The sequence below is a fragment of the Vanessa cardui genome, chromosome 26, assembly GCF_905220365.1.
Source record: "Vanessa cardui chromosome 26, ilVanCard2.1, whole genome shotgun sequence".
In the NCBI taxonomy this organism is placed as follows: Eukaryota; Metazoa; Arthropoda; class Insecta; order Lepidoptera; family Nymphalidae; genus Vanessa; species Vanessa cardui.
The window spans coordinates 6,306,961-6,595,318 of record NC_061148.1 but is presented as its reverse complement, the minus strand read 5'-3'; the positions used below and the strand labels follow the sequence as shown (position 1 = coordinate 6,595,318).

Here is a 288,358-nt window from a genome sequence, read left to right as displayed (position 1 = left end):
GTTTATTTGACTAACAATAAATAAGCGTAATACTTCCATATAAAAGAATTTGAGTTTTAATAGTAGGATGTCTACAGGCTGTTATTTAATTAAAGAACTCAAAAATTTAACCAGACCGCAACAGCTATATTTATTTGACGTTTGATGGTGGTGGATAAACAAAACAAAATCATACCGCTGATTAAATATAATTCCATTTGGTAAACCAATAGTATATTATCCGTGTTACAGCAATATTTCGTGACACTGTTGTTAGGTAAAATTAAATAATAATTCATATCTAATTGCATTTGTGGCCACTCTCACCTAAACATAACTCAATGTAATAGCCTCGCGAGATGACAAATATTGGACCCAATGTTTGATTAATCGTTTGCAGTGTGAGCAGCACTTATGGGTTTTAGTAGCGCTATTAATATTACTTGATACTTAGATAATAACAGTTAGGCTTAATCGTTGCTACGCGATGTTAGGCGTCGAAGGAGGATATCGTGTGATACATTGTGTCAGATGAAAGTTTGACACATATATTGGTCAACTTTCAATTTATATATAATCGTATACATTAATAGTCCGTAATCACCGATCAGCACTCGGGCTATTAAGTATTAAAAGATATTCGCTTTTAAAACTATTTACCAACACATAGATTTACTTGAATTTAGAATTAATGATGTTTGCAATTCAAGTAGTACTTATATTACAGAATTAGTAATAAATTATTGGTTTAGTGTTTTAACTTCCAGGCCGTACCGAGATTGAAATGCAACTGCCGTCAAAAGGGGGTAAGTTTTAATAAAAATGAGAGAGCAAATCTAGAGATGATGATTATGTGTTGATATCACAAGGATATACCAGATCCAATTAAACTTATATAGACTATAGCCCAAAAGGTCAAGAATGATCTTGTGACTTTTTACGTCTTCAGACGGTCTGTAAATCATAGCGCTATTGACGCATTATATTTATATATCTAGCTATCTAAGTTGCGGCAACCCCCATTCCATTCAACTCCCTCTAAGGGTAAAAGGGCTGTGAAATAAATAAAAATTAAAAAAAAGAAAAACCGACTTCAAACAAAACACTATTTTAAAACAAATAAAAATGCACTAAAAAATAATAAAAATAATTGCATATTTAACAAATTTTTAGAGTCCTCCTAGGTAAAATGAAATGAAAAATATTAGTCTATATATTAAATATTAGTTATAGTTATTGTTATATTTGGAGCCGGTGTCATCCAAGAAAACCCTAAAGTATATCTATCAAAAACAATACTAGAATATTTTGAGAAATATGTTTTACTTTTGAAACAAAAAAAAAATTATCAAAATCGGTCAACTCAGTGAAAAGTTATGAGGTAACAAACATAAAAAAAAAATTGCCTCTTCCTTTTTGAAGTCAGTTGAAAAGTAGCTTATGTCCAACGATTTAAGTATGAAAAACAGACAGCATTATTTGCGCATTCATAAAATCAATATAAATATACTACAAATATAGTAAAAGTAAATAAAATAAGCCAATCCTTATTTGAATCCGAAAGGCCTTTACCAATTAGTGTGCCATACAGACTGTTAATTCTCATTTGAAAACTTTTTCAATACAAATCAATTCACGAACATTTGATCCAATGCTTGATCAATTGTTGGCTGTAATGAGCCTAGCTTGTTCGTTTAATAAATATAAGATTACAAATTAATTATTCCTCTTTTAATGTATTCATTAAACTGACATGTTATATTACTATAATATATATTAAACTAGTAGCCGCCCGTGGCTTCACTTGTGTTCCAGTCATCGGTCATTTGGTATTCGTAATAAAGATTGCGTAATGATAGTTTACAGACTGATTGACAAAGGAAAATAAATCAACTGAAGAAAATAAATATATTTGTTTAATATTGAAGCATATAAATGGGTTTTTACATTTATTATTTCACTAAAGTATAAGAAAAATATATCGAGCAAATAAATGTGTATATAAAAGAAATAAAACAAAATGTATTCAGATCATCCTGATAATTGATCTTCCTTTGGTCTATTAATCATTTTTAAAAAAATGTTATCAATTATTATTATTTTTTTATATACGAAAAACGAATTTGAATTATATCAGGTAATTTTATAATACTAAATCATTTAATAATAATAATAGCATAATATTTTAAATTTCGAATATCGAGTTTTGTTGTTCTCGTCAACTGTCATGTACAGATATCAAACTTGATTTGAAATCCTGAATGTTGTTTTGTTAGATAATGTTTTAATTACGCTTGTTGACCTACTGACTTTGTTTGACCTTGGGTCTACATCCCAGGATATAAATTAATTTTATTTATTTTAAAAAGTCTTAAGTAACAGTCTGGAACTCGTAATTGTATACAATGAAGTACATTGAAAAGTACGTAAAACCTTTTTGCGTCTGAACTCTTTCCAGTAACGGATTTGGTGCCATTGTATTATGACAGTAAGGGGATAAGAAAGTTCTATGTTTGAGCACATAATTGTGCACAGATTAGCTGCCTTGAACGATTGACAGTATCATTTATGTGATGAGCAAAAAGTCTATAGACTTTTTTTTAAGAATTTATAAATATTTGAATTTATTAATAAGTTGAAAACATGTGCTAAATTTTATTATAGTATACTTTTCACAAAGAAGGTTGTAAGTTATTAAACTTTGCGGAGTCGGAAACTAGGGGTCATGAGTTAGCGTTACCTTTTTTTGGGTACATCACCAAAACGCATTTATTATTATTATGATCATTCGCATGCCCGTTGAAGTTTATCTGAATGTTTCCATATCTCTTACAGGGAATATCTCACAAGGAACCTTTTCTTTTAGTTCTTTTGAAATATTTGGGTCTTTGTCAGTTTTTCTTTTGTTTCAGACTTTTGTCTGATGAGGTTATATGAAGCAAATAAGGTTTGAAAAAGCATTAAAATGAAACAAAACAATATCTCTAGTTAGTGAGTTAGTTTTTTAAATGAGGAATTCTCGTAAGGACTTGACCTTACGTGAATTCCTCATTTAAAAAATACTTTATTTTCCGATCCGTGCAACAACAATAACCTGTAAATTTCCCACTGCTGGGCTAAGGCCTCTTCCTTTTGAGGAGAAGGTTTGGAACATATTTCACCACTCTGTTCCAATGAGGGTTGTTGGAATACACATGTGGCAGAATTTCTATGAAATTTGACAGATTCAGGTTTTCTCACGATGTTTTCCTTCATCTAAATCAGGCACATGCATATTTAATGGTGCTTCAACCTGCAAACAACAACAACAACAGCCTGTAAATTCCAACTGCTGGGCTAAAGGCCTCCTCTCCCTTTGAGGAGAAGGTTTGGAACATATTCCACCACGCTGTTCCAATGCGGGTTGGTGGAATACACATGTGGCAGAATTTCTATGAAATTTGTCCCATGCAGGTTTCCTCACGATGTTTTCCATCTCAACTCTGACCGAACCGAAATAACGATGAAATATGGAGATATTAATTTGGAAAAACATTTAATTCGTCAAAAAAAATGTCTCCGATCAAGAACTGAGATTGTGACTTAAACGTCCATTTGTTACATTTCTTTTTGGTTCTTGCTTATCGATGCGATTGTACGTAACAAATTGATAACAGATTGATTTCTTACTCGAATACAAATTCGGGTAGGTTAAACCCTGGATTTTTTTTAAGGAATAGGTTTGTGGACGAGAATATTGGCCACCTGATGGTAAGTGGTCACCATCACTCATAGACAATGACGCTGTAAGAAATATTAACTATTCCTTACATCGTCTATGCGCCACTAACCTTGGGAACTAAGATGCTATGTCCCTTATGATACTGTCACTGTGACACTGTGTTGTAGTTACACTGGCTCACTCACCCTTCAAACCGGAACACAACAATACTGCGTAGTGTTGTTTAGCGGTAGAATATCTGATGAGTGGGTGGCACCTACACAGACGCGTAGACGACACTTATACGAGTTGATCAAGTGTTAAAGTTTAATTGTACATTTTTTTATTGACTATCACACAATAGCACACCTAAATACACACGTATAGATGTACACACACACACGTGCTCAGATAAAATTGTTATTATAATACATTCTTTTTTTTGTTTAATATAATAAGAAACAATTGTCTACGGAAAATCTGGGAAGGAACTGACTTCCAAAACACAGTGAAACAGTGAAAAGTAAACTAGTTAGTTCTTGTAAACAAAATTTATGTGTATAATAATTAAAACAGCAACAGTAACAGCCTGTAAATTGCCCATTGCTGGGCTAAAGTATTCTATCCCAATAAGGAGAGGGTTTGGAACATATTCCACTACGCAGTTGAATAGGTGTACATTCCACCATTTGATGAAATTAGACACATGCAGATTTGCTCGCGACGTTTTCCTTCACTGCCGAGCACGAGATGAATTATAAACACAAATTAAGCACATATACATACATATATAGTGGTGCTTGCCTGGGTTTGAACCCTCAATCATCGGTTAAGATGCACACGTTCTAACCACAGGGCCATCTCAGCTCATAATTAAAAACATGATATATAACTTAATGTTGATTATAATAGCCGATCTTGGACAAACCACCAACAAATTTTAATAATAATTTGTAGTCCGATTTTGCACCAAGTACCAACTATTCCGCGAAACTACGCGAGGCTTGCTCAAAGCCTTAGCTTTTTCTAAGTATTTACGTGAATTAACCATTTAAAAAATACTTTATTTTCCGAACCGAGCAACAAAAATAGCCTGTAAATTTGCCACTGCTGGGCTAAGGCCACTCCCCTTTGAGGAGAAGGCTTTGTGAAAGCCTGCTAGGTAGGGATCTTGGTATTGATAAGAAGAAATACTTAGAATTGTCAGTGTATTTCAACGTACAAAAGACTCAACATCTTAGCTGATAAACCTTAGTGAATATTTCTAAAAACAACAATGTATATAGCGCATTCTGGTGGTTCATATACCCCTATTATATTTAAAAAAAGTAAGTTTATTACTTTGGAATATTATAAATAAATAAATAAATATTCGACAACATCACACACATTATTCTGACTTCCAGGACTAATATGATTGTATTATTTAAATGTTGAAAAAGAGTAACTACTGAGTCTCTTGCCGGTTCTTCTCGGTAGAATCTACTTTCCGAACCAGTGGTAGCTTCACTTAATTGTTAAATGATAATTCAAAAGTGCTTGTAAAAGCCCACTTGAATAAAGTTTATTTTGATTTTGATCCCAATGTAAGTAGCTAAAGCACTTGAGTTATGGAAATCAGAAAGGTAAGGTCGCTACCACAAATACCAAGACGTAAGACAACTTGGACCGGGAATCGAACCCGGGCATAGTGACGGGAGTGGCGTACCCATGAAAACCGGTGTACATACTACTCATCCACGGAGGTCGTCAAAGTTAGGAATTTTGGAAGATGGAAGTGTGTATGTATGTATACTTATTTTCTTTAGTGTGCAATACTACGGTCATCAAGTAAACGACAAAAGTTCGTGTTTGAATCGCATTTTTTATATTTATTTTTGGAAATGAAAAGTTTTGTGGTCTCTTAAGCTCAATTTTGCTAAAGTGGAACTAATTTCTCACATCAAGGGGTAATATAATAGAGTGCAGATTATCTAATAACCAGAGAACTCAGGTTCCTGAGGAATTACCCAAGGGATATCCAATTGGACACCGCTTTTTAAACATACATAGGTATATATTTATAATATTCTTCTGAGGTATATGAGTATTTTATCTGTCCGATTAATCTATTCTCGAATTTTTTAATGTTTAAGATGTTATTCCAAGCTCTTGATATATTTTTCAATGCAAGGAGTTTGATTATGAATTAACCTCCTTGTTCACAGTCTGTCAAAATCAAAGTCTGTGGTAAATAAAATGTTGCCAGGCTACATAGGTTCGTATATCAATCTAACCCAATTAATGTCGTTGGTGATAGTTATTCGTACGAAACTCGAGCTGTGAAATCGGATAAATCGTCTAAATCCGTCACAATCCCGAATATTTGGCGTTGAAACAATCATTGTACTGTTCCCTTAACATTTTACTGCCTATTCAAGTTTTATTATTTACTAAATATATAGGAAATATGTAGAAAAGTAAATAAAATACTTTATCTGAGAATCATTATCATCATCATTACATAGTATAAAACAAAGTCGCTTACCGCTGTCCCTAGGTATGCTTCGAGATTTAAAAATACGCAACGGATTTTTAATGCGTTTTTTTTTTAAATATATATAATGATTCACAGTGGCGGCTTATGGCGTGGTCGGTGTGGGCCACCGGCCACGGCCTCGCGGTGCATAGGGCCTCCCGAAAATAAATTTGAAATAGTATGGCACATCCAAAAAATTACATTTAGATCAAAGTAATGCATGTGACGTGAAGGAAAGGCCTTGCAGAAATGTATCTTACCCACATGAAGTTTAGATCTTGCGCCATCACTGATGATTCAAGAGGAATATTTATATGTATAATACATGTGCAATATAGTAGAGAGTAACTGAGAAACTTTGAATTTTTTAAAATATTCTGCACTATACTTAGTATCAGCATTGCAACCGGTTTTGAACCCACAGATTTCGTTTAACATGCGCGTGTCACCTCTATACCTTGGTTAGTCTGTACTAACCATAAAATAAATCCGAATACAAAAGGCATATATGACTAAAATATTAATAAAATTTCTAACATTTCATCGACGCGAATGTATTGAGCCATTATTAGCAAGGAAAATACAGACAATTTATACAATTATTACATGTTTTATCGATAGTAGTATAATCATATATTAAAACATACTTATATTTCTTTATGAAAAGAGGTACGATGGTTCAGTGGTTGTAAAACGGGCATATTAACCAAGAATTCTAGTTTCAAATCCAGGGTAAACACCATTGAATTCATATGCTTGTGTTGTAACTCATCATACTCCCTGCACGCAACGGATGAGAATCTGCCACGTGTTGGGTGTTTGTAAGTTTGAACGCCTTTACGCAACAGTGGGAAGTTAACAGACTGTTATTATTACTTTATAAATGAGCAAACGACCAAGTTGGAACTTATTCAAACTAACAAACCCAGCAAGAAACGGAATAAAGTTTAAAACGTAACAATGTAAAAATAAGCCGCAAGCACGTAGCGTTCTACAAATATCCTGATTATAATTTATACGGTGACACAGGTTTCGTGGCGCTCGGAACTTCACTCGAATAAAGGATATTTTTTAACATTTCAACGAAAACAATATTTTGTTTTCACTGGACAAAAAATAAGAATAAATTTATTCTTGAACAAATTTCAAATGTAGAGTCAGAGTAAGAAAACCTTCGTCAGTTTTCAAATTCGTTCCTTTATCTAGTCTAGTCTGAAACTTTTAATACCTTTTGAATGTAAACAACAAATCATTGCGACTAAGAATGACGATATATCTCAGTCGATAAAGCAGATAATCAACCTACTTTTTTTACTCATTATATGTACGATCTATAAGCTTAAAACCCAAGAAGATAAGTTTATTTATCCACTTTATATCTAACTCAACACACCGATGATCAAAATATGTTTTAGAATGTTCCCAATTCTTATTTACGATTATATAATTTAGTTCCAATTATTGTTATATTGGTTAAGATGATTAGAGTCAAGATGGCCCAGTGGTTAGAACACGTGCATCATAACCGATGATTGCGGGTTCAAACCCAGGCAAGCACCGCTGTTTCATGTGCTTAATTTATCTTTATAATTCATCTTGTGCTCAGCGGTGAAGGAAAACATCGTGAGGAAACCTGCATGTGACAAATTTCATAGAAATTCTGCCACATGTGTATTCCACCAACCCGCAATGGAACAGCCTGGTGGAATATGTTCCAAACCTTCTCCTCAAAGGGAGAGGAGGCCTTTAGCCCAGCAGTGGGAATTTACAGGCTGTTGTTGTTGTTGTTATTGTTATATTTGTAGTCACATAACATCATCAGCCTGTTTTTGTCCACAGCTGGACATAGACCTCTCCAAGTGCACGCCACTGTTGACTTTCTCCGGCTACTCGCATCCAGCTCCTGCCGCTTTGCGTATAATGTCACACCACCGTGCCTGAGGACGTATAGGACGTGTAGGCACTACGTTTACCGAGACGCGGTCTCCACTCTAGAACACGTTTTCCCCAACGGTTGTCAGTACTAATCCGGTGGGCTATGTCGATGAATTTGGTTCTTTGACGGATCACCTCATTTTTGATCTCCCTCAGAGTATCGCCGAGCATAGCCCTTTCCATAGCACGCTGAGCGACTTTAAATTTGTAGTCGGTGTCAGCCAAGAAAACACAATATCTAACAAAAAAACAATACGAGAATACTTTAAGAAATATTTTAAAATTATTTTATAAGAAAAAAATTATATGTCAACCAAGGTAGACTAATCTGCTAATCTTCTCAAAAGGAGATAAGTCCTTATAACAGTGGATTATTTACAAACTGTTACTTTACAGTAATTATACAAAATCCCAATTCGAGTAAGGGTCTTCTAGCGAGCCATATATGTGCCGTTGAGTTAGTTGGGTTTTCTTTTACTGTCGTAGCTTTCGAACATGTGTTACAGGTTCCCTTGACCCGATACATTTGGTTTTCCAATATCTCGCTTCGATAAATCGCAAGACGCACTCAACTAGCATCTGTTCCTGCTAGAAACAAATGAAAACATTTAGATTTGTATACATAAGGAGAAATAAATTCTACACTAGAATCACAGTTCTAAAATGTAACATCATATTGAATAATAAATGTTCCTTACGACAATATGTAAGTAGAGATCTTGTACGGGCTCACTCGTAAGTTATAGAAATAATTAAAAGTAAAAATATTTTTAAAAAGAAGGTTTTATTTAAATGCGCTATAAAGAAAAATTTTACACTAAATTTTTTAGTATTAAATTATAACGTCAATCCACATTTGTGACAATTTATACGCCAATTTAGTCGCCCGCGTCTTCGCTCGCATTTTAGGATGTTGGTCATGTGTTAAGCAAAAAGGTAGCTTATGTTCTTTCTTGGAGTTAAAGTTCGCTTAAAACCAAATTTCATCAAATTCGGTTCAGCGGTTTAGACTTGAAAGAGCGACAGAGTTACTTTCACTTTAATAATATTTATATAGTTAATATAGAAAAAAACTTGACGCGAGGTGTAAGTACTCGTATTATTTACATAGAAAATGTTAATAGATAAAATTATTGACATCTAATGTATCAGTCAATCTATGTATGTCTATAGGACTAGATAGGAGTGCATTGAGATGAAATAATTAGTCCGCCATCTTGGGCACACCGCCATGTTGGATTTAGAATGACGTCATACAGTTGTCAACCATTGTCATTCAAACTGAACGTGTAAACAAGATTAAAGATATGTGCTTCTAAATTAAGTTGCTAGATCTTAACCTACTTACGTGGCAAGTTAAACAAAAGCTTGCGATATAACATCGATCACACGTAACCAATCGTAATAAATTCCATTTTTAAATTAATATAAAATTAATTACTTTTTTTATTTTAATTTAAAAGAAGTCTAAACCCGTGAGAACTCTTTGATTTTAAATTCTAAGCGATTCAAGTTCTTGAACGCTTACTAATTGCGTCACGGAACCAATATCGTTCCCTACTTTAGTTTAAAATGGTTCAGTTAACTAAGCTTTTATTTTAATTTAGTTTAATTGGATAGTTCTCATGTCGATATTACACATTGAAAATGTAATCACAAAATTAATTATGTAAAACGCTGCAGTATGGCTTCGAGTACTACTAATTCAGCCATCTATTCGATGCCATACATAAAAATCATCATTATCCATTACATGGTATAAAACAAAGTCACCGCTGTCTGTCCCTATGTCTGCTTAGATCTTTAAAATTACGCAACGGATTTTGATGCGGTATTTTTTATTAGATATAAAGATTCAAATTGAAGGTATACGCACCATATATATAGTATAACACTGATTGTTTAAGAAGTTTTAAAGTGATGACTTAAATTTTTTTTGCGATTAATTTAACTTTTAATTAACTTTTAATTAAAAAAAAATCAACTTTTAATTAAAAGTGATTAGACATTGCATACACATAAGACATGCAACGCATTCAATTTATGAGATTTTTAACAAAATACAAACATCAGTTATGTTTATAGTTCATCTCGTGTTCAGCGGTGAAGGAAAACATCGTGAAAAAACCTGCATGTATCTAATTACATCGAAATTCTGCCACATGTGTATTCCAAAAACTCGCATTGGAACAGCGTGGTGGAATATGTTCCAAACCTTCTCCTCAAAGGGAGAGGAGGCCTTAGCCCAGGAGTGGGAAGTTTACAGGCTGTTGATGTAATGTACTCGTATGTGAATGTAATCAAATACACTCAGTATAATACCAGTAGTTGTTTTAACAATTTACTTTCGATTAAAGATTTAATACGTTGTTAAAAAGTAACTTAAAATCAAATCGTATTGAAACAAAGTTCAAATAGGTACAATTCATTTACTAAGAGACAGCTAGGTGCTGGTGCATCGTGTTTCACAACAAAACAAACAATATAATTAATCGACGTATTGTTTTAAAAGTGTACAAAGTTGATTAAGCAATACTACGGCAGCACAAAGCGTTTGGCGTCGCGCCAAGCATTGCGCGGGCTATAGTGTGTGGGTTTACCAAGCGTTTGGATCTTGGGGTATTTTCCCGATTAATAAAGTTACTTTTGTGAAGGGGAAGCTCATTTAGCCACGTTTGGCACTTTTTTAAGGGAAAGAGGATCATGACTGGCGCATGCGCATGCGGTAAGACGCTTTTTGAATGGATTATATCTCGAATCAACGGTATGCTTAATAGCAGTTTATATTCAGCTATATATCTGACATATCGTTCATTAGTGCTATATATGTATATGTATCTTGTGTTTTTGTTTGATTATTATTTGAAAATTATTTTAATACTAAGATTCTAAGATTTCATGTCTATAACTGACATTTTTTTTTAATTATCAATTGTCTATAAAAATGTATTTTAAGTAAACAGTGGATTTTGGATGAATGAAAGGTAATACTTATTCGAACGCGACAGTTCAATTTAATTTAGATTTATAATGGTCCAATTTGGGCGGATGCTGTCTGTTAGAGATGAATTTATTTCCGAAGTAACTTGCCCTGAATATTTTTTAAATATTACTTTTGCTGAATAAGTCTGTTGAATAACTAGAAAGGATATTGAAAAAAGTCCTTAAAATTTAAATTGTTGAGGGAGGTTTTTTAATTTTTTTATTTCTATTAATTTTTTCATGGTATAAAAAAATGTTGCTAGATTAACATATTCATAATAAAATAAGAAAAAAATTATCGACTACTGAGAAGTATCAAATGAATTATACAAAAATTAAAAAAAAAACAGAAATTTTTGGTTTTAAATAAAATCTTAATCAATATTTTCTTCCCAAGAATTAAAAATATAACAAGGTTATAAATAAAGCCTACGCTTAAACGTACAGTCGGTGTAAAAAAAAATTCGTCACCTTAAGATCTATTTCAGTATGCTCAGTATGAGCGATAATCTGCTTTACCGATCGAGAATGACATATTGCGTCGCAATGATTTGATGTTTAGATTCATAAGGTGCTAAGAGTTTAAGACTTGATAAAGGAATTAATTTGAAAACTGACGAAGGTTTTCTAACTCCGAGTGTACAAACTCTAACAGCTTTTTTTGAATAAAGAATATTCGCCTGCTTACCGGTTTCGTCCCGATATTTGTCTGATAATGGTGTACCTACTGTCATTTGTGGCTCGTATAATGAAAGTACGGTGTAGGGAGCGATTACAACTTGAGGTGTGACAAGTTTCGTGCATTTGCATTACAGATGACATTGCGGAAACGAATTGGGATGCTGCATTTTTTTATTACCTGCCAGGAGTCCATTGGGAACCATATTAGATTTGTTTTCATTGCACATAGAGCTTAAAATATTTCGTATTATGATAGCTTAGTTTATAAAATTTGTGTATTAGTAAATTATAATTTCGTTGGTTCTGCATCTAATATAAGAAGATTTCCTCACGATCTTTTCATTGATGGCAGAGTACGTTATAAATAAATACAAAACACGTCCATAAAAATTCAGAGCTGCTTGCCTGCATTTGAATTCGTCATCATCATCGGTATAATACGTATTGTTTTGTTTTTTAATTTTTTTGCTGTTGATTTTAATGTGGGTATAAATATTGTGATTTTTTTTAGTAATGTGTTTTCCTTCACCGCCGGGCACGACATGAATTATAATCACAAATTAAGCACATGAAAATTCAGTGGTGCTTGCCTCTCTTTATTAACGCGTACAAACTACTGAGTCATCTCGGCTTTTACAAACAACAAAGCGTACATACATACAAAAGTAATCGATAAATAATTACATACATACTTTAATTTATTATTGGTGGTAGGTCTGGGTAGGTACCACCCACTCATCAGTTATTCTACCGCCAAACAACAGTACTCAGTATTGTTGTATTCCGGTTTGAAGGGTGAGTGAGCCAATGTAACTACAGGCACAAGTGACATAGAATCTTAGTTCTCAAGGTTAGTGGCAAGTTGACGATATAAGGAATAGTTAATATTTCTTACAGCGTCATTGTCTATGGGTGATGGTGACCACTTACCATCGGGTGGCCCATATGCTCGGCCGCAAAGCTAGACCATAAAAAAGTTTCATTAGCAATAACACGGATTATTTTATAGAAAGAACTTATTGTACCACAGGTCGAAAACGTCGGAAACGCAAAAATGATTCAATTATGAAGGAAATTGTTATAAGGAAACCTTCCACGGAATAAATAGTAACTTGACTAACCAATTACTCAGAGTCAGGTCCAGTTAATTTGGTATAATGGTCAATCCATGTAAGTGTCAGGTAATTGTAATTAGGTGTTCTCGTTATCTGAAATTGGTCTCAGATGTAATGTACATACGTCATGACAGCAACGGCATTCAACACTTATGACGTCATGAGACGAGATGACCCAGTGGTTAGAACGCGTGCATCTTAAACGATAAATATTCTTGTGCTTAATTTGTGATTATAATTCAAGTCGTTCCCGGCGGTAAAGGAAAACATCGTGAGGAAACCTGCATGTGTCTAATTTCATAGAAATTCTGCCACATGTGTATAACCACTACGCTATTCCAATATTAACCGCATTGGAATAGCGTGGTGGAATATTTTACAAACCTCAAGGGGAGAGGAGGCCTCAACTCAACAGTGGAAAAATTACGGGCTGTTGTTGTTGTTGTTGTAAACCAAATGACTCTCTTACTCTGCGCTTTACCTCTTTATATGTACTTGGCACATATTCTGTATTCGTTGCATATGTTGTATATATTTTTCCATTTTGCGTTGCGCCCTATCACCAAAGCATTTTTGGAGTGGCACTTATGACATTTTACGACTACCACGATCAAAATTTGTCATTTTGATTGATCACAATTTTGTAAACGGTTATCATTATTTACTAGCTATCCGCCCCGGCTTCGCACGGGTGCAATACTAATTCTAAATATTCTACAGAATATGTTTATATACAACGTCCACAACTTTTTTTTCATAAGACAATACCTTACCAGTGGTATCTTCGAATACATTCATTTAAATTACATGCTGTAAACAGCCTTATCTGTCTTTATTAAATGTACAGTATATTTAAGGTACTTATTGGATAAGGATTAATATTGTATTGCTTACAATCGCTTCGGAAATAAGCCATTATTTTTCGTAAAAAGTCACGCATAAAAATGGTTATTGTGGGTGATCTCTAAGACATATACAATTAAGGTCGTTTTGTAGACCTTTTAAGGTACAATTCTATAATCCTTTATCTTTGATACAATACTACGTATAATACTATTATATTGATGTATCTTGTAGGGTTCAAAAATGTGTTTATTTACATTAGAAGCATTTACATTTATCAGTGTTACTCTACTACTACTCTACTTTCTCCATAAGTTACCCAATAACTGCATCCAAATCTGTTACGTAGTATTAAATATCTAATCATATATTGGGATAGACAGACATCAAGACGCGACTTTGTTTTATACTATGTAGTGATTTAAGCACCGCATGAAATTTCGGTTCTGCGTATATATCGACTGATGGAAATTGCCTTCATGCTTTAATTCCGCCTATTGTTCCGGCCACTAATTAATATTACATATTTGAACTAGAGTGTTCTATCTTAATAGTACTGGTTAAAAGCTACATACATATACATACATACATGGCATACTGGTTATAATTGTTAACAAAATATTAAGTATTCACCCCTTTTTTATTTTCTTGAAAAAGGCATTACTCATTTCCTGAAGATAAAAGTGGGGGGTATGAGAGAGGTTAATCGATGATTGCAGGTTTCATGCCCAGGCAAGCAAAGCCGATTCATGTGCTTAATTTGTCTTTATAATTCATCTCATGCTTAGCAATGAAGGAAAACATCGTGAGAATACCTGCATGTGACAAATTTCATAAAAATTCTGCCACATGTGTATTCCACCAACCCGCATTGGTGGAATATGTTCCAAACCTTCTCCTCAAAGGGAGAGGAGGCCTTTAGCCCAGCAGTGGGAATTTACAAGCTATTGTTGTTGTTGTTGTTGTTGTTGTGTATGGGACTCGTTAGTACTTGGACACCGAGTGCGTCCTTAGTGGGTAAACCCACTAAAATAACAATGGTACCCTCTCCGTCTCTTCGGCGGGCGCCTGACGGTCCTCCAACACATAGGGGGATTTCTGGGGAGGGTATTCAAACCCATGGGCAAGTACTCCTGAATTTTCATGTACTTGGATTTTATAAATCATCTTGGTCTCAGCGGTGAAGGAATTCCAATTAATCGCGTGTATAGATCATAGTATCGTATATGCAAATCTGAATACAATAAACAAACACATCGAGTAATTTACCACTTAGGTACCTAACTTAACCAGCAACAAAAAAGCACCAATGTCTATGGTCGGACCACTTACCATGAGATGACCTATTACATGAACAAGATGATAAAATTATGGAATAATATAGAATATATTTTATTTAAATCAGAATCATAAATGGAAATAAATATGTGCAGATCAAATTCACGAAACCACGAATAAAGTTAAATCACGAATGCGCGATCGGCAAAAATGCTAGCAAAATATTCGCGTTCAAATAAAATCAAATCGGAATATGATTATTCATTTCTAAATAATAACAGTTGAAATTTAATATTAAATAACTGTGAAATGAACCGCTAAACGTAAAGTTATATCGAGGTTATATTAATTCAAGTATAATTGTTTAAATTGGTGACGTAAGCAAATAAATTAAACTACATTGTAATTAATAATAATTACATATAGTGCTAATATAATATTAAAATAAAATATTAAACATACATTTTTTTTCATACTCTAGTGTAATATTATGTGTATGTGATTAATATAACCTACCAGCAGACTTAATTCCTACAATTAATCGCTTAGTACCACTTATTAAACACTTGACACAAGTACACTATGGAGGCTATCAAAGATTCACTTGCATCGATGACAGAGATGTTTAACACTAAGATGACAGCGTTTCAAAATGATCTGCAAAAAACATCCACTCCATTGACAACTGCTTCTCTGGCTGCGGACTTTAATGTATTCCAAAGTTTTATACTCTCTGCTTTGACCACCTTACAAAGGCAGGTTGAGTATCTCGGTAAGGAAATAGAGCGCCAGGAGATGAGGAGAAGGCGTAAGATGCTTCTTTTCCATGGGGTTCCTGAAGTGAAGTCTGAAGACTTGAAGCGCGAATTACTAGTCTGGTTGCTGAGCATTTGGTCTTAACTAACTTTGCCAGCTCAAGTATCACAACATCGTATCGCCTAGGTCGCTCATCTGTTAAGAAGCCCAGACCTATTGTTGTGAAATTCGCGGAACAATCTACACGTAACCAGGTTTGGTATGCCAAAACAAAGCTCAAGGGCTCTGGAATTACTCAATCTGAGTTCTTAACCAAGTCCCGTCACGAGGTTTTCCTTGCGGCCAGACAGCGTTTTGGCATTGGTAAGTGCTGGACCCGGGATGGCTGGATACATATTATTGCATCTGATGAGTCTCAGCATCGTGTGGAGTCTTTGGCGGAACTTGACGCTATTTCTCAACAAACACCGAAATCACCGGCGACAGTAGAAACGAGTAAAAGTCCTGTGGCTAAAATTCCTGTTGCTCGAACGAAAAGGGTAATCAAGAAATAGTTTTCGATGTAAATATACAGGACTAGTTTTCGTAATACCCTTTTTTCAACTATTTTTAGCGTAAAGTACCCTTTTTTTATTTTTTATTATGTATTATCTTTTTTATTATTCACGCAAGTCAAATGTAGATTATGACAACCTGCACTACAATGACAATGACAGTTATGATTTGGATGCAAGTAATTTTGCACACTTCGTAGTAGATATAAAGATAGATAATTATAGAACTTTACTTTTTTACTTTTTTTCTTTTTTTTGTATAACTGTAGAATAATTTTAATTATAGTAATGTTCCATTTATGTCTTGTTAATTTAATATTTTTTTTTTTTACTTTAGTCTTAATTATTGGTTTAAGTGTTTTTAAAAAAAATTTTTTTTTTGTTTTTCCCTTACTGTAAATTGATTCTTCAAGTAGCTGGTGGGCTTATGGATTTAGTATTGTAATTGTATATATATATATCTATATTTATTTTATTTATTAACTTAAATATTTACATATACATAAATTTTAATATATCTGTATACATACATAATTGATAGTATTTTTAATATTATGATTAATGATGACAACGACGACACATTTTTTTCTATGTCTTCTTCTTCCCATGGATTGAATAGTGACGACAGTCTTCTTAGTATTCCTACTTTAAGCGAAACCCTCGATTCTCACTTTTCAGACGTACTGAAAAATTTTAACATCGTACATATTAACGCCCAGAGTATTCCTGCACATTATCCCGACTTAGTATCGTCCTTTGAAAATAAGAACATACATGCAATCTTAGTGTCAGAATCCTGGTTGAAGCCTTGCTTACCTTCTACCTCATACGCCCTTCCAGGTTTTCACCTCGTACGAAACGATCGTATTGGACGCACTGGAGGTGGTGTAGCAATATATCTCCGCTCGCACCTACCATTTAATATTATTGACCAGCCGCAGTGTCAAGCTAATCCCCATGCTGAGCACCTTTTGATAGAAGTAGTTTTCGCTCATACTAAAGTTTTGCTAGGGGTATACTACAATCCTAGTTCATCGATCGAGTATTTCTCTTCTCTCGATGATCTTCTACATAAATACGTACCCCTATATAAGCACGCAATTATTATGGGCGACTTTAACACGTGTTTATTAAGAAATGACGTCCGCTCTACTCGTTTTAGCTCCATGGTTGAAGCATCTAATTTAAATATTCTCCCACTCTCCGCGACTCACTTCTTTCCAAATTGTACTCCTTCCCTTCTAGATATTATTCTTGTTTCTTCTCTTGATTATGTTCAAAAGCATGGTCAATGCACTGCTGCAGCTTTCTCTTATCCTTATCGACCTTATTTTCCTATCTTACAAGATTAAACCTCCTAAAATGAAACCTAAAATTCTTCTGCTACGTAATTTTGCTGGTATGGACTTAGAGCGTCTGAAAGAGGATGCAGCTAAAATTGACTGGCAAGAAGTTTTGCTTGCACCATCTCTTGATGATCGGGTTGCAATTTTCAATTCCTTTTTAAACCAATTGTACGACGTACACGCGCCTATTAGACCAGTCCGAATTAAGCATCTTCCTGCTCCTTGGCTTACAGATGACGTAAAATCCTTGCAAAATAAAAAGAACGCCGCTAAAGCTAAATATAAGTGTAATGCGAGCGACGTAAATCTGGACAAATATAAGAAAGCTAGAAATCACTGCAACAGGATTTGTAGAGACGAACAACGACGCCACATTCATAAATCTATTTTAGAGGAAGATGACTCAAGTAAAGTCTGGAAATTCCTTAAATCACTTAGAGTTGGGAAAGCTAGTCAAGAAAATTACTCTCAATACTGTGACCTCGATCAGCTTAATCAGCATTTCTCATCCTCGGCTGTTATAGATGGAGCCACGAAATTAAGTACAATAAATCAAATTCTTGCTTCATCCACTCCAGATTTCTCTCCTTTTGTTTTTAGTCTAATTACTGAAAGTGATGTTAAGAGAAACATCTTAAGTATCAACTCTAATGCCGTTGGTTCTGACTGCATTAGTCGCAAGATGATCATTCCTATCCTTGACCTTTTGACACCTATAATCACGTCCATTCTTAATCACTCTATAACCACGGGTAAATTTCCCTCTGCATGGAAAGATGCTCAAGTGATTCCTATACCTAAAAAACCCAACCCTTCCTGTGTTACTGATTATCGTCCAATATCTATTCTCCCTTTCCTCTCTAAAGTCCTAGAGCGACTGGTACATCAACAGTTAAGCTTATACCTTTCCGAAAATAATCTTTTAAATCCTTTCCAATCCGGCTTTCGTCATGGTCACAGCACGACTACTGCATTAGTCAAAATTACCGATGACATTCGTTTTGGTATGGATAAGCAGCGGGTGACTGTGTTGACATTGTTGGACTTCAGCAATGCATTTAACAGTGTTGACTATGATATTCTGCTGGCTTTCTTAAGGTCTCTTAACATATCTCCTAAAGTAATTGACTGGTTTCATTGTTACTTGGACGGGCGTCGGCAACGTATACGTGTTAACGATAATTATTCCAACTGGTGTGTACTAAATGCTGGCGTCCCCCAAGGTGGCGTGTTGTCCCCTCTTTTATTTTCAATATTTATTAACTCCATAACTAAACATCTATCTTCTCTCTACCACCTGTATGCTGATGATCTTCAGCTTTACCTAACGTCGCATGTAAATGACTTACCAAACTCAATAAGCATAATCAACAATGACTTAGCACACATTTCCCATTGGAGTAAAACCCATGGTCTAACAGTTAATCCAACTAAGTCGCAGGCCATTATAATTGGTAGTCAAAAGTTATTACCGAAAATTGATTTGACTAATCTACCACCTGTGAAATTTGATGGAGTTCTTATTCCTTTTGAAGACAAGGTCAAAAACTTGGGCATAATCTTTGATAAAATGTTATCATGGATTCCGCAGGTTACCGAAGTGAGCAGAAAGATGTTTTCGGCGATTGGTTCTCTGCGTAGGTTACAAAACTTTTTGCCCATACCTACCAAAATTACGTTAGCACAAACTCTCCTATTACCAATCTTAGATTATGCCGACGTATGTTATCTCGATTTAAACGAGGAGCAACTAAATAAACTTGAGCGCATTCAAAATCTCTGTATTCGGTTCGTATTTGGGCTTCGCAAATATGACCATGTTTCTGAATTCCGCAAAAAGCTCAAGTGGCTTCCAGTCCGCCTTCGCAGGAATACTCGTATTCTATCATTTCTTTACTGTATCCTATTCAATCCAAAAGTTCCTCTTTATTTAAAAGAGAGATTTAAGTTCCTTGGCGCTTCTCATTGTCGCTCTCTGCGCTCCGAGGATAATTTAATTTTGAGTATCCCTTCTCACTCTTCAACTTGTTACTCAAAATCTTTTACAATTAACGCAGCACGCTTATGGAACTCCTTGCCCTTAGCGGTACGTCGAGCTAAATCCCTTGAAATATTTAAACGTCGCATTTTCGAATATTATACTTGAAATCGTATTTTCATCCCTTACCTTTCTCCTCCTCCAATCCTCATTTATTTTAAAATTGTGTGTATGTTTTTCTTACTAGTTATGTGTGTATTTTCTCATTATATATGTATGTATTATTTTTACTACTTTATTATGTTTGTATTATAGTACACCTCCACCCTAAATTTATTTATTTATTATAATGTCCTATGCCAACCGGTTGCCTGGAAGAGATCGCTCTTCTAGCGATAAGGCCGCCGATTGTATACTCTATAACATTGTTTTTTTTTTCTGTTTTAAAATTTTATGTACTTTGCTTGGTGTACAATAAAGTATATTTCATTCATTCATTCATTCATACATTTGCAGGAGGAATATTATATTCGTGTATCATTTTATGCTAATAAAAGGAGCAGCCTATATCTTCTATTAAATCGATGGAGGAATCGTTCTTACACCGGAGGTTCTACCTCCGGTGTAAGAACGATTCCTCCAATATTCCTCCTGCAAATGTATGAATGAATGAATGAATGAAATATACTTTATTGTACACCAAGCAAAGTACATAAAATTTTAAAACAGAAAAAAAAAAACAATGTTATAGAGTATACAATCGGCGGCCTTATCGCTAGAAGAGCGATCTCTTCCAGGCAACCGGTTGGCATAGGACATTATAATAAATAAATAAATTTAGGGTGGAGGTGTACTATAATACAAACATAATAAAGTAGTAAAAATAATACATACATATATAATGAGAAAATACACACATAACTAGTAAGAAAAACATACACACAATTTTAAAATAAATGAGGATTGGAGGAGGAGAAAGGTAAGGGATGAAAATACGATTTCAAGTATAATATTCGAAAATGCGACGTTTAAATATTTCAAGGGATTTAGCTCGACGTACCGCTAAGGGCAAGGAGTTCCATAAGCGTGCTGCGTTAATTGTAAAAGATTTTGAGTAACAAGTTGAAGAGTGAGAAGGGATACTCAAAATTAAATTATCCTCGGAGCGCAGAGAGCGACAATGAGAAGCGCCAAGGAACTTAAATCTCTCTTTTAAATAAAGAGGAACTTTTGGATTGAATAGGATACAGTAAAGAAATGATAGAATACGAGTATTCCTGCGAAGGCGGACTGGAAGCCACTTGAGCTTTTTGCGGAATTCAGAAACATGGTCATATTTGCGAAGCCCAAATACGAACCGAATACAGAGATTTTGAATGCGCTCAAGTTTATTTAGTTGCTCCTCGTTTAAATCGAGATAACATACGTCGGCATAATCTAAGATTGGTAATAGGAGAGTTTGTGCTAACGTAATTTTGGTAGGTATGGGCAAAAAGTTTTGTAACCTACGCAGAGAACCAATCGCCGAAAACAATAAGTAAAAGGGATAACTAGATGTTTTAATTACGCAAAACGTATTACTACTTTTTGCGCGTTCATAACATATCTGTTTACTAAAACATCATTGTTTTGTATACTAATATACGAAAAGTTAAAAAAAATACGAATATATTTGAATTCAATCCACGCGTTGCCAAATCGCAAAAGTTTCAACATCGAACAATATTTTACACGAATTATTTTTTTTTCTATATTTTACGTTTTGACTTTAACATAGTATTTAAATTATCCACAACTTTTTGTAACAAAATATATTTCGTATATTTTTTTAATGACATAGATGTTCGGGTTGATGGGTCATCTTGTGGTACGTGGTACCGCCCATGGAAAATGGCACTGTACCTGTATTAACTATTCAATAAAACTAAAATATACTTAAACTAAAATTTACTTGGTGGTAGGGCTTTGTGCAAGCCCACCTGGGTAGGTATCACCCACTCATCAGACATTCTACCACTAAACAACATTACGCTGTAATTTGTGTTTCGGTTTGTTTGTTGTGTGGGTGAGTAAGCCAGTGTAACTACAGGCATAAGGGACATAGCATCTTAGTTCCCAAGGTTGGTGGCGCATCCAAGGTGGGTGTTTGCGGTATACCGGCCTTACTTCTGAATTTCCATAACACAAGTGCTTTAGCAACTTACATTGGGATCAGAGTAATGTATGTGATGTTGTCTCATAGTTATAAAAAGTGTGCAGTTGTGTGTGTATCTTTCTATTGCCTCACCAACGACCCAAAAAGGGTTCACCTACGATTTTACGTGCATTCCACAGCACGCGTTTAAATACTGAAAAATACTGTCAATTTATAGACGACAAGCTGCTATATTAGTAAGTAATTTGTCGACGGAAGAACCCAATATATTTAAAAAACCTATTTTGAATCGCAGAATTAGGCATCGAGAAACAAAGGATACCAATTTTTAAGCCCTATTATTGTTAGCGAATTGATAGCGTTATGTATTTTTTTTCTATCGTCTGGTCCATTTGACAATCTGCTCTCCTATTTTGAATAAAAAATATATTTTTCAATTTTATAAAATTTGTCACAAACAAAGTTCTTGTTGATTTATTATTCGCTACGGGATATCCCAGTCAGTAAGAGCGTTGGCTCGAAGCCAAGCGTTTCCGGACGGTGTTGTTTTAATCAACTTTTTTGCAGTTCTGAGATAATTTGACACTTGTCCATGCTTGCAAATGCAAAGGTAGAAACGGGAGTTTATCTCGATGGCACAAAGCCGCAAGACCATCTGGTACCACCCACTCATCCGATATTCTACCGCCAAACACCGAACTGTAGTATGGTACTGTATTTAGATATGAAAGATGACTAAGTCAAACAAAAGATAACATTTTAGTTTCCAAGGTTCGGAGCGCATTGGCGATGTAAAAATTGGCCAATGTTTCTTACAGCGCCAATATCTACGGTAGCTTTAGACGATCATATGCTCATTTGCGTGTCCACTTATGTCATAAGAAAATAAAGCACAATGTTCGAAATTTGAATTTGAATTACTATTCCAACTACCATGAAATAAGAAGAGTGGAGGAAACGAATAACATAATCAAGTTACTTCTAGTCAATGAAGAAGTGTCTCAAATAAGCGAAACACTATTTAAATTAGAGCCTCAGATAATACTGTTAAATAAGAGACTAACTGTTGATCCATAAGGCTCATGGCACGTTAAGTATGTCCAGCGAGGCGTGTATGGATTTAATTCTACCATGCGAATCATGTCCATCCTGTTGCGTGGTCCATACCGACTCGAGCTGCATTCTTTAGGAAATTCCCGACCAGTTCAATTATCGATACATTACCGGCAGTAGTTCCCGTGCTTGACGAATTGGTTCTGTTTTAAGCCTAAGTAGATCAAGGTTGTAGGTCCGAAAACGTTACGTTAAATTTAAATGATTCTAGTATGCTTATAGGGTTATTGGTAATTCGACGTATTCCCGTTAGATGATAAGGGTGACTATTTGAAATAATTTTAAACACAAATTATTTCACAAAAATTAACAATTTAAATCACGTTAATTTTCTTCTACTTTTTAAAAACGATTAAAGAATGATTGTTTATAAATGTTATAGCAATAATTATCCGTCCAAATTTTACTTAAATCCACCTGTCAATTAACATAATTCCAAGAAATACGATCATTTCCACTTGAATATTTTCAAACATAACTTTAACGGCTTAAGTATTTACGTAATATTTAGTCCTTTCGCTTGGAGATAATCTTCGTAATATTATATCTTGAGAAAGTAAATTTTAGATAATAAATCTTACAAGCTGATTTAAATTGTAAAATCTTTTAAAATGATTCCATAATTTCTCACTTTAATATTTTAAGAGACTGCAAAATTCAGAGCCGGATTAGCCATATCAGGGCAATGCATCTCTTTACGCGCTTCCCCAGGTGATGGAAAGTGGGGGGGGGGGGTCTGTGGGACTTCCCGGAGCCCTGAACGCCGAGTGCGCCCAAGCACACCGGGTTTACCCACTAAAAAACCAGCGGTACCCTCTCCGTCTTTCGGCGGACGCCACGGAATCGCATACGTAAGCGATTAGCTACCGTGACGGGGGCATGCATCCCTTTGGAAGACACCTAGGGCTCTCTATACCCATTCCGGACCAAAACATATTTGTTTTCTACCATAAAGCTGCTTCCTTCATAATTACGATATATTTTCCTATATATATATTGAACATGTACCATCGTCGTAGTTTCTAGGGCTTTCTAGGGCACTGTCAACAAGTCTATGAAGCAACCAACATACGGATTGGGTGCCGCAGGTTTTATAGTGGAAGTCACATATACGTTCTCATTTAATGTAGGCTCTTAAATATTTTTTTTAGCGAGATGGAAATACAAGGGCGCTAGGTAATGTAATATAATAATCCTCACACTACCTAACGGATAAACCAGCTCTGAAACGTGTCTTTTTTGGGGCTTATTTCTAGAAAGTTCGTTTTTTTTAATCCGCAGTTTGGTTTTGACTTGGAATAAGAGTGCAAAAATATTCATTAGGTACTAGTATATCACATCACCTTATTCAAAAAAATCAAAATCAAAATAAACTTTATTCAAGTAGGCTTTTATAAGCACTCTTGAATCGTCATTTTACAATTAAGTGAAGCTACCACCGGTTCGGAAAGTAGATTATACCGAGAAGAACCGGCAGGAAACTCAGTAGTTTTTCTTTTTTTACATTTAAAAAATACAACGTCATGTTATTTAAATACAATTATTTAAATTAATGCTTGGAAGTCAACAGGTACTCCATGCTTTTTTATCATCTATAAAATCTTGTATCGAATAATATGCTTTTTCTACCAATGTATTTTTTACAAACGATTTGAATTTACTAAACAGCAAAGTTCATGTGGGTAGGTACCACCTACCCATCAGATATTCTACCGCCAACCAACAGTACTCAGTATTGCCAGTGTACAGGCACAAGGGACATAACATCTTAGTTCCCAAGGTTAGTGGTGTATTGTCTATGGGCGTTGGTGACCACTTACAATCCATGCGCTCGTCCGCCAATTCATTGCTTAAAAATGTGGCGCTGTGTTGAGGAAAATATATTGAAAAACTATACTCCTTTAAAAGAACTTAAGTCTTTAATCGTCGGTGCTTAAACGTATAAATAAGATGAAGTATGTACTATAGATACCACTTCATTGCTTTTTCAATTAAATCTAATACTCTACTCTGAAAAAATCTCTTTAAAGAAAAAGCTTGCCTTTATACACAGTTTCCTTTGTACTATTCTGTATACATTTCTTTTATATAGTGTAAATCTATAATAGTGTTAAGTTAATAGTTTTTTTATGAAGTGTGTAATATAATCTACACCACAATTAAGAGTAAAAATTTGTATCTTTGTGTGTGTATGTTTGTCATGAAACATAGTCTATATTTATTGATAGAAAAGATTAGGGAACCTTACAAAAAATTAAGTAACGTAACTCAATATGTAAAAAAGTGCCCTAAAACGTATTTTGTCTCATGCGCTGCGGAAACTATTGATGATAGAACAAAATTATGTTCTACTATATTAAAGAACATGCACAAAATCTTCGGAATCCCAAATGGATGGAGAGGTTATACTTTTATTTGTTTATCTTTGTGCTTTGCCATCGATAAAAATAAAAGTACAAACAACCGATCGTTTGAAATTTTTAATTTAATCTTGTCATAACGTAAATACAACATAATATATAAAACTTACAGACAAAAATGCTAAATAATTGCGTTAAAAATGCTTAATAAGTTACGATTTTATTATATGTATTGAAGCCGCTCTTTGGATCATAACTCGTTTTAAATGTATTTCTTAGACTGAACTTGAAACCGTTAATTTCTTTTTCCATATCCAAATACAAAATAGCTTCCTTTGCTTTTAATTTAGATATATATCTAGCATTACATCACACGATTGCGATGAATGTTATATTCAATTAAATTTTATGTTTCTCAAAGCAAGTAGCGAATGACTTGACACCTCGTCTCACCACACGTGCTAGACTGAAATTCTATTTCTCATCCACTTATTTAATTAAACTGTAAATATATACTTTTAATATAATCTTAAGAGATTGCGCAGCGGTTAAAGGCTTTAGGGAGAAAAGATAAACTTCTGCCCCCGAGGAGAGTTATGCCGAGCGGAGCACAGCACAGGGTGCCGAAGACAACCACTAGTAATACTAATTATGACTGTTTAACGGTAGAATATATGATGAAGGGCTTGCAGAGATTATTTTATTATTGTCCAATATATTACAGTAATTTACACATTTTTTTTTTGCACGTTAAGTACCACGAAGACCTCACGGGTTTATCTGGGCACAGAGAGCGATTTTATTTCTTAAGTTATTTTATGTAAAAAATATTTTTTAAAACGTGATTTAGTTTTCGTGGCACTCATTTACAACTCCTGTAATTCCCTAGACAGTTCATGAATGAACTGAGGACAGGCAATAAGTAGTCATCAGTTCTGTGTCCATACAAATTATAAGTTCCAGGTAACTTATATTTATGCTTAGTATACAGTTGTAGGTATAAAATATATATAATAAAATATATAAATATATAGGAAATAATATAATATATTGCTGTATGGCACTCTGTAAGAGTTGAAATGGCCCCGAGATCGCGTGCATCTTAACCGATGATTTCGGGTTCAAACCCAGGCAAGCACCACTATATATGTGTGCTTAATTTGTGTTTATAATTCATCTCGTATTCGGCGGTGAAGGACAACATCGTGAGGAAACCTGCATGTTTCCAAGGTTAATTTCATCGAAATCTTGCCACATATGCATTCCACTAACCCGCATTGGAACAGCGTGAATATGTTCCTAGCCCACTCCTCAAAGGGAGAGGAGGCCTGAACCCAGCAGTGGGTAATTTACAGGCTGTTACTTTACTTTTTAATTTTATACCACTCTGTGCAGCTGCGTCTATGCAATTATTCCCACCGCTGGGAAAGAACTAACAGAAAAAGAAAACGAATTATTATAATAATAATAATAATAAATATGAGACAACATCACATACATTACTCTGATCCCAATGTAAGTAGCTAAAGCACTTGTGTTATGGAATATCAGAAGTAACGAAGGTACCACAAACACCCAGACCCAAAGCAACATAGAAAACTAATGATAATCTATATCGTCTCGGCCGGGAATCGAACCCGGGACCTCGAAGTGGCGTACCCTTGAAAACCGGTGTACACACCACTCGACCACGGAGGTCGTCAAAATTATGCTTACGAATAACGAAACGAATAACGAAAAAATATTATGCTTACGAATATTGAGCTATTGGCTTGGTCACTTTTTCTTGTACATCTAAATTTACCGTTAATACTTGTAGGTTTTGTAATTGTATGAATATACATATAGAATGACAAGCACAATGAAATATCAATGTTTATAAAAAACTATTTCTTTTTAAATTTCCAACTTTTAATACGACACGATTCTTAGAACTTTGGAAAGAACCAATATCACCAATTACCAAATTCCAGGCTGGTTGTGAAAAATCTAACAAATTACTGGATCTGATCTGGTAATTTGAAACTTCCAAGGTGACAAAAGCAATGAAGCAATTATACTAAGAATAAAAGTAGTACATAAATAAATATAAATACTGGACAACATCACACATTACTCTGATCCCAATGTAAGCAGCTTGTGTTATGGAAAATCAGAAAGTAACGACGTTACCACACACAACCAGACCCGAAACAACATAGAAAACTAATGAACTTTTCCTACATCGACTGGGCCGGTACTTCGGAGTGGTGTACCTATGAAAACCGGTGTACACTCGACTACGGAGGTCCTCAAAATGGTGTGATGATAGCCATTACATAGCCCAATGTTGAGCAAAAAGCCTTGAGCATATTTGGTAGAAATGTTTAACCGAATACTATATGGCATTGTATAATATTATCACATAAATCGAATAGACTACCATTCCATTAATGTGATACAAATCTATTGCCAGTAATATCAATGTTAATTGGCTCATTATAACCGTTAAGCGGCCATGCCAATGATTAATCAAACATTTGACCCAACATTTGTCAAGCGACATTAGAGTTAGTTGTGAATTATGGGCGTAAGTGAGGCCTTGCATAAAGTTTAGTTATGAGATATCTATTGACATTGTGCGGTTAATCACGGATTATCCTTTCGAATTTGATGAATTAGAGGAAATAATATAATATCAACATATAAAATCAACAATATACAAAAAAGCTTTATTAAACTATAGTAGATAGTATTATCGTGTATAAAAATGTACCTTTGTTTAATATTCGTTTATATGTTACATTTGTGTTTTAGTGCAGATGCATCACACAGAATTACTAACCTAACTTTTAAGAGATTAGCATGAATTAACATACATACAGCCTTGCACGTACTATAGCCAATTCCGTTTAAATATAAACGCTTTCACGCTACTAATTGCGGGATTAAACGTAGGTCCAAAATTTTACCCGTTTAGATAGAAACCTTTTGTCACGAATTTACAAATAATTTTGACCGTTATATTTAGATGAACGGTTTTCATAAAACAATAGTTTTAGTCATCGACTTTTTGTTTCCACCAAACTAGTTACTTACCAAATTTAGTCATATTTGGTTTGCTGATTTGGCTGTAATAAAGAAACAGAAAAAGTTAATTACATATTTATTGTATTGGTTAAATGTATCTGACATCATATCAAATCAAATCAAATCAAAGTAAATTTTATTAAAGTAGGCTTTTACAAGCACTTTTTAATCGTCATTTTACAATTAAGTGAAGTAAGTAATTAAGTGAACCGATAATTGCGGGTTGAAACCCAGGGAAGCACAACTGTATTTTCATGTGCTTAATTTGTATTAGTTAAATGCAATTATAAATACGTGTTGACAAGACAAATCATTTTAAATAAACAAACGTAACATGTTTTGGATTTGGTGGTAGATCTACGTAGGGAGAGCTACGATCACCTATTTCAGCATTTTTGATTCTCACTGAAATTAAAAATTCAAACCAAATTTTAGCGAAAAATTTAGACCTACAACTGTATACTAAGCATAAATATAAGTTACCTGGAACTTATAATTTGTATGGAAAAAGAACTGATGACTACTTATTGCCTGTCCTCAGTTCATTCATGAACTATCTAGGGAATTACAGGAGTTGTAAATGAGTGCCACGAAAAAAAATAACGCTTTAAAAAATATTTTTTACATAAAATAACTTAAAAAATAAAATCTCTTTCTGTACCCAGATAAACCCGTGAGGTTTTCATAGTACTTAACGTGCAAAAAAGAAAAGTGTAAAATTACTGTAATATATTGGACAATCGTAAAAAAAAAAAGGAAACCCTTCATCATATATTCTACCATCAAACAGTCATAATTAGTATTACCAGTGGTTGTCTTCGGCACCCTGTGCTGTGCTCCGCTCGGCATAACTCTCCTCGGGGGCAGAAGTTTATCTTTTCTCCCTAAAGCCTTTAACCACTGCGCTATCTCTTAAGATTATTTAAAAGCATATATTTACAGTTTAATTAAATAAGTAGATGAGAAATAGAATTTCAGTCTAGCACGTGTGGTGAGACGAGGTGTTAAGTCATTCGCTACTTGCTTTGAGAAACATAAAGTTTAATTTAATATAACATTCATCGCAATTGTGTGATGTAATGCTAGATATATATCTAAATTAAAACCAAAGAAAGCTATTATGTATCTTGAATATGGAAGAAGAAATCTAAGAAATACATTTGAAACGAGTTATGGTCCAAAGAGCGGCTTCAATACGTATAATAAAATCGTAACTTATTAAGCATTTTTTTTAATGCAATTATTAAGCATTTTTTGTCTGTAAGTTTTTACGGCTCGTAATCGTCTAAACCGATTTCGATACAAGACAAAATACATCATAACTTTTTATTATGACAAGATTAAATTAAAAATTTCAAACGATCGGTTGTTTGTACTTTTATTTTTATCGATGGCAAAGGACTAAGATAAAAAAGCATAATCTGTACATCCATTTGGGATCGCGAAGTTTTTGTAAATCTTCTTTAATATTGTAGACCATAATTTTGTTCTATCATCAATAGTTTCCGCAGCGCATGAGACAGAAGACGTTTTAGGGCACTTTTTTATATATTGAGTTACGTTACTTAATTTTTAGAACGGTTCCCTATTTTTTTCTATCAATAAATATAACCTATGTTACTAAGAGTAAATTTTGCTTTCCAATGGTTAAAGAATTTTTGCAATTGCTTCAAGTTTTTGAGTTCATTAATGACAAACATACACACACATAGATACAAATTTTTACTCTTTATTGTAGTGTAGATTATATTACATACTTCATAAAAAACTATTAACTTAACACTGTTCTAGATTTACACTATATAAAAAAAAATGTATACGGAATATTACAAAGGAAACTGTGGATAAAGGCAAGCTTTTCCTTTTAAGAGATTTTTTCAGAGTAAAGTATTAAATTTAATTGAAAAAGCAATGAAGTGGTATCTATAGTAAATACTTCATCTTATTTATACGTTTAAACACCGACGATTAAAGACTTAAGTTCTTTTAAAGGAGTATAGTTTTTCAATATATTTTCCTCAACACAGCGCCACTTTTTAATACTGTAGGTTAGCGGACAAGCGTATGGATGATAAGTGGTCACCAACGCCCATAGACAATACACCACTAACCTTGGGAACTACGATGCGATGTCCCTTATAGTTACACTGGCTCACTCACCCTTCAAACCGAAACACAACTGACAAACAATACTGAGTACTGTTGTTTGGCGGTACAATATCTGATGGATAGGTGGTACCTACCCAGATGAGCTTGCATAAAGCCTTACCAACAAGTAAAACTGAGATCCACTTACACAGACCACTTATCATCTTGTGAACACTTTGTCCTTTATGGGAAAAAAAATATACCTTGTCGATAACGCAGAGAATCTTACGAACTGTAAGTCCCAATTAATCTTTTTTTTACATGCATTAATAAAAAAATCCTTAACTACATACAAATATGAATCAAATATAGTTACTAGACAAATCTAGACAAAAATGTTGGCAAAAATGCTAGTAGCATTACTCCGTTAATTCGCATCTTCGATTTCTTGGAAAAAAGTAACCCCTATTGAGGCAATAAGGCGAGATGTTATACATTTAATAAAGCTTTTTGCACTCTTATTCAAAGTTAAAACCAAACTGTGGATTACAAAAATCGATAGAACTTTCTAGAAATAAACTCCAAAAAAGACATGTTTTGGAGCTGGTTTAACCGTTAGGTAGTGTAAGGATTATTATATTACATTACCTGGCGCCCTTTTATTTCCATCTCGCTAAAATGTGACTTCCACTGTATAACCTTCGGCACACAATCCGTATGTTGGTTGCAACATGTAAGAAAATGCGACGATCGTACATGTGCGATATATAGGAAAAATATATCGGTATTATGAAGGAAGCAGCTTTATGGTAGAAAACAAATATGTTTTGGTCCGGAATGGGTATAGAGAGCCCTAGGTGTCTTCCAAAGGGATGCATGCCCCCGTCACGGTAGCTAATCGCTTACGTATGCGATTCCGTGGCGTCCGCCGAAAGACGGAGAGGGTACCGCTGGTTTTTTAGTGGGTAAACCCGGTGTGCTTGGGCGCACTCGGCGTCCCGGGCTCCGGGAAGTACACCCCGCCCACTTTCCATCACGTGGGGAAGCGCGTAATGCGTTTTTCCAGCGAGAAAAACGAAAAAAAAGGGATGCATTGCCCTGATATGGCTAATCCAACTCTGAATTTTGCAGTCTCTTAAAATATTAAAGTGAGAAATTATGGAATCATTTTAAAAGATTTTACAATTTAAATCAGCTTGTAAGATTTATTATCTAAAATTTGCTTTCTCAAGATATAATATTACGAAGATTATCTCCAAGCGAAAGGACTAAATATTACGTAAATACTTAAGCCGTTAAAGTTATGTTTGAAAATATTCAAGTGGAAATGATCGTATTTCTTGGAATTGTGTTAATTGACAGGTGGATTTAAGTAAAATTTGGACGGATAATTATTGCTATAACATTTATATACAATCATTCTTTAATCGTTTTTAAAAAGTAGAAGAAAATTAACGTGATTTAAATTGTTAATTTTTGTGAAATAATTTGTGTTTAAAAATATTTTAAATAGTCACCCTTATCATCTACCGGGAATACGTCGAATTACCAATAACCCTATAAGCATATTAGAATCATTTAAATTTAACGTAACGTTTTCGGACATACAACCTTAACCTACTTAGGCTTAAAACAGAACCAATTCGTCAAGCACGGGAACTACTGCCGGTAATGTATCGATAATTGATCTGGTCGGGAATTTCCTAAAGAATGCAGCTCGAGTCGGATTGGACCACGCAACAGGACGGACATTGCTTTCGCATGGTAGAATTAAATCCATACACGCCTCCCTGGACATACTTAACGTGCCATGAGCCTTATGGATCAACAGTTAGTCTCTTATTTAACAGTACTATCTGAGGCTCTAATTTAAATAGTGTTTCGCTTATTTGAGACACTTCTTCATTGTCTAGAAGTAACTTGATTATGTTGATTCGCTTCCTCCACTCTTCCTATTTCATGGTAGTTGGAATAGTAATTCAAATTCAAATTTCGAACAGTATGTTCAAGTTTTATTTTCTTATGACATAAGTGGACAAGCAAATGAGCATATGATCGTCTAAAGTTACCATATATATTGGCGCTATAAGAAATATGGGCCAATTCTTACATCGCCAATGCGCTTCGAACCTTGGAACCAAAAATGTTATCTTTTGTTTGACTTAGTCATCTTTCATATCTAAATACAGTACCATATTACAGTTCGGTGTTTGGCGGTAGAATATCAGATGAGTGGGTGGTACCAGATGGTCTTGCGGCTTTGTGCCATCGAGATAAACTCTCGTTTCTACCTTTGCATTTGCAAGCATGGACAAGTGTCAAATTATCTCAGAACTGCAAAAAAGTTGATTAAAACAACACCGTCCGGAAACGCTTGGCTTCGAGCCAACGCTCTTACTGACTGGGATATCCCGTAGCGAATAATAAATCAACAAGAACTTTGTTTGTGACAAATTTTATAAAATTGAAAAATATATTTTTTATTCAAAATAGGAAAGCAGATTGTCAAATGGACCAGATGATAGAAAAAAATACATAACGCTATCAATTCGCCAACAATAACAGGGCTTAAAAATTGGTATCCTTTGTTTTTCGATGCGTAATTCTGCGATTCAAACTGGGTTTTTTTAAATATATTGGGTTCTTCCGTCGACAAATTACTTACTAATATAGCAGCTTGTCGTCTATGAATTGACAGTATTTTTCAGTATTTGAACGCGTGCTGTGGAATGCACGTAAAATCGTAGGTCCTAAACCGTTTTTGGGTCGTTGGTGAGGCAATAGAAAGATACACACACACAACTGCACACTTTTTATAAATATGAGACAACATCACATACATTACTTTGATCCCAATGTAAGTTGCTAAAGCACTCGTGTTATGGAAAATCAGATGTAACGACGGTATCACAAACACCCAGACCCAAGACAACATAGAAAACTAATGATAATCTACATTGACTCGGCCGAGAATCGAACCCGGGATCTCGGAGTGGCTTAACCATGAAAACTGGTGTACACATCACGCGACCACGGAGGTCGGAGGTCGTCATCATTATGACCAATAAATAAATCAATAAATAGATGGATGCTTCAACCAGATTCATCTATATTTAACGATACGAATACGTAACTACTGATTTTCTTGCCGGTTCTTATCGGTAGAATCTGTATTCCGAACCGATAGTAGCTTCACTTAATATTGTTTGTTAAATGACTATTTTTTTATGGAATAGATTGGCGGACGAGCATATGGGCCACCTGATGGTAAGTGGTCACCAACAACCATGAAAATAACGCTGTAAGAAATATTAACTATTCCTTACATCGTCAATGTGCCACCAACCTTGGGAACTAAGATGTTATGTCCCTTGTGCCTGTAGTTACACTGGCTCACTCACCCTTCAAACCGGAACACAACAATACAACGTAGTGTTGTTTAGCGGTAGAATATCTGATGAATGGGCGGTACCTACCTAGTTGAGAAAGATTACTTGAATAGTATAGTAAGTATATTTATAGTTTTGATTAAATAGTAAATACCATATTTCGTACAGTGCTATTATCTATGGGCGGTAATACAAGGTGACCCATCAACCCGAACGTCTGTGTCATTAAAAAAATATACGAAATATATTTTGTTACAAAAAGTTGTGGAGAATTAAAATACTATGTTAAAGTCGGAACGTAAAATATAGAAAAAAAATAATTCGTATAAAATATTGTTCGATGTTGAAACTTTTGCGATTTGGTAACGCGTGGATTGAATTCAAATATATTCGTATTTTTTTAACTTTTCGTATATTAGTATACAACAATGATGTTTTAGTAAACAGATATGTTATGAACGCGCAAAAAGTGAAGACTAGAAAACGTCCTAATTGGGACGTTTGCCTTTAGTCGTTTTACGTAGTAATACGTTATTATACATCATAATTAAGTAGTAATAAGTTTTGCGTAATTAAAACATCTAGTTATCTCTTTTACTTATTGTTTTTATCAAGCTATCCTTTTTACTGTTAACGATATGTAAAAATAAACTAAAATAAACGGTCCCCGGCGCGGCACACTTTTTTCTGTTGTTTAGTATGGATATAACATATCTGTTTATTAGAATATCATTGGTATACAATAAATTAGAAAGTAGCTATCTGTCTGAATGTTACTCTTTAACAGCCAAATCACTAAACCAAATTTGATGAAATTTTGTTTGAAAAAACGTTAAACTTTAAGGAAGGACATAAGTTTATTCATACATAATATTAATTAACGTATCAAGTGAAACCACGTGCAATAACTAGTATATCATATTACCATCAAATTTAATCTTTATCTATTTAATCAACTAAAGAAATAGCTTTTCGATAAATTAGCAAGATTGAAAATTAAGTCTTTAACAGTAATTTAAAACGGTTTCCATTGATTCAAGGTCATTATCCCATTGATCGTTCTTCAATTTACGAGTACTTTCAAGGACAAAGGAGGCAAAGGAGGCGATATCCGAGGCCCAGCGGTTAGAACGCGAGCATTTTAACCGATGATTGCGGGTTCAAACCGATACAAGCACCTCTGAATACTCATGTGCTTAATATGTATTTATAATTCATCTCCTGCTCGGCGGTGAAGGAAAACATAATGAGAAAACCTGCATGTGTCTAATTTCATCGAAATTCTGCCACATGTGCATTAAACCAACCCGCATTGGAACAGTATGGTGGAATATGTTCCAAATCCTCTCCTCAATGAGTGGCATTTGCCCAGAATTGGGAAATTTACTGGCTGTTACTTAAATCATCTGATCGATTGAAAGTAACGTTAATAAAATTGAAACGTTTGGCCGAGTCTTAGTTAAAGTTCCAATGTTTGTTTTGTTAAAGTTCAAACGGCGTTGAACTTAATAAGCTTGTTACTAAACGGGGAAGAGTAAAACGCCTTAAGACGTAAACAAAATATTTTATTGTAGTGCACGAAAGATTTTTGGTGTTTGTTCTCTTGAGGGTGATTTATGTTAAACTTCTATGAATCTGAGATGGTTCAGTAAACACTTAAGTCTTAGAAGATTGCAATTAAAATCGAATTAATTTCGAATGTAGTTAATTTTCGAATCAACCGACCGTTTATTCAAAAGAATTCGTTTTTTATTTTTTTTTCTTATACAACCTTATTTATATCTAGTACCGCTCTCTAACCGGCCAGTGGCTTTATTCCGCTCTCTAATAATAATAAATCTTTGTTAAATCGCTACAATATAGTAAATTGCAATATATAAATAATAACTAATTCTTCTACATATGTATGGCTAGAGCTCTTCAAATATAACCATTTTATAATATTCTAGGTAACTATTTTATTTTGTTTTTTACAAAAATAAATTACATTTCAAAATTATCAAAGTAAAAGTTCTACTGTTTACAGGTAGTCTCAACGTGCATATTATTGAAAATATAAATAAACATTATTAAAACTAAAATTATATAATAGAAAATAAACATATTACTTAAGAAGACCCAGTGGTTAGAACGCGTGTATCTTAACCGATGATTGCGGGTTCAAACCCAGGCAAGCACCGCTATATATATGTGCTTAATTTGTGTTTATAATTCACCTCGTCCTCGGTGGTGAAGGAAAACATCGTGAGGAAACCTGCATGTGTCTAATTTCATCGAAATTCTGCCACATGTGCATTCCACCAACCCGCATTGGAACAGCGTGGTGGAATATGTTCCAAACCCTCTCCTGAATGGAAGAGGAGGCATTATCTCAGCAGTAGGAAATTTACTTTACTTTACTTTTTGAATCAATCTATCTATTCAAAAACACCGCATCAAAATCCGTTGGATAATTTTAAAGATCAAAGCATACAAATGTGAGACAACGGTGAGCGTCTTTGTAATGATATATTAGTTCTTAGAAAAACTTTATAAAATCGAAGCATGACGAAAGTCTTCTGAAGTGATTGGTAGGTTTCTTGAAGTTGTAGACTCTTTTTAAACATACATTCAACTCGATCCATAGTTCCGTGGAATATAACCGTTAATGTACCGGATTGAATGAAGAAATTAACTTTGATGCAAAGTTTTAACCGAAGTGGTTCACAACTCGGTCGCCTTGTGTTAGAAGTTAAATAAGTTTTAGTTTCTAAATCGACACCATAACAATAATTTCGATTCCAGTTAAAAATTCTGTTAATTTATAACCAGTTCAACTAATAAGTCAATACATAAAACGTATTAAATAATAAGTACGTTTAGAAATATATGCAATTACAACGATTAAACTTTTATATGCTTCATTTGCCAGTTGATCTACTAAGTCAAGAGACGGTACCTAATAGTGGCTTGATTAGGTTTTTTTGTATCAAATAGGTTGGACGAGCATATGGGCCACCTGATGGTAAGTGGTTACCATCACCCTCAGACAATAACACTGTAAGAAATATTAACTATTCCTTACATCGTCAATGCGCAACCTTGGGCACAAGATGCTATGTCCCTTGTGCCTGCAGTTACACTGGCTCACTCACCCTTCAAACCGGAACAAAACAATACTGCGTACTGTTGTTTGGTGGTAGAATATCTGAAGAGTGGGTGGTACCTACCCAGGCGGGCTTGCACAAAGCCCTACCACCAAGACACACCACGAGGTTAGTTTAACTGTTGATTTCGAACTCATTTTTGATTATCTCAACAAACAGTTGAAAAGGTTGGTAAGGTCTCGAGGTCTACTGTAAAGTCCCACTGATTTTCAGACTCGTGAAATCAAAAACTTGAAATTGCACGCGATGTATCTCTTGATCAAGTATAGTTTCCTTTTCTCAAGGGATGGGTTAACCGATTTACTTTCCGTGCCATGGAAGTGTTAATTTCAACTTCCTAACTCAATACTGCACTCTTGACCAATACCCAATAACTTTTATTTGATCACTTCAATTTTGAACAATTCACATTTGATCTAAGTCAATTTAAAGTAACATTTATCAAAAGCCATTATTATTATTAAGAGCCTTAGAATACATTTTTGTTTTTGGTTACGATTTCGAGTACCTATATCGAGTCGAGATGGCCCAGTGGTTAGAACGCGTGCATCTTAACCGACGATTGCGGGTTCAAACCCAAGCAAGCACCGCTGATTCATGTGCTTAATTTGTCTTTATAATTCATCTCGTGCTCAGCGGTGAAGGAAAACATCGTGAGGAAACTTGCATGTGACAAATTTCATAGAAATTGTGCCACATGTGTATTCCACCAACCCGCATTGGAACAGCGTGGTGGAATATGTTCCAAACCTTCTCCTCAAAGGGAGAGGAGGCCTTTAGCCCAGCAGTGGGAATTTACAGGCTCTTGTTGTTGTTGTACCACGACGCTATCGTTCCCATTCGGGTTGGTACACATGTTCCGTATATCCAACCCAAAAGTGTTACATCACGGCCTTACACCCATCTTACCCCCGAAAATATCTATAAACAAATTAAGATGCATTCATTTTGATAAACATATATTCATGACAGTCAAATGGATTTACAAATGGAAAAGTTTAATAAATTAATGACGTATTTACAACGCCATTACGAACTATTAATATTCTATTAATAATCTTGATGTAGATTAAAAATATATCGAAAATTAATAATTTATCACGAACTCCATGATCGAGTAGTGTGTACCGGTTTTCATGGGTACGCCACTTCAAGTTTGATTCCCGGCCGAGTCGATGTAGGAAAAACTTCATTAGTTTTCTATGTCGTCTTGGGTCTGGGTGTTAGAGGTACCGTCGTTACATCTGATTTTCCATAACACAAGTGTTTTAGTTACTTACATTGGCATCAGAGTAATATATAGTGTTGTCCAATATTAATTTGGTAACAGGTGGGTGAAGACAGTTTGTGTGAACAGCGAGCTGATATTATATATATATATATATATGCTGATATCTGTTTAATCTAATTGGTAAATCTACAAAGGATACAAAATAATAATACTTAAATACTCGAAAAATTAATTACCATTTAAAATCCTTGAAGATATGTTTTAGAATCAACAAGATAAGGGATAATGAACGAATAACATATGCTAATCCGAGCTTAGTCGCAGATTTGCAAATAAACTTGGTGCGTTATCCCGCGTGTGTTACGTTTTATTAATTTGTTATTTGAAACGATTATTGTTCCAAATTCAAATTTTCTTTTTTTAAAAACAGGTACAGAACCGAGATGGCTCAGTGGTTAGAACATGTGCATCTTAACCGATGATTGCGGGATCGGCAGCAAGCAGCACTGAATACTCATGTGCTTAAATTGTGATTATAATTCATCTCGTGCTCGGCGGTGAAGGACAACATCGTGAATAAATGCATGTATCTAATTTCATAAAAAAATCTGCCACATGTGTATTCCACCAACCCGAATTAGAACAATGTGGTGGACATGAGGCCTTAACTCAGCAGTGGGAAATTTACAGGCTGTTGTTGTTATTGTATAAATACAGAAAAGCAGACTGACAATAACGCAAGGTACACATTGTAAAATATAGTATGAATATAATATCTTCTATAACACTTTCTCAGTTAATTTTTTTAAACCAATTACTGCCAATTTACACAACCAATAGAAATAGCTCCCTATCGCACCATTCGATGCTATTCGTCGCTATAGATTCTCGCGTCAGTTCAACCAGAAAAAGCAAGTGAATGTAAATCGATGTGTCAAATTGACGAATATATTATCATATGATATCACAAGTTATTACGTTTGTGTAAAGATCATATTCACATAAGAAATAAATATTGATATTTGGGAATGCACTTAATTCGGATGTGATCGGTTTTACGAATTTAGCCGATGCTACATCTAAGTTGTGTCGTACTATACCTATTTACGTATCATAAAGATTATCACCAACATTTTTTTCACGACGCACCAAAAGAATAACTTCAAAAAGTCTTAGACGTTTCGAATAAAAAATATCATTACAATAATTGTTCGAAAGATTCTTCGACGTTTCTTTTCGTGGAACTTTTTCCTCAAATACCTTCTGCATATTTAAAGACGAAGGGAAGCAAGAATGAATTATATAAAGAATTTCAATTAGTCCATAATTGTATCGGAATTAGAGTAATGTTACGGCCTGTAAAAAAATACCACTGGGCTAAAATCTGCTCCCTTCTCCTCCCAAGGAGGAGGCTTGGGACTTATTCTTTTATCCTACACTATTATCGTTTGGTAAAATAACGTGAGTAAAAATTATCACTAGAAACTTTAACCAGACGAAAAATCAGTGGCACATGAGGATTTTAACCCGCCAACTGCCTTGTGGGGGCGTAGTGACCGCCGTATCTGCCTACATAAACTGGGCCCTGGGGCCCCAGCGTAGGTATGCAAAAATTAATAAATACTTCCCATCTTTTTTTATTTCATAAATGACGTAAGTCAAAAAAATGCTATCTTATTTTGGTAATGGTAGATGAATAAATATTTATTTTAAATTCATGCAATTATTTTTTCTTTAGTGAGAATTCTTCCCAAGGCCCCCTAAACATTTTTTAAACGGGGCCCAGACAAGCCACCCTACGATTAGGCTTCCGTGCTATGTTTCAATCGATTCATTCGCCAAGGATAACAAATGAGGTATATTTACTCGAATTCACATATAGTTTAATTGTTCAACACTAACATATCAGCTTATACACATGTATTAAATTATAAACAAACATTACGACGATATTAACGTATATTTAACATGAAACATATGATGGAATAATACGAGTTTGTATAATTTGAGGATTTAATTGTGTGACGTCAGCAAACATATAAACATCAAACGATTATTTCGCATAATATTTGTAAATGAACCTTCCAACAAAGATTTAAATTATTATGATAGAATATAATATCAACCTTCATTTGTGAACTTATCAATTTATCAACCGGTTGGAATGAAGTTTCGTGGAAATATAGATTGATGTGGCTTCATTTCTATGAAATGTTGGTATTTCACGAAAGTAAATTCACATTGATAATATTAGTATTTATAATACATATAATTCTGCAATGTCGGTTAAGTTGGTAGGTTGATTTTATCTCTGAAAATGGACTGCGTCAATGTAACGCTATTCTTAATAATAGACAAAAAATTCTTGATCTTGTGCTTGTGGATTTGCCAGATTGTTCCGTTGGTTGTTCTAATAATACCATCAGTAAAGTCGGCCAACTTCATCCCCCCCTTGAAATAATTATACCAAACGTCAGACTGGACAGAATGTGTGTGAATACATCTCAGAAGCGATTTAATTTTTATAAGGCTGATTATGACTCGATTGAAAACTATTTGAAAGGAATTGACTGGCACCAATTATTGTCTGTTTTTATATGGTTACTCAGGATCAGTGCTGCACTGGTTTTTATCGTACTTGAGCGACCGATCTTTTTATGTTGTTGTAAATGGTTTTTGCTCCTCATCAAATATGATCATCTCAGGTATCTCTCAAGGATCACATATTGGTCCAATTTTATTTAATATTTTTATCAACGACATTGTATTCTGTTTTGAAAACTCCACGCCATACTTATATGCCGATGATTTAAAAATCACTCGAACAATATCTACACCGAATGATGCGATTTTACTTCAGAGTGATTTGAATAACCTTATAAACAGGTGTGAATCTAATGGCATGCAGCTCAATCACGAGAAATGCGTACACATCAAGTTTACTCGTTAGATTAACATCATATCAACACAATATAACTTGCAAGGTACTACACTTAAAGAGGTTGATCTTATAAGAGATTTGGGCATTATATTAGATAAAAAATTGACTTTTACTAATCATTTGGATAATGTAATAAAAAAAACTTTAAAAATGTTGGGATTTATCATGAGACAAGGTCGACATTTTAAAGAAGCTAAAACAAAATTAACGCTTTACAATAGTCTTGTTCGTAGTCACCTGGAGTATTGCAGCGTTGTCTGGAGTCCACATTATGCTGCCCATTACTTAAGACTGGAGCGCGTTCAAAAACGCTTTTTATGGCATTTATCATATTCCTGTAAAATTCATAAAACGATAACCTCATATCAGGATAGATTAAACTATTTTAAAATGATGAGCCTTGACAAAAGAAAAGACTTACTCGATCTTTTGTTCTTATACAAACTATTAAGAAATCATTTGGACTGCCCTAGTTTACTGAGTAAAATAAATTTCAGAGTGCCTAACAGATATCCAAGACACATTATTACTCCTCTTGTTCCTCCACGCACCAGAACAGTTTTCGGCGCCAATTCTAGCCTTCCCCGTTTATGCAAACTCTATAATGGTTTGAGTCATTTAATTGACATTAACTTAAATTCGCCTAATACCTTTCGGAAGTTAATTATAAACAACCTAATCAGCCAATCACAGTGAATTTAGTTGTGTTAACTGAATTATTTTAATTCGTTTAATTTTTCGCAATGTTTTAGTCGGTATTTTAATTATTCTCGTTTTGAATGTTTTTAATTATTTCAATGTCATTTTGTTTTTTCAATTAATTAATCTTATATTATATAACTTTTATCATAACTGTTTTGCATTAGAAACCGCATTATGATTGTTTACATTTTTTAGAATATTTATGAACTTATTTTAATTTTATTTTTAATTAATTTATAATGGAAATTGCTATTCATTACTTTTAGATTTATATTTATCAAACAAAACTTAAAAGAAAGAATTATGTATGCATGCAGTGTTTGCTTTTAACTGATTTTACACAGTTTATGCATGTTTTTTTAATTTTATATGTAACGTTATTTAAATATACATTTGTGTAAAAATCGCTAGCGAACCTATAAATAAATAAATAAATAAAGTTCCCAGCTTATCAGGCTACAAAAATCGCTGTCCTGAATTTAAATCCCGAGTATAATACAAAGTTATGTTTAACTGTCAAAAAGAGCCAAAATTGATATTTAAAGTTATGTAATTTTGTATCATAATCACTACATATTATAAAAGAAAATCACCCGGCCGGCCCATACAGACAGATATGTCTGTATGTTTGCGATAAAATCCAAAACTAACTAATAGACATAAGTAAGGTTAAGGTTAGGTTAGGTTTTAATTAAGGTTGTATAAATAATTGGATATAGAACGACCATTATTAAACATGTCGGAAAAAAGCAACAAAAATATCTAAAAAAATGAAACATCACAAACACAAATATATAAAAACATGAAACTCACATAGTTGCTCTTTTTAAGTCTCACTAACCCTTCAAACTATAGCACTACTACCCCCAAAGTATTTAGCAAAGTATTGTTTGGTGGTAAAATATCTGATGAGTGAATCTCAGCACTAAGTAACTTAACTTTGTCCAAATATATTTTTAAAAGCAATTTGAATCAACGTTTAACAATATCAAATTAAGCTGTAAGTTTATACAATGGATCGAATTAACGAAAATTGTAACAAAAAAATCGACAACAAAATTAATAGTTACTCTTTAAAATTATTTTTCATAAGTATGTTAATTAAATTATATATAATTGTTATCGATATTGATAAGTGCTTTACAAATAATTTTCTGTGAAATTATATATATTTAATATTATAAATGTGAAAGTAACTCTATCTGGCTTTCTGTCTGTCACTCTTTCACGACCAAACCGCTGAACCGAATTTGATGTAATTTAGTATGAAGCAAACTTGAAATCCAAGAAAGGACATAGACTACTTATATTGCCCGACACGTGGCAACCAACACCGTAAAACGCGATTGAAGCCGCGGGCGACTACTAGTGTATCTATAGAATTGAGTACAGCGGACTTTTTTTATGGTATAGGTTGGCGGACGAGCATATGGGCCACCTGATGGTAAGTGGTCACCATCGCCCATAGACGATGACGTAAGAAATATTAACTATTCCTTACATCGTCAATGTGCCACCAACCTTGGGAACTAAGATGTTATGTCCCTTGTGCCTGTAGTTACACTGGCTCAGTCACCCTTCAAACCGGAACACAACAATACTGAGTACTGTTATTTGGCGGTAGAATAACTGATGAGTGGGTGGTACCTACCCAAACGGGCTTTTACAAAGTCCTACTACCAATTAAACTGCTACTGCTAAAAATTACTCTAAACTCGAGAGTCCATTGTGGAATTTTGAGTGCCTTGATGAGCTGACTTTTTACATTCTATCTATTACTCAACACAATTTTTTTGTTTCAATTTAACCTCTACTTTTATATTTATATGCTACTGATTTTTTTCGTTTGTTGGTTGGACTCGGTCTAGTGACTATAAAAGGCAGGTCCTTAAGTCCTGGGTTTTTGAATTTCGAAGTCTTTCGAAGTCAGTCGAAAACTTTTCATCTGCAGCCCTGGACTACAAAAGATGAAATTTGAATGACTGTACACTCGCACTCCTCGGAGCAAGTAAAGCCGATGGTCCTGCTGACTGACCTCTTAGTACATCTCTTCAGAGAAAGGTCGCCATCTTAGGTCACCATCGAAACCAGTCCGAACATCAATATTCTGTTGTAAAAAAGCAAATAAGTAGTTATTATTATTGGAACAGCGTGGTGAAATATTTTCCAAAACTTTCTACTCAAAGGGAAAGGAGAAGGGAAAAGTAGGCCTTAACCCAGCTGTGGGAAATTGACGGGCTGTTGTTGTTTGTTGTTGTTATCCTCACTATTTTCAGATTCTTAATTGTCGTGGACATTTTATTTGCATCAAGTGAGTTCAAAGTAACCGCAAGTGAGATTTCGGGTACTTAATTTGGGTTCGAAATTCATATCGTGTTCGAAGGTGAAGAAAACATTGAGAACGGGTTGAATGAAAATTGAATAATTATGGAGGGAAAGGTTTCATTCAACAGGACTATACATATGCAGGATCCGATTTTTCTTAATGTAATAAATATACCATTGCTTACTATATAGTTGATGGTAGGGCTTTGTGCAAACCCGTCTGAGTAGGTACCACCCACTCATCAGTTATTCTACCAAATAACAGTATTCTGTACAGTGTGTTGTGTTCCGGTTTGAAGGGTAAGTGAGCCAGTGTAACTACAGTCACAAAGGACATAACATCTTAGTTCCCAAGGTTGGTGGCACATTGACGATGTAAGGAATACTTAATATTTTTTATAGTTTCATTGTCTATGGGTGATAGTGACGTCTTACCATCAGGTGGATATGCTCGTCCGCCAACCTATACCATAAAAAAATTAGGCTAATCCAGTGCGGGATGGATACACGTGTAACACGTGTCAATGAAATTGGACACATGCTGATTTTCCGACGACACATGTAAGTAAGATACTATAGATTTGAACTGAATTGAAAATGCTCAGTTCTAGTTATTTACGGGCTCCCATTTTTTATGTGAATCATATATTATGCGCCTTAAGAGAGAGTTAAACTCGTATGTGTAGCGCTATCTTTTTCCGTCATGTTCTTAACTTTTCTATTTGCGCAGCATCTATACATTCCTTATTGATATACATATGTATACTATGATAATAATTATATAATAAAATTCGTTGTCGTTACTATATGACTAACTTTTTTTCAATAAATAAATAATTATATAAAAAGAAGTAAATATTATTACCAAAAATGTCTTCGTTTTGTTGTGGTTAGAACGCGTGCATCTTAACCGATGATTTCGGCTTCAAACCCACGCAAGCACCGCTATATATATGTACGTGCTTTATTTGTGTTTATAATTCATCTCGTGCTCGGCGGTGAAGGAAAACATCGTGAGGAAACCTGCATGTGTCTAATTTCATCGAAATTCTGTCACATGTACATTTCACCAACCCGCATTGCAACAGCGTGCTGGAATATGTTCCTAACCTTCTCCTTAATGGAAGGGGAGGCCTTATCTCAGCAGTGGGAAAATGCACAGCCTATTACTTTACTTTACTTTACTTGTTTATTTATTCCAAAAAGAACAGACGGCAAGTAAAAAAATTAAAAATTCATAAATTCCTCTCTAAGGGAACAATTTTTATAGTTTTTTTTGTAAACCTAATCATTTATTGTCAACTCGAGTTACTATTGTCAAATAAACTGTAAATAAATAAATGAATACACCGTTCGTTCATCGCGAACACACGCGCTACATCGTCCGCGGAAACAGCAATCATTAATATTTCACGATACAATAACTACTAACCTTTATTGCATATTTATAATAAAGCCTATGTTATTCTAAAAAGGTTATTTGACAAAAGAGTTTAACTCATTCATGATTAAATAGGTATTTAATAGTGTCCATCAAAATCGAAATATGCATTCGTTAATACAAATACATATTGTTGTTATATACATGTTGAATATATCTTAGAAGTCAAAAAGTATTAGCTCTATGCCTTTTATCATCTATATAATCTTGTATTGAATAATATGCCTTCTTTCCCAATGTTTTTTTTCCAGATGATTTCAATTTATGAAACGGCAAAGTTAAAAATATCTGCGGGTCTCTTACTTTTATATACGACTAGATCTACAATCTTCCAAACCTCGTTTTACCCCCTTAAAATAATTTCGAAAAAATCGTTCTTGGTGGATGTCTAAACCCTATAAGGAAATCTATCAAATTTCAAGTTTGTAGATGTTATAATTTCTGAAATTTTGAGATTAATTAGTAAGTTCAATTTTATACATTTATTATATTATATATACAAGATAATTACGTATAGTTATATATTCAAACAGTGCCTACTCATCCTCATATTCAATATATATACTTTAATCAAAACGGCTTTTACGAACACTTTTAAATTGATTCGGAATGTGAATTATACCGAGAAGGATCGGCAATAAACTGAAATGTTAATCTTTTTCAATATTTTAAATACATAGTTAATTTTACATTTGATATTAAGTCACACTTTAAACTGACGATATTATGTTAATTCATATGTAACCCACTGGTAAACTTTTGAGATTCATTATTATTAAATTAAATTTAAAGAACGATTTACTTCCAACATTTCTATTATTAGCGCTTTAAAATATAATTTTATGTAAACATTCCTTATTTGTATAAAAAATACAATTACATAAATATAACCCAAGATAGCCGAGATCCAATCCAGATAAGAAATACTGAGAACATTAGCTCAATTTGTGCTAATAATTATTCACGTACTCAGTTCAGAAAATATCATAATATATGTATCAACTATGAGCTGAGATGGCCCAGTGGTTGGAACGCGTGCATCTTAACCGAGTTGCGGGTTCAAACCCAGGCAAGTATCACTATATATAAATGTGCTTAATTTGTCTTTATAATTTATCTCGTGCTCGCCGGTGAAGGAAAACATCGCGAGGAAACCTGCATATGTCTAATTACATCGAAATTCTGCCACATGTGCATTCCACCCATCCGCATTGGAACAGCGTGATGGAATATGTTCCAAAGCCTCTCCTTGATAGAGGAGGAGGCCTAATCTCAGCAGTGGGAAATGTACAGGCTGTTACTTTATTTTAATTTACTTTATATGTATCAACTGGTAAACGCTCCCAAACTTTTTCTAACGCGGCCTTTGCCAAAACAACAGATAGTTAAAAAAAAACAAATAAAAATCGATTACTTAACAAAACATTTCAACAATAAGTTTAATACAAAAATTGTTAAACCTGTAACAGGATTAGGAATACCCGATACAAAAAATAAAACCCGCCTCTCTTTTGTTATTTGAAACAAAAAGAAATAAAACGTTACTGATATGTCAGGGTGTAGATTTATCGTGTAGGAATGAAGCAGGTGCGTTCAAACGAGCTACGAACTGAGGTCCTCGCTTGTAACCATTGAATCGATACAATTGTCAATTCTACTGTTTGTGATCATTCTTGTATTCAATAGCGAGCTGGGATGGCCCAGTGGTTAGAACGCACGCTTGCAACAACTAGTATATCATATTACCATCAAATTTAATCTTTGAAATGAAATGAAATTTATTTGCAAGAATATGGTTATACATAAGAGGGAATACATAAGATTTTACAGTAATTATGTCCTTATCATATTCAACCGATTTGGTATGCAAATATTATACTATATTACACTGAATCATGCATTATTTAATTAATCATCTATTTAATCAATAAAAGAAATAGCTTAACGATAAATTTCCAAGATTGAAAATTAAGTCTTTAATAGTGAATTAATACGGTTTACATTGATTAAAGGTAATTATCCCATTGATCGTTCTTCAACTTACGAGTTTCAAGGACAAAGGTCGAGATGGCCCAGTGGTTAGAACGCGAGCATCTTAACCTATGATTGCAGCAAGCACCACTGAATATTCGTGTGCTTAATTTGTGTTTATAATTAATCTCGTGCTAGGGGATGAAAGAAAACATAATGAGGAAACTAGCGTGTGTCTAATTTCAATGAAATTATGCCACATGTGTATTCCAACAACAGCAGCGTGGTGGAATATTTTCCTCCTCAAAGAAAGAGGAGGGCTTTGCCCAGCAAAGGGAAATTTACAGGCTGATGTTGTTGTTGTTCTTGTATTCAATTATCATTGAGAATGTTTGCAAGTACCTGATATGGACATTTGTTTAATTTTATTGATTCCTTGCCTTGGTCGAACAATTGGACAAATAATAAGTGGTCGTAAATTCTAAAAACATTGGTCATATAAATTGGCCGTTACATCTCCAACGCTCCACCAACCTTTGGATCTAAGATGTTACTTGTATCTAGTTATACTAGGCTTTAAACTGCTTGTTAAACTTTAGTTACATGTATTTAATATGAAAATTTTTAGTCGATGGTTCCAAACATAAATTATAATTAAAAAAACTTAAATATTTTTGTTTTTATACATATATATATATATATATATATATATATATATATATATATATATATATATATATATATATACATATAAAGTAAAAAGCATATTGCACCACGCTGCTCCAATTGTCGTTGTTAGATTCACATGTGGCACAATGTCGTTGAAATTATGCACATGCAGAATTCCTCACGATGCTTTCCTTCACCGCCGAACACGAGATATGATATACACAAATTAAGCATATGGAAACTCAGTGGTAATTACCTGGGCTTGAACCCACAATCATCGCTTATGATTAACGTGTTCTAACCACTAGACCATCTCGGCTTATTTTAATAAATTATTACACTATAACAATATATTACATTAAGAAATCTATTTTCATACACAAACCAATCCACATTAACACCTAATAAGGCTAAAAAAGAATTCGTCTATATTTACAAAAGATAATTATATATCTCTGATAATTAGATCATCGCCTGACATTTTGTTTGTAATTAATAGTAAGTAATAATTAAAGTAGAATTATAATTATTCAGAGGTATGAAGTAAAAAATAACTGCAAATTATGTTTGTGGATAAAATGTAGTATGTCCCAATATACGAGGAGTAATTAGTGTGTATAAATAAAAAAATAACAAAAAGAAAAATCGACTTCAAACAAAACACAATTTTAATACAAATAAACATGCACTAAAAAGTAATAAAAATAATTGCGTATTCAACATATTTTTAGAGTTCTCCTAAGTAAAATGAAATGAAAAATATTAGACTACTTGAAAATCGATTTAAGATTATATAACGTAGTTATAGTTATTGTAATGTTTAAAAAAAATACAGACGAATCGATAACCTCTTTTTGAAGTCGGTTGAAAATAATTGGGCTCTAATGAGTTACCCTCATGGTTTGAACCACGGGTTGAAAGAAATAATTCTCATTGACATCAACTAACGGCTTGGCACTGTTGTGTTTTTGTAGTATGCAGTCAAGTCGTTCTGTAGCTGATATCCTGGATGTTTTGGATTGTCATTCCACTGGAATACAACAGTGTACCTAAACTAACGTCGCTGTCGGGCAGGCTGGTTGGCCAAAACATAAATGGAAATTCTAAGTGTAAATTAAAATTTCACAGACATATTTATTAAGCTACAATGCGAATATTGTGGGAGAGACATTATTTATACATGACTGATTAATAACAAGGCTTTATGATGACGCGAATACTATGTGTAGTGACTAAAGTTGCAAATCCGGGTGTTCGAATCCCAGATCGGGCCGATATAAGTTAAATATTAGATAACAGCTCGAGATCATAAGGTCGTAAGTCCTATGCCTGAACATTTTTCGGTCATTTCAGATATTCCAGCCCATCTGATTATAAGAGTAAGCCATTAGAGTGTACATGTGTTTTTGCCCACATTTGTGTCCTGCGTAGCCACTAGTATATTTAGTCAGTCACCAATCCGTCAGAAGATCACGCTGATCCAGAGGTCACTGACCTTCAACCTTGATAGAGGACGAGTATAATCAGGAGAATATCTGTATCACATTTCGGAGTAATCAATCAACTTACAAATATCAAAGCTTTTATAAAAGCTCCAAAGACATAAATCAATCAATGTTTCATTGCTGAAAGTCACGCAATGAGAAGTATTTTAAACAATGAGCTATCAACTAATAGATCAACTCTAATTAATGAATCATCTATACTAATAACTTTACTTACTTTACTTGGTGGTAGAGCTTTAGGGCCGTCTGGGTAGGTACCACCAATCAGTTATTCGACCGCCAAACAACAGTACTCAGTATTATTGTGTTCCGGTTTGAAGGATATGAGTGAGCCAGTGTAACTACAGGCACAAGGGACATGACATCTTAGTTCCCAAGGTTGGAGGCACGATGTAAGGAATAGTTAATCTTTCTTACAGTACCATTGTCTGCACTGAACACATTGGGATCAAAGTATTGTATGTGATGTTGTCTCAGATTTATTATTTTATTTATTTATTTATGATAGTGACGACTTACTATCAGGTAACCCATATGCTCGACCGCCAATATGTACCATAAAAAAAATGTAGAGCCTACTTTTACTCATACAATTTGAAAAAACGATTTATACAACAACATGCCGCTTAAGGGCATAATCAGTAACGATTTAATCTTACTTTTTTTTAGTAATTTTCGCTGCTACCAAATATTATGTTAAGTCAAAGGATTTCAAAGTTAGTTAAATAAAAAAAGAAAAGCAAATGTTCAAGACTTGGATAGAAAATAAATAAAAACTTTAACAAAAAGAAAAACCGACTTCAAATAAAAAACTATTTCATAACAAATTAATATGCACTAAAAAGTTATAAAAATAATTGCGTATTCAAAATATTTTTGGAGTCCTCCTAAGAAAAATTAAATGAAAAATATTACACTACTTAAAAGTCGATTTACGAATATATAACGTAGTTATAGTTATTGGTATATTTGGAGTCGGTGTCAACCAAGAAATTCCTACAGTATATCTTTCGAAAAACAATGAGAAAGACGAATTGATAACCTCCTTTTTGAAGTCGGTTGACAAATTGGGTTGTACTGTGGATTATGAAGTTACCAATAAAGGAATCTGGATAATCAGGAAGCTGAGTACATAACCTATATATTATTACAACGAAGAGGAACGGAGTTAAGTGGCAAAATATTAGAGAAACAATGTTCGCATACCATTGCATCCGAGCTAGCATATACGTTTTGGTAGCGATCTAGTATTTACTTGGTGGTAGGGCTTTGTGCAAGCCCGTCTGGGTAGGTGCCACCCACTCATCAGTTATTCTACCGCCAAACAACAGTACGCAGTATTGTTGTGTTCCGGTTTGAAGGATGAGTGAGCCAGTGTAACTACAGGCACAAGGGACATAACATCTTAGTTCCCAAGGTTGGTGGCACATTGACGATGTAAGGAATAGTTAATATTTCTTACAGCGTCATTTTCTATGGATGATGGTGTCCACTTACCATCAGGTGGCCCATATGCTCGTCCGCCAACGTATACCATAAAAAAATAAGTAAAAAAAAACACAAGAAGTGGAGTATATGATAATGATGGATGGAGATATTACGAAAAACTACAATTATGATCTTGAATCAGTACGCTTTCATTGGAGATCTTAAATAATCTTTAATATTCAATGGGACATTATTGCGACCCAAGAAACGATGGATGGATTGTGAAGGACGATAAAGTTAAAAAGAATGTTACTTGTGAGATGGCTCCAGACAAGTATGAAAGACAGAAGAGTAGACATTGGAATAAGGGCAGAAGGATGATTCAATGAGACATAATTATTGGAACTTTAGAAGTCAAATTTACTAAGTGGAATAGTATTGTATTATAAAAGTAACTACAAATTATCATTATGGTACATAGTATAAAACGAAGTCGCTTACCCATGTATGTGTACATCTTTAAAATTACGCGGAATTTTATATATTTAACGGATTTTGATGCGACTTTTTTAATAGATAGAGTGATTCGAGAGGTATTTTGTTTACAATACATGGAAAATATATAAAGGAAACACTGATAATTTTAGAAGTACAGATAAAAAATATGAAGTCGTTATTATAACTAAGAATAAAAATTAACTCTCAAAGGTTACATTTATAACTTATTCAAGTTACGTCGCCCAATTTTAAGATAAGGATCTTTTGTGGCTTTGATTGCGTTTTTGAATATAAATATCCATATTTAGATAATGTTATATACATTATCATAATACATACATTAAAGTGTATGAAGTTTACGTTTACAATATATGAATATATAAACGATTCGCACTCAGCGCGAACTGGGTCTGCCATTTGATATGTAAACTTGCACACAAAAAGGCTGTCAATAATGATCCGCCGAGATAGCCCAGTGGTTAGAACGTGCATCTTAACCGATGATTGCAAGTTCAAACCCAGGCAAGCACCACTCTATATCCATGTGCTTAATTTGTGCTTATAATTCATCTCGCGTTCGGCGGTGAAGGAAAACATCTTGAGGCAAATCGCATGTGTCCAATTTCATAGAAATTGTGCCACATATGAACAGCGTGGTGGAATATGTTCCAAAGGGTTCTCCTTAAAGGGAGAGGAAGTCTTAAGCTCAGCAGTGGGAAATTGACAGGCTGTTGTTGTTGTTGTTGTGTCAGTAATGTTAAGCTATAACGGTCTCGTCAGTGGCTGAGTACCCGATGTCCTACAATCAAATGCTTATGCATGTATACACGGTACATATACCAAAATATATATATTTTAATTTTTTGTGTCTGTTTGTTCTGGCTAATCTCTGGAACGACTCCAAATATAACAATAATTATAACTACATGATATAATCGTTAATCGACTTTTAAGTAGTCTAAAATTTTTCATTTCATTTAACTCAGGAAGACTCTAAAAAATATGTTGAATACGCAATTATTTTTATTACTTTTTCGTGCATATTCATTTGTTTTAAAATAGTGTTTTGTTTGAAGTCGGTTTTTCTTTTTGTTAAAATTTTATTTATTTTTTTGATTTTAAGTGAAGCTGATGTTGACTAACTAATTTTTTTTAATATGGATAGATTAAGCGTTCCGTTTATATGAGTTAGAAACTACTTCGAGGACAATTTCAAAGGAAACTTGCGAATAAAGCAAAAATAGACTTTCGAAAATGCGGATTTAATACGTCACGCGGCGTAAACTACAAGGATCCCTCGAAAGAGCTGTAATCGAACTCAGCAAAAAAACTTTGAAAAAGACCAACTATATTTCGTACATCATATGACATCACATCACATACACAAAATTTGATTAAAGATAGTAAGAAATTCTGCCCCATATCGCACCCTAACTGCGAGCCGTATAGGAGTTCCATCACTACATAGTATAAAACAAAGTCGCTTTCTCTGTCCCTATATCTTTAAATCTACGCAACGGATTTTGATGCGGTTTTTTTTAAAAGATAGTGTGATTCAAGGGGAAGGTTTGTGTATATAATACATGAACAATATAGTAAAGAAACACTGATAATTTTAGAAGTTTGCGATGTAATGTCGTATATAAACAAATTATGTAGTATATTTAGTATCAGTATTGCACCCTTGCGAAGCCGGGGTGGGTAGCTAGTTGCTTATAATATTCGACTATGATAATAACATAAACATAACCACATTTCGGAAGGTGACTCAAATATCCAAATAACCTATAAATAAAAGATTCGACCGAGTATCGCTAACGTGCTCCTCAGAATTGTCCCGTTCCCTTCCGTTCCGTTACTTTGTCATGGATCCTGTGCTCAGAACCTTACCAAACTTTCACCAAATTACCCTTGAAGTATATATTTTATAATAAAAAAAGAATTATCAAAATTGGTTAACGTGATTTTCAGTTATTCACCTATTTGTCGCGCATATACATAATGCAAATTTAAGACTTATGTCGTTTTCACATGGATACCATCATCGGAAAAAAAATAAAAAAAATGGGACCCCACGGGAAGCACTACCTTTCCAACAAAAAAAAAATTATCAAAATCGGTCCACCCAGTGAAAAGTTATGAGGTAACAAACATAAAAAAAAAAAAAAAAAAAAAATACAGCCGAATTGATAACCTCCTCCTTTTGGAAGTCGGTTGAAAATAATAATAAAGTGACGTTGTAATATCCAGAAGTAGCCCTCGTGCATTCCAGCAGTGCGCGTTCACGTCGGGTGCCTTTCTCCAACGTTACTATCTATAAAATCTGCAAACTGGAAAATATTTTTTTCGAAACTGAAACGCATTCGAAGTCGCGGGCAGATCTAGTGACAAATAAAAAAAGATTTAAAAATAGAACATCAAAATTCATAATTTACGATCAGTTACAAACATAAAATCCCAATAATTAGTTATTAAGAACTCACTTACGTCATTTGTCAAAATAATAATGCTTATTTTGCTCCTTAATATAGAACCGAAACGTCGTAATCACCTCACCGACTAGAATAATATTTACAATATGTAAACTACGTCACACACAGTCAATACACAATTTACAAGACTGTTATATGACCATTGTTATATGACAAATGGCCTGAGATGGACTGATTAGCTTATATTTAAAAGGACTTAAGTAAACTTTGGTCCGTTTGAATAAGAAACGGATATTGTCGTTTTAGAATACAAACATCAATTGGAATTTATGATTGAAAGATTAAAATCAAAATACTATGAAAAATCTTTACTAATATTTAATAATTTATGTAATTCGAGTTTGTCCCTTTGGAATCGCTAAGAGCAAGTCATATAAACAGTATTCAATTTATATTTTTTTATGGAATAGATTGGCGGACGAGCATATGGGCCACGTGACGGTAAGTGGTCACCATCACCCATAGACAATGACGCTGTAAGAAACATTAACTATTCCTTACATCGTCAATGCGCCACCAACCTTGGCAACTAAGATGCTATGTCCCTTGTGCCTGTAGTTACACTGCCTCACTCACCCTTCAAACCGGAACACAACAATACTGCGTACTGTTGTTTAGCGGTAGAATATCTGATGCCCATCATATATTTATAATTACTTATTCTCATATGTACTAGAAGCCTTTTTTGGCTTCACTTGCGTTTAAGGAGTAGGTTAGGTTAGGTTAGGGGCGGGAAATTTAGCCCAAATTTGTCTTACATAAATTTAAAAAAAAAACTTATAATTATAATTATCTATGTAAATTACGTCCGTAATCCGTATACTTGTCACTACATAGCGAGTTGGAAAAATAATCTAGTAACTGACCGAGGTATCACCTAGTTTATAATCATACTAATAACGGTAAAAAAACCGATGTAATGAGGACGTTAGAACACAAACCATCAATCTTGCAAAAAAAGAAGGGGCGACAAAAATTTACTAGCCTACCAGTCTACTACCGGCAGATTTGTAAATCCGCCACCGCAGAACATATATTTAAAAACAAAAAAAAAAACAATTCAAATTATTAAAAAGTCGCACTTGATTTGGTACATGTTTTCATATGTACCAAATCAAAAAATGGACACAGTTCCACGGACTAAAATTGCGTTTTATAATCCATAAAATGTACCATAATCTTATATATGTTTGTGTTATATACGTATAGGTAGTGTTATGCACTGGCGTATACCCGTCTGTTCACACGTACCAGATATAGATATTTTATCTAATGAAGTGTCATCAAGACCGGTTCAGTCCGAAAACCGTTAGCCCGTTCATTGAGGTGTTTTTAAGTATCGTTACAATATAAAACTAGAATTCTAAGGAACAGAACCATAAACGACGATTCATTAAGAAACAGATAGACTACTCACTCTACGTAGAAAAACTGCGGAACCCAGATTTTTAAAGAAAGAGAGAATTATTATAAGATCGTTAACGAGTTACCTTTAAGAACTAAGATGTTACTTGTGTTGAAACCCAATTAGCGTTCAAACCGGTATTGGTATACTTAGTGTATAATTGTATGTATATTTACTCTGTGGTCTGTGAAACCCGTCTGGGTAGTACGTCAGTTCTCAAAGTTGGTGGAACTTTGACACGATATTGTGCGCAAGCGATCCCGTGAAGCCACCGGAAAGACGGAGTAGGTACCGCTGGTTTTTTAGTGAGTATTCCGGCGCCTTAAGTAATAGAGCCCCACATACCTCTATAGTGGGGGTAAAGCGTCATACATAAATATAAAAAAAAAAACCCACTGAGTTTCTTTCGCCGGTTCTTCTCAGGTCAGGGTATTTTATTTTCCGAACCGGTGGTAGTGTTTCAATTGACCATCAATAAGAAAGTGTAATTCTTCTATATTGAATAAAGTTATTTGAGTTTGAGTTTCAGTTTAATACGTTTTGCTAACGATTTAAAAACATTGGTTATGAAAGAAATTACATAACTAGTTAATGTGGCCCAAGGTTGGTGGCGCATTGGCGATGAAAGGATAATGTATCTAACAGCGCTATTATCTACGGGTGGTTGTGACAACTGTGGTAAGTTGGCCGATATGCTCGTCCGCCAAACAAAAGCATAAAAAATATGGTGTTAATTACTATAGGCATTGGTGATTACTCAAGCGATCTATTGCCCCATACGCCTACCAATACCATAAATATAAATTAAAAAGAACAACTAAGTGGTACTGATCAGCGGTATCTATTTAAATAAATCGTTAAACACACGTGTTCAGATTTTTTAATTGTATTGTTATAACCAGAAATTGTATTTTAATGTCGCCTCAAAAGAAATTCATAAATTTTAAGGTAATAAATTATCGAGATGTCAACGCTGAAACGTGAAGTGTAGCAATTAGAAGTTTTTGATTGCTTAATCATTAATTTTATTGAGGTTAATTGTTGCTATAAAAAATCTTTAGTGGTTCGTTGTTTTTTATTTGCTTTTGCGCTTTTACTGACATTAGCACGTGACAATTCATCAGATATTCTATCGCGAAGCAGTACTTCGCATTGTTTTTGTGGATGAGTAAAAAAGTAAAGAAAAGTAACAGCCTGTAAATTTCCCACTGCTGGGATAAGGCCTCCTCTTCCATTAAGGAAAGGGCTTGGAACATATTCCACCACGCTATTCCAATGCGGGTTGGTGGAATGCACATGTGGCAGAATTTCTATGAAATTAGACAGATGTCGGTTTCCTCACGATGTTTTCCTTCACCGCCGAGCACGAGATGAATTATAAACACAAATTGAGCGCATATATAGTGGTGCTTGCCTGGGTTTGAACCCGCAATCATCGGTTAAGATGCACGCGTTCTAACCAATGGGCCATCTCAGCTCATGTGGATGCCAGTGTAACTATTGACAGAAGCCTTGTGTGCCAATCCTTGGTAATCATCGGCGGGCGGAGCGTATGCGCACACGTCTATGTATGTGTAGGTGAATTATTGTCACGTTGCTCATTCGCAAGTCTGCCTATATATGTATATAAATTTCTGATATCACCATTAAATGTCTGTTCCCGTTGACTTAACTATGCATATAGTAAAAGTACTAATTAAACATGATTCGATCTAAGCATCTATTGTTGGGGGTAAGACCAAGCCTATTTCATATGCCGTCTCGCCAAACAGCGCGACACTCTCTTGTGCCATCATGACATTTCGATACCTCTCTTTACTTTTGTGGCAATTATCCTCCAAGGCCCGACCACACAAAGGACTTGATTTCTTACTTTATATAAAATCATTATAACAAAAAAAATATATGTATTCAATTTTTTTTATTTTAATGCATTTTTTTCTTTTTTTATTCAGTAAATAAGCTTATGCCGATGTTTTATGTCAGCCGAATATGAACTTTTTTAACGTATTTTCTGATAAATTATTCTTATATATATATTGCGTCAAATTATTCTCTCTAACGACGTTTTCGTAGAACTGTCGACAGAGGATCCTTTCGAAGAATTCGGACAATGTATAAAATCTATTTTATTCTTTTGTTAGAGACACGCTTGTTATTTTGTTCTGACTAAAGACGCCATATTTGTTCAGGAACGATACTATCTACATAAGTATGAGACATCTATTTAATCCCTTTTTGGTGGCAAAATTTTCTAGTTTGTTATCTATAGTATTCGACAAAATATTAATATCGAAGCGTATTTTTAAAAATCCTACCTAAAATTATGATTTTCAAAGGCGAGTTTGTTTGTTTGTTATGCTTAACTATTCAACCGAGCATACACAGTATCAGGGTACAGAAAATAAGGTTGAGTACCTAACAGATGCGTTCATCACCCCTGCACGAGGGTAACTTTGAAACATTCTTTTTTTATAATTACACTTTGAAAAACAAAGGAGGGATATCATTTTATAAATGTTTACATGTTATAAGCGTTGGAGAAAAAATCTGGCACATCATATTATGCTAGACTTAAAATCTTGACTATATTCTGTGTCAAAAATTATGTCCTGTGTATGATTAAATATTTATGTGGAGACGTTACAGGATATAAATTTATTTGGCCTTAGATCACCCACTCATCATAAACATACTATTGTTATGTTACGGTTTAAAGGTTGAGCGGGCCAGTGTAACTACAGTTTTACTCGCTGGATTGCTGTAAATAGAATTTAAAGAATTACGTATATATTATCTATTATGTATATTATTATTAAAAAAACAGTCAGTGTGGGCCACGTCTTTCAAAAAGACGACAAGCTTGACGAGAGATCCAAGATCTGCTGATGTTTACTAAAAATATAAAACGCCAAAATGTGTAAAAGTAGAAGGCACGGACAACTGTGGGCTCGTAGATGTAGTAAATTAAATTTTAAAAAAATGCAATTGGTAGTGTATTGACGAAATGAGGTATGTTTATTTTTTAACAGTTTCAATATAAACGGACAATGTCGTTAATCTGGTAAAACATTCAAGAGACAAATAATCACCAATAAAAAAAATGGCATATTAACCTCTTAATCGCAGATTACTTAAAACTTAGGTTATTGATGTTGCGGTACCATCCTTGATATTGAAACATCCGCTGAAAGTCAAACTCTGCAGTCAATAGAAACCGCAGTCAACAATTCCAAAACGTACTAAAGGACATTGTACTTCGAAGAATAAACGTTCGAGATACTAATGAGATACGTGCTAATATTGTAACATTCTCAAGCACACAATATCCACAATAATTAGCAAAGTAAATGTAGACACAGTATTTGTCACTCGTAACATTCATTAAGGTCTGTTGATCCTTATTTATCAACTTTCAACAGATAGACTATAACTTTAAATATCAAAAACAAAATAAATTTTTATCTTGCAAGAGTTAGTTTGCAAAAAATTTTTTTTATAATTAACATCTAAGACCAAACCAAGAAAGATAGTCTTTGTAACCCAATAGCAATCAAAATTTTCTTAACATGTGATTAAAATTACTTTTCTAAGTTAGAAGTATTTGAGAAACTTATTACAAAATCGAACAGCTTTCCCAAGAAGGACGTTTGACTTTTTCAAGATGCACATATGATTTTTGTAAACTTTTATGGTACAGTAAGTATACAAATTTTGTTAAAAATATCCCGGAATCAAGCTCCGAGATTGTAAATAGCCCTAACTGTTCTTTTTTAATGAAAATAATTTATATGTCCACACCATTACCCTGAAGTAATATACTGTGTACAATACTATTAAAATATCCCAAGTATACTAATCGACCAGTATAAATCTATTTAGTAACAAAGGCGAAACCCAGAGTAAAGTAGACGTTAAATTATTGGCGAGCATTAGTATGTGTGAAAGTCGTGTTAACGAGATGTCTTAGTGTGCGTGAGATTAAGAGTAAGGTTAGCAAAAAATACAAATTAAATTAAGTTTATTTGATTTAAACGCCGACAATTAATTCAATGAAGATATCAATAAAGATATTTTGGTCAGTTGTCTTACTATTATAATAGATTAACTTGTATAGCTAAGTTAACCAGACTAGAAAAATGATGGTTTCATTAGAGTTGAAATCTAAAGTTATATCCAAAGAACAATAGTATCTGTTACACTTATATTTACATTGTTAAGGGAAAGTGCTACTTAAAATCATTTTATTAGCGTTCAAAATCAAATTATTTGTTATAAAACAACTTTGTATAAGTGACATTGCTTTGTTTGATCGTCATAATCCGTTTTAGTAAGTAAACTTTAAGAAGTAATCAAGTATCATCAGTAAATACAGTACTAACAATATCTTTATCTTGAATGTCATCAGGTCATTAATGTATATCATAAATAAAAAAGGACCTAAAATTGATCCCTTATAATGTTTCATAAAACATAGTAGTATATTCATATACCTTATAATTTCATATGTTTAATAAATAAAACTGCATATACAGATATAAACACATTTATTTCAATTTATTGAAGGAAATACACTAAACAGAAATATTTAGTGACATTCAATTAATTAAAAACATCAAATTAATTAAACTCGTACAAACAAAATTAATTAGTGTAACTTCGATATTTTAACAGCCTGTATAATATAGTGTAATATACATTATACACTCACGTGTATATTCTACAACATGAAGTAGAATTTTATTAGAAATTTAACTTATTATATATGTGTTATTTTTACATTGATTAAAATGAAAAATGTTTCAATAAAACCTCCTTAATATGTGAAGTACACTTTATGACGTTAGTGCAATGTTAAGTTAGTTTAATATTTAGTAAGTACAATTATTAACTTAAAAGTAATATTTCCAGGAAACACACCTATTTATGTTATTTTTTTCTTCCAACGAAGCTCGTGATTTCATACTATTAAAAATCTAACATCTTAACTAATATGGCAACACATTCTATTTTATTTATCTGTACAATAAATACACGAACTATTTACAATAATTATATATACAGTCATTGACATATACAATTGTTAACAGTAAACATTAAAATTTTATTTATATTTTTTTTCAGTGAAACATACTAAGCGAACGTTTCGATCGTTTAAAATATCAGTCTTAAAAATTTTAGAAAAATTCGAAAACTTTAAAAATTTGAAAATATCATCAAGCAAATTGACAATACGCAATGTTAAAATACGTTAAGGATAAAGAATAATATACAGATTTCGTTTAGATTTTATCTATTGTAACATTTTAATGAAACAACCTCACTTTCGAAATTTAATTTGCACCGTTTTTTTTTTTTCACAATTTGTCTGTCACTCACATTTTTGTTTCTGAATAATCGTCAACGTTATCTCACCTACACTCTTGTCTATGGTCTGTTTGCTGCGTGTTGGTTTCAACAGACTTCGTTGTGGAGTCTTCAGATCGTTGTGGATTACCTGTGATTTTTTTTAAATTATTTACTTTATCAAGACGCACGGTAGCGTTGCAACCAAGTTTAAGTAACAGAACTGGCGAGCAACATCGTGTCTAAAATATATAATATAAAATATTACACGAACGGGATTCAAATCCGATACCAAGAAATCTCATACCCGTTATCTCATTACTAGATCAACAAGACAGTTGCATTAATGAACTACATTAAACTTACCCATAGCTGATCTTTGCAGCAAATTCTTGCTAAAGTAAGCACTGGTACTATCTGTGTTGACTCGCACTGGGGGCGAAGCGCCCCGGTACTCCTGCGTGATTGAACGAGGCTCCGCGTGGTAAGACTCTAATTCAGGCATCTGAGCCAAGTTGAGAGGATTCCTACTTGCCGTACTGTACACAGTGGGCGGATATAGCTCTGGAGGCATACATTGCTCCATTGGTAGCTAAAATCATGACAAAGATACAGAATACATAAAAGTAAGTAAAGTAAATAAAAATATGAATATTATTAATTATTAAAAAGGGGCATTTTAGAGCAAATCATTATTTATGTATAAACTTTAGTAAGCCAATAGTCTGCTACCTTTCTACCAAACAAACGAGGTGGAACTATTTGTCTCTAAACCATGTTATGAATTGATATCCCATATCAGACTAGGCCTCAGCTCGGCAATGGGTTTAACAGACTGTTGCTTTTTTTAAAAGATCCCTAAGAGAACATTGTCTAATACATATACTACCTTAAACGAAAGTAGATTTGATAATAATTAAGGTAATATATATTTTATTATAGATCTTATTAACTCAATCATAAAAATACACAAAGAACTCACCAATCCACTCGTATTTAATGGCAAAGAATTCTTATATTTCAACCAATTCTCGTACACTTTGTCGTAAGGCGCTTGACAGTCATTTGGACCAATATTTGGCATGTGGCTCAAGTTTGGACCTAGACCTAAACTTGATCCAATATTGGGCATGTGTAGGCCATGTTGGTACTGATGAACTCGGAAGTCCAACGGTCGCACTTGCACGTATTGGCTGCAAGGCTCATTGTGTTCACAATGGCGATCGCAATTGGTGCCATATTTGTCTGAATCGGACTTAGATAGGAGAGGTCGTATTGAGCTATAATCGGTAGCGGACGATTTATTCGAGCAATTATCATTTATTTTACCTTCGATTGGTATTATATCTGGATTTTTATCTGTAAATTGTAGGATATTATAGTACAGGCGATATAGTATAAGAGCTTAATAAACATTTTCATTCAGTTGTTTCAGAATCTTGCGTTGACCTCGAGATAACAAAACCTGCTTAGTACGCATTGTCTTAAGAACGATTATTGTATAAAGTATTGCAAAAATCAAATATAAAGAATTTCATCATTTACAACTTATCTCGTAAATTCAAGAGATCTAAGAAACAAAACATCTTTCTAGCATTTGACCTTGAATTAAGTTTGACACAATATTTGATGACATTTTGGGACATTCGTGTCATGTGTTACAATGATTTTCAATACTTAATCAGATTCGTTTTGGCTTTAATAACCTTTTACTTCTATTATAAATTTGATGCATAATCAACAATCTACAGTTTGTAAGGAAAATTTTACATACAACTTACCTAAGCTATCAACGCTTTCACATTCATTCGTACCGGTGAGTGGAGTATTCGATATGTCATCTTGTTTACGTTTCGATTTCTCATTTTTCTCTGTAACATAATTTGAATTTTGATATTTCTAGAAGATATTCCTTATTCGTAGAAGCCTACTAACATTACTTCTATCACTAACACTCTAGAGAAAGAATTATCTTACAGAGATCATATTTTGTCCTATTAAATATCCTCAAGTAACATACACAATAGAATTTAGCTTTACCTTCTTCCTTCTGACAGTATTTCCAGCAAAATATAAACGCTGATATAGTAGTGATCGCAGCAATACCGGCTACAGTACACAGTACTGTTACCAGTATGGTCGTCAGTTCTACCCGGACTGGCACGTTCGCTGCAAATACGAAGAAAAATCATGTAACAAATAATTGCCGATAGTTTTTGACTATTTGGCAAAATATATGAATTTATTAACCCGTCTGCCGCAGTGGGTGTTTCAGCAAGCTAGACGATAGTGTAAAGGGCTCACTGGACCCCTTACTGTTGTAAGCGCGAATTGACATGCCCACAGCACCGGTCAGGCCCCATACCGCAAACTGTGGCTCCTCGCTGCTCATGTTACGGAGTAGCAAACCCGTTGCCATATCAAAGACCTGATTAGGAGTAAAAATTTCAATATTATACGTAATTTTAATACGATATAATATTTTTTTGGTATAACTTGGCACCTACCTGTAATAGAAAGGCCTGTCGCAGTCCACCGTCATGTCCGGGCGCGCAGACTAACGACACAGACTCGTGTGTTACGTTTGTGATTGTACAACTCTTCACTGGAGACGGCTTTTCTGGGACGTTAATGATATCGTCAAAACCAATACCTACCATACTTAAATTTGAAAAATATTAAAACTTACCTGCGGGTAAAATGTTGAATAAGCAGGCAACATCTTGTCGCCCAACCGAGTTGGTCCCAGCACATTGTACCCAGCCGTAATCAGCTGAAGTGTTAACCGTGTACAGGTATCTACCTAAACAACCATTGAAATCAGAACCATTTTTATATTCGGACTGTTTGTTTTTAATTATGATGATATTCAGCTTTAAAGAAAGGTCTTACCAAGATTGTTTTGCGCGTGTACAGCCATCGTATTAAGTTCGAGCTTAGAATGAGCCGTGCTATTGAGCCACCACTGATATGTCATGGCCTCCTGGTAAAAGAAAATACAAAAAGTAATGGCTACACTAATAACTATTGTTTTAAAGGGGATTTGGGGGGATTGTTGTTTGAACGAAAGAGTTAATTTAAAACCTGACAGAGACTTATCTTAACCGATGATTGCGGGTTCAAACCAAGTCAAGCATCACTGAATATTCATGTGCTTAATATGTGTTTATAATTCTTCTCGAGCTCCGCGGTGAAGGAAAACTGTATGTGTCTAATTTCAACGAAATTCTGTCACATGTGAATGTATCAACCCGCATTTGAGCAGCGTGGTGGAATAAACGTCGAACCTTCTATTCAAAGGGAGAGGAGGCCTTAATCCGCAGGAAATTTACAGGCTGTTACTACAACTACTAGAGAATGTTTAGGGTATAGAATCAACCTAATATATCGATGTAAAGTAGATAAGTAATATACGCACAAATTAAAATGACGGCACTTTGTTGTGAAGACAAAGATTCAATATTCGTTTTCATCTAGTCGTATTTCCTTACCTGTGGATTGGCCTCCAAATCACAGTCTATCTCCACGGTCTCCCCGCGAGCCGCACGCAGTGGTATTGGCTGCGTGTTTTTGCATGTTGGGCTGTCTGTTAACAATTATCAACTTACTGAAATTTTTGAGTCTCATACGTTCTTAATAACAATGAGTTAATAAAACTTTTCTCTCGAGGAATTCTTAATCGTAACCCAAATGTCACATGTCATATATCGTATGTCATTTTTTATGCTATCGGTTGGCGGACGAGCATATGTGATCACCACCGCCCATAGATAATGGCGCTGTTAAAAGCATTACCCATTCCTTCCATCGCCAATGCGCCACCAACCTTGTGAACTAATATGTTATGTCCCTTGTGCCTGTAGTTGCACTGGCTCACTCATCCAAACCGGAACACGACAATACTGAGTACTGTTGTTTGGCAGTAGAATATCTGATGAGTGGGTGGTACCACACAGACGGCTTTACACAGAGCCCTACCACCAAGTGTATTTATATTGTCATATTGTCGGAGGTAATCAGATGGTTATAGGTTTCCGTCTTACGAGTAATAGTAGTAGGAAAACAAAGAGTGCATCTTCTTCGTACATAATTGGACACTATAATATAATATTTACTAAAGTCGTTAAAAAGAAAATATGCTGGAAAAATTATCTACTTATACTGGAAATTACACTTAACACACCCAGGTCATATTGACCTAGAAAGCGTGTACGATACACGTGTCATCATTTTATACATCTATATTCGTAGGAAGGTTAACAGACAAATGGCCCAACAAATTACAACATAAACTACAAGGTCGCCCGCGGCTCCGTTCGCATTTCAATTGGTTGTTATGAGTTCGGCAAAAAAGTAGCCTATTTTTCTTGTAGTTCAAGTTTACTTCATACCAAGCTTTCGTTCTACCATAAGAACAACTTCGTCACTAGAAATGGGCCCTTACATTTGACATCCAAAATAAGTGGTTCGCTGGAACCCTCTCCCAGAGCATTGCGAGCGACACAAACATAGGCCCCAGCCGCTCGACGTGAGACATGCTGCAGCACCAGGCTCTGGTTGGCGACTACCACACCAGCACCACCACGAACTGTCGCGCCCTGGTCGGATATTTAATTAATACCAACATTTTAGTAAAGTAACAGTCTGTACATTTCCCACTGTTGAGATAAGGCCTCCTCTTCCCTTAAGGAGAGGGCTTGGAACATATTCCATCACGCCGGTGGCACATGTGGCAGAATTTCATAGACACGTGCAGGTTTCCTCACGATGTTTTCCTTCACCGCCGAGCACGAGATGAATTATAAACACAAATTAAGCACATATATATAGTGGTGCTTGCCTTGGTTTGAACCCGCAATCATCGGTTAAGATGCCCGCGTTCTAACCACTGGGCCATCTCAGCTCACAAAATTTTATTTATTTATTCTTTATTGCGTCCAATCTTAAAACTAAGAAATAACATTTTTGTTACACAAAACTTGCATACAAACAAGATTAAAATTCTTTCTACTCTCCTTCAATGTTGAGAGTAATAAAACTGATACTGAGTTATTAAATATATATTTATACGATATAATTAACTAACATTTAATACCACGTGAGCCAAGATGGTCCAGTGGTTAGAAAGCGTGCATCTTAACCGATGATTACGGGTTCAAATCCAGGCAAGCACCACTTGATTTGTGTTTATAATTCATCTCGTGCTCGGAGGTGAAAGAAAACATCGTGAAGCAACCTGCATGTGTCTAATCTCAATTAAATTCGGGCACATATGTGTTCTATCAATCCGCATTGAAACAGCGTGTTGGAAGAGGCTTAGCCTAGCAAAGGGAAATTTATAGGCTGTTGGTGTAAAAAAATGTAATATCACTTACGTTATGCGTGAAATAGACATGTGTATGCCAAGGGTTTGCGCGCACCATACAGTCTAAGTAAACGTCAGACCCTTCAACCACTTTCGAAGCGTCCAAGTTTGCGCCAAGCTCTAACTTTACCACTGGCAAATCTATAAACAATTAAAGATTAATAGAATTGAAAGTATTTTATTGAAATCAGTATTATAAAATGTTCTAGTTTGGCTTACGTTGTACTTCAAGCTGAAATCCATCTTCTCGTACAGCTCTAGGTAGAGCTGGTTGGGTAGCTCTACAAGAAAGCACCCTACCCGCATCCTCTATACTGGGTAGAAAGCTCAGAGTACTGCTGGTCACGTTACCATCAGGGGAGGTCTTAACAGAAATATTTTGAAAAATGAGACCAAAATTTGATTAAGCATATTTAAAGCAATTTTATTTCATGGTTGTAATAAATTTTGACGTCCTTATATAATGGAGCTAGGACCATAATAAATATAATACACTAATCATGACTATATTTGCAGCAAAATCAAAAGAACTTCCTTTAAAAAAAACTAACCAAAACCATCTAATAATAAATCAACTATGAATATATTACTTAACATAGATGTAGTCACTTGCTGTCGCAAAATTTTGATAACTGTCAAACTTAGGCAATCAAATAATTTGGCAACCTGATACTATTTTAAATACTGTTCCATGGACGTGAAAATTTACAAAACGATCGGCAATTATGGACATACTTACAGTTTCTCTAACAGTGGTGAGTCTGGTGCCACCCTTCCACCAGGATATGGTAGGTGGTGGACGCGCACCCACCGCCTGACAGACCAGCTCTGCCCGCCGTCCAGCTACTAGAGGACGTTTACCACCTAGCAGTCTCACCCATAATGGTCGAACTGAGGACAATGTTATCTCCTTTAAAATTTCCTACTCATATTGTGGCAGTTATGAGACTTCATTTCGCCATATTACTTCTGACATATTTTACTTAATAAATAAAATTTTAACAAAAAGAAAAACCGACTTCAAACATAACACTATTTTAAAACAAATGAATATGCACGAAAAAGTAATAAAATAATTGCGTATTCAACATATTTTTTAGAGTCTTCCTAAGTTAAATGAAATGAAAAATATTAGACTACTTAAAAGTCGATTAACGATTATATCATGTAGTTATAGTTATTGGTATATTTGGAGCCGGTGTCAGCCACGGTGCCCTTGCCCCAACAATCAAAAGAAAGAAGCGATACGAGCCCCTTGATTGATCCAGTATATTATTGTGTAAAAGGTAATTTGTAAAAAACATATTTGTCAAAGTATTCTCGTATTGTTTTTTGATAGATATACTGTAGGGTTTTATTGGCTGACACCGACTCCAAATATAACAATAATTATAACTACATGAAATAATCGTTAATCGACTTTTAAGTAGTCTAATATTGGTTTATTCACCTATTTGTCGCGCATATACATAATGCAAATTTAAGACTTATGTCGTTTTCACATGGACACCATCATCGGAAAAAAAAATAAAAAAAATGGGACCCCAAGGAAGCACTACCTTTCAAACAAAAAAAAATTATCAAAATCGGTCCACCCAGTGAAAAGTTATGAGGTAACAAACATAAAAAAAAAAAAATACAGACGAATTGATAACCTCCTTCTTTTGGAAGTCGGTTGATGATGGACAAAACAAATACTTATAAATGCGTTACGTATAATACGACACAACTTAGATGTAGCATCGGCAAAATTCGTAAAACCGATCACGATCATTGAGTACGCTATCCCAAATTATCAACATTTAATATTCGTGTGAATATGATCTTCACACAAACGTAATAATAACTTGTAATATCATATGACCTAATATATTCGTCAATTTGACACGTCGATTTACATGCCCTTGCTTCCTCGGGTTGAACTCGGGAATCTATAGCGACGAATATTCTCGAATGGCGCGATAGGGAGCTATTTCTGTTGGTCGGCAGTAATCGGTTTTATTTTCATTTCATAGCATTTTTTGATGCTACATCTAATTTGTGTCGTACTATAATTGCATGGAGTCGAGATGGCCCAGTGGTTAGAACGTTTGCATCTTAACCGATGATTGCGGGTTCAAACCCAGGCAAGCACTGCTGATTCATGTGCTTAACTTGTCTTTATAATTCATCTCGTGCTAAGCGGTGAAGGAAAACATCGTAAGCAAACCTGCATGTGACAAATTTCATAGAAATTCTGCCACATATGTATTCCACCAACCCGCATTGGAACAGCGTGGTGGAATATGTTCCAAACACTCTCCTCAAAGGGAGAGGAGACCTTTAGCCCAGCAGTGGGAATTTACCGGCTGTTGTTTTTGTATAATTGCATGGATGATATTAATCATTCATCATTCCGGCCCCGTTTATTAAAATCATATGATGTGGGTATATGTAATAGTTTGCTCGCAGTACCATCATCAAAAAAAGTTAAGATATTATTTAAATTATTTAAAATGAAGTAATAAGTTAATTAGATGCTAGGTTGGTTTGATTTTGATTATTGCGTTTTGATTGTACATAGTGAATCTGTTGACTAAACTTCCAAATATAATAAAATAATTAAGAAAAAAATTCCCACAAAAATTGTTCGAAAAAGTATTTTTTTAATTTAGAACCAGCCTTTCCTATCTTGCACGAATAAAATATTTCCATGCTCCTAACTTCACAGAATACCTTTAAGATGAAATTCCTGAAATCCTTTCTTAAGATGCGTTGTGTTACGGTATGTTGCAAATTTCTACTTTCTAGATTTAGTAGTCTAGTAGTTTCGGCTATGTGCTGAACATTGACGATTTCTTGATCAATCAACCAGGATAAAATAATTTATGTGAGCCGATATGGCCCAGTGGTTAGAAAGCGTGCTTCTTAACCGATGATTGTGGGTTCAAACCCAAGCACCACTGTATTTTCATGTGCTTAAATTGTATTTAAAATTCATTTTGTGCTCAGCGGTGAAGGAAAACATCGTGAGGAAACCTGCATGTGTCCAGTTTCAACGAAATTCTGCCACATGTGTGTGTGGAATATGTTCAAAACCTTCTCCTTTATAGGAGACCTTAGTCCAGTAATGGGAAATGTTCAGTCTGTCACAGTTACTACTTTACTGTAAAATTAATTTGTAAGTAAATATAATTGGTGCTGATTAATCCTATTCAACGCAATTACGCAAATAATGCCTAATCACGTGATTGATCTCGAAACTAACACCGTTAGATCTGATAGTGATGAAAATTATACAATTTCGTCCCATTTTATTACACAAAGCTCGACTTCTTTTGGGTCAAATAAATTAAACCAAACAAATCATAACATAGTATAAAACAAAGTCGCTTACCGCTGTCCCTATGTATGCTTAGATCTTTAAAATTACGCAACAGATTTTGATGATATTTTTTTAATAGATAAAGTGATTCGAGAGGAATGTTTTTCTATATAATGAATGGACAATATAATCTCAAGGAACAATCTGTTGTATATTTAGTATCAGCATTGCAACTGACATTACTATTTGGAACACACTTTTCTGCAATATATGTATCATTCTTTATAATATATTACGGCCCTTGGCTATAGCTACACTGGCTCACTCACATTTTTGAAATTTTTGTTTAGTAGTAGAATATGCAATAGTAAGATGTATCTACCCAGACGGTATCGTAAAAAGACCTACTAAGAAAAGCTTATCTAGGATATAATACTAAACTATACTACTGTATACATATTCCCTATCCTTTTTATATTTTTATTGAAACTCTTGATCTGTCGATCTGTCTGAAGATCTGTCATCCAAATTTCAAAAATTCTAATGATATTGTTTAGGCTAGTAAATTCGTGTATGGCAAAATTTCAATGTTTATGTTATTTGGTGGTAGGGCTTTGTGCTAGCCCGTCTGGGTAGGTACCACCCACTCATCAGTTATTCTTCCGCCAAATGAAATTACTCAGTATTTTGTTCCGGTTTGAAAGGTTAGTGAACCAGTAATTACAGGCACAAGCGACATAACATCTTAGTTCCCAAAGTTGGTGGCACATTGACGATGTAAAGAATAGTTAATATTTCTTACAGCGTCATTGTCTATGGGTGATGGTGACCACTTACCAGCAGTTGGCCCATATGCTCGACCGCCAACTTATACCATAAAAAAAAGTTTAACAGTCTATGCAGGTAAAGAAAAGCAAGAGTTATTATAAGGGCAATTATTTCGTAAACTGTGAGTACCATTTCATTTATTTTAACGAATAAATCGCGGCTAAAATCGAAATTATAAAGCAAATCTTTTGTTCCGAGTCACCCCTCACAATAAACAAAAGAACGACCGGTATAAAACAAAGCAAAACTCACTTTGAATAAACAGTAAGAGCGTAATGTTAGTTGTGATTTCGCCGACATTATATAAAAAATAACATAAAAATATATACAGGATGTATTTTTTAACTGAACATGCATGGCCAATTCGAAAACTATGATAAAAACGGGGACAGGCATTTCTATTTCAATTTTAATAAAAGCTATCATTAGCATTGTTTTGTTTAAAAACCAAACTTCCAAGCCCGGCTACCGAACTCTTTGACTTTGGAAATGAACCTTTAATAACATTGTAATAAGGATCAAGGAAAATGATGAATTTTAACGTAATCTTTGATCCATACATTATGCGAAGTAATGGTCAATTTGATTTCTTCCAACACTTACTAAATTTTCTTCACATCATAACGTTCTAATTTCAAATTTTTATTATCTATTAAAAAAAATAGAGAACAATATATAGTACTACACAAATTAGATGTAGCATCGGAAAATGCAATGAAATGAAAAAAAAACGATTACTGTCGATTTACACAACCAATAGAAATAGCTCCCTATCGCGCCATTCGACAATATTCGTCGCTATAGATTCCCGAGTTCAACCCGAGGAAGCAAGTGCATGAAAATCGGCGTGTCAAATTGACGAATATATTAGTTTATACGATATTACAAGTTATTACGTTTGTGTAAAGATCATATTCACATGAGAAATAAATATTGATAATTTGGGATGGCGTACTCAATTCGGATGTAATCGGTTTTACGAATTTTGCCGATGCTACATCTAAGTTGTGTCGTACTATACTAGTATAATTATGTTGCCGCCGTTATTTTTGAAGTTTACTGATAACATTGATATTCAATAACAGGGTACTTTAACCTTTCTGTTCATTATTGTGAATCACGTGATTTGTAGTAAGGCTTATATCAGCTCTTGTCTGTCTGTCTGTTTGTTCCGGCGAATCTCTAAAACGGCTGGACCGATTTTGACGGGACTTTCACTGGCAGATAACTGATATAATAAGGAGTAACTTCGGCTTCAATAATTTTTTTTTGTTAAATTCCAACGCGTACGATGTCACAACTAGTTACGAAATATAAGTTATTTATAAAATATCCTGATGAAATATGTTAAGCACAAAAAAATATAGCTAACAGACGCGTGCGAAGCGGACGGGTAACCAGTGACTCTGTACAAGCTAAAATTGTATTCTTAACTACGCAAATTAATAATATTATATTATAAGCAACCTTACATACACGTATTTCATGCCATATACTATGAATTACAACGATTTCTTGTTTAACATAATTATTTATAATACAACACATTTAAACTTCCGTTAACAACTTTGCTGATGTTTAGAAGGCTTTTTCAGTGTAAAGAACTTTTATTTTTACAAACTGTAAGGTTGTTATGAGTTAATAAAATAACCCCCATATGCATAATCCAAAAGTGAACCATTTTTGAGTAATCATATGTCATAGTTAAATTTTTGATGTTGCATTTTTGACAAATTTTGAAAAAATCTAAATAACGTGATAACTCAAAAATGGTTCACTTTTGGATCATGCATATGGGGGTTAAAATTATTGCAAACAGTCACCCCTATAACCTCCTAACAGATATACGTTGAATTACCAATAACCCTATATATGTAGATACAAATGTCCACAATGAAAAAAAAAACATAAATTTAAATTTTAAATATAGAACATTTACTAATTTTATTCATATATATTTTGCTTTAAATTCGAATCAATAATTAATTAAAATATTTTATTCGTAACCTCGACCAATGAAATCGCGTTATTCAATGTCAAACTACTTTGTTTCTTCTATCTGTGGTTCGAAAAGCTGACCATAGTTGGTGATATATATATACATATAATAAAATTGGTGTCTGTTTGTATTATTAAAACAACTGGGTTTTTATTGAATGCATTTTATATATACACACGGTGTGTACCAAAATAACATTTATTACAATTTCTGTCTGTTTGTTCCAGCTAATCTCTGGAACGGCTGGACCGATTGATGATATACTAAGGAGTAATTAGGTTATAACAATAACTATTTTGTTAATTTCAAATGCGAACAAAGTCGTAGGCACAGTTTTTTTTTATTTTTTTTTTTTTTTTAGACAACATCACATACATTACTCTGATCCCAATGTAAGTAGCTGAAGCACTTGTGTTATGGAAATCAGAAGTAACGACGGTACCACAAACACCGAGACCCAAGACAACATAGAAAACTAATGGTAATCTACATCGACTCGGCCGGGAATCGAACCCGGGACCTCAGAGTAGTGTGCCCATGAAAACCGGTGTACACACCACTCCACGGAGGTCGTCAAAGTTAGTTTTAAAAATGAAATAAAAACGTATAATTCGTTTGGAAGAGTATTGACATACATAACATATTACGTTTCAATTAAATTAATTCGAACAATTTGAGAAACGAAATCAAATAAAACTGTTTACGAGCACTGGTATGTTGTTTTATAAAATATATTTATTTACGTTTACGATAAACCTTTCGGTTTTTTTTTAATATATAGTGTTTCGAGAGGAGGGTTTTTGTATATACAACGATTATATACATGAACAATATAGTTAACAAACTCTGATGATTTTAGAAGTGTCTAATGTAATGTCGTAAATAAAAAAAATCTGTTGTATATTTAGTATCAAAATTGCACCCATGCGAAACCGGAGCAGATCGCTAGACGATCAACAACAACAACAACAACAACAGCCTGTAAATTCCCACTGCTGGGCTAAAGGCCTCCTCTCCCTTTGAGGAGAAGGTTGGAACTTATTCCACCACGCTGTTCCAATGCGGGTTGGTGGAATACACATGTGGCAGAATTTCTATGAAATTTGTCACATGCAGGTTTCCTCACGATGTTTTCCTTCACCGCTGAGCACGAGATGAATTATAAAGACAAATTAAGCACATGAATCAGCGGTGCATGCCTGGGTTTGAACCCGCAATCATCGGTTAAGATGCACGCGTTCTAACCACTGGGCCATCTCGACTCAAAGACGATCATATAACACGATTAATACCAAAAGGAAACAAATAACAGACAAGCCATTAGTTAAACAAACAAGAATAAAACTAGGGAATTTCATACAAATCATTCTAAGGGTCTGGTTGTATTTCACTCGAAAAATAAGGGGAAAAAGATATTTAGATTTCTGCACACAGCTTTATCAAGCTGTCAATTAAGTTACCGAGATCAGCATCGCGACGATACAAACTTACTGATTGTATCTACCGCTGCGGTATATCTGTCGTTAGTACGGATTTATTAACTTATTCAATTCTGTATAAACCTTTTAAGGTATTTAGGTTCTAAACGTGCTGTGATTGGTTCTTATTAACAACGCACACATACACATACACATGAGCTGAGATGAGATGGTTAGAACGCGTGCATCTTAACCGATGATTGCGGGTTCAAACCCAGGTAAGCTCCACTATATATATGTGCTTAATTTGTGTTTATAATTCATCTCGTGCTCGGTTGTGAAGGAAAAAATCGTAAATAATGTGTCTAATTTCATCGAAATTCTGCCACATGTGCATTCCACCAACCCGCATTGGAACAGCGTGATGGAATATATTCCAAAACCCACTCCTTAATGAAAGCAAGCCTTATCACAGCAGTGGGAAATTTACAGGCTGTGACTTTATTTTACTACTGTACACATACACATTAGATTCACACACGATTAAACAGTATCGATTTTCGTTTAAATAAATAATGTTTTATTCTAATTTCGGCTATAAAGGAGGATATACTGGATGTATTTTATTAAGATACATATTTCATTCGATGATTGCTAATTATATATGTATATACTAGCAACCCGTCCCGGCTTCGCGCAGGTTGATATGATTTCTTTTATAATTTTCCCTTTTATTTATATGATATAGTTAACAAATTGTAGAGCATACTTTTGTTCTATCAATAGTGTAAATAGAGCATGCGACGGAAAACGTTATAGGGCACTTCTTAACACCTTGGGTTACGTTGACAACTGGTAGAGCATACTTTTGTTCTATCAATAGTGTAAGTAGAGCATGTGACGGAAAACGTTACAGGGCACTTCTTAACACCTTGGTTTACGTTGACAAATGGTAGAGCATACTTTTGTTCTATCAATAGTGTAAGTAGAGCATGTGACGGAAAACGTTACAGAGCACTTCTTAACACCTTGGGTTACGTTCATTAAGTTTTAGTAAATATCCGTAATCCCTATATTACTCATGGTGAATGTAGGTTTCCAAGGGTGTAAGAATTTTTGATATCGTCACAGTAGTTTTTGAGTTTATCAATTACACATAAAGATACAAAGTTTGTATGTTTGTATGTTTTGATTCATGAAAACAAGTACGCAACATAAATAGTAATATAGCTTAGTCGCCAATAAGTCTAACCTATGAGACATTTGAAAGCACAGACGTCATACTATGTTATATGTCAGTAAGTTTATTATGTTAGTAATTAAATTAATAAACAAACGTGAAATGAAAGAGTTTTAAGTAATAATAAAAACATAAGTTATTTCAATTAAATAAATCGACTTAAAACTCATTAAGGCCGATATCTAACGATTTATTCGAAGTTACAGCTTCCGCCACGGATATTGACATGATATCTACATTAGAGAGAGACAGACGTTGTTTCTAGATATGTTAGAGCAGGACGGATATTTAAACCGTCGTTCGGAAATTGAAATGTTTTAATGGGATTGAATAAGTGTGTTATTAATTAATAAATAAATGAAATATCTTTATAAGTAAGTAAGAATATTTATATACTATATTCGTGCGCATATTCGTGGACAGGAATATTCGCACCGCGCGAATATTCGTGTCCACGAATTTGCCGTGGCCAGGCGGTCATACAGAATCAATAAGTTATAATAATATAAGTAAAGACTGCACTGAACAACGCTAATACTAAACAAATTTTGTTTTATTCATACTTTAACTACAGAGAGTGAAGTTAAAGTAAATAAGAAACCTCTGTCTGCTTGAGCTGTCTGTACAAGGAATAAATTTAAACAAATCTTAGATTTACATAGTCCACGAGATTTTCTAATATATATATATATATATATTTGAAACTTTAGTCAAGTAGGTTTTTACAAGCACTTTATCGTTATTTTACGATTAAGTGAAGCTACCATCGTTCGGAAAGTAGATTCTACCGAGAAGAACCGGCAAGAAACTAATTAGTTACTCCTTTTCAACATTTAAAAAATACAAAGTCATGTTAGTTAATACAATTATTTAAATTAATATATCCTGCTTAGAAGTCAGCAAGTATTAACTCCACGCTTTTTTATCATTTATAAACATACAACAACAACAAAACAAAGGCCTCCTCTCCCTTTGAGGAGAAGGTTTGGAACATATTCCACCACGCTGTTCCAATGCGGGTTGGTGAAATACACATGTGGTAGAATTTCTATGAAATTTGTCACATGCAGGTTTCCTCGCGATGTTTTTCTTCACCGCTGAGTACGAGATGAATTATAAACAGAAATTAAGCACATTAATCAGCGGTGCTTGCCTGGGTTTGAACCCGCAATCATCGGTTAAGATGCACGCGCCATCTCGACTCTCATTATAATATTAAATATAGATAATCGGTTACGTGTGTTTAAGGGTGTACTCACGGTTCACATCGATGGTCAGGATCTCTGAGAGCGGCGCTATTGAAGGATCTGTCACTGCCTGTTTGAACATTAAATAACAAATATTAATCAAAACAAATCAAATCAAAATAAACTTTATTCAAGAGGGTTTTTACAAGCACTTTTGAATCGTCATTTAACAATTAAGTGAAGCTACCACCGGTTCGGAAAGTAGATTCTACCGAGAAGAACCAGCAAGAAACTCAGTAGTTACTCTTTTTCAACATTTAAAAAATACAAAGTCATGTTAGTTAATACAATTATTTAAATTAATATATCCTACGTGGAAGTAAACGGGTATTAATTCCACGCTTTTTTGTCACCTACAAAATCTTTTATGGAGTAATACGCCTTTTTTACCAATGTATTTTTTATAAACGATTTGAGTTTACGATATTGACACAATATTTTAGATGGCTCAAGGTGTGAGAACGGTACAAGTCCCCAATCAGCATTAGCTATTATGTATCTCATATTATAGGAAACATATTTATTGTTAATATAACGTGTTACCGCCTGGCCACGGGAAATTCGCAGACGCAAATATTCGCGCGGTGCGAATGGCGAAGCGTCTTGCGTGTGAGACAAACGTATAGCAATGTATAGTACGACACAAATTAGATGTAGCATCGAAAAATGCAATGAAATGAAAATAAAACCGATAAAAAATTACTGCCGATTTACACGACCAATAGAAATAGCTTCTTATCGCGTCATTCGCCGCTATTTCTCGATATAGATTGCATGTTAATCGACGTGTCAAATCGGCGAATATATTAAGTCATATGATATTACAAGTTATTACGTTTGTGTAAAGATCATATTCACACGTCACAATCATATTCATATTCAATTGGGATGTGATCGGTTTTACGAATTTTGCCGATGCTACATCTAAGTTGTGTCGTACTATACATGCTTCGCCGTTCGCACCGCGCGAAATTTCGCGTCGGCGAATATCCCGTAGCCAGGCGGTTAGAAATAATTTTATTCGATTGTACGAGTGTATACCAAATTTTGTGACATCGGTTGTGTAACGAATATTCGGATTAAATGTAGTTAACATCCGTTTTCATAATCGCCCTGTCTCTGTTTAACTTAAAATCTTACGATAAGTGAGAAAGAGATAAAACAGATGTTATATCGAAATCGGTTTCATATTCGCTTCATCTCTTTCTCACAGGATTACTGTAAAGTTAAAGAGAGATAGGGCGAATGTTTTATGAGTTTAATGTTATCGTGTTTTGAGGCTTTCGTGCCAAAACGATATTCATAGTTTTTTAGATGCAATGAAAACGGTTACTCGTCATCAAATCGGTGGCATCTGATGTTCTGACGACATCTGATTTTAGATTAGTTTCGATATATCGATACATGCCTACGAGTAGCATGAGCTTTTGATCAGTCATTATATTTTTTATTTAAATCAGTCTACAGTTTTTTTTATTATTAATAAAAACACTCGGCGGTAATGTCTCACTTTAAAATGTTGGTTAGTATGTATATCATCATCTTGTTTTTGTTGGGGATGGAAAACATCGTTCTTATTGTCTTATGTAAATAGACCAGATGGTGTAACGGTCACCAAAGCCCGTAGCTAGCCATTATAAAGAGCTGATGGAATACTAACATTTTCTTAAATAACCAAATTGTCAACGACCTTGGGAACTAAAATATTAAGGTCTTGCCACGCTGACGATGTTACAGGTGTTATAAGAAACACTACTAAATCATTTGCTATCCTTTTCTAATATATGTATACCTGACAAGTGACTTCAGTTCCGTAGTCAGCTCGTTGCAGTGTGAAGGAGACGGTGGCTCGCGCCTCCGAATTGGCGAGCAGTGCGTGAGACTTCCACCAGGAAACCCTTGCTGGTGGACGACCTGTATCCATCAAGATATTATTGTTGCTATATAGCGAACGGATTTCTACACGACTAAGGAAGTTGAGATGGCCCAGTGGTTAGAACGCGTGCATCTTAATCGATGATTGCGGGTTAAAACCCAGGCAAGCACCTCTGAATATTCATGTGCTTAATTTGTGTTTATAATTCATCTCGTGCTCAGCGGTAAAGAAATACACCGTGAGGAAACCTGCATGTGTCTAATTGTGACTTATGGGATTCCACCAAGCCGCATTGGAGCAGCGTAGTGGATTGTGCTTCTAACTTTCTCCTCAAATGGAGAGGAGGTCTTAGGCCAGCAGTGAGAAATTTACAGGCTATACATGTCACATGAGTTTAAAGGCATTTTTTTTAAGCGAGAAGGACTTATCTCGTCAATGAGTTAGGCACAGATTGTTTCTTATCAAAACAATTAAATATATTTGTTTGATTCTTTTTCTATTTTTTGGTTGGTCAGCCAAATGAGCCGCCTAAAGGCGTCATAAATATTAGCACTGTAGCTAATACTAATCATTTCTTACATCACACCAATGCAACACCAACCTTAGAAGCTAAGATCTTAAGGTGGGTTTGCGCAAAGCTTCAAGTAAAAAAGATCAAAATCCACGAAAACAAATATTATGAACGATTAACCTTTTAATTTGTAATTATAATAATGTTTTATTTATAAAAATCGCGATTCTGGAAGTACAAAATCAAATCTGGCCGTCGAACACGTTTGCAAAATGTCAGAAAGTTATAAGCGACATTAAATATTATACAATTTTCGACCCTTTATTGATGTGTTCTCTTAATATTGAAGCTTAAATTCTTTGTACTGTAAAGTCTTTATTACCTATATAGTATATCACAGTCTTTGTCTCTCTTATAAAGGAAAAAGTAAAATGAAGTAATCTACACCAACCAAAATCTGCAATTAGGGTTCCCGTGGTGGAGTAAATTGAAAAAGCAGAGGGGAGTATTTAAAACAATAAACGGAACAGGAAATGAGCCATAAAAGGGGGCTTGAATAGAGTACCTAAACAAAAGTACCGTTGAGTGTCGTCACAACTGACATGGACGCCGTTGGGACTGTATAACGGTGAATAAAAGAAATGCAACTCGTTTATTGACGGGATGAAAAGATTTGGCAGGGTTCCGTAGTTTTATAATAATAATAAACAACTTTATTGCACACAGAAAATTGACAAAATACAAGTAAAAAACCTTAAAATCAAAATCACTACAAAAGTATGCAAAGGGCGGCCTTATCACAAAGTAGTGATCTCTTCCAGGCAACCCCACACTTACAAGAGAAAACATAGTGGGCTGGTGCATTAACAATTTAAAAGAAAATACACATACATACAAAATACGATAGGCAATACAACAGATAGGTGTGAGCATAACAACTGCTAGTAGTGAAAGAGTTAGAGGAGGTTTAATTTATTGACAGGTATTTTTTATTTACCAGATGAAAACTTAACTACGGTCGGGTAACATAAATATGACTACATCCTCCTGCCCTTATCCCAATATTATTTGGGGTCGGCGCAGCATGTCTTCTCCTTCCATACACCTCTGTCAGACGTCATCTCACAAGTATCTTTCTAACCATATCCTCTTTCACACAATTCATCCATCGTTTCCTTGGTCGTCCCGTACCTCTATATTCGTCCACATCCATGCTCAAGGTTCTTTCACAATATGTTCCTCATTCCTCCGCATTACATGCCCATACCATGATAACCACCTTCTACATAACTTCATATGACTTAAAAAACATAAATAATTAAATATATTTAGAAGGCACTTTCTGAACGCAACTATAAACGTCAAACATGGCCGCCCGTTGAAATGTCATGTCACTGAATTTCATGGATTTAATATCGAAATATCTCGATTATACGAATTTTGCAGATATTTGCTGTCGAGCCAAAAAAAAAATTTTTTTTAATCTATAATTGTGGATAGGTTTCGATCGGGTCCATAGACCTGGACGAAATCAGAAATATAATTAAGTCTGAAATTCTTAGAAATAGACAGAAGTTTGGAATATGTGGTAATATTGGGAAAGCACGAAAAGGCTTTGGATTATGAGAGTAAAGGAAAGTCCACTTGTGTTTGTGCACACACATATGCACAATAATATATTAGAACTAAGACCGGTTATAAGGACCTAATCATTAATTAACATGCAATCTATACATAAAATAAAGTTGGAGCGTCTGTTTGCAAAATTAAAATAACCGCAATTTAATTTTAAATTTTAATCCGTCTGTCTGTATGTTTCGCCTAATTTTTTGAACGGCTGCACCGATTTTGACGAGACTTTCACTAGGAGATAGCTGATGTCATAAATAACTTTTTTCAAACGCACGCAAAATCGCGGGTATAGCTAGTTTACCATAAAAATATACCCCTAGGATAACTTTATTAATGGTTTATTATTGTCTCGACGTACACATACATCGATCTTTACGGTAGGAAAGCATCTGGGTAAGTAGGTCATCTATATAGGTCTCACCTAGGCATAAGTTATTTTAGCGTCACAGAATAACAGTTTATTTTACTGTATTCCGATTTCAGACTAGGCAAGGTTAGCAAAGATAAAACTTATGGCATCAAATAAATGTTTTAAGAAATCTACAGGAGTAGTAACTTACAATAGTGAAATAAAACTTTGTAAATTAGAAAGTTTTAAATAAAATAAGTTATCATTTTTTTTATCTGTATAAAATAATACTTAACAACTTGTTAATGATATATAATTATTATATAATTTGGTATAAGGCCCAGCAACGGGAAATTCTCTTCCTTTGAGAGAGAAATGCTGTTAAAATGCGGGTTTGTAGATTCACACTGGTGGCAAACTTTCATTGAAATTAGACATTAATTTTCCTTCAACGCCGAAATGAAGATAAATTATAAACACATTAAGGATATGAAATCTTAGTGGTACTCGCCTGGCAAGCACCACTATATATATGTGCTTAATTTGTGTTTATAATTCATCTCGTGCTCAGCGGTGAAGGAAAACATCGTGAGGAGACCTGCATGTGTCTAATTTCATCGAAATTCTGCCACATGTGCATTCCACCAACCCGCATTGGAACAGCGTGGTGGAATATCCAAACCCTCTCTTTAATGGGAGAGGAGGCCTTAGCTCAGCAGTGGGAATTTTACAGGCTGTTTACTTTACTTCTTTTATTACTTTAGGTTTGAATCCGCAATAATCGGTTGTAATATACGCGTTCTTACCACTATCTCGGCAAAATCTTATATGTAAATCTTTGATTTCTATTATTCCTCACGGGTGACGTAATTTCAATGAATAATTCTAATATTATATAGTAAATTTTAGTTTAAACCGTGTTCGGGATCGTTACAACAGAAGTGGTCGTGAAACAAGAGGGAGCCTCTGACGGGCCTAGACAATGATTCATTCAATTCATATGGGTAATTGTTTTACCTTAACAAGGGTGGGAAATCAGTGAGCATTGTATAGACCCAATTTGAACATGTTCTGAATTGGTTCTTAATTACCACTTTTTTAGGGGCTTCAATTTCGCTACCCAAAATTCTGCGTTTACAAATAACGGTTTCTGAATAACCGATGAAATATTTGGTAACTCGTGATTTTGTCTTATTTTGTCTGACACCGGCTCCAAATATAATAATAACTAACTACGTTATATCATTTCATTTTACTCTGAGGACTCTTAAAAATATGTTGAATAAGAAATTATTTTTATTACTTTTTAGTGCAAATTTATTTGTTTTGAAATAGTGTTTTGATTGAAGTCGGTTTTTCTTTTTGTTAATTTTTTTATTGATTGCACAAGAAATTCTTATTATTATTATTATTTCTAGAGTCAGTCTGATTGTTAAGCGTTTGCATCAATTACTTAACTGATCATTATAAAATGTTTCATACATTAAGACTTAGTAATAGCCCGCAGCACTCTCCCATACGCAAATGAAGCCGCATTTGTAAGTAATGTATTTTATTACTATTTTTGGAATTATATCCTGGAGTTATATTTACTGTCACTGGCTTCAAATAGATCATTATTTTAATAAATCACAAAACTATGCTGTACAATATTTTAGCATCTATGTTGATTTTTTGCGTTTAGATTAAAGCATTTTTTCTGATTAAATATGGTTTTTATTTTGACTCGAAATTGAACTAACAATTAAATCAGCCATTCGAAAAAGGATCGTGAAGTTTGTGTGAATAAAACTACGCTTATTACTTCGTTCAATCATTCATTCATTCGTTACAATTATTTGCTTCTGTACAACACATATATTTGTGTATCCGTAATGTATATTATACTAGTTGTCAACCACGGTTTAGCTCAATATGCTTCATAGCAAATTTCATCACAATCGATTCAGTCGTTTGGTCGTAAAAACGACAGACAGACAGACAGAGATACTTTCACATTTATAACAGTATAGATTAATGATAAAATAATTAATGACGATAGTGTTGTGATTAATGATTGTTTTAACGTTTCTTTATCGATAGATGCAGTTTTATTATACGTGTGTTACATCTCAGTTTATTTATAAGACCACTTAGAGATCAAAGCAAACTCGCCTCCAACAGCGACGCAAGTGAGATTGACTTCAGTGCCCTCGTCGTAGGGACCGAGAACGCCGCCTTTGATCTCGTCACCTTCCTGATCCAGAATCAGCAGTCGCTCAGGTGGAACTGTGAACCAGAAAACAGCTTAAGAAAAAAAATCATACAATTAAAAGTAAATTCTATGGTAATAGGAATACAGTCAAAGTAAGAAAACCTTCTTTAGTTTATAATTCATTCCTTTATCAAGTCTAAAACTGTTAGTACCTTTTGAATCTAAACATCGAATCATTGCGACGCAATATGTCATTCTCGATTGGTAAACCAGATTATCGCTCATACTGAGCACACGAAAATAGATCTTAAGACGAATCTTTTCTTACCTCGACTGTACATTATACCGAAAACATCAAACCACACAAGCTTAAAATTACTAATACACAAAAAGGCATATGATTATTGTTTCTTGTCCAATAACGATAATTATGAGTTACTGATATGACCTTTTGTATTTTTAATACGATTTTCCCAGTTCTAATTCTTCGTATAACTGCTTGGTATAGATCTATAATTAATTATACTATTATAAATCACTTTAGCTGTGTTACGTTTGAAATATAGTGAGCCAGTGTAATAACATACATAAGCAATTAAACATCTTAGATAATGTACGGTGCATTGAACATGCCAAGAGTTATTTATAGTGGCGTATATGACCATATTCCACCAGGTTAATATTGATGTCTGTAAAATAATTATTGTTTTCAAAATTTGGCTACCAATTTCTATATTCAAAATCCAGTTCGACCTGATGCATTATGAGTAGGTTTATTTCCGTCGAAAAAATTCCCAGTAACATTGCGGAGTCTGGAAGTTAGAAGTGTGATCCTTTCCCCCAGAAAACACATTAGACTGTTGGTCCAACGCATTTACAATTCGCCGTCCTATCGGTTATAAGAATAAAGGAATGGCGGGTGCATCTGTGTTGTGCTTTGTATATGCATAGTCAGATCCACCATCACCGAAATCGTTCAGGACATAATGATCATCAACTATATTACGACCTATTCTAGTCAAAGAGAACGCTTTTTAATATTGTTTACTAAAACAACAACTCAACCAATATCCAAAAAAATACCAAAAGATGGCATTTTTGTTGCTTTGCAGCTCCGCTTTAAATTAAGACTATTGATGGTATTGATTGACGTGGATGAATAGGGTTGAGATGGCCCAGTGGTTCGAACGCGTGTATCTTAACCGATGATTACGGGTTCAAACCCAGGCAAGCACCGCTGAATATTCATGTGCTTAATTTGTATTTATAATTCAGCTCGTGCTCGGTGGTGAAGGAGTCGTGAGGAAACCTGCATGTGTCTAATTTCATAAAAATTCTGCCACATGTGTATTCCACCAACCCGCATTGGAATAGCGTAATGGGAGAGGAAGCCTTAGGCCAGCAGTAAGAGCTTACAGGCTCACAGGTTTTTGATGATGTTGTAGATGGATATAGAGGAAGGGGACTAAAGAAACGATGGATGGATAGTATGAAAGATATAACTGGAAAGTACTTGAGAGATGACGTCAAACAAAGAAGTTTGGAAGGTGAAGACATGCTTCGACCCCAAGTAAAATTGGTATAAGGGCAGGAGGATGATAAAAGATGATATTGGTGGATGCTTTCATGTTCTTAATATATATTCGAGTACCTTATGGGCACTTTAAAGATCCAAATGATAATTCAATTTATATTTATTTACAAGAAACTGTATACTTGGAATCAATTAACATCTTTAATTGACTCATTCAAATTCGAATGTCTCTGTTTTGAAACGGAATATACAAATTCATTGAATTAATGCTGATTTGAATGCTTTATACTTCGAATTTGTCAAGGCAATTTAGACTGTAATAACCAAGAAACAGAAATGAATTTTAATTAACAGAAGATATTGTATCGCTAGTATCAGAAAACCATTTATTCCCATGTTATTTGTTCACGTAAAATACTTAACAAATAGTTTGAAATTAATGAATTAAAAAACGTCTCACGCCCTTTGAAACTAAGCGAGAAAAAAACGTACGCCTATGGATACCTATGGACGTAAATTTGTTTGTAAAGGACTAGCCATAATATTTTCCTTTTGGGGCGCTGGGATGGCCCAGTGGTTAGAAAGCGTGCATCTTTATGCATATATATGTGCTTAATTTGTGTTACAATTCATCTCGTGCTCGGCGGTGAAGGAAAACATCGTGAAGAAACCTGCATGTGTCTAATTTCATCGAAAATTTGCCACATGTGCATTCCGCCAACGCGCATTGGAACAGCGTTGTGGAATATGTACAACCCCCTCCTTAATAAAAGAGGAGGCTTTATCCAAGAAGTGGGAAATTTACAGGCTGTTACTTTACTTTACTTTACTACTACTTTTATATAACGATTCGAGGATACAACCTTGGATCGAGGTTGAATGATATTTCACTTTATAGTGCCTTATCTTATCAGTAAAAGATTTGACCAGTGAAAGGTATAAGAGCTCTTCAATTTTGATCGTTGTAAAACCGAAATGTCCATCACACGCCTATATATGAGTATACAGTACTTTATTATATACTATGTACAAAACAGAAACAATGCTTTAATATAAGCAAAATATATGATTTAATTGATGGTCAACCTAGAATCAAATTATGTATACAAAATACAGTTATTATGAATTCAATAGGTCTTGGTGTACCATTAATTTAATATGCAATGATATTAATGACGGTATAGGTCTGTGACGTCACAGATACCTATATACATAGCTGCGGGTGATATCGCTCGTAAATTTGTATATAAATATCATAATATGCCTATCTATAAGTCTATTTATATTAATATTTTCTTACAAGTCTACGATAGACCCGATCGAAACCTATCCACAAATATAGATAGTTAAAAAGTAATGATTTTTTAGTCGACAACAAATATTCGAAAAAGTCGTACAATCGAGATATTTCGATATTAAATTCAATATGACAGTTCAACGGACGGCCATGTTGGAAATTTATGGGTGCGTTCAGAATAAAAACTTCGTTCATGGATAAGGTGAATTCGATGGAAACTGATCCATAATAAATTATACTTTAATTATTATATATTATATCTGGATGTGACGAACTTAAGTGTTAGAACTAGCGCGCACTGGTAACTTTTGTCACGGTGACTGTTTCGTCACTCTTGTCGAGTCCATGAATATGTATGGAGGTGCGCGCACATTACGACGTGACATTTGTGTCTGTATCTGTACATATTGATATATGACAAAAGTTACCAGTGCACGCTAGTTTTTATAGAGAGATCAGTCAAGCAACACTGTCTTCTTTTGAGTGTCAAATCTGTGACGTCATAAAGAGGGAAATCTTTGTTACACAAATTTAAGCAACGTTAATTAGTGATGCCGTCAACAAGGAAGTTACGAAATTAAATTACAAACGAACATTACGCGCTTTTGTTTTCAATAGCTTAGTTTACAATTAATTTTGAGGACCGACTTTTGAATGTTTTTGAACGAAGCGTGTTGGGAACTGCAAAGATTCCTTTGTAGTGCAATCAACTCTTGAATGCTATTTGTATGCTTGGTTGTAGGGCTTTGTGCTAGCCCGTCTGGGTAGGTACCACCCACTCATGAGTTATTCTTCCGTCAAATAACAGTACTCTGTATTGTTGTGTTCCGGTTTGAAGGGTGAGTGAGCCAGTGTTACTACAGGCACAAAGGACATAACATCTTAGTTCCCAAAGTTGGTGGCACATTGATGATGTAAAGAATAGTTAATATTTCTTACAGCGTCATTGTCTATGGGTGATGGTGACCACTTACCATCAGGTGGCCCATATGCTCGTCCGCCAACCTATACCATAAAAAAATCCAAATAATTTGTAACACACTATTATAGTTTGACTAAAATAACTTTAATTATAAACCCTTGGTACCCATATTCTATAAATTTACATAATACTAGCGATAAGACCCAGCACCGCACTGATGCAACATTAATAAGAATATTCAAAAGCACTCAGGAATAATGTAGTTTTATACCAATTAAAAAACAATTGCGATTCAAAGGGGAAATGCTGCTAGCATCCTTGCCACTATTCCACGTGGTCAAGATTTATACAGTAACTATTTTTTTTTATTTTTACACATATTAATGTTATTAATTCTTATGTTAATAAACAAACACATATAATTGGAAATATTGTACCGCAGATAACCTTCTATACTATATTTTATCGCTTTATAATTTAGTATATGTAGATGTATTTACAAAATTTGTTAGATTACAATCTGACGAGACAGATTATAATCTAACCACATATTGTGAACTGTGAAATATGATTGCAATTTAACGTATTATTTTTCGCTATATTAATCTAATCTAACGCATTTTGTAATCTCACGTTGACATATATATAACATTGAATATACTTACTAAGTATAGTTAGATTGAGTCTTGTGTTTTTTGTGGGTGATCTTATAAAGTCCACCCGACACCTGTACTGCCCACTGTCTTCAGCCCTGAAAAAATGGATACATTATTGAATTTGGTCTTCACATTTCGTACCACCATTTAATTTGTAGGGCTTTTAGGTACGACCCACTGAAAATTACAAAAGTGATACCTTAATAAAAAAAAGAAAAATCAAAATAAACTTTATCCAAGTAGGCTTTTACATGCACTTTTGAATCGTCATTTTACAATTAATTGAGCTACCACCGGTTCAGAAATTAGATTCTACCGAGAAGAACCGACAAGAAACTCAGTAGTTACTCTTTTCAATATTTAAAAATTCAAAGTCAAGTTAGTTAAATACAATTATTTAATCGAATATATCCTGCTTAGAAGTCAACAGGTGTTAACTCGTATCTTGTATCGAATAATATAACTTTTTTAGAAATGTATTTTTTACAAACGATTTGATTTTACGAAACCGCAAAGTTAAAAATGTCTGCGGAATTTTATTATAGAAACGAATAAGGTATCCGTCCCAAGGAGGATGTAGTGACTTTCCGGAGTTGGATATATATTACTAGCAAATAAAGACAGCTGATTGGGAATTAAAATATAAATGAATTTCATTAAATACTCATTAAACAATTAATCAAAAGTCGTTTAAAAATCTCGCAATTAAAAAAAACAAACAGCTGTTTATAAACTTATTATTTTACAAAAACAAAAATCACTAGAAATACAAAGCTCATACGTTTTAGGTATCGTATATCGTAACCCACTTCCCACGAATACAACGGTTTTTTGTATGGGGAAGCTTATTTTGTAAGGCCGTATACACATCAACTCTAAATTTAATAAATATTATACATATAATAAAATTGGAAGGTCTGTTTGTAATATTAAAATAGCCCTTTTGTACTCAATGTATATGTATATATACACGGTACATATACCAAAATAACATTTTTTTTGTCGTTCTGTCTGTCTGTTTGTTCCGGCAAATCTCTGGAACGCTGGACCGATTTTGACGGGACTTTTACTGGCAGATAACTGATATAATAGGGAGTAACTGGGGCTACAATAATATTTTTTTTGTTATATTCAAAGGCGTACAAGGTCGCGGGCACAGCTAGTTAATAAATAATTTACAATATTATGGATGAAAGATTCATATTGTTTTTACGTCGTTTTCTGGAATATTCTATGACGTATAATTAGGTTGAAATAAAATTAATATTTAATTCATTCCGTTCGTTCAAACGTTCATTCCTAATTACATGTTTGTAATCTTCAATAAAATTTAATTACAAATTTAGGAATTTCAATCAAACAGTTGAAAACAAATAAAACATTAAACGTTAACGTAAAAATTGTTTGTGTACTAATTAATTTTGTATTTTCAATAATATGTCCATCTCTGTCTAATAGACCGATTTTGATGAAACCTACACTGTTCCCTAATTTAAAGTACCCAACTTAGATTAAAAATTATCTTGTCAATATAACATTTAGTTTTTAAGAAATTCGTGGACAAACATACATACAACCATACACTTACGAAACTAAGCACACGTGCTTGGGAGCTTATATAGATCATTATACACAAATATAATTTAATTCTAACAATGCTACATACATACGATAACAAAAAAATATATATATTTACCTTAGCTTGGTGAGTAATAACACTGCTGGCTCTGTGTTGGTGCGGAATGTGGCTCGCGTGGACAGCGTCGAGGGATCAGACCAGTGTGACGTCACACCCTCCCGCTTATCATAGCTAATAACAAATATTATTAATTATAAGTTGCCTCTGTTTTTAATATTGCGTTAAATTTTGCTCAACTGTGTTCGAAATTCAAATATTGCATAATTATCAATAATTTTAAAAACTTTTTATTATTTCTATTAATTGAAGGCCTGAGTGTACGAAATTCAATATTTTATTTTAGTGCATTATGACGTCAAGATGCTCAAAATAGCCAACTTCACAAAGTACATTTCCATCTCACTTACACATGTGAAATAAAAGCGAAAGAAATATATTCGGTTGATTTAATTGTTCTTAATATTTGAAAGTTGTATTTTATTACAAATTTAAATTGAGAACGTTTAATTTCTAAGTCAGTGTTAAAGAAGATATTATAGGATTTTAAATTAACATGATTATAATTATTATTATAGATATTTAAAACGCGATATTTACCAAATCGACTTCCATTAAATAAAAATAAAAAACATAGTAAATATCCCGTAATAAATAAGTGTAAGAAAAATTACATTAATCATAATAATAATTATTATTTTATCGTAATTAATTATTTGCATGTAATTATAGAATACTTTTGATTACGCTAAAGCTTGTCAATCGCTGTCAAACAAAGATACTGAACGGTTCTCCCTTTACGACTCTCGTGTGTACGAAGGCTAACAATTTAAAGCGCGCTTTGCTTTGAAGCGAGCATCCCGCCTGTCAGTCAGCGTCAGCGGTTAATATCTTAATCGAGCCTTAAAAGGCACCCGTGATCTGAGGATTTGGTACACGGAGAGAAATAGTTTATCTATGAGCTTAAAGCTTGTGTTTGATATGTATAATGTTTGAGAATTGTTTAAGTGAAAATACTTTTATTTTTGTGCAACGTTTGTTTATGTAACGTTTGAATGAAACGATTCTGAGATATTAGATAATATTTATACAACTCATAAGTGCACAATATAGTAATGTAGGTATAATCATTATTTAAATGTCACTGCGTTTAAGCAGACAAACTCTTATATATTACAAATCACAATCAACCACCTGATGGTAAGTGGTCACCACTTACCATTGCGTTAGCAACGTTGGCAACTAAGATGTTGTTTTTGGTGGTTGTAGTTTGGTTGTACTGGTCACCACTCAAACCGTAACCACAAGGCAAGAAATTCAAAGGCCATTTTCGTCTACATCTTGACATTACCCACAAACCTATTTTAAACTACTAGTACAACAAAGAATATATCGACGATAATTACTGCTGGCGATAATAGAAAATCGATGTAATTACGACTCTTTGAATTGGTAGCCATTTATTTCTTAAATCACCAGTGTCTATGGGCAAAGATCACCTATTATCAGAAAACATGATATTAACTTAAAAGACTTAAAATGGAACTTAGAACTAACACAAAAAATATAGGTCTAGGTAGGTGTTTTCGCACATTTTGAAATATATTTTACATCGTCGTCAGCGATGGAACAAAACATCCTGGAAACTTGCATATATCGGAAGGAAATCTGCCACTTGTGGATCACCGAACCCGCATTTGAGAATCATCCTACTGCCCTTATCCCAATTTTGTTTGGGGTCGTTGCATATCTTCTTCCATACTTTTCTGTCTGACGTCATCTCACACAATAATATTTCCAGCCATATCGTCTTTCACACAATCCATCCATCCTTGGGTCCCCTTTCTCTATATCCATCCATGTCCATTCTCAAGACCTTCCTCCAAACATACTCCTAATTCCTACGCATAACATACCCTTTTGCCATTTTCCATACTAAACTATAATAGAACACTATCGCATCTTAATAATAACAATAATACAATATTAATATTAGTTATGCTGCATACTACGGTTGAGGAAATCCCCGGCTGATACAAGCTTTGAACCCAATAAGCAAGTAAATTAACATCTGCTATTAATAATGTTACTCACGTGTATATCGGCGTGTCGTGCCCTTGCTTATACCAGATGACAAGGCCCATGCTGTCGTTGGGGAGGGCGGGTGTGACGTCACAAGGCAGCTCCACCGCGCCGCCCACGCCAGAATGAAAAGACTCTATAGCAGCTGTAACAAAAACATGTGTTTGTAATTCACTCAAATTATAGAATTATAAATTAGTACGATAATATATGTTATGGAATTATAGCGTAAATTTTTCGTCCGAAAATGTCATGGAAAATCGTTTTTAGTGTAATTTATTTCGCTATAGAGTTGCGTCGACGTTATCAAATAAAATAGATGGTCGATTAATACGAAATTATCTAAGGCTAATAAAATTATCGAAAAAACAATTAGACGAATAATAAGGTCATATTTTCGAACGAATTCATTCGCCCAGAAATTAAAACAAAAAGTGAAAAACTATTTGCAAAATTAGTTCAATAACCCGTAAAAAACTTATTGTTCCTTAAGGTAAAGAGAAACTTTCAGTTTTCGAGAAATTCGTGGACAAACATGCAAACATACACTTACGAAATTAAGCAGACGTGTTTTAAGCACACAATTCTTAAAATGGTTACATATATACATGTCGAATTGATAACCTTCTTATTTTAGATGTCGGTTAAAAAGAAACGCACCATTAGTATTGCACCCGGCTTCGCTCGCAATACTGATACTAGGTATATATACAACAGAATTTGTTTATTTACGTCATCACTTTAGAAACTTCTAAAATTATCAGTGTATCTTTACTACAATGTCTATGTATTATATACAAAAAAAATCCTCTAAAATCACTCTATCTATTATAAAAAACCGCATCAAAATCCGTTGCATAATTTTAAAGATCTGAGCATACATAAGGACAGACGGCAGTAAGCGGCTTTGTTTTATACTGTGTGTTGATAGACAAACTCACACAGATATACTAACACAATGCTAAATTCCAACACTAGTTATTTTCAAAGACTTATTACATAGAATCTTTAATTCGACTTTCAAGTAAACAATCGAGCATATAAGACCAAAATATACAGCAATTTGCACTTTCGTTACTAAATTAACACACACATCTTGTTATTTGCCAGAAAAGCTTGGAAATCGTGATTAAACTCCACTCTCTTCTTATAAACCTTGATTAACCTTGTAATTATACTCTCAGTAATAGAAGTTTAAATTTTATGACCCGAGTTGACACGACAAATATTTATGTGTACAATGTAAAGCTTATTAAATAAGTTCTCTTTATGCTATGAAAACTTTGAAAGCTCCGTGCAAGTGTCTGGGTTGGTACAAAACATTAATCATATATTCTAAATGCTAGACATGACTATTTATTTATTTTTTTATGACATAGGTAGCAAACGAGTAGGAGGCTCACCTGATGCAAAGTGATTACCACCGCCCATAGACATTTGCAACACCAGGGGACTTGATGGTGCGTTGCCGGCCTTTAAGAAAAGAGTACGCTTTTCTTGAAGGTTCCCATGTCGTATCGGTTCGGAAAAACCGCCGGCATTTATGTTTATAGATAAGAATTATTAACATGGTGTCCTTAAATACACAATGCTTACGTCTGTCTAATATGAATTGAAACTTGTTGGTCGTCGAATGGTGAATGCGAATTCTGATCCTCTACGCGAAGAACGAACGAACCCTGTCACCAGTGAAAGCAATAACACGAAGTGTTATACTCTTTTAATGAAGTATTTCACAGTACTACTGCAAGATCCAAAGTTTCAATAGAAAAAGAGCCTATAAGTATTTTGGAACAAGCGAATGTTTGGGTCGTTCGCTCGCTTCGGATTTTTCCGGAGTGACCTCGGCTGTTACCATGAGACAGGGACAGCAATGCGTTTCAAGTTAGTGAGCCAGTGTTACTACATACAGTCGGAGTAAGAAAAGGTTCAACACCTTAAGATCTATTTTCGTGTGCTCAGTGTATTAACTATTCCTTACACATCGTGAATGCGCCACCAACTAAGATGCTATGTCCCTTGTGCCTGTAGTTACACTGGCTCACTCACCCTTCAAACCGTAATACAACAATCGTACTTTCTGTTGTATAGCGTTAGGATATCTGATGAGTGGGTGGCAACTATCCAGGCGGACTTGCACAAAGCCCTACCCTACCCTACCAAGTATGGGATAATCTGCTTTACCGATCGAGAATGACATATTGCGTCGCAACGATTCAATGATTAGATTCAAAAGGTACTAAGAGTTTAAGACTTGATAAAGGAATGAATTTGAAAACTGACGAAGGTTTTTTTACTCTGACTGTACATGAGAGAGTAATATCTGTGTTTGATGTCTAATATCCCATTCATTGGCAATGGAAGAAATTGTGTATACTTCTAAAAGCGCAAATGTGACGTGACTTATGTGACTTAAAAAAACATCTCATTTCAGAAGATATATTGCGTTTCTAAAATGTCTTATTACATAATATAATAATACAAGAGGCATCTCTTCGCAGTTTCCGTTCTCGCTTGAAATTTAATTTATCAACGTGACGAACGCTATTTTCGTATTCTTGTAATCTATAAACAGATTCTTTTAAAAAATAAAACAGGTTAGCTATAAATAATGAGACCATATACTCATATATTACAGTATGATATTAAATTTGGTTTAACATTTAATTATTCCATTATAGTAAGAGATAAATAAAGGATTTTTATGAAGTAGGTATAGGTGATTATGAGTTAGGGATTTATAGGTAGGCGGATGAACAAAAGGGCCACCAGATAGTAAGTAATCTGTCTGCTAAAAAGTCTACCCATAGATAATGGCACTAAAAAAATATTATCCATTCCTTATATTGTTTATGGCATCAACCGTGAAAAGTAAGATTTTATATCCATTGTGCTTTTACACTGGCTCACTCACCATTAAAATCAGAACACATCAATACTGAGTATGACTGTTTGGTGGTAGAATATCTGATGAGTGAGTGGTACCCAGACGGGCTTGTCCAATGACCTAACACTCAATATAAACGCAAGAAAACCTTCCGTTCTTGGAAATATATTTTCAATTTATTATATATAGGAAAAGGAAATATTAAAGACGTCCATAGGCGCTTATTATAGCATCGAATAGACCGGAAGTATTGTCCGAGAAAACTTGAAAACTTGTTATAAGTTTCGTTCTCGTATTTCCTGATATATCTTTTTTTAAATAATATTTAGAAAGATAAATATAGAAAAGGCGGTTCAATAAAGCATTAATACCTAGAACGTGATAAAACTCTTTTTGAATAAAACAATTCAAAATCCGGTTCAATCCGGTATAATCCAGTCCAATCAAATGGGGGTCAATAATAAATAATTATTCAATACTTATTCCATTACTTCACACATGTCGAATATGGCGTTATACACGGCTGAAGTTTCCTAAACGACCCCCACTCTATGTCACAAAACATGTGACTTCAAGGGGTAAAAATGTTTTTGTAAATTTTGAAAAACCTAGAATAGTGTAATACTTAACACCATTAAGGGCCCTTAGCCCACACCACGCTATAAAATAAATTCACGAGCTCCAAATTCATTACAACCACTAATAAAGTCTTAAGAATTTGAACAACAGACCCACTCTGTTCTCCGGCAAAAGTTTGCACAACAATTGTAGGTAATTCAAAAGGAGCCGAACCCTCGGAATGACCTCTTACAATAGAAATCCATCTAGAAGCGATTTTTCACGCCTGCGCACAATAGTCCTTCAAAAATCACGCATAAATATTGCGAGGTGTTTTTTATTTTCAAAAGACTTTATGGCCACTCGAGATTTGTGGCCAGAATTATGTTTTAAAACCTTTTCAAACTTCTTGCGGAGCAAAGAGGTTACATATCGGGGTAAGAGAAGTAATTATGTTGTACTTGGTTCGGAGTGAACGTATTTTTTTTTTTCGTCTAGAAATTTACTTGAAAAATATTGTTACGTTTTATTTCTTATTTTGCTGACTTTTTAGAATATAACTCGAGAATGTAACGATCACCTCAAGAGTGTTTCAGTTATACGTTATATGTAACAAATATATGTTCATTGTTAACGAAAATTGTTGAAAAAAAATATAAGATCTCACTGAGATTTTACCACCAGTTCTTATATCGTTTGAGGAGTTTATTGTCGAACCTGTATTAGGTTTTTGACAGTCAATAAATATTTCAGCTCCATCCTCAGAAGAGACTCGAGTATGTACGCAAAGTATATCAATGTGCTAAAGTGTTTTCAAACATATCCTCAGGTACATTACGATACGATTTTGAGATGTGAGTTTACGTGGATTTCGAGGCTAGAAAACTGACATGACATGTAGATCTGTTAACATTCAGCATCCATATCACGTGATACTTCTTAAACTACTATTTAGAATTGGAAAGTGAAAATGTTGTTTACTAAGTAGTGACATTTATGCATACAAAACAATTCGAATACACTAAGTACTGCTAGGCTGATTTATATAGTTATTTTCTTAGTCTTATGTCTTATGGAATATTGTCATGGGGTAATGCAGGTAAAACAAACGTACGTATACAAATTTTGTCAATTTGTTCCGGCTTATTTCTGTAACGGCTGGACCGATTTTAACGAAACTTTACACTGGCAGATAGCTAATTTAATAACAAATAACTTAGGCTACAATGATAACTTTTTTTGTTAAATTCAAACGCACGAAGTCGCGGGAATAGCTAGTGAACTATAACGGTTTTAGCGGAAAATAAACGAATTGTTTAAAATAATTTAAACCATCACGTATCAAGCACGTAAATTAGTTCTCAACGCCTGTTTATTAATAAAAAAAAAAACTAATTATTTAGTAAATATTAACTTGGTAAAAAAAACATCTTCAAATAAAACGTAACAAGAATTTCTATTATGGAAAATGTTTTTTGGATCCTGGATAAAATGTTTTATATTACATTAATTTCAATAAAACGTCGGTCCCTTAGTAAAAGAATATATTAGCATTTTATTTTTAGTCGGCACGAGTCCTTTTTGCCTTCAGAATAATATATTAAAACTTGGTACAATACGGTTCAGTAAGTCGTATTCGATTCCGAAAAGTAAATATCGGTTTAATTTGTGACGACTTTTGTTAGGAAACATAGTTATAGTGATATCTACTTAGATATTCATCTATCAAATAAGATTCTGAGTCGAAACTGTTATTAAAACTTATATTTTACTAAGAAATATTAATATTTAGGACCTTAATTAAATTATCATATTATGCTTGCTATACCATTTCTTATAATAAAACATATATATAATAATCTATATGGATATAAAGACGAGATGGCCCAGTGGTTAGAACGCGTGCATCTTAACCGATGGTTGCGGGTTCAAACCCAGGCAAGCACCGCTGAATCATGTGCTTAATTTGGCTTTATAATTCATCTCGTGCTCAGCGGTGAAGGAAAACATCGTGAGGAAACCTGCATGTGACATATTTCATAGAAATTCTGCCACATGTGTATTCCACCAACCCGCATTGGAACAGCGTGGTGGAATATGTTCCAAAACCTTCTCCTTAAAGGGAGAGGAGGCCTTTAGCCCAGCAGTGGGAATTTACAGGCTGTTGTTGTTGTATATGGATATAGACGAGAGTCTTATCTGCCTAAACCACATTCAAGATTGTAAAAGTAGCGTCAAATAAAAAACTAACTGCAGTGAAGTGAAGCAACACAAGTGAATACAAACCCTGATAGGAACGACGTGTCTTTGTTGTAAATACTGAGTCACTTAAATAATTAATTGTAAAGTAACAGCCTGTAAATTTCCCTCAGCTTAGGATAAGGTCTCCTCTTCCATTAAGGAGAGGGTTTGGAACATATTCCACCACGCTTTTCCAATGCGGGTGGAAAGCATATGTGACAGAATTTCGATAAATAAATAAATAAATAAATATGAGACAACATCACATACATTACTCTGATCCCAATATAAGTAGCTGAAGCACTTTTGTTATGGAAATCAGAAGTAACGACGGTACCACAAACACCCAGACCCAAGACAACATAGAAAACTAATGGTAATCTACATCGACTCGGCCGGGAATCGAACCCGGGACCTCAGAGTGGCGTACCCATGAAAACCGGTGTACACACCACTCGACCACGGAGGTCGTCAAATTAGACACATGCAGGTTTCCTCACGATGTTTTCCTTCACCGCCGAGCACGAGATGAATTATAAACACAAATTAAGAACATATTTATATAGTGGTGCTTGCCTGGATTTGAACCCGCAATCATCGGTTAAGATGCACGTGTTCTAACCACAGAGCCATCTCAGCTTAATAATTAATTGATTATTAATAAATGAAAAACGATATCTCACTACATGATATTATTATTATTTATAGTATATAATAATAACAACCTGTCAATTTCCCATTGCTGGGCTAAGGCCTCCTCTTTTATTAGTCACATATCTGTATGAATCCTCACGATGTTTTCTTTGACCGCCAAGCACCAAAATTATAAGCACATGAAAATTCAGCGGTGCTTGTCTGAGTTTGAACTCGCAATCATCAGTTAAGATGTTAAGATTAGATAAGATAAATATACTTTATTGTACACCGAAACAGAAAAAAAAATACAAGAAGCGCGTTCTAACCACTGTTCCATCTCGGCTCTTATTATTTAATTGTCATGATCTTTAATACACATAAACATTAGTTCATGTGTATCTTAACGATATGGTTATAAATATTGCACAAATAAAACATCGAGAACTGTCCAATTGTCTGTTCTCTATAACGAGTGACAATAAATCAACACCAATTGCCAACTGACACGGCGAGAGAAAGTGCAGACATTTAAATTGATATGATGACAATTTATTACGGCTCCGTATTATTGGATGGAATTAATTTGTCATAATATCGTCTTGACCGATTTCGGTTATTGAAACCAGTCTTGGAAGACCTCCAACTCAACTCAAATTCCTCTATATTTTTTGAGGGTGTTGGTTGATATGTTAGGCAAAAAAGTAGACTATTTCCTTGGTGTTCAATTTTGCTTCATAGAAAATTCGGCTCAGCGGTTTGGTCGCGAAAGAGCAACAAACAAACAGTACTTACTTTCACGCTTATAATATTAATATAAATGGAAGCATTCCACTTTTCACAGTTTGGTATGGCAAAGCAAAGGTCCAAGAAAGGACATAGGCTACTTTATTTGCCTGACACATGACAACCAACACTGTAAAACGCGAGCGAATCCGCGGGTGAGAACTTAGCGGGCTTAGATAAAGGTATATATGGGCTATTATCTACTTCGTAAATGTATGTAGTAATGTTTTAAGGGCTAGTATTTCCCTTTGAGAAGAAGGCTTGGAGATAACCACCACGCGGCTCCAATGTTGCAACAGATTGAAATTGGGCACATACAGGCTTTCTCAAGAAGAAGAAGGCTTTTTCCATGCCGAGCACGAGATTAATTATAAACAAAATTTAGTGCTCATCTGGGTTCGAACCGGAATCATCATACCTTCCTGCCCTTATCCCAATTATTTTGGGTCGGTGCATGTGGTCTCCTTCCATACTTCTCTGTCCCATACCATATCGTCTTTCACACAAAAGCGGAATTTTGAACCGGAATCGTCGGTTAAAATGCACCCGTTGTAACCACTGTGCCTATTGGCTATTATCGATTATATGGAAAGAACAAAAGTGACTTACAAAGACATACGATTTACAAACAACTATTGACGAATTGAATTGAATAATTTAGACGATAGTGGTCACTTTGTCAATTGTCTGATGAACTTTGTCTAGCCCCATGTAGCCCCTATTATGTAGCAAACTGGAAACATACCGCAAAACATGACTGATATGTTTTGATACTTTACTTATTATAATTACAAGCAGCCTGCCCCCCCCCCCTCCTCCTCAGGCTTCAGTCCGGTTTGACAATTTTTTTATATTTTTACCTTTTACTTATAGTTGTTTTTTCTTGCTTTTTTCGACGTTATTAACAATTGTGAGGTATTTAAGCTATTTCGATTTTTTTGCAAGAACCTTAATAAATTATATTTCCGAACCTTCCTTGTCTATTAGAGAAAACCTCATGAAAATCCATTCAGTAGTTTTGGAGTTTATCGCAAACATACAGATAGACAGACGTGGACTTTGTTTTATAATATGTAGTGTTAACATTTAAAGTTAAATACATCAAGATAGCGTATCGCTGCATTGTAGTGTTCAATATTTCTAGTTTTATTACATAATCGCGTTGCTCGTCGACTTCGCGCTCACCATTAGCTATTGAACATTGAATGTCCATTTCAAAAGACTTTTAAAAATAAAATAATCCTATTTTTCAAGCATTGGTAACAAAACATAAAGTTAAACCTCAAAAAATTAATAAGACTCCAACAAAAGATATATATCAAATATATATACTTATTGTTAATCAATATGAGGTTGTATGCTTATTCAATCATAAAAATAAAACATAATATGTACCATTAAAAAAATACACTTAAATTCACTTATAATAAAAAGTGAAAAGAATAAATAAATAAGAGACGACATCACATACATTACTCTGATCCCAATGTAAGTAGCTAAAGCACTTGTGTTATGGAAAATCAGAAGTAACGACGGTACCATAACCACCCAACAAGACAACATAGAAAACTAATACATATGGTATATACGTAACGACAAATATCAAGATTATTTTTCTAGAAAGTGTGTTATATTATTTAAAAACCTATTCTATTTGTGTAATGTTACCTTCATCTACAAAATAATCATTAAAATTACCTAATTATAATTTAAGTAAGGCAAGGCGAATACTCTGAATTATTTGCTTACATTACGCTAATAATTATTTATACTGTGTTTAATTATTAAATCATTTGTCAGTTTATGTGTGTTACAATTTACAATAAATCGTCTTATTAATATATATTCTAGCGGATTTAACAATAATAATTATTGTAGCCTAAGTAACTCCTTATTATATAAGTTATCTGCCAGTGAAAGTCTCTTCAAAATCGGTTTAGCCGTTTCAGAGATTAGCCGGAGCAAATAGAACTAAAAACTAATCAGTGCGCGGGTTTTATCAAATTCATTTCATAACGTGAAGAAAAATTGAACAACATTTTAATAAGCGCTCTAGGTCATTGTATAAGTAGGTATGGCAGTATAAAAAGCTACCACATAATATTTACGAAGAATCAGACGAAACCTTTATTAAATGCTGTTTTCTTGACTTTCTCTTTGGGAAACATTCACATTTGTCAGGTCTGGATTTAGGATTCACTAAAAAAACCGAGGCAACTGTCCTAATGCCTATACAAGAGAGTGTCAATAGAGGTCAAATTATATTAATATTAATCTATATTAATAATATAATAAATGTGAAAGTAACTCTGTGTATTTCTGTCAGTCGCTCTTTCACGACTAAACTGCTGAACCGAATTAGATGAAATTTGCTACCTAGCAAACTTGAACTACAAGACAGGACATAGGTTACTTTTTTTTCCGGACACAACACAACCAACACCCTTAAATACGAGCAAAGCTGCAGGCGTTAGTAGTATTACATTATTGCTGTTATATGCTCTACTCTGTTTCCCGAGGCTCTCCAAGCCCGACCTTCGCATTTTCATCATTGAAAAATGTTACATTAATTCCTGAGTAATATGATAATATGGTAACTAAGTCGTATTAAGCAATTAATTAACTTCGGCAACGCCATCTAGCGATAATTAAACAACAAATCAACGTTAATGCTGTCAACCAATCAAGCCGGAGTATCCCCACATCTAATCACATCACGTCATCTACCAAGCCTTAATTTGGGGACGGAGTTTGAGGAGCACTGAACGACATTAGTTATTTCGTGATACAAGAATTTAACTGGGCTAATCCGTATTTTGATTTACTGATTAATTAAATGTGTTACGTTTGATCTTTTTGTTAAATATTTATTATTTATATTTGCTTAACTAAATCCTGTATTTAATAAATAATAGCGACCCGTCCCAGCTTCGCACGGGTTAAAATAAGTTTTTTTTTATATTATTATAAATAAATATAAATATGAGACAACATCACATACATTACTCTGATCCCAATGTAAGTAGCCAAAGCACTTGTGTTATGGAAAATCAGAAGTAACGACGGTACCACAAACACCCAGACCCGAGACAACATAAACTAATTATAATCTACATTGACTCGGCCGGGAATCGAACCCGGGACGTCGGAGTGGCGTATCCATGAAAACCGGTGTACACACCACTCGACCACGGAGGTCGTCAGTTTTATGTTCCTTTATTCCTATATGTTTAACAATTGTCTTTCTATTTCACCTTATTTACACAAAAACCATAATGAATTATATACTTAAATCTTCCTCATAAATCCCTCTGTCCATAAGTGAAAACCGCATGAAGATCCGTTCAGTAGTTTTAGAGTTTAACGCGAACATACAGACAGACGCGGACTTTGTTTTAAAATATGTAGGGATCATGTTGCAAATCGTTTAGATAAAAATACTAATTATATATAATTAATTGTGATAGTTTCATCTCCATAGTATTTATGTGTTGTTATGCAATTTTGGCATTTAGCATATATATTAAAAAGTATAATTTATTAACATAAGCATTAATAACACTAAATGCTTTAATATATACAAATATGAACTAAAACTAGTTACTGTATAAATCTTGACCGCGTGGAATGGTGGCAAGTATGCTAGCACCATTTCTCCGTTGAATCGCAATTCCGATCCTCTGGGCAAAAAACGAACCAGCCCTCCTGTCACCAGTGGAGGCAATGAGGCGAGGTATTATACTTTTGATGAAGCTTTTTGCACCACTACTCCAAGGGCCAAGCGTTTCGACAACAAATGGAACAAAACTATATTATATATATATTATAGTGAATACATACTGTATGAATGTTTCGTCAGTTTTTTACAAACGATATAATAATCCATGGAAATAACAGCTCGTTAAAATGTTATGGAATTTTGACAACAGAATATGTCTTTGTATTTATTTTAATCATAAGCCATTATTCCCTTTATGGTTAAGTCACTTGGTGGTAGGGTTAGGTTAGGTTAGGTTAGCAAGCCCGCCTGGCTAGGTACCACCCACTCATCAGATATTCTACCGCTAAACAACAGTACGCAGTATAGTTGTGTTCCGGTTTGAAGGGTGAGTGAGCGAGTGTAACTACAGGCACAAGGGACATAACATCTTAGTTCCCAAGGGTGGTGGCACATTGACGATGCAAGGAATAGTTAATATTTTTACAGCGTCATTGTCTATGGGTGACGATGACCACTTACCATCAGGTGGCCCATATGCTCGTCCGCAAACCTATTCCATAAAAATAAAAATAAGCATTTGGCATCGGACATCGAAACGTCGCGATGTCATTGGTCGACAGCTTGAATGATCTATAATATTCATTACTGATTGGTGAAAAACTGGCGTTTTGAATATCGAGTTGTTCGGAACTTATGAAATAAAATTAAAGTGGTTAAGTAGTTAAGTGGAATAGTTTTGAATTTTAAATTTAGAACTGTGAGTAGTATACAATTTAGCTCAGCTTTTTAAAATTGTTTGCATGGCATAGGTAATTCTGAGGTTTGTATATACCTGGTGTGTTTGAAATAGGCTGTAATCTCAAATTTAACGAGTTACTACAACTAAATTTAAATTTGACGTTGTAAATATTAGAATTGTTATTTTTTACGCTAACCATAGGTTATATTGTTAATTTGTATTTCAATAAATTCAAAACTTATGCATACATTAACTTCCATTAAAAAAATTCAATAATAAAGTTAAAATAACTGTTAAACAATGCTTTTATTAAGATAATTATTGAACAAAGTTTATTGACGATATGAATGAAAAAAACGGGGAATTGATAAATAAAATGTCGTTGATTTTCATTCGGTCATCACAATGATGCTTTGAACGAATGCTTATGAACTGTAGTGCTATTCTGTGACAAGTAACTCGACTCTCACCGCAGAAGATGAAAAAGATTTCATAAAAAATATGTTTTGGAGTTCCATCTTCGACTAGTAAAATAACCTATCTACAATTTTTCTTAAATAAGTTCACACATTGAGGTTTCCAATTGATATAAAAGCCTATAATAGAAACTTTTTTCCACACCCCCCCCCCCCCACTTCAGTGGGCGGTATGTGGAACTCGCCGGTGCCCAAGACAGCTACACCGGAATACCCACTAAAAAACCAGCGGTCTCCGCCTATTTAGCGGGCATCACAGGACTTTAACAATATAAACCTAAATTAAAACAAAAACAAAAGCATTATTAATACAATTATTATTACCAGAATAGCAAAGCGAATAAAGATTATTATCGCTCCAGATCAATCATATAGATTACATCTCCGAGTTATTTACAGATGAATAAACATTTACGTGACAAGACGAGCAATGTATCCGCAAAACAAATCATCAGACGAGAGCGTCCGTCATATCATCTCAGTGTTTGTGGAGAAATGATCCTGTTTCAGGGTTGGAACATTGGAATGGGAAATGCGTTTTTATTAGTATATACTAATAATAAAAATGTGAAAGTAAATCTGTCTGTCTGCCGCTCTTTCACAACCAAACCGCTGAACCAATTTGATGATATTTGGTATGAAGCAAACTTGAACTGAAAGAAAGGACATAGACTTTTTGCCCGACCCATTGTTAGCCAATCAACACCCTAAATAGCAAGCAAAGCCTCAGAGTGGCGTACCCATGAATCCCGGTGTAAACACCGACCACCGAGGTCGTCAGTTATTTACACTATTATTAATATTAAGTCTTTAAATATATACAAATATAAAGTAACTGTATATATAATGACCGCGTGGAATAGTAGCAAGAATGCTAGCAGCATTTCCCTGTTGAATCGCAATTCCGCTCTTGGGCAAAAAACGAAACTTCTGTCACCAGTGGAGGCAATAAGGCGAGGTGCTGTACTTTTAATGAACCTTTTTGCACTCTAAGGTTCAAGTGAATTATTCGTATCATATATTCCTAGATCCATTATTTAATGTATGGTACATATCAGAATAAATATCGTTACATTATAATATATCTCGTGACATTGTAATTCTCTCGAGATTGTGATTGAAGTGAACTATGGCAATTTTATACGTCTGAAAGTGGAAGCAACGTTTGATGTAACAAACCTTGAACAGTTACACAACCATGTTCTGCACAGGTCTTTTAAAAATGGTTTTTTAGCCCAAAATTGTTTACCATTCATTATTTCAGCCTAATGTTATTTTGTTACGTATTATAATAGCCTGTAAATTTCCCACTATTGGGCTAAGGCCTCTTCTCTCATTAAGGAGAGGCTTTGGAACATATTCCATCACGCTATTCCAATGCGGGTTGGTGGAATGCACATGTGGCAGAATTTCGATGAATTTAGAACCATGCAGGATTCTTCACGATGTTTTCCTTCCGATATATTTACAGTGGTGGGTTACTTTCCTGGGTTTAAACCCGAAATCATCGGCGAGATGCACGCGTTCTAACCATTGGGCCATCTTAGCTCTCAGTGTTATGTGATACTTCTATTGTTACTGATTTCCTATTGCACAAAATTATCGAAAGCAATTCCCTAAAAGCAAACTTATGAGCCGATCAAACCATTCTTATAATCAAAGTTATATTAGTATTAAAAAAAACCAGATAACTGTTTCTGAGCAAGCAGTCAATTGTTTGCTGTGCGATTAAACCGGTAAACGAACGAAAATACGTATTTGCGATTTGCCTTTTAATCAAATAGGTCCTCTCGTGCGAACGCGAGGACCCGATGCCAAGCGAAGAACCCTTAATTTGTTTGATGACAGAGATAAAAATGTCTGCTGGATTTGAAAATGGAATTGAGGAATCGATTTACGTTATAGTCACATCTGATAATAAATTTTACGACTTCATAAGTTATGAGAAAACAATACGTTGTAGCATTTGTGGTTGATCAATATTTGATTGATCATTTGATTGTAGTTTTTTTTTTTCATAAACTAATCTAACTTGCTTTTCGATACTTTGTATAGACACTAAATCTTTCTGTTACATACAAATTAAAAATTTGCAGAAATTTTTAGATCCTCAGTTTATAAGCAGATTCAGAAAGGCTAATAATAAATTATATACCGATATAATCTACACTAATATTATGAATGCGGTATAAAGTAAATTTGCAACCCAAAAAAGGAGATATATTACGTATTTAACTAATATGATTGTATTTTTTAAATGTTGAAAAAGAGTACAATAGACTTTCTTACCGGTTCTTCTGATAGAATCTATTTTCTGAACCGGTGGTAGCTTCACTTGATTGTTAAATGACGATTCAAAAGTGCTTGTAAAAGCCCACTTGAATAAAGTTTATTTTGATTTTGATTTTTATATACCTAAAATCACCGATCATCCTATTATACGGGCGAAAATTAGTTCTGTGATATACCTATAGTCGTTTGACAACCCTATCGTGCTCAATGAACCTTGCCACAAGATAGGTGTAATCTTACCGTATCTAAGATAGCTTGTCAACATATGGCGCTAGATCGTGAATAACTGACACCCGTATAAAACGTATTCACCAATTAAACCTCCAAATTAGCGTCAGCAATTATTTGTAACCTGAGCGCTTTTTTAGTTCATGTAACCTTTTAGTCCAGTAATTTCGTCAGAAAAAAGGCAAATAGATGAAAGTGAAAGTTGTTATCGAGGAACAAATTTTACCTCTTTTTTCAAGTTTACGCCCTTAGCGCCCCGGAAATCTTGGTCGAAAATTTAAGCTTTTCTAGGTATCCTCTGCAACATTACGTTTTCATTTTTGAATGTACCTATATATAAAGACTGGACTATTCATACTGAGTAATATTTGAATGACAATTTATTGTAGTGATTTTGAATATTTTGTTTAACGCTAAAGTTTTCAATATAAAAATATCATCTTTGTATATATGCAGTTTCTGAATCACGGGATAGCCAGTGTTTTCAATAAAATTAATAATGTGAGCAATACATATGACGTTAATTTTTGATTTGTTTAAAACACCCTAAATTTCCCAATGTATAAAATTTAATATTAGAATATTAGTTTTTTATGTTATTGGCAGGCTCACGGACAAATAGGCCACCTGACAATAATTACTCACCAACGCCCATAGACGTTGGCGCCGCAAGAAATATTAACCATTCCTCACCTTTAGGGAACTAAGATGCAATGTCCCTTGTGCCTGTAGTTGACACTGGATCGTTCACCCTTTAAATTGAAACACAACAATAGAATTGTTATTTGCCAGTAAATTTTGATGAGTGGGTTGATATTTGCCAAGAAAATTAACCTATCAATTAAATATAAATAAATAAATATTGGACAACATCACATACATTACTCTAATTCCAATGTAAGTAGCTAAGGCATTTGTGTTAAGGAAAATCAGAAGTAACGACGGCACAAACACCCAGACCCAAGACAACATAGAAAACTAGCGAACTTTTCTAACATTGACTCGGCCGGGAATCGAACCCGAGACCTCTGAGTGGCGTACCCATGTAAACCGGTGTACACACCACTCGACCACGGAGGTCGTCGAAAATTGAGTTTTAAAAGATCATATGATCAATAGCTTGCAAGACTTTGAGAACACTTTATTGTTAGGAAAACTCATAAATCAATTCAAATTGAAATAAACATTATTCAAGTAGGCTTTTACAAGCACTTTTGAGTCGTCATTTTACAATTAAGTGAAGCTACCACCGGTTCGGAAAGTAAATTCTACCGAGAAAAACCGGGCAAGAAACTCAGTAGCTACTCTTTTTTAACATTTAAAAAATACAAAGTATACATGTTAGTTAAACTAAATTATTTAAATTAATATATCCTGCTTGGAAGTCAACAGGTATTAACTCCACGTCTTTTTTATCATCTATAAAGTGTAGATGATAAAAAAGCGTGGTCATAGTTTCCTTCTTGGGGACGAGAAGTATCGGGGTTATTCAACCGTGTACAATGAGGTTTGGAGAATACACAGGCAGCATATATCCCGATCGACAAATTACAAACATTGAAGACCGCTTTTTGGACCAATCAAATAGAAAATTATAATAGTAGAAATGATAAATGATTGAGGTGATCATGTAATTAAGAGGACAAATACCTAACTGGTTCACCGTTAGCTATTAGGTTCAATGGCCTGTTTGAACGTCCATTTATAGGGAGGAAAAGTTGTATTACTTTATCTATACGAATAGTAAAATTAGGAGTATCAGTTTGTTGAAAATAATCGCATTTTACTCAATGCATGTGTATTAATACACTGTACATAAATTAAATGTACATTTATTGTTCGATGTTTGTTTCGGCTAATATCTACATCGGCTGGACCGATTTTGACGGGATTTTCACTGGCAGATAGCTGATGTAATAAAGAGTAGCTCAGGCTTATTTTCTTCGTTAGTTATCTTTTAGAATTATATATATGATAATAATAAAGCCAAGCTGTAATGTCTAAATACATCCAGTTCTGGACATGCCACCATACTGAGGCCACAACGGGTGCCTCTCAACATCGCCTTAATATCACAAAAGCTGCGTAATACAGAATTAATAAATTATTGTAAAATCTGAGAAATGAAAAATAACTTTATGCTAAAATCAAATGGCGCGCGAAGTCGAGGGGTAAAGCTTTTACTTTATATAGTTTAAATTACCGTAGCAATTTGGACCAATCAGCGTTCGTTGTAACTCGTTGCGAATCGATCACGAGAGGTATAAGGCTTTAAGGAAAAGCGTAGCCTCGTTAACGAAATGTATTTCTAAATAGTAGTAGTAACTTTTCTCACTTTGTCTTGTGAATCTAAATCGTGAGCCTATGGAAGATTCTTTTAATTTAATTCTGGATCATTAACATCCAAAATGCCTATAGCCCGATTTGAATAAAGAACAGTTATTTTGTATTTATTTCTTTCTCTTCTTCTAAGTGACTTTTTTTGACTTATCCGTGTGGCGAGTTCTGCTAGTAGATTTTTGGTCTTTAGACAAAACCACTGTCTGTTCATTACTTTGTCTAGAGATCAAAGTCATGTCTTTTGTGCATTTATTGGCAATGTTTGCTTATCTTTAAAATTGAAATACAAAAATGCTATCTATTCCTGTTTTGCGGTAGAATACATGATGAGGCAGTACTAACCCACAGACGGGCACATGCTTGCATTTAATATATTTTCTTTTAGCAGTGTGCGTCATGAATAAGCTTAATACAATTTCAATGTAAGTCGAGTCTAGCCTCTACAAAGAAGTACTTTGCCCAGAAGTGTTATTGGTTAGCAAAACATTGTCTTCTTCTGCGTAATGGTTGGAGCTTAATCCACAGACTTGGTTCTTTTACGGCTGATGATTTAAGCACTAATTAGGAATACATACATGAAAAATCGAAGGTGATTGCGATAATTTCGACCTGTTATGGGTTCTATTTACTAGGTCATCTCATTTCAGATGATGACAATGCTAATATTAATGACATTTGTCTCAAACCCAGTTTTTTGGTTAAGAAAGACGTATACAATGTCATAGTTATTTGTATGACCAAGCTCTGCAAGTAAAGAAAAAACAGCATTAACACCATGTCAGCCAATAAAACCCTACAGTATATCTATCAAAAAACAATACGAGAATACTTTGACAAATATGTTTTTTACAAATTACCTTTTACACAATAATATACTGGATCAATCAAGGGGCTCGTATCGCTTCTTTCTTTTGATTGTTTTGGCAAGGGCACCGTGGCTGACACCGGCTCCAAATATACCAATAACTATAACTACATGATAAAATCGTTAATCGACTTTTAAGTAGTCTAATATTTTTCATTTCATTTAACTTAGGAAGACTCTAAAAAATATGTTGAATACGCAATTATTTTTATTACTTTTTCGTGCATATTCATTTGTTTTAAAATACTGTTTTGTTTGAAGTCGGTTTTTCTTTTTGTTAAAATTTTATTTATTTTTTGATTTTAAGTGAAGCTGATGTTGACTAACTAATTTTTTTTAATATGGATAGATTAAGCGTTCCGTTTATATGAGTCAGAAACTACTTCGAGGACAATTTCAAAGGAAACTTGCGAATAAAGCAAAAATAGACTTTCGAAAATGCGGATTTAATACGTCACGCGGCGTAAACTACAAGGATCCCTCGAAAGAGCTGTAATCGAACTCAGCAAAAAAACTTTGAAAAAGACCAACTATATTTCGTACATCACGTCACATACACAAAATTTGATTAAATATAGTAAGAAATTCTGCCCCATATCGCACCCTAACTGCGAGCCGTATAGGAGTTCCATCACTACATAGTATAAAACAAAGTCGCTTTCTCTGTCCCTATATCTTTAAATCTACGCAACGGATTTTGATGCAGTTTTTTTTAAAAGATAGTGTGATTCAAGGGGAAGGTTTGTGTATATAATACATGAACAATATATAATTTTAGAAGTTTGCGATGTGATGTCGTATATAAACAAATTCTGTAGTATATTCAGTATCAGTATTGCACCCGTGCGAAGCCGGGGTGCGTAGCTAGTTGATTATAATATTCGACTATGATAATTACATAAACATAACCACATTACGGAAGGTGACTCAAATATCCAAATAACCTATAAATAAAAGATTCGACCGAGTATCGCTAACGTGCTCCTCAGAATTGTTCCGTTCCCTTCCGTTCCGTTACTTTGTCATGGATCCTGTGCTCAGAACCTTACGTATATATTTTATAATAAAAAAAGAATTATCAAAATTGGTTAACGTGATTTTCAGTTATTCACCTATTTGTCGCGCATATACGTAATGCAAATTTAAGACTTATGTCGTTTTCACATGGATACCATCATCGGAAAAAAAAAATAAAAAAATGGGACCCCACGGGAAGCACTACCTTTCAAACAAAAACAAAATTTTTAAAATCGGTCCACCCAGTGAAAAGTTATGAGGTAACAAACATAAAAAAAAAAAAAAAAAAAAATACAGACGAATTGATAACCTCCTCCTTTTGGAAGTCGGTTGATAAACACAAGGTTACAATTTCCTTTTTTTTCCTTTCATTGATATGTCTATCTCTTTCTCTTTTTATATGTAACCATCGAAAGATATCATGATGTGATGTCTTTATGTGATACAGGCGTGAAAACATTTCAACACGTAATAAATCAGTCGAACAGATTACCACCTAAATACTACTTTTCATCGTAAGATTATTTTCGTAAGTCTTATGGCATTAGCAATAGAGACCAATTTGAAAGAACCCTAAGTTTATCGGACTAAATGTAGAACCAAATAGCGAATACAATGTTTTCCCGATTTGGTGTTTTTTATCACGAAGGGAGGAGTAATATGTTTGGACAAGTTTAACGAACGAGACACTTTACAACCGTGTAATGGCTCGTCTATACCACGATCGTTATGTACTCGTACTGGAGATAGTATTAAACTGAGCGTTTCTAGAATTATTCTCGGAAGACCCATTCTGACATCCACTTAAGCAAATCTGAGCTAACCTGTATATATGCTTGTGTGTTAGGTTCTTACTGATTTTATAAGGACGAAAGTTTGTAGGTATGTTAATATTACTCTTTCACCCAAAAATTACTTATCTTTAGAGTAACACAATTGTGTGTCCCTATGTATGCTTAGATCTTAAAAATTACGCAACGGATATTGATGCGGTCTTTTTTAATACATAAAGTGATTCGACAGGAAGGTTTTTGTATGTAATACATGGACAATTTATTAAAGAATCAATGATAATTTTAGAAGTTTATTTTCTGATATCATAGCAATGCAAACGTGCGAAGCCGGGCCGGGTCGCTAGTAGGCTATAATTTATTAAATATATAGTGTGTATAATACCTGACAAACAACCCTTAAAACGCGGGCTAAGCCGCGGGTGTAACTTGTTTATCTATGTGTGAAGATTATTTATCAGACATACATATTAGTCATTTTGTGCTGCACAGGATATATTATGTTGCGCAAATATTGCGCAAACACAAAAGCTAGTCACAAACTCTAGTCTCTCATACTTTTATTGCCTCTTAGATTTTTACTGTTCTGACACAAAGATACAATTCAAGATTTTGGATCATTCAGCCTTATGAGGGATAAATATCTTCCCTCAATCACAATCGAATCGAAACCGTTTCACAGATTTCCAATTCTACTACAACGATCAGTTGAATTCGTATCAGAATAAAACCGGGAACGGATCGAAACCATTTGTAATTAGTAGATTTACCCCAAGTTCGAGTTCGAGGTTTGCGAAATATATCCTCCTAGGTGCTCCGTGCGGTTTCAACGGTATTAAAACTTCCTGCTCCACAACTGAGGGCAGTAGCTTGATGAAAAAGCCGATAAACCTTCCTCAAGGATAGGTATCAAATGCAACTATTTTTGCCCTTAGTATCAAAACTATACGGCTTAATTATCTTCGTTTATAATATATACAATTTGTTTAATTCTTCTGTACATACGTGCTGTACTTTGAAGTCACAAACAACATTTTGTTTTTGTGCGAATATCTGGATATTTATTCGTGGCGCAGCGAACAGATTCCTGGATATTCTTTTTAGTAATGTTTTAATACGTGTGCACCTTGGGGCACCCTATTAAATTTTATGTATGTTTATGTATATTAATACAGTACTGCAGGGAAAGGCTATTTTTAATAGAAAAAAATGTTGTTATGTACATTTTCAAGAATTGTAACTAAGAATGTATAAAAGAAAGAATGGCACCGTAACGCGTTACGTAACGAAGCAGTTTATATTTAAGTTATCACTTCAAAAACATAATATTAATACTGATATATAAATCACTGTATACAAAATTCGTTTTCACATCTAATCCATATAATCTCAAATAGAATAATATGCAACAGATCAAAATTATAATAATTAACACAACGCATTAACCGAGTTGATGGATTGAATTAATTAAACTAGTAAAGCAAAGCCGTTATCATCAAAATTCAACGTTAAATTCGATCGTCAAATACAAAACTGAACTGCGTTGACAAGTGATATTGATTACAATAATTATGATAATCAAAGGATATAAGAATCAAAATAGCGTGCCAATATGACTGCTTAAATATGAAGGAAATTTTCAACTCTTATTTGTTAAGTTAGACTTAACAAAATTATACTCAAGCCATGTAATATAAAAATTGCTATTTTCAAAATCGACGTCCTCCTTTCTGAAATTTCTTTTCTCAGTTTTTAGTGAATTTGGTGACAAACGGGTGAAAGGCTCAACTGATTGAACAAGACTACCATAGACAATTGCAACACGTGAGAGGGGTCTTGTATGCATTTGAGGAATGACTAGACTTTTCTCTTTTAGGTCTGGAGAAAGTCGGTTCCACAGGGTCCTAGCTAGAAAATTTCTTAAAGATCCACATTCCCCTAATAAAGGATATGGCCGTTCAAACTATTACACACATTAATCCAAAGAACAAACACAAGCTTACCTCTGTTACACGACAACAGAGCGTTATTGTTTTGTTTTCTTTTGTGTAAGCGTATACGCCTAATTAAGTCCCATAAAATGTTTAGGCACAAGCTTTCAATAGGATTTTTTCTTCATATAATAGGTAGTTGGACCGGCAAAAGGACCACTTTCTGTTAAAAGGTCAACGACATTTACAGACATTGGCGATATTAGAAATATTAACCATCACTTCGCCATTGCGCCACCGACCTTCAGAACTAAGATAGTGCCTTTATTTACACTAGCTCACTCACTGTGGGCGACAACTACATATATAAGTAGTATGTATACTAAATAGACATTTAAATTTATTAAATGTATTAATAAGATTACTGAAACGATTACTCATTTTTCTATGATATAGGCAAATTGGCGAGAAATACCCTGATGGTAAGTGGCCACCACCACCCACAGACATTGATTCTGTAAGTAATGTTAACCATTCAAATACGCCACCAATCTTGGGAATTAAGATGTTATGTCACTTGTATTTACACTGGTTCACTCACCGTTAAATAGGAACCATACTAAGCTATTTGGTAAAATATGTTATAAGTGGGATACCCAGACAGGCATACCATCAAGTCAATTTCTTACCTCTATGTAGCAAATATCGTTTGTAGATAAAGTATTACAAGTTTCAACGATGCATTATTGCGTTGTGAACTGTCCTTTTTTATTTGTATTTCCTAATATTATTATTTGGAAAGTCAATATCGTTTGACGTTAAAGTATTACAATTTTTAAATCCGATTCGAAATATTTAATGACGCAAATACAGATTGCTTTAGAGAGCGTGTATTTATTCTGTGATTACGATGTATGGAGCCAATGTGTACGGAACACATTAATGCTCAATCGAGGGTTAAAAGGATCGAGTTAGTCCAAGCCTTTCAGTGCAAAACACACAAGCCTTGATTGCCTATAAACACAATTATTAGACGAACAGCTGGATAAAATGCCTGCCATTAGTTTTACAAGTAATATAAGGACATATTTCTACTGGATGGCCATCCAAACCCTTTTCAGGATAAATGTCTCGTGTCAAAGGAAATTGACTTTCCGGGTTTCGCAAGATTAGAAAGAGCATCAAACAAAAATCCATTGTTGAACTGAGAGCAGAAAAATATCAAACTAAATAATCCGTTTTGGGCCAATTCCTCTTTTTTTATGATGTACATAGGTAGATGGACGAGCAAATGGTCCACTTGATGGTAAGCGATCACAGTCGTCCAAAGACAATGGCGCCGAAAGAATAGCAATTGCGCCTTACATCGCTAATGCGATGCATGTGTCTAATTTCAATTAAATTCGCCCGCATTTGAGAAGCGTGGTAAATAAATAAATATGAGACAACATCACATACATTACTCTAATATTAATGTAAGTAGCTAAAGCACTTGTGTTATGGAAAATCAGAAGTAACAACGGACAGAAACACCCAGATCCATGACAACATAGAAAACTAATGATGATCTACATCGACTCGGCAGGGAATCGAACCCGGGACCTTGGAGTGACTTACCCATGAAAACCGGTTTACACACCACTCGACCACGGAGATCGTCAAAGAAGTGGATATGCTCCAAAACCTTCTCGTCAAAAGGATAAGAAACCTTAGCCTAGCAGTGGGAAATTAACAGGCTGTTATTGTAATGTATGTTTAATGACTGGTCTTCGATAATCTAGAATACTATGATAATAATTCATCAAGGGTATGATTATGTCTTCAATTATGTATTCGATTATAAATATTAAATACTATATTTGAATATCATTTCAAACTGTTCAAAAGTATTTACTTCACACAAAATCTAAAACAAATAAATGAGTTCATGAGCTTTTTAAAATAAAACAAAAAACTCGCGCTGAAAACGAACTAATATTTTATTGCAAAGCGCAAGCTATAAATGAAAGATTAATTATCAAATGTCCTGCAAATATTACAAAGCATTATAACAAAGGCTTTACACTAAGGTCTAATAATTACAGCGTCGCGGGAGGTCCGCTCTTACTGGTGTGATATCACTGTTTAGTAAAAAACATAGAGAACAATAAACTTAGTATACCCTTACCTTACCCTACCCTTTTAGAGAACGAATAATTGCACAGTACGAGGCACTCGTGGGAGGCTTCCAACAAGGTCACATGGGGATATGCCGTAAATTGCCAGCGTGCTAACAATCGTGGATCTATGACGTATCATTACAAACATATTGATAGTAGCTGTTGCCCGCAGCTTTGCTCGCGTAGAGTATGTATATATATGTACAATTTAAATTATAATATGACGTTGATGTAAAACCTCTTTGTATACTACATTGGTGTGTATTTCAGCCCTTAGGGTGGAATATGCAGAAACGCTCAAATAAGTTTCTAATCATTTTTAATATCATGTATTATGATATGATATTTTATAAGTGCTTCTAGTTCTAAAAATGACAATACTCTCATACAGCCTTTCATCCCCATTTCCAAACCTTTACAACACTTTTTTCCAATTAAGTTTAACATAACATTGGCATGTAGTTTTTTGTTCTCTTTTCTTGTAGAAAGGAAAGTCTTTCAAAGTATAAATATTAAAATTAACTGCCATATTTAAGGATGTCCTCCCCCCTGATTCCGAAGTTAGTTATATTTATTCTTGTGTAGGTTCATTTTATTACTTATTTCTTTCAAATCTGAGTTTCGCTTTTTTTAATTTTCTTCTATACCAATATTCCCTTTAAAACTAGCTCACCTAATTACATTCAAACTCGGCAACATAATTATGTGACTGGCGGATAAATAAACCTTGTGAGGTTTCAAGAATCAAGAATTTCGCAATCAAGAATAATATATTTTTGAAACAGTCTGTACTTTTAAACAAGGATGGAAATAGGTGTACCAACGTCGGTTGGTAATAACTTTAATAGAAAAATATTTATTAAGGTTGATGAGAATAAACCTATACTAACTTTGTTATCTGTCAGTAACATTAACGTTATATAATAATAATAACAGCCTATAAATTTCCCACTGTTGGGCAAATGCCTCCTTTCCCTTTGAGAAGATTAGGAGCATATTCCACCACGATGCAAATGCTGATTGGTGGATTCATATGTGGCAGAATTTCGTTGAATTTAGACACATGAAAGTTTCCTCATGATGTGTCTTGACTACGGAGGTCGAAATGAATTATAAAAACAAATTAAGCACATGAAAATTCATGGTTAAAATGCAGGCGTTCTAACTACTGGGCCAGTAACCTAATGAAATACTATTACAAATGGTCAAGCTGTGGATGAAATCTGTAGACTATATATCATCACGCTACGGTCATAGAGTCAGATCAGTAACGTTTAAAACACATGAAAAGACATAGAACAACTACTTGTATATTATAAAAACATCGCATTTAATACTCGATAATAAAAATCTATGCTAATTACGCCATTATAATAACTATCCTTATTATAACATGAAAATGTTACTCATATGCAGCTGAAGCTTTGTCGATATTTTACTATGTTTCACTAAGGCTTCGCACAGATTACGGAATACAGTAAGCAGCTTTGAACTAAGTAATGATTGCATTTTTTTGCGATCAGCTGGTAAATAGTAAAAGTAAAGTAGTAAAGTAGCAGCCTGTAAATTTCCCACTGCTGAGATAAGGCCTCCTCTTCCATTAAGGAGAGGGTTTGGAACATATTCCACCACGCTGTTCCAATGCGGGTTGGTGGAATGCACATGTGGCAGAATTTCGATGAAATTAGACAGATGCAGGTTTCCTCACGATGTTTTCCTTCACCACCGAGCATGAGATGAATTATAAACACAATTAAGCACATATATAAAGTGGTGCTTGCCTGGGTTTGAACCCGCAATCATCGGTTAAGATGCACGCGTTCTAACCACTGGGCCATCTCAGCTGGTAAATAAATTATTATTATTTTCTACTTTTTTAATTTCTCCTGCAACCTTGATAGAGTTATCTACATAGAAAAAATATTTTGAAGGATAAACTCAGTATAAAATACTCTTTTTGACTTTTTTGTGCTGACAGTTCAATAAATTTTCATTAAAATTGGTTTAGAAAAGCAAATGATAAATAAACAAACATTCATTTTTATTTTTCATGAATTAAAATCAATTTCGAAATATTTCGATACATATTTCAAATAAATAAAAATTTTAACAAAAAGAAAAACCGACTTCAAACAAAACACTATTTTAAAACAAATGAATATGCACGAAAAAGTAATAAAAATAATTGCGTATTCAACATATTTTTTAGAGTCTTCCTAAGTTAAATGAAATGAAAAATATTAGACTACTTAAAAGTCGATCAACGATTATATCATGTAGTTATAGTTATTGGTATATTTGGAGCCGGTGTCAGCCACGGTGCCCTTGCCCCAACAATCAAAAGAAAGAAGCGATACGAGCCCCTTGATTGATCCAGTATATTATTGTGTAAAAGGTAATTTGTAAAAAACATATTTGTTAAAGTATTCTCGTATTGTTTTTTGATAGATATACTGCAGGGTTTTATTGGCTGACACCGACTCCAAATATAACAATAATTATAACTACATGATATAATCGTTGATCGACTTTTAAGTAGTCTAATATTTTTCATTTCATTTAACTTAGGAAGACTCTAAAAAATATGTTGAATACGCAATTATTTTTATTACTTTTTCGTGCATATTCATTTGTTTTAAAATAGTGTTTTGTTTGAAGTCGGTTTTTCTTTTTGTTAAAATTTTTATTTATTTTTTGATTTTAAGTGAAGCTGATGTTGACTAACTAATTTTTTTTAATATGGATAGATTAAGCGTTCCGTTTATATGAGTCAGAAACTACTTCGAGGACAATTTCAAAGGAAACTTGCGAATAAAGCAAAAATAGACTTTCGAAAATGCGGATTTAATACGTCACGCGGCGTGAACTACAAGGATCCCTCGAAAGAGCTGTAATCGAACTCAGCAAAAAAACTTTGAAAAAGACCAACTACATTTCGTACATCATATGACATCACATCACATACACAAAAATTGATTAAAGATAGTAAGAAATTCTGCCCCATATCGCACCCTAACTGCGAGCCGTATAGGAGTTCCATCACTACATAGTATAAAACAAAGTCGCTTTCTCTGTCCCTATATCTTTAAATCTACGCAACGGATTTTGATGCGGTTTTTTTTAAAAGATAGTGTGATTCAAGGGGAAGGTTTGTGTATATAATAAATGAACAATATAGTAAAGAAACACTGATAATTTTAGAAGTTTGCGATGTGATCTCGTATATAAACAAATTCTGTAGTATATTTAGTATCAGTATTGCACCCGTGCGAAGCCGGGGTGGGTAGCTAGTTGATTATAATATTCGACTATGATAATTACATAAACATAATCACATTACGGAAGGTGACTCAAATATCCAAATAACCTATTAATAAAAGATTCGACCGAGTATCGCTAACGTGCTCCTCAGAATTGTTCCGTTCCCTTCCGTTCCGTCACTTTGTCATGGATCCTGTGCTCAGAACCTTACCAAACTTTCACCAAATTACCCTTGAAGTATATATTTTATAATAAAAAAAGAATTATCAAAATTGGTTAACGTGATTTTCAGTTATTCACCTATTTGTCGCGCATATACATAATGCAAATTTAAGACTTATGTAGTTTTCACATGGATACCATCATCGGAAAAAAAAATAAAAAAAATGGGACCCCACGGGAAGCACTACCTTTCAAACAAAAAAAAAAATATCAAAATCGGTCCACCCAGTGAAAAGTTATGAGGTTACAAACATAAAAAAAAAAAAAAAAAAAAAAAAAAAAAAAAAATACAGACGAATTGATAACTTCCTCCTTTTGGAAGTCGGTTGAAAATACACTCAACTTTCGCACGAAATTTCAACGAAATCAGCCATCCTCAAATGAAATAAGGCAACGCAGGATGAATTATAGTTTGTGCAAACAGTAGCACTCTATGTTTCGTCTTTCTCATAATCCGGACGGACGGTAATCTGAATCAACGAGATCAAGCTCAAAAACGACGATTCATTGTTCTTTCTCGGGATCGCATCAGTGCGAACTTTTTAATGCCGACTTACTGAGAATACTTGACAGGTAAACTCCCTCACTCAGATACGAGACACGCTCATGCCATTTCGTTACATCCGAAACTCTTTGATTTATTAAATCCATTTCATTGAATAGAACTGTTATAGGAATAGCTCCAAAAACGTAAGCCTTTTGTAATACGAGTCACGCGAACGTAAGCATGTTAGTAAATAGCCATTGTTAAATTTGTTTGGGAAATCATTTATGTTATCAGATATGGAATTAAATAGATCGCATCTGAACGGGGACATCTCGGCGTGGTACCAATATATCAAGTAATCTGATACAGCTCCAATATGGTACTTGTGACCTAGATGTACTTGGCTAGATACAGAATTTGTTATAATTCGCATCATAAATCAAATTAAAAATATCGTTAATGAACGTTAAACTAGATTCTCATAGCACTTTAAGCATTTTATTGGATTTAATTGAGTGTAAGGCTACCAATTTGGAATGTTTATCCAACCGAAAGAATCGCTAAAAAACAAGGAGTCAACTCATTTTCCCAAATGAAACGCAACACTATATAGAAGTATTTAATGTTCATTTTTTGGGTGTATTTGTGGTAAGGCTTCGTGTAAGCTCTTCTGGGTAAGTACCACCCACTCATCTTATATTCTACTGCCAAACAGCGGTACTCATTATTGTTGTGTTCCGGCTTGAAGGGTGAGTGAACCAGACTGCAGGGACATCTTAGTTCCCAAGGTAGGTGCCGTATTGACGATGTAGGATATGATTGGTACTCTTGTGGCGCGATTGTATATGAGCGATGACTCCTTACCACCATGTGACCCATTTGCACGTTCGCCTACCAATCACAAAAAAGGCAATTTGTTTAAAAAGTGATTAATTAGGTTGACATTTTTCTGATAACGAAATTCAACAATGGATAATGTTTTTTCCAATCTCGCCAAGACCGGAAAGTCAATTTCCGTTGACACGAGACATTTATCCTGAAAAGGGTTTGGATGGCCATCCAGTAGAAATATGTCCTTATATTACTTTTGAAACTAATGGCAGACATTTTATTCAGCTGTTCGTCTAATAATTGCGTTTATAGGCAATCAAGACTTGTGTGTTTTGCACTGAAAGGCTTGGACTAACTCGATCCTTTTAACCCTCGATTGAACATCAACGTGTTCCGTACACATTGGTTCCATACATCGTAATCACAGAATAAATACACGCTCTCTAAAGCAATCTGTATTTGCGTCATTAAATATTTAGAATCGGACTTGAAAATTGTAATAAATTGACGTCAAACGATATTGACCTTTAAATTAATAACATTAGGAATTAAGAAAACAGTTATTAATGCATCGTTAAACTATCACGAATCATTCGTGTTATGATATAGCAGAACAGCCGAAACGTGATCTGACTGACCCAAAAATATCGTTACGAAATTTCGATTCATGGGTTTCATGATATTAGCCAAAATCCGTAATGAATTTGGAACGCTTGCTCTTTTCGTTCAATGAGCTGAATGAGCCTGTTCGTTCTTTGTGCTTAACATACAATAATAATGCACAAATATCGATATTTGCAATTATTTCTGGAAACATTGTTTGACAAAGACAAAGCGACTTATCCGGACATTTGATACAATTGATATTAATATTGAATTGAAACTGCTTAACATATTTAGATGCAATTCTATGTGTTGATTATTTTAGTTCTTGGGAAGGAAAGGGGAGTCGAGATGGCCCAATGGTTAGAACGCGTGCATCTTAACCGATGATTGCGGGCTCAAACCCAGGCAAGCACCACTGATTCATGTGCTTAATTTGTCTTTATAATTCATCTCGTGCGCAGCGGTGAAGGAAAACATCGTGAGGAAACCTGCACGTGAGAAATTTCATAGAAATTCTGCCACATGTGTATTCCACCAACCCGCATTGGAACAGCGTGGTGGAATATGTTCCAAACCTTCTCCTCAAAGGGAGAGGAGGCCTTTAGCCCAGCAGTGGGAATTTACAGGCTGTTGTTGTTGTTGAAGGATAAGGCATTTTTTTAATTCAAACCTTGAAGAGGTGAATGTGTACAAATATGTAGTGTGTGGGAAGATATATGTATGTAAAATTTTTAAAACATGTAATAGAAATTTTTCTCAATTATAATCTTGCTTGAACATTGCTGTGCAACCTCTAGATACCACTGGTTTAAATGCCGTGTTTTAAATAATGGCACTCAATTCTGTACTTATACTTCATACTTAAGGGCATTACAATGTAACTACTGGGATATTACATCTTAGTTCCCAAGATTAGTGGATATATGCGACGTGATAATACTTAGAGTATCAATATCGAAGACAACAGTGGTACCTTCAAAAAAATAAAAAAGTAAGTATATCTCCTATTTACAAAACGAATACACAGATCGGTTTATGCTTAGTATCTTTAAAAAAATATATAAATAACACTTGACTTAATTAAAGAAAGAATCTTAATCAAAATCCTTTGCGTTGCCTTTAAAGATCTAAGTATATAGTTTCTTGCCGGTTCTTCTCGGTAGAATCTACTTTCTTTCGGTAGCTTCACTTAATTGTTAAATGACCATTCAAAAGTACGTATTAAAGCCCACTTGAATAAAGTTTATTTTGATTTTAATTTTGCTCCTATGTGAAGTCGAGGCCGGTAGTGATTACTATAAATAAAAACACAACTAATGAACAAAACTAAAAGTGATACTTTAAACTGTAGATTTCAGATCACACACTCGTATGTCCTCTCGATAGACTCATTCAATCAGAGCACTTGTTAGATTTCAATATCCTTCCGATATTCATCTCGCTCTTATGTATGCTGAGAACTAAACGTGCGACAAGGACGGACGATTTCGTTGGCGTTTATGGACGTAACGGTGTCAGCGATTTGTCACCCGATACTCGTGGTTAAAGGGGGAACTAGTGATGTGCTTGTAAACATATCGATAATATTAAATCAATGTGGTCCATACATAATTTAAAGACAGATTTGAAATTTGTACTTCGAACGATTTATTCGTTTTAATATTAGAATGTGTTTATTTGATTGTTTTTAAATAGCATATACATGATATTCCTTTTTTGTATTGTAATATTTGTATCTGATATAAGACCGTAATAATAAAGATTAATAGTTTAGATAAAAGGATGTATTTAAATCAAAACACTACTGATTCTATCGAGAAGAGCCAGCAATTTGCTCAGTAGTTTTTTTTTTAACTTTTGAAAATAAAAAGTTATGTTAGTATAATACAATTAGATATTATAATAACGTAATAAATAAGAAATTATAATAATAACGACTTATTAACAATGAGTAAGTACTCAATAATCTTAATTTTATTTTATTTATTAAGGACAATTTAGATCGTTACTGTGCGAGGCTTTGCTTAATTAAAATGATCTATCAACTCAATAATTATTAATAAACGAAATCAGTGATCCCTTCGTGACTTTTTCTTTATCATATTAAAAACTGTATATTAAAAAAAAAAAAAACAAAAACCAGATTTCACCGGTTCTTCCCTGTATCTTCGTTTACCAATGATAATTGTTTTACCTTGTAATTCTAAATTAAATACATACGAGTACATTTTATTTAGTCGGTTAATAATATCAAATAAAGAATGCTCTCGAACATTAATATCTCACAATTAAAATACAAGTAAAAATGATTATACAATCCTTTCAAATGGTTACCCAGTAATGAGGCTGGTTCTAAATCGCGTTGGGGGTCCGTCATTGTTTTAAATTAGCTTAATTGACGTGCGGGCGACACGTCGTTTGTAATTTCGCTCCGGGGCTTAAATTCATTAATCTCATAATGTGTATAACGCAATTACGTACGATATGCTGTTTGCGTTACAGTCTATAAATATGACATTAATTATTGTTCGAAATTTAAAATCAATGTGTTCCTTATTCAAATTCAGGCTTTCGAAATTTTTATAGGATTAATAGCGAAAATAATCGATGAGAAATTCGTTATTTCAGATTAAATGTTATTCGAAATTTGAAAAATTAATGTGTTCCTTATTCAAATTCAGGCTTTTGAAATGTTAAAGGATTTATACCGAAAATAATCGATGAGCAATTCGTTATTTTAGATTAAGTAAATATTGTTTGAAATTTAAAAAATAAAAAAATGAATATGTTCCTTATTCAAATAGAGTACTTCCGAAATGTTATAGGATTAATACCGAAAATCATCGGTGAACAATTAGTTATCTAATATTCTTCAGCCAATTAATTGCATACACTTTGCATAATACACTATAACAACTTGAAAATATTCCACGGCTGGGATAAAACCTCTATAGGTAAGATTTGGAGCTAACACCAATGTTAGCATGTAGGTTGGTAGAGACGTTGTAGACACATTCTGGTCGGCGGCGGAGAATTATCTAAAGAAAGATAATTCTCCGCCGATTACGAGTCGAATTATAAACACAAATTCGTTTGAACTCAACATTATCTGCTAAGATTCACGCTCTGTAACCATTGGGCCATCTCGGCTACGTAATTATAAAAATGAATAATTAAATACGATTAAATTATAATTATTCTGCATGAAAAGTAACATATATTTTCGATGTTTTTGAGATTAATTTATTAATAGGAAAAGTTAAATGTTAACAATGACGTCAGACCCTGTTTTTATAAAAAATAATTAATCAAGCAGCAACATACGAAACTCATGTTATATGAGATAAATTAAGGTAAATGCATCTACGAGACTCATTTATACCACGCTATTCCAATGCGGATTTGTGTTTCCGCCAAGTTTCCGACTCCGCAAAGTCAATAAATCCTTCTTGGTGCAAGGTATCCGTTTTTATAACATAATTCCGCAAATAATTTTAACTTTGCCGGTTAATAAATTCAAATCATTTGTAAAAAGTATATTGGTTCTTCTCGGTAGAATCTAAATGTGCGAACCTGTGAAGGCTTCTAAATATAGTTAGTAAATAAATGATTAATTAAATGACGATCGATAGTGCTACTAGTGCCTATTTGAATAAAGTCTATTTTTGATTGACACATTCGACATTCGAAACGAACATTTCCTTAAGACGTAAAACTTCCTCGAGAACGAAGTGACGTATGTACACATGATACTCAACGGTGCTTTGATCTATCTATCTCAGTTTCAGATTCATGTGATCCAATCATCGCGATCCATTTGTTCTCATTGTCTAAGTAAATATAGAAAATACAGGCAGACCTCGACTTAGGTCGTTTCGATTTAAACCGCGTTTTTCGAGAACCTAACATGCCGTAAATACAAGGACTGCCAGATAAATTCAACAACAACAACAACATCCTGTAAATTCCCACTGCTGGGCTAAAGACCTCCTCTCCCTTTCAGGAGAAGGTTTTGGAACATATTCCACCACACTGTTCCAATGCGGGTTGGTGGAATGTACATGTGGCAGAATTTCTATGAAATTTGTCACATGCAGGTTTCCTCACGAAACCTTCATTATAAAGACAAATTAAGCACACGAAACAGCGGTGCTTACCTGGGTTTGGAAATTGGAAAGCATTTCGAAGCCATTATAAAATGTACAAAGGATCGCGATTTTTGTTGAGTAACTAGGTATAGTATGTAGTAGGAGTAGGTAGGTATTCGATGCAGTGCGTTGCTCGTATCGGCTTCACGTGGGATAAATGTATTAATAAAAGAAATGTATGATATAATTATGACTTACATAAAAAAGAAAATCTTATTTTTTATGAATAGCAATGCCCCAAATAAATAAGGAAATTACTAATATTCCTATTTACCCCCCCCCCCCCTATGTTTTAAGAGTAGAAGAAAATAGCCCAAAGGTATTGACGCTTATACTTAGTGAAAAAATAAAGATGATTACAGCAAGTTGACCCAAAAAAACAATCCAAACAGCGCAATTACTAGCATAGTCCAAAATCGAAATATACTTAATTCAAGTTTTACGAGCGCATTTAATTAAATGATTACATTGTATTAAATGATAAGCTACACCGGTTCCGAATGTAGATTCTACCGAGAAGAACCGGTAGGAAACTCGGTAGTTAATCAACTAAACAGGATCTAGCTTAGTTATATGGAGATTGGTCCTCATGGAGGTTACGGAACTCAAAAAACGGAAATTCAATCATATTTTAATAGCGAACATGACTATCGCATTTCCAATTATAAATGGAAGTGCTTCATTTAATTAAAATAGCTCTTCAGGAAACCCCTAGGTGCTCAATTAGGGCGCGGATGCGGGTGTTTTTATTTGAAATTGGAATCTTTGTTACGGACTATAATAATAATAACTAAAGTAGCAGCCTATAAACTCACTGGCCTAATAGTTAATTTTAAAATACTTTGGAGCGTATTTCCCTTTGGGGGTTCATAAGTTTCTATCCTTTAGGGAGCGGAAAAGTAATGGTTCAATATTGAGATTACGAAGGATTATTTTTATATAGAACACCTGATGGTAAGTGGTCACTACTACCCAAAGACATTTTTTTTTCGAACTGTAGAACAGCATTAGTTAGTCCTACTGGCATTTACAGCGTCATCGGGCGGGGAAAAAGATCTCACACTACGGAGCGTGCACAGACATTGCAACTGACTTGACTGGGCTAAGGACAGTTCCTTTGAGAAGGTTTGGAACATATTCCACTACGCTGTTGCAATGCGGATTGGTGGATTACACATGTGGCAGAATTTCTATGAAATTAGACACATGCAAGTATCCACACAATATCCTTCACCGTCGAGCACGAGCACATGAATATTCAGTCCTGTTTGCCAGGGTTTAAACCCGCAATCATCGGTTAAGATTCACGAGTTCTAACCACTGGGCCATCTCAGCTCACAGACATCCCACCAAAAATGCCAATAAACCATCAATCTTGGGAACTAAGATGTTATATCCCTTGTGCCTGTATTAATTACTTCATAGCTGTTTGAATTTAGAATTTGTGGTAAATAGGTTGTTCCTATCCAGCCGAGCTTGCTTGCTTCACAAGCGAATGCTTTGTAAGGCTGGTAAGATTGACTGTCAATCACTGTCAATGTCAGATATTCCATTTACGAGCCTGCCTACCTATTTTAAATTAAACAAAATATATATGTTAAAAATAATAATACAAGGTATACTCACATGATTCTTCTATTAGTACTTCTTGTTGACATTTAACATAGTTTATAAAAAAACAAACAATCACTATAAAACAGAATCTGTTACACAAACACATTTTTATAACTCGTTTCTATTTATCGAAACACATAATTTCGCATCACTACGCACTGAATTATATTACTGATAGTTTTTTTTTTAATTTGATTCTACTTATCGATACACATGATGCACAACACTACACGATTTAATTATCTGTTGCGTTGATTTTTTATTAATCATTGTTTTGAAATCACTTAATAAACTTTTAATAAATCCATCGTCATGGATCGTGTGAAGATGCCTTAACCACTGGATCTGCAACAAATAAAAAAAATATATTACAATTGGTACAATATTACTAATATTAAAAACATCAGGATAGTGTATTTTTTACTATAGTATATACCGATACGCCCCTGCTTTGCCGGGGTGTAATATTAATATTAAATATTCTACAGAATACAAAACGTCCCTGCATTTTTTATCTGTAATATCTTCGAAAATATTCATTTAAATTACTTGCTGTAAATGCCATATTGATCTATATTTAATGTACAATGTATTTAAGATACTCAATAAGATAAGGATTAAAGGCGTTTTGCTTAAAATTTCTACGTAAATAAGCCATTATACATCGTAAAGAGTACATCATAAATAATGAGTATATTGGGCTAAGAGATGATCATATTATTATCATATGTATATTATTTTGATCTATCTTGTAGGGTTGATGTTGCAGACTAGAGGCTGGTGTTTGCAATGTAAGTACAAAAAAGTGTTTATTTACGATCTATCTTCATCAGCCAGTGTTTGGCATATAAGCACAAAAAATGTTGATCATTTACGATATCACATTAGAAACCTCTTAAATTATCAGTGTTTCTGTACTATATTATGTTTATATTATACATATAAACCTTAACCTTAAAACTATCTAAATATTAAAAAAAAAACTAAAATGAAGATCAAAATCCATTGCGTTTTAAAGCATACATAGTGAGAGTCAGACAACGGGAAGCGACATTGTATACTATGTAGTGACGTAATAAGTCATAGCTTTAGCAAGTTCATTAGAACTGTTACACGAGAAATTTCGACTGCCTCGAGGATCTCTTTATTAATCAAGTGGCCAGATTACAAGATCGTAAATCAGAGGCTCTGGGTTCAAGCGCCGGGTAAGGCCACTACAGTTATTGGATTTTACGACGAGATATTCTCGTGATGATAATATGACGTTAGATGATAAAAAAGCGTGTAATTAATACCTGTTGACTTCCAGGCAGGATACATTACATACAATTGTAATTGTATTTAACTAAATTGAATGTATTTTTTAAATTTTTAAAAATAGTAGCTGCTGAGTTTCTTGCATGTTCTTCGCAGTAGAATCTACTTTCCGAACTGGTAGCTTTACTTAATTGTTAAATGACGATTCAAAAGTGCTTGTAAAAGCCTACTTAAATAAAGTTTATTTTGATTTTGTGACTCGGATCACGTCTAAGGTTCTGCGTTTGAAAAATTTCGGATTTCCCGTTTACGAGAGTTAACTCAGAACTGTAAGCAAACATAAGTGCAAAGTGTATTTATGTTTGCGCACTTGTGTTATTCCCCTACTTTCAAAATCGATAGGATAGATTAGCCATCTGACTCGAGAGGAGAAAAATCAGGCGTCAGACTAACAGCCTTACGTAAAGTGCGCTGCCTTCAAACTCTAAGCTTGTATTGAAAATGACCTGATAAAATCACTCAATTTTTTCCACAGACCCAACAAGGATTGAACTCAGAATATCAAGTATACAACCTTACAAGCTATTCACAGTACAAAACGAAGCAATTACTATTGCTAAGTACCTGTAAGTACGTACTTACATATATCTATATTAATATTATACGTGACCTCCGTGGTCGAGTGGGGTGTACACCGGTTTTCATGGGTACGCCACTCCGAGGTCCCGGGTTCGATTCCCGGCCGAGACAATGTAGATTATCATTAGTTTTTTATGTTGTCTTGGGTCTGGGCGTTTGTGGTACCGTCGTTACTTCTGATTTTCCATAACACAAGTGCTTCAGCTACTTACATTGGGATCAGAGTAACGTATGTGATGTTGTCTCATATTTATTATTTATTTATTTATACATGTAAATAATAAATGTGAAAGTAACACTGTCTGTCGACCAAACCGCATTCGATGATATTTGGTGTAAACTAAACTTGAAATCACACTAAACTAACACTTGATAACCTAATCGAGCGAACACGCAGGTAACGGCTAGTTGAGTATAATTTTGAAAGAGGAATATTTGTAACCGACCTCATTGCATAAAACTATTTATTAATGAACCATTTCATTGGCAGTCATCTCGACGTTAATTGACATGAGAACGGCATTAATGACAAAGCCAAGTGGCAGCTGATTGCGGAGTTTTAAATCGGCGAAGCCCATTAAGGATATCATTACAAAATGCGTTTATGCAGTCATACTGTCTAAATATACATACATAAATTTACAAGAAGCCTGCCTGCCTTTCTTTAATGACGTCGTAAAAGGTGTAAGTACTCCAAATTTAAAGTGTAGTCAAAGTTAAAATATTTATTCAATACTAGCTGTGCCCTAGACCTTGTACGCGTTTGAATTTAACAAACAAAATATTATTGTAGCCTAAGTTACTCCTCATTATATCAGTTATCTGCCAGTGAAAGTCCCGTCAAAATCGATCCCCTCGTTCCATAGATTAGCCGGAACAAACAGACACACATACAAAAAATGTAAAAAAAAAAATATTTTGGTATATGTACTGTGTATATGTGAATTGACTACAAAAGGGCTTTTTTAATATTACACAAACAGACACTCCAGTTTTATTATTTGTATATATAGAAGCGTAACATTTGCATTACTGTCAAAAATTTACCACCGGTTTGGAAATAAATATCTTGAACCTGAGATTAAGAAATTGTTTCTATGTAATAATAACAATTCCATATTTGTTATTCGAAGTACCCTGGTGGTTATCAGCATTACAAGAAAGTCAGTAAGTTTTGTAATATACCTTTAAAAAAAACTTAAGACTACGTTTAATTTTTGCGATTGAATATTTTTGAACATTTTCTGCGACAACACAATCCTATAGTTTCACAGATCTCATAATAAGTGGAAGATTGGCGGAGCGGGGTCAACTAAGCTTTAAGCCTTCCAAAAATGAGAGGCTTGACTTAAGCCTTCGGCTTTTCATTCACATTCACATGTATCTTTCCTAAATCTGAAAGAAAGGATAAGAAAAGCCATGTCGTGAAAAGAAACATAGGGTATTTAATGACACATATTAATTTACAGAGTAACGGTTACTGTGAGACGATAAAAGCGTGGAATTAATACTTGTTAACTTCCAGGCAGGATAAATTATATACATATATATGTAATTGTATTTAACTAATGTGATTGTATTTTTTAAATGTTGAAAAAGAGTAATTACAGTGTTTCTTGCCGGTTGTTCTCAGTAGAATCTACTTTCCTAACCGGTGGTAGCTTCACTTAATTGTTAAATGACGATTCAAAAATGCTTGTAAAAGCCCACTTGTATAGAGTTTATTTTGATTTTGAACCAACAAGACTGTGAAATGTAGAATATTGAAAAAGAGTAGCTACTGAGTTTCTTGCCGGTTCTTCTCGATAGAATCTACTTTCCGAACGATGGTATCTTCACTTAATACAGTTGTTAAATGACGATTCAAAAGTTCTTGTAAAAGCCTACTTGAATGAAGTCTACATGCGATCATAGCATGGAATATTTTGTTGAATCGTATTACCGATTTCTAAGCAAGAAATGAACCATCTGTCAGCAGTAGCAGCGAAACGAGGGATTGTACTATTAATAATAATGTAGTTAATTTGTAAATACATACTATAAATTCGCTTTTCAATTTATACAATGTGAAATCAATTCAAACTCCAAAGTATAGTACGACAACTTAGATGTAGCATCGGCAAAATTCGTAAAACCGATTACATCCGAATTAAGTACGCTATCCCAAATTATCAATATTTATTTCTTACTAGCTGTGCCCGCGTTGGACGCGTTTGAATTTAACAAAAAAGAATAATTGTATCCTAAGTTACTCCCTATTCAATCAGTTATCTGCCAAAAATCCCGTCAAAATTGGTCCAGGCGTAATAGCTTGTACTGCCATATGACCCTAATATCCGTCTTGAGACGTCGATTTACATGTCATCTTTCTCGGGTTGAACTGACGCGAGAATCTATAGCGACGAATAGCGTCGAATGGCGCGATACGTGGGATGGAATGGGAGCTATTTCTATTGGTTGTATGAATCGCCAGTAATCGGTTTTATTGAATTTGCCGATGCTACATCTGGGTTGTGTCGTACTATATATTACTGCCACTAAGTGCTTTACCATTTCAGCATCAAGGGTAATTTGATCGTACATAAGTACCAACTAGAGATTGAATTGTATATAATTTAACATCGTTGCGTTAAATAAGGTGTTGTTGAGGTACATTATGTACTATTGTGTATTGATGGAGCCGAGATAGCCCAGTGGTTTAAACACCTATCGTAATCGATGATTCCGGGTTCGAATCTAAGTTAGTATCAAGTAATTTCAATATGTCATATAAAATCATCATGTGAATAAGCTATAGTAGAATAGCTTCTCTTCTCAATAGAAGGAGCCTTTTTTCCAGTCGTGGGACATTTCCAGGCTTGTTCTATTGTAGAACGTGCGGTGTTATTCTGTAAGAACTCACTTAATATCTCACTCGATTGAAAAGGTGTTTTGACGTGTGTATTTTTTAAATGTTATAACTATTGTAGTGTCGTTGAGGTATCAATTTTTTCATTACACCATTGTAAGTACTGTTGTTTGGCGGTAGAATGTCTGGTGTGGTACCTAGACAGGCTTACACAAAGCCCTACCACCAAGTGAATTAAAGTGACATTTAAAGGCAGTACACATGAACTAAATGAAAACAGTAACAAGATTACTTATTATATAACAAGATAGTTCTCGTAGCTGTCGCGGTATACTTTATCCGGAGATAAATGTACCCATAGCTTTATCAAGGCTCAGAGCAATTTCGCTAGCCACGTCCAAGTTATATTAGATAATATTTTCAAGATGAAATTAGTTTATTATAAAAAATTCTAAATGTTATAGACGATTGTGAACTGAATCTTTATTTAAGCTTTTGCGAGAATTTTGCAATTGTTATCTTAGAAGATTATATTAAATTTTAAGTTGTTCCTGAATCAGATTGCACATCATACCGAGAAAATTAAATTGCACTGGCAATTAAATACAATTTTTTATTAAAGTTAATAAATAAATAAATATGAGACAACATCACATTCATTACTCTGATCCCAATGTAAGTAGCTAAAGCACTTGTGTTATGGAAAATCAGAAGTAACGACGGTACCACAAGCACCCAGACCCAAGACAACATAGAAAACTAATGATAATCTACTTCGAATCAGCCGGGAATCGAACCCAGGACCTCGGAGTGGCGTACCCATGGAAACCGGTGTAAACACCACTCGACCACAGAGGTCGTCGTTACATAAACTGGTTAAATAAAGACAGCATAAATGTATTATATACATGTATAAATATATTTAACTAACATAATTTTGTATTTTTGGGGGTAAGGGGGGTTTTCAATTTTTAAATTTCAATACTAAAATCATCAAAATTCGTACTGTTAGTTAAATTTTGGAAGGGGAGAGATATAAAATTCCAATTATTGGTATACAATGTGATTTCTGACGCTGCGCCGGCCGCTACCGCGGCACGCTCGCTTCGCTCGCTCGGCTTGCGCAGCGTTTGGTCATAAAATCTAACCTAACCTAACCTATCCTTAGCTACTATAACTATCAACTATTTTTGTTGCCGGAGTGGCTTCGCCACTCCTGTGCCCCTCACAGCTGTTAATTTTGGGTGAAAAATAGAAACAACAATAGGTATATTTTAGAAATTTATAAGAACCATTTATCTGTATATATACTTGACTACATTTAATAATGCGATAAATGGATCTTTTTTATATTTTATGTTATATTGTATTCTATTAAAATCTTATAATAATTAATAAATAATTATTAAAATCTTCTGGGTGAATATTATTTTCTTTACAAAAGAATCACTACACTACAAAATTAAAATAAATTTTTACACGTTTTTTTTACTATACATTAATATAGTATTTGTTAAAAATATAATACAGAAAAAAGCTAATAAACATAAAAATAATGATTTAAAGTTAATTATAATGTAAAATATCGATCCGTTACACGTAACTTTAAACGAACATTAAAAAAAAACTATGGGTTCCGCGGGTTGGGAGTGGTAAATTTCGAGAGAGGGGAACAACCCCTTTAAGAAACAACACCTACTATCATCAAATTCGGGATGCGAATTTCTAATGCCGACCCCATTTTACGTATAAACTACTCGAAAATTATCATATTCATCTTAAATATACTTATGTACGAGGGACCAGTCAGAAATTAGTTGCTTACATCGAGAACACAATAAAGATATCAACTCTGTAAATAATGATTTCCTGACTACCCTCAAAGAGATGTATTACCATACCAAAAGTATAACCGAAATGGCGTAGGAATCCGAAACAGCGCCGTAATTTAATATTCTTAGTTCAAGTCCGAGAAATAAATAATTCATACGCCTTTTAGCACAAAGCTCGTTCTATCTTGGCCGGGGAAACATAATGAAAAAAATACAGTTGCTAAAAACATTTTTTTGATTACAAACTCGGCGGAGCGCGATAAATGCTAAATTGAACATACCAACGGGCAACTATTAAAAAGAAGAAAAAATAAAACATTTCGGTGGAATTACTGCTTTTTTCACATATATTCGTATTAATCGCTTCGTTTAATATAATCAGCTATGGTCACATACTGTGAAAGTGTTTATTTTAATTAAAAGTTCGTAGCTGCACTATTGAGCAAAACATTACGTGGTTACGTTGTGTATAAGGAAAGATCCATTAATTACGTCACACACTTAGTGGGTGGGGTTACGAAATGTTTACAAGCTATGAAACGTCACATAATAAAATATTATTTTCTGATTCTTACTTTTATTTCGAGCGACATAAGTATTAAATTAAATTTTAAGCTTAAATTGAGATTAAGTTATTTATCATGGTATATCAAGTGCAAGTAAATTTCCTTTAATAATAATAATAATAAAAATAAAAATAAATGTAAAGCGAATAGAGATTATGGAATCTGACGGATTACAACTTTCAGATTCCATAAACTTTAAGTCACTGTCCGCAAACGAATCATACAAATACTTGGGTATGTCGGAAGCGTTAGGCATCAATGTGACCGACATGAAACAATCATTGCAGGAGCGTTTCTTTGGTTGCCTGAAAAAGGTACTCAAAAGTCTTTTATCAGGTGGCAATAAGGTTCGCGCCTTCAATGGTTGGGTCATGCCGGTCTTGATGTACTCTTTCGGCATACTCAAGTGGACTCAAAAAGAACTAGACGCCTTGGATAGGAAAGTCCGTGTCCTGCTGACTGCATATCGAATGCATCATCCTCGGTCTTCGGTGATGAGATTGTACATCCCACGGAGATGTGGTGGCCGTGGCTTTTTAACCCTTCGGGTGCCTGGTGGGTCTGTCAGACCCGTCACTTCAAAAAATCAACGATAAATTTTAAATTTTTGTAGCAAACCCGCTGAACTCCCGAGTAGCTTCGCGATATAAACTAACGGCTATTTTGACTACTCTCCCGCTGTCTACAACGTACACCCATCCGAACAACACGCATTTTGTGTGCGCTCGGGTCTCAGGGACCCGACCAGGCACGCGGCGTAACTTTTAATCTTTAAGCTATTATTTTTGTTTTGTTTCTTTAATTTATATTGGGTGGTAAATTATTAATGAAAAAAATATTGATGCAGTTATAATGACTGGGCGATTAATAAATTATGAAATTCGCCAAGCTTTAGAGAGAAATTTTGAAGAAAATGGAGATCAGGATGTAGTTTTTGATGAAAGTGAACATGAGTCAGATACATAATTCTGATGTTGACAAGGAAAAAGTAAAAGTCTATAACGAACCAAATAACAGGGATATCATATATACAACCATCAAAAGTGATTTTTATGTCCCAGCCAGTAAGTAATTTTGGTCACAGATCAATATATAAAGGCCTTGATTATTGTTTCTGGATTCTCAACACTACTGGCATAAACGCAATGTTAATGCAAACGTTATTCATATGTTAAACAATTCGGATACTAGAAGGAACTTCATAAAAAAAAGGGCATAGTATTGACTGCTCTACATCAGACTGAACGACGTAATAGTTGTAAGATGCAAAATCTTATCTTACTTTACGTAAGAGAATCAGCTCTCATTTAGGGGAACCCTCAGAGCCACCACCCAAGAAACATAATGCTGGTACGAAAAAGCGTTGTTATGTATGTCCTAACCAAAAAGATCACAAGTCTAAATACATCTATGTGTCTTGCACAAGTCATATTTGCTTGGAACACGCAATTTTTGATTGTGAAAATTGTCACATAAATACAGATTAGTTACAAGCAATACCTTTGTTACTTTTATATCAAAATATAAAAGTTTGTAAGTTGATTAATTAGTGCCTTAAATTAATGTAAAGTTTGATTGTTGACCTCAATTAAAAAAAATAATATTGTCGATTTAAACATAAGTGTTTATTTATCTTACGTAAAATTAGAGACTTTTTAATTTTTTTAATATAACTTTGTAGAAGAACTTTAGTTTAATTTTATTTTTCATTCATATAACTAAACAGCTCTAAAATAAATATAAACAAATTATTTGGCGTTCTGACTAATAAAATAAGTAAAAAACGAGCATTTTGTTACCGGGTCCTACAGACCCACCAGGCACGCCATGTAAGTTTTACCCACCAGGCACCCGAAGGGTTAAATGCCAAGACCCTACATAACCGTGAGGTATACAAACTCAGGGAGTATTTTCTCCACACTGACTTGGATATGCACCGAGATGTAGTTACAATGGACAAGGGACTAACTCCGCTCTCTTTAGGCAAAGAGAACTGGCACAAACCTGTAGTACTAAGTACTGAGAACCGCAAGGAGGTATGGAAGAGCAAGGAGTTACACGGACGCTTCTATCGGGCCCTTCATGGACCCGATGTGGACTTTATGGCGTCCGTATCTTGGCTACGGTTCGGTAACCTATTTGGTGAAACCGAAGGTTTTGTCTGTGCGATTATGGATGAAGTTATCATGACGAACAATTACCGGAGGTATATTGTGAGGGATGGCACGGTGGACATATGTCGGGCGTGTCACACTCCGGGCGAATCCCTTAGACATATTATTTCCGGTTGTTCTCGTCTTGCTAACGGAGAGTATTTGCACAGACATAATCAAGTGGCCAAGATTATCCATCAACAACTTGCACTTCGATACGGTCTTGTGGTATCAGAGGTACCATACTACAGGTATGTGCCCGACCCAGTTCTCGAGAATGGTCATATCACACTGTACTGGGACCGATCTATAATCACTGACAGGACTGTTGTCGCCAACAAGCCTGATATAGTGGTGATAGATCGGTAAGAGCGCCGCACGATAATTGTTGACATCACCATCCCTCATGACGAGAATCTCGTGAAAGCTGAGAAGGATAAACAAATAAAATATCTTGACTTAGCTCACGAGGTTGTCGACATGTGGGATGTGGATATTATCAGTTATTGTGCCGATAGTTGTTTCAGCGAATGGCCTAATGGCCAAGAGCCTCGACCAACATCTTAAGAGACTCTCGTTAGGCAGCTGGGTCAAGGGCCTGATGCAGAAGGCAATACTCCTCGGCACGGCGCGTATTGTGAGGAAGTTCCTCTCTTTGGAGCCCTGACCACCGGTGGCTTAGACCCTGTTCCCGTCACTGGTTGGCCTCTGTATTTTATATTTTTAAATATATTTTATACATATGTTTGTATTTTATATTTAAAAATGTAATATAATATGAGTAAAAATAAATAAATGTAATAATAATAATAAATATAAATAAATATTTGACAACATCACATTCATTACTCTGATCCCAATGCAAGTAGCTAAAGCACTTGTGTTATGGAAAATCCGAAGTAACGACGGTTCTACAAACACCCAGACCTAAGACAACATAGAAAACTAATAAACTTTTTTTTCATCAATTCGGCCGGGAATCGAACTTGGGATCTCGGAGTGGCGTACCCATCAAAATCGGTGTACACACAACTCGACCACGGAGATCGTCAATTTCGGGATCTTACTTTTATTACGAGCAGAAGTATCAAAAATAAAATTAAGATTGGCGACAGTACGGTATTTCGATGATTCTGTTGGTGATCAGTGACGTCACAGGCTCCACCTATTCGTACCATGTTTTATTAATAATAGTAGATCGACATTGTAAAAGCATTACGTCACATGGGAGAGTCCTCGCCGTAAGTGTGATTTCCCGTGACAGACTACCATTCGAAATGTCTGACAGAATTTATGGATAGCTCTTTGTAATGGTCAGAATACTTCGCGAAAACAAAAAGTACTAATGTTAGAAAGACTGTGCACATTGCTTATCAACGAAGGCCACTGAGTTTCGAAATGGTTCGAACTTATTTTCAAGAGCGTCCCAATTCTTTGAACGGGAGATAAATTGGTGGATGAGGCTGGTCTCATTTAGGCCGCTGATTGAACGGCGTCGTTTAGTAAATAGGCTTACGAGATGTGATTTAGAATTTGTATGTAATGAAGGAAATTAATATGATGATAACTAAATACAAATTACATGGACGCAAAACTTTGTAACGATAGAAAAGCATTTATTTTTATAAATTTAAAAAATAGAAGCAATTCCGTGTCATAAGAAGTACTACATACTGATCTTCCTGTTCTCCCACCCCTTCCCCCTATGGAAAATCAACACTTGTGTTTGGTGTTAAGACGATAATAGACCAAGGGGTCAGAATCGATCTTGCAGCTTTCGAAGTTTGTTAAGTATATTAGAAGATTATATGTATTGATGACACTAGTGCCAAAACTTGATGGAAAATTTCTGCTTAATCCATACTAATATTATAAATGCGAAAATAATTCTGTTTTTCTGTCTTGCTTTCAAACTACGGGCCCGATTTAAATGAAATTTGGTTCAAGACTAGAGCTTGAAAAAGAACATGGGCTACTTTTTTGGAAACAAAATGGTAAGACCTATTTCTATACCATCATCGACGTAATATTTTAAGTGAATTTGTAAATATATTAAATGGTCTAATATTAACTGGCTAGTCTGGTATAGTTCTACCTACAATATCTACTAACAAATGAAGTTCAATAAATAGCAGAAGAGGCGGTGATTTTGGATCCCTTACCTGTTCCATCTCATGTTAGTTACACTATCGATGCAGCTATTAATGCTAAGAGTGCCCAGGTGAATTGTATGGCTGGCAAGCATTCCCCACGCGATCGCGTGGTAATAAATTACACGGCTCATGTACTTCGTATAATGGCTGGCGCGGTCGCGTTCATTTGAGTCAATAGTTTGACCCGGCTATTCAAGTCAGAGCTCATACGAACTATATTTTTAATTAAAAAAAAACATATATTTAATCAATTTTATTGATTATTTTTTCCTTTAAGCTTCCTTTTTTTCTAGGAGCTTCTGGAATATGGCTTTCCACATGGGTAAGACATTTAGGGTGGTTATCTTTACCCATTTTTATATGATCTATTGTGTTTTGATCATCTAAAGAATTTCAAGTCTTAAAACCATTTGACTGTAAAGGAGAGCCATAAAATATAAATGCATAAGTAGTCCAAGTTACTTGCAGCAAAATAGATTGTAAGAATCAACAAATATATTAAGTTACATTCAAGTTAAAAAGTTGTAAATTAAGATTAATTATCAGTAAGTTCAAGGCACATTCTGTGAATGACCCAACGTTGGGCAAAGACGTCCTCTCCTATTGAGAATATTTGGAGCTAATCGACCACGCTAATAATTCGGGTAGATAGGTTACCTCACAATGTTATCCTTCACCATAAGCACATGAACATTCACTAGTGCTTGCCTGCGTCTAATCTCTTTGCTTTTTCAGTTAATCACTGCTGTTGAAATAATTGAAATTTTATCAAAAAAGCTTAAATTGACGAGAGTTTCTGCAGACCAATTACAATTAAATTTTGATTAGCGTTCATGTCTCTTAGATGATCTTTTTGATTACCTTTCTAAGCTCCACCGTAAACGAAGAAATACCGAAATAAACGAGCTGATTATTATACCCATTGAAGTAATTCAACTGTGTATCGTATTTATTATATCTCATATAAAATGCTTGTAAATTTTATTATCTTCAAAAACGTTTATAATAAGGGTCTATTTCGTGTTCACGTATTCCCCGACTGCTATGATTACTGTCATTAGAGGTCCGATCGCCCGAGGCTACTTTCGACACATACATTTCGAGGAATTAACACGTCCAATTTTTGGGTTGAAGAACACTTTCCTACAATGATGCACTGTGTTTGAGGCTGTGAAATTTAATTATGTTGTTATTTAATCATCATTAATTAGTTACCTTTTATTAATTATCCACACTATTCATAAATGATTATGATACTCATATTTAATAATGTGATAAATAAATCATAATATATATGACTTACTTATATCCCATACAATTGTTAGAGTTATTTTTTTTTACAAATTGTATAACTTATTAGAATAATTTAGTTAATAATATGCCGATTGAATATTTTTAGATTTTGTAATGTAATATTTTAATTTTTCACGATTAATACTGGCACAATGTCTGATACTGGCTGGAAAGAAAGATAATGTCAAGAAATCGAATGCGGCGGCAATGTTTGATGCTATTTATTATTCATTTGGAAATAATGAGAATGATAGGCTTAATTTAGATATAAAATACAGCTTAGTGGATAAAATGAATGTGAAAATAATGTTAATAAATGAAATCTAGAAGAATATCGTTGTTTAACTCGTGACCATCCTAAAGCAAAGCTTTAGTAGGGCAATAAATTGTCAGTACTTCACGTAAGTACCAAGCTATTTTCCTTGGTACGGGAATCAAGGAAAGTACCTTAAGTCTATCTAAGGTAATATAGATTTCTAGATATACGAGTAAGATCTCTCACCCGATATCCGTCCCAACGAAGAGAGAAAGTCATCACTATGACTATGTCAATTGATTTGAAGCGATTGGATCCAAATAATAGTTAGAATTGTTTAATTCTGGTTTGAAGGAGCATATAGGTACAAAGAGATCATATTCCAATGTTGGTTATGCATAGAAAAATAATATCACGAATGTTGGAAGCTCATTGGTGATATAAGGTAAAAAAGTAAAGTAACAGCCTGTTGGGCTAAGGCCTCCTCTTCCATTGAGGAGAGGCTTTAGAACGATGTTTTCCTTCACCGCCGAGCACGAGATAAATTATAAACACAAATTAAGCACATGAAATTTAGGTGCTTTCCTAGGTTTGAACCCGCAATCATCGGTTAAGATGTACGCGTTCTAACCACAAAGCCATCTCGACTCGGATATATCTATCAAAGTATCTGTATCGTAATAATTTATTTTATATAGCATTAAGTAAGGAAATAGTAGCAAATTAAATACGCAACAAAATAAAAACAAATATATAAAATTACCAAGTCCGAATCGAATGCCCGAGGTATTCGTCCATTTGCATATCCAACACTGACACAGTAATAAGCACCTTTACAGCGTACAGGCCGCTGCATCAAAGAAATATTCATGTAATGAAATATTAAAAATAAAAAAAACATTACACGAAGATTCTCTTACTAGATTAATTATCTTATTTTAGACGGAGTAACGCGCGGAATTCTACTAATCTGTACGTATAATGAAATTGAAGTTTCTGTTTGTAATATTAAAATTTCGGTTTATCTCTGGAACGACTGGGTGGATTTTGATGGGACTTTCACTCGCTGAATGCTGACATAATACGGAGTAACTTAGGCTACAACAATACCATTTTACAGATAGTAATATTATAAATGTGAAAGTTTGTATATTTGTTTGTAATCACTCATTAACGGCTAGATTAAAGTGGATGAAATTTTAATTAGAGATAAATTGTACCTTGATTTCACACAACCCAATCTAATCGAACCCAGTACCACCAATACTAATAACAAGTGAAAAAAGACGCGGGTATGAGCCAGATGCAACATATAGAATTAGTTCATATATATATATCAGGTAAACATAATATTTTGATCTTAACCGAAGATTGCAGAATCAAAGCACTAATGAGTTTCTGTGTTTCATTTGTGTTAGCAATTTACTTCTCGCTTGGCTGAAAATCGTAAGGATACTTGATTGGCTACATATCAATGGATAATTAAAATATTTTGTTTATAACGTAACATGTACAATTAAAATTGCTTTAATATGTAAGTATATAATGTTGTATTTAATATCACCCTTTTTCTATAAATAATGATCGTTAATATCGCTTACCTATATATCTATATTAATTAATATTATAAATGGATGTGGACGGATATAGAGGTAGAGGACGACCAAGGAAACGATGGATGGATTGTGTGAAAGACGATATGGTTTGAAATGTTACTTGTGAGATGACGTCTGACAGAGATGTATGGAAGGAGAAGACATGCTGCGCCGACCACAAATAATATTGGGATAAGGGCAGGAGGATGATGAGGATAATAATAAATGTGAACGAAACTGTCTGTCTGTCTGCTCTTTCACGAGCAAATACCTGAACCGAATTTGATGAAATTTGGTACGAAGCAAACTTGAACTCCTAGACATAGGCTACATTTTTGCCTAACACATGACAACCAACAGCCTTTAACGCAAGCGAAGCCACGGGTGACTACTCGTACTTTTATAATGGCTGAGAATCGTTGCTTCAACAGTCGCTGAGTCAAACCCGTGGAAATGGCACCTAATTTTTAGTTTATTTATTATTAATGTGACTTTCAGCGATAAAGAAAATGAATGCGAATAAAAATCTTCCACTAGTGAATCACCAGCTTTAGAGTGGTGTGGAATGGGATCTACAAAAGGATTAAACCAGAAGTGATACAACGACTGGCATTTACGTCAGTTTACTTTTAATACACTACCAAGAAATTTTAGTATAACTCCATGACCATCTGATTTTAAGTGGTCATCAGCACCCGAGACATCAGCGCCCTTAATCATTCTTTACTTCGCCAATGCACCACCAACCTTGGATATTAAGAGGTTTTCCCTTGTCCCAGTAATACACTGTACACTGATTCACTCACCACTCACCCTTCAAACCGAAAGACAACAATACAGTTCTTACTTAAAACAAAGAGAAATTGACAAAAAAAAGATTAAATAAATTAACATATTAAGTAGATGACAATAATAATAATTTACTTTTGAATGTAGTAGGTGAATTTTCGCTGATGTGTACACAGCGAAGCCTCCGAAACAGGAAACGCGTGTCCGCCACCTCAAGGCTTCAGTTCATGCCCTATGATTTAAGAGGATGTTTTTTATCTGGCGTTTTTCGATAATCGAAGAGAATTCGAGAGAGTCGAGATGGCCCAGTGGTTAGAACGCGTGCATCTAAACCGATGATTGCGTGTTCAAACCGCTGATTCATGTGCTTAATTTGTCTTTATAATTCATGTCGTACTCGGCGGTGAAGGAAAACATCGTGAGGAAACCTGCATGTGATAAATATCATAGAAATTCTGCCACATGTTTATTCCACCAACCCGAATTGGAACTGCGTGGTGGAATATTTGGTTCCAATCCTTCTCCAAGGGAGAGGAGGCCTTTAGCCCAGCAGTGGGAATTTACAGGCTGTTGTTGTTGTGTTTCGATAATATTAGATACGTTTTTGCGATGACGTAATCTACGAATGATAAAACGCGCGTTCTATTTCAAACGCTAAATCCCAATTTTGCACCATAGATGTAACGAACATAAGCTCCGTTGAACTTTTTAAACCTGCGAATCTGTCAGATGCAACGGTGACGCTTGCATTTTTATTTACAAGTCCACATTGAATCTTCTGTCATCACCAACAATAACTTATATGTACTTTTTTTTAACTTAACACTGTTATCCTTATCGAGAAAATTTCACAGGATTTTCTTATACTTTTTCAATAGCGGCCCGTCCCGGCTTTGGTGTATTATATTTTTACCTTTTATTTATATATTTTTTGTTCCATTTTGTAGTCATATTTAACAATTGACGTTCTATTTCAACTTATTTACACAAAAACCTTAGTAAATTATATACCTACATCTTCCTTCTGAATAACTCTGTCTCTTAGTGAAAATCTCATGAAAATCCGTTGACAAACAAACAGACGCTGCCGGGGGGACTTTATTTTATAATATATAGTGATAAGCGTCAAAAGATTGGTCTCTTCAAATCACTACAAAATGAAACCGATCGATGCTAGACAAGGACAAAAATATAAAAACAAATTTTATATTTTGGCAATCTATTTCGTATCCGAAATGTCTATTGCTGCAAATTCAGTTGAATCATAGAACGTCCGTGTCAAGCGCAAATTGATTATTAAAGCGCTCGTTTGAACAGCTTGGCAGCAAAGTCATAAAAAAGCGGCTGCAACTTTTTTACGCAGCGCTTATTTTAACTCCTGTGCGAACTTTCGTCGCATAGGTTATGAAACTTTAAATTTAAATATATATTCAAACTTATTTATTATCTAAGAATATATTAACTTATAGAAATTAAAACGAGCTGAAATGGTCCAGTGGTTAGAACGCGTGCATCTTAACCGATGATTGCGGTTTCAAACCCAGGCAAGCACCACTATATATATGTGCTTAATTTGTGAAGAAAAACATCGTGAGGAAACCTGCATGTGTCTTATTTCATCTAAATTCTGCCACATATGCATTCCACGAACCCGCTTTGGTACAGCGTGGTGGAATATGTTCCAAACCCTCTACCTAATGGAAGCCTTGGCCTTATCTCAGCAGTGGGAAATGTACAGGCTGTTACTTTACTTTACTTACTTATACAAATTAATGACAAAATAGCAATAGGATACTGGCGTTTCACAAGACGATCAATAAACTCAGGTTAATTTTAAGGAAAGAAGTGAAACTTGGTTTAAAAAAAATATTATAAATAAACCAACTAAATTAATAAGTCATGACAAAATATATATAATATAAACATAAGCAGACGAACAAAATATACAATGTAAATTGATTTTTTTTAACAATTATCTAATGAGACTCCCATTTCCTTACAGGTTTATAGTGTTATGCCAGAAACCGTTTTGCAAATTTCAACATCTAGTGTTGATGAAGTATGATATCAATAACTCTTTAATTTCCACTGTTACACTGTTAAAGCTATTACACCAACGAGGCATTTCTTATATATAATTCCACCAATCAAATAAAACGAGCTCGTCATCTTAAGAGGATCTGTATTTTCATGTTTCACAAGATAACTTACTTCAAGAATAATAATGTCTGTTTAAATAAGTCTCGACTTCAATATTCTCAAACGTTTTATATTCTCGCATTTTGCAGCCAACAGATTAAATTGCAACACAAAGACTGAACTCCATATTTCATTTGTAACGTTCAAATAAAGATTAAACCGAAAATTTCTATTGAAATATTCTTTTGTAGCGTACTGGATTCAGACAAAGCAAAGATAAATGTCAAAAATTCAAAGCGAACTATCTGACTAGACCGCCCCGGCTTTGCACGGGTGTAATGATACTAAATATACTAGATACTTTATTTATCACATTAGAGACTTCTAAAATTATCAGTGTTTCTTTTACTATATTTTCCATGTATTATACAAAAACCCTTGTATCGAATCACCCTATCTATTAATAAAAAGAGCGTCAAAATCCGTTGCGCAGTTTTAAAGATTTAATCTATACATATAATAATAATAAAATTGGATATATATAAAAAAAAAAAAACATTTTTATAATTTTTGTCGGTCTCTCTGTTTGTTCCTGCTAATCTCTGTAACGGCTGGACCGATTTTGATGGGACTTTCACTGGCAGATAAGAGATATAATAAGGAGGTTAGGCTATCAAGAGATGTACCGGGCCGCGTGCTCAGCTAGTCATACATAAGGATATAGGGACAAAGAAAGCGACTTTAGTTCATACTATGTAGCCTGATTTAGAAATGATAGGACAAAGGATCGTGTGCAATTATGTTGTATTCTGATTTAAGCCTTTTTCTTCGCATTATAAAATTTTAACAAAAAGAAAAACCGACTTCAAACAAAACACTATTTTAAAACAAATGAATATGCACGAAAAAGTAATAAAAATAATTGCGTATTCAACATATTTTTTAGAGTCTTCCTAAGTTAAATGAAATGAAAAATATTAGACTACTTAAAAGTCGATTAACGATTATATCATGTAGTTATAGTTATTGGTATATTTGGAGCCGGTGTCAGCCACGGTGCCCTTGCCCCAACAATCAAAAGAAGATACGAGCCCCTTGATTGATCCAGTATATTATTGTGTAAAAGGTAATTTGTAAAAAAACATATTTGTTAAAGTATTCTCGTATTGTTTTTTGATAGATATACTGTAGGGTTTTATTGGCTGACACCGACTCCAAATATAACAATAATTATAACTACATGATATAATCGTTAATCGACTTTTAAGTAGTCTAATATTTTTCATTTCATTTAACTTAGGAAGACTCTAAAAAATATGTTGAATACGCAATTATTTTTATTACTTTTTCGTGCATATTCATTTGTTTTAAAATAGTGTTTTGTTTGAAGTCGGTTTTTCTTTTTGTTAAAATTTTATTAATTTTTTTATTTTAAGTGAAGCTGATGTTGACTAACTATTTTTTTTTAATACGGATAGATTAAGCGTTCCGTTTATATGAGTCAGAAACTACTTCGAGGACAATTTCAAAGGAAACTTGCGAATAAAGCAAAAATAGACTTTCGAAAATGCGGATTTAATACGTCACGCGGCGTAAACTACAAGGATCCCTCGAAAGAGCTGTAATCGAACTCAGCAAAAAAACTTTGAAAAAGACCAACTATATTTCGTACATCATATGACATCACATCACATGCACAAAATTGGATTAAAGATAGTAAGAAATTCTGCCCCATATCGCACCCTAACTGCGAGCCGTATAGGAGTTCCATCACTACATAGTATAAAACAAAGTCGCTTTCTCTGTCCCTATATCTTTAAATCTACGCAACGGATTTTGATGCGGTTTTTTTTAAAAGATAGTGTGATTCAAGGGGAAGGTTTGTGTAAATAATAAATGAACAATATAGTAAAGAAACACTGATAATTTTAGAAGTTTACGATGTGATGTCGTATATAAACAAATTCTGTAGTATATTTAGTATCAGTATTGCACCCGTGCGAAGCCGGGGTGGGTAGCTAGTTGATTATAATATTCGACTATGATAATTACATAAACATAACCACATTACGGAAGGTGACTCAAATATCCAAATAACCTATAAATAAAAGATTCGACCGAGTATCGCTAACGTGCTCCTCAGAATTGTTCCGTTCCCTTCCGTTCCGTTACTTTGTCATGGATCCTGTGCTCAGAACCTTACCAAAGTTTCACCAAATTACCCTTGAAGTATATATTTTATAATAAAAAAAGAATTATCAAAATTGGTTAACGTGATTTTCAGTTATTCACCTATTTGTCGCGCATACACGTAATGCAAATTTAAGACTTATGTCGTTTTCACATGGATACCATCATCGGAAAAAAAAAAAAAAAAATGGGACCCCACGGGAAGCACTACCTTTCAAACAAAAAAAAAATCATCAAAATCGGTCCACCCAGTGAAAAGTTATGAGGTAACAAACATAAAAAAAAAAAAAAAAAAAAAAAAAAAATACAGACGAATTGATAACCTCCTCCTTTTGGAAGTCGGTTGAAAATGATTTCCAAGCAATTTGAAATTGATCGAAAATCGTATCGTTATGAAGGACGAAAAAACAAATATACTTTCGAATTTCAAATTCTATGTACAGTAATAAAAAATATTTAAATTCACTTCAAGATCAAGCTTGCCAATAAAGTTGGAGAAAATTGAAATTCCTACGCAAAATACGAGTATTAAATGTTAAGCCTTATTCTGCCTCTTTGTAACAATATACTCCCAAAAAGAGTAATTTCAATGCAATGTGTAAATTAAAACTGATTTAATGACATAGAGTCTACCACATCCAAAAAACTGTTCACACTTTATTTATCATTACCAGCTGTAGCCTTTGGCTGTAGGCTTTGCTCGCGTTTGATGGTTGATCTTCAGCTGTTCTAACTTGAGAAAGAGCTCAAAGAATAGACACACAGACAGTTGCTTTCGCAATGATAATATATTTACAGATTTTATATGCCTTAACATTTATGATGGAAGACGTTGGGACAAATCTTGGACCAACATGCATATGTTGGATGAAGAGCTGACATATTTAAGTCAAACTAACACTACAATGTCTTTTTATTATCTCCAACTTCTATATAAAAGAGTTTTATAAAGAAGCTTTGTTTAGCAATTGAACCTTACTTTACTTTCCTTTTTTCCTCAGAACATTAGTTTGTTTTCTTTAAAAACGTTTCCAGTCTAGCATAAATTAAAAATTCCTCTGCCATTGCCAGTATTTGTAACATTAAAATATATATTTATTCGTTTACTAATTGATATGTCATACTGTGTATAAAGACAGTCAAATCGGTTATACCCTGTACAAGTTACTTTGATCTTTTTTACAGGTCATCATTATGCAATGACGAACATATTATTTTGTTAATTTAATTATTTTAAAATAATAATAAATATTGGACAATATCACATACACTACTCTGATCCCAATGTAAGCAGCTAAAGCATTTGTGTTATGGAAATCAGAACGTAACGACGGTACCTAGACACTCAAACCCAAGACAACATAGAAAACTAATACATTTTCTACAACGACTTGGCCGGGAATCGAACCCATGAAAACCGGTGTACACACTACTCGACCACGGAGGTCTTAATTTTTTGTCAAAATTGTATATAAATTTTAAAAAATACATACAAAACTGATCGAGATACCTTGTACAGGGCTTAATAACTCAGACTGTTAAAACATACGATCATTATTATTCAAAAATGTAATAGAAATTTCACCTAGATTCAATATCAGGATAAAACGAAAATTAAATCTACGATTTCCCAAACTACTTTGACCAGTAATGCCATAAAGTGGTCACTATCAGTCGAATGGTTCAGCTCAGTCGACTCAGAATACAATCTCGTTTCGAATTCCGCAACATAAAATAATGCTGTTTCTATTCCTTCCAGTCCAATGGAGTTGGAAATTGTGGAAATTTTCACTGCATTCCGTTGCGTGATTTTATTAAACTTAGTCAAGGAATTCCAAACTTTTTGACAAGTAGTTCTAACATTTCGTGGTAGAGAAAATTCTAGTATTAATTAAGTTTTACTATCTATGCTCATAAAGACACGAGGTTTTTGAATGTTCCCTAATTTCACGAAAATATATTGCTTTAGCGAAACTTTCATATGTTTGACCTTGACCCAAAATCTGAAGGTTTTTGAAGGCTATATATTTTTACGAGCAAACAAAGAGTACGGTACTTTATTTTGCATAATTAAAACCACGATACAACGCTAGAAATTATGTCATAGTTGCTTTTTCCTCACAATTAAATAGATACTGAAAAAAGTCAAACTATCTTCTATTAAACAAATAATTTTATATAAGAATAATTTTATAGAGTTTTAAGCCTTAAATATATACATATATGTATAGAAAATTAGTTGGAGATTGGTTAATATTATTTTGGAAACAGTAGTTGCAAAATTTAAAAAAAAATTACAACCGTCAGAAACTGTGAATATTATTCTATTTCTTCTTATGGTTCATTTAATATAGGTATGTAACAACCAATGGAAATATGGAAAGTTACCAGATTTTTACAAGATTCTCTGAAATACAGCCGATCGTTTTTATCTTATAGCCTGATATTGCTGTTGAAACAAATAAAATTGTATTTTAGTCAATTAATTTATAACTTTTGTACGCCTCCAAACCGCTTCCATTTTTTTTTTCAGTCCTATGCCCAAAGGTTGTCTGGAAGAAATTGCTACCGTAGCGATAAGACCGCCTTTGTACACATACTCAACATGTTACCCATTTGCCTTATTTTTTATTATTGGTGTACAATAAAGAGTATTTATTATTATTATTATTATTAAAATCAAACTTTTTAATGGAACGCACAACGTAGCGATCGATTGTGACTTCCTGTATCTAATTGGCATAACCAAATAACTATGCCAGGTATTATAGTAAAGTAAAGAAAGTAACAGCCTATAAGTTTCCCACTGCTGGGATAAGGCCTCCTCTTCCATTAAGGAGAGGCCTTTTGGAACATATTCCACCACGCTGTTCCAATGCTGGTTGGTGGAATACACATGTGTCAGAATTTCGATGAAACGGAGAAAAAGCACGAGATGAATTATAAACACAAATTAAGCACATATATATAGTGGTGCTTGCCTGGGTTTGAACGCGCAACCATCGGTTAAGATGTACGCGTTCTAACCACTGGGCCATCTCAGGTCAGTATTATAGTACCAGGTAGAAGAGCACCTTGAAACTGTTCCCTTTAAAAATGAATTAGTATAAAAACTCTGTAAATATTGGCTGTAATGAATACGCATTTAAGAATTTCATGACGACGTTACAATAGTAGATAAAAAGTCATGAAGAAACGATCACGAATTCATAATACGATCTCTAATCGCCAGGTCTACATTTAGAAGCATTTATTCTTGACATAAAATATGAAAAACATGAATTTAAAGGGGAACATTAAAAGCAAGTACCTCTTCATTCAGATGCCCTATTTTAGTCTCTCGCCCCGACCTACTTCCAATCTTCTACGATACAGGTAATCTCAAGTAACCGTAAACAAAAATTAGTTCATGTTAAAAAGATGCAATACTTGCTTCAGTATTCCTATTCAAATTCATACAATATGATTGTATTAAGTCTATCTGTTCGTACCATTCAACTAGCTCTAGTTTTTAGCTTTATTTTGCAACAAGAAAACGGAGTATGAAATTTGATACGATTTTTTTTATGAAGAATCAGTGAGTTGATAATTTTGTATAATGTGGAAGAGAAAATAAAATCATAAAAAAACACTACCGTGCGTTTTATTCACACACGCACACATACAAGATACATTTTTTAACATCTTTCCTAATTTAAAGTACAGCACAAATTGTTTTTTTTTAAACTTAATTACATAATGACACGATTCCGAAGCTGTGCCGCAAATGTGAGCAGTAAAACATGGTCAACAAACGACAGCATTTAAATTTTATATCTATTACAAACAAGATCATAAAAACATTTTTTTATTCAACATGTATATCTCAATCATCTGTATCCACGTTTCACATTATACGTTAAATATTACTGACATATAAAAACTCATATTAGTAGAAAATTTATTTTCTAATTAACAGCCTTTGAGGGATCGCATCAGAAATGAGGTGATCCGTCAAAGAACCAAAGTCATCGACATAGCCCACCGGATTAGTAAGCTGAAGTGGCAGTGGGCTGGTCATATTTGTCGTAGAACCGACAACCGTTGGGGAAAACGTGTTCTAGAGTGGAGACCGCGTCTCGGCAAACGTAGTGTAGGACGTCCTCAGGCACGGTGGAGTGACGATATACGCAAGGCGGCAGGCAGGAGCTGGATGCGAGTAGCCGGAAAAAGACCACAGTGGCGTGCACTGGGAGAGGCCTATGTCCAGCAGTGGACAAAAGTAGGCTGTTGATGATGATGATGATGAGCCTATTCCTACTTTGACCAAGTTGAAATAAAAAAAAAAACATTTACTTCCCGATAGCATACGGATCCCATCCAATGCAGAGCTCGACTCAAAGAGACACATAAAATTTCATCGAAAGGAGTCAAATATTTAGTAGTCCATTTACAGATGAGTTACAAGATAAGAAATAAACATTTCAACAAGTTTTCCTTTATTGGTAAGTACCAATGTTACCAAGTCATAAACTCATAACATTAACTGCATTAGAACTTTCAATTTTCGTTAGAGTTCGACTAATATCCCTTAGAAAGTAAAGAAAGAGAATTGTTTAATCTCTTTTTAACCATATATCAAAATTTCGGACCTATTTTTCTTCTTGTTTGTTTTATAGTGCTACGATGCCACGTATATTGGGTCATTAAGATTTGTGTCATCGAGTTCTGTCATCAGGGTTAGATGACGTAAAGATTAAATATGTAAATATAAATTTAAATACAGAATAATTATCCCAACCTGAATATGTATCAGTACGCTGCGCACGTCGCCCTTAATGTCAGAGCTAGTTAATTTCATGTCAACATCATGTAACAATTTACATAATCAATGAGATTGAAGATCATAGTAATTTTCATATCAGACGTTAACGGGATTTGTAACCTCTTTATTTGCATAAGAATTATTTTAATTGACGAATTAAGTGTATGTTAATTATAAATAGATGTATGGATCTTGACTGCGTGGAATAAGAAGAAGAAGGACATAATCGATAGACTGGAAGGTCTAGAACCTTTTTTGTTTTAAGTTTAATCAAAGAAAAATATTCTTTATTGTACACCAATTAACACACATAAGTCACACTAAAGAAATATTAAAAAGAAGTTGCCTTATCGCTAAAACATCGATATCTTTCAGGCAAATTATAGGTAGAGGAAATTAACAGAGATAAAAAAGGTCCTAAGTCCTTAACGAGTTCTACAAATAAAATAATAATAGTTAGAATAGCAGTTCTGATTCTCTAGGCAAAAAATGAACCAACGCTCTCGTAATCAATGGAGGCAACAACGCTATGTGATATAGTTTTAATTAAGCTTTTTGCACATTCACAGGTCCAAGTGTTTCAACAGCAAACAGGACAAAAACATAATTTGGAATAAGTCACGAATATTTGAATCGTTTGTTCGCTTCAGCTTATTTCTCAGCGGCATTTCTTTTCTACCCAGCTTCCCGGTCTATTTTTGTAATTGATTGTTGTCAAAAGTAGTTTTATCTTTATGAGGCATCGAGGGCTTTTCTTTACAAAAAAACTCGACTGTGGTACAGACACAGATGGAAAAAATTAGGAATAGAAAATTCTATAAAATATTTAGTATCCGTCGGTATTTTTTGTTAAATTTAAAAATTATTATTTGTTGGTGATAAGGTCATGTTAAAACTAATAATACGAAATTTTTCCTAGATATAAAATGAATGGGACATTTTATATGTAGGAAAAATTTCGAATGATCATGAATCACAAATCATCACAAAAAAACCAATTATTAGTAGTAAATTTTAGAGAATCGATAAACAGTTTCAATTGAATTACACTGTCGAATCGAAAAATAGATTCCACCGAGAGGAACCGACAAGATACTCAGTAGTTACTCTTTTCCACTATTATCATTACAAAGCTTAACAATAAGTCACTACACTTTCTTATCATTAAAATAATGTCGTAATGAGTAATATGCTGTATTTATTTTTATGATATCCTCTTGATCTACCAATATATTGTTGTAAAGAAAGAAGTAAGGCATCATCAAAAGAAAGTTTCTCAAGGAACGTTTTCTTGTTATTAATCAATTTTAAAAATGGAGCCGGAATCATGGTCTAGATAAAATTGATCTTAATTAAAACGGAACATATTGTACCGAACACCAAAAACCTTTAGTTAGAAGTGAGAAATACCGCTCACTAAATCTACATTTTAGGTACAATGGAAATATAAAATACACAGTCGCACGTTTTTACACGACAAGTATTCCAATCTCATCCGACGTTTGACACAATAATCCCTTTACATGAATATTGTTGTCGAACATTTGAGTAATAACCATATTTGCGTGTGGAAACAGGATATGACGATGTCCTCCTGATTGATTGTGGCTACGATGAGCAATTTCAACGTAAGGACGGACCAACCGTTGAGATATAGTGCATAAGTGTCCACATACAGAAGTGCAATTTCTTGCCACGATTGGACAATAATCTGACAAGACCAAAGAAATATCAAGTTCAAAAACGAAAGATTACAAGTGCTATCCTCTTAGTAAACTCTACTTACTTTTGACTTTTGCACTGTTTTCGACAGAAAAATCTATCTTTCTCCTAGCCCAAAAATATTAGACACTTATCATTAAGGCAGTTGATGGAACAGGATTAATAATTCGGCATAAAAACGCACTATCTAGTATTATAAATGCAATGGTGATTTTGTTTGTCTATTCGTTGCCCATTGACCTGTGAAACACTGAACTGATGTTAGGACTTTTACCACGAGCATGAATCCACGACAACTGCACAAAACTAGAATACTGTAATTTTTAAAAATCAAAATTGCCCAAAAGTACCTCGCGCATCTTGGTATCCTTTTAACGAAAATCCGGACTTTTGGTTTTAGCCCTCGCATTTTTTTGATATAGTTGGCAAACCAGATGGCACAATTGGTGGGAAGTGAACATGAACATCTGCAATATGAAAGGACTTTAAGATGCGTTTCGTATAGGTTCGAAAAAACCGCAAATGAAGGTTACACAGGGTGTTTGCATGAGGCAGAAAACACCTTAAATAAATACTTCTCATACTCTTGTGCGGTAAAAGAGAGGACTTCTATCACGTGAATCCACAAATGCTACTAAAACTAGAACACTGTAATTTTGAAAAATCAAATTGCTCCATAAATAACAAGGTCACTGTGGTATCGTTTTATAATCTGGACTTTTGGTCCTTATTAACATGGGTGCATGCGAGCAGAAGTTTTACTTCGTGAAAAGGGGACATAAACATCTGCAACTTCCAGATGCATTTCGTATCGGTTCGAAAAAAACCGCAAGCGTAGGTTACACGGAGTGTTTGCACGAGACAGAAAATACCTTAAAAATTGCGCTGTTCGTGTGGATGAAAGGCTTTACAAAGACACCTTTTTTTTTAATTTGTACCTGTCTCTCGAGAAATTACTTTGGAAATGCGCTGTATATTTAATTACTCGTTTCATAGCGTTACCTGTTCATACCAGATCAAGATACTTAGCAGACTAGATTAACGAGATTTATAATAGTATTGAATAATTCTATCTTTACATATTTATGAGATGAAATGGCACTTAAGAATATACATTTAATATTACGATCAACGGAGCGACCTAATTTGGGAGACAGTTTTGTTTTTGAATTTATTAATAACAATTTTTCTTTTTACATAATAAGTAGATCTAAATTATATGAATTCTCGTAGTACAAAATTATGATGGCCATTTCGGAATAAGGCATTATGCAAATCTGTCAGGGTATGTGCAATCCACTCATCATATATATTCTACAGTCACAGCTGTATATAGTCGTGTTCCGGCTTGAAGGGTGTATGAGCCTGTGTAACTACAGGTACACAAGACATAGCATCCCGGTTTACAAGATGGTGGGGCAGTAACAATAGTTGGAATGTCATACGGTACCAATATTTCATAGACAGATGCTATAAAGAATATGCTATGAGAAACTAGACATCAGCACGGTACTCCAATGCTCTTTATTCAGTCTCACAGTATATATAACAGACCAGAAATTGTACTTTGTACACGTAATCAATCATTTTACGTGGTAACCAAGGCACGGCATAACTTGATAACTCTAATTGATTCGAAATAAGATTTGAACCCAGGACCTCAGACTTTGCTTTATAAACAAGTTACGAAAAACAACAATCTTGAGCATAAAAGTATATTAACAAAAGTCAGAATTACATACAGTTTTCTTTTATCACATCATAAAATGAAAATACTAGAAATATCACGCATCTGTTGCAAGGTAAGGCTCAAGTCACCGGTAGCTTTTATTCCAGGGTGAGAAATTCTTACTATACCGTCTGAAGTAAAGCCGCCTCCTGTTTCCGGTCCTTTGTATTTTGTTATTTTCTATTTCTATATCTAAAATATTACATATATTCCATACAACATATCTAACAGCCTCGTATATTTGCTACTGCTGGGCTAAGGCTTATTCTCTCTTTGAGGAAAAATAGCTATTCCATCACGATGCTCCAATGAGAGTTGATGGACACACATGTGACAGAATTACATCGACATTAGGTCACGGTTTCCTCCACTGCCGAGCACGATATGAATTATAAAACAATATTCTTATATAGATAAAATTCAGTAACGCTTGCCTGGATGTAAAAGAGGAATCATAGGTTAAAAAGCTGGGGTTTTTATCTTGATATCTATATATTGCGGTACTTATAAATACATTCTTTTTTTGGGACAAAATAAATGCGTTGAGCTGAGATGACCCAGTGGTTAGAACGCGTTCATCTTAACCGATGATTGCGGGTTCAAACCCAGGCAAGCACCACTATATATATGTGCTTAATTTGTGGTTAAAATTCATCTCGTGCTCGGCGGTAAAGGAAAACATCGCGAGGGAACCTGCATGTGTCTAATTTCATCGATAGTCTGCCACATGTGCATACCACCAACCCGCATTGGAACAGCGTGGTGGAATATGTTCCAAACCCTCTCCTTAATGGAAGAGGAGGCCTTATCTCAGCAGTGGGAAATTTACAGGCTGTTACTTTACTTTTTTTACTAAATGCGTTCAAACGTGAAGCAATAAATATATAATACTATTTTATAAATAGTATTCTTGGTGCACATCATTATTATGTAAATAAAGTTTTCAATATATGTATTTATGTTAATATTTTTCCAAAAAAATAGCAATCATTTCTCTCGAAGAATATTAATATTCACGTGAAATAAAAGAAAATGTAGGAAGGAGGAAATTGTTATGCAAAAATATAGCTCGGAGTTTAATCGGCGATCCTTCAAATAAATTTAAAATTCAAGTTAAAAAAGGTCTGAATTATTAATTACGCCAAGGTAAACCTTCCTAGGTATGTTTTTAACTTTTTTGTTTTATGTAATAGCCATTTCCAACAGATAAACCCATAGACATTGGCGCAGTAAGAAATAATAACAATTCCTTAGAAAACACAATGTGCAACCAATTTTGAGACAGTTACAGTATTAGTTTCAATATATTGGATCCAAGATTAATAAATAGCTCAGCGAAATGGACTAAGCTCCAAACGTTCTTTCTAGACCAGGAGTGAGAAATACAGAACTAACTATATTATTATATATCCATCATCATCACTACTTATTATATCTAACTACTTTTTGTTCCGTTTGCTGTCGAAACGCTTGGTCCTTGGAGTAGTGGTGCAAAAAGCTTGTTCAAAAGTATAACACCTCGCCTCATTGCCTCCACCGGTGACAGGAGGGCTGGTTCGTTTTTTGCCCAGAGGATCGGAATTGCGATTCAACGGGGAAATGCTGCTAGCATTCTTGCCACCATTCCACGCGGTCAAGATTTATACAGTAACTAGCTGTAGTTCATATTTGTATATATATATTTAAGCATTTAATATGTGAAGTATTATATATTATGTGTCAAGTAAATCACTCCTTGAATCAGAAGACAATGGTATCAACCTCCCCAAAATATATATCCACACCAGCCTGACTTGCGCTATTCGCATCCAGTGGTTTCCTTTGACCCACATCGGATCGTCAGTCCACTTGTATGGAGTTTACCCACCTTGATTATCTATTTCGTTGTCATCACTCACTAGCTTATTTGCCCAAATGTCCATAATTATGTGCTTCGATGTATTATTTATCAATTGCAATAGATAGATACATATCGTTCAGAATCTTCGAAATAAATGACCTCATTTTCAAATAACAGAGCCAAAAAATCTCATTTCTCCAACAAGACAATCTCAACTTCAACAAAAAACAAAATGAATACACAACACATTTTAAAAGACATCCGAAGCTAAATAATGTATTTTCATTAGTATGCTTCCGAATCTGATCATATATTTTCTATACGATTCCCACAAACACATGTTTCTACACGTAAAAGCTTTTAGAAAATGCTTTTCACGCTATTCTTTGATTTACGAACTACTTCGTATGAAGATCGGGATGCACGTTCTAATGGCAACATGTTGAGTTAATGGGTACTGTTCGTTGAAATATCGCATTTAATCGAATTTAAATAAAGTTGAATTTTGTTTAGATTTTCCATTGTTTTTATATTGAGTCAAATTTCTTATTCAATACTAGCTTGTAGCTGCATGCTTGGCGGAAATGTTTTACGTTATTACGAAAAAAACTCTTCTATTTATATTATAGGAAGTCTAGCCGATCCGGCAGATGTTGTATTGTCCTTACTATGAATATTGAATTCGAAATGGCATAAATTTAATCTGTTTTAATAGATAATCGCCGTGAACATTCTCTCAAAAATTTGCCATAATAATAAGGATCGATTAGAAAAGTCAATATGGTCGTTAACTATATAAGATATTTTTAACATCTACCCGCAAGCTTCAGTCTTGACATTATCTATCTATCTAATGTCGAAAGATCGAGCTCGACCAACTAAAAAATAATGGTCAATATCCCGTATTACATAACTGTAATGGTCGTTAACTGTTTTAAAATTGTAATGTTTGGCTTTTTAAATAGAACCTGCTTTCTGGCACTAACGCACAATGAAAATAGTTTAGCGTTATTGGTCCCGACATTCACACGAGATGCTGAATATGGTACATATATACATATTATATTCATCCTTATATATGTCACCATATGTATACTAAATTCGTTATATAACAATATGACGAGACAGATTTTAATCTGTCGAAATATTGTGAACTGTGAAAATATGATTGCAATTTAACGTATTATTTTTCGATAGGCCTAGTGTGTGTACTACATTTTACATTAACTTCACTGCACTAATTTTAGCTGACATGTTATATACTTGTAATGGAACGTCATTCTTGTACTATATATTTTTAATGCGATTTTCGATGTTATACTACCCTCTTTAATCTTGCAGTTCAAGATGCTTTCACTATCATTGCCTCACCAATCCCTAGCGCCCTATGCTATGTTCCTTATGCCTGTAGGTGCACCAACTTCCAACTTTCTAACAACAATAATACTCAGAATTACTATTTGGCTAAAGAAAATTAAACGAATGAATAGGGCCTACTCAAACGGCAATATTAAAAGGATAAGTCTATATATATAACATTGTATATAAACAAAGATATATGTAAGTATGAATAAGTTGTTTATGTAACGTTTTTAATATAAATCGACAAAAGGGATGAAAAGCATGTTATCGTCCCCTGAATAACCGCGGGGCCTAAATAAACTCTTTAAGTCACCCTTGTATAAGTGACATTTCACCTTGGGTAAGATTTATTTATGATAAATAAATGATTAATTTTGTTCTTTTTATGAGAAAAATAAAACACCTTTTCACGGCTTTATAAGTTTAATCGTAACGATTGATCATCGTCCTCCAATGTAAATGAGTACTTAGCTGTTTATTTTAAGGTTTTTAATGTCGGAACAATTAAATAATATTAAAAGAACTTAATTTATTTAAATATATAAATAACTCGATTATTTAAATATATAATGTATAAAACCTACATAAAAAGTATAACCACGCTTTATTGACTTCACAGATTTGGTGACTGGTAAATTTTCGCCTAGAGGATCGGAATTCTGATTCAACGGCAATATAAAGTTATTGTTGCTAAATAGTTTAAAGTTTATATTAAGTTCCATGGCTATTCTGACACCAAACGTTATAACATGACAAATTTTTAGTAACAGCCTGAAAATTTCCCACTGCTGGGATAAGGCCTCCTCTTCCATTAAGGAGAGGGTTTGGAACATGTTCCACCACGCCGTTCCAATGCGGGTTGATGAAATGCACATATGGCAGAATTTCGGTGAAATTAGACACATGCAGGTTCACCGCCGAGCACGAGATGAATTATAAACACAAATTAAGCACATATATATAGTGGTGCTTGCTTGGGTTTGAACCCGCAATCATCGGTTAAGATGCACGCGTTCTAACCACTGGACCATCTCGACCAATCCAACCAAGGACCAATTGTTTGTTACTATAATTTTAGTCACGTTCTGGACTTTGAATAAAAGTGGAATGGGTAATTACATAAAAAAGGTCTTATCATGTAGTACATGTATTCTATTTTTAAGGCGTGAATTATATTTAGTAAAAAAAAAGATTACTAAGCCACTATTTGTCGGACCCTACTTCGTACGAGTGAATTAAGCATAAATTTCCCCTTAAGTTTTAATTTCTAAAAATCCTTCCTTAGTGAGTATCTACGTTGCAAAGTAAGTAAGTTGCCGGCGGTTTTACCGAACCGATACGACATGGGAACCTTCAAGAAAAGAGCGTACTCCTCTCGTAAAGGCCGGCAACGCACCTGCAAGTCTCCTGGTGTTGCAGGTGTCCATGGGCGGTGGTAGTCACTTTCCATCAGGTGAGCCTCCTGCTCGTTTGCCACCTATGTCATAAAAAAATAAGTTTCTATACAATCTTTAGGATCATTCGTTTCGGTGATCTCGCTATGAGTCAGTAGAATTTCGATTATAAAAATATATAGATGTGACATCTACTATTATTACGGTATAACTTTGACTTCAATTAGAACGAGAAAAGCAGAAGGGATATGTACTAAACTCAACACTCAGGTTTATGGATATTTTCTCCTTAGAAAACGCAAAAATAAGAGTCACATGAGAATTGTTTATAATTACAGAGTCGAGATTGGCCAGTGAATAGAATTTTCGTGTTCTTTATTTGTGTTTATAATTCATCTCGTGCTCAACGGTGAGGAAGACTGCAACAGGTCAATTTTTATAAAATTCTGCCACTTGTGTACCAATTTGCATTGGAGCAGCATGCTGGAATAAGCCTCAAACCCTCTAGTCTAGAGGAGATGAGGTCTTAGCTCAATAGTGGATACTAACAGGATGTCCCTTTTCTCCGTTTTGTAAAATGTTATGCCAATACACAATATACTATATATTGTGTAACATTTATCTTAGGAAACACAAGAAATATCTTCAAACCTTCCGTCGGATATTAAGACAATGTCTTGTTATAATATAAATATACAATTATGAACTCCAAATGTGATACAAGACCTGTCACTAACGCCAAGAAGGCGATACTAAATCGTTTGTAGAAAAAAGCGTAAAACCAAACATATTAAATAACTAACGACCCATTAATGTCTCGCAGTGCCTATTTACTAGTTATTTACTCGGTACTGGAGCATAATCCATAATTCACGAGACTGCAAGAGGTTATTTATGAAGAAATGAAGCCTACAAGCTTCATTACGTACTACAAGGCGGTTTTTTATACGATTTACTAGCCATTTCCCACGGCTTCAACGGAAGTTGGATCGGATTTTTCTTGTTAATTTTTAATATTTTTTTGCACGATGCTCCACTTTTTCTCGCTAATTTATATTTTAAAGCGTTTTTCACTTTTGAATATCTATTTAGACATATAAAAACATACAAGATTTGTAATTGAAAGTAAAGTGACAATCTATAAATGTCCTTCTGCCAGACTTAGGACTCCTCCTCCCTCTGATTAAAAGGCTCGAAGCCACTCCACCGTGTTATTCTAATGCGGGTTGGCGGAGACATGCAGGTTTCCTCACGATGTTTACAGTTTTCCTTCACCACCGATGGCGAGATGAATTTTAAATACAAATTAAGCGTATGATAACTCAATGGGTTTAAACGCAGAGTCAGGTTTTATGTTGCCTTGTGTCCATAAAAGTGTTAGTTTAAAATAAATTGGTATTCAAATGTCATTGCAAAAATTTTGCGACAAAAATCCAGATGTAACAGATCAACGACCTCTGGAATATTCTTACGAAAATTTCGAACAGACGTCGAGATCAAATGGAATTTCGATATCCTCTTTTAACGGCGTCATAAAGTAGACGACAGATTACGGTAGAGCAACCACATGGTGATAAGTTCCAGCAAAATAGATCTTATGCCATCGAATATAGAAACGCAGCATAATGGATGCCATACGGAGATGTATTGACACTTTTACGAGACCAGAGCACTTTTGTATACATAGAAACCCTACTGGAAAGATTAATGGAATTTCCATCAAAAATTGTTTGAAATATTATCACTCAGTATAAGTGATGCTGTTCGTCAGAATAAGTTATTGAGGGTGTTCCGTTTGGAATGTGTTTTAGACAATATTATATGAACATTTGCAAGTAGACGTTTTCAAAGAAATTATTCTTTAATATTTTTTTTCTTCTACACAATTTGCGTCAAAAAAGTTTATAATGTTTTTTTTTTCGGCTAAGAAATTCTCGGGCTTCCATACCATAGCATATAATAATATATGTACCAGCATTTACCATATAAACCTTTCTCTAGAAATTTACTATATTCATTGAAAACTGTATTAAAATCCGTTGGTAAGCTTGTGTTGACGCTTAGCATCAGTTGATCCATTAGGTCCTTTATCTACCCTATATATTATACGAAACAATTTTTTTTTTACCAAAGCAGTGTCAGTTTCCAATAAAAAAAAAATAATTTAAAAAAAGTGTTCGTGATTTGTAATTACTTCGGAAAATTTTAAAGCGACAATAATATTGTGCTACGTGTTGCCGAACGAAGCGTTCCCAAGCGACTATTTAGTAAATAAATAAAGATTTATGCAACGCTTTCGCTAACTCCCATCAGCATACGGAGCAACCTGCTCGCAATTATAAAATTACCGTGCACGTTTTTAAAGCGATATTATTTCCATCGCACCCTCAGTGTTTGTTAAGCCACTGAATAAATTTAAACAAAAGAAATAAACGACTAAACGGTTATACCCTCTCGAACACAAAAAAATCGAAATCATTAATTCTGACAACAAATCTGTACTAATATTATAAATGTGTTTGTTTTGTTTTATGGTACAGGTTGGCGGACGAGCATATGGGCCACCTGATGGTAAGTGGTCACCATCACTCAAAGACAATGACGCTGTAAGAAATATTAACTATTCCTTACATCGTCAACGTATTACCAACTTTGGATAGTTACACTGGCTCACTCACCCTTCAAACCGAAACACAACAATACTGAGTACTGTTATTTGGCGGAAGAATAACTGATGAGTGAGTGGTACCTACCCAGACGGGATAGCGCAAAGCCCTACCACCAAGTATGTTAAAGTAACTCTGTCTGTCTGTGTATCTGTCGCTCTTTCATTTTCTTTAATTTTAAGTAAGGACATAGGCTTCGGTTTTTGACTAAGGCAGGACTATCAACCCCTTGAAATACGAGCGAAGCCGCGGACAACAACTAGTATTTAAATATCTTGTTAGCCTCCTTTTTTGAAGTCTGCTATAAATATGTTTATTGATACCTTTGTTTGTACGCTATTTCAGATCTAAGCTGTGTAATATTCACTATGTGGAAATTACTATGTTTTCACACAAATTGCATACACAAACATATAATTCTATAAAATCTACCAGGAGAATGATAGAACATCGGCTTTAGTTTTATGAGATTATAAAATAGTTTTAGAAAGCACTATTTCAAATAAATATTCACGTATGGCTTCTTTAATCCAAATCAACACGGATTTCCTGCTCGTAATCTACAATTACAAACCTACTTATTTACAGTCGACGCCCCTTTTACATATATGGGACACGCATACATTGTTATTTCTGGTTAACAATACTGTTTTTTTATAAACAATTGAATATATGAGAACCCACCATTCATATTTGCAATAATCATAATCATTAAAAAATATAATACTGTCATACATCAGGGGTCAAACTTAGGCCCTATTTATTTCTTGATATTTATAAATGATTTTAAGCTTCCATTAAAACGTCAACCTAAAACACTATTGTTGGTGGTGATATAAATATTTAAAAAACCATAACATAAACGATATCAATTTAGTTCCTGGTATACGAGTAATTAAATTTTCTTGAACGTACATACAAAAGAAAACTATATAAATTTACAAGGCAGAAACACGACTGAATATGTTTATAAAATAAAAATTGTACTCACATTTCAAATACTGATTCACATATTCCAATTTATCAAATTTAATCTTAAAGAGTTCTTAAACTAAACAAGAAATAAAATTCAAGTAACTTTAATTGATCAGTATTCGAGACTAGGACCATTAAAGCTGAAGTCGCGAAAGCTAGCCACTTGATCAATGAGGCAGTTAATTATACACACGAAGACACGACTAAACACTGCATACAAAGTACTTAATATAACGTTTATGGCATTTTATGTGCTTCTATGGGATGCAAAATGTTACTCACAGCATATTCTAAATCCGTTACAGTAGGGTATTCTGTTGTAATAAATTACAGTTCCCGCTGGCTTTAAACTTATGTATAATAATACTAATAAATTTCCCGGTAAATAATTTGTTACAACCCTAACTGAAGTCTCAATGGTATTAGAATTCAAATATTTTACCATCAAAGATTTTGAGGATCCTTATAATTAATTGCATTCTATTGGGAAATTACAGGCCTTGTTCACCGCTTTGAAACTTTTGGTACTAAATCGTGATACATATGAAATGTATCATATATATATATAAATTAAGAGACATTTAGCCTATACCATTTTTTTGGTGATAGAGCTTTGTGCCTGTCTGGGTAGGTACCACCACTCAAAAGATATTCTACCTATAACATAACAAAATTATAAACATAAGAGGAATAAACCAAAAAATAACTTTAACATTGTATAACAACAAGCTATGATATTTCATCATGGAACATAAAAATATTGAATACCGGCGGATATATTTTTGAAGATAAAATTATGTCAATTTAATCATGAACATTTTGTCGTTGAACTATACTCTATAGCACAGGTATTATAATTAAGTATTGCATGACATATGTAAATCTACGATTTGTATATATTCATTAATATAAATATAAATGTAGAAAATTTACACGAAACCAAATAATAAGTAAATACTCTTAAGTTAGATATCATCGATGTTTCTATGTAAGAAATCACAATCCTAATTGGATGGGCTATTAATAATTGTACTGATACAGATTAGTTAATAATTACGAGCGCGCGATTAATTACAATAAGGGCTTATGTGTGATATAATTTATTAAAATTATGATCATCTTGATCAAATCATTAAGGCATATTATTCTATACAGGGTACTAAAAAGTGTGGAGCTGGTTGTTGTTGATTTTCACATAGGATAAAAAATATAGTATATAATTTTTATACGTGGCATTGCCAGCGTTTTAAGAGTTTGTCATCCCTCAAAATCTATCACCTGGTGTCCAACGCTAGATGATAAATTTCATGTAAAAGATCGGCCAAGCTTTTCTTTTATTTCTTTGTTCGTTTGAATCAAACAAATTTTCACAATACGATACAAGATGATAAATATAAAACTGTAATATAAATCTAATATAAAAAAAAACTCGGAAATTGTAATGTATATTTGTATGAAATAAATTAACAGGTTTGAACAAAACTGGCTTGATCATTTCATGCCTAAATGAAAATAGATGCCAAATTAATTCCAAATTTCATCAAAATCGATCAATTGGTTTGGCCAGAGAGATTCAGAGAGAGTTCCTTTACCCACCGTAATATAATAATTGCCCTATTTTTGGCCTTAATTCTATGAAAGTTTGACAAAAAACAAACTTTTTCTGTGATATGAACATTTCCGCATTAGCGTGGAACGTGCGTTTACCTTTTTTTCCAAACTGGTTCACGTATGCTCATGACAAATAGTTTGTATAGGCCATTACGTGTATTTATCGTGGTATAAAATTATTTGTTTTGTCAAGACCCTCGATATACAGATTTGAAGTAGTTTAACTTTGTGTGACTCGAATATAGATTAATTTTATTATTAGAACTAGTCGACGTACGAGAATATCTACAAAGAACTGTATTTCGATATTTAGCGAAATCTCTAGCAAAGCTCATTGTGTACCAAATGTAGTTGAAAGACACCGTTTTGATGTGTAACCATTTTCCTCTCAGGGAACTAAGGGGACAATGAAATGTGTATCTCCCTAGAGACGTTTCGCCTACTTAAGCACAGTATCAACTCTTGGCTTTACGAACAAAGTCGTGCAGAAATATGTGCAAAAATTTCTTCGTTTAAAGATTATCGGACCAGATTTTGCATAGCTGTGGTAAATGATAACTGTTAATTGTTATTTTTAGGCCTAGGAAAAATTACACATCATCATAAATTTCTTTTTATTCATTAATATTATTTTAATATCATATTCCGTCAACGTAATTATATAGAAAAAAAATGTCTTGCTTTTGGATTTTTAGGTATGTTGGCGGACGACCATATGGGCCACCTGATGATATGAGGTCACCTCCGTTCATCGACAATGGCGATGTGAGAATATTAACCAATCATTACGACGCCATAGCGCCACCAACCTTGGGAACCAAGATGTACACAACAGTACTGAGTAATGTTGTTTGACGGTATAACTGATGAGTGGATGGTACCTACCCAGACGGGCTTACACAAAGCCCTACCTAGTAAATGTTAATGCAACCACACGAAAACTATATATATTATATATACGATTCAAAGATGTGGACTGAATCGTCAACGAGCCATAATAATGATTTCTAAACTCAAAATTTTGACAAAAATAAATAAATTTTTGGTTCGTTTTATTTGTCACAAAGAATTAAGATTTTCATAAACATGACACTTTTTCCAAATTGGATCGGTAGCTTAAATTCGTGTTAGAGAAAATATACGGATCGAACCTTAATTTTACCTTTGCGAAGTCGAACGAAGTCGATCGGGTAGATTCAAATATTGCTAAAGCACTGCAGTCACATAGAACCTATCGACTTTATAAATAGCAATAAATGTTTGTATCTTGTGTAAATTGCTTCTCGAAGCACGAAAACTAAACTGATTTTAAACAACTATTCAAGAAAAAAGGCAGTATCATAGTTATTATCCGAGTTTAAAAACTGGTCCGAGATCGGTGCACTGTGGATATCAGAAAAAGTATTGAAATATATCGTCTGTATAGTTTTTGTGGCCGACAACGCAAGTCGATACAAGTCTTCGGAGTAACTTATCCGATCTTACGGAAAACTTCGGCAGTTTTCCTCGAAACGTGTAAACATTTCTCTCGAGCTGGAAATGTCAAATAAAAATTCCTTTTAAAAAAAAAAGACAATATACTGATGCCTTCTCATAATTACAAGAGTTTTTTGTCTCTTGTAATCCTTCAAAAGTTTGAAATTGGAAGGCATACCCAAGACAAAACTGTTGAAAGAAACTCGACAATGTGATGATCTAAAATCCATCCAATTATCAGCGTAACCACCATACAAGAATTGCGTAAAAAGCCAAACTGATTTTAATTTACTAACAGCTGTGACGTATTTAAAGTTTAATACCATTATAGCATAGACTTTACATATAATTGGGCGTCACATTTGCGTGCTCACATCAACACGAGCAGGAAAAATATTTTGACATGCAAATACACAGAGGAAATAACAAAGTACCGTCTTATTTAATAATAAATAATTAAGTTAATGGAGTTTTGATAGGTTCACGATTTTTTGTCGTATTTCTTTTTCATTTTTAGATCATAACATATTTCTTACCGAGTTTTGGCGATATAACAGTGGACAAAAGTTCACACAAGGATAGACGCTGTCTGCTGTGATGGGATGAAAATAAATTATTTTGGAACTTCTAAATAAGCAGCTGTTACTAGCTCAGCTATGACGTTACATAGTATATGTGATCGTAAGATTTCATGTTCGTATGTTATACAAATTTTACATTTGCGTGGAATGACACACCCGATGTTCATTCGTTTCTAGAATGCTCCAGACGTTCTGTCCCAAGATATACTTTAATTAAGTCATAATATTCGAGCACATAGCATATCAGTATATTTCAAAGTTTATTAACTAGTTATTCTGGTCTCATGACCAGACTCTTAAGACGCGTTATTTGCTGAGACTGTTATATCTTAGTACCATTAATTCATAAACTACAATTTTATTACACTACTGGCTGTGTCCGCAACTTTAATTTAACAAATAATTTATTGTTGTATCCTAAGTTACTTATTACATCAGCTCTCGGCCAGGAAAGGAAAAGAAAACATCGTGGGGAATGCATGTGTCCAATTTCAACGAAATTCTGAAAAATTAATCCACTGACCCGCACTGGAACAACGTGGTCAAAGGGAGAGGATGCCTTTGGCCAGCAGTGTGAAATTTACAGGCTGTTATTATTTTATATTTATTATTATTACAGATAAGTTATGACCTATATGCATACAACAACAGCCTGTAAATTCCCACTGCTGGGCTAAAGGCCTCCTCTACCTTTGAGGAGAAGGTTTGAAACATATTCCACCACGCTGTTCCAATGCGGGTTGGTGGAATACACATGTGGCAGAATTTCTATGAAATTTGTCACATGCAGGTTTCCTCACGATGTTTTCCTTCACCGCAGAGCACGAGATGAATTATAAAGACAAATTAAGCACATGAATCAAAGTTGCTTGCCCGGGTTTGAACCCGCAATCATCGGTTAAGATGCAGGCGTTCTAAACGCTGGGCCATCCGATATGCATAATAAAGAAAAACCATTCAGAAACTACTATTACAGAAGTAGTTAAATCATTCACGCGACATTGGTGTGAGATATGGATGATTTTTCAGAAGATTATGCTGAGAACTTGGGCATGAAATGTATTTCCTAAAAATATTGGACATGATTCTTCGCCGCAGAATTCAGCGTTAGGAGTTAATTTATGATGTTTCTAAAATACGCTGAGTGCTTTACTAATTTGGACTTCACATTTCTACTTCATATATAATAATTATTATAACTGTAATGTTGGTATTAATATACTATCTTATTTATATTGTATTTCTTTTTTTGATAGTACCTCTGTCGTCCAGTTTTTGTGCTTGGTGATATTTAATGTATTTTGCGTATTACTTATTATTTATTCGTACTAAATGTACATTACACATGTGTTATGTTTTATTTAAATGTTTACGTATTATGTCGTTTTTTATCAATTATTTATCATCAACATATACTGCCAAATATATATATCCATCATGTCGCCCGACAGTGGAACATTTACAGACTATTTACTAATAAGTATAAATCGTTTTGTCTGCTTTACATTAATATACATACATTTAAAATATATGAAAAAAAGTAAGTAAATGTTTTTAATCACTTAAAGGTATCGAGATGAGAGCGTTAAGTTTATTTGTATATGCAAACGTTACAAGATATCCAGTGAGAAAGGATTCGGTCAATAAACTCGAATTGTTATTTCAACTGGAATGTACTTTCTGAGTTACTTTTTGTTGCCATTCCTAGTCTATTACTTCGACGTCAGTTACTTTATAACATTACATTAGCAGCCTGTAAATTTTCCACAGCTGGGCTTAGGCCTACTCTCCTTTTAAGGAAAAGATTTGGATCATATTAGTTGTTCCAATGTTGCTTGTTGGACAACGTGACAGAATTTCGTTGAAATTAGTCACATACAGATTTTCTCACGATATCTTCCTTCACCACCGAGCACAAGATGAATTATAAAAACACAAATTAAGGACATGAAAATTCAGTGGGTTTGAACTCGCAGTCATAGGTTACGATGCACGCGTTCTAACCACTGGGCCATCTCGGTTTTATTTTATACGAAAAAATCTTTTTAGACAAAAAAGCTTGGAAGAAGACATGCTACGCTGACCATAATTAAAATTTGAATATTTGGAGCGCCTGATTGTAATATATTAAAATAACTGCTTTTTACTAAATGTATATACGGTACCTACATATACTAAAATAACTGTTTTTACAATTTTTGTCTCTCTATATATCTATCTTGTTTATTCTCGCAAATCTCTGGAACAGCTGGACTGATTTCGGCGAAACATTGCGGCAGATAACTGACATAATAAGGATTAACTACTAATATATATAGATTTACGCTGCTGTTTCAAAATATTGCCCAGTAAAGCGACAAGACCTCCAACAAGCTAAGTAGATTGCCTCCCACCAACGAAATAACATCACAAATGCTGCCTAAAACAGGCACAGCAAAATAACTTTTTGTATTAAATTCGATGCGATGTCGCATCTAGTATCTAAATAAAACATTCCCCTTGCCAGCTCATAAGACTGTTAAATATTTGCGTCAAGAAACTCTTTGCAGTTCAGTGTTGGCGTTTTATTGTGTTATACTCTCTTAAGAAAGCACCTAAAGCCGTTAGTCCCTGAGTGCCTGATCTCCCGCCAATCCAGTTGGATTGCTTCTATCGTATTATGTGAGTAAGCACACTTGTGCTTTTAAATCTCCACAATTGGCCAGTACTTGATAGTGAACACTGCGCCCGAACTTACATTAAGAATAAATAACTGTACGAATGATTCTATTTGATTATGAGTCATATATCTGTATACTAGCTGTGCCCGCGACATTGTACGCCTTTGAATATAACAAAAAAGAAATATTATTGTATCCTAAGTTACTCCCTATTATATCAGTAATCTGCCAGTGAAAGTCTCGTGATAATCGGTCCAGCCGTTCCAGAGATTAGTAGGAACAAACAAACAGACAGACCGACAAAAATTGTAAAAAAATGTTATTTCGGTATATCTACCGTGTATAAATAATATGCATTTAGTAAAAAAGGGCTGTTTTAATATAACAAACAGATACTCCAATTTTATTATATGATACCACACACTGATTAACCACAAAACCTCAGAAACGATAACACCTACAAACTAGAATTTTTGTAGGTTCCGTATAGAGGGATTGGAAGTTTTTAAGAAAGAAGTGAGTAATTTTAATCATACATTTCCAATTCACCACCAACTTTGTGTAATAAAACTACTCACATAACATTAATTTATGTCACTATATTAATTTACCAATCGATACATATAGTATTTATCCGCTTATTGTATATTAACTATATCCTTTTATGGTCCATCCACGAATGTAGCTTTCTTCTACACTCCTCATTCAAAATCCCCGCCTTTTGTTTTTCTCTTGCCAGGCAGTACCAGCTCGCCACACCACGTCACAAGAGGAAGTGACGGGAGTCCCACTATACGGTGCCAATAACCGATAATATTATTATTTAAATTAAAATTATATAAGTATATTTAGAAATCATGACAATTAGGAATTAATTGTCCCTTGTGCCTGTATATACTGGCTTTCCTACTTATTCCTACTGCCAGTTCTTCTTTTGAATATTGATTACTAAAATAATGTATGTGTCACAAAGGTTACATGCAAGATAAAATAATTAGCTCCAATTTAATGTCACCAGGTTTCTTTTCAATTTTGATATTCTTTATTCAAGTTTTACTAGAGCACTGTCATAGGCTGATGGGACGGCAAATCCGACACGTCCGGAAAGTGTTTCGAAACGCTCAGGACCGATGGCTCTACAAGCTTTCCAAGCTTTCCAAGCACGGACGTATAATCCCTGCTCTGAAACTTCCGATGATACTGAGATATCTCGATACTAAAAAGCCGATAACTTTTTAATGGCGCGACCGTATTTTGATCCTGGACTACGGGATTTTCACTCATACATCGACAATGAGTCGTTAAACCATGAATTTATGCTCATTTTTTGAAGTGGTTCATGCCACGTATTACTAATGTTCACATTTACCCTTCGACACTTGAACAATAGCCTAAGAGGTGAGGTAATTATTACATTGCGGGACTCGTAACCACTGCACCTAAAGATTTATTCTTGAGAATGAAAAAAGGCATCATTCACAATAAAATATTATATTAAATTATTAAATTTATTATCTATATTGATATTATAAATGTGAAAGTAATTATGTCTATCGCTCTTTCACGACCAAACCGCTGAACTGAAATTTTATGAAAATTGATATGAAGCAAATTCGAAGAAAGAAAGAAAGAACAAATACTACTTTATTGCCAAACATATTACAAGCAACACTGTAAAGTATATAAAACTTCATATAATACTATGGTATCACAACCACACTCCCTACCAATTTTTTCCACTAAAATTCGTCATTAATATAAAATTCTTCGCACAGAATTAACTTACTAAATTAACGCCGGTAAATATATACCTTAAGAAAATTGCTCACGCTTTATTCCAAACAACAAGAGCTTTTAATAACTTATCGTGTTGTTCATGAAATTACCTACATTCTGTTTTTGAAAACCTAATTATAAATGCTGTTCAAATTATTTATCTTATGTGGTTGGAAGCTGGGGGGTGATTCATGTGTGTTATATTTTTTTATCTGTAATTATTCGTAATTGAAAATAGAGGAAGTTACACGTGTACATTTGTATATTTTGCACGTGTAATAAATATACTACGTTGGTATAAAATATATTTTTTGTCATAACATTACTTTTGTTATAAAATTTTTTCAACCGACTTCCAAAAGGAGGAGGTTATCAATTCGTCTGTATTTTTTTTTTTTTTTTTTTTTTTTTTTTTTTTTTTTTTTTTTATGTTTGTTACCTCATAACTTTTCACTGGGTGGACCGATTTTGATAATTTTTTTTTTGTTTGACAGGTAGTGCTTCCCGTGGGGTCCCATTTTTTTTATTTTTTTTTCCGATGATGGTATCCGTGTGAAAACGACATAAGTCTTAAATTTGCATTATGTATATGCGCGACAAATAGGTAAATAACTGAAAATCACGTTAACCAATTTTGATAATTCTTTTTTTATTATAAAATATATACTACAAGGGTAATTTGGTGAAAGTTTGGTAAGGTTCTGAGCACAGGATCCATGACAAAGTAACGGAACGGAAGGGAACTCAACAATTCAGAGGAGCACGTTAGCGATACTCGGTCGAATCTTTTATTTATAGGTTATTTGGATATTTGAGTCACCTTCCGTAATGTGGTTATGTTTATGTAATTATCATAGTCGAATATTATAATCAACTAGCTACCCACCCCGGCTTCGCACGGGTGCAATACTGATACTAAATATACTACAGAATTTGTTTATATACGACATCACATCGCAAACTTCTAAAATTATCAGTGTTTCTTTACTACATTGTTCATGTATTATATACACAAACCTTCCCCTTGAATCACACTATCTTTTAAAAAAAACCGCATCAAAATCCGTTGCGTAGATTTAAAGATATAGGGACAGAGAAAGCGACTTTGTTTTATATTATGTAGTGATGGAACTCCTATACGGCTCGCAGTTAGGGTGCGTAATGGGGCAGAATTTCTTACTATCTTTAATCAAATTTTGTGTATGTGATGTGATGTCATATGATGTACGAAATATAGTTGGTCTTTTTCAAAGTTTTTTTGCTGAGTTCGATTACAGCTCTTTCGAGGGATCCTTGTAGTTCACGACGCGTGACGTATTAAATCCGCATTTTCGAAAGTCTATTTTTGCTTTATTCGCAAGTTTCCTTTGAAATTGTCCTCGAAGTAGTTTCTGACTCATATAAACGGAACGCTTAATCTATCCATATTAAAAAAAATTAGTTAGTCAACATCAGCTTCACTTAAAATCAAAAAATAAATAAAATTTTAACAAAAAGAAAAACCGACTTCAAACAAAACCCTATTTTAAAACAAATGAATATTCACGAAAAAGTAATAAAAATAATTGCGTATTCAACATATTTTTTAGAGTCTTCCTAAGTTAAATGAAATGAAAAATATTAGACTACTTAAAAGTCGATTAACGATTATATCATGTAGTTATAATTATTGTTATATTTGGAGTCGGTGTCAGCCAATAAAACCCTACAGTATATCTATCAAAAAACAATACGAGAATACTTTAACAAATATGTTTTTTACAAATTACCTTTTACACAATAATATACTGGATCAATCAAGGGGCTCGTATCGCTTCTTTCTTTTGATTGTTGGGGCAAGGGCACCGTGGCTGACACCGGCTCCAAATATAACAATAATTATAACTACATGATATAATCGTTAATCGACTTTTAAGTAGTCTAATATTTTTCATTTCATTTAACTTAGGAAGACTCTAAAAAATATGTTGAATACGCAATTATTTTTATTACTTTTTCGTGAATATTCATTTGTTTTAAAATAGGGTTTTGTTTGAAGTCGGTTTTTCTTTTTGTTAAAATTTTATTTTTTTTCATTATACTTCAATATTTTATACATTTAAAACGGAACATGCCTTCTTGCTTGTAACATCAAAAAGCGTTTTTTTTTTTTAAATTAACATGACGTAAATTACAATTGGCACTATGAACATACCCTAGTAATGTTTTTTTATTATGTATTTAATGTACCTAATGTAACTTATCTTTATTACTGTGTAATATAAAAAAATGTGAAAGAAACTCAGTTTGTCTGTCGTTCTTTTACGATCAAACCGCTGAACCGAATTAGATGAAATTTGGTAGGAAGCAAACTCTAAGAAAGGACATAGGCTACTTTTTTGTCCAACGCATAAAACCAACACCCCAAAACGCGAACAAAGCTCAGGGATTACTAGTCATATATAATTTAAAGCGTTCTACACTACTTCTCCCTATGAACGCCTGCACCAAATGTATGGGACATTTGAACGTAGTATAGATTAGGGGTACAAAATCTCTTCCCACATAAATATATATAAAATAATTTAATACACATAAAATTAAAATTACTACTGTTGATGTCAAATAATAAATCCTCTTAATATATGGTAGTACTTTATTGTCTCGTTAGTCGAACTAGCTCATGGCTGATAGATCTTATGCCTTGGGCATTAGTCCTGGTTCTCTTCCGGTGAGTTTGGCGGGAAATTATTAACAATATTTTCATACTACTGTTCTTATCATTGTTGTTTAATTAAAATTATAAGACTTAGTAAATAGAGAATACAACAGTATTTACACACATAAGTGCTATTTGTAATCCCTCGCTGGTATTGTGTGGTATTATTCTTTACCGGATATACCTTTTAACAATATAGGAAGGAAAATTTATATGATAAAACGTGTCAGCTGTCAACATTCCACGAATGATATACGAAGTGAAGTCTTACAGAATCGCACTGAAGAAACCGTGATAAGAGTAATGTTTTCGCGTCAGAAACGTTTCACTTAAGCTTTATATAGTAACGTTGCATTTTTTATTTTGATGAAATAATCAAACGGGCGAATGGACTTCATGATGATAAGTGGTCACCACTGTCATATACATTATGCGATAGGAAAAATTATACATTCCTCAGATCGCTAACTTGCCAACAATCTTAGAAACAAAATATGTTATGAGCCTGTAGTTACCCTGGCTTACTTACCCTTCAAACCCAAATTAAGAATATACTTTACTTGGTGGTAGGGCTTTGTGCAAGCCCGTCTGGGTAGGTACCACCCACTCATCAGTAATTCTACCGCCAAATAACAGTACTCAGTATTGTTGTGTTCCAGTTTGAATAGTGAGTGAGCCAGTGTAACTACAGGCACAAGGGACATAACATCTTAGTTCCCAAGGTTGGTGGCACATTGACGATGTAAGGAATAGTTAATATTTCTTACAGCTTCATTGTCTATGGGTGATGGTGACCACTTACCATCAGGTGGCCCATATGCTTATCCGCCAACCTATACCATAAAATATATATAATAAGTGTGTGGTACCTACCCACAAATACCTACCAAGCAGAAGTGTCAAACAAGTATGCATCATAAAACCATTCATAAGCCGTAAAACAAAGTCGTATCACACACATAAAAGTTCAGGAACAAAAGGAACGATCTAATACCATAAATACAAATTTATTACACAACATTCAATAGCTGTCAACGATTGACAAGCATCGATACTTATAGTACTATACAGCTTAGATGTAGCATCGGCAAATTCAGTAAAAAAATCAAAATCTAAATAAACTTTAATCAAGTGGGCTTTCACAAGCACTTTTTAATCGTCATTTAACAATTAAGTGAAGCTACCACCGGTTCGGAAAGTAGATTCTACCGAGAAGAACCGGCAAGAAACTCAGTAGTTACTCTTTTTCAACATTTAAAAAAATACAATCATATTAGTTAAATACAATATATGTATGTATGTAATGTATCCTGGCTGGAAGTTCACAGACTCCAGGCTTTTTTATCATCTTCAAAATCTTCTATCGAATAACCGATTACTGCCGATTTATACAACTAATAGAAATAGACCCCTATCGCGCTATTCGTCGCTATAGATTCACGCAGCCCGAGAAAGAAAGAGCATGTAAATCGACGTGTCAATTTGATGAATATATTATTAGGTCATATCATATTACAAGCTATTACGTTTGTATAAAGATCATATTCACATAAGGAATAAATTTTTTTTTTTTTTTTTTTTTTATGGCATAGGTGGCAAACGAGCAGGAGGCTCACCTGATGGAAAGTGACTACCACCGCCCATGGACATCTGCAACACCCGGGGGCTTGCAGGTGCGTTGCCGGCCTTTGAGAAAGGAGTAGGCTCTTTTCTTGAAGGTTCCCATGTCGTATCGGTTCGGAAAAACCGCCGGCGAAAGCTGGTTCCACAAAGTGGTTGTGCGAGGCAGAAAATGTCTAAGAAATCGCGCTGTTGTGGATTTTCGGACATCAAGATGGTGCGGGTGAAACTTAGAATTTTGACGAGATGTCCGAAGGTGAAATTCAGCAGCCGGGATTAATCCGAACAATTCCTCGGAACATTCCCCGTGAAAAATTCGGTAGAAGATGCAGAGTGATCCGACATCTCTACGCAAAGCCAAAGGATCAAGGAGATCGGAAAGGGCTTGATCGTCGATAACTCGAGCCGCTCTACGTTGGATGCGGTCAAATGGAAGGAGCTGGTACTGGGGAGCACCCGCCCAGAGGTGAGAGCAGTACTCCATGTGAGGCCGAATTTGCGCCTTGTAAAGTTTTAGGCGATGGGCCGACGTGAAATACTGTCCCGCCTTGCTGAGCACGCCCAGCTTTTTTGAAGCCAATTTGGCTTTGCCTTCCAATTGACCGCGGAACTGAACGAGGCTCGAAATATCAACGCCAAGTATTCCGATACTACCTGTAGCGGCTATCGGAATGTTCTCAAATCGTGGAGATACGACAAATGGTGTTTTTTTAGCGGTTAACGCGCAAACTTGCGTCTTTTTGGGGTTGAAATGGACTAGATTTAGCCGGCCCCAATTCGAGACTTCGTTTAATGAAGACTCGATTTCAGACACAAGTTTGTTCCGGTTCTCTTCGACGTTTTCCCGAGAAATATTAGCGCGGCCGGTGTATAAGGTGTCAACGGTACTGTCGTCTGCATAGCAATGAATGTTCCCGATTTGCAACAAATCATTGATATGCAGAAGAAACAGAGTGGGTGATAGAACGCAGCCTTGTGGAACACCAGCATTGACGAATTTTAAGTTAGAGCATGCACCGTCGACAACGACCTTGATGCTCCGATCTGCCAAAAAGCTGGTAATCCAATTGCATAATTTCCCGGGAAGCCCATAGGAAGGAAGCTTCGAAAGAAGCGCTTTGTGCCATACGCGATCGAAGGCCTTCGCTATGTCCAAGCTGGCTGCTAATGCCTCCCCCTTGCTCTCAACTGCTTCAGCCCACCTATGAGTAAGGTAAACTAGAAGATCACCGGCTGAGCGACCCCGACGGAAACCGTACTGGCGGTCACTAATCAGCTGATTCTCCTCTAGGTACCGCAGGAGCTGGCAGTTAATAAGGGACTCCATTATCTTGGAGAGCAAGGAGGTGATGGCTATAGGCCTATAATTGGACGGGTCTGAGCGGTTGCCTTTTTTAGGGATCGGATGCACCAAAGCTGTCTTCCAGGAATTCGGGACGACGCCTAATGTGTAGGATTGCCGGAAAAGACGCGTTAAGACCGGTGCCAACTCGGGAGCACATGTCCGTAGCACGATTGGAGGGATACCATCGGGTCCGCTCGACTTATGAATGTCCAAGGAAAGAAGTGCTTTACGAACTGCACTTTGCCGGAATTTAACTTCCGGCATCGTGGTATCACACCGCGGAATTGTTGGTGGAGATTTTCCTTGGTCATCCAGAGTCGAGTTGGACGCGAAGAGAGAGCCTAAAAGATCAGCTTTCTCTTTCGCGGTATGGGCCAATGACTCACCGTCCCTGTGCAGAGATGGAAAAGAGGGCTGACAGAAATTCCCTAAGACAGCCTTAGCGAGAGACCAGAACGCTCGTGTTCCTGAAGGGAGACGCACCAGTCTCTCGCCAATTCTGCCAATGTACTCCGTCTTCGCCCTAGCAATCACGTTTTTGAGGGACCTAGAGGCAGAGTTATATTCCTTTTTGAATGCGCTGGTATTTACATCACGAGACGCAGATGCATTAGCCCAGGCTTGATAGCGTTCCCACTTTCGGCGTGATGCCGTTTTGCAGAAACGACCAAACCAAGGCTGGGACTTGCCACCGATGGGTACTGCAGAGTAAGGAATGAATAGTTCCATACCCTGAAGCACCACATCGGCAACAGAGTCAGCAGCAGCGTTCGGATCATCCGGCGAGAAACAAATCTGCCCCCATGGGTACGATGCAAAAAAAGACCGCATCCCATCCCAATCTGCTGACTTGTAGTGCCATACTTATACTGACACAACTGGTCAACTCGCCAACGCGAATACCGGATGTGGAGGATCATACACCTTCCCTGTTGGACCTTCTGCTGACTTCGCATCCGGATGGCTATCAGGTTATCGTCGATCCCCCTCTGGGCTCGTCTGACCACTGTCTCGTCCGGAGTACAGTGCCGGTTGTGCGGTACTCACGGCCTCGCTTTGTTGGGTGCCGCCGAGTATACTACAAATATTGATAATTTGGGATAGCGTACTCAAATCGGATGTGATCGGTTTTACGAATGCCGAAGCTACATCTAAGTTGTGTCGTACTGTACATTGTTCCGTTGTTTTATTATTTGAGAGAAAAATGATAAACTATTAAATGCTCGACAATTCTGAGTTTCTTTCGAGTTAACTTTTGAACATCATTTTGCATCCGGCCCGGTTTCGCATGGGTGCAATGCTGATACTAAATATACTATAGAATTTTTTCTTGTTTCTTTACTATATTGTACACAAATAATCAAAATATCGTTATAAAATAGGATATTTTATAACGATGTTTTGATTAGGTAAGTTACAGTTTAATAAATATGACTGATCTGGGGTTTCTGTATAATATACAGAAGATTCTGTATAATAACATGTATAATTTTTAACTTTTTATTTTTCTTTTTAACTTTTTCTCTCTCTTTTTTAATTTTTTAACATGTGGTCTCATTGGCGGTTTTTTTTATGATGATACTTAGTTTTATGTGTATTGTTGTTATTATTTTTGGTATTTTTTTCCATTCTCAGTCTCTTTAATGCTATATGTGAGAACTGTTATTGGCCTAATAGTTATGAAGTATTTGTTATTTTGTTTATCAACGGCTGTGTGTTCTCTAATTAAATAAATAAATATTTGTGTCTATTACCTGATACTTTGTGCAAGCCTGACCAGGTAGGAACACTTCTAATGTATGTGATGTTGTTCCATATTTATTTATTTAATTTACTTCAGATATTCGACCGGCAAATAGCAGTACTCATTGTTGTGTTCCGGTTTGAAGGGTGAGTGAGGCAGTGCCATTAGCACAAACATAGCGTCTTAGTTCCCAAAGTTGGTGACGATGTAACAAATGGTTAATATTTTTCCCAGGCGGTAGTAAGACCTTGGTCTCCGGGGTTGGTTATAATAAGCGCTCTACACTCAAGCGAGAACTTGTTATGGGTACACACTCACAAGGTTATCATTACAGCGATCTCGGCTCCTTTGTCGCGCGCCAAAAAACCGACAAAAATCGGAGAACAAGACGAGAATGAGTGAACCCGCGAATCGGTTCCACATTCATTGTTCTCGTTTATTTCTCGCGAGAGAGAAGAGCGCCCATAATGCTTTGGATACCAGTGGCGAGATGACTGTAATCATATTTACGGCGGTTTGACTGAGACGATCTATATGACATTTTAATCGTCTCGACCTTTTGTACAGACTGTCAAGTATAAGTTGGCGTTCCTGTGGCAGCACCTGCTATAAATTTGTCTTGCCACTTTTTGTTTATTATACCAATATCTCCCTAGAAAATAATTCTCCACGTCTCATTTTTAATAGATTTTGGGTAAGTTTTCTTAATAAGGGTAAATAAAACAAATAAGATATAAATAAATAAAAAAAATTAGTACATGTTTTTGCCACACGCCAACTTACGCTTGACGCGCTATACAGATGTTATTGACTTTATTGCGTCTATTTATTTGAATACCCTGAGCGTCTCCTATTATTTGACGCTGACTGTACCACAATTTATCGTCTTTTTCATATTTAGCCGAACTGTACAATAATAAGTGTAAATAATAATTAAGTTAGTCATAAATGCACCCTCAAATGCAACACAAGAGTGTGAAACATTAATATTTACCGAATTCATTTTTATCAAGTTCATATAAGCATTCTGTTGTTAAGTTCCCGCTACACACGCTGATGTTTGCCGACACACGTTGTGTGTAAACATTGATATCTTATCAAATCATCTGTCGAGTTTCCTGTTTTTATAGATACCGTTTTGAATCCAGAGAGACTACGTATTTTAATATTGGACTATATTTCATACTAGGAATTTAATAGCGTCAATAGTGCAATGGTTTAAAGGCTGTACAGCAACGTAAAAATTACCCATCGATGATCCTTGGGCTATTGTTTTTCCCAATCCTGTGTATAAGCCAATAATAATTACTAATTACTAGAACTGAAGCACGGGAGTGTACAACCATGGTCTGTTTCCAACTTCAAGCTGCTAGGTTGACTGACCGGCAAATATGTCATCAACTTTTAATGGTCACCACCGTACTATAATGACATCAACATTCATTACAACGCCAAATTACACACTTCAGAAGCCGAAGTTATCTCCCTTGTATCCGTAAGGAAAATGATTCAATTATATTTCGAGCCGGTAACTGCAATAATTAGTAGTGCCATTTGGAAGTAGAATAAATTACGAATTATTGGTTAGTGGTAACTACCTAGACAAAACACAAGCCTTACCAAGTCAATGTAATAAATTTAATTTAAATTATTAACATATTTTTATACCCACCCACAAGGGATTTGAACTCTGAACCACAGTATTAGCAGCCCCATACCTTAGTCACAACCAACGAAATAATTAAACCAATTACAAAGATCATTTATATTCCATCTATAAACACAAGAATTTTTAATTAAAATTTTCGTTTAACTAATGAATTAAAGAAAACGAAAGAATTTACTTTTAACGACTAGTTTTAAAATCCTAATGAGTTAGCTTTGTAAATTAAATCGTAAAATAGTAATTATTCCATTTGAAAATATTTTAAGAGTTAATAAAATGGCGAAGTATTCGACATCCGATCTCAAAGAACGGACCACCGGTGTGCATTACAAACGAAAATGTCGTTAGAATCTTCAACCGGAACTTTTTATACTAAGAATGTTATCTTACAGAATAACGATCTTGATATATTATATCTTAAAGGAAACTATTTCTTATATCATTCATAGTTACAATATCAATTTACAAATGAATAAAATTATGTCATTAAAAATACTATCTATACATAACTCTGTTTGTTTGTCAGTCTATCTGACGCTCTTTCATGACCGAACCGCTGAACCGAATTTGATGAAATTTGGTATGAAGCAAACATGAACTCTAAAAAAGGACATTGGCTAATTTTTTGCCCATCACATGATAACCAACACCCTAAAACAAGAGCGAAACCGCGGGTCACTACTAGTATATAATAAACTAGCAATAAGTTACATTTTCGAAGGAAGAAAAATTCGACTTTTTGGAGTCATTGACCTTAACGGGCGAACTCAGAAATGTCTAAAGTGTCATCATCAGATGAATGGTTTATTAACGCAAGTCAAAGAAGGGCTTAAGTATTAATCTATGTGTACAGGATTAAATAAATATCAAGAGCTTGGAGTTGGTATTGATTTACGTTAAGGATACATAAATATATATATGATTATTCCTCGCATATATTATCATTGATGAACAAGTGTGAGTACTGCGTATTTTTACCGGTTATTCTCGATATAATCTACATTTCGAACCGGTGGTTGTTTCACATTAAAATTATTTACTATGTATGTATACATATATGTCGATTCGCTTTGTAAGAGTCTATTTCATTAAAGTATATTTTATTATTATTATGATATCATAGTCGAGATGGCCCGGTGGTTAGAACGCGTGCATAGTGTGCATCATGATTACGGGTTCAAACCCAGGCAAAATTCTGTTTATAATTATTCATCTCGTGCTCGGCAGTGAAGGAAAATATCATGAGATAACCTGCATGTGACTAATTTCAGCGAAATTCGGCCATACACATTGTGGTGGTGGATACACATTGATGATCACCAAACCGCATATTAAAATAGCATTAAACACTCAGCTACGTGAAAATTTCAGGTACAATCTTATTCTCTTGGGCTATTTGGAAAACACGATTGGTAGTATTCAATTGTTTTTTAGATACCTATATAAAGTATCACTAACTATAGTATCACTAACGAAGAAATGATGTGTGTATTATGAAAACATTAAGACATGGAAATAGAATTACTAAAGGTCACAGGTTCAAGTATTTATTTGAACATGTGACCTTTAGTTTTAATCTACGTTGTCTACCATATATATAGATATGTCAAACCACGTATTATATTAGAAGGGTTTAATAAATGGCACTGTAATTGCTTCTATTTCAAGTACAAAACATTTTTCATTAGACTTGGAGAAAGTATAAACAACAACAACAGCAGCCTTTAAATTTCCCACTGCTAGGCTAAGGCCTTTGAAGAGAAGGTTTGGAATATATTGTTGGTGGAATACACATGTGGCAGAATTTCTATGAAATTTGACACATGTAGGTTTCCTTTGAAAGTTTTCCTTCACCGCCAAGCACGAGATCAATTATAAACACATATCAAGCACATTAAGGCAATCATCGGTTAAGATTTTTTTTTTATTGTATAGATTGGCGGACGAGCATATGGGCCACCTGATGGTAAGTGGTCACCATCACCCATAGACAATGGACAATGTGTTAAGGAATAGCGTATTCCTTACACAACAATACTGAGTAGGTACTGTTATTTGGCGGTAGAATAACTGGTGAGTGGGTGTTACCTACCCAGATGGGCTTGCACAAAGCCCTCCACGTGTTCTAACTACTGGCCCATGTCGGCTCATCAACAAAGGTATAAACAAAATTTTTAAAACATTAAGATTCACGTATTTTACTCCGAGCCTCTTCGTCTATTCTTGATTTTAAAAGACAAAAGCAACTAAAATACAAATCGTCCGTTTCGAGTCAAACATAAACTTTTTATTCGGTCTGATCCGACAACATTTATAATAGGAAAGTGTTTAAAACGACTCCCAAGCAATAACACAACGTAAATTTAGTTTACTATTTTAGAAAATACTAAATAAGGGCCCACACGTACTGGACATTTGGCGCGCTCGTTTAAAACGCAAACAAGACTTGTTATAATTATCAAAGATCTATTTAAAATATTATAAACATAAATAACGTAATAATATATAAAACATAATATATGTAGTACATAACACACTTATGATACATTTCGGCGACTTTCAGGGTCGGAATGGTGTACACCGGTTTTTATGGGTACGACACTCCGAAATCCCAGGGTCGATTCCCGTTTTCTATGTTATCTTGGGTCTGGGTATTTGTGGTACCGCTGCCTCTGACTTTCCATATCACAAGTGCTTTAGCTACTTATATTGGGATCAGAGTAATGTATGTGATGTTGAGCAATATCTATTATATTTATTTATACATTTCATGTAAATAAAATTAAATAATACTTTTAGCATGGCTTAAAGTTGCAATATTAAATAGCACCCAAAAGCCCAGTGTGTAAAAAGCATTAAATGACATCCACACGCCCAGTGTGTAAACAGCCTTAGTATCTGATTTATGATAACGCCCGCATTGGTAATGATTGACGTATGGCCCATTTCCGTCAGCAATAAAGAATTTCTATCATAAACTTCACGTGCTCGCTGTGGAGCATTGATTTAAGAATACTTTTATATCAAATGTCTTTCAAAAAAGTCTTGTTTGTATACAGTAATCGTTAACGGAAGAAATATGGGTAGGTAGTTTGTTAGTTACGTTCAAAGCCGGATAATTCCAATTAAATATTCATGTAAAAGTATTGATAATGGTAACAGTCTGTAACTTTCTCAATGCTCCTCTCTCTTTGAGGAAATGGTTAGGAGGATACTCCACCAATGTTGGACACTGAGCCGTCGTCTCTGAAATTGTCATGTTAAATACATTATATTTAATTATTAACAATCTTATCATGTTCTTAAAGGCATTGTTAATGAAATCTGCATGTGTTTCTACAATTGGAGCTGATAAATGGTGACTGGTAAATTCTACTTAAAGAGCAATAGGATACCGTCGTGAAACAGAGGAACACTTGCTTATTTCCTTTATGTACAGCCTGTAATTAATAAGTTCTAGTCAATCCTCAATAGCATATCGAAGTGTGGGCGATGTTAGTTTTCAACATTCCCGTGTTCCAGAAAATTCTAATTACCAGCTTGTTACAGTAAGGCTTCTCAAAAGAGTGAGAAAGACATTGCTCTGCCGGATATTAAATGATTACATTAGTTTTCTTTAAACTGCAAGATAAAGCCAGACCATCTTTGTATCACTAATCATAATTTTTCATTTTATCAAATTCAATTGAATTTCAATAGTCTTCAAAGAATATTCGTTCGTCTATCCGTACGCGACACGTGACTTTGGCGAGCAAAATTTACCTGGTTGGCACAACTACACCCTGTACAGGATAGCTTGATCTTTTTTTTATGGTATAGGTTGGCGGACGAATGGCAAGTGGTCACCATCACCCATAGACAATGAAGCTGTAAGAAATATTAACTATTCCTTACATCGTCAATGTGCCACCAACCTTGGGAACTAAGATGTTATGTCCCTTGTGCCTGTGGTTACACTGGCTCATTCACCCTTCAAATCGGATCACAACAATACTGAATACTGTTATTTAGTAGAATAACTGATGAGTGGGTGGTACCTACCCAGACGGGCTTGCAAGCCCTACCACCAAGTCTTTGACAGACGGACTAGGGCTGGGAAACAGGAAGTATCTAGTAGTCCAAAAATAACGTTTTAAAATACTTGTAACTGTGACGATGGTGTGTATGGTGGTGTTATGTTTGAAATTCTTAATTGCACTTGACATATAAAACATTGGGTAGATAAGCGATGCTAGGTCAATATTCATAATAAGTACCTTTTAATATTTAGGGTAATTTTTGGACCTCCTGCCAATTTTAAATAAGTAGTTCAAATACGGGTCGAAAAGTGAAAAAACATTCAGGTCTTCCATGCGAAATGTGTTGTATGTATTTTTGTAATAATGTATAATCAGTAAATTAAGAAAATAATATGTTCGTCATTGCAAAGTTATGTCGATCAGAAAAATTAACATCAGTCAAAAAGATCGAACTAACTCGTAGGGTATAAGAGCTGAAATTAAATTAAACTAACAATGGAATTGCACCAGCGTATAACTTCCATCTATTTTAATATGATTTAATATGAAACATTTATTTTAATTGTATATTTATGATACGTCGAACGTTGAATTATTTTAAAAACAATAAACATTACTCAACTTCATAAAATATTTATTTATATATTGACAATAATTTATTCATTACGCAGAACAATTGGTCGTTTATTTTTATAGATTGGATTTTTGATCACATATTTCAGAAAAGTTAATAAAAAAATACATTTGCACTACGAAACTCGTTGACGTGTAATATCAACTAGCGACCCGCCCCGACTTCGTACGGGTGCAATGTGATACTAATTATATTAGAGATTTTTTGTTGTTTATTTACTATTTTTAACATGTAATATAAACAAAAACCTTTTTTTTATGAGATAGGTGGCAAACGAGCAGGAGCCTCACCTGATGGAAAGTGACTACCACCGCTCATGGACATCTGCAACATCAGGGGGCTTGCAGATGCGTTGCCGGCCTTTAAGGAAGGAGTACGCTCTTTTCTTCAAGGTCGTATCGGTTCGGAAAAACCGACGGCGAAAGCTGGTTCCACAAAGAGGTTGTTGTGCTTCCTCATGAATTCCTCTATCTATTAAAAAAAACCGCATCAAAATCCGTTGCGTAATTTGAAAGTACCAAGCATATAGTGTTGCCCAAATTCAGTCTTGGTCTTGCAGTCTTGGTCTTGTTCTTGCGTTTTTGCAAGACCAAGACCATGAACAAGACCAATTTTTAGCAAGACCAAGACCAAGACTGACCGTGCAAGACTTGAGCAAGAACAAGACATAGCCTGTTAGAGTCTTGCGTCTTGCAGCTAGGACTTAGCGCTATTTCACGGAGTAGTTAGGTGTAACAGTTCGGTGTATAGGTACGCTTAGGAATTGAGAATTGAGAAATTGAGAATGAGACGCAAAAAATTGTATCAAAGAATATGAAAAACTGGACCTATGCGCATTACGACTAATACCATAAACATACCTACATAGCGAATAAAAAAATAACCATTAAAATCAAACTGAGTGCATGCATAGTTATGTTTTAATCATCGGCACTTTGATAATGCGGCATCAAAGGTTTTGTAATTATTTCTCAAAGAAATTTGCCGTTTTTTGGAAGTAAATGGTTATGATTGGACGTCATGACAATTGGACGTTTATTTTTATAAATTGGGTTTTGATCACATATTTCAGAAATTTTAATGCAAAAATGTAATTTCACTACAAAACTCGTTGACGTGTAATATCGATTTACGTGCTTTGGAGGTAAAGCCGCCTCGCATGTCGAGACGATCGACGGCAAAACCATCTCTTATGCCGTCCAGACACCCTCTTATTAATAGTATACGTTGGCTGATAGTAACCACCGCTCATAAACAATGGCTCCGAATGAAATATTTACCATTCTTAACATCGCCAATGCACCACTAACCTTGGGAACTAGGATATTATGTCCCTTGTGCCTGGAGTCACACTGGCTCACTCAACATTTAAATTGGAACACAACAATACTAAACAATACACAACAACAATAATACTGAGTACTGCTGTTTGATAAGATATCTGAAGATTGGGTGGTACCTACCCAAACCTAAATAAAGCCCTATCACCAAGTAAACACCTCTTTCGCTGTTCTTTACGCTTTGTGTCTACTGATATATGGAGTAATTTAAGTGATGACATGCCTGTTCCTTAGCTAGAACACGGTCACAATCAACAAAAGAGAACAAAAAGTCTATTCTTCCCTTTCGTTCATAGACCGTCATTATCAAGACGGAAGCTTCGAAACGTGCCGTGACCTTGTAATTTTATTCGCAGCTCGACCAAAGAAGTTTCTTTACAAATACCACCAAATTATGACCAAGTTATCTGAGAATCCGAAAACCATTCGCTAAAACCGTCTCCTCCATTGAAAGTCCTTAAAAAAGGCGAGAATATATTCACCTAACGATTTTCCATTTGGTTTTACAACTTAACGCCTTGATGCCCTTGATGTTTCTGATCGTCAGCCGAGATTGCCGTGACCTTCGTCACGCTACTTTAAAATAATGGCTATTTCCCGACTTGATGACTTCAGTATAATGTTTCAGTATGGTTTCGCTTTATTATTACGATTAATGATTTATCTGATTTACATGTAGCTGGCATTTTACCATTTATTTAGACTTTCATCATTACTACTATATTTTACTCAAGTTGTCGCAAATGGCTTTTTAATAGTCATTTTACATGATAATTTAGAATTTGAGGTGTATATATATACTACTGAGAAAGGGGAAGTGCTTTATGATCACTGTTTTAACAATCGTCTAATGTAATATTAAAAATGAAGTCCTTTTAACCTATGTATATCTTCTACACAATTTGGACAGAGACATTACAACCTTATATTTATTGGATAATGAAGAGAGATATGATTTAATAGTTCATTAATATACATTCGGTCAAAGACATCTTTCTTATTAAGAAGAGGGATTCTAAGATCAATCTATCAACTTTTTCGTGTGACAGAAGGACATAAGTCGATACGGGTTTGTCCGAAATGTCTGAAATTTATTTCGAGACATAGATTCCTCACCATAGAGATTAGATCTTCTGTATCTGAGCTGTAAATTACTTCTATTATCTCCGGTGTCTCAGCTAATTTAACGATTACACATTATACATAGTCATACAAGATATCAACAATTTCTCCCTCAAAGTTTTAGTATAATTATGGTTATAGTTCAACGAACATTCACAAAAGCGCCCAGAGCGTTGACTGTAACAACGTCAGCATAATTAGTAAGATCCCATAAAATATACAACATTAAATAAACATCTTGAATCTATACGTCCAGTACCTAAACGTTTGTCTCTGAAAATATAAATTAATCAAGACTTATGTAAATATTAAAATATAAATATACTACAAGTTTCATATAATGAAACTGAATAAAAGAAAGATACGACCGTCTTAAGATAGAATAAATTAATTCAATATCATAAATTCTAGACGGTATAAAAAGATCACAATTTTTTAATCAACCATTTAAGATCAGACGCAGCTGATGCTGAACTTTTTCTGAAGTACAACGATCCGGTGATAAGGGATTTTATTAATCATTAAATAGTCTTGTAAGAAATACCTCTACAAGTGTAGTTAGGGAGTGAGTATTTGATGTCTGTTTGTTATAACATTTAAAGCTTCAATCAATTTACCGCTCCTCTTAAATTTTAGTCAAAATCAGTCGGAATAAATAACGAACACTCATTGGTCGCTCATGACGTCATCAGCTGCATCCGACCAATGATCAAGCAGATTAAAGGGAAGTTGATGTTACAACAACGTTCAAAAATTTGAATTAAGTCCATAGTATCATAACGAAATCGATTCAGTGTTGGACATTATGTTAAAAATTAAAACAAATTATTTTTAATAATGTCTTAACAAGATTCATTTATTATTTAATTCATACTCATGTTTTTTTTTTCATTTATATATGTAAATTATTCAGTCTGCTTCGGCAGAATACCACTTTCCCTCAAGAGGACAATTTATATGTCTGGCTTTGTGTTCTAAATTTAAATTTAATATGAAAATATGTCTAGTTCTAGTCACACAACATAGAGCCAAATTAAGCAAAAACCTAAAAAAGCAAAGCTTTTGAAATATCAAAGAATAATCAAATAGCAATTGGACGAATTTGTTATATTTTATTTGCCACTAGCTACTGACTTCGTACGGGTAATTTAATCTAATCACGTGGCATTCTTTCACCAATCAGATTCCCAGAACATTCGCTAACTGACCAATCAATGCGCCAAAACCCAAAGCTTTTTACATGAGAAATGAAATGAAATCTCGATATCAATCGAAAGGACAAACATATTATTTTTTGCATACAAATGAATCCCAAATCGTAAGTATCAAAGCCGCCGCAACCAGGATGTGATATCATTAGTCTTCATTAAACACGGCTTAAGTCCAAACGTTGAACTCTTGAAATGATTGATGGATTATAAATTATGAAATAATTCCTAATATATTCCGACAAAATTTAAATGTAAAAACTGCATTGAGAATGTTTTGTTTCAATTAAAATATGAACGAATTCAGCGAAGCGAGACTTGAGAGTTATTTTCGTTTCATTCTTTGATAATTTTTCCTTCGTTAATTTTGTTTCGATTGAATGTTTATTCGCCTTTAATTAAAATTTTACTTTATTTACACTCCAATATTCTGGTTGCATGAATTTAATTAAGATGATATTTTGGTTTTTGATGTTTTTTCAATGTTCTCATAAAAACGTGCTATACTGACTTGGCAGGAGGGGTTTTTGTAAGTCAGGGCACTTACTTTACCATATTCGAGTTGGTATGGTGAGTAAGACAACGGACACAATGTACACACCTTCATAATTCGAAAGAGATGTTAATATATCTTACAGTGGTTTAGATCTTTAGGCAGGAGAAACCACTTACAATTAGATGGCTCATTTGCCAGTTAGCCCAAGGAATGCCTCCTTGTTCCAGTGGCTATATCGCGATCGACAAAGGCATAGATCCCAAGATCTTGTGTTCAATCCTCAGATCAAACCAAAATAAATCTTGGGGATCAAAAACTGTAATGACAGTTTTAATGAAAAGTCAAGAGTCTGGAAGTTGGAAGCATGTATACTAGCATACTTTAGAAGTATGTTTCATAGTTGATATTGTCACTGGACTTTTTCCGGTTGTATGGCGGATTTGCCGCCAATCGGATTAAGAGAACAAGGGCAAGTGCAGGTACGTTCCCAAACAAACTTGTGCACTAAAATATGTCTTACATAGTGGGTCTCCTTCGAGATAGACCCTGAATTGGTCAGGGCGTCATCTTGATCATATTAAAAAAATATCTCGTCCAAAAAAACATCATAAGGTAACAACTAGTATATGTCAGATAAAAATCTGTGGCATGGGAACAACCCGCGCTGAAGCAGCGTGATAAGATAATGGGATAACTTCTGAAACCTCACGCGAAGAGGCCTTGTCCAGGAATCTTTAGACAACGCTAAGATATTTTACCTATTGATATATAAGTTATCAATAATATTATGAGTAGTAACATCATCATTAAGAGAAGTTGAATAGATATTTTTTGTATATACTCAAGATATCCTCGAAAATTATTTCATGGAAAACTAATAATACCTACTTACACCTTGCTCAAATAATCGTACAAAATTATGGGGTTACTTTATAACGATCTATTTATAGCAAAATTCTTATCGATATCGTTTCAACGTGTAATTTGTAATTAAGTCGAGTAATTAAGGCAACAGCAAATACGTTTGAAAGATTACAACTAATTATTAAAATCCGGTGACCACTGAAAAACGACTTTTGTCTGAAAAATGACTATGTCCCTTGAGTGCGGTACACTGGCTTACTGATTTTTCAAACTGGAACACAATAATACGAAGTATTCTGTGGGTAGAATATTTGACGAGTTGGTGGTACCTACAAAGATCAGATAGTAGCAGTAAATAAAATTATCGTTCATAGAAGATAATGAAACTGTTCAAAATTGTTGTTATCTTCTAGACAACATTTGAAACAATAAAAAAATAATTAATAAAGAAGCTTATTTAATAGTGATTATATTTTATCTCTATGAATTTCTTATCCGTGCCTCTTCTAATTTATCTTATTATCCGTGTGCATAATTGCTTTATTAAATATGAATTACATTAATTAGTTATTCTCGTTTTCGTCTTTGTATATCAGCCGGGGATTACCCGCCCACGATTGTAACGCTAGAAGATATTGATTGAATTTTATCTCATTGTATATACATGAACATAATCCTAGCTCAATAATCATAAACTTCATCACTACCAGCTAATATAAAAAAATAACTACAAAGCTATGACGTCACAATTACGATAGCCACTCAGCTGATTTCGGCAAAAAGCCAACACTGATTTTCATAGGCAGCCTTAAAATAATTGACATATACGAACGGCAAGAACTTCACCACTGCTAGCTAATATAGAAAAAAAATTACTACAAAGTTATGACGTCACAATTACGATGGCCACTCAGCTGATTTCGGCAAATGGCCAACGCTGATTTTCATAGGCAGCCTTAAAATAATTGACGTATAGGCAGCCTTAAAATAAAACAACATTATTTCACTTGAATATAATATAATTTCTCTCCTGTATCCAAATCACGTTCTCCTTAAATATGGCACAGATATTAGGCATTCTCTATCTGCCCAAATAAAAGCCACAAATATGAGGTTCCTCTAAATTTCTTTTCAAACATATCTCAACTTTTTAACCAGTAGCCTTGACTATTTGAGTTTAACTGAACATTGTTGAACATTACAATGATATTTGTACGAAAATTACTCGGTGGTAGGGCTTTCTGCAAGCCCGTCTGGGTAGGTACCACCCACTCATCAAATATTCTACCGCCAAATAACAGTAGTATTGTTGTGTTCCGGTTTGAAGGGTGAGTGAGCCAGTGTAACTACAGGCACAAGGGACATAACATCTTAGTTCCCCAGGTTGGTGGCATTGACGATGATACTTAATATTTGTTATAGCGTGACCACTTACCATCAGGTGGCTCATATGCTCGTCCGCCAACCTATACCATAAAAAAAATATGAGCCTCAGAGAGCACAATCAGATGAAATCCGACATGTAATAGCTGTACAAAAATACACAATGACATGTTATAGCGAGCAGAGATGTCCCAGTGATTAGATCGCTTGCATCTCAACCGACGATTGCGGGTTCAAACCCAGGCAAGCACCATAGAATATTCATGTGCTTAATTAGTGTTTATAATTCGTCTCGTGCTCGTCAATGAAGGAAAACATCGTTATGACATATGCATGTATCTAATTTCATATAAATTCTGCCACGTGTGTATTTCATCAACCCGCATTGGAACAGCGTAGTGGAATGTGTTTCAAATCTTGTCCTTAAAGGGAGCAGAGGCCTTAGCCCAGCAGTGGGAAATTTATAGGCTATTGTAATGTTATATGCCAACAGCATCAAAGAAGCCATGTCCGTAAAAAAAACTCCAGCTATATTGACATAAATATAATAATTGTATTTAACTAACTTGACTTTGTATTTTTTAAATGTTGAAAAAGAGTAACTACTGGGTTCCTTGCCGGTTCTTCTCGGTAGAATCTACTTTCCGAAGCTTCACTTAATTATAAAATGACGATTCAAAAGTGCTTGTTAAAGCCGACTTGAATAAAGTTGATTTTGATTTGATTTGATTGGTGACATTATATCATCAACAAATGAGGAATTATCGTGAGGAAAGCTTCAGATGTAATGTTAGCTCCACGCTAGCGTTCCGTATTGGAGTAATCAGCACTTCTTAAAACGAGACAAGGTAACCTAACAGCAAAACATTTGCCGATTGCTTTACTTTAACAGCCCAAGTAATCTAATAAGTTTTTCAAATGTGTGCAAATTGGATTGGAGTGTGTTTGGATCTTAAGTGAATGCTTACGTTTCTATAATATCAAATCCTAAGCGATTGGATTTCTTTTGTGTGAAATATAAAAATACAACTAATAGATTTTATATGGTATAGGTTGGCGGACGAGCATATGGGCCACCTGATGGTAAGTGGCCACCTTATATCGTCTATGTGCCACCAACCTTGGGAACTAAGATGTTATGTCCCTTGTGCCTGTAGTTACACAGGCTCACTCACCCTTCAAACCGGAACACAACAATACTGAGTACTGTTATTTGGCGGTAGAATAGCTAGTGAGTGGGTGGTACCTACCAGACGGGCTCGCACAAAGCCCTACTAATAGATACAAAACATGCTGAAATATCACCATTTTAACGATGAAAAATAGAAACATCGATGAATTTCATAGAAGCGTGCGTGAGTCCGTGACGTTAGGGAGCTTTGACACGCCGATATATCAAAATTATTTTCATAATATGAAAGTTTTATAAATGAAAACTATATTTAACTAACTATGATTTATTTCGTCATACAAGACTGGCTTCCCTTTTTTTATTTCGGTGAAAATCGTGAATACATATGAGTTTTACGGGTCCTTAACGCCTCATGGGTAATAGAACACCATAATACCCACTTAAGAATCAGCAGTGCCAGCTCTGTCTATTCAGAAGTCATCATAAGATCCTGAGGATGGGCTTCAACCTGGTCTAATTCCTTAGGAGTACTGATAATATGGTGAGGTGCAATGCTGTTACTAAATGGTTTGAATATATTGTAAGGAGTGTCATCTCTACCACACCAGCCTACCTGCTACAGGCTACATAAGTGCGATTCCAAGACCAGAGTCCTTATCATCTCGCGCTAGACGGTCGTCATGCTGTCGGCACGTAAGATAATTAGTATTTCGCTAATTGTTATTATTGTCAGCTAGTCTAATAAAAGTTATTGTTAAATTCTTTATTTTGATAAAACATAAAACAAGAGTGTTTTGTCGGTAGATTGTTTTTCTTTTAATAAATAACAACTTCTGATTCTTATAATATATATAACTAGAGAAGTTGTTTATTTACGACATCACATGAAAAACCTAAAATATATATTTTTCATGTTTTACAATCAAAAACCTTCCTCTCGAATCACCCTATCTATTAAAAAAAAACCGCATCAAAATCCTTTTCGCAATTTTAAAGATCTAAACATACATAGGGATAGCGGTACGCGACTTTATTTTATACTATGTAATGATAATGATCATTATGATTACAATGTTTTAAATATAATACTGGTATTATAATAATTACTTGTTAGTAAGGACTTATGAGTGTTCGTCTGCTGAAGTACTAATGTAGCACATATTTTACCAGCAAACAGTTTTGTTGTGTTCCGGGTGTAAGGGTGATCGAGCCAGTGTTATTGGCATAAGGGACGAATGACCCTCGTTCCCGACTTTGGTGGCCATTATCTTTGGGCCGTGATGACACTTACTATCAGGCCTTCCCTCTCGTCTACGTATAAAAGTAACAAGTCAACGTGATTTCACACACACATATAAAAATGTGTCCCGATATGTATCTGTCCCTATGTAGGCGTAGATCTTTAAAACGCAACAGATTTTAATGCAGCTTGCAGTGTTTAAATAGAAATGAAAAATGTCAAAAGACACTTCTTAATTGACATGTTGTTAGTCTGAGGCCGATGTTAGGTACTCTAAAACATATATATATTTAATTTAGAACGAGCTGTGCCCACGACCTTGTACGCGTTTGAATTAAACAAAAAAAAATTATTGTAGCCTAAGTTATTCCTTATTATATCAGTTATCTGAGTAAAATCGGTCCAGCCGTTCCAGAGATTAGCCAGAACAAACAGACAGACATAAATACAAAAAATTGTAAAAAATATTATTTTGGTATATGGACCGTGGATAAATATGCATATGCATTGAGTAAAAAAGGGCTATTTTAATATTACAAACAGACACTCCAATTTTTTTATATGTATAGACAAAATAGCGTTCGAATGCTTCATAATGAAAATACATACTTATAGAATTCATTAAAAAAATAAACACATAAAGTAAAAAAAAAATCCATGTATAGTTGTTGTTGTAAAATTAACAATACATTGCTTTGATTCGATGTTTCGTTATAGATCGAGTGCTTTTAATACATCAATGTATATCGTCCAATCCTAACAGCAACAGACTTCCGCTTTACAATATATTCTGTACAAAATCGTGATGATCCCATTTAGCTAACAATATATTAAGACTTATGTTAGATGATAAACACGAGTCGTGGATATTCATAACAATTTATAACGTCAGAATCAGACTCATAATCTGTTATGTCGATTTAAGTAATACAAGTAAATATTATATATTGTACAACATCACATACATTACTCTGATCCTAATGTGAGTACCCAAAGCACTTGTGTTATGGATAATCAGATGTAACGACGGTACCACGAACACAGATCCAAGACAACATAGAAAACTAATGAATTTTTTCTTGATCGACTTGGCCTGAATGAAAACTGGTGTACACACTACTCGACTACAGAGTTCGTTGATGTCCAACAATGACATTAAAATCTATACTTGTATATTTCAGCTTGCCAATGAATAAATTAATTTGTCTAATATTGAAATGACTGTTTTAAATACGACACATAAGCCTAAGTCCATTATGATGACATTTAGGATTAATTATATACAGATCGACAATATGGTTAAGTACTGATGTTTTGAACAACAACAACAGCCCGTAAATTCCCACTGCTGAGCTAAAGGCCTCCTCTCTCTTTGAGGAGAAGGTTTGGAACACATTTCACAACGCTGTTCCAATGCGGGTTGGTGGAATACACATGTGGCAGAATTTCTATGAAATTTGTCACATGCAGGTTTCCTATCGATGTTTTCCTTCACCGCTGAGCACGAGATGAATTATAAACAAAAGTTAAGCACATGAATCAGCGGTGCTTGCCTGGGTTTGAACCCGCAATCATCGGTTAAGATGCACGCGTTCTAACTGGGCCATCTCGACTCTCATGTTTTGAAAGTAGATCAAAATTTGTATGGGAATTGATCACTTCTGATCTCAGAAGTGTGGATATTATAAGTAAACAGTTAAAGATTTACTAAATCAAATTACAAAATTCATCACCTAAGTGGATGAAACGAGGATGTATGTTCATTTTTAAGATAAGAAACATGGAAATCTGTGTTTACGTTTCTATTTAAGCGTAAAAGATCAAACGTTGCAATGTTTTTCTAAAGAATTTCCTATCAGGTACACGAATACGGCTAACGAATAAATAAATATATACTAATATTATATACCGAGTTACTTTCACATTTATAATGTGAAAGTAACTCGGTATGTCTGTGGTTCTTTTACGACCAAACCAATGAAGCGAATTTGAGCAAATTTGAAGGAAGGACATACGTTTCTTTATTTGCCTATGTTTGACAACTCACCCCCTAAGAACTAGGTAGGTAACTTTTGTCACGGTGACTGTTTCGTCACTCTTGTCGAGTCCATGAATATGTATGGAGGTGCGCGTACTTTACGACGTGACAATTTAGTGACATTTGTGTCTGCATCTGTACATATTCACGGATTTGACAAGAGTGACGAAACAGTCACCGTGACAAAAGTTACCAGTGCGCGATAGTGCTAAAACGTGAATGAAGCCGCTTGCGACAACTAGTATATTATATTACACAACACAAGATTATATGTATGATAAAAAATCATAGTTCAGACAGGATATACAAATTTAATTGTTCTTAATTAACATACATGTTATTTAATCGTATGAAATGAATTAATTACTGCGTTATTCGTAAGATCTTATCAGCAGAAACTAAATTCTGTTCTTGTGTACAGATGAATAAAAAAAACTTTAAAATACTACATGAATTTAATGTTTTTTTGTTTGATTTCATGTACATGTTTTTTTATATGATGAGTCTATTCCACAGATATATATATCTATCACAAGATATAAGTATATCTAACTTAACAGTGCCTTCTTGTTTGATAAACCTTGCAAATTAAACGATCGCCTCCTAGCTATTTCTTTGTCATATTAATAAATGTAAGCCGAGATAGCCTTGTGGTTAGAACGCGTGCATTTTAACCGTTGATTGCGAGTTCCAACCCAGGCAAGCACCCAGAATTTTCAATTGTTTCATTTGTGTATATAATTCATCTCATGCTGGTCGGTGGAAAACATCGAGGAATCCTGCATGTGTATAATTTCTACGAAATTGTGCCACGTTACTCCACCAGCATTGGAGTAACGTTGTGGAATATGCTCCTAACTTACTCCTCAAGGGGACTTCAGCCCAGCAGTGGGATATTTACAAGCAGTACATGTTATTGTTGTTGGATATTAAAAACGTGCATTATAATTTAACTTACGAAGGAAAAATTCAGAACAAAACATAATAACGATAGAAAAAATTTAGAAGTATATTTCTTGGAATAAGCGTTCGTTGATTTTCACGCAAAACGTAAAAAAATATAAAAGTTACTTCCGAGTTCCTTGCGGGGACTCGCTACGATCTTTATTTCGACCCGGCAGCTTTATATTTAATTTCGTATAACTTACGGAAGAGCCTATTTGAACTGAGTTCATTTAGGTTTTGATTATGTACCTAACACAAACTGTAGTGGTATAATACGACACAACTTAGATGTAGCATCACCAAATTCAATACACCGATTACTGCCTATTTACACAACATAGAAATAGCTCCCTATCGCATCATTCGTCGCTATTCGTCGCTATTAAAGCAAGTATAGTACGACACAACTTAGATGTCGCATCGGCAAAATTCGTAAAACCGATCACATCCGAATTGAGTACGCCATCCCAAATTATCAATATTTATTTCTCATCCGAATATGATCTTTGCCATAACGTAATAACTTGTAATGTCATATGACCTAATATATTCGTCAATTTGACGCGTGGATTTACATACATTTGCTTTCTCTGACGCGTGAATCTATAGCGACGAATAGCGTCGAATGGCGCGATAGGGAGCTATTTCTATTGGTTGTGCAAATCGGCAGTAATCGGTTTTATTTTCATTCCATTGCAATTTCCGATGCTACATCTAATTTGTGTCCTACTATACGTGTAAATCGACGTATCAAATTGACGAATATAGGTCATATGATATTACGTTTGTGTAAAGATCATATTCAAATAAGAAATAAATATTGATGATTTGGGATAGCGTACTCAAATCAGATGTGATCGGTTTTACGAATTTTGCCGATGCTACATCTAAGTTGTATCGTACTATAACTCATAATTGAAAATTGTGGCTTCTAATTTTATAGTCGACGTGGGTAGCAAGAGATTATTTCCCACATGTGATCCGTACCTAATGGAGAATAAGGCCACGATCACATTAGCCTAGCAATGAGATATTTATTCTTAACAGTACGAATTAACGTGTTCATGTTATTTTATCAGTAAAGTAATTATAAGTTTACATAAAGTTTTGAATCGTTCGGTGTACTAGTTGAGGATTCTACAAGCGACGCTAGTGCCCGCAAATTCACCACAGATAATATCCTCCTCGAGGGGATAACATTACTTACTCTTCTAACGCAGAGGCTACATCGTAAGTGCGAAAGGTCATATGTCACAATTGTGTGCTCTAAGCGTTGAGCATAAGGACCAATTATTTCTTTATATTTTATTCGTGTGATATTCGTTTGTGAGTTTTGTTATCTCTATAATAACTAAGTTATTAATATTTGTAACATTAAAGTTCTTAAATTGATGAATTAGAAAGAGACCAAGTGCGGTTCTGACTCGCGCGAAGGCCCATAAATATATATATATTTTTGTTTTATAGAAATACATAATTTGTTGAAATTGAAACTATATAGGTATCACGGTTTGTGAGAAACAGTTTGGCGACAGACTGACAGAAATACAAACCTTCCGGTACTCTAAAAATACAGTCGTTATTTTTCTGTTTTAAATTTGGAATTATTTTTATAATAAAAGCTGTAAAAACACTCTTATACATATGTAGATATATCTTTTATGATATAGATATTAATATTTGTTCTTTAATATAAAAGTTATATATAGACCCTTATCATACCAGTGTGAAGCCGGGAAGGGTATATATTATTATATACATATTATCAGAGTTTGAATCCACGATCATACACGTGTATATATCCAATGAGCATACTATCTTATAACGCTAAATTAAAAAAAAACACGGCAACTGATTGAACGACTTAAAAGTTTAATGTAGCGCAGTGCCATCTAGCGGCGTGTTGATATTGTAAGCGGAGAGGAATAAGAGCCTAAGTGCCATAAAGGTGCTTTTGGAAATTACATCCTTATCGGTTGAGCGCTTAAGCCGTGCAAGCAAACTAACTGATATTTGCAAGACAAGGAAAATGCGGTTAAAAGTTTGTTCATACTTTAAATCTTTTATCCCAGTAGTACCATTTTGCCGCGGTATCCTTTCTTATACCGACATGTGTGCCAACTTTCATGGTATATATACTCGTATACCACCATCGACGACCTCCGTGATCGAGTAGCGGGTTTAAAGTCCCGAGTTCGATTCCGAGTCGAAGTAGAAAAAACTGGGTCTGGGTGTCTGTGGTACCGTCGTTACTTCTGATTTTCCATATCACAAGTGCTTTAGATACTTACATTGGGATCAGAGTAATGTATGTGATGTTGTCCAATGTATACATGCACAATATAGTAGAGAAACACTGATTATTTTAGAGATTTATAGATAGAAATTATAACCATCGCATATACCTATCTCTTAGGGATAAACAATAATAATTTTTATCCTTAATTACTTTTTTCAAGAAATAATGGTTTAATTTCGAAGCGCATTTAAGCAATACATCATTAATCCTTATTCAATCAAGTACCTTAAATACACAGTGCATTTAATATAGATCAATACAGCCCTTTATCGCATGTAATTTAAATGAATATTTTCGAAGTCATTACAGATATAAACTACAGGAACACAGTGTCTTCTGTTGAATAACTGTGAACGTTGTAAGTCATTCTGTAGTATATTTAGTATAAGCATAAAAATGTGCGAAGTCGGGGCGTGTTACTAGTTATTTACAATACAACATTATTCCACTTAATTACTTATATCGACTTTCCAATTTCTCAGATATAATGCATACTATTGGTTGCTTAATGTCAACCAATGATATCACGACAATCAATATCGTCATTATTTTGACTTTAATCTGATTGGTGCAGAAAATTTATAAAACGAACGTCGCTTACGCCTGTATCGATATAAACTTCAGATGCATCCCGTTTTAAATTTAATTAATTTTTTCTTAATCCTTTATTATAAGCGACAGATCAATTATTGACTCTTAAAAACGTTGTCTAACTTCAAATAGATTTATATTTATAACTATAATGACCACGCGTTTCTGTGGCTACGTTTCGTCGTATCATTGTAATTTTTAACCAAAAAGTTTATATGAAAAACGCATAATGTAATGATACAAACTTTATGCTCTATATTCAGCGGTTTTTGAGTCACGCGCATAAAAAAACAGTGGTATTTTTACAGGATAGATAAAACAGTAGCTGTCAGGTTTCATATGAGTATAACTTGTTATTCAAAAATAAACTTTAATTATTTACGAGTAAGGTTTAAAAAGCAAGAAAGCAAAAAAAAATTTTTAGTCTATATCTATTTTTTTATTCTGGCTTATCTGGACTACGATTGGATCGCTTTTCCCGCAACTCTCATAATTCGATATTAGGTGTTAAAAAAGTAACTCAAGCTACTTTCATTTTGGAAAATGAAAAAGGGTTTCATACAATAGAATTAAAAGTCATGAGTTTTTAACAAAATCCGATTTCGACTTCTACACAAACAAACTTACGAGTAAACATCTATTCGGATGTGTAAAATTCCTACGAAAGAACTAAATATAATTAAATACTGAAACACGAAATTAATTTCATTTAATCAAAATGTCTATTAAAACAAACAACCAGAAAACGCCTTTTTGTAACACGCCACTGGCGCCATTTTGAACCTACAATTATTATTAGAGCGCTACTTTTATATAATAGGATTTCTTTTTAGTATATAAAATATTATTTGATTTTTTTTGACGAATTGCTAATATACAGACTGCTAGCTAGCACTTATTATTTTTTAACGTGTAAGGCGAAGAAAGTAATTAATCAGTCCAAACAAAAAGTATTTAAAATATGCCTACTTATTGGCCGATTATATTTCTATTTCTGTCAAATTAATACTAATTTTATTATAACGTAAGGCTTCATATATAATAATATTAAATTGAAATTATTTTGATTAATATCTTCCTCTTAATATTTGGATACTTATGAGTACCTATATTATATTAAAAAAATATATTCTTAATTTGAATTTATGTTATTTCATCACACTGAAACTTTAAACGGATTCTTATTCCAAAATTAAATACGCAGAGTTTCTAGAAAAGGTAATAGGTACGTAGTTTTTTTTTAAATTATTATTGTTCATAAGCAAAAAGGTTTATACAAACTTCGTTACTGTATTTTAATTTACGCCTAAGCGAAGCGACGGGTAACAGCCTGTTCATTAATAAGCTATCCTATCTCCTAAAACATTCAAATATAAATGTAATTAAATACCGTTCAGTTTTAGACGTCAAGAAATCTATTTAAATATACTTTTCAGTGCAAAAATAAAACCTATATCGAATAACAAAATTATTAGAAAAGTACTCGAAACACGCAACTGAAACTCGATCAACGTTGTTTTACTTGAAAGCTATATTTTTCTTAATTCCAAATTCTAGATTTAAGTAAAATTCATACAATTTAACGCTATACAAGTTTACCAGAATATTTATATTATACCTATTTTATATTTAGTCTTATTTGTAGCTGTGTTCGACTCGTTATATACTAAACTTAATTTACAGTAGGTACTTTATCACGGAAAAATAAATTATATAGTTACTGAGATTTACATACAGATACTTCTTAACTTTCAAATATATTGTGCATAATCTGTTTTCAGCTGTATAATAATTGAACCAAATTTCATAATATTAACGATAACATAAAAAAAAAATCTCTTTTACTAGAATCTTCTCGAAAGGTATAATCCAAACAATCGCAGTCAATTAGTTCTTTTAAGTCGATTAAAACAAATAATTTCAATTAGAATTTGATAAATTTAAACAATCCCATTAAATCGTAGCACTGTAAGTTGTCATAAATAAACAAAATGGCATCCATTTAAAATTTAATTTGCCAATAAAATCACGGAAGGAGGACCAATAGCCTACAGTATAATAAGTATTTCCTGAAATTATAAAACCTCTTTAACGATTTAGAATTAATTAATTTATGACTTAATATATGTTATAATATTAAATATAATGGTATTGCCATAAACAATATAATCGTTATAATAAAAACGAAGTAAAACAATTATTCTATTTAGTATTTCTTAAAGAATATTCGTTCATAATATTTTTATTCAAAATAATTTAACGTTTATTTTTAACGGTTTCAAAATACAGTTTTTTTTGTTCATCTCAATTCTAATAAACTTTTTATTAGAATTATTTAATTTTTTTTTTTTATTATTGACTATAAACACAAGCCACATAATATATCGTTTTCCGTTACTTTACACAATAAATTAATTACAAACGTTATTTTACTGACCTGTTAAACGAATAACATCAGATTCACAGTAATCCCCGTTAATAAATGTTTCAGTTTGACATTATACACAAACCACTGAATCGATAAATTAATCTTAATTCACATCATTGTCACAATAAATCGTTTGATCGTATAAACACAGAAAGAACGAAAAAAAAAAACCGTAAAAGTCGCTTATATCGCGAGTGGCGACGGTTCACAGACGTAACAAATAGAATATTCTCCCGCGTCCTGACAACACGAGCGCCGTTGCTCGACTGGAGATTTTGAACGCCGCGCTCACTCCAGCCCCCGCTACCCTCTGTAATCTATACCCAACACAAAAATCACGCAAATACAATAAAAAAGGTATAAAAACATAACACATTTTAACCAAAAACCCGTATTGAAAGCAAATTCTCTAATTTTAAACCAGTCAATCAATTTCTTGATATGTTTTCAATTTTAGAACACAAATATGTGCGTAGCCTACATTTTTATTAGTGTTTATAATTTTTGTAACCGTTTAAAAGTAATAATACTTAGAAAATAATATGTAGCACGCAATCTTTACTAAATAAAGCCCACTCTTTTAAAAAGTATTTGGTTGAAAATAAGCTGACCAAAGTCCAAATTAGTGATTCTAACAGCAATTAAAACTGTCTGTAAAACAATTAAAAATAAAAAGTTTAAACTGTATTTTTTTTTTAATCTATGTGCAAATGAAATGTTTTACAAGTTCGTAGAACTCCTGGATCTTAGACTAATGGTGCATACCAAATAAACGATTTAACACCCGTCTTATTGCCTACTTAGGTGACAAGAAAGCTGGTTCATTTCGCCAAGAGAATCGAAATTGCGAATCAACGAGGGCGGTTTTTTTTTAATTTGCACTTTGATAACAAGTACCAAGTATCTATTTGTAAATCCGTAAAAGTTTAATATATTTATTTGCTACATATTATAATGTTTATTTATAATTTGAATTTATCTGTTTTATAATTATCATTTTATTTGTGTATTTGGTTTTCATTTGATTTTATACAAATAAAAATATAAACATAATTAATTCGGCGGCTGATTGAAAATTGGATACTTTGATTTAAATATGCAGCTTCTGTATGTGTAAAGAGGAAATTGAAAAATAAGTCTAAAAATTAAAAAGCGCCCATTTTTTTACTATACATTTTTTATGTTAGTCCGACTCTGGGAGTCTGCACTTAGCGTTACCCGGAAATATCGATGATGTTTTAACAGTTTTTTAGTTTCATTATTGTTTATTTTATTATATTTTTTTACAATTGATTGCATACTAGCTATCGCCCGCGACTTCGCTCGTTTTAGGGGTTTGATTGTCACGTGTTAGAAAAAAAGTAGTCTATGCTTGGAGTTCAAATTTTCTTCACACTAAATTTCATCAAATTCGGTTCAGCAGTTGGGTAGTGAAAGAGCGACAGACAAACAGATAGACAGAGTTACTTTTACGTTTACAATATAAGTATAGATTTTGGCAATGATGCATACATACATTGCCGAAATGTGCAGTGATGCTACAAATACTAAAATATACATCATTTTTAAATGCTGTGTAAAAGTTTTTTCTTACCTTATGTACAATGTACATATTTGTCTTCATCGAGGAAGCTTAGGGCTCCTTTTTCAGCTATAAAATAAAGTAAACTCTTACAAGTAGTTTAAATTTGCTCATCGAAGTCTTATTCAAGTTTAAACTACACTCATAACAATGGTAGCCGGTCACCACCTTTATGTGTGAATAGATGTACATTATCTAACTTTTTAACATTGACACAGAGTTGAGTCTTTTGATAAATATTTAAAATTAGAATTAATATATTTTTTAATCTGTATTGACACCTTTATCACCTTGTATAGAATAACATTATGCCTTCTATTAACTTAATCTTATAATTAATTAGTAACACGAAAAATCGATCATATCATCGGATGTTTTTTGTAATTTATTATGTAACAATATTTTAATAACGCTTTAATTCATACTTATCGATAACATTACAATGATATAATTTATAACCAATTAAATTTTGCCGCTAATTTAATCAACGGAACTAGTTCTATATATGAAAAAAAAAACATGGCCGCCTCATAGAGTGGCCACACGTTAAGGAATTATCTAGATACGTCCCGGTTTTTAAAATCTGGGCATTTAATGGGGGTTTTGATAGCCTAGCGAGAACGTATATTTTTTAAAATTCCTGCCTTTCAAAGAGAAATAGGAATTCGTCAGAAGACATTTTTTTTTCATTCACCGATATACACATAAGGCACACCTGGCATTGTGCCGCCAATCAGTTAACATCATGAATACATTGTAATAAAAAAAAGTAACGGCCGTCCACAAGAGCAATAAAGCGGACTGAGGTGCGCGAGATCACGTATACATTAGCAGGAGCACGGTGGCGGCGTGGATAAATCAATGCGTCATGGGCACAAGTTCACGCCTTGTTAATGATCGCTTACGGGACTGAGCTGTGATGGCCCAGTGGTTAGAACGCGTGCATCATAATCGATGATTGCGGGTTCTCGTTTTTATAATTCATGTCGTGCTCGGCGGTGAAAGATAACATCGCGATTAAACCTGTATGTGTCTAATTTCATTGAATTTCTGCCACATGTGTATTCCATCGAACCGCATTGGAACAGTTTCGTGGAATACTTCAAAACCTTCTTCTCAAAGGAAAAGGAGGCCTTAGCCCAGCACTGGGAAATTTACAGGCTGTTGTTGTTGTAATGATCGATTGTATCTAACAGAGTACGCCCACTAACTAAGTACCACTGGCTCTGTTATAAGTAGTTTTTCTATAAATGCATACAGCGTTTAATATTCAAAAAGTTGTAAAAATAAAAAGTCACAGTTTGTAAATGCCCTACTATGAGATAAGAAGACGTTTGAGGACGAGGTTAGCTAATTTCATCACGCCATACCTTTGATCGATAGATACTCATGTACACACTCTCACAGGTTTCCATGTGTTGGGTTTATTTATTATTCATTTATCTTCTGCTCGGCAAATTGGAAATATTCAATGGTGCTTGCCCAGGTTAAAACTCAGATTCTCTACACACAAGCACAATTGTTGTCATCGGTTAAAAATTTCTTACATATCAAACATTTCGTAAAGACATCTCACTATAAACCATTTTATATTCAATACTAGTAAGCGCATTTAATTGAATTCGAATCAAATCAAAATAAACTTTATTCAAGTAGGCTTTTACAACTACTTTTGAATCGCCATTTTACAAATAAGTGAAGCTACCACCGGTTCGGAAAGTTGATTCTATCGAGAAGAACCGGCAAGAAACTCAGTAGTTACTCTTTTTCACCATTTAAAAAATACAAAGTAATGTTAGTAAATACAATTATTTAAATTAATATATCCTGCTTGGAAATTAATCAGTAGTTTGACCATAAAAAAAAACAATAAATAAACAGACAGACAAAGTTACTCTTGCGTTTATAACATAATAAACTCGCTTTATAAGGGTAACTATTGTACTTGTCCCAGTTCCAACACGTGACGATGGTTGCCCTACAGCATCTGAATACCATCAACTAATTTAATTACACGCCTTTTTATTGAATCATAAAACCATCGTTATGTAGACACTGGTACACTTTTTATGTTTATGGAAACATATTACTCTGAATTGAAAAAGATCAAGAGTTGCGTTCATAGCTTATCTTGAATAATAAAAAATAAAAAAACTTTTCTATCATATTGACAGTTAATGTTCCAAGAATCACTAATTCTTTATATTTTATTATGCATTGCTGTGCTGGAGTTTCATCTTTTCTTGGTGGCAGGGCTTTGTGGAAGCCCGTTTGGGTAGCGAAGTGTAACTACACAAGGGACATAACATCTTAGTTCCCAAGGTTGGTGACGCATTGGTTGATTTTTGGTTTGGTTTGACGCAAGGAATGATTAATATTTCTTACAGAGCCTTTGTCTATGGGCGTTGGTCACTTACCATTAGGTGGCCCATATGCACGTCTGTCAATCTATACCATTAAGAAAAAAGCTCATGGCTAGCTCATTTAAGTCTTGAGAGATGACATAAGATGATATCATATCATACTCTACTATGACGAGTATATTTGTCAAATGTTGGAATCAATATGATAATCATTAAAATTCAAAGATAAAATAAATAAATATTGGGTTAACCTCTAAAACAATAATCTTTATTTAAAATAACAATCAATCTACCACATTAGAAAAACATTTAGTCTACAACACAAATAACCATCAATAATCACATTGCACCGTAATAATTATATTCGCGATCTCAATGTGTCAACTATGAATCTCCCGCTTTTTTTTTTAACGGAAGTTTTGTAACTTGACGTAGATGTTGCTTGTTTATTCCAACAATATTATTAACGGTTTTGGAATGTACGCCAAGAACGCAACAATTTCGTTAGAAGACTTTTTCTCAAATTAAATGCATACAGTCAACATCGAGGCTGAATGCCATAAATTATGGTGTTGCCAAAAAAATATATTTGACAAAAATGAAAAAATGTACAAATCAAAGACCAAATACAAAAACCGGCCAAGAGCGTATCGCACACGCACATGATAGGGTTCCGTAGCCATAAGATGGAAATTTAGCAATCTCTATTTCTACCCTGGCCCACTTCTGTATGTAGGTTTGTAACATTCCTACTTATTTTCATTGTTTCTGTTTGTAGGTAGTTATTTCCATACCTTTTAGTTAGGGCAACTGCACGTCATAAGTTGGTCGATTCGATCCTCGGTTGTACAAAAATAACTATGTATGATACAAAGTCCGCTATAGTTTTCGTTGAAAAAATAATTATTTTTCTATAATTTTAAAAAACAATTTTTGGATTATCATTATACATCTCTCCACCAATTTTCGTGGCAATCGGTGCAGAAACGGCGGAGAACGAGCCAGGACAGACAGACGGACAAACATGACGAAACTATAAGGGTTCCTAGTAGACTACGGAACCCTAAAAAGCACGAACAGAGGTGATACAAATATAACAATAAAAAACGTCAATATCACATATCACTTTTTGACATTACACGATCGTATTCTACCGTGTTCCAAATTTGTTTTTATAGAATAGTTCAACAGCAGTACAGATCTGTTCACTAATTAATGCGCGCCTTAATGTTAAATTATCTTGCATTAGTGTGAGTGTAGGTCGTGCTTATAATGTCTTAGTGTGCGTGAGATGTTTTATGTAATGCTGGTCCCACACGATCGTCCAATCGTCCAACTGTTCATCCAACCCACGTGAAGAGAAGTTCGTTTATGTTTGATGAGAGTAAAAAGTGCTTAAAATTTACTTGATGGTAGGGCTTTGTGCAAGCCCGTCTGGGTAGGTACCACCCACTCATCAGTTATTCTACCGCCAAATAACAGTACTCAGTATTGTTGTGTTCCGGTTTGAAGGGTGACTGAGCCAGTGTAACTACAGGCACAAGGGACATATTTTAGGACACATTTTAGTTTTCAAGGTTGGTGGCACATTGACGATGTAAGGAATAGTTAATATTTCTTACAGCGTCATTGTCTATGGGTGAATTAGATAACTATCATGGAACTACTACACATCAATCTGAAAGTAAAGTGCAGTGCCTATCACTTCAATGTGCTTCATAGTATATTATGTTGGAACATGTGGGAGTCTGTGTTGATCTTTTATCAGTTATTACATGTTGGAGTTATCTTTAGAAGTTTCTCAGTAACTCAGGAATGGTTTAGAAGTTTCTCAGAACCCCGGGAATCCCCCATAGAACTTGTAGGCCTACATATGAAAGGCGACCGTCAGAGCGCCATCTCTTCTAACTTACCTACCACTGGCTACTCTAGACGGGTATGCTTTGTGCATACAGCCAAGTACAATTATAAAAAAAATGAGAGACAACACACATACATTACTCTGACCCCAATGTAAGTAGCTAAAGCACTTGTGTTATGGAAAAACAGAAGTAACGTCGGTACCACAAACAGCCAGACCCAAGACAACAAAGAAAAGTAATGATAATCTCCATGACTCGGCCGGGCATCAAACCCGGGACCTCGGAATGGGGTACCAAACCGGTGTACACACCACTGGGCCACGGAGGTCGTCAATTATAACGAACTACATTTTTAAAAATGGGATTTTAATTTATTAACTTATAAATTATACTAATGTAAGGAGAGTTAGTGTGACTTTCCCAAACGTCCAAGCAAGTACGAGGCGTTTAAGACCTCGTATGAATATCATTATATCGGTACGGGGTTTATTAGACCTCGTAACGTTTAAGAAACTACAACTCGATGTGATATGATTGAATTTTATTTCTTCAATGCAATACGTTATCAAAGAGACTATTTTAAAGTAGGTATACCATAGCATTCTCTTTTCAAAAAGTATCATATACATATATATATATCTTTCCTACAATATATCAAATAGATATTTCGGCCTTTGCACGACTGATAAATATATGTTTTTCTTAGCTGCAAGGAAGACACATACGAGGCTTATTAGACCTCGCTCCGCATTGATCGTGTTAAGAATTATGAAAGGTATTTTGGTATTATTAATTTACATTTTTATAAATGTATTAAAAGTAATTTTGTTTTGTTAATACAGATATTACCTAACAGTTTGTAAATGTTGATTAACTTGTTTCTTAATAGATTGTAAAAAGTAAAGTAACAACCCGTAAATATCCCACGGCTGGGCTAAGGCCTCCTCTTCCATTAAGGAGTGTTTTTGGAATATATTCCACCACGCTGTTCCAATGCTGGTTGGTGGAATGCACATGTGGCAGAATTTCGATGAAATTAGACACATTCAGGTTTCCTCGCGATGTTTTCCTTCACCGCCGAGCACGAGATGAATAATAAACACAAATTAAGCACATATATATATATATATATATATATATATATATATTGGTGCTTGCCTGGGTCTGAACCCGAAATCATCGGTTAAGATGCACGCTTTCTAACCACTGGGCCATCTCGGCGTATATACAATTATACATAAATACCGTATGCATATATGTACGTATGAACGTAAATAACCGCGACAAACATATTTCCTTTTCGTTTTGAGGAATATTTATGGGGAAGGATACAATTACAATATCGCAAGCGATCCCTCGAAAGAGGAATATATTTATATATATATACTAACTATACCCCGTGGTTTTAGACTTATTTTTGTAATAAATATTTGAACAATACTTAAATTTTTATTTTATATTTTAGTTTTCAAATATGTTAAAAACTCTTTTATCATGTTTTTTTTTCTAGACAGAGAAATTAATTTTACAAAACAGTAATTTTAAAAGCACAACATTTTTTAATATGTAAAGATACGTCTTTTTAATTTTGAGTTAAAAAAACGATGTAACAGATTGTATAGAATTGAAATGACATAAAAAAAACAACAATATTCGAATATAATCATTAAAACAATTTTAATCTGTGACTGTAATTACATTTTTAAACGTCAAATGATGTATAATATTTTATTATTCATGATCTGTGGTTAATCAGGCAGCATCCGAGCGGTCGATATCACAAATGCGTATTAAAGTTCAACACCCTGAAGATAGTCGAAGATCACAACCTTCCGACCGCACCCTTCAATGGATGGTTAGTGCAGAATTAAAAAAGAAATTTTTTTTGAGATTTAACGAACAATAAAAACTCTATAGTGTAATTTATTTATTTATAATTTAGAAAACAAACAGCACAATAAAACAATAAATTAAATTAAGCTTTCAAATTAATCATGCATGCTTCGGATTTCATACAAACAATAAATTTTAATTATTAAATTAATTTGATTACAATTCATATAGTTCATTAAATTTAAATTTTATTTTTAATGAATGTTTTGTATACGTAGCAGAATTAGTATATTTATAATATTTATTGTACATTTTACAAGTTTAAATAGCACCGGTACAATTAAATTGTTGAATGTATGTATTTTGTCTTTGCATAACATATTGTGAATTAAAAAAAAAACGTGTACTTAAATGAGGTCTCTTAGGACACCCGGTTGGAACGAAGCTGTCGTTACATATTATAAATTAAATAAATCAATGTTTGAAAGTAATGAAATGATATAAAAAATGTTATTAAAAAAATCCATGTTAATTAAAAAAGAAAAACGTTCAAGTCTTTGTATCTCATATCGTACACAAGATAAGATAAACATTCCTTTCTTTCTTTCGTACAAAGAGTAAAAGAGAGGGAAAGGTAGCTTGGAGAGGTTGGGCCCCCTTTCCTTACTTGATGATATATGCCAGTTCATTCTACTATAAACCGTGTGAAAGAACTTGGTTTCAAAAAGTTTTCTGATTATAATAATACAATATAACAAAAGCAAAATTATATTCTAAGTGTCATAATAAAAAACAATCAACATCTTAACCTTATGTAGCTTCTAAATTTGACAACTATTTCAATATATGTTATTCAAAAGGAAATTAAAAAAAACTATGTAATAAAAATATATATTTAAGGAAGGATGTATCAACTTAGACACAAGCTGCTCAGTACGATCTTTTTAATGGACGCAATGGACATTTAGATCGACACTGTATTGATGTTCATCATAAGCATTATATATTTATGAAAGTGGGCTTTGTAGTTTAAGATAGGAGGCTTTGGTTTATTCAACCTCAAGCTCAAACTCAAATTCCTTTATTCAATGTAGAAGCATTACACTTACTTATTGATAGTCAAATGAAACACTACCACTTCGGAAAAAGAAACACTCTGACCCGAGAAGAACCGGCTAAGAGAACCATTTTTAAACCCAGAGCAGTGTCTTCAATAAAATACGGATTTTTACATATTTATATGGAATAGTCGTTTGTCTTTCATCTCACCTGATGGAAAGTGTAGATAAAGATGAAGGTGGTACACGCCCATCTAAAAGAAACCTGTTCACTCTGCTCTTAAAGGCTCCGGAGTTCGAAAAAATAGACGCAGGAAAGTCATTCCAAATCTTAGCGACTCTCACCAAAACCGAGCTATCAAATCGTTTAGTTCGACTTTTGGGTATGTCAAGAATAAATTGACGCAAAAAAAATAGTAAAATAATAATACTATGAAAATAAAATACGCACGACATTAATAGAAATTTAAGATATTAGACATCTAAGGCATACACGGCATGTCTCTGGAGACACAAAAAGTCTTTGCCGTAACCAAGATCTAGCTAGAAGAAATTGTCACTAAAAATTTCGAGTCCAAAATGAGGTTAACACCATTAATCTTTCGTGTGTACAATTTTTGTTAATGATTCATATCGTGCTGAGACGTGAAGGAAAATACTGTGAGGGAAGCTGTATGTGACGAAACAAATTCCACCATATGTAACAATCAACTCACATTGGAATAGCGTGGTGGAATAAGCTTCAAACCTTATCCAAAAACACGCTATTATTGATTATTGTTATTTCTTTATGGCCCAAGGTGCAACAGTAAACGGCTTAAATATATTTTGGAAATATTAAAAACTTATGTTTATAACCAAATTTGGTGGAGTATCGGCAAAGTAAAGAACGGTTAATATTTCTTCAACCACCCTTGTCTATAGGTGATAGGGACCACAAACCATCAGATGGTTCATTCATTCATCCGCCAACCTATATCATAAAAATATACGTTACATTGTTCAATAAGAGTAAATATATATATGAATCTTTCTCACGCTTATTGGTGACAGGGCTGGTTATTATGCGCTCAGAGAATCGAGTTTGCGAGTCAACGGGGAAATTATGCTCGAATTCTTGCGACCATTTATTTCATGATTTGTATGGTTATTTTTATTTTGTTTTTATTTAAATCTCCAATGTAAATATCATGGGATTTCTTTCCTCTCAATGGGAATTGTATTAAAAAAGAGGGTTGAAACGTCCACGTGTTCTTGGAAAATAACTGACAGTCAACGTGACGTTGAACGTTTGCGTTATAAACGTTTAGAAACAGTATTTTTTTTTAAATAAGGCCAGGAATCCACTTTGAAATTTAATTGTTTTATAACTACCTATGTACTTCCTCCAAGTGGATCATCTGTCCGTTCGCGTGATTATTTAATCAATGTAAAAAATGCAACCTCACTACTTGTATAACAACAAACAATTACAATAGCCTGTAAATTTTCCACTGCAAGCTTCCTTTCCTTTCGAGGAGAAGGTTTGAAACATATTCCACCATGGGTTGATGGAATAGAGATAGGGCAGAATTTCAGTGAAGACACATGCAGCGTTCCTCACGATGTTTCCCTTCAATGACTACAACACAAATTTTGCACATGACTATTCAGTGTTGTGTAACACTTGAGTGAAACGTTTCTGACGCGAAAATATTTCTCGTATCATGCATAGGAGGTTGTACGTTTTGCAGTGCTATTCTGTAAGACTTCACTTCGTATATCATTCGTGGAATGTTGACAGCTGACACGTTTTATCATATAAATTTTCCTTCCTATATTGTTAAAAGGTATATCCGGTAAAGAATAATACCACAAAATACCAGCGAGGGATTTTAAATAGCACTTATGTGTGTAAATACTGTTGTATTCTCTATTTACTAAGTCTTATAATTTTAACTACACAACAAGGATAAGGACAATCGTATAAAAATATTGTTAAAAGTTTCCCGCCAAACTCACAGGAAGAGAACCAGGACTAATGCCCAAGGCATAAGATCTATCAGCCATGAGCTAGTTCGACTAACGAGACTATTAAGTATTTATTATTTGACATCAACAGTAGTGATTTTAATTTTATATGTATAAATTTATTTTATAGATATTTAAACGGGAAGTGATTTTGTACCCCTGTTGTGTACTGTGTGCAAATATTCCACACATTTGGTGAAGACGTTCATATGGAGAAGTAGTGTAGAACGCTTTAAATTATATATGACGGAGAAGCCTATAGCAGCACGTTTTTAAAAGACATGACGTCAGTATCGTTGACGTCATGAGTGTCAGGACTTGGATCTCTATGCATCCTCGGATGTATGACATTATACTCAGGAAATATTCTTCTCTGATTTATTTCAAACTAGGTCCGATCGGTCCGAGGTCCGATCGCTCCGACGGCTCGAATAAGTCTGTCGATACCGGTGGGCGCTCGGTCTTTTATAGCAAAAATGGTTGGGTAGACCATTCACTCAAAACAACTTTTTAAGGAAAAAAAATTTCAGACTAATTTAACATCTCAGAATTCACTAAACATTATTAATTCAATAATCGAACAGATTTACATTATTACAATAATCATTTCTGGACACGTGTTTTTCTTAAATTTGTGGTTTCGCGCCGACATATATAATAACTTACAGTACATTAAATATTAAAAAAAAAATGAATGTATGGATAAGCATTAATAGTTTATGTTCATACTGCCAATAGTAATACATGTCATGTTAATTTATAGACCGCGCTTTTTGATATTTCAACCAAGATATTTCCATGTAGTTAAATGTAAAAAAGGTACGGGCAACTGTGAGTCCATGGATCTAAGCTTAAACGAAAAAAATCGACTCCAAAATAAAATACTATTTAAAAAAAAATAATATCCACTAAAAAGTAATAAAAATAATTATGTATTTTAAATATTTTATTAAAATGAAACCAAAAATATTAGACTGCTTAACATTCGATTAATGATTATGTAGCGTAGTTATAGTTATTGTTATATTTGGCGCCGGCGTCAGCCACGGGCACGCGCCTCAACAATCACAAGAAAGAAGCGATACGAGCCCCTTGATTGACCCAGTATATTATCGTAGAAAAGGTAATTTTGGATTCACAAGCAGCAGTATTTCTTTGATGTCCGTGGATGTTGTAAGCTTCTAAGTATTCTTTCTTCTTGTCCTAGCCTATGCTGTTTTTTGGAGCTATAGGATACTAAATATCATCAAATCAATTCAGCGATTTGGCCGATACAAACAGGCAGACCTTTCGTATTTATATCATATATCCATATTAATATTATAAATGTGTAAGTAACTCTGTCTGTCTGTCTGTCGCACTTTCAAGACCAAACCAATGAACCGAATTTAATTAAATTTGGTATGAAGGAAACTTGAATGCTAATAAACATAGATATAGTACGACACAAATTAGATTTAGCATCGGAAAATGGAATGGAATGAAAATAAAACCGATTACTGCCGATTTACACGACCAATAGAAATAGCTCCCTATCGCGCCATTCGACTCTATTCGTCGCTATAGATTCTCGCGTCAGAGAAAGCAAGTGCTTGTAAATCGAGGTGTCAAATTGACGCATATATTAGGTCATATGATATTACAAGTTATTACGTTTGTGCAAAGATCATATTCGCATGAGAAATAAATATTGATAATTTGGGATAGCGTACTCAATTCGGATGTGATCGGTTTTACGAATTTTGCCGATGCGACATCTAAGTTGTGTCGTACTATACCTTTTTTGCCTAGAACATGACAACTAACCTCCAAAAAGGCGGGTGAAGCCACGGGCGCGATAACTAGTATTTGTATAGAAGTCACATTGTGATATTTCACGTTCGTGTTTCGCGGTGAGTTGCGAGTTCTATCTGACAGAATACCTCCTAATAAAAACGTATTGAAGAAACTTGTTTAGTTTTTTCGTTATAATTAAACTAATATGTCATTATGTGTCAAAATATCTACGATAGCAACATCGACTAATGATTAATTTTGTCGTTTGTATCTTGAATTAATATCTATATAAATCGATACAATTGATTGACTGTCTGTGATTTTGAATTCAGTGTTTTGGAGTTATCATTAACATTTGCAATTTATCAAAAGAAAATGATAATCACATCGTTTTTTCTGTTTGTTTTTTCGGTTTGGCGGAAAGTGGAGGGTTTAATGTTTATTTATATATTTGCAACACCATCGGCATATTCACAAAAACACTTATGCAATAAAAGTACACGGACCAGTGGTTAGAACGCGTGCATCTTAACAGATGATTGCGGGTTCAAACCCAGGCAAGCACCGCTGATTCATGTGCTTAATTTGTCTTTATAATTCATCTCGTGCTCAGCGGTGAAGGAAAAAATCGTGAGGAAACCTGCGTGTGACAAAATTCATAGAAAATCTGCCACATGTGTATTCCACCAACCCGCATTGGAACAGCGTGGTGGAATATGTTCCAAACCTTCTCCTCAAAGGGAGAGGAGGCCTTTAACCCAGCAGTGGGAATTTACAGACTGTTGTTGTTATTGTTGTTTGACTAGTGCAGTGTGATACACTACTACAGCATTTACAACACTGTTAAATTAAATGAAAAGTAATACACTCTCAAATAATATTAAAAACTTAAGCTATAACAGACATAGACAAATACGGTTTAAGGCCATTCAAATACAATATAGGCAATACTAACAAAATAAATAAATATAAGGCCCTAAAATAAATTTAAAAAATAAAAGAATAATGTAATAATAACAACATAGTAATGTTACTTATGTTAAAAATAATTATTATTGCAAATTGAATTATTACAGGAAATAATTGATAGTTTAATTTGGTTTTCAAAAAAACTATTCAGTTCTAATAAACGTAATACTTTTGACAAAATGTTTACACAGATATATAACGATAATTTAGATATATCGTTAAAAATTGTACATTTGAAAAAAGTATCGGTTCCTTTCATAAAAGCTATAATCATTACATATAATTCTTTAATTTTAATTTCTTGGTGGTAGGGCTTTGTGCAAGCCCGTCTGGGTAGGTACCACCCACTCATCAGTTATTCTACCGCCAAATAACAGTACCTACTCAGTATTGTTGTGTTCCGGTTTGAAGGGTGAGTGAGCCAGTGTAACTGCAGGCACAAGGGACATAACAACTTAGTTGCCAAGGTTGATGGCACATTGACGATGTAAGGAATAGTTAATATTTCTTACAGCGTCATTGTCTATGGGTGATGGTGACCACTTACCATCAGGTGGCCCATCTGCTCGTCCACCAACCTATACCATAAAAAAAAAAATTTATTATGATGATTCTCATGAACTGGTTCAAACAATTTTGTTAATGATTAGAAATAATTTGAAATCATATCGGTTGCTATTAACAAGGGTTGTTTTTGTGCAGGGTTTAAGTGTAGGGTTAAATTATACATAGAAAAATCATATATACTACGAAACATCACCATTTTGAAGTCACTTATATATGCATAGTATTTTCTTTTCAATTCATTATAATTTTATACAAACTTAAACAAATAAATAACTCAAAATTAGGTATTAACAATGATATTCTAATAAACAGATATGTTATATCCATACTACACAACAGAAAAAAGTGTGCCGCGCCGGGGACCTTTTATTTTAGTTTATTTTTACATTTCATTAAAAGTAAAAAGGATAGCTTGATAATAACAATAAGTGAAAGGGATAACTAGATGTTTTAATTACGCAAAACGTATTACTACGTAATTATGATGTATTATAAAGTATTACTACGTAAAATAACTATGGACAAACGTCCCAATTAGGACGTTTTCTAGTCTTCACTTTTTGCGCTTTAATAACATATCTGTTTACTACAACATCATTGGGTATTAAGTATTTGGTATAATTCCATGTATAATATAAGAACATGCGTAAAACCACCGATCATAGCTAGTACCAAATAATATCAGAACCGATCGATCACAGAAATATTATCGAAACTTGCTGCTATAAAAAAAACATTTATTAATAACAAAGAGCAGGAAACATAAAAATACTTTAACACAGATAAAAAAGTATTTTGATATTTCTAAACATCGTGTATTAATTATAGGTAATGAATATATTAGCAATATATTTTATTGACATTATTATAATCTTATAAAGTAATAGATTTTTTTATATACATATAGTATGACGACCTCTGTGGTCGAGTGGTGTGTACACCGGTTTTCATGGGTACGCCACTCCGAGGTCTCGGATTCGATTCCCGGCGGAGTCGATGTAGAAAAAGTTCATGAGTTTTCTGTGTCGCCTTGGGTCTGGGTGTTTGTGATACCGTCGTTACTTCTGATTATCCATAACACAAGTGCTTTAGCTGCTGACATTGGGATCAGAGTAATGTGTGTGATGTTGTCCAATATTTATTTATTTATTTATTATTTAGTATGTTTCTTACGTTTCGAGTCTGGATTCTGGAGGTAATTATCATTACATAGTATTCGTCAATCTGTCTGTCCTGATGTATGCTTAGATCTTTAGAATTACGCCATTTTTTGCTGCGGTTTTTACTTAATAGAGTGATTCGAGAGGAAGTATTTTGTATATAATGTATGGATAATATAGTAAAGAAACACTGATAATTTAAGAAGTTTCTAATGTGTTGGCGTAAATAAACAAATTCTATAGTATATGTTTTAGTTTCAGCATTGCACGTGTTAATCTGGGGCGTGTCGTCCGTCACGGTAGCATGCGTAAGCGATCCCGTGGCGTCCGCCGAAAGACGGAGAGGGTACCGCTGGTTTTTTAGTGGGTAAACCCGGTGTGCTTGGGCGCACTCGGCGTTCAGGGCTCCGGGGAGTCCCACACACCCCCCCACCTTCCATCACGTGGGGGAAGCGCGCAAAGCGTTTTTCCAGCGTAATAAAAAAAAAAAAAGGGGCGTGTCGTTAGTGATAAACTAATAATATATTAGTAGCAATCAGAAGCGGGTTGAATTTTTAAAAAAGTAATATAATTTACCAATGTAAAATAAATGTGTTCTAAGAAAAAGTACGAGTAAAGAGACGTCCGTTCCGCACAACAACAACAACAACAGCCTGTAAATTCCCACTGCTGGGCTAAAAGCCTTCTCTCCCTTTGAGGAGAAGGTTTGGAACATATTCCACCACGCTGTTTCAATGCGGGTTGGCGGAATACACATGTGGCAGAATTTCTATAAAATTTGTGACATGCAGGTTTCCTCACGATGTTTTCGTTCACCGCTGAGCACGAGATGAATTGTAAAGACAAATTAAGCACATGAATCAGCGGTGCTTGCCTGGGTTTGAACCCGCAATCATCGGTTAAGATGCACGCGTTTTAACCACTGGGCCATCTCGACTCTCCGCTCCGCACAAGATTTCGAAAAGACCGGAAACTGCCCCACGCTGTCTAGGCTCCGACCTTTAATCCTACACGTTTTGCTTGTAGGTACCGTCAATCATCCAACAATATATTATATGTCATTTTTTTAACCTGATGTTCACTGACCATGGAAATTGGTACTATCAGAATTATAACTATTACTCAATACTCCAATAACCTTGGGAACTATGATGTTACGTCTCTAGTGTATGTAGGCCCCAACTTAAGAAATTAAAATAGCATGTGTCTTATGCCTGTAGTTACACTGGCTAACTCACCCTTCAAACCGGAACACATAAATATAATAAAGTATTACTGCTTAGCTGAAGAATACATGATAAGTCACTAGTACTAAAAACACTATTAAATAAGGCATATCACTCAAGAAGATATATATTCAAGATAAAGAAGCGTTGACTTATTATTTATTGACTTCCAGGCAAGATGTATAAAAAATAATCTACTGAAGTATTTAGTAATAAAAATGATAGTAAAGAGTCAGTACAGAGTTTCTTTCCGGTTTTTGGTTGAATCTACTTGCCAAAACGGTGGTAGCTTTATATTTAATTCAACATTAAAATATTTCGATTCAAAAATGCTGTTATGAGACTAATTGGAAAAAGAATATTTTTGATTTTGTCGTCATTGCGACATTGGAAGATATTCGTAAAATTTGTTTAACAGCTTTTTTCAACCGACTTAAAAAAGGAATAGATTATCAATTCCGGCTCCAAATATAACAATAACTATAACTACGTTATATAATCGTAAATCGACTCTTAAGTAGTCTAATATTTTTCATTTCATTTTACTTAGGAGGAATCTAAAAAATATGTTGAATACGCAATTATTTTTATTACTCTTTAGTGCATATTTATTTGTTTTCAAATCGTGTTTTGTTTGAAGTCGGTTTTTCTTTTTGTTAAAATTTTTATTTATTCTTTACCGACTATAATTTGACAATTATATTAATATATAAAATATTTAAAAAATATATATAAATAATATTAATTATATTATTTATATTATATATAAATAATATAAATAATATTAATACATATTATATAAATGACATAAATATGTAAATATCATTTCGATTACCTTGCAGGATACGTTAATTGAATTAAGTATATAATTAATACATAATAAATGGACGGCAAGATATTATAATATGAAAATGCCCAAACATATAACGATAAATATTCTTTTATGGCATTATTACGTATTAAGTATTTCGTTAAGATACTTAAAATTACATTTATTGACAACTTTAGAAGATTTTCGAAAGTTCAAGTGAAACTTTTTGGTTGTAGTGCTTTGTGTAAGCCCGTTGGGGTAGGTAACATTCACTCATCAGGGAGTGTCTCAATATCCCGAGAATCCCTCCTAGGTGTTGGACCTAGGCGCACTTGGCGTCCAGGGAACCAGGCAGAACCGCCCCCCCCACTTTCCATCACGTGGGGGAAGCGAGTAAAGGGTTTTTCCAGCGAGAAAAAGAAAGGTAACAGTCACTCATTAGATATTACAGCAATACTCGTTGTTGTTGTGTTTCTGTTTGAAGGGTGAGTAAGCCAGTGTAACTACATACATAAGGGACTTAACGTCATAGTTCCCAAAGTTAATGGCGTATTGGCAACAGCGCTACTAACCTTGGCCCGTCCACTTACCTATAATATTGGTCATCTCTTTTGAAATGATCATCCTTTCTGATTTGATCATGCCAGCGATTCTCAAGGGAGACAAGGCAACTACGAAAGGCACATTATAGTTCACAGTGTGCGTACATTAGTAAATTCTCTATGCCTCACTCGTAATCGGATGTGACGACAAATCTGACAAGACCGGAAAGAGCTTAGGCTCAGGAAACGTCGCATTACATGTCTTCCGAATGACGGAAATGAAAACAGCAATATTCAGACGGGCCTTTACGAACACTTTATTTCTATAAATTATTTATGGGTACTCGACCTTGAACTCAACTTCAATCAGGACACGCTGTATAAACCAGATACGAAACCAATGAGGCATCATTGCTGTGATAAGGTTAAAAACATCCCACATTGGTAATATACTTGTCGCAGCATCCGGTAATTAAAGTTTAGAGATATGATATCAGCACGTGATGGCCCAGTGGTTAGAACGCGTGCATCTTAACCGATGATTGCGGGTTCAAACCCAGGCAAGCACCGCTGATTCATGTGCTTAATTTGTCTTTATAAGTGCTCAGCGGTGAAGGAAAACATCGTGAGGAAACCTGCATGTAACAAATTTCATAGAAATTCTGCCGCATGTGTATTCCACCAACCCGCATTGGAACAGCGTGGTGGAATATGTTTCAAAACCTTCTCCTCAAAGGGAGATGAGGCCTTTAGCCCAGCAGTGGGAATTTACAGGCTGTTGTTGTTGTTGTTGATATGATAGTGTATGGCCGGTGAGGTCAATCTATTTGTCATGTTGGAAAAAAAAGGAATGTGAGCTGTCAAAAAGGATAGGACAGATGGTGTCGCGGCTTCATAACTACTATAGTATAAAAGAAAGTCGCTTTCTCTGTCCCTATATCCCTATGTATGCTTAAATCTTTAAAACTAACGCACGGATTATGATGCGGTTTTTTTCTAATAGATAGAGTGATTCGAGAGGAAAGTTAGGTAGAGAATACATAGACAATATAGTAGAAAAACACTTATAATAATTTTAGAAGTTACTAATGTGATGTCATAAATAAACAAATTCTGTATTATTTTAGTATCGGTATTGCACCCGTGCGAAGCCGGGGCGGGTCGCTAGTATAAAATATCATAAGAAATCTATACACAAATCCAGCTATAGATTTGTTGTATTATTTCGCGAATATATGTTAAAGATGATGGTTCTAAACCATACAATCTTGCCGGTTCCCCGTGACACTAATCTGTTGATAACTGTCAAAGAATCTTGGGTCACGGTGCCTGTAATTAAATTAGCTCACTCATCCTTCAAACAGGAACCGCAGGCCTTTGAATTGATGTTTGACGACGGATTAATGACTGCGACGTGTCTGTTCCATGATTATGAATGTAACACGCTCCGATAATGTAAGAGAATCTGAATTAGTCAGATATTTGAACACGTTTTGTTAATTAGGTAAAAATCACTAAAAATCAGCGGTTCTCACTTCATTTTTGGGAGGCACGTGATCTCTGAAGCAAACTATCATGTCAGCTAATGGTTCATAATACTCATATACTGTTTTCCTGCCCCAACCTCCTCCATCCCGTATACGACGTTCTCCCTCCCAACGTTCCTCGCCCTATTAACATTGAATGCTTGTTAATGTGAGTTTAGTCCACTTTTTAAATTTTTATGTAAATATATTTCAAAAAATTAAGTTGTAAATATTTTTGTGATCGTTCTTATTTGGTGTCTTAATAATAATGTTACATGTTTATCTAATTATTTATATTATTAGAAATCAGAAGCGGTTTAAATTAAAAAAAAAATACAATTTATTACCTAAAAAATTTATAATTACAACACAACAAATTATTAAAAATTAAATGAGACTAATTCTTTAAACATTAAAACAAGTAACAATTGATAAAGATATGCAAAGACGTAAATTACAACACACGTCTATCTCTCCCGACAGATGCAAACCGAATAGCAAGACGCGCTGGTATTCAGCCGCTTATGTAGCAATATATTATTTTATTGTTTTAGGTTATGGGTTAACAGAGAGTCCACTACTATTGTGCCCTTAAAATTAATTTAAGCCTGCAATCTCGACTGCACCGTTCAATCATCGTGTCTTCTCCATCGCACGTGACATTGGCGAAATAATCTGAGCCCTATTGGCAAAAATAAAAGCCATAAAAAAATATTTAGACTTTAACAAATTCAAAGAATAACATGTTTGTTAATACTAAATAAAAAAACCGTCAGTTTACAAAAATAAATCTCAACTCGAAGACCACGTACGCGCAAATAACGTCACTCGCTCGACGTCGAAAACCTACTCGTACTCTGTCACTTAAGGCGTTATGAAAAATAATTTATCATCACGACGCGTTATAAATCAAAATTTTATAAGAAATTCTGTTCTTTATGTACACCGAAACGTGGAGCAATTAATCTGTTCCGTAATATTTTCTTTTTGTTCAATAAAACTCATAAAGTTATTTTTCACTTTTATAGTAAATAGAGCAAGTGTCTCAATTATTTGACGAGGATAATAAATAAATATTGGACTACATCACATACATTACTCTGATCCCAGTGTAAGTAGCAAATCACTTGTGTTATGGAAAATCAGAAGTAACGACGGTTCCTCAAACATACAACTTTTTCTCCATCGACTCGGCCGGGAATCGAACCCGGGGCCTCGGAGTGGCGTACCCATGAAAACCGGTGTACACATTATTCGACCACAGAGGTCGTCGAAGATTTAGAAGAACAACAAGAAAAAACAACGTCCAGAGTTTCTTTCGTCCGTTCTTCTAAGGTTCGAGCTAATTTCCGAACCGGTGGTACGCTTATGAAAATCGATAAGGAAGTTTTACGCTTCTATATTAAATAAAGATTTTGTCTTTGACTTTGAAATTTCTTCTTTCACAACATTAAGATAAAAAAAAAACACTAATAAATGTTTTTAATATCCGTAAAATAAACTGTTAATTTGTGACAAACACGTTTCACTATTTATTTATCATTATATTAATTAGTATATTTATGAACACGCTTATAAATAATAAATAAGTCTTTAATAAGTTTTTTTTTAAGTGGGAAATTTAGAATTGAAATAAAGCACTTCTAAATTTCCATAATATCTGTAAAATAGGGTCTATTCGACACATATTTAATAAAGATATCTGTCAAGTAAAGCTAAATAATATGATTTTGGTCACGTGACATTGTACATTGTGTAATCTAGAAGTCCTATTTGTACACAATCCTCCAAGTACTAGAATGTTTTCGGTTAATCTGAGTAAACGTGTCCCATTATTGCAGAAAAAAGCGTCATTTTTCTCTCTCCTCTTTATATTTAGATTAACTGTAAGACATATTTCTACATTTCTACTACTTTAGCACTTGTGAAAAAAGCTCGTCTGCCGACCGACTATTTATTTCGTGCCAAAAGAAAAATGCAAATCGATTTATCTTCCTGATTGTGTACTCCTGACCTATATCGCAAACCTTTGGCAAACTTGGCATGCTGGCAAACTTGGCATGCCAACCTTGACACGTTGTGTTTAAATGAGACTGCGTCGAAATATAAAGTAATTTTTATCAAATTTCGTACAGAAACTGCAGCCAACTTTGTTCACTATTATGAAAATTAAATCGTACTTTTTGTGATAAAAGCGTTACTTTTTAAATGAATGTATATATAAATATGCAATATTCCAAATAACCAGATACTTTGGAATGAGAAATGAGGCACCTGGTGACAAGTTTGAAGTCCCCATTAACTAAGTGATTGACACAAATTTGTCAGAGATTTTAAGGAACTTTTGGACGTTTTCCCTAAAACATTTGTGGCTCCGGTATTTGAAATTATGTGTCTATATATTCTCTATATTAGAACATACGTTGTGTTATTGTTATTTGGCGTTAAATTACCTTCAAACATTGGCGATAGGTAAAGCGAATTTGTTCCGCTGAAGTTTGTTGAAAAGAGATACTAAAGTTATTGTTACGTCACTCAACGCTAGACTGCATATGCTGCAGCTATATTAGATAGACATTACGCGAATTAGTGGTCATGTATTAGGCAAACAAACATTTCCTTGGAGTTCAAATTTGCTTCATATCAAATTTCATCACAATTCGGTTGAACGGTTTGGCAGTGAAAGACAGACAGAGTCACTTTCAAATTTATGATATTAGTATAGAAGTATAGACTATACTATAATTTCTTCTAAATGCGTAAATGAGTTTCCCCCACATGAAGCTGGATGTATGAAGATATTTGGGAAGAAACTATGGTACCAACTGGTAAGTGACTGTGGTACCAACATTGTCTGTTCTGGGGAAGCATCACTTGCGTAAATTACTTTGATGCCTCTATGGTGTGTCAGTAGTATATATATAGCAACAACATAAATGTGCCTTCTTTCAACGTAATTGGAAACTGTCCACTGTTCAGACATTTGTCGAACAACTTCCACACTTATATATCTCATTGGGATGGCAATTTAAGACAACCAGTGAAAAGTCATATAATTGCGGATGTAAAGTAAAAAGGTAAAGTAACAGCCTGTAAATTTTCCACTGCTGGGATAAGGCCTCCTCTTCCATTAAGGAGAGGGTTTGGAACATATTCCGCCACACTGCTCCAATGCGGGTTGGTGGAATGCACATGTGGTAGAATTTCGATGAAATTAGTCACATGCAGGCTTCCTCACGATGTTTTCCTTCACCGCTGAGCACGAGATGAATTATAATCACAAATTAAGCACATATATGTTGGTGCTTGCCTGGATTTCAACTCGTAATTATCGGTTAAGATGCACGCGTTCTACCAACTGGGCCATCTCAGCTTGCGAATGTAGTACATACAAATAGGTTCTATACAAATAATGAAATAGTAGAAAGAATGTTAGCATGAACCGAAACAATTTGTTTGGTTCAATCAAAACTGCTACTGTTGTTTTAAATTTTCGCGATTATTACACATTAAAATAAAACTAGTTATAACGGATTTGAATCAGTCTACCCGTGACCACGAACGCTGTAAAGTGCTCGAAACGTCGGGATGTCAAAAATAATTAATATAAGCGATTCAAATCCATTATAACTAGTTTTATTTAAAAACTCCTACTAGTGAAAAACGATAGAATATCCACAGGCATTGGAGATTTCGTCCACTGTTTTGTATCTTAATTTTATCAAGGTTATCAATGTTTTAATCTTGAAATTAACCCTTAATTTATTATGTTTACATGGTTGTTAAAAAATAAACAATCGTAAATCATAAGCGTGTATTTGATATCAGGTAGGCTAACTTAATGCCTACCTTTTTGAACCCTCATCAAAAATATTGGGACCGGATAAGGTTCTATATTAGCAATACTAATTTATCTCTGAACGTATCCACTCGCACCGCAAAGCGGTGAATAATTTACGTTGATCTTATTTATTTGTAGTCTATTAATCTTTAATTAACAACAACAACAACAACAGCCTGTAAATTCCCACTGCTGAGCTAAAGGCCTCCTCTCCCTTTGAGGAGAAGATTTAGAACATATTCCACCACGCTGTTCAAATGCGGGTTGCCACCAACCACCAATACACATGTGGCAGATTTTTTTTAAATTTGTCACATGGAGGTTTCCTCACGACGTTTTCCTTCACCGCTGAGCATGAGATGAATTATAAAGACAAATTAAGCACATGAATCAGCGGAGCTTGCCTGGGTTTGAATCCGCAATCATCGGTTAAGATGCACGCGTTCTAACCACTGGGCCATCTCGACTTTTTTAATTAATACCTCTATTTAATTATTCTTTGAGATTATATGTTCAAGAGCATCAAATTTCATTTAACTTAACGTCAAATTTTGGGTTTCTTAAAATTTGTTTCTTTATTGAAACATTTTTAATGATTATATATATTTCGAAATAAGATCAAGTTCTCATTATACCAGCTTTTTTAAGGGGGTTCCGAGAAACATAGGCTTTCATTGTTAGTCTTCGCTTCGTTGAAGACTTGTATTAACAGTCGAGCCTAGCGATTATTTCAAAATATCATCGAACAGACATAGAGTTTGTAAAAAATATGAAGTGTCAAATTGCTAACATTAATAGTTTCAAAGATGTTCAAAAATCTCAGTATTGCTTATGTAAAAAATCCCATAATTTAAACACAATGATCACGATACTACATATAACCAAAAAAGCAAAATTGCCGCCAAATATTTTAAACGGATAATATATGGATTCTACAGATACACCCAAATCAATGAATCTTGAAACTTATTTGGCCAGTTGTTTAATAGAGGTATGTACGAATTTTAGTTCTCTAGACTGATTATGTTTACATACATAATATTTGGTCCCTCCGATTACTTCAAGCGTAAAACACACAACCTTCTACAATTATTAGTTTCCACGCTTCGCGTCGTAAATTATACGATATAACTATACTTATAAAATGGTTTGAGCAAACTGTAAACGTAGATCAAAACTACTGGGTCAGAATCAGTAAATATCAATCAAAGGCACCAAAGTATTCGTGATGTATAAGATCTAGAATCCACTGTTCACTAAAGTCATAAAAATAAAACAACAATGTGATCATTTCGTCCTCAACCTCGTGTGCTCCTGCTACCACCGACCACCTGCCCCAACGCATCTGGAACTACGATAGGATGACGGAACCACCGGACAGGACAACCACAAGCATTACTAGATAAGATGGGCAGAAGGGCAACCTCGAGACCCGTACCCGGCTCGTCGTATAGGGCGCTCAGGAAGTATTTATTTATTTATTTAGGACCTGCCCCTTCAGAACTAAAGACCAACTACCTATAAGGATATACTCTCGATAAGGATAATCTGGATGCCCGAACCCAGTCTAACCAAGGTTAGGCAAGGAAGACCAGAAGTGTGTGAAGACAACAATTTGAACAACATGATCATTGTATACCGTTGACAAAAAACAAAATAAAATTTTGCCTTTAATTTGATTTAATGTTGATCTCTTTTAATTTTTTTTTTCAAAAGCGAATGGAATTTGCTTTTGAAAAACTAAAAAAAGTAATTTATTCATTGTAGAAGAATTGCACTTTCTTATTGATGGTCAAACACTACCGTGTACCTTCGTGTTTGTATATTCTACACGCAATTAAACATGAATTCATTAACATAAACATAATTATACCATGAGTTTAATCGCTCACGATGTTATTTTTACCAGAGAATCTTGTGTTACAAATATTTAAAGAAAAACTTCAACCTTATTTAAATACTGGGAACTAAATAAACATACATGATATGGAGTACATTTCACATTAAAACTTGTATATTATAGGCTTTTGTAATTTTAAGACATAGTTAACTGGTCATGCAAATGGACATCAGGATGATAAGTGGTTACCACCGTCTGTAGACAATGATGTAATGAATAACAACCATTTCTTGCATGGTTAATGCGCCAACTATGTGTGATTAGACATAGAGTGAGCCAGTTTCGTAATTATTTTTTTAAATATTGGATATATTACTCTGATCCCAATGTAAGTAGCTTAAGCTCTTGTGTTATCATATCAGAAGTAACGACGGTACCACAAACACCCAAGGCAACATAAGAAAATAAATGAACTTTTTCTTTTTTTATATATTAATTATTATTATATTAATTTCAGTATCATATATACAAATCATTTACAACTTTGCTACATAGGGATCATAGTAATCATGATGATCCCTCTTGAATGTCAATAGCATCGTATATATATATATGTGTATGTAGAATGAGTCCTGCGTGGCTGGCCTTTTAAACATAAGAAGGCTCTTTTCTCGAAGGTGCTCAAATCGTATCGGTTCGGAAAAACCGCTGGCGAAAGTATTTGCACGGGTCAGATAATCGAGATATCGAAGTATCCTCTACCTATAATTTCAATTTATAGATTTATGCCTGTCAAAAATTATAGAATTATTTAAATTATGAGGAGTTTGGCGTAAAAACCAACTCGCTTTTTTAACTTTCAATATTTTTCGATGCTATTGGTTGGCGGACGAACATATGGGTCACCTCCCAGCCAGCCCTCTCATCACCACCGCCCAGAGACAATGGTGCTGTAAGAAACATTAACTATTCCTTTCATCGTCAGTGCGCCACCAACCTTGGGAACTAAGACGTTATGACCCTTGTAGTTACGCTGGCTCACTCACCCTTCTAACCGAAACACAACAATACCAATTACACTTGCTTGGCGGTAGAATATCGGATGATTGGGTGGTATCTACCCAGACGGGCTTGCACAAGGCCCTACCACCGAGTCAAAAGTAAAAAGTAGTAAGTAAAAGTAATGCTGTACTGAATAAGTAAATACAATTTCAATTTTAAAAACCCATTCAGAAATATCCCTACGAGCACATATCAATAAATATGTTTTTCCCGTCAAACGTTTTTGATTTATTAAAATATCCCGTGCGGAATCCTGTAACCTGAAATTTCCGTGACACTCAAAACAATGTATCAACTCGTGAATAAACAGAATAACAACGTATATTTGAACAGACCGAAACGGACTAACTGTTTGAAAAGTACACCTGAGTTACAGGTTTTATTTATCGTTAACTAACAATCCACCCCGGCTTTGGTTTTCTATACATGTAATAAAATTGGAGTGTTTGTAACATTATAATAATCGCTTTTTACTAAATGCATGTGTGAATACGGTACATTTACAAAATTATTATTTTTTACAATTTTGGTCTGTCTGTTGGTTCCAAGTAAACTCTGAAACGGCTTGGCCGATTTTGATGGGACTTTCACTGGCATACACCTGTCATAATATCCAAATACCGTTCATTAGCGTGCACAGCATTCTTTCATGTCACCAATGCGCTGCCCGTGTTATGGTATTAGGTTCTTGGTACGAACCAACAACTAAATACCATAAAAACTGCCTAATATAGAATTAATAATTTACATAAACTAAGTTAGCAAGATAATTATCATTTAAATTATAAAACAGCAGGGGGTAACGGTCTCAATAAAACTTATCGTGGCACTTAACATTGATTAAGATGTCAAATAACTAAATCAGAATACTTTACTGGTTTACGCACGCAGCTTCATTCGCGTGGCACACAGTTTGTTTATTTAGTTATACAATTTAAATGTTACAGAAAAAAAAACAGTTTGTACGTTTTTTGCTATCCTTACTCCACATCGCCTCACGCACACTAAGGTATTGTAAACACGTCACATACTTATGCAAGCTGATTATGATTTAACGTGGGAGGGGCGCGCCTTCTTGTATTGACAGATCATTGTGTCATAACGTATTAGGCTTTTTATTTTAGCTTTCTTTACAAATATAATTTATTATTTAAAGTAAAGTAACAGCCTGTAAATTTCCCACTGCTGAGATAAGGCCTCCTCTTCAATTAAGGAGAGGTTTTAGAACATATTCCACCGCTGTTCCAATGCGGGTTGGTGGAATGCACATGTGGCAGAATTTCGATGAAATTACACACATGCAGGTTTCTAAATAATAAACACAAATTTAGCATACACAATTAATATATATATATATATATATATATAAATAGTGGTGCTTGCCTGCGTTTGAACGCGAAATCATCGATTAAGATGCACGCGTTCTAATCACTGGGCCATCTCGGCTCTTTAAAGATATATACGGCTAATGCCAAAATACAAGTGCTGTTTCGCCAGATAAAGATTAATAAGATTGCTAAAGATGGTGTATTCAGGGTGTAGCCGGAATACGAACTGGGGACCGGGAAATTAGATTACTAGGTCATTTGGTCAGTCGCATTAAATATTTATCTCGCGCTATAGTAAATCGGTATGATTTATCATCGTAAATAAATGAATTTTGTTTTTCCGTACTATAGTACCAAGTGTAAAGGGTAAAATGGTATATCTAAAAAATATAGAAATATTGTGACTATGAAAATGATGCTTTTAGGGATAGGTTAATTTTAATATTTATTGTTTATATTAATTGTACTTTCTGCTTCATAAATTTAAATCTTCATTAATTATTAATTAACTTATTTTTTAATTGATTATAAGTTTTATGTTTGTTTAAAGCCAGCTAATACCTATGTGTGTTATACTTTATTCTACTTTGGAATTTGATTGAGCCAGTGTAATAAATGACTTAAGAGTTTACATCTTATATCCCGTGGTTGACGTATTCTCTAGTATAGCGGTTTTACTATAGTTTACTATTAGTGTGAATATATGGGCTAGTCATTTTTATCTGGCCAATTTACACGAGCGCTTTCCTGCATTGATCAATTTCGCTGGAGGTATAAATTAGTATTTGCAAACATGTTTAATACAAATCTTTTTAAATTTCGAATATCAAATAGCAGATTTGTGTTAAATAAATTCACGTCATAGAAGTCTAATGCCTGAAACGGTGCAATGAATTCGACTTTGATATTTTCATTCATCGTTATATAAGAAAGTAGTTGTTACCTGTGGCTCATTTAGGCGGTTTGGTCCTTCCTTGGAGTTTTCTTCATACCGAATTTCATGAAAATCGTTTCATCGGTTTGGTAGTGAAATAGCGACATACAGACCGAGTTACTTTCCCATTTATAATATTAGTATAGATTTCACCCCCATAAGTTTGAAATGAAAACCGACATGATTAATATGCTTCCAGCTCTTAGTCTATACGACGCTAGACAAAGAGTCTGTTCGTATTGGATCGGATCGACATTTATCGTTCCGATAAATCGGATGTATGTACGATAATATCATAAATCTCTGTACATAAACCATCATACAGGAATTAAGCTGATATAGTATAACGGGTATATTTCAAGTGTGATAAGTTTGTTTTTAATAATATATCATATTTACACCTTAAATTCGTGCCCACTTATAGGTCTTACTAGCCCAAGACTAGAAGGCTTCTAGGAGTTGGGACGACATAAGCCAAAGGAGTCAAAATCTAATTTGCAACACACATCACTAACCGCCCTTACTCTGTGAATTACTTAATTAGCGGCTTAATTAACTCATGTAATTTCAATGTCATCCTATGCGCGCGCATCAAAAAAGCTGTCATTATTTCTTCACAAAGCATCAAAAGAATTTCCAAAAAAACTAATTTCGTTGTTAGTCACCACATAGTATAAAACAAAGTCGCTTTCTCTGTCCCTATATCCCTATGTATGCTCAAATCTTTAAAAGTACGCGGCGGATTTGGATGTGGTTTTTTTAATAGATATAGAGTTTCGAGAGGAATTTTTTTTATTTAATACATGGATAATATAGTAAAGAAACACTGATAATTTTAGAAGTTTGTGATGTGATGTCGTAAATAAGCAAATTCTGTAGTATATTAAGTATCACTATTGTACCCGTGCGAAGCCGGGGCGAGTCGCTAGTTTATGAATATAAAAAAAATATCAAACAATATATTTATCACATACATTTTTAGAATAGAATTTAAACGTCGAGATATTAATTTTTATGGAATAGTTTGGCGGACGAGCATATGGGCCACCTGATGGTAAGTGGTCATCCATTACCCATAGACAATGACGCTGTAAGAAATATTAACTATTCCATACCTCGTCAATGCGCCACCAACCTTGGAGACTAAGATGCTATGTACCCTGTGCCTGTAGTTACACTGACTCACCCTTCAAACCGGAACACAACAATACTGCGTACCGTTGTTTAGCGGTAGAATATCTGATGAGTGGGTTGTTACTACTCAGACGGGCTTGCACAAAGCCCTACCAACGAGGATAAATATCAAAAAACCATTTTATGGTGACCCCTCTGATAATAACCATAGCCACGATACTGTGTGAACAGCAAGAGCTTATAGCTGTCTATTTAATCGGCCCGATTTAATACGAACCAGCTCCACAAGACACACCGTTTAAGGTAAGTAACCGAATACAATACTCGACTGATCACTGACTCGAGGGTTCAAAATAAACAAGTTTGGTTTGAATTTGGACAATTATTAGATCAGGGTTTAGTTCAAAGCGGCACAAACGTAAACAGTGTATGATGAAGCTATTATTTGTGTTTGTGTTGAGCTTCTAAAATAAGATATGCTATCTTTTCTTTGATATCACTTATTTATAAGTTAACTTTAATACAGTTTAGAAATAGACGCTCGCGTTGCTTGCGTTTTAGATTGTTGGTTTTCATGTGTTAGGCAAAAATGTAGCCTATGTCCTATCTTGGAGTTCAAGTTTGCTTCATAACAAATTTCATCAACTTCGGTCCAGCGGTTTGGTCGTGAAATAGCGACAGACAGACAGAGTTACTTTCACATTTATAGTATTAATATAGATTCCTTCTGACTTTTGTAACAACTTACAAATTAAGTCTAAAGAACGAATTCGAAACTTATCGGCGAAAATGATTTTAAATGTCAATATGCGGACGTTGACTTGGTAAATTATTGTGCATGTATAAGTCTAGGCTCAAGTGTGGGTAATACAAATAGCAATACGCAGTTGTGTTCCGGTTTGTGGGCTGAGTCAGTCAGTATAATTACAAAAAAAACATGGATATAACTTCTTAGGTCCTAAGGTAATAGTGCATTGGCGATGAAAGGGGTTAATATTTGGTACTTAACATGAATGGGTCCATTTGCACGACGTAGATTGTAAAAAAACCGACTGTCTGTCTGTCTGTTTGTTTCGGCTAATCTCTCAAACAGCTGGACCCATTTTGATGGAACAGATAGCTAATAAAATAAATAGTAACTTAGAGATTACCACGTGAATGCCACTACTCCACCGCCAGGATGTCTCCCACCAACGACTTAATATCACAAAAACTGTCTCTTACAATTAATAAGTTATAGTGGCACAAATGCAACAAAAAAAAAGTTATAGCTAAATCTTCGAACAGATCAATAACTTTTTTGTAAAATCCAAACGCACGCGAATTCGAAGGCATAGATAATATAAAATATTTCTTGAAATCAGATTAAAATAATTCGTAGATGTTATATCCACATTCTCGGTTTTGGGGATTTAATTTATCACGTACATAGCCGATGCCAGGGAGGGGACGATAATTAATTACACCAAACACGAAATAACGCACAATAAACTGTCTGATTCACATGGCGATGTTTCGAACTGATCATGGATTTCCATATTTACAGAATCCTTATGGTAAACCAGCCAGCTTTTTGACTTTCTATGTTTTATAATATATGGGAACTTACTAAACGCTTTTTGCAGTAAAGGTTATGAATTATATCTTGTGAGCAAATTGGGCACGATTTTTTACTTGAATATGGAAACTTTCTCTAGAATATTTTTGGTGACAGGACTTTTCGAGGCCATTTGGGTGGTTTTTTATGTGATGACTAGCTACGCGTGATCGCGTAACTTAACAAAAAGTAACATAAGTTAATTCTTATTACATCAGCTATCTGTCAGTGAAAGTCCTGACAAAATTGGTCAAGCCGTTCCAGAGATTCGCCGGAGAGAGTCAACAAAAAAATTTAGAAAACTGTTATTACGGTATAATTACCAAGTCCATGCATTTAGTAAAAATCAGTTAGTTGAATATTACAAATAGGTATATAATACTATAGTTTTATTATACTTATGTATATGTATAGATGTCATTCTTTCCAATTTTGTGTTACTGAAGTTATTTTGGTAAAAATAGCCAAAAAATTTCTATCAGTCAGACTTTGATTTTGAAGTAGGTCATATATCCAGCCACTAGACCAACTCATAATATGGGGCTTAATGCAAGTCCCTCTGGGTAGGTACTACTAGGTATTCTAACGCCAAACCTTGCTTGGTATTGTTGTGTTACGTAAATTTCCCTTGCTCGGCCTCCTCTCTCTTTGAGGAGATGGTTTAGAACATATTCCATCACGCTGTTCCAATTGTGGTTGGTGAAAGTTACGTGAGCCTGCAAATTTCCCACTGCTCTGATAAGGGCCTACTCTTCCTGTCAGGAGAAGGATTGGAGCACTTTTCACGACGCTGCGCCAATGCGGCTTGTGGAATACACTTTCACGATGTTTCCTTCACCGTCGAGCAGGAGATGAATTATAAACACAAAATCTAGTATATAACTTGACACTTGCTTTAACGGTTTAAAAATACTCCTTAAATAAAGAGAAATCTTATAAAATTGGTAGTGTGTTTTGTTAAAATATTCTGTTACAATATGTTAGAAAAGCTGAGCGAAAAAAGATGTTTTGTATTCGAAGCATTTTTTACTTCAAAAAATATGGGAAAGTATAATTTTATCGTCAGTTTAGTGAGCCAAATGCAAATAAACGAAACACATTTGGACATTGGGCGGCGTTGGTCATTGTTGTGTATTTCTATTTTGCGAGAAACGCCGACCAACGATTGATAGCAGTCATAAATCTTGGGACAGACGTTGGCGCCAATCTGCGAAGATATGTAGTTGATTCATGTTGTGTGTTCCTAAAAGAAATTTTGGAAGCCCAAGCTTTATTTACTCCATGCTTCATTGACAATGCAACGTGGTTTGATCAAACGTTTGTGGATTAAGATAATCCTATATTTATATGATTTATATTTAAATTGCTATGTATGTATGATAAAATTTATTCTAAAATGTTTGACGAATTTAGTTTAGTATCACAAACTGTTAAGAATATAAACTTAAATATTTATTTGTAACAGTTTTATTAACAATATTGGTCCATTAGTAGTTTGTTTCTTCGATTATAGGTATAATTGTAAATATTTAATATAATAATATTAAGTATTATTCAAATAAAAGAATACTTAATTATACTTATTTATTTTGAATTTTAAGTGAAATTCTACACTTAAAAAGAAAAACATATGACAAATAATCAAAAGGAGGTCGTTGGGCATATTATGTTTTAAATTATAGATAATTAAATAAATTAACAGCGTTGAGATTAATTAAATTAGCGTTGAAATTAGTGTCAAGCGGTATGTTACTTACAAAAATAAAAATAAAAGTTTTACATGATATAATACCGTATACATTAGAAAGAAACAGAAAAAGGAGAGAAGAAAAATTCGCCTACAGATAGGTTCTGTCAGTCCAATCTACCGTAACAACTACTGTTTGTCAAAAATCTTTTCTCCAGTGATATTTAATATTGAATGGTGATTAATCTAATCGCTTTAAGAGAAAAGTATATTTGACCCCAAACAATCTTGCTAAAAGGTTTAATAATCTTTATATTCTATATAAAGTGTTGCTATGTAATTAAAAAGGTATTTATTTTTTAATGAGGCAAAAAGATTAACGACGGCAAAGTGCAACCTAATAGCCTCCCGGCTATTTAATTATCACGTTGGAAAATATAATCGTAACGATTACAGAATGTAGGAAAACATATCCATTGATTTTATTTAGCTCGTAATGTTTACTATTAATGAGTGTAATGCTTTGACACATGAATATCTGTCGTCATATATTGTCAACAATTATGTTTTTAAATTTGCCATCTGTTTTATTTTTCGTCTCAGTTCTGAGAGCTGAGATGGCCGACGATTGTGGGTTCAAACCCAGGCAAGCGCCACTACATATATATATATATATATATATGCTTAATTTGTGTTTATAATTCATCTCGTGTACGGCGGTGAAGGAAAACATCGTGAGGAAACCTGCATGTGTCTAATTTCATCGAAATTCTGCCACATGTGCATTCCACCAAACCGCATTGGAACAGCGTGGTGGGATATGTTCCAAACCCTCTCCTTAATGGAAGAGAAGCAGTGGGAAAATTACAGGCTGTTACTTTACTTTACTACTTTTTTATTTTTCGTACCGTATCATATTTTTAAGCGTTTAATACTAAGTTACTAAATTTACAGACTAATATTCTTGTTTTCTGGCTTGAAGGGTTAGTAAGTATGTGTTGCTACAGGCACAAGGGATACAATATCTTAGTAGCCACGGTCTGGCGAATTTAAGAAATGATATTTCTTTCCTAAATGATTTCCTACGTATAAATTCAAAAAAAATTAAATATTTCAACGTTTAAATTATCCGAACAACATAATATTAACTATGGCGGATGTCAGAATAGATTTTGCGGCTCATACCAGATCCTCATTGTAATCGTTACACACTGACCGGCCTCGTCGGAGTTCGCTGCCCACGACACGCTCCATTTAATGAAAAGGCTGACCTTTTATGCTTATATCCGTTCTATAACCTTCACCTAATTTACAAGATACAACATAGTAATTATGATATTATGATTACGCATTATATATGTTTCTAAATCTGCAACCTGCAATGATGCAGGTGAATTAGTTGTTGTTGACTTCCAGGCAGGTTATATAACATACATACATATATAATTGTATTTGGCATGATTGTATTTTTAAATGTTTATAAAGAGCAACTACTGAGTTTCTTGCAGGTTCTTCTCGGTAAAATCTTCTTTCGGAACCGGTGGTGGCTTCAATTAATATAGTGATAAAATGACGATTCAGAAGTACTTGTAAAAGTCTACTTTAAATGTTAAAACGAGTAACTAGTGATTTCTTGCCGATTTCTATCGGTAAAATATTGCGAACCAAAATTTTTAAATGACGATTCAAAAGTGTTTGTAAAGGCCTACTCGAATAAAGTACGTATATTTTGACTTGATTTGATAACAAAATGGCACCTAATCGTAATCAAACCTACACGATATCGTTGTCATTCCGTTTTCTTATTCTAATAACGCAACACAGTCTTCATGATTTCGTACTACATTGGTGGCGTATATTATTTTCTATGGGTGGTGGTGACCACTTACTATCAGACAAAAATCTAATTGCAGATCGGTCGAAATATAATGCTGCTCTAATTACTATAACCGATATATACATAAGCATTTATAAGTAGTTTTATCTATCAGAAAATGAAGTTGATTTTTGGTATCATTACACGAAGTTGGATCGGAAACGTATCATAATCGTTACAAGTTAGTAGAATTACCCTGTGACGTAAGTGGAACTTTGCCTTCATGCAATTATAACTTTGTTTGAGTACGTATTTAAATGTCGCTAAATAATAAAATTGCTTGCTTTGTACAACATTGTAATATGATATGTTGAAATTGGGATCATCAAAGTATTTTTGGTAACAAAAATATATATCTGCTATCTGTGTACGTATTAACTAATTTATTTTTTACATTACATTACATTAACAGCCTGTAAATATCCCTTTGCTGGGCTTCAGCCTCTCCAATTGAGGAGAAACTTTGGAGCATTATATACCACGTTGCTTTGGGGGGTTGGTGGATATTTTTTTTTGAGTATTTACTACAAGACAAAAAAAAAAACAAAATATGCATCATTCATATTTATTTCACCGGTAATTTTGAAGTATTATTTTTAAGTGAGTAAGCCAGTGTAACTACAGGTACAAGGGACATAACATTTACAAGATAAGGTGACGCATTGACAATATAAGAATAGGTTATTTTTTACGGTGTCCATATATAATGCCATAAATAATATTTCAGCAATGTGAAAGAAAGTGAAGTGAAACACTTGTATTGTGTTATAGTATTTGGAATCTAATCTAGACTAATATTATAAATATGGAAGTAACTCTGTCTGTCTGTATGTCGCTCTTTCACGACCAAACCAACGATCAGAATTTGATGAAACATGTTATGAAGCAAACTTGAACTCCAAAGAAGGATATAGGCTACTTTTTTGCCAACCAACCCCTAAATAGCGAACGAAGTCTCGGGCAACAACCAGTTGTATATTTTGTAGCTGTTGACTTCCAAGCATGATATATTCATTTGAATAATTGTATTAACTAACATGGCTTTGTATTTTTTAAATGTTGAAAAAGAGTAACTACTGAGTTTCTTGCCGCTTCTCGGTAAAATATACTTTCCGATCCGGTGGTAGCTTAAATTATAAAACGACGATTCAAAAGTGCTTGTAAAAGCCTACTTGAATATAGTTCATTTTGATTTGATTTGATTGATTCCAACCAAAAGTCTTGTATTGCTTAAATTAAAAGCGGAATCTAATGTATATTATAACTGTGAAAGTAAATCTGTCTGTCTGTCGCTCATTCACGACCAAACCAACGATCAGAATTTGGTGAAATACGTTATGAAGCAAACTTGAACTCCATGGAAGGATATAGGCTATTTTTTTGCCAACCAACCCCTAAAACGCGATCAAAGTCAACAACTAGTATATTTTGTATCTCTAATTACACTGCTTCATTCAAACATATATACTTGATGGTAGGGCTTTGTGCAACCCCGTCTGGGTAGGTACCACCCACTCATCAGTTATTCTACCGCCAAATAACAGTACTCATTATTGTTGTGTTCCGGTTTGATGGGTGAGTGAGCCAGAGTAACTACAGGCACAAGGGACATAACATCTTAGTTCCCAAGGTTGGTGGCACATTGACGATGTAAGGAATAGTTAATATTTCTTACAGTGTCATTGCCTATGGGCGATGGTGACCACTTACTACCTACCTATAACATAAAAAAACAACCCTAAACATAAAAATCAAACGCCCGAAAACACGCAATTAAAACCGTCGTACTTTGAACTTAATGAAAGCAATCGTTAATTAAAAGTTAAAGCCAATTGAACCGTTTGTGTTAAACAGAAAAATTAATGGTTGATTTAATTAGACAGTGGAATGAGTGTCGTTTGAATTGTAACCATCAATCAATGTGAACCATGTTATTTAGAAATATGTAATGACTAGTGTTACGAGAGTGACCTTAGCCTTCAATACGGTCATATAATATAATAATATAATATGAGACAACATCACATACATTACTCTGATCCCAATGTAAGTAGCTGAAGCACTTGTGATATGGAAATCAGAAGTAACGACGGTACCACATACACCCAGACCCAAGACAACATAGAAAACTAATGGTAATCTACATCGACTCGGCCGGGAATCGAACCCGGGACCTCAGAGTGGCGTACCCATGAAAACCGGTGTACATACCACTCGACCATGGAGGTAAATACGGTGTTATGACATTTGATTCTATATCATAACTTATATCGCATTGTTATTGCATATTATGAATATAGCAGGGACTATTGAATTTACTTTATTATATACAATTATTATTGTAATTAATTGATCATCATCATCATCATAATCATCAGCCCGTTTTTGTCCACTGCTGGACATAGGGCTCTCCAAGTGCACGCCACTGTGGTCTTTCTCCGGCTACTCGCATTCAGCTCCTGCCTGCCGCCTTACGTATATCATCACTCCACCGTGCCTGAGAACGTCCTACACTACGCTTGCCGAGCTTTACGCTTGATTTCCCCAACGGTTGTCGGTTCTACGACAAATATGACCAGCCCACTATTAATTGATCAATTTGTAAAACTGTATTTAATATAATTTTATATGGTGTTTAATAGTGGCATGTAACACTATTTCTTATTTAAAATATGATTGAGCTGTTATTAGTAAACAATTGGACGATAGCGGGGCATTGTAACAAAAGATAGAGAGTTGGGAGCATCATTGTAAAAGGATATTATTTTGGCCATCCCGAACTACTAAAATTACACTAGTTTAGCCTCAAGTGAGGTGAGGCATAAAGTCCATTTAGATTGTGGCATTTCTGTACATTGTGTGGGCAAAAATTAATAGTTACGACTTGGGAGCATAACGAAATTCCTTTTGAATTTATAATATTAGATTTATTCCAATGTTCCCAAGACCCTTTCTGGAGGTGTGGTTCGTAGGTTTTTGTTATAAAAAAATAACAGACTATGGTATTCAAAGTTTAAGGTTACTGCGTGTAAATTTTCACCAAGGTCGGTTTAGACAAACAAACAAAGCTAATCTCGCATTTAGAATATTACTTTTAAGCAACAATGCTGTTAAAATCTGTTAAATTCAGAAGCCTCATATCACTGCCGGAGTTACTTTAATTTAGAAGGTTCCAATTGATATTTTTCGATGCACGTGATATGATGATGACAGATTTTCATCCGAATTTTTGTTTGTTCGCTTCTACAAATTAGTATTCGATTGGTTTTAACCCGCAAAAAGATTTAAGTTTAAGATATATTCATTCACATGTTCTAACCACTGGGCTATCTCAGCTCAGAATTTGGAAGTGTTCAATTAATCAAATTAATGAGAGATAAAAATGCTTAGGCCAGCTGATGGAAATTAATATTCACATCCCGCGGTACAAGGGTTGTTGTTTTATTAATCTCTACTCGAACTTCGGTCGGTCGGCTTTAGAATAATCATTTTCCAAATTTTTCATAATGGGATTATAATTAAACAATCTGTTACAAACAAAATGTTACATGATTGAAATGACGTGTAATTTTTTAACAATTAAAATGCTGTCAGATCGAGTATATATTTTACTAGTTGTCACCCGTGGCTCTGCTCGCGTTTTAAAAGGTTGTTTGTCATGTGTCGGATAAACATTGTAGCCTATGTTCTTGTTTAAATTTCAAGCTTGCTTCACACCAAATTTCATCTAATTCGGTTTATTGGTTTCGTCGTGAATGAGCGACAGACAGACAGACAGATAGATTACTTTCACATATATAATATATTTTTTTATTATAAACAAAACAAAATTACTTTTATAACAAATTTATTGGAAGGATATAAAATAATAATCATTAACAACAAAATACTTCAATCAATTTCTAATATTATTACAAAAACAGTAAAACAATGATACCATTGACCGTATTTAGCGCCACCTCGCGCCAAAAAGAGAAAGAATTTTAAAAGCCATATGTCAGCTTGACGCACGACTTTCGGAAAGTCACACTAATTCTTTTTATAATATAATACTATAATAACAATACAATTAATAATATTATATAATAATAATATGACATAAATATAAAATAGATTAGTTTAAATTTGGAGCTTGCTATTTGCGTACATGTATGCAGGGTCAAAGTTATTCTTCTAACAAACTCTTAATCGAGCTCGCTGTGTAATTTATTTATTGAGATACACTAGTGTAAAACAAAGTTGCTGGGGCCGTTGTTGCTTGGATCTTTTAAACTTTGCAACGTTTTTTTATATGTTAAAGGCAAACGAGCAGGAGGCTCACCTGATGGAAAGTGATCACCACCGCACATGGACATCTGCAACACAGGGGGCTCAAACTCAAATAACTTTATTCAATATAGAAGCATTACACTTTCTTATTGATGGTCAATTGAAACACTACCACCGGCTTACAAGTGCGTTGCCGGCCTTTAAGAAAAGTGTAGTCTCTGTTCTTTAAGGTTCTCAAATCGTAACAAGAGTGACGAAACAGTCACCGTGACAAAAGTTACCAGTGTGCGTTATTTCTTAGTAATAAGGTACGTTCTACCCTTTGGGGAGCCTTAACAAACTGTGCAGTAACTTTGAGTCGATTTTATTATCCAATATTCTTGTTAAATTAAACACATTTCACGGAGGTATTTCAACAATTTTTAATTACGAAATTTAGTTAGATTTGCAACATCCCCAAATTGTGGAGACAATTAAATATACCATTTGAACGTTTAAGAACGCGTGGTATGCGTGGGGCGTGTGGTAAGACGTTTGCTATATATTCTTCTATATATATAATGAAAATGGAATGTCTGTTTGTAAAATTAAAATAAGAAACTTTTACTAAATACACATATTGTATGTATGCACGGTACATACATCATTATTACACTCTTTCAATTAATGTCTCGTTCTGGCTTATTTCTGTAACGCCTGGACCAATTTTGATGGGACTTTCCTTGACAGATAGCTGATGTAATAAGGAGTCACTTAGGCTACAACAATAACTTTTTTTATTAAATTCAACCGCGTACGAAGGGCACAGCTATTAAGATATACACAGTAACAGTCTGTAAATTTCCCACCGCTGGGCTAAGGCCTCCTCTACCATTAACCCTTACCGTGTTTGGAATATATTCCACCACGCTGTTCCAATGCGGGTTGGTGGATAGTAAGATATGTAACTGTATGAAATAGAAATTGCGTTTGCTAATTATTCACCTTATTTCCGACTTAGCGAAGTTAATACATCCTTTCTGAGGTATTTGTTTCTATAATAAGGTATCACAGTTATTATTAACGTAGCCTGCTCAAAATTTTGAGCCGAGATGGCCCAGTGGTTAGAACACGTGCATCTTAACCGATGATTTCGGGTTCAAACCCAGGTTTTTCAAACCCAAGCTTTACTATAAATATGTGCTTAATTTGTGTTTATAATTTAGCTCGTCTGAGCACGAGTGAAGGAAAACATCGTGAAGAAACCTGCATGTGTCTAATTTCATCGAAATTCTGCCACATGTGCATTCCACCAACCCGCATTGGAACAGCGTGGTTAAATATGTTCTAAGCCCTTTCCTTAATGGGAGGGGAGGCCTTAGCCCAGCAGTGGGAAATTTACAGGCTGTTACTTTACTTTCCTATTAAATTAGTCTATATATTTTGTTTATTTTGTAGATGGTAAATTGATCATATTTCCCGGTAGCTTATTATATATACATATAGTCTTTTTATGAGCCTACTTTAATAAAGAATATTAATATTTTTAATATATTTTCATTCATATAAGTAACACGTTTTGAGTTTAAACATAGCAACCATATGAAACCAGGTCGATAGAAACACTATAAGTTAGAAACTTACAACAAAGTAAAAGACGATAAAGTTTAACTTTTAGTATCTTCATTAAAAAACTTCTCTTCTAAGTTAGGATAAGTAATAAAATCTAACATACATAGTTTAGTAGACGTGAATCCCAACCGAAGTATTCGAATTCGAATCCAAACACAAAATTTTCTTGTATGCACAGTCAGAGTAAGAATACCTCAGCATTCAAATCAATTCCTTTATCAAGTCTTAAACCCTTAGAACCTTTTGAATCTAAACATCAAATCATTGCGACGCAATATGTCATTCTCGATCGGTAAAGCAGATTATCGCTCATACTGAGGACACGAAATAGATCTAAAGGTGACGAACCTTTTCTTACCCCGACTGTACATGTAAATTGTGACGTGGAACATCTTGACTAATGTATCAGATTGATTACATATCTGTATTAAAACAGCGCAGTCAGTGAGATATTTAGAAAATGTTACGTTAAAAGTATCAGTAATAGCCTGTAAATTTCCCACTGCTGGTCTAACGCCTCCTCTCCCAATAAGTAGAGGGTTTGGAACATATTCCATCACGCTGTTCCAATGCGGATTGTGGAATGCACATGTGGCAGAATTTCCATGAAATTAGACACATGCAGGTTTCCTCACAGATGAGCACGAGATGAATTATAAACACAAATTAAGCACATTAATGTTCAGTGGTGCTATGGTTTGAACTCGGAACCATCGGTTAAGATACACGCGTTCTAACCACTGGGCCATCTCAGCTCGAAAATGTTACTTTGTTATATATATGTTCATAGATCTTATCATATATCTAACCCCATTCTCACACACCCTTATCTCAATGTTTGTAATTTATATAATAAACTTTATTCAAAGATTGCTCTAAATAAAATTCATTTAGATTTATGTGTTCGAGGACGAGAACAGTCGAATAAAACGGAAAGTATTACATATATTTTTAGGTCAAACATATTCCAAAGAATATTAAGCAAAGGAATCTCATAAGAGGAGAATTTGTCTTGTAACGTTTAGGGTGACTCCTCACATGTTTATAGCGCTATACATTGATATATGTAGCTATATTTCTAATAACAATTATTGAAATGAAATTAGAAATAAAAAAAAGTTTTTAAAAATAAAACATATTTGGTTTTTTAAAAATGGAACGTATTCTAACTTTTCATTGGTAGACTTGTATACGCCTAATAAGCTGCAAATGTTCGTAAATATGTATAATTTGGTTTAGTTTAAGTATAAGAAACAATTGGTAAATTTGACAACTTTGACTCAAGATATCTCAAGACAAATTACAAGTGAAATTTTAGATTAGTGATGCTATATAGAATAAAAACGCACGTTCTTTTACTTATGACCAACAAATTTTATGCATTGTGTTATCAACCGAATTCAAAAAGGAGGAGGTTATCAATTCGTCTGTATTCTTTTTCCTACTTCCTGGCTCCAAATATATCAATAACTATAAGTACGCTATGTAATCATAAACAGACTAATAAGTAGTCTAACATTTTTCGTTTTATTTTACTTAGGTGGACTCTAAAAAATATGTTGAATACGAAATTATTTCTATTACTTTTTAGTGCATATTTATTCGTTTTAAAATGGAATTATGTTTGAAGTCGGTTTTTCTTTTTGTTAAAATTTTAATTTATTTAGAAATTAAAATAAATATATTTATTTATAATATAGATAGGCGGATGGTCTATTGGGCCACCGTTGTAAGAAATAATAATCATCTAAATATAATCAATACGCCATCAACTTACGAAGCAAATATATTATACGCCTTCAGCTTAATAAGCTTCTTGTGCGTAATATTATTAGATTTGAACGAAAGCATACAAGAAATACAATTAAAATATTTTGATGTGGAAATACATTTAATGCGAACCAGTAAAATTAGTAAAACATAAAACAAATCAGCTATCACTAGCCAGGAATAATTAAATCATCTCAAGACTATCTCAAGCAAATAGAAGATGCAAGAAAACTTATGCAATACAATGTATATTCAATGCAATGTATACCAAAGTAATTCCACTTCCACCCACTTATCCATTATTCATTAACATAACACTGTGATAGCGTGCCAGGAAAAAATATCACGAGTTGAAGACAACTACTACGAACGTATAAGATTATCTGCCGCCGATTTAGCATTAGCATGAAATTTACATTATTGGATCTATTTGAATATTCCTGTAACCCTGAAATCTCTTGTAATAACATTGAAATCATCTCTCCTTGATAAGAGAATGTTAACATTTAAAAGTTTTCGAGTACTCCTACAAGCATATATGAATTGTCAGTCTTAAAGATAAATAAAACGTAACGTATTAATAAGTCGAATGAGATTGTAGTGAAATGAAAAGGCATGATACACGATAGTCATAATACATATTGTTTCGGATTTTGAATTTGGAATGATGAATTCGAATTTCAAAAAATACTTCAGTTGGATCTTGCTAAGTGCTTTGAAACGTCAAAATTGGAATAAATTGTTATAGGCTGTTATTAAGTAATATTTAATAACAGCCTATAACCACTGGCCAATAGACATTCGAATAGATGAGTACTTTGGGATTGACATCTCTGATCATCATCATCTACTAGTAGATGATACTGAAGGATTTGCTTGGATTCACCTTAATACGGAAGGAGAACTAGATGTTTTGCAGCAAATTTGGACATTCCTTTGTCAGGCAAAGACTGTAATTTTGGTCACTTTACCACCAATCATTGGATGCCCATAATCCTTTAACTCTAATTAATGTTCGAAATTTAATTTTGACAACTAAATGCTTATCATTGTTGAATCAATCGCATATTCCGAGGGTAATGTAATTAAATATAGCGTTATTGGAAGCTATAATAAATGTGAACAATAAACCTAAGATACTATAGCGCGAATAAGGACAAAGTCGATAGTATTAATATAAATAGCGATCTTTCGATAAACGATTGTATTATATAACAGATAATCCTAGAGAGTGCGCAGTATTTGTTTTGTCAATATACTAAAACCAACTGTGTTACCGCAATTAAGATAATTATAATATGTATGATATGTATGATTTTACTTGTTGGTAGGGCTTTGTGCAAGCCCGTCAGGGTAGATACCACCCACTCATAGGTTATTCTACCGTCAAATAACAGTACTCAGTATTGTTGTGTTCAGGTTTGAAGGGTGAGTGATCCAGTGTAACTACAGGCACAAGGGACATAAAATCTTAGTTCCCAAGATTGGTGGCACATTGACGATGTAAGGAATAGTTAATATTTCTTACAGCTCATTGTCTATGGGTGATGGTGGCCACTTACCATCAGGTGGCCCGTATGGTCGTCCACCAACCTATACCATAAAATATAGTGTCAACAAATATGTGTGTGTGTTGACACGTTAGATGACCCTATCTAGGACCGGAGAGAATTCAGACGCTGGACCAAGATTAATGTACTTTCTGAAGTTTCTTTCTTTAATGGGAGCATACACACTTTCAACTGCGAGACTAACGGCTGTTATTAAAAATGTTTTGACAGAAAATCCAATTTTTTTACTGACCTGCATTGGGGTTTGAATTCCGAACCTCAGGATCAGATACTTTAGAGCAACGAGGCAGTCTGAAATCACCTAATAGAGAGACGAGATGATGAAACGTGAATCTTATCTGAAGGTCGAGATCTCAGCCCTCTTGAGGAAAATTCAGTTGTTTGTTTATAATTTATCTTGCTCGTTCGTGAAAATATATTGTGTAGGTTCAAAATTTGGAATGTATGGTTGATCAGAATAGTGGAATATTCTTCTGAAATTAAACTCGCGCTCTATTTAAAGCATAAGAACTACCTAAGATATTTTTATAAATTCTTTGTTTGAATTTTTTTTTAATATTGATTTATATGTGTTTGTTTGATTGGTGAACTAAATTTTATCTATTTGCATACACCCATATATAATATTATACAATTAATGACTACTTATGCCTGGTTAATTTAACTAACTCTCTTTAGATATATATATAAATGTATAATAGTATTTTAAATAATTTTTTATATTTTGTTTACGAGTAAAGAAATTAATAAGAGAATATTTACAATTGGTGTGCTTGCCGGTTCTATTTATTATTTATTTATTTAATTTACATTCTATGCCAGTAATAGATTTGCATTAAAATTAATGGTAACTCAAAAGTCCAAGAAAAGAATACTTAAAGGAAATTTTGAGGTCGATTTTAAAACCTATCCCATTACTCGTAATAATGGTTCTTGTAGAATTCCTTACCTAACCATATACCAGACTATGTATAAATTCATATATATATTCTATATCAAGAATATATACACAAAGACCGAGTAATTCCATAACTCTTTTCCTTATATTACATCTAGTAAAATTGTAGTAAAACGCGACGATTCACGCAATACCAGAAAATATGTCTTCGCAAATGTAAATCCTCGCCCTTAAACCGCTTCATACATTACACCCTGTCACAGACACGCCCTTTATGAATAAAAAGCTTCGAGATACATTTGTGGCGAACTTTTCACTAAGTTTAATTCAAGCCTGAATGCCTATATGACCTAAATACAGATATTAGAGAATATTAGTCTGAAAAGAGCTCGTGTGTTATGAAAAGATGAAAATAAATATAATCTATACATATAATAAAATTGGAGTGTCTGTTTGTTATATAAGAATAGCCCTTTTTTACTCAATGCATATGTATACAAGGTACATATACCAAAATATCATTTTTTACAATATTTGTTTTTTTTTTTTATGGTATAAGTTGGCGGACGAGTATATGGGCCACCCGATGGTAAGTGGTCAGCACCACCCATAGACAATGACGCTGTAAGAAATATTAACTAGTCTTTACATCGTTAATGTGCCACCAACCTTGGGAACTAAGATGTTATGTCCCTTGTGCCTTTAGTTACACTGTCTCATTCACCCTTCAAAGCGGAACACAACAATACTGAGTACTGTTATTTGGGGGTAGAATAAATTATCTGTCTGTCTGTTTGTTCCGGCTAATCTCTGGAACGGCTGGACCGATTTTGACAGGACTTTCACTGACAGATAACTGATATAATAAGGAGTAACTTAGTCAACTTTTTTTAGTAAATTCAAACGCGTACAAGGTCGCGGGCACAGCTAGTAAAAGACAAATCTACTTCTATAAATGGCTGGTGTAGATTTAGTTCAGTGTATCCAAGTGAGATTATGTTCCGTATCTAATTTTCAAACGAGTGAGGATGCAAGCGACGGTAAATTGAACATTTTGCTTTTTATTAAGTTTTAACCGTTTCTTTTAGAGACTGCCTTTGAAGACTAGATTCAAATTTAGAATAAAGTTTCTTTTTTTTTTTTTTTTAAATGAAAATATAACGTTCGTTTTAATTTTATGTTGCTATATTCGCTTTGCTTTCTTTTATAATATGCAACTAGAATTTTTGGAAATTTAATCTAGAAATGCTCTAATAATTTCTTGGAATTTACATTCAAGTGCATATGATACGATACAAACATAATGTTGTTTTAGGAATTTTATAATAAGTTAATTAGAAGAAAAACCGGACAAGTCTGTGTTGGAGCCGTACCAAAGGGTTCCGTAGCAATTATAAAAGATTTGAATTATTTTGTCGGACTTACGATTCGTCTAACAATCGCTGTCAACATTCTTGACCAATCCACGCGATCATGATATATACCTTAATTTTTTTATTTCAGTTGTCATAAGATTCCTGTCAGTCGAATTATGGTCCAACAATAATATGCACTAACAGCAGCCTGTAAATTCCCACTGCTGGGCTAAAGGCCTCCTCTCCCTTTGAGAAGAAGGTTTGGAACATATTCCACCACGCTGTTCCAATGCGGGTTGGTGGAATACACATGTGGCAGAATTTCTATGAAATTTGTCACATGCGGGTTTCCTCACGATGTTTCCCTTCACCGCTGAGCACGAGATGAATTACATTATAATTACAGAATTAAAGGCAAATTAAGCACATAAATCAGCGGTTCTTGTCTGGGTTTGAACCCGCAATCATCGGTTAAGATGCACGGGTTCTAACCACTGGGCCATCTCGACTCAACAATAATATGTTGAAATGTATTTGATCCTTTTGATCTTAGCTTGTATATTAGGCTTAATAGATAAGAAAAGTCTGTCATTATATACCGTATGTAACCAGATTATCAAGGAAACCTTCAACTATGTAATAGTTATACGTTCTCCGGCCGCGTCTGTCTGTATTTATGTTTACGATAAACTTCAAAACTACTGAACGAATTTTCATTCGGTTTTCACTAATAGATAAATGATTCATAAGGAATATTTAGTTATGCAATTTACTATGGTTTTTGTGTAAATAAGTTGAAATATAACGACGACTGTTAAACATTTTGGAAAAAGTAACAAAAAGGACTTGTGTCTACCCATGCGCAGTCGGGACGAGCCGCTAGTAAATAATACAATGAATTGTCTAAATGGTTTGCTTTTTGCTAAGCTTTGAAACTTGATCGCTATGACATGGCGATAAAGAACAAATCGTACCAAATATGTTCCTTTCAGTATTACGAATGTTTATATTCGAGTAAAAATGCTTTGACTAAACTAGTTAGAACTGCAAGAATATTCGCATAAATATAAATATTGGACAATATCATATACATTACTTTGAACCCAATGTGAGTAGCTAAAGCACTTGTGTTATGGAAATCTGATGTAACGACGGCACCACAAAACACAGACCCAAGACAACGTAGAAAACTAATGAAATTTTTCTACATCGACTCGGCCGGCAATAGAAACCGGGATCCTCGGAGTGGTGTACCCATGAAAACTGGTGTACACACGACTCGACCACGGAGGTCGTCAATAAATATCAGCGACTTCAATACAACTATGTTCATACAAAAATTTTACAATTTTAATATTAATAAGAAGACAAGAAATACATTTCAAATTGCAATTTTTCTTCTAGTGAATTTGAAGCAGCTCTTAGAATATTTCTTAATTTACACTAGGATTTTAATATATTAAAACGTTCATATTTTACGAACTACACGCCTGAAATAAAATTTTTATCAAGATTTTTTTAACATAATTTATTAAAAATTAATTTGTCTGACTGCGTCGTAGGGTAAGAGTATTGACTTCCAACTAAGATGTCTCGTATTTTAAATGAGTAATTACTGAGTTTCTTGCTGATTCTTCTCAGTAGAATGCACATTCCAAACCGGTGGCAGCTTCACTTAATATAGTTTGAAATATGACGATTCAAAAGAGCTTGTAGAAGCCAACTAATATAATATACCCTATTTTGATTTTCATTTCGGGTTTATAAGACTGTATAATAAATTATATTTATTTAATTAATTTTAAGTTTTCTTGCCGGTTTTTCTCAGGTCCGGGTGTCATTTTCCGAACCGGTGACAGTGTTTAATATGACCATCAATACGTAAATGTAATGCTTCTATTTTGAATGAAGGAATTTGAGTTTTGAATTAGTAGATCCGAGGTTATAATTTTCTTGTACAGACCAATAAAAAACAATTATGTCTCATTTTAAACATACAGTAGCAACCCGTTTTTGAGATGGTGTTACATTTTCATGTCTCTAAAAGCAATTAATATCTGTGTCCTTGCCCTTGATATCCAATTTTACATTCATTGCCTTATCAGTTTAACAAGTCTCGGTGTACGATAATACTTTATGTGCAGTTAAATTGATGTGGAGTTGAAAAGAGTTGTATAGCTATTGGCAATATCGACAGAACAGGTCTAATAATATAGATATAGCCGATATAGACCAGAACATGTAACATTCATTTATTTTTAAAATAAAATATTTAAAAAGTCCCATACAAAAAGTAATTCCACTAACATGAAATCTATTCACAAAATCTGTACGTTAAATGAGCTTGTCCGATACAAATCCTCCACTGATTGAACTTACATTGTATAGCTGTTATTTCGAATGGGAATATTATTTTATGGGCCGCTTAAATGGCCCACGTTCATGACATGTTTATTAATTATATTTCGGCGTCGAATATTCGTTGGAATAACGTGAATCGTTGAAATCGTGATATCTCAATTTAAATGGCAATTCCCGTGCCAAAACTTATTCGTGTAATGAAAACTTGTCATTTGCTTTTTGTCAAATGTTTTGGCACTTATGTGACGGGTCTGGCATGCCATCAAAGTGACAATAGACGCACGAGTCGTATCGGATTGTTTATAAACATTTTGTTTGTATGATGCCATTAACTTGTTCGAAATTTAAACAATGTTCTTTCTCATTCTGAGACAGCAAAAAGGTTAAGACACATAATCGAATATAGCGGGTTCAAATTCAAGCAAGCATCACTGATTTTTACGTGCTCAATTTTTGATGATATTCTGATACATGTGTATTTATCGCCTCAAATTGGAGTAGCATGGAGAAATACGCTTAAAAATCTTCTTTAAAGAACAGAATGCTTTTAGTGGAAACTTTATATTTCTTTTTTATTTCATTTACAAAGTATTGCTTTAATTCTTAACTTTCGGTCTGGTCAAGTACCGACATATTGTAATACTATGTATACTATAAATCAGTGGAGGTATTCTGTAAGATATACAAACTCCAAAGAAATCGTTTCTGATATGACAGAAATTTAAAGAAGACATTTAAATGATATAGCATCTGATTAGCTTGTCAAAATAAAAGTAAATTTTCAAAATTGAATATACCACCAATAAACTTGAAATTTTTTAGGTACAAGGATTTAAAAATTTCACGTAGGTAAAGCATTTTCAACCAGAACTATAATATAAAGTACATTGGGAAATTAGTTGCGACCTCTCGTTCTTACGGTATTGCTATCTCTTTTTATAATAAAGAATTTGTATCTACAAAAAATATGATCTTTGATATTTTCTAAGCGATATTATTAATTTGTAAGCAAATATCGCTAATATCGATTCTCGTGGGAAAAATATATCGAGCAATGATTGCTAATTTAATATCGACTATATGTCTTAAAGATAAGGTATATTTTCGAGTGCGTTTATTAATTGTCAAGCGTGAATACATTTGGATACGAATCGACGGAATACGAAATAGGTTGGGACGTGAAAAATTTATGGCACATACAGAGTTCTGATTTACAATTTGATAACGAATTATTGAGAATAGTTTTGATTTAATAAAGCAAATAATATCTTTTTATTTACAAATTTATATCAAAGAAGTAACTGTCATATTTGTTGTGGACTTTTCTTGTTCAATAGTCTGTTACTTATAGTTACTATATAGAGCCGAGATGGCCCAGTGGTTAGATCGCTTGCATCTTAACCGATAATTGCGGGTTCATATCCAGGCAAGCAACACTCTATTAATGCACTTAATTTGTGTTTATAATTCATCTCTTCAGAGCACGAGTGAAGGAAAACATCGTGGGGAAACCTGCATGTGTCTAATTCCATAGTAATTCTGCCACATCAGTATTCCATCAACCCGCATCGGATCAGCGTGTTGGAATATATTCCAAACCTTCTCCTCAAAGGAAGAGGAGGCCTTAGCCCAGCAGTGGGAAATATACAGGCTGTTGTTTTTGTTGTTGTGTTATTTTGATTACTTTTACTCCATAAGCCGTAATCATGACTTTTCTCATTTATATTTAGTAAGACATTGTCTATTATTATGTTTATTAACTTATTGGCAGTATTTCTAATATCTTTATTCCTTTTAATAGGCTTAATATATTAAGTACTTACTGTACTATTCATTTATTTTGCAGTTTTTTCTATCAGACACATTCCTTCACACCGGAATACACCCTAAGCGTTGTTGTTTAGCGTTGGTTTAGTATCTTCATCTAGAAGAGATCCTGATATTCTAGGTGCTAAATCGGATCAAAATTTATTTAGAAAATTCTCAATAAAAAAAGAAAGTCGGTAAGTTGTTTGTACAATAACGTGCTTGAAAAACGCGTAAGGCTCTTGGTCCCCTGAACTATTCCGTGGTCGTGTCTGATTTGATGTGTCATCGGATTATGATAGTGATGGAATAAAATGTGATTCTACATTTGCACACACTCTTGTGCATTGTAATATGTGCTGGGTTGGTTGGTGTCTCAAAGATGGTCGCCGTGACCCAAATAGGCCGGATGACGTCATCATTATCTGGTCACTGCCCAGTTGGGTTGTGCGACTCCCCGGTTTCCTGGACGCCGAGTGCGCCCATGTACACCGGGTTTACCCACTAAAAACCAGCGGTACCCTCTCCGTCTTTCGGCGGGCGCCACGGGATCGCTTACGCATGCTTCCGTGACGCCCTGACGGTCGGCCCGCCTATGCAAGCCTCCAACACCTAGGGGGGATTCTCGGGGTACTGAGACCCTGCCTGGTCTTTGCGGCGCCTGTTGAATCGGCGGGAGAAGGTGCGCGTAGCGCTATCTGTTGACTGCCCAACGCAATAGTAAGCCAAGTTCCGACTTATAGTTCCAACGTCAAAATTTTTGGTATACCTATTAACAATATGAAAGTTTTTTTTTTAAACACTATTTAAACAACACCCTGCATATAGCTTCAGTGTCAGTTTGTTAGTTTTAGAACGAATGTGAAAATAATTTTATAAGCATAAATCGACTTGAACACGCATATTCGACTATGTTTAAAGTCCTCTGCCACTGAACCATTACAGCTGTAGGCATTGTTTACACATTCAAATAAGCAACACGAATAAATTCCCCGACTGTTTCGGATGAATTCCCTGAAATAATCAAATATATTGAGGAATTTTTCATTTCACAAATCATTGGAAGCCTTAAGGGAATAATTCTTTACTATTTTCGTACTGCTTTCATCGGGACGGGCATAAAAAAATATATAAATATTGTTACCAATGACTAGAGAAGTGAATACAATCAACTACAGATTTATTTATTACACTAGTAACGCGCCCGGCTTAGCCCGGGTGTAATGCTATGACATTAGAAGCTTCTAAAATTATCAGGGTTACTTAATTATATTGTCTATGTATTACATACAAAAACCTCCCTCTCGAATCACTCTATTAAACAAAAACCTCATCAAAATCCGTTGCGTAATTTTGAAGAGCTAAGCATACATAGGGACAGACAGTGGTAAGCGATTTTGTTTCATACTATGTAATGATGATGATAATGGTGTACATTTTATTATGTAATGCTGCATAGTAATGAAAATATGCCGGCCTACAATAAATAAAACTAAAAATCAGACGTGTATACTATCACGGCCAAACAACGGTACTCAGTATTGTTGTGTTCCGGTTTGAAGTGAGTAAGCCAGTGTAACTACAGGCGCAAAGGACATAACATAGTTCCCAAGGTTGGTGGCACATTGACGATGTAAGGAAAGGTTAATATTTCTTACAGGGCCATTGTCTATGGACGATGATCACATATTCTCAAGCGCCAACCTAACATAAAAAAGTGCAAAACACACAATTCTACTAAACTTTAACGACCCCTGTTGTCGAGTGTGTGCACCGGTTTTCATAGATACGCTACTCCGAGGTCCTGGGTTCAATTCCCGGCCGGGTCGTAGTGTAGTGTAAAAAAAGTTAATGAATTTTCTATGTTATCTTGGGTCTGGATGTTTGTGGTACCGTCGTTACTTCTGTTTACCATAACACAAGTGCTTTAGCACTACATTACATTGGCATCAGAGTAATGTATGTGATGTTGTCCAATATTATTTATTTATTATTATTAAATAACAATGGTAATGATCCGGCCTCATTAAATTCCGATCCAACTTCAATTATTTTTCAAAAAAAGAAACCTGTATAAATTATTATTAATGCTTGAATTATTTCTGCTTATTAATCCCTCTCATTATTAATAATGCAACACTATTCCACTTTACTACTTGTTTATATTTAATTTTACGTCCAAAGTTCCGACAATTTCACTGACACTAAAAGCGCCATTTTTTCACGAATTCATAATTATACCATAAATTATTCAATATATCAAAGATGTATATATATCTTGACTTCGCCTTTGAAATATACTGTAATAATATATGTTATATGTTTTACATGAACTTTATTTTAAAAGATTTTTTGTATGTTTACATATATTAACAACCTGTAAACCCACTACTGGGCTAAGGCCTCCTCTCACTTTGAGGAGAAGGTTTGGAACATATTCCATAACGTTATCAATGCGGGTGCGTGGATACACACTCGTTGAAATAAGGCATATGCAAGTTTCCTCACGATGTTTCTTTCACGCACTAAATAATAAAAAAACTAAAATTGTAAAATTTAGCACACCAAATGTGCAAAATTTAAAACCCGATTTACTTATCAATGGGGAATCGATGGATCCAGTTGAAACAACTGAATTTCTTGGCCTTACTCTTGATGCCAAGTTACAGTGGCTCCCCCACATAAACGGATTGGCGGGTAGACTGAGTTCTGCGGCATTTGCGATCAAAAAAATTAGATTACTTACTGATATTGATACGGCTCGACTAGTATATTTTAGTTACTTTCATAGTATAATGTCCTACGGTATTATGCTTTGGGGTAACGCAGCCGCTATCCAAACTATATTTGTGCTGCAGAAGAGGGCTATTCGCGCAATCTATAACCTAGGAGCCAAGGAATCATTAAGGTATAGATTTAAAGAAATTAAGATATTGACTGTTGCTTCTCAATACATATTTTGTAATGTTTTGTATGTACGGAAAAATATTAATGTTTTTATGAGAAGATGTGATTCTCATAACATTGGTACAAGGAACAAACACAATCTTGTTACTCCTGTTACTCGACTGCATAGAGTCAGTAACTCTTTTGTGGGGCAATGTATACGCTTCTACAACAGGATCCCAGAAAGCGTTCAAAATGCTTCTGTTGCCAAATTTAAAAAAATTGTTAAGGAACGCTTGTCTGCAAAAGGTTACTATACAATTAGCGAGTTTATGTTTGATAACACACCTTGGGAATGAAACGATCGCCTCCTGGCTATTTCTAATCATATACTACTATGTACCTTATAAATTTGACAAAAAAAAAAATAACAGAAAAAAAAGACCCGCTGAGTTTCTTTCGCCGGTTCTTCTCAGGTCAGGGTGTTCCTTTTTCCGAACCGGTGGTAGTGTTTATTTGACAATCAATAAGTAAGTGTAATGCTTTTATATTGAATAAAGGAATTTGAGTTTGAGTTTGAGTTTGCACGATATGCATTATAAACACAAATTACACTCATTAAAATTCAGTGGTGCTTGCCTGGGTTTGAACTCGAAATCATCGGGTAAGATGCAAGCTGTGGAAGGGACTGTGCCATCTCGGCTCAGATTAGAAAATAAATATTTTTAAAGATAGCGATCTCTTAGAAAACCTTTGAAAAAAGGACACAAGATTAAAGTCTAAAGGTAAGGTACGCTCAGGTAAGGTAAGGTAATAGAAGTTGTAGGATTAATTAAACTCGTTAATATATGATGAAATAATGTATTATTTTGTTACCTAATACTTTTTTATACAAGAATTATTTGCCCTGAGCTTTTACTTTAACACAATGTAAATGCAAAACAAGAATAAAAATAGCTTGAACTAATAATGACTACGAGGAATGTTGGCAAGAATGCTGGCAGTATTTTCCCGTTGAATCACTTTTGTAAAACGTTATTTATTTACTCTGGAAAAACAAACATTAGCATAATATCCTGTATAGGGCTGGTTGAATCGTAGAAACTCTGTCGGATGCTCGGAACTTGGTGGTAGGGCTTTGTGCAAGCCCGTCTGGGTAAATACCACCCACTCATCAGATATTCTACCAACAAACAACAATACTCTGCATTGTTGTGTTTCCGTCTGAAGGATGAGTGAGCCAGTAGCTACGGGCAGAAGGGACATAACATCTTAGTTCCCAAGGTTGGTGGCGCATTGGCGAATGGATAATGTTTCTTACAGCGCCATTGTCTATGTGCGGTGCTGATCACTTGCCATCAGGTGGCCCATATACTCGTCCACCAACCAATAGCATAAAAAAATCCCATTGAAGGGGTCAATGTATGCGCATCTGAAAAGAGTTAGCCACTAACGGCTAAGGCTGATGGGGATGAAGAGTCATATTATGTACCAATCTCCTTTCCTATAGTATTACTTTCTTCATCTTCTACAATATTATAATTACGTGAAATTACATCCTAAGACCCGAGACGGTTCAGTGGTTAAAACGCGTGCCTCTTAACAGATTGCGGTTTCAAACACAGATATCGCCACATAATTCTCATGTGTTTATTTTGTGTTTATAATTCATCTCGTGCTCGACGGTGAAGTAAAGCATCGTGAGGAAATCTAATATCTACGAAATTCTACCACATGTGAATACTGAATACTCCTCTCTTCAGTGGGTGGAGAGATTTACAGGCTATTACTATGTGAGTGAAATTACATAGTCATCATCATCGTCATCTTCCTGCCCTTATCCCAATTCTATTTGGGGTGAGCGCAGCATGTCTTCTCATTCCATACGTATCATTCGAACGTCATCTAACAAGTTAAATAGTGTCTATGATAAATATCATATATGTATATATATCACGACACGTTATATAGTATTTAGTAAAGTTTGCGATTTGCTACTCGATATTCAAAGGTAACAATAAATATTAGGAAAGGGAAAATAAAACAAAAGATATCTGAAGTATATTCGTCAAGTGTACTGAACCGAGCCGGTGGAATTCATCCCATAAAATATCATAAAATGAGGGCATATAAATAGATGGTACCTATAAATCTGTTTAACATAACCACTGGTATCTAAGATATATCTTTTAAACTATATATGTTATATAATCATTATGTTATTTGTAGTCTGGTTGATATAGACATTCGGTGATACTTAAAACAAGCTGATAATTGGTAAAATTGTTCGAAATCTAATATATATAAATATTATAAATGTGAAATTAACTCTGTCTGAATGTCGCTCTTTCACGACTAAACCGCTTAACCGAGTTTGATGAAATGGGGTGTGAAGTAAGCTTTAACTCCAAGAAAGGACATGGGCTACTCTTTTAAAAAATATAAAATAAATAAATAAATATGAGACAACATCACATACATTACTCTGATCCCAATGTAAGTAGCTAAAGCACTTGTGTTATGAAAAATCTTAAGTAACGAAACTACCACAAACACCCAGACCCAAGACAACATAGAAAACTAATGATAATCTACATCGATTAGGCCGGGAATCGAACCCGAGACCTCGGAGTGGCGTACCCATGAAAACCGGTGTACACACCACTCGACCACGGAGGTCGTCAAACCTTTTTACCAACGACTTTTGCCAACCGACACTTTATAACGTGAGCAAAACTGCGGGCGGCTACTAGTTACAAATAAAATGTTTGAGTTCCCCAACATTCCTGTGTATAAAAAAAATTACTCAAGGTGAAAAAAATGCATGAGTACATACAAATAGTTTTTATTGACAGTCGTAATAAATCGTTTGTATTAAAGAATAAACAACAACAACAGCCTGTAAATTTCTACTGCTGGGCTAAAGGCCTCCTCTCCCTTTGAGGAGAAGGTTTGGAACATATTCCACCACGTTGTTCCAATGCGGGTTGGTGGAATAACACATATGGCAGATTTTTTAAAATTTTTCACATGCAGGTTTCCTCACTATGTTTTCCTTCACCGCTAAGCACGAGATGAATTATAAAGACAAATTAAGCACATGAATCAGCGGTGCTTGCCCGGGTTTGAACCCGCAATCATCGCTTAAGATGCACGCGTTCTAACCATTGGGCAATCTCGACTCAATCAATAAACATGTTCCAACAAATGTGAAAAATAACTTTTATGGGCAATATCTTACCAAGCCTACTCAAAAGAACTTGTTAAATTTTCATCGCAATCGGATTAATGGTTTAGAAATGTCTAGGAGGAACATACATACATAATGTATACTAATATTTTTACCTTAACTTAATTACCTTTATGTAACATTTATTATGTAATTTTATGTATTTTTATATTATTCAATTATTTTAAGTATGTATTAGTGTATAATAGACATATATATTATATATACATAATATTTATATATGTAGTAAGTATAAGTATTAGTGTGTAAATATTTGTATGTTAGTTTATGACTGCACCGCCTACGCCGATGGTTTTAAAATCTCCCTCTGATTGGGTTGTCTCGAAGAGATAGCTAATAAGCGATAAGTCCGCCCGGAGTACAAAACTTTTAATCTACTTCTTTTATTTTTGTATTTTATTTATTTTGTGTTACATTCTTTTTTGTTTTTGTTTTTTGTTGGTTGTGTGCAATAAAGTATAGTTCATTCATTCATTCATAATATTATAAATATAAAAGTTAGTCTGTCTGTTTGTCGTTCTTTCATGACAAAACCGCTGAACCGAATTTGATGAAATTTAGCATCTAGCAAACGTGAAGTCCAAGGAAGACATAAGCTACCTTTTTACCTTTAATATTTATTTTCTAATTATTAATTAATAATATTTCTTGATTATTTAATAGTTTAGTGGAATTGTTATATGTATTTGTTTTCACTTAAAAATATTTTATAAAATATGTGTATTGTAATGTTATAAGTGCATGCCGAGACTACCTGTAATTAGTAGAACATTTTCCTTGATTCAAGCTATTATATTGTACGTATTCAATGTGTTATTGTATCTACTGTTGATTGTCCTAAGTAAATAAATAAATAAACTCATGACAACCATCCCCCTAAAACGCCAGCTAGGCCACGAATGACAAGATTTAACTTATATGGGTAAAATTTAGCATCTGAGACACAGGCTCGGCCTAGTTCAGGCGCTTGAACGCATAGAATAATTGTACGTTCAATTAGTAATTCTGTTCACAAGGTGTGATACAAACATTTTTTGTCATATTTATATTGTATATGTGTATCAAAATAATGTATTATGAATTATGAACGATATAATACATAATTATTACTGGTAAGAAAGAAAAAAGCCTATATCGATCTACCTATTATTATATATAGATATTTTTTCTTTTATCAAAATCGTATAGTCTATAGAGCCGAAACGTGGACACTCACGGCAAGGGCTGGTCCACGAGTTTAAAGTCGCTCAGCGTGCTATGGAAAGGGCTATGCTCGGCGTTTCTCTGCGGGATCGCATCAGAAATGAGGCGATCCGCCAGAGACCCAAAGTCATCGACATAGCCCACCGGATTAGTAAGCTGAAGTGGCAGTGGGCTGGCCATATTTGTCGCAGAACCGACAATCGTTGGGGGAAACGTGTTCTAGAGTGGAGACCGCCTCTCGGCAAACGTAGTGTAGGACGTCCTCGGGCACGGTGGAGTGACGACTTACGCAAGGCGGCAGGCAGGAGCTGGATGCGAGTAGCCCAAGAACGATATCAGTGGCGTGCAATTGGAGAGGCCTATGTCCACCAGTGGACGGAAATGAGCTGATGGATTGGATTGGTATAGTCTATGAAAACATTAAAATTGTTAATCCTTAATGTGAACATGTAATTATAAATGTTATCGATTACAAATAAATAAAAAAATAAAAAAAAAGTTCCCGCTTCGGAATGTAAATTATTTCGGGAATAAATACAAAGACAACTAACAAACTATGCAATCAAAGTAACGTATTCTCTATGGAAATAAACAAATACTAATTACTCGTTTTTACCATCGTAACTCGGTAAGCAGTTACGTTAAAACACGTGTTTCATTTATAAATGTCACTCTTTATTTTCGATGTAATCTCGTATCGAGATGTAAGTGTTAATGTTTTGTAAGAATTTTATGCTATTTGCAGGTAAAAAGTAAAAAAAGATGAGCTGAGATGGCCCAGTGGTTAGAACACTTGCATCTTAAGCGATGATTTCGGGTTCAAACCCAGGCAAGCAGCAACATTTAAAGAGAACATTTTAAGTTTCTTTATAATCTGTCAAGTAGTTTCATAGATATGTATATTTTTAGTGCAACAGCTGTTTTTAATTTTCAAGGTGGTATAATTTTTTGTAAAAAAAACTGATTTATATATTGATTTTTCTGTACTCTTAATGAAGATGTATGCATTATATTTACATCCGCTAAAATGTTGTAACATTGTTTTGGAAAAATAAACATTTTCAAACCTTTATAAACACAAGAAGCTATATTAATTTACATAACCCGACCGAATTTTACAATAATAATAAAAACCACCCAACAGTAACCACCGAATAGTTTTAGTATGATTTCGTGCAAAAACTTTTTACGTACCTACAGTGTTTACCGACAATTGTTTGCACAATTCGCGTATAACGAGTTTGAAACAGAATGTGTGACCCGCGACGTAAAAACAGGGTCGTTATAAGTTTTATATGGTTATCTATGTGTTGCGGGTGAACCGATTTTGATGTGCATCATTTTTATTATTCTTTTCAAGATATTGAATTATATTATTATATTGTTTGTGGTACCGTCGTTACTTCTGATTTCCATAACACAAGTGCTTAAGCTACTTACATTGGGATCAGAGTAATGTATGTGATGTTGTCTCATATTTATTTATTTATTTATATGAGCAGCAGTATGGTCAATATGGATATAACAATACATAAGGTGACACTGAGCTGATACTGCAGCTAAAAATCAGCAGGATTTGAGTTCATTGCAATGATATCAATAAATAATATTCCTTTTTAAAACAATTTAAGAAACACACACAAACAAAGTCAAAATTTCAAAATTATTATTATTCTTTTTATTTATTTTCACTCATATAATATTACATTTTTAAATATAAAATACAAAAATATAAAATATATTTAAAAATATAAAATACAGAGGCCAACTAGTGGCGGGAACAGGGTCCAAGCCACCGGTGGTCAGGGCTCCAAAGAGAGGAACTTCCTCACAATACGCGCCGTGCCGAGGAGTACTGCCTTCTGCATCAGGCCCTTGACCCAGCTACCTAACGAGAGCCTCTTAAGGTATTGGTCGAGGCTCTTGGCTACTAGGCCATTCGCTGAAACAACTATCGGCACAATAACTGCTGTATCCACATCCCACATGTCGACAACCTCGTGAGCTAAGTCAAGATATTTTATTTGTTTATCTTTCTCAGCCTTCACGAGATTCTCGTCATGAGGGATGGTGATGTCAACAATTATCGTGCGGCGCTCTAACCGATCTATCACCACTATATCAGGCTTGTTGGCGACAACAGTCCTGTCAGTGATTATAGATCGGTCCCAGTACACTGTGATATGATCATTCTCGAGAACTGGGTCGGGCACATACCTGTAGTACGGTACCTCTGATACCACAAGACCGTATCGAAGTGCAAGTTGTTGATGGATAATCTTGGCCACTTGATTATGTCTGTACAAATACTCTCCGTTAGCAAGACGAGAACAACCGGAAATAATATGTCTAAGGGAATCGCCCGGAGTGTGACATGCCCGACATATGTCCACCGTGCCATCCCTCACAATATACTTCCGGTAATTGTTCGTCATGATAACTTCGTCCATAATCGCACAGACAAAACCTTCGGTTTCACCAAATAGGTTGCCGAACCGTAGCCAAGATACGGACGCCATAAAGTCCACATCGGGTCCATGAAGGGCCCGATAGAAGCGTCCGTGTAACTCCTTGCTCTTCCACACCTCCTTGCGGTTCTCAGTACTTAGTACTACAGGCTTGCGCCAGTCCTCTTTGCCTAAGGAGAGCGGAGTTAGCCCTTTGTCCATTTTAACTACATCTCGGTGCATATCCAAGTCAGTGTGGACGAAATACTCCCTGAGTTTGTATACCTCACGGTTGTGTAGAGTCTTGGCATTTAAAAAGCCACGGCCACCACATCTCCGTGGGATATACAATCTCATCACCGAAGACCGAGGATGATGCATTCGATATGTAGTCAGCAGGACACGGACTCTCCTATCCAAGGCGTCTAGTTCTTTTTGAGTCCACTTGAGTATGCCGAAAGAGTACATCAAGACCGGCATGACCCAACCATTGAAGGCTCGAACCTTATTGCCACCTGATAAAAGACTTTAGAGTACCTTTTTCAGGCGACCAAAGAAACGCTCCCGCAATGATTGTTTCATGTCGGTCACATTGATGCCTAACGCTTCCGACATACCCAAGTATTTGTATGATTCGTTTGCGGACAGTGATTTAAAGTTTATGGAATCTGAAAGTTGTAATCCGTCAGATTCCATTATCTCTCCTCGCTTTACATGCATAACCGCGCATTTGTCAACTCCAAATTCCATTCTAATAGAATTACTAAAAGTTTCTGTTACCTTTAGTAACTCCACCAGTTGTGAATCTGAAGGTGCAAAGAGCTTTAAGTCATCCATGTAAAGTAGGTGGGATATTACTTTACCTCCTCTCCGCAAACGATAGCCTAGCCTTGAACCCTCCAACAGAGTACTTCGAGGGTTCAAGGCTAAACGAAACCACAATGGACTCAAACTATCGCCCTGGAATATTCCCCGCTCAATCCTTATAGGTTCGTCATTACTATGAATCGTTCGGCATCCTGGATAGCGAAGGACTATCCGCCATTGCCCCATACATGATCTCAAGAAACTGCATAGAGTTGTATCTAATTTATACAACTCCAGCACCCTCAAGAGCCGTGTATGCGGCACGGAATCATAGGCCTTCTTGTAATCTATCCAGCATGTCGACAGATTCCTTCGAGAACGACGAACCTGTTGGCTAATGGTCATATCAATGAGGAGTAGCTCCTTAGTGCCTCGTGATCCACCCCTACATCCATTCTGAGAGACGGACAAGATACTATTATTGTCTATGTGACTATTAATCTTATCTCTCAGAATGGAGGTAAGGAGCTTATAGACCGTCGGTACACAAGTAATCGGTCTATAGTTTTTTGGATCTATTGCACTACCTGACTTATGGAGCAGGTGGGTGACTCCGGTGGTAAGAAACTGTGGTAGCGACCCAGACTCTAGAGCTAACTGGAACTGAGATGCCAAGCATTCATGCGAGCTGCGCAGCCACTTTAGCCAAAAGCTATGAAGCCCGTCCGGTCCTGGAGACTTCCAGTTTGGAACGGACCGAACTGCAGCGGCTACATCTTCAGAAGCGATGGAAATTTCTCCCATCGCTTCCAAAGGCTCGCACGCTTGCCTGACTTCCCGCATCCAGTCACCTTCTATGTGGTCGACGAGTACCGACCAGATGTTGCGCCAAAATGTATTCGTGGCATCATCATCCGGGCGACACCCATCGCTCACACCCAGGTCGAGTCGCTCCTATGTTCTGTACACCCACCTTTGATCGCTCTGGAACATGCGATTCAAGTAATAACGGTCCACTCGCCGCCTGTACCGACGGATGCGGCTTGCCCATGCATAAACTTTTTGTTTTAGGAAGTCAATACGCTCTACGGCATGGGACGGATATTCCTGCGGACTGATACCAGTCCCCAAGAACGCCCGCCCCACGAAACGCATTACACGTGGACGCGTATTCCCTTCCTTAAAACAACATAGTTTTCCAATGAGCACTCTGGTCTCATTAATACGTTTCTCAATCCTGCTCTGCCAGGCCGGTGCAACAGCCTTTGGTCGTGTAGCTCGTTCGGTGTCTTCAAATGTAACACCAGCTACACGACATGCTGCAACAGCCGCACAAAACAGAATTGAGTACGTATCCTCGAGATTTTCACTGCTCTCGAAATAATCTGCGAGCAGTGAATCCAGAGTGCACACTAGGTCCCTATTCCGTTTAGTCATGGGTAAACGTGGCAACCGTGGCCTAAGCTCAGCGGGAGTGTTACGATATTACTTGTTGCAATAGCCATGTCACCCTCGCCCTCATCATCATTATCTGGGCCCTGTGGTGTTGCAGGAAGTGGTCCCTATATCACGAGCTGTGACGGAGCGGAAGTGACACCGCCATTACTCATTTCTGAGCGAATTATTATATTATTATTATTATATCCTTGGTGGTAGGGCTTTGTGCAAGCCCGTCTGGGTAGGTACCACCCACTCATCAGTTATTCTACCGCCAAATAACAGTACTTAGTATTGTTGTGTTCCGGTTTGAAGGGTGAGTGAGTCAGTGTAACTACAGGCACAAGGGACATAACATCTTAGTTCCCAAGGTTGGTGGCACATTGACGATGTAAGGAATAGTTAATATTTCTTACAGCGTCCTTGTCTATGGGTGATGGTGACTACTTAACATCAGGTGGCCCATATGCTCGTCCGCCAACGTATACCATTAAAAAAAAACAAAAATCATAAAGGATGATATCCACATTATATATAATGATATATGTGTATATTTAAAAAAAATATTCCGGCTATACTATATGTGACAAACTTATAACACTCAATTCCAGTAATTAATGGTGCATGTTTATTTATTTTTTAAAAGTTATTGCTTTCAAATAAAAGAATTATTGCTTGTTTTAAGTTTACTTACAAATTAAGTGGATGCCTTCTGTATGTACCGAGATTTATCATTCGTTAAAACGGCAGCTGTATTCGTAATCATATATTTCATTTTATTACTCGTTTGACGTGAAAATAATTAGTTATGTATCATACGAACACTTTGCTCGCATTGCTACCGGCCATTCGAAAACATTTTGAGGTCCACTCACTTAACCAGTTTTTAAATACACCGCAATCAGCTGTAGTATCATTTTTGATGCTTTTTTATATATGTAATTGTTTTTTAGTACAGCAGCTGTTAACATTTTTAACGTTATTTAAAAACCTTAGTCAGTTTTCAAATTAATTCCTTTATCAAGTCATAAACTCTTAGTACCTTTTGAATCTAAACATCGAATCATTGCGACGAAATATGCCATTCTCGATCGGTAAAGCAGATCGCTCATACTGAGTACACGAAAATAGATTTTTTGGACCCGACTGTACATACTAGTTATCGCCCGAGCATTCGTTTACATTCACCGGTAAGGTCATTAGATGTTAGACAAAAGGTAATCTTTCCTTACGCTTCAAGCTTGCTCTTTACCAAATTTCATTTAGTTCAGTAGCTTGGCCTTTAAAGACAGACAGATATATAATATTAGTATAAATATACATCACATATTAATAAACAGAACCTACAGCTCTTCGCCTGAGGGACTCATTTTTTTAAATTTTTTTTTTAAATTGTTAAGTAGCGTCCACAAAGGTGTAGAGATTGTCAGACAGCCACGCAATCAATCCCGTTATGACCCTTTTAATTGGTGGTGTTCTCCTGGCTTTAATGGTGTAGGAAAACATCTTCCACGTGCGTAAAATGTGATTATTATTTAAATTATAGACTTACAATCCGCACTGAATAAGCCAGTGGATCTAAAGGCATATGGAACATAACATTTATTTCCCTATGGTTAGTTATTGGCGATGTTAGGAATGATGAAATTTTACTACGGTCTATGTGTGACTTACCATCAGGTATAAGTTTATAAGATTTTAAAGTAACATGGTTATTTTTAATTAAAGTTATTAATTTCGGGATATTTGACATGTTTTTTATTTTGTTTCGGTGGAGCTCGATATTTCGACATTATCTACGAATGTCTTGTTCACGAGACTGATCGAGCTTGAAATATCGAGCTCTAATGAAATAAAAAATAAGGTAAATATCCTATAATTAATAAAGGTATCAGTTTATCTCTATTATCTTCCAATGCTATGAAAAAGTGAAATAGTATGAAAGAAAGAGCGAAATATATTTCTCTAATCAACGTTTTTCAAAAATCGTTAGTGTAATTAATATCTTGATTAATTCTACTTATGTACGCGCGAGCGGCGAGACGTTTTACTTCTTGGCGTAACTGAAAATTTAATTGTATTTAAATAAATAATAACAATAAAATAAGATCAAGTGTTAATTGTAAGCGACAACTTCATTATTTAGTTTTCAAATAACCTGCGCGCGCGCATCTTAACAATTCAGTCTATTAACATAACGCGTTAAGGGACGTATAACTTTATTTTAAACAGTACTATTTATAGTATTATAATAATGATTGATGTAATCAGTCGAGATGGCCCAGTGGTAAGAACGCGTGCATCTTAATCGATGATTGCGGGTTCAAACCCAGGCAAGCACCGCTGATTCATGTGCTTAATTTGTCTTTATAATTCATCTCGTCCTCAACGGTGAAGGAAAACATCGTGAGGAAACCTGCATGTGACAAATTTCATAGAAATTTTGCCACATGTTTATTCCACCAACCCGCATTGGAACAGCGTGGTGGAATATGTTCCAAACCTTCTCCTCAAAGGGAGAGGAGGCATTTAGCCCAGCAGTGGGAATTTACAGGCTGTTGTTGTTGTTGTTGATGTAATCAAACAAGTATCGCTCTCGGCAACATCTGTTGCCTCCTCGTGAATGTACGGACATTACATTCCGACGAAATAATTAATTGAAAATATTAAGATTCTACGTTTCCAAAGTCACTTAACAAGGTAATACAAATTATAAATACATTATAGTCAAGACCCAATCAAATTAAACTTTGTTTGTATGGGAACTTTATGGTACCACCCATAAATATACGACGAAACGTCATTAGTATACAGATTTATGCACTCGATAATCAACCTTATTGCGTTTAAAACATAAAAAGGGAGCCGCTATAATTGACTGTTTATGTCGATACTGAGAGAAAAAAACCACGAAATCGTATCCGACATGGCTACTGCGGCTGATTTAATTTGTAAAACGACATATATTGTATTGAACCATCAATGAAATTTAAATCTTAAATCAACGGATTAAGGTTTGTTTTTGTATGAATTGATCTCGTCTTGATTTTTTTTGTACTCGACGGCTTAAAGTTTTATGTTGTCGAGCTGTCAAGTTGCTTTTTAATCAAGCAGTTGGATCGAGTTGTTAAGATAATGATCGGATATTAATTATTTTGTACATTGGTTCTTAAGATTTTTTTAAAGCCGGAAGCCCTAACTGCTCCGTGATAAAGAACTCTTTGATATAAATGGCTAGTAATCTTCTCGTCCATTGTTTGCGACTGCGTTCTTCGCTTAATTACTAATGCAATTATTCCACGCGATAATTGGGTAATTTATTTTAATCTATACATATAATAAAATTGGAATGTCTGTTTGTAATATTAAAATACCACTTTTTCACTCAATGCATATGTTTTAACAATTTTTGTCGGTCTGTCTGTCTGTCTGTTTGTTCCGGCTAATCTCTGGAACGGCTGGACCAATTTTGATGGGACTGTAACTGGCAGATAACTTATAATAGGGAGTAACTTAGGCTTCAACAGTATTTCTTTTTGTTAAATTCAAACGCGTACAAGGTCGCGGGCACAGCTAGTGTACATATATAATTGTATTTAACTAACATGACTGTATTTTTTAAATGTTGAAAAAGAGTAACTACTCTTCTTGTCCGGTTCTTCTCGGTAGAATCTACTTTTCGAAACGGTGGTAGCTTCATTTAATTGTTAAATGACGATTCAAAAGTGCTTGTAAAAGCCTACTTGAATAAAGTTTATTTTGATTGATTAAATATACAGTCAGTAAAAAAACCTTCGTTAGTTTTCAAATTAATTCCTTTATCAAGTCTTAAACTCTTAGTACCTTTTGAATTTAAACATCAAATCATTGTGACGCAATATGTCATTCTCGATCGGTAAAGCAGATTATCGCTCATACTGAGCACACGAAAATAGACCTTAAGGTGACGAACCTTTTCTTACACCGACTGTACCTACATATATCTAAACATGCTTTGTTCGATACGATCCGTACTGTCTTTATAAAGTAACGTTTATCTGTCAGCTTTTAAAGTTTCAGAAATCTTTACTCAGCCTTTCAAATCTAGTGGTTGGTTTGTCGCCCATTGACAATGGCACTGTAAGAAATATAAACTTTTTCTTACATCGAAAATGCGCCACCAATTGGAAACTAAATTTTATGTCCTTTGCCTGCAACAATATCAGTGCTGTCTATCTGAAATAAAAATAAATAAAAATATTGGCGCCTTTTGTGTTATTATTTTTTAAATTCTAATAGCTTACATGATCTCAAGAATAAGTCTAAATTCATTTTTGAAATGCAGATAAATTATCTGTCAATATGACATAATGTCAATAGGGCTTTTCGGATGTCATTAAAGCCCATACAAAATTTGTATCCTTAATCCTTATATATTTCTTTCTTAATCTTTGGAAGTAATATTTCTTGTACAGACATCTTGAACCTGCTTTTTATATTTATTTATTCCGATCATTATTAATGATAAATTATACACGTACTTTGCCTATAGTATCAAGTTATTTAAATTAAAAAAAAAACCTAATTTAAATTTAGAAGCGATAAAAAACCTGTTAATGTTCTTCATAGCGCCATTCATGTGTCATATTTAACGTTTTAATTAAAATCATTTGACGAAGGAGACATACCATAATTCCAATATATTATTTTTTAATCTTTAGATATCTAATCGCTAATTAGATTAAAATTTAACTACGTAGATAATTAATTAATAGCTATAAAATTACATTTAACTTTGAATTTATTTTGATATTGTATAACGAGAATTTATGTCGGTAAATAGGCATAATTATAAATATTTTAAACCAAGTGAGGCGCTTTCTGTCAGAAACATTTTATCCTTTAACAGACGCCTTCATCTAATAAAGTCATAAATCCGTATATATTAGGGAGACGCATCCTTGCTGAAGTTTCTTCATTTCATTCTTTAGACATCAAAAGGAATGTAATGCGTGCAGGCGAACTGGTACAGGAAAAAGGGCCACCTGGTGGTAAGTGGTTCCCACCACCCATAGATACTGGTACTGGAAGCAATATTATCAAATAACTACGATATTATGTCCTTCTGTCTGGAGTTACACTGATCAAATCCATTTTATTTAAGAATTACTTCACAGCGAAGCGTTTTTGAATCGTCAATATTTAAACGCTACAACCGTTTCGGAAAGCACCTCTAGCAAGAAGGAACGGTAAGAAACTCGCATAGTTGCTCTTTTCAAATAAAGCTATTTTCACAATAATTAGTGTCCTTATAGAACCCGAGCCTAAATTCAAGCGATTTTTTTTGTTATATAAATTTTCGAATAATATAGATTCATTTATTAATTTAATCTGAATAAACTTTATTAATTTTGTAAATGGTATATGCGTATACCATTGTACAAGTTTATTCCTATTTCTTGTATTAATAGCATGTATTTAGCTTTTATGGATAAACATTAACAACCTATTTCTTAATTTTTTTCGAATTTTAATGATGTCTGTAATTTTAATTTTTTTATGGTAGTTTGGCGGACGAGGATATGGGCCACCTGATGGTAAGTGGTCACCATCGCCCACAGACAATGACGCTGTAAGAAATATTAGCGATTCTTTACATCGTCAATGTGCCACCAACCTCGGGAACTAAGATGTTATGTCCCTTGTGCCTGTAGTTACACTGGCTCACTCACCCTTCAAATCGGAACACAACAATACTGAGTACTGTTATTTGGCGGTAGAATGACGAGTCGGTGGTACCCAGACGGTCTTGCACAAAGCCTTACCATCAAAAATGTATTTTATCGATTATATTACAATATAATCCTGATAACTCTTTTCTTTAGAAGAAAAACTATTTCAATATCTGCTGAATTGCGCCATAACAACGTTCCCTATGACATTACCTCTATAATTGTTGATATCATTATCAATGCATATGAGATCACTTTTTGGAGACATCTTAAAATGATTACAATGTAAATTTTATAAGCTCAGCCTACTTAATACGTGACAAGTGTGAACAGGCGATCAATTTTGTAGCAACAGCATAATAAAAAGATTAACAGCTTAATAGCGTGCTGTATGCAATTAATAGCTTAAGGTTTATAAAAGCACGATGTTCTTAATAGTGAAAGTCGATTAAAATCATTGTACGAGTAATAAAACTACGCGATTACTACACGCTGCTCGGAGTTTGTCGCGTCGCTAACGAGATACACGAATGCAATTACTGGTGCTTCTGATTTCTCAATAGAAGTTGTTAGGATTTTTTTAGCTACCAGAGGCGTTTAGTATTGAGTAGTACACAGTTTCTGCCAAGTAAGGTATATCTGGGAACCAGACCTACCACGAGTTTCCAGTAAAGTTGTTGATTCCTAAAAAAGTTTATAAAATGTATATTGTATAATTTTAAGTTTAATCTTTCTTTGCGTTATTGGCATCCAATTTTGCCGCTCGTCTATATTTTAGAATTAAGTTTGCATTGAGTTAATTTAAAAATTAAATTCAATTAAACGAAAATTATCGTAAGTAGGTGGGCACAATGATTTTTCAAAATTCAACGTCAGTGGGGATCAAAGTTGTAAGTAAATTCGACAGACGCTAAAAGACTTTTTGAAAATTCATCATCCAAGATGATGAAAGGTAATATCTAAATTGTACTGTTAGATATATGTAAAAGACGATCGCTATAATGTTTATAAAATTTCAAGAATATTGGTCATTAATGTCATATATCAATGATATATTTATTAATTCCTATTCGCACAAAACTTAAAAAAACATGGTGTTAAGTTAACAATTAACAAGATAAAGTATTTAAAATAAAATATGATGTAAAAACGCAATGGTTTTCGAAATAACCAAAGTGAATACATACGCAAAAAGAAGCGCCACGCGACATGAATGTGCAAACGCGCGCGCTACTTGGTGCAATAAATAATACTCGGAGTGACACTAGTTAGCGTACTTAAGTTTTTGCGCGCAGGCTTGAGCATGCAAACGTCTTATTTGCATTGCGTGTAAAATATATGCAGGCACGCACTGTGACACACTTTTCAAACTTACGCTGTCTTTATTTATGCTATTGGTTGGCTATAGACAATGGCGCTGTAAGAAACAGTAACCATTCCTTTCGTCGCCAATGCGCCACCAACCTTGGGAAATAAGATGTTATGTCCCTTGTGCCTGTAGTTACACTGGCTCGCTCGCCCTTCAAACAGGAACACAACAATACCAAGTACTGTTGTTTGGCGGTAGAATATCTGATGAGTGAGTGGTACCTACCTGGCCTTGCACAAAGCCCTACCACCAAGTATAATAAAGTCAATCAGCAATTATAATAAAGTTATCGAATTCATAGCTTAATCTCAAATTCGATTTTTTTTTTAATTTTATTAAATAACAATTTAAAAACAATTAAGAAATAAAACGCATTAGATAAAATAAATAAAGAAGTGATAAGAATGCGTCTTTGAACGGTTGTGTTAATATTCGAATCACGAACTCACTAAAGATATCTTCGAGATAAATTAAGCTCATTATACTTACACCTGCTCGATAATTAAAATAAAACTTATTGCGATGCTGTGCTTACTTCCTTTGAGATAAAAAATCACAAGTGTTATGATTCAATGGGAAATAGGATGTTACAGTGATTAATCGATATTAATATTATAGATGGCCCAGTGGTTAGAACGCGTGCATCTTAATCAATGATTTCGGGTTCAAACCCAGGCAAGCACCACTATATATATGTGCTTAATTTGTGTTTATAATTCATCTCGTGCTCGGTGGTGAAGGAAAACATCGTGAGGAAACATGAATGTGACAAATTTCATACAAATTCTGTCACATGCGTACTCCACCAACCCGCATTGGAACAGCGTGGTGGAGAATGTTCCAAAACATCTCCTTAATGGAACTTGGACTTTTCAATCTATATTAATATTATAGATGTAAAAGTAACTCTGTTTGTGTGTAGTCTGTCTGACGTTCTTTCACGAACAAACCAATGAACCGAATTTGATGAAATTTGGTATGAAGCAAAGTTGTTCTTGTCGGTTCTCGGTAGAATCTACTATCGGAAACAGTAGTTACATTCAATTCAACGGTAAGATGACGATTTATAAGTACTTTTATGAGCCTACTTAAGTAAAGAATATTTTGATTTCAACCATAATTATGAATCATCATTATCATCATTACATAGTATAAAACAAAGTCGCTTACCGCTGTCTGTCCCTATGTATACTTAGATCTTTAAAATTACACAACGGATTTTGATATGGTTTTTTTTATATAGATAGAGTGATTCGATTGGAAGGTTTTTGTATATAATACATGGACAATATAGTAAAGAAACACTTATTATCAATTCAGCTTTAATCCTTATCCAATGAAGTACCTTAAACAGACTGTTTATTTAACATAGATCAAGATGTATTTTATATCCCTAATACATGGACAATATAGTAAGGATACACTGATAATTTTAGAAGTTTCCTAATATGATGTCGTAAATAAACAAATTCTGTAGTATATTTAGTATCAGTATTACCTGTGCGAAGCTGGGGCGGATCGCTAGTAAGGGTTAAATCCCAAAATATAATTATAGTATCGTGTTTATTAAACAAAATATATGTTGAAATAACTTTATTACGGTTACTTGCATTTAAAATGAAAGTTTAACACATATGATTACCCCTTTACGTCCTAGTGCGAAGATATATAACCTCTCATCATATCCAATAAACCTGCTTTATGATGTACCTTATGAACATGCTCATGATTTTCTATGTTATAACTTTTTTTTCAAATTAATACCTCATGCTTTGGATCTGTGCCAATTTACGTTTTTTTTAATTAGTTTTATTCAAGAAATTACGCGTTTGTAATAAATATACTGATATATTATAAAATGACTTTTTATGTAGAACTAGCTTTGCCTCGACCTAGTACGCGTTTGAATTTAACAAAAAATATATTATTGTAGCCTAAGTTATTCCTTATTATATCAGCTATCTGACAATGTAAATCCCGTCAAAATCGGCCCAGCCGTTCCGGAGATTAGCCGGAACAAACAAACAGACAGACAGACAAAAATTGTAAAAAAATGACATTTTGGTATATGTACCGTGTATACATAATATGCATTACGTAATAAGGGCTATTTTAATATTACAAACAGACACTCCAATTTTATTATATGTATAGATATAAAAGCGAAATACCACACACTGATTGACCACGAAACCTCAGACACTAAAACACCTGTAAACTAGAAGTATATGTATACATATGCATTGAGTAAAAAATGGCTATTTTAATATTACAAACAGACTAATATATGTATAATGTTATATATGATATTACAATATGTTGTGCTATTAATCTGAGTCAGCCTTCGCAACAAACTACCTAAGTCCATAAAGAAAGCGTCACGTGACGGCCATAAACGGCAGTTTTATGTTCCCTGGGAATAAAAATATGCAGACACATCGAAAATGACTCTGATTCGAATAATAAAAAATGATACATCAATACCACAGATAAAAAATCTATCGAGATATGATTGATAAAAAACATTTTGATCTCGAATTCTGTTTTCAAATAACTTATAGTACGACACAACTTAGATGTACCATCGGTGAAATTCGTAAAACCGATCACATCTGAATTAAGCACGCTATCCCAAATTATCAATATTTATTTCTTATGCGAATATGATCTTTACACAAACGTAATAACTTTTAATATCATACGACCTAATATATTCGTCAATTTGACACGTCACATGTACTTGTTTTCTCTGATTGAAGTGACGCGAGAATCTATAGCGACGAATAGCGTCGAATGGCGCGATAGCGCTATTTCTGTTGGTTGTATAAATCGGCAGTAATCGTTTTTATTGAATTTACCGATGCTACATCTAAGTTGTGTCGTACTATACATTTCTTATAATTTTCGTATGTATGTGTATTTATATTAGGTTGGGGAAAAAGTCTTTTCGCATATAGTATGTATGAACTTGTAATAAAATCTCTTTGGCTATACCATTTGTATCTGGCTGGTTTTGGTATCATTAAAAAGTTTTAATTTTAAAGAAGGCACTTCCAAATTCAAATTAGGAATTTGTGTGATTTTCATTTGTTTTTGTTGTTGTTAAAATGAGTTAATCTAAAGAAGAAATTCGATACATTTTAAAATTTTACTATAAAAAAGGTAAAAATGCAACTCAAGCCGCGAAAAAAAATTGTGATGTTTATGGACCTAATGCAGTATCTGTGAGAGTAGCGCAAGTTTGGTTTAAGCGTTTTCAAGCCGGAAATTTTATTATCAAAGATGCATCTCGCTCTGGTCGCCCTGTTACGGACAAAATTGATGCCATTTTTGAAAAAGTGGAGCAAGATCGGCATATTAGTAGTTACGATGTAGCTGAAGAACTGGCAATTGACCACAAAACGGTTTTGACTCATTTGAATAAAGCTGGGTACACAAAAAAGCTCGATATATGGGTGCCTCATGAACTCACTGAAAGAAACCTAATGAACCGTGTACTCATTTGTGATTCTTTATTACGACGTAATGAAACCGAACCATTTTTGAAGAAGCTGATAACTGGTGATGAAAAGTGGATCACATACGACAAGAACGTGCGAAAAAGATCGTGGTCAAAGGCCGGTCAAGCTTCACAGACTGTGGCAAAACTAAACTTAACTCGCAACAAGGTAATGCTGTGTGTATGGTGGGATTGGAAGGGCATCATTCATTATGAGCTGTTACCGCCCGGCAGGACCATCGATTCAGAACTGTATTGCGAACAATTGATGAGATTGAAGCAAGAAATTGAGAGAAAGCGGCCAGAATTGATCAACAGAAGGGGTGTGGTTTTTCACCATGACAACGCTAGACCTCACACTTGTTTAGCCACTCAACAAAAATTACGAGAGTTTGGCTGGGAGGTATTAATGCATCCGCCGTATAGTCCTGACCTTGCACCTTCAGATTTTCATCTGTTTCGGTCTCTGCAGAATTCCTTAGACAGTGTCAGGTTAACATCACGAGAGGACTGCCAAAACCACTTGTCGCAGTTTTTCGATCAGAAGCCCCAAAATTTTTACAGCAATGGGATCATGTCACTACCAACAAGATGGCAAAAAGTTATGGAACAAAATGGCACCTACATACTTTAGTCAAATGTAAATAAACTATAAAAAAATCTTTTTGAATTTTCATATAAAATACGAAGAAACTTTTTCCCCAACCTATTATTTGTATGTAATGTTTGCCGGTCTTTATTATGTTGTTCTTTATTTTTATCTTACTAGTAGTTGCCCGCAACGTCGATCGCCTTTTAGGGTGTTAGTTTTTTTTTTTTTTTTATGGTATAGGTTGGCGGAAGAGCATATGGGCCACCTGATGGTAAGTGGTCACCATCGCCCATAGACATTAACGCTGTAAGAATTATTAACTATTCCTTACATCGTCAATGTGCCACCAACCTTGGGAACTAAGATGTTATGTCCCTTGTGCCTGTAGTTACACTGGCTCACTCACCCTTCAGACCGGAACACAACAATACTGAGTACTGTTGTTTGGCGGTAGAATAACTGATGAGTGGGTGGTACCTACCCAGACGGGCTTGCACAAAGCCCTACCACCAAGTAAAAGTTGTGAAGTTTTAGGAAAAAAAAGTAGCCTGTGTTCTTCCTTGGAGTTCAAGTTTGCTTGCACACTAAATTTCATCAAATTCGGTGTATTCGGTTTGGTTGTAAAGAACGACAGACAGACAGAGTTACTTTCACATTTCTAATATTAGTAAGTATATCTATATATATAAAAATAAGTTGCTGTTCGTTAGTCTCGCTAAAACTCCAGAACGGCTGGACCGATTTGGCTAATTTTGGTCTCGAATTATTGGTGGAAGTCCAGGGAAGGTTTAGAAGGTGAGAAAGTATGATAAAAATGCTAGGAATATAATTAAAAAAATCTTTGTTTTTCCTTAGAAAAAGATTTATTAGAGAATTACCATTGATTTTCTATGATTATCGATGTTAGACAATAAAACATTTTTGTTTTAAAATTGATTTTGCATTATTTAAAACATCGCTAAGATTTTTCGAATCAATTTCTACAAAAATAAGTGGCATTTTTCGATGTCACTTTATAACTCAAGAACGGGCTCACCTATCCTAACCACATTTTCAGGGGTTGTTCGGACTACTTAGTAGATGGTTTATGTGAAGTTTGCACAAAATCGGTCGAGTGGTTCTTCATTTATCACATTTTTTGTAACAAATGAATTCAATAAATGGCGGGTCATTTTGTTAATGGAGATTTTTTAGACGGGGAATTGTACTGTCAAAATAAAAGTAAGTATTAATTAAAAAATGAGTATACTCATCCACCAGTTTCAATAGTAAATACGTTTTATTTTAATTTATTATTTAAAAGTACAGTGTTTGCATTTATTTTCATGTCTAAATATACAGAATAAAGTTACCGCCATGATTTTTTATTCATATCGATTGATGGTTCGTCGACTAGCACAAAATTATATCTCGAGATGTGGTAAACTGTATCATCAGTACATCGTTGATACGTATGCTAAAATAGAAACTGAACGTTTTAATTTTTTTCGTTTCAACCAAACAAAATTAAGATCCGAAGAATATATTCAATTGCAAGATGCGATAGCGAATGATGCAAATGCAAATGACATCGGGCGATTGACTATATTGCTATCTTCGTTTATTGGTTGCCCACGGCATATGAGCGAATATGCACAATACGCAATTTCTTATGTACGAAAAATGGTTGACCGGATCTATTGATTACATTTACATTATCCGCAGTGGGATGATATTAAAAACAATTTATTTGAAGAACAGTCGACAACTGACCGTCATGACATTACAGCACGTGTTTTTCGGCAAAAATTGAAAGCACTTATAAAAATAATGTATATTTGGAGAGGTGCGTTGCCATATGTATTACATTGAATGTCAAAAAAGGGGATTTCCGCATGCACATGTATTAATTTGGCTGGTACATAAAATTACTACGGATCAAATCGATAACGTTATATCAGCTGAAATTCCCGATGAAATGATCCTGAGTTATTTCACGTTGTCGTTAAAAATACGATACAAGGTGTATGAACTATGCGGTGAGCTACATATGAATTCGTTACATCTACATATTTCTCGATTTTAATAGTTTCTTCCAGTCCCAAAAAAAATACCGATGTTATCGATTAAGATCGATGTTTAGAGATCCATAAACATTAAGTATCAATGTTCGGTATTGATGTCATTATCAACGCCATAATCATGCTTTTGTAACATGGGTCATCCATACTTTGTCAAACATTTGATGTTGTCCCCGTTATGCAGAAAACAAATTGAAAGAATAGTTATATCTTTATAAGTACATGTTTAGGAGGGACAAAAATAACCTTAATTTTAACTAACTTCAATTGTTTACTGTCTATCAGATCAATTTTATGTACATAGATTGTTTGATAAATCTTAAGTTTTGTCACACATTACATTTATGAACGCCAACCTATGTTGGCGTTGTAATGAAACATAAAGTTTCCCTGTTTCGCGCATGGACATGGATACTTCGCGTGTTCGCGCGCCGGAAAACCTTCATTTTTGTTGATTTACACACCACAAAACAGTCAAAACAAAAAATAAAGTTTATCAGTCAGCTTTAAATTGATTAACAGAGTGTACTGTTACTGTGTGTTTGTCAATATCAAATTGAAAACGTTTAAATAGCCAGTATTTTAGACAAACTTTCTTTTGTAAGTATCTAATTGTTGTGATGTGACAATTTTTGAGCAATATAGAGTATTTCGTTAGTATTTTGCAAGTAGAGTCATTCGGGCCCAGTGCACACACTTTACTGTTTTCAGCCTCACTGCGCAGAACTAAAGCAAAATTTGAGCAATAAAATAGTTTCGAAAAGAATATTTATTCGGCTATTCAATTTAAACCCGAATAAGTATTCTTTTTCATAAAACATAAAAACATAAAACATCCCGATCAAAAAAATATCCCTTAACAAAAAATTTAACATTTTGATAATAAATCGGAATGCGGACAGTTGACCCAAATTGTGGGTAAGTGTGCGGACACCCGTTGGGTAAGTAAACGCAATAGGTTAAAAGCGCATTCTATAACTAATCAACTTATAACAGAGAAAACTGAAATGAAACAGATTATACAAAAAAAAATTATAAAGACATTGTCACAAATATTTAGTTTTAGCTTGCTCTGGAAAGCGTTATGCTTGGCGTTTCTCTGAGGGATCGCATCAGAAATGAGGTGTTGGGGAGAACGTGTTCTAGAGTGGAGACCGCGTCTCGGCAAACGTAGTGTAGGACGTCCTCTGGCACGGTGGAGTGACAATATACGCAAGGCGGCAGGCAGGAGCTGAATGTCCAGCAGTGGACAAAAACGGGCTGATGATGATGATGTTATAAGTGTGCGCATGTACTCACTTACCCGCGCACACTTTACCCAGAAAGCTAAATATCAATTAAAATGACGGCCAATTCCCAAACGCTCAACATAACCTCTAATCACACTTTACAATCGAAAGAAGAGTGTGTATTTGATAAACGAAAGAGTAATTTATCGTAATTAAAGTTGAACACATAGTGCGGCGCGTAGGCATGTCGCAACTAATTTACCATTTAGGCCCCACTGATTGGTCGAAACAAACCCCTCGCCTCCCGCACCTTATTCTGGAGATACCTACAGGCAGTGCGCTCGCTTACCCACTGCGCTTGGTTATACCCCCTACGACTATATACACCATAATAAAACTTGACCACCTATATTTTATCTGTGTTATATTTAGTGAAATTATATTGATTGGTATTGTAAATGAGTTTCAAATTAAAACATGGCATAGCCAGTTTACACTAAATGGTTTTACAAACTTTATGTTGTAAGGACTTAATCATAGCGACATGGCAATTTATCACCCAACCTCATGATTCCTGTGTCATTGAAAACATAGAAAAAAATATTGACAGTGTCGTTTTTAATGTAAGTATCAGTTGTTTATTGTTACAATTCAGATCACCAGTTTCGCTGCGTGCAAAGGTTTCTATGCACATCACATTTGGACCAATTTAAGCATTTCGATTATGGCAGTACGAAGTTTGCCGGGTCAGCTAGTATAAAATAAAAAAGTTTAAAATATATTTGGAGTTACAGATCATTTGATTTACTTATCAAAAATATATTTGTAATGACATTGAGATTACATATAAATATAACTACTTCAACAGTAATCTGAGAATATTAAAAAACATAAATAACATAGCTATATATATATGCTATTCAGGGTTCCGTACCCAAACCATGTCTATCACCAGGTTGTATCCCATGAACCGTCATAGCTAGACACTTTTCCAGATGATATATTTCTGTTGCCATGTAACAACTTTAAATGGGGCTTCCATGCAACCGAAATCTTTTTTTGACGTTTTTTATAGATAATGGTACAGAACCCTTGCGTGTCCGTGTGCGTGTCGTGTCAATCTTGACTTTTATACGACCTCCGTGGTCGAGTGGTATGTACACCGGTTTTCATTAGAACGCCAGTCCGAGGTCCTGGGTTCGATTCCCGGCCGCGTCGATGTATATTATAATTAGTTTTCTATGTTGTCTTGGGTCTGGGTGCTTGTGGTACCGTCGTTACTTCTGATTTTCCATAACAAAAGTGCTTTAGCTACTCACATTGGGATCAGAGTAATGTATGTGATGTTCTCTCATATATATTTATTATTTGAGTTACGTTCTGTTATTGAAATAATACGTAATGATACATTTTTAAGTAAACTATTGTATAGTTGTACCCCCTTATGTTCTGTAGTATTAATTCCATATATTGTTTTTTTTTCCTATTATTATTTATCATTACGGTGTTTTATCTTAGTTATGTCTTATTTATTAAGTTTGAATTTTATCTTTAAAGGTCAATGATTACACCTATAAAGATATTGGTATCACCTTGAATGTTACCTGCATGAAATATTAATTTTTTTTCTTGGTGGTAGGGCTCGGTGCAAGCCCGTCTGGGTAGGTACCACCCACTCACCAGTTATTCTACCGCCAAATAACAGTACTCAGTATTGTTGTGTTTCGGTTTGAAGGGTGAGTGAGCCAGTGTAACTACAGGCACAAGGGACATAACATCTTAGTTCCCAAGGTTGGTGGCACATTGACGATGTAAGGAATAGTTAATATTTCTTACAGCGTCACTGTCTATGGGTGATGGTGACCACTTACCATCAGGTGGCCTATATGCCCGTCCGCCAACCTATTCCATAAAAACAAAAACAAAAAGTTTTAGACATAAGTCGATATAAATCAATTATGAAATTCAAAAAAGGAACGTCATATATAAAAAAAACGTTTCTCGTCGCTCGTTCTTATATCGAATCAAAACATAGTTACAGCGGTAACGTCGTAAATTTAATATTTACGAAAACCTTCATTCATTCGATCCTTTCGATCGAGTTCATTCACATCGAGAAATATTTTAACAAGCAAAAAATACGCACGTGTCAACCGGTCGGTAATAGCGAATGTATTCCATTCCTTTCCTTTGATAAAATATACATTCATTGTGGTTTATATTTTGTATCGAAATTTACGGGAAAGAGGTCAATAAACTTTAGACATTTCTTTCAATGTGGATGTCTTTTTATTGATCTGTCAATTTGATTAAGATAATTATTATAATTTCTTATAAACACCTATGATGACGCATATATAAGCAAAAGTCTCAAATAGGACTGTCTTGTTAAAAAAAATATTCAGCAACTAAAGAAAGTATAGACAACCCAAAGACAAAAAAAGGGGTAATGATTACTGCTATTTTTTTAATAAAAATTCGAAATAACCACCTGTCCCTCTCTAAGTGTTCCTAAGTCTACATCGAAAACAATAATATGAGACAAATAAACAAAAAAATTATACATAAAGGGGCAATTGTTTTAAAAACAAAAAGAACAAATTCTCGTTCGATTTTTTTACGGATTTTCATTCCTACTTCGTCTCGACTTTGAATGTTTCAGATTATTTGATGGAATGATTAATGTTCTACTTTGCAACTCGTCAAGACGCGTCGGCGAGTCGTTTTCTCTGTTAACTTCCTATACTTCGATGTAGGTTGATAAAGATAAATTGTTATACGCGTTGAACTAATTTGAACCTTGATGTGTTAGGAATAAAATCTATAATTTACGAAACGGTTTTGTAAAACGAATTTGCAAAAAATTCGGTCGTAGTAACATTTCGAGAAAAGCCTTTTTTGAAGATGTTTTTTTTTTTTTAATATTAGATTACTTTAACTCAATATTATTCAGTTTAATTAAAAAAAATGTTTTAATGTGAAAATATTTATTGAATTAATTATTCATAATAAAATATATTTAACTTTTATTATGACAAATAAAAAATTCCAATTTCAAATACTTCATCGTTGAATTCGAATTATTTTTTTAAATTTAGTTACCATTTTAAAAAAAGAACAAAATATTTAAATTTCTTCGTCAAACAAACAAGACACGAAAGAACTCGACACAATTTTTTATCTGTACCGCAGACACGTGAACGTCAAATCTTCTTTTTTTCTCATCAAAGCGAACGAAAATATATTTTCTTTGTTATTCCGAAGTCAATTAGCGGTATAACATATATTCATATGGTTTCCTGTTAGCATTAAAGGGATGTAAAGGATATGTATAGTACGACACAACTTAGATGTAGCATCGGCAAATTCACTACTTCCGATTTATACAACCAATAGAAATAACTCCCTATCGCGCCATTCGACGCTATTCGTCGCTATAGATTCTCCCGTCAGAGAAAGCAAGTGCATGTAAATCGAGGTACCAAATTGACGAATATCTAGTCATCTGATATTACAAGTTATAACGTTTGTGTAAAAATCATATTCACGTAAGAAATAAATATTGATAATTTGGGATAGCGTACTTAATTCGGATGTGATCGGTTTTACGTATTTTGCCGATGCTACATCTATGTTGTGTCGTACTATAAGCGATTTCAACAGAGGACGGCAGTGCGGCTTACTTTACGCCACTCAATGTCATTTTTTGACATTCATTAATACAGTGACTTGGATTATTAATCGCTTTTTAAAGCAATGAAAGCGCTTTATTGTTTGTTTTTATTTCATTGAGCGTGTGTAAGCTGTTTAGTAACGCTTTGTGTTTATTTTGTTATTGATTGGTTTATGAAAGACCTCATCGAAACCTATCCACAATTATAGACCGTTAAATAATAATTATGTTTTACTCTATAACATATATCCTCAGCAGAGATGGCATAGTGGTTATAACGAATGTATCTTAACCGATGATTTCGGGTTCGAAGCCAGACAAGCACCACTGAATACTTGAGTTCATAATTCATCTCATGCTCGACGACGAAGGAACACATCGTGAGGAAACCTGCATGTGTCTAATTTCATAAAAATTCTTCCACATGTAAATTACACCAACCCGTATAGGAACAGTGTGGAACATAATCCACAATATGTTCCAAACCTTCTCCTCAAAAGGAGGAAGTCTTAGCCTTAGCCCAACAGTGGGAAATTTACAGGTTGTTGTTGTTGTTGTTATATATCCTCAAAATTCGTATAATCGAGATGTTTCGATATTAAGTCCATGAAATTCAATGACTTGACAGTTCAACGGTCGACCATGTTTGACGTTTACGGGTGCGTTCAGAAACAATGTTCCAAAATATAATTTTGTGCGGGGGTATAGTAGTATATTGTTATCTATTTATATTTGTTTCGTTTCATGTATTTTACTCGAACGAAGCAGAGTACACATCTTCATATTAAACACCAACCAAGATTTTAACTAACAATAAAAAGTTTTCTTTTCAGGGCTTAGACCTAAAGTATATATTTGTGTACTGAAAGAAGATTATACAATTGCCTTAACTTTGGTATTAAACTAAACTTTTCGGTCGAAATGCATTGTCAAAAGTGATCCACTGTCTGACGGAATTTTTAATGGACTCTTTACAATAATATCATGTACACTGTACAGCCTCTAAATTTCTCAATGCTAGAAAACTATCTCTCTCTATTAAGGAGAGGTTAGGAAGATATTCCACAACGCTGCTCTAGTGCGGGAAATAAGACAAAGGCAGGTTTCCTCACGATTTCACTTCACCGCTGAATTATATATCATCTCGAGCACATAAACAAACAAAAAACTTTAAAATGTTCAACGTACTCGCTTGGGTTTGAACCCGCAAACGGTTAAGATGTACGCTTTCTAACCACGAGGCAACATTGGCTCGGATTCTTTACAATTATAAAAAAAAATATATTTTTTTTTATGTTATAGGTTGGCGGACGAGCATATGGGCCACCTGATTGTAAGTGGTCACCATCGCCCATAGACATTAACGCTGTAAGAATTATTAACTATTCCTTACATCGTCAATGTGCCACCAACCTTGGGAACTAAGATTTTATGTCCCTTGTGTCTGTAGTTACACTGGCTCACTCACCCTTCAGACCGGAACACAACAATACTGAGTACTATTGTTTGGCGGTAGAATAACTGATGAGTGGGTGGTACCTACCCAGACGGGCTTGCACAAAGCCCTGCCAACAAGTAGGTAAAAATATATATATATATATATATATATATGATTATTATATTATATGATATATAACATTTAAATAATCCCCTAAGTAATACTTATGTATAATATGCTGTATAATACAAAACTAATTTGACGAAAAATTATAATGTTTCCGATTTTAATATAAAGCAAATAATTTTAATATATTTTTTTATGAACTGGATATAATTTTCTTTGAGGCGATATCATTATAATTTTTTATCTGACGAGTGTGACAACAACAACAACAACAGCGTGTAAATTCCCACTGCTGGGCTAAAGGCCTCCTCTCCCTTTGAGGAGAAGGTTTGGAACGTATTCCACCACGCTGTTCTAATGCGGGTTGGTGGAATACACATGTGGCAGAATTTCTATGAAATTTGCCAGCCGTGGGAATTTACATTGAGTGTGACAAATTCAGCTATTATTGTAAAAAAAACATACACGAATACCTAAATATTTTTTGTCACACACACATATATAACAAAGAATCTAAATTCTGTAATCAGAATTTAAAATTGTTTGTTAAAATTTTCAAATTTCGAACCAATCACAGCAAGAAATCCCATTGGGCGTTAAAACAATTTAAAGTTCATTCAAATTCAAGAGTCATTAAAATTCAATCAGACATCTATACACCGCACTTAAGATTAACTGACCGTCTCTATTCGGTGAGGTTTTATCTGATGAAGATAACTTTGATGATACGAACTTCAAGGTCGTTTGAATTAAGCACCGTAATAAGATTATGTATCTGTAAAGTAATAATAATTATTTTCGGTTAATAGAATAGATAAAGAGATGCTTGTTTTTAAGTATTCGAACAACGTTATCTTAATTTAAAGTTAAGTAATAGTCTATAAACGTCACATTTAAGCAACCTCAATGGAGGGGAAGTTTGGTAACTTCCCACCACAGTAATCCAATCAGAATAAGGGGATAAGCTTGAGATAGAGTTTCGTTACAATTTTCTTTGGATACGAGCTGGGAACCTTCAAGAAAAAAAGAGTACTCCTACCTTCATTGATTTTGCAAGGTTTTGCAGATGTCCACGGGCGGTCGTAATCACTTTCCATTAGAAGAGCCTCCTCCTCGATTGCCTAAAAAAATCTATCAATGTTGAACGAGGTGAACTACGAACGCATTTCAAGTACATGAAAATATGGTGGCGCGGCTCAGATTTCAACCAGTCTTTTTATTAGATGAGATATTAGTCGAGATGGCCCAGTGGTTAGATCGCGTGCATCTTAACCGATGATTGTGGGTTCAAACCCAGGCAAGCACCGCTGACCCATGTGCTTAATTTGTCTTTATAATTCATCTCGTGCTCAGCGGTGAAGGAAAACATCGTGAGGAAACCTGCATTTGACAAATTTCATAGACATTCTGCCACATGGGTATTCCACCAACCCGCATTGGAACAGCGTGGTGGAATATGTTCCAAGCCTTCTCCTCAAATGGAGAGGAGGCCTTTAGCCCGGCAGTGGGAATTTACAGGCTATAAAGATGTATTTCTGTTGCTGTTAATTTAAATAATTGTATTTAACTAACTTGAATTTGTATTTTTTAAAGGTTGAAAAAGAGTAACTACTGAGTATCTTGCCGGTTCTTCTCGGTAGAATCTACTTTCCGAACCGGCGGTAGATTCACTTAGTTGTATAATGACGATTCAAAAGTGCTTGTAAAAGCCTACTTGTATAAAGTTTATTTTGATTTTGATTTTTTTGATTCTGCGATAATAATGAATGCTAAGAAACATAACAAATTAAATATGTAAGGGGGCTCCTTTATACCGATTCTCAGTCAGATTCCCACTTCGCCAGTTTTTTGTTTAACAAACCGTGATATTATATTCTAAATACGAAAGATTATAAAGAATCCAAAATATAACGAAAAAACAAATTGAGTCTTTATAATCCCGGTATGAAGTAACGTAGTACTAATTAATATCAGACGCATTGCACTCGAGAGTAGGTGTGCAAAAATGCTACGTGCAAAAAAAAGCAAACTTCAGAACACACACAAACATGCTCACACTACAGTCACTTGTTTTACTCAGAGCCTTTCTCTCGTAAACAAAATTTTCAAAGCTTGTTAGGAAACTCGAGGTTAAAAGAATTTTCTTAGACTTTTTGCAATTAAGAAATGATTAGCTGGTAGGAATTATGCTTTCTTTTCAATATAAGGTAACTTGTGTTTGTGTTCCAAGAACATCGATAATGGAAGGAATGTAATATCTCTGACGACCTCCATGGTCGAGTGGTATGTACACCGGTTTTCACGGTTACGCTACTTTGAGGTCCCGGGTTCGATTCCCGGCCAAGTCGATGTAGATTATCCTTAGTTTTCTATGTTGTCTTGGGTCTGGGTGTTTGTGGTACCGTCGTTACTTCTGATTTCCATAACAAAAGTGCTTCAGATACTTACATTGGGATCAGAGTGATGCATGTGATGTTGTCTCATATTTATTATTTATTTATTTATTATTATTTATTATTGTGATAACTGGTTAAGAAATAAAAATATTTGAATTATTTTTTATGTTAAAGTGAAGTGAGCCGAGATGGCCCAGTGGTTAGAAAGCATGCATCTTAACCAATGATTCAATCCCAGGCAAGCGCTACTGAATATTCATGTGCTTAATTTGTGTATAATTCATCTCATGCTCAGCGGTGAAGGAAAACATCGTGAGGAAACTTGAATGTGTCTAATTTTATATAAAATATGCCACATGTGTATTCCACCAAGCATTGAAACAGCGTGGTGGAATATGTTCCAAAACTTCACCTCAAAGGGAGAAGGGGTCTTAGCCCAGTAGTGGGAAATTCTGATGTGCAAAATAGAATTGATGGCGACCAGGTTGGTCTGCTGTTAGTCAATCATTTTTAGAAGCACTTAGCGATGATAAAAGTAATATTTGATATGTAATGATTAAAACCAAGTTTATGTTTTATTGTTAATTTAGATTACTAATAGAATTAAGTCATTATTGCACTCAAAAAAAAAAACTTCAATAATGATAATCAAAATGCTTCTCTTGTGAAATAAAAAAAATGTTAAGGAATGCTTGTGTGCGAAAAGTTATTATACAATTAGTGAGTTTATGATTGATAGCACACCCTGGGAATAAAACGCCGTCTCGCGCGCCTCTGGCTATTTCTATTTATTTTTCTATTTGGCTCCACGCTTTTATCATCTATATAATATATAGTATACAATACAATCTCGTATCGAATAATATGTAATAATACAATTTTTTGGTTAATAGGCAAAGTTAAAATTATCTGCGGATGTTAATATGGAAACGAACACCTTGATCCGACAAGGACTTAGCGGAGTCGGAATCTTGGCGTTATAAGCTTATCCTTACGTCTCGTGCACATATAATGATTATCACTGATTCTGTCAGTGATTAATGTTACTGGAGTAAGGGAATCGAGGTTCCTATGTGTTAAAGAATTTTCTCAACGTTTTGTCATATAAAAGATAAATGTATTTACAGGTCAAGTTTAAAATATAACGCTAAACGGTAAATATAAAGCAGAAATAATATATTTTGTTTTATGGTGTAAGTTGGCGGACGAGTAGATGACAATGACGTTGTAAGAAATATTAACTTATCCTTATATTGTCAATGCGCCACCAACCTTGGGAACTAAGTTGTTATGTCCCTTGTGTCAATAGTTACACTGGCTCACTCATCCTTCAAACCGGAACACAACAATACTGAGTATTATAATGAGAATAACTGATGAGTGGGTGGTACCTACCCCGACGGGCTTGCACTAAGCCCTACCACCAAGTAATTATATATATTATATATCGCACCGAGAGCTTCTACGGTGTTGCAGATGTCCGTGGGCGGTGGTAGTTACTTTCCATCAGGTGAGGCTCCTGCTAGTTTGCTCCTATCATATAAAAAAAAACTTTAGTTCTTAGGGATGTATGCTTAGATCTTTAAAATTACGCAACAGATTTGATTTATTAGATAGAGTGATTTGAGAGGAAGCAGTATACAATACATTGACAATATAGTAAATAAATAAGAAATAAATATGTTATACATATACTTGAGCTGAGATGGCCCAGTGGTTAGAACGCGTGCATCTTAACCGATGTTTTCGGGTTCAAACCCAGGCAAGCACCACTATAAATATGTGCTTAATTTTTGTTTATAATTCATCTTGTGCTTGGCGGTGAAGGAAAACATCGTGAGGAAACTTGCATGTGCCTAATTTCATCGAAATTCTGCCACACGTGCATTCCACTAACCCGCACTGGAACAGCGTGGTGGAATATGTTCCATCTCTCTCCTTAATGGAAGAAGAGGCCTTATCTTTTTAGATATAATTAGTATCAATCATCATATCATTTCACCCGTGCAAAGCCGGGGCGAATTGCTAGTTATTAATAAATAAGTACGTTATAATCAACATTGCGTATATCCTGTACCGAAGGACCAGAAACGCACACATAGAATAAACACCCGTATCACTTATACAAATATTTAATGGGGATCGAACAGGGTTTTCAAGGGTTGTAACCGATTAATATAATTTTTAAATGAATGTCACGCACAGCTTAACTGATGGGAAACTGGATAAAACTTAGCACTATAATTGCTTATGTAATGTAATATTAAGAAATACTTTTACATCTAATCTTCAAAAGGGGATAAATTGGTGATGAAACTTTGTATTGAGTTCGTCAGTTTTAAAAGTTAAAATAATGGAAAACAGTAAGTAACATAAAGTAAAGTAACAGCCTATCGGGATAAGGCCTCCTCTTACATTAAAGAGAGGGCTTGGAACATAATCCACCACGCTGTTCAAATGCGGGTTGGTGGAATGCACATGTGGCAGAATTTCGATGAAATTAGACACATGCAGGTTTCCTCACGATGTTTTCCCTCACCACCGAGCACGAGATGAATATAAACACAAATTAAGCACATATATAAATAGTGGTGTTTGCCTGGGTTTGAACCCGCAATTATCATCGTCATCTCAATCTGGGAAATGAGTGCTTTTGTTTATAAGTATGAAACATTTGTTACAATCTTGGAAGATATTCACAAACAGTACTTGTACTTGTACTTTTACAGTTTGTGGTGAAATATATTTTTTATGTAAGTATTAAAAAAAAAAACACTAATTAGAGGATAAAATAAGCGTAGCATTGGTGATCTGTCGCATGATTAATATATCTCGCAGAACTACTATTCAATAGCAGTGGTTAAGTGGCCTATTTGCCAGTCCGCTTGTCTAACATAGAGAAAAAAAACGCGGAGAATAAGACAGGGGCAGTTCTCTTAAACTTGAAAACCTGTGATGGTCAACTGCCCCATACTTCACACTTACTTCCAACCAAAGTCATAGGTGAAAACGGGTAAAGTATATTTGAAG

The 288,358-nt window shown here is 34.4% G+C and overlaps 1 protein-coding gene across 1 annotated transcript; it reads right to left on the bottom strand.

Annotated features, from left to right (window-relative positions):
* Positions 1-60,190: 60,190 nt before the first annotated feature.
* LOC124540837 (hemicentin-1-like) lies at positions 60,191-201,232 on the bottom strand. Its single transcript, XM_047118563.1, has 22 exons — positions 200,990-201,232; positions 125,875-126,207; positions 91,042-91,174; positions 89,008-89,121; positions 87,321-87,406; positions 82,863-82,976; positions 78,133-78,254; positions 76,353-76,410; positions 67,044-67,195; positions 66,524-66,668; positions 66,315-66,445; positions 65,384-65,537; positions 64,431-64,525; positions 63,832-63,922; positions 63,629-63,742; positions 63,447-63,559; positions 63,190-63,367; positions 62,980-63,108; positions 62,721-62,810; positions 61,922-62,298; positions 61,306-61,531; positions 60,191-61,090 (listed from the first exon to the last, which is right to left on the bottom strand). Exons 2-22 carry the CDS (start codon positions 125,966-125,968, stop codon positions 61,005-61,007), a joined length of 2,802 nt encoding a protein of 933 aa, XP_046974519.1. The 5' UTR covers positions 125,969-126,207; positions 200,990-201,232; the 3' UTR covers positions 60,191-61,004.
* Between the last annotated feature and the right edge of the window lie 87,126 nt (positions 201,233-288,358).

Bases quoted from the DNA above. Each gene is read 5' to 3' on its own strand.
- LOC124540837 (XM_047118563.1), bottom strand. From the start codon at position 125,968: ATGTGTTTGTGTAACAGATTCTGTTTTATAGTGATTGTTTGTTTTTTT. The intron at 66,669-67,043 runs GTAAGTATGTCC...ATTTCTGTTAAG, and splicing joins TCACCACTGTTAGAGAAACT to ACCTCCCCTGATGGTAACGT. The intron at 65,538-66,314 runs GTAAGTGATATT...ATATCCGACCAG, and splicing joins ATGTCTATTTCACGCATAAC to GGCGCGACAGTTCGTGGTGG.